General features: G+C 46.9%; 1 protein-coding gene and 1 pseudogene across 1 annotated transcript; both read right to left on the minus strand.

The window, feature by feature from the left end:
- Window positions 1-96,516: 96,516 nt before the first annotated feature.
- MGAT4A (alpha-1,3-mannosyl-glycoprotein 4-beta-N-acetylglucosaminyltransferase A) lies at window positions 96,517-203,635 on the minus strand. Its single transcript, XM_075336398.1, has 16 exons — window positions 203,415-203,635; window positions 194,755-195,085; window positions 177,511-177,678; window positions 174,036-174,176; window positions 170,869-171,002; window positions 167,313-167,359; window positions 158,486-158,599; window positions 138,708-138,783; window positions 138,418-138,532; window positions 138,146-138,276; window positions 134,258-134,365; window positions 132,180-132,373; window positions 126,395-126,473; window positions 116,843-116,909; window positions 115,803-115,915; window positions 96,517-100,954 (listed from the first exon to the last, which is right to left on the minus strand). The coding sequence occupies exons 2-16, from the start codon at window positions 194,846-194,848 to the stop codon at window positions 100,925-100,927; spliced, it is 1,611 nt and encodes a 536-aa protein (XP_075192513.1). The 5' UTR covers window positions 194,849-195,085; window positions 203,415-203,635; the 3' UTR covers window positions 96,517-100,924.
- LOC142290288 (electron transfer flavoprotein-ubiquinone oxidoreductase, mitochondrial-like) lies at window positions 140,113-141,954 on the minus strand (annotated as a pseudogene).
- Window positions 203,636-262,105: the final 58,470 nt, after the last annotated feature.

The following is a 262,105-nucleotide window of genomic DNA, read 5'->3' on the forward strand; positions in this document are numbered from 1 at the left end:
CAGTATCACAGATGAAAAGGGCTAGTACAAGACTATGGGCCTGTGAACAATAAATATAGCACATGGAATGGATGTAAGTGCAGTCCATGTGCTGTACGTGTTTAACATAGCAAATTATAGGAGAAGCTTTGTCTTTTATTGATCCATCCTTGAAAAACAGATGACACTGATGGTAAAAACGGACATAAGGACAGTACACTGATGACAAACTGATCCAAAACACGGGTGATATTGGCACCAATTTTTCCACGTATGTTTCAGTACGTGTGAATAAGGCCTTATTATTATTATTAGTCTCGTTAAAAGGTAGCTAGAATCAGAAACTGCCCTATTGCTTTAAATAAGGGGGGGTTGTATTTATTTCATTCAGTGTGTGTTTTTTTCCATATCACAATCTGTATTTAATAAATAAATATATTATACACACACACAATTTTTTTACATAATTATACTTTTTTTTTAATCCTTTTGTTTCAATTTTCACACTTGCCATAAGGATTTTTTTTTTAGAAAGCAACACATGTATACTGGAGATCAAAATTAGAGAACAAGACACAATTTCCTAAATGTTAAGGTCATTGTGTAGTCCTGTGTGATTATATCCTAACATGAGTAATCCAGCAGTATTTTAAGCTTATTTCATAAATTGAGTTTATTGTAAAGCACATAAAATGTAAATGAGATAACTGAAAAAGAACACTGGTCAAAATTATAGAACACTTTCGGATACCTGCAAGTTATTGGTGTTAATTTGGCATCTGGTGCTAATTTCCTGACAAACCCTATCTAAATGGCTGCCTAACTTTCCAGTTTGGAAAAATGGTGTGCCATTCCAAAGCGACGGACACCCTGGCAGCAGGATGTCCAGATTAAGGCGAAAGGGGTGACTCTATCAGCCATAGCAAGAGAAGTTAGTCATTCCAAGTCTGTGATTTCGAGAATAATGCATCTTTACAACATCACAAACTCTTTCAAGTCCCCCAAGGAGGCTGTTAACCCGCAAAAGACAAATGCAAGAGAGAACAGGATAATGGGGAGAATCTGCATGGGTAATCGTTTCAACACTGTAGCTGGAATTGCTTGCCAGATCAGCAGTGAACAGGGTAAGGATCTGTCGTGTCATGACGTTTAAGAGCATTTGGACTGAAAGCCCACTCTGCAGTGACCAAACCTTTCATTAGCAGAAAGAATCAAATGGCTAGACTCCTTTGGTGAGGAGCATGTTGTGTGGACAGAGGAGAAGTGGTCCACAGTTTATTTTAGTGATGAAAGCAAGTTTAATTTGTGGATCTGATAGTAATAATTATGTTCGCTAATAGTGATGGGCAAATCCCCCGATGTTCATGTTTGGGAGACTCGCCCAAACTTTTTGTAACGTTCGGGTTCTGAGATAACGCAAACTTGCGTCTGAATCCCGGACTTTACAGGATGGGGTGGGGGTGGGGGGGTCTGTAAAAATAAAGAATATAGTTAATAATAAACATTGTCATTATACTTATGTGTCGCCCTGGGCAAGCCAGGGGTCACAGGTCACAACACCACCACACCCCACATCCCAGGTAGGCACACCTAAGCTGAACCAAAAATCCTTGTTGCCTTCCTCCAGGAGTCTGATGATGCACACCAGGGGGTGGGCCAGGCGGTTGGCTCCGCCCACCAAGGAGCTCACAGCTCTGGAGGCAGGAAGTGTCAGGCAGATTAGCCCGGGGAGGGCAAGAGAAAACAATGGAGTTGAGTGAGGAGCAGATAAGAGAAGTGAAAGTGGAGGAAAGAAGAGTAGTAAAGGAGGAAAGCAAGAATTGGTGACAGAGCAGAGAGTGTGCAAAGCCTGAAGGGCCCAGCTGTGTGTAGGGCCAGAACAGCAAGGTCAGCGACGGCGGTGACTGTCCGGAGGGGGACCGTTTGGAAGTTCCTGGAAGGACCCCGTTGGCTGTGTGCCCGGTGGTCTGGAGCAGTGTTCCGAAGGACAGTCAGCACCAGGGCAGGGGCCTCTCGGACCCCGGCAAGGCTAGGAGTCGCCAAATTTGCCGAATCCGTCAGTGAAGGGGACGTAGATTCCCCCAACAACCAAGTCCCGATTGAAGGCAACAGCCCAACCCGTACAACAGAGGCACCGCCACCGCCAGGGCACCAGTCTCTGAGGGCCAGCGCCTGCGGGCAAAGTGTAGTGCTCCTCCGGCCCAGCTTGAAGCCGGGGAGCGGGTTACCGGTGGGGACCCATCGCAACCATCCATACATACAGGTGCAAGGAAGAGGGACATCACCGTCACCTACCGGGAAAGCAAAGCAGCCGTCTGTGGGACCGTCCTACCAGCCGTTGGTTTACCGTACAAACTGTGTCCGTGTCTCAGGCTGAGTGAGTACCACCGTGCCGCAAGGCACAGCGCTGCCCCCGCGTCCCTGCGCCCACCAGGCCCTGCACCTCACAAGCCATCACCAGGCCCCGGGATCACCAACCCCTACCCACGGAGGGGCAACACAACACCTGGCTGCTCCCCATCACCATCCCCGGGATCCCCGCATTAAGCAGCGGTGGTGCTACACATCACCACAACCGTGGGTGGCGTCACGGACATTATCCCAACACCCAAACAACCTCCCTTTCACTCACGGGCGAGGAGCGCCGCTCGAGGAAAACCCCCGGGATCCGGCCTACGGCTCGAGCCACCACTGAGCAGCTGGACCCGAGCAGAAGGGGTGAGCGCGGTGTGCTGACACCCTCCTCCCCGCCCGCGACAACTTGGCGTCACGAACAGGATCTTACCGCTCTGCCGTCTGGTAGAGGTGCGCCTTGTTACCGCCGGAGGTATCCGGCAGAAAAATTTCAGAAGCCGCCATCTTTGGCGCGAAAAGTTCCCGCTCGAGCGTCTTCTCGAGCAAAAGAGGCGCGAAGGCCAGAACCCTGCCCCGAGAGAGGAGGGGCCGGAAAGAGCTAAGGGGGACGGAAACAAGATGTCTGCGCCCGACGGAGCCGCTGGAGGAGCGGTGGTCGCAGCCGCAGCGGCACCCGCGGATGGGAATGGGCCTGCCCAGGTCCCGGCCGTACCGGCGGGAGGTGCCGCGGCCCCCGTGCTCGCTCAGGTCATGCCGTTTTCCTTGCCCTATGCGCCCGGAGCTGCCTGGCTACCGCAGTATGATGGGAAACCGGATGCCCTACAGGCCTTCCGGAAAAAGCTTAACCCGTTGCTAGAGCTGTACCCCCTGACTGATAAGCAACGTGCAGCGATAGTGCTAGGCCAGTTAACCGGTGCGGCAGAGCAGGAAGCGGAGACCTGGGCCGAGGGGGACCGGCTCTCTGTAGCCACCATCTTTGAGAAGCTACAGACTGCCTTTGAGACCCGGACTGAAGCCGAGCTGAGGATGCAGTTTTACCAGTGCCGGCAACGAGCTGGGGATAGCATTCGGGACTATGCTCTACGTCTGCAGACCGCCCTCCGCACGCTTAAGCGGGTGAACCCTATTAATGAGGCGGATAGCAACAAGATGTTAGTGGAGCAATTTGCGCAAGGGATGAGGTCCCCTGAGGATCGTAAACAACTCCGGCTGTGGGCCCTGGAACACCCTGATGTGGACTTTGCTGTGTTAAAGGAGCGGGCCATTAAAGCACTACAGCCTCCAGCAACCGAAGTTCTGGAACGTGGCCCGTCGAGACGGCTCCCGTTATGGCGGCCTCAGCCAAATCCACCTCTCCAACACCTGCAGCCCCGAGCAGCACAGTGGAAGAACTGGCAGCCCAGGTCCGTCGCATGGACGGAGACCTTGCCAAAATCCTGGCTGCCCTACAACCTCTGACCAGATCTCAGCCTCCAGCACAGATACAGCTTGCTGACAGTCCCGAGGACGTTCCCTGGATGCAGCGGAGAAGTGCCGACAACCCGCGGAGCAGACCCCCAATCTGCTACAAGTGCCGTAAGCCGGGTCATTACTACCGACAGTGCCCGTTAAACGAGCAACCCCTGGGGCCCCGGGCCAATCCTCAGGAGTAGAACATCGTGGCCCCCCGGACTGGCGAGACCGATATATCGGGGCCCGCCCTATCATCCCCGTGGCTGTGGACGGCATACCAGTGATGGCTCTCTTGGACACTGGATCACAGGTAACTACCATACCGTACACGTTGTACCAGCGGTACTGGGCCGTAGACGAACTGGCACCCCCAGACAATAGTATAACATTGATTGCCGCTAATGGACTCCCATTGACCCAGGTGGGGTATAAGCAAGTGGCTATGACAGTGGGGCAAGCCGAACTGCAACACCAGGGTATGATTGTGATCATGAATGAGCCCAGTGATCATAACCCGAAAATAGTGCTGGGAACTAATGTGATGGAGCACTGCATGGCGGATGTGTTAACCCTATTACAACAGCTAGCCGCCACAGCAGCAGGGAGCCGGCAGAGGGCTGTGCAGCGTGAGATCCGAGCCCTGATGTACCGCCAGCATGTAAGCTCAACCGGAGGGGAGATTGGTGGAGTAAGAGTGATGGATGTTGCTCCATTGACTGTTCCCCCTAGGAGTGAGATGATGATCTGGTGTAGGGCAGCAGTAGGGCCTCAGGGGCGTGACTACCCTGCGATGATGGAGCCCATGCCTTCTGAGCACTGGCCCACTGTGATGGCCGCCCGAGGGGTGGTGGATGTGAAGAAAGGGAGAGTGCCTGTGAGAGTGCTGAACTGTGGAGAGGAAGAAGTCAGGCTTCCCCGGTATGCCACCATTGCCAAGCTGCTTACCCTGGACCCTCACACTATCCATGAAGCCAGTCCATCCACACTTCCACCTACCACCAGCACTTCCCCACCCCTGGGAGAGACAAAGGAGTGGCATCAACAGCTACACGTAGGCACTGATGATACCCCTACACATCACAGGGCAGGGGTACACAGGGTGGTGCAGGAGTACGAACAGGTTTTCAGTAAGCACCCCCTAGACTTTGGGCAGATCAAGGGGGTCCAACACCACATTCCCACAGGTGAACATCCCCCTATCAAGGAGAGGTATAGACCTATTCCCCCTGCACATTACCAGTGTGCCAAAGATATGTTGAGGAATATGAAGGAGGCAGGGGTTATTCAGGACAGCTGTAGTCCCTGGGCCGCTCCGTTGGTACTGGTTAAGAAGAAGGATGGTACCATGCGGATGTGTGTGGACTACCGGAAGATCAACCAGATAACCCATAAGGATGCCTATCCATTACCTCGTATTGAAGAGTCTTTGGCTGCACTGAGAACTGCAAACTACTTCTCGACCCTTGACCTCACCAGCGGATACTGGCAAGTGGCCGTGGCCCCCGAGGACCGGGAGAAGACCGCCTTCACCACCCCGATGGGGCTCTGCGAATTCAATAGCATGCCGTTTGGGCTGTGCAATGCCCCCGGGACCTTTCAACGGTTGATGGAGTGCTGTCTGGGACATTTAAACTTCGAGACCGTCCTGCTGTATTTGGATGATGTGATTGTTTATTCCCAGACGTATGAAGCCCATCTGGAGCACCTGGCCGAGGTGTTCGCGTCCCTTGCCAAGTTCGGGATGAAGTTGAAGCCCTCAAAATGCCATCTGCTGAAACCCAGGGTGCAGTATCTAGGGCACGTGGTGAGTGCGGATGGTGTCGCCCCTGACCCTGAGAAGATCACTGCCATCCAGAGCTGGCCGAGACCAACTACAGTGAAGGAAGTAAGGCAGTTTCTGGGTCTGGTGGGGTACTATCGGCGCTTTATAAAGGGGTACACGAAGATGGCTGCCCCCATGCAAGATCTCCTCGTGGGACAGACCAAAGGTGGTAGACCCATTGGAGCCCCACTGTCGTGGGAGGACAAGCATGAGGAGTCCTTTTGCCAGTTGAAGGCGGCCTTGACCGGAGAAGAGGTCCTGGCGTACCCTGACTATGGGCACCCGTTCATCCTCCACACGGACGCCAGTAACGTGGGGCTAGGAGCGGTCTTATCCCAGGTCCAGGATGGAAAGGAGAAGGTGATTGCCTACGCCAGCCGAAAACTCCGGCCGACCGAAAAGAACCCTGAGAACTATAGCTCCTTCAAGCTCGAGCTATTGGCGTTGGTGTGGGCTATCACGGAGCGGTTCCGCCACTACTTGGCGGCGGCAAAATTCACCGCGTTTACGGACAACAATCCGCTGACTCACCTGAACACGGCCAAGTTGGGCGCGCTGGAGCAGCGGTGGGTAGCCCGGCTAGCCAACTATGATTTCACCATAAAGTACCGAGCCGGCCGTGTCAACATAAATGCTGATGCACTCTCCCGGATGCCCCATTTGTCAGAAGAGGGGTGCGAGGATGACGACCTCGAGGAGATCGAGTTGCCTGCGTTTCACCAGCCGCCTACTGAGAGGGTACAAGTATGTCAGCAAAGGGTGGATCTGGACCCGCGGCCCAGTCAAGAGTGGCAGGACGCCCAGGACCAAGCACCGGCTGTCCGCCTTGTCAAGACTCTGGTGGAAGAAGGTGCTATGGGAATAGACCCTGCCGCTCCAGCCGAAGCCCAACGCTTGTGGAAAGAACGGAAACGGCTTTACCTACACCAAGGGAGGCTGTACCGTGAGCTGATCAACCCGAAGACCCATGAGAAAATATGCCAGTTAATCGTTCCTCAAGCTGATGTCGCTACTGTACTGCGGGCATACCATGATGGTGCTGGCCACTTCGGGAAGCTGGAGATGAAGAAGCTGGAGATGCTGTTGAGGGAGCGGTTCTATTGGAGTGGCATGCGTGAATCGGTGGAAGCCTGGTGCCGAGAGTGCGGTCCTTGTACGCTGAGGAGAAAGGACGAGACTAGCCAGAGGGCACCGTTACATCCCATAGTCACCCATCAGCCGCTGGAGCTGGTCGCCCTAGACCATGTCAAGCTCACCCCTAGCCGAAGTGGGTACACCTACGCATTGACCATGGTAGACCACTACTCAAGATTTATGGTGGTAGTCCCCGTTAAGGACCTGACTGGTCGAACCGCTGCTCGAGCGTTCCAGGCTTATTTTTGCCGACCCCATGGGTACCCCGAGAAGGTGCTGACTGACCAAGGCCCGGTTTTCGAAGCAGAAGTGTTTCATGAATTCTGCCAGTTGTACGGCTGCAAGAAGATACGGACCACTCCATACCACGCCCAAACCAACGGCATGTGCGAGAAAATGAATCACTTGGTCCTGGGGCTCCTCAAGACGCTGCCGCTGGAAGAACGGAACATGTGGCCGGAAAAGTTGCCCGACTTGGTCGACATGTACAATAATATCCCGTCCAGCTCGACGAAGTGCACCCCAGCGTATCTGATGAGGGCTCGGCCTGGCCGCCTGCCGGTGGATCTGGAGATGGGGTTGGAGGCCCCGGAAGCGCTCCCTTCAACGGCAGAGTGGGAAAGTCGGAGGAGGGCACAGTACGGCCAATCCAGGAGTATGTGGAGAAAAACCTCAGTCGAAGTCGAGAACAGCAAGAGCACCGGTTCAATCAGAAGGCGCCCGCAGGTCCTTTCCAGCCAGGAGATGTGGTGCTGAAACGGAAGAGAAAAGCCCACAAGCTGGATGATCAGTTGGAGCAAGTCCCTTACGTCATACAACCCACAGAATGGGGAGATGGGAAGACCTACCAGATCAGTCGTGACCAAGGGGGCACCCTGGCCACAGTTTCCCGGGACCATCTAAAAAAATGCCCCCCAGCGTTGAAGGCAGAGGCTGAAGTACCGGTTCCTCCACCCGTGGAGAAGGCAGCAGAGGTAATCCACACGGTAATGGGTGACTTCCCAGCAAACTGGCCTACACAGAACGGCGCGGTGATACTTCCAGTGATACTGTTCCCACAACCCGTGGATGAAGAAGTAGTGGAAGCGGTTAACCGTGAGCCAGAACCAGTGCCAGTGCCCAGGGATGAACCTGTACCCAGCCCCCCTACGCCTCCGCCTGCTCCACACTATAGCAGGGAGGAGGAACCGATTGTTCCCTCTACCCCACTGTCTAGCAACACTGACACCGGGCCCCGAAGGTCCACCCGTTCCAACCTAGGTAGACCCCCACTTAGGTACAGGGAGACCGTTCTATGAGTAAAAGGGGTCCGCAAATGTGAAGGAGTGGTTGTTTGTTTGAAAAGTTGAAAATGATAAGTGAAAATGATTACCGAGTGTTCACCTGATTCACCGTGTGATTAGCAACCGGCTGGAGCCGGCACCGTTGTCCCCGTGGGGACCGTTTAAAAATGCATGGGAACTATCGATGGACAAGCCCGTGAACTTTGCAGGGCAACCACAAACGTTAGTGGCTTGTAAATATGTTGGGTACCGTTACCGTTTCCGCAGGCCGCCTCCGGAGAGGCAGGTTGGAGGGAGGGCCCTGAGCAGAGCAGACCAGGGCCCAGCCACCAAAGGAACCGGTGGCTACCCTCTGGAGGGAAGGACAGATCCCGCTCGGGTACCGTGTGCTGGACTGTGGGTCAAGGGGTGCTGCCTGGGTTTTAGGGGCAGCATCAGGGCCAGGTTACTTGGGTGGGAGAGAGCGGAAACCGTGACCGTATACCGTTGAAACGTTAAAAGTAAAATGTGCCTCCCGTCTTGGGAAGAATTTATTAAAAATGTTATGCATGTTGTTTAACCCTGTTATCCCCTTTTTACAGAAAAATAAAACCGGTGTAGGACGGCAGCCCGCGGACGGTCTGCGTTTTGCTAAGGGGGAATGTGTCGCCCTGGGCAAGCCAGGGGTCACAGGTCACAACACCACCACACCCCACATCCCAGGTAGGCACACCTAAGCTGAACCAAAAATCCTTGTTGCCTTCCTCCAGGAGTCTGATGATGCACACCAGGGGGTGGGCCAGGCGGTTGGCTCCGCCCACCAAGGAGCTCACAGCTCTGGAGGCAGGAAGTGTCAGGCAGATTAGCCCGGGGAGGGCAAGAGAGAACAACGGAGTTGAGTGAGGAGCAGATAAGAGAAGTGAAAGTGGAGGAAAGAAGAGTAGTAAAGGAGGAAAGCAAGAAGTGGTGACAGAGCAGAGAGTGTGCAAAGCCTGAAGGGCCCAGCTGTGTGTAGGGCCAGAACAGCAAGGTCAGCGACGGCGGTGACTGTCCGGAGGGGGACCGTTTGGAAGTTCCTGGAAGGACCCCGTTGGCTGTGTGCCCGGTGGTCTGGAGCAGTGTTCCGAAGGACAGTCAGCACCAGGGCAGGGGCCTCTCGGACCCCGGCAAGGCTAGGAGTCGCCAAATTTGCCGAATCCATCAGTGAAGGGGACGTAGATTCCCCCAACAACCAAGTCCCGATTGAAGGCAACAGCCCAACCCGTACAACAGAGGCACCGCCACCGCCAGGGCACCAGTCTCTGAGGGCCAGCGCCTGCGGGCAAAGTGTAGTGCTCCTCCGGCCCAGCTTGAAGCCGGGGAGCGGGTTACCGGTGGGGACCCATCGCAACCATCCATACATACAGGTGCAAGGAAGAGGGACATCACCGTCACCTACCGGGAAAGCAAAGCAGCCGTCTGTGGGACCGTCCTACCAGCCGTTGGTTTACCGTACAAACTGTGTCCGTGTCTCAGGCTGAGTGAGTACCACCGTGCCGCAAGGCACAGCGCTGCCCCCGCGTCCCTGCGCCCACCAGGCCCTGCACCTCACAAGCCATCACCGGGCCCCGGGATCACCAACACCTACCCACGGAGGGGCAACACAACACCTGGCTGCTCCCCATCACCATCCCCGGAATCCCCGCATTAAGGAGCGGTGGTGCTACACATCACCACAACCGTGGGTGGCGTCATGGACATTATCCCAACACCCAAACAACCCCCCTTTCACTCACGGGCGAGGAGCGCCGCTCGAGGAAAACCCCCGGGATCCGGCCTACGGCTCGAGCCACCACTGAGCAGCTGGACCTGAGCAGAAGGGGTGAGCGCGGTGTGCTGACACCCTCCTCCCCGCCCGCGACACTTACTGCTCCCGCGACGTGTCCAGCAGACCCACTGAGCCGCTGTCTCCCATCCGCTTCTGCTTCCGGGTCTGATCATTAACTTCCGGTGGTAGTCATTGCACTGCTCATCACTCTGCAGTCTTCGGCTGTGTTCGCGGTGACATCAGGATTCACCCGAGTCCAAGGCTTAGCCATTGATTAAACTTTGACTGTCACTGTCAGCCTGCTTCTTGCTCTGTATAGAAGTTTGTCTGTACAGAGTGATGAAGCAGAGCTGACATTGCTCTCCCAGTAGACTACGTCAGACAAAGGAGTCTAAATATTTTTTTTTTATTAGAAAAATGTTTTTTCTTACAAAGTGTTATGTTTTTCTTTTTTCTGTTTGCTAGAAATTCATGGTGGCCATGTCTAATTTGGCGTGACACCATGCATTTCGGGCTTAGTACCAGTTGAGAATCCAAAGCTGGTATTAACCCCTTTATTAGTGTGCCACCGCCATCAGGGCTGCTGGACGAGCCAGGTAAGGTGCCTGGAAATGGCACTAAGAAACAATGTGCCATTTCCAGTGGTGCCTGTGGGCTGCTGAGAATCCCAGCCCTCATCTGCCTGGTTTTACCTGACGGGTGATCAAAATACGGCGGGAGCCCACTTGTTTTTGTTTTAATTTTTTTTTTAAATAAATAGGAAAAAAAATAATGGTCTTCCCTGTATTTTGATTGCCAGCCAAGATAAAGCTAGGCAGATGGAGGTGACAGCCCGTAGCCGTTCGCTTTATCTGTGCTGAGAATCAAAAGTATCGCGGAGAGCTACGTTAATTTTTTTTTTAATTTATTTATTACACTACTATCTGTGTGAGGGACCTAACAGACAATCACAGACACTGTCACTTAGATTGGGCACAGCTGAGGCCGGTTAGCTGTGCCTCTGAGTGACCTTTACTGACGTCACTGCAACACTGCCATAAAGCGAGCGCTTGTTAGCAGTGAGAGCGCTGACGTCAGAGTCGGGGTTAGCTGAGGGTACAACTGACTTCACCGCTGTCAAGCGCTCACTTTCGGTAGTATTGCAGTGACGTCACAATAACATTCACACCAGACTGGTCACATGGCTATGATGTCATGTAAGGTCCTGTAACCTACAAGGTAACAAAATTCACACCAGACTTGTCACATGGCTATGACATCATGGAAGGACCTGTAGTCAGTGGAGGTTACCCGGGGGCACAGCTGATTGTGCCTGCTCATCTGTGTGAGCAGACCTGTGTTTGTCTCCTCCACAGATGTAGCAGAGCTGAAGAGATGCTCGCCTTTGGCCTACATCGGAAGGGATTTTTTTTTTTTACAGCCCCTGGAATTGAACTGTAACACAAAACTCATGTGGTGTTTTGCACAAACACCTATTTATTCAGGTCGAACCCCGAACTTTACAGTTCGCGTTCGCTCATCCCTATTCACTAACAAACTGGAGACTGAACCAAAGTGTGTTAAGAAGTCACTGAAAGGTGGTGGAGGAGGTGTCATGGTTTGGAAAATGTTTTCTGCAGCAGGAGTTGGACCTCTCTTACAGCTACATGGCAGAGTGTATGCAAATGTGTATCAGAAGCTTCTTCAATAACAACTGATTCCTTACCTGTGTTTTATCAATCAGCCAGCAATTTTCATGCAGGACAATGCCCCCTGTCACACAGCAAAACAGGTAAAGGAGTTCCCTGAAACAGAAAGAATTGCAACAATGAGATGGCCAGCCCAGAGTCCTGATCTAAACCGAATAGAAAACCTCTGGAAAATCCTTGGTGACCAAGTTTATGGCCAAGAAACCCACAAAAATCAAAGAACTGTGGAAGAGACTGGAAGAAGAGTGGACCAAAATCACACCAGAACAGTGTGAGAGACTAGTTATGTTCTGTGGCTGCAGATGTGCGGAAGACATTCAAAGCAAAGGCTTGTACACTTCCTACTGATTGGTGACTGTTGTTACCTTCAGAAAATGTACTTATCTTTCTCTGTGCTACAGTCATTCTTGTTCTCTAATTATGATCATCACGTTTTGGACAAAATAAGGTTTTATGGTGATAAACTTTGGATCTTTTGTAAAACACTTCTAATGGCATGGTGTACCCTTTACAAAAAAAAAAAAAATTCTCAAATGTTGATCAATGGGGATTACATGATTTCTGAAAAAAAGCAAGTGATCATACATTGTTCTCTAATTTTGATCTTTAGTGTACATGAAAATTCAACAGAAGACTGCCGCACCAACCTCCTCACTTTTGCAGGCATATACCACTTATACGGGATGAGGACAGGGATCCGCCACAAAACTGGTTAAGGGGTGCCCGTCTGGCACAATTTAGAGTTCATTAGTGGGGTCCATAGAAGAAAGAGGACGGCACTCACCAGGATCCAGTGAATTCTTTATTTAGAAGGGTGTAATAAAAGCGGCAGGAGTAGAGCTCTCAGCAGGCCCCTTCACGGATGACGGCCGTTTCGCGTATGAATACGCTTTTTCAGGTCCATGAGCCACAATGAACAGACTCTGACCCTATGTTTTGTATTGAAGCATCTAATGAGTAAGGATATTGTGAAAAGATAGGGAGGTGGGTCAGCTGTAACATCACCTATTGTGAGTGGTAGATCCTGTGCTATCAGATGTGGTTGGAAGTGTTATCAGTCATTGTAATGAGTGTAAAGCTGGTGTCACACATAACGACGACGACAACGACGTCGCTGCTACGTCACCATTTTCTGTGACGTTGCAGCGACGTCCCGTCGCTGTCGCTGTGTGTGACATCCAGCAACGACCTGGCCCCTGCTGTGAGCTCGCCGGTCGTTGCTGAATGTCCAGCTTCATTTTTTGGTCGTCACTCTCCCGCTGTGACACACACATCGCTGTGTGTGACAGCGAGAGAGCGACGAAATGAAGCGATCAGGAGCCGGCACTGGCAGCTGCGGTAAGCTGTAACCAGCGTAAACATCGGGTAACCAAGGGAAGACCTTTCCCTGGTTACCCGATGTTTACGCTGGTTACCAGCCTCCGCTCTTGCTGCCAGCGCCGGCTCCTGCCCTGTGACATGTGGCTGCAGTATGCATCGGGTAATTAACCCGATGCATACTGTAGCAAGGAGAGCAAGGAGCCAGCGCTAAGCAGTGCGCGCGGCTCCCTGCTCTCTGCACTGTGACATGTAGCTGCAGCACACATCGGGTTAATTAACCCGATGTGTGCTGCAGGAGAGCAAGGAGCCAGCGCTAAGCGCGGCTCCCTGCTCTCTGAACTGTGACATGTAGCTGCAGCACACATCGGGTTAATTAACCCGATGTGTGCTGCAGGAGAGCAAGGAGCCAGCGCTAAGCGCGGCTCCCTGCTCTCTGAACATGTAGCACAGCGACCTTATGATCGCTGCTTCTGCTGTGTTTGACAGCTAAGCAGCGATCATAACAGCGACTTACAAGGTCGCTGTTACGTCACCGAAAATGGTGACGTAACAGCGACGTCGTTGTCGCTGTCGTTTAGTGTGACACCAGCTTAAGAAACTGCAGTAAACTTTTCCTGAATGAGTATGAGCTTTAAAAAAAGCCCCCGTGACCAGTTAAAAAATGCAAGATTACTATTTATTTTTTCAAATATCAGTACATGTGACACAAACATTTTATATAAGCATCATTTTCTAAGGATAGCTTCACTTTACAGGGTTGGATGTTGATTTATAGCTGCCTCCAATGGGTAGCAGTAGCCAGATAGATTGTCTTCCTCTAGGAGAGCTGATTTCCAAATGGAAAGGTGCATGTGTGAAACTCTTATCTTATGAAGATGTTACAATTGGTGTTTGTGATTAATCAAACCAACTATCTTGTCATTTCGATGACGTATGAATTATGAAACTGCTAGCCTCGCTCCTGATGGCAAAATAATAGCAGGGCCAAGGGAGATGGTAGTAAGATGGACCTCTGCTCCCAAAGAGAGGCACTCTTGGCCTTTCACCTCTTGGTGAGAGTTTCTCGATCTGCTTTGTGCTTAGAAAGAGGAACTTCTAGAAGACATGAGTCTGTGGCCTTAAGTAACAACAGAAAAATTCATGACATAGTGGAAAAAAGCTAAAAAAAAAAAAAAGCCCGTGACAGTAAGTCTTGAAAAGCAGGCAAAATGTTTGAGGTGGCCAGGTTGATGAAGAAAACGGAACACTAAGAAGAGGACAAAATGAGGTATGGTTGGTGCTCTGATGCCTGAGGAAAAAATGTGGGTATTGTCATGTAGTGTCATCAGTGGAAAAGCTACATGATGGACATAAATTTTCTGACGTTTTATGTAGGATTGAGCGCAGTGTGCTGTTGGCAGTGGACCTCGTCTACCCCACATTGGCCTTGACAAATGTAGAAATTGTTTACTGGATAAAGTTTAATCAGATCACCATGGACCTTGTCTGTACTGTGGGCCTTAATTCTGAAACCAAGATTGGCTGATATCTAACATTATGTAAAGTTATAAACACCATGTAAATAAATAGTTTATGTCTTGAGGAAAGTCTAAACTAAAGGTATCGCTAGGTGTAGCTGTTAATCTACATTTAACCCCTTAAGGCCACGTCTCACTAAGCGACATCGCTAGCGGCATCACTGCTGAGTCACGGTTTTGTGACGCAACAGTGATCTTGCTAGCGATGTCGCTGTGTGTGACATCAAGCAACGACCTGGCCCCTGCTGTGAGGTCGCTGGTCGTTGCTGAATGTCCTGGACCATTTTTTGATCGTTGCTCTCCCGCCGTGAAGCACACATCGCTGTGTTTGACAGCGAGAGAGCAGCGATCTGAATGTGCAGGGAGGCGGCTTCTACAGATGCTGGTAACCAAGGTACACATCGGGTAGCCAAGCAAAGGCTTTGCTTGGTTACCCGATATTTACCTTGGTTACCAGCGTCTGCAGCCTCTAGAAGCCGTCTCCCTGCTCCCTGCACACGTAGCCAAGGTACACATCGGGTAACTATAAGCAAAGCGCTTTGCTTAGTAACCCGATGTGTACTGTGGTTACCAAGCACAGCGTCATTACACGGGTCACTGGTGGCTGATCGCTGTGGAGATCTGCCTGTTTGACAGCTACCCAGCGACGCTCCAGCGATCTCTGCCAGGTCAGATTGCTGGTGGGATTGCTGGAGCGTCGCTAATTGTGACGGTACCTTAAGTGACTGAGCCAATTTTAGCCTTAATTACCAAGCCAGACTTTGTAAATCTGACCAGTGTCACTTTGAGGTCATAACTCTCGATTGCTTCAATGCATTACAGTGATTTCGTAAAATTTTTTATTTTTTTTGTGACACATTGTATTAGAATTTCAACAAAAATTTTTAACGTCACAATTTTCAAATATTCAATTTTTATATCCTTAAACCAAATAGTCATGCTGTACAAAATAATTGATAACTAACATTTCCCATTTATCTACCTTTTGCATCTGAATCATTTTTCAAACCTCGTTTAATTTTTTTAGGAAGTTAGAAGAGTTAAACGTTTAGCCGCAATTTCTTTTCAAGAACACTACAAAATCAGTTTTTTATACACCTACTCAGATTTAAATGGCCTGTGAGTGGACTATATATTGGAAACACCCCAAAAGTGAAATTTTAAAAATCGCATCCCTCAAATACTTCAAAACTGCTGTCAGCAAAAAATTATCCCTTCAGATGCTACACAGGAATTAACTCCTTCACGACCGAGGACGTACCAGTGCAACCTTAATCATGAAGGGGTAATCACCGCCGGCTGCTGCGATGAGCCGGCAGCGATCCCTGCAAATGTCTGCTGATTTGAACAGCAGATGTGTGGCTTGCAGGTGCAGGTGGATCCACAATCCAATTAACACAATTAACTCCTTAGATTGCACTGTCAACATGTGGCACAATTTAAATAAGCAGCAGGAAAATCAACTTTCCCCGCTGCCATCGGAGGCCCCGTGGCACGATCACGGAGAGCCAACGTTTGCCATGGTAGCGATGGGTCATAGGAACAAGAATGCTCATTTCTTCTGATCACAGCTGTGCAACTCTGATCAACAAATGAATCAGCTATCAGACTGCTGATGCTTATAGTCCCCTAGGGAGACTAGTAAAGTAAAAAAAACCTAAAAGTTCAAATCACACCTCATTCGCCCATTTGAAAATTCAAGGGTTAAAAAAAATTAAAAAACACATTTTGGTATTGCTGCTTTCACAAACGCCCGATCTATCAAAATATAAAATCAATTAATCTGATTAGTAAACAGTAATGGCAAAAAAATTCCAGACGACAAAATTATGTTTTTATGGTTGTCGCACATTTTGCGCAAAATGCAATAACAGGCGATCAAAATATAGCATTTAAATATCAATTGTCCTTAATGAACACACTTCAAACACTGATCTATAACAACAATCTGGGCACTATAATGCTCAGATAAGAAGTGGAGCTGAATGCATAGTAATTCTTGAAAAGTACAAAACTTTATTACAAAATCACAAGTAAAAACAGGAAAAAAGCCCTCAAAGTGGAGCACATCATCCCCAGTTAATAACCCTCAGAGAAATATATACAAGGATACATCCACAGGTATATTTATATATAGCCACGACTGGCTGATAACAGAGACAACAGAAGTCTATTAGTCTCCTCAGGCATATATAAGCCAATTTAGAATATCAATGCTATATCAGCCAGTAAATAGCAAAATAGTTAGGTGCTACTATTCATGAAATTGTTCAAGATCATATCACCTGCCCATCAGCACCAGATAACATGTGCATTATTAAATAAGCTATAAACAGCGTGCAAATGACACACTGGTTTGCAACTGCATAAATCTACTGTGCTGATGAGGAGGCGGTGAAGAGAAAAAAACTTCACAGGGCTAATTAACATTCAGTAAGCACCCATGGTCTATCATGAAACACTGTATGGCTGATAACAGAGACAACAGAGATCTATTAAGGTACCGTCACACTAAGCAACTTACCAGCGATCCCAACAACGATAGGGATCGCTGGTAAGTTGCTAGGAGGTTGCTGGTGAGATGTCACACTGCGACGCTCCAGCGATCCCACCAGCAACCTGACCTGGCAGGGATCGCTGGAGCGTGGCTACACGAGTTGCTGGTGAGCTCACCAGTGACCAGCCCCCAGCGCCGCATGGAAGATGCTGCTCTTGGTAACTAAGGTAAATATCGGTAACCAACCTGATATTTACCTTGGTTACCACTGCACGGAGCTACACGTGCAGAGAGCAGGGAGCAGCGCGCGCTGGCTCCCTGCTCTCCTAGTTACAGCACACATCGGGTTAATTACCCGATGTATGCTGCAGCTAAATGTGCACAGAGCAGGGAGCAGCGCACACTGAGCGCTGGCTCCCTGCTCTCCTACTTACAGCACACATGGGGTTAATTACCCGATGTGTGCTGCAGCTAAATGTGCACAGAGCAGGGAGCAGCGCACACTGAGCGCTGGCTCCCTGCTCTCCTACTTACAGCACACATCAGGTTAATTAACCCGATGTGTCCTGCAGCTAGCTACATGTGCACAGAGCAGGAGCCGGCAGCACAGGCAGTGAGAGCGGGGGAGGCTGGTATCAAAGGTAAATATCGGGTAACCAAGGACAGGGCTTCTTGGTTACCCGATGTTTACATTGGTTACCAGCCTCTGCAGAAGCCGGCTCCTGCTGCCTGCACATTTAGTTGTTGTTGTCTCGCTGTCACACACAGCGATCTGTGCTTCACAGCGGGACAGCAACAACTAAAAAATGGCCCAGGACATTCAGCAACAACCAACGACCTCACAGCAGGGGCCAGGTTGTTGCTGGATGTCACACACAGCAACATCGCTAGCAACGTCACAAAAGTTGTTCGTTAGCAGCGATGTTGCTAGCGATGTTGCTTAGTGTGACGGTACCTTTAGTCTCCTCAGGCATATATAAGCCAATTTAGAATATCTCTGCTGTCTCAGCCGGCAGATGGAAAAATAGTTCGATATAAACCATTAAGTGCAACTATTCCTGAGAAGGTTCAAGATAATATCACCTGCCCCTCAGCACCAGATAATGTGTGCATAAATAAATATGCTATAAACAGCGTGCAAATGACACACTGGTTTGCAACTGCATAAATCTACCGTGCTGATGAGGCGGTGAAAAGCAAAACCTCACAGGGCTAATTAACATTCAGTAAGCACCCATGGTCTATCATGAAACACTATATGGCTGATAACAGAGACAACCGAGGTCTATTAGTCTCCTCAGGCATATATAAGCCAATTTAGAATATCTCTGCTGTCTCAGCCGGCAGATGGAAAAATAGTTCAATATAAACCATTAGGTGCAACTATTCCTGAGAAAGTTCAAGATAATATCACCTGCCCCTCAGCACCAGATAATGTGTACATTATTAAACATGCTAAAAACAGCGTGCAAATAACACACTGGTTTGCACCTGCATAAATCTACCATGCTGATGAGGAGGTGGTGAAGAGGAAAAATTCACAGGGCTAATTAACATTCAGTAAGCACCCATGGTTTATCATGAGACACTGTGAGTCATATCAGTTGTCAGCTAAAATATCACACGGGCATTCATGACAGACCACTAGAAGATGACATTGCATAAAAATACATAATACTATCCACAATCATATACCTGAAAAAGAGGGTAAACTAGGCGAGTGCTCCACCACCCCTGACGCCGTTTCGCCTCGCTTCTTCAAAAGGGGCGTGTCAGGGTGGGGAGATGTCCAGGCATTTATCTTCGTAAAGCAGCCAATGGCAGAAGCAGTCCAAACAAGCCTCCATACACGCCCCTGTCACATGATGCTGGTAATGTCAAGTAATCAAGTTCACTCTCCTGGATGCGCGCGCTGGAACACAGCGTGACACGCAATGTCCCAAATAAGGCGCATACCAGGAAGTGTGAGGAGCGGAGACTGGAGCACGCGCACTGCCGGCAACATGTAACTTAATGCCGATATGGCAAACATCGCAAGATATTTTAAATAAGGAAAAAATATTGTAAGGGAAAAATGGCAGTGTCTCTATTATAATTAGATTACAATCGATATACACAGATCATTCAACATGTACAAGCTTATATGCAGATGTCCATACTTATATTACATTGCAAACATAGTAAATATGGAGAAGAAAATATTAAATATTAAACAATACGTACTTCATGACAGAGTGCAAATCCTCATATTATCAAAAGTAATGCCTATAAATTCTGCCACTTGTATAAACAGGCAGTCGATATGAATATAAAAGACTGCACATAGTGTAGGATTATCCCCAACAGCTATATATATTAGTCACAACCAGATTGCACAATAACAATTATTATTAGAAAAGCCGCATTAGGAATACAAATTCTTCTGAAATATATGGGAGTTCATATCCGCTTCACCACATTAGATGTTTCAAATCAATTTAGGATTTGTTGCTTGCAGGCAGAAATAATTTGCCAGGAGCGTGATCTCGTATAGACGCACATTAGACTGCTTATCTAGGGCTAAAACAAAAGGAGAAGAATTCATTAAAACAAAAATTTCATGAATAGTAGCACCTAACTATTTTGCTATTTACTGGCTGATATAGCATTGATATTCTAAATTGGCTTATATATGCCTGAGGAGACTAATAGACTTCTGTTGTCTCTGTTATCAGCCAGTCGTGGCTATATATAAATATACCTGTGGATGTAACCTTGTATATATTTCTCTGAGGGTTATTAACTGGGGATGATGTGCTCCACTTTGAGGGCTTTTTTCCTGTTTTTACTTGTGATTTTGTAATAAAGTTTTGTACTTTTCAAGAATTACTATGCATTCAGCTCCACTTCTTATCTGAGCATTATAGTGCCCAGATTGTTGTTATAGATCAGTGTTTGAAGTGTGTTCATTAAGGACAATTGATATTTAAGTGTTCTGCTTTACTGTTTTAGTACAGTGTGTCCGCATCCTGAGATATATTTATCATGGATCTCAAAGCCAGAGAAACACTTTGGCTGAATAAGGCAACAAATTTATTCAAACAGGGACCCCATCTGTCGTATCTGAAAACCCGGTGGACAAGGAGCACTTGAGACAATATAGGAACCTGGTACAAAAAAAGACAAGACTATGGTGGAATAAGGCCTCTCTCACCAATTATCACTCCCAAAGAATAATACCAAGGGGGTTGAGAGTGCAGGTTTTTCCATCCTTTGAACTTAATAATGAGCTATTAACTAATAGATGGATCAAGGCTGCTGAGACTTGCTCGCTTGAGTTTATCCAGATTATTATTGAAAATAATTTAATATCATTGAATAAAATTGATGAGGATCTTGAGGCATTAATGCTTACCATCAAAAAAGATATGGCTGTGGACCAGATAAACAAATATATGGCCGATTTAGAAAAAGAAATTGATAAATGGGAGCAAGAAATAAGTCAAACCAAGTTAAAGAAGTACCAGCGAGATCTTGGTGACTACGAAAATAAAAAAAATTATAAATGGCAGCAAAAGGGCTATAACATGCCCAGATCCCGCATACAGAAAAATCAATCTGGAAATACCAATGCAGCAATGTCTGACAGCTATGCGTCATCTAGTGATATGGATGAAGGCAGCGAAATATCATTCAGGACCAGAGCTAAAAATAAAGCTGGATTCAAATATCACGACATGTTCAAACCGAGAGATGGCAGATCCCACAAGGGACAAGATCATTACAAGGTAATTAATCTGTCGGATTATAATCTAACTGATGTACAGATGGGTGTGTTAGAAAGGGGTCTCACCTTCTCTCCCTCTCAACCGATGGATAAATTTACAGCGGTGAAGGACATTCATCTATTTTCCCGTAAGTTGATTTTACGTCGTTTACATCACAAATCTAGTGGAGGTGATTTGTTCGACACTTCGGTTGAGAGGGAAGCTTTAGAGACCCTTGAATCTCTAGCAAGGGAGAGTGACACTACCCCCACAAATAAATTTCCATTGCACCTCATGCATAAATCAAAAACCTTCCCATCACTCAGTTTATGCCCAGCGGTAGATGTGTTTACCAAATTGGTTTGTGGAGATATCGAGCGGATGAGATTGGATGGTTTTGCATCAAAATCTAATCTAAGTAGAATTGAAAAGCAAGCACTCCAAGACCTCAGTCAACTAGAAAATGTGGTTTTTAAACCAGCCGATAAAGGCGGAAATCTAGTCGTCTGGCCGTCCACTTTATACGAGAAACAAGCATATAAATTATTAAACAACGGCAAGTGCTACAAGCAATTACCCGCCAACCCATCCGCTCAGTACCAAAACAAATTAGTTTCTATTTTAGAAAGGGCTTTTGAGGAAGGAATAATTCCTAAAAAATTTTTAGATCTTGTGAAAAAACTTCATCCACGTCTGCCAACTCTGTACCTGATCCCAAAGATCCATAAAGACCCCAGAGACCCCCCAGGGCGACCCATAATATCGGGTAATGGCAGTTTATGTGAACTCGTCTCCGTCACTATCGATCACTTCCTCAAATTTATCGTGGCAACATTACCATCATACATTCAAGATACAACCTCTGCTTTGCAGAGAATTAGCCACATTCAGGTTGCGGGGGAGATGATCATGGTGACGGCTGACGTAGAAGCCCTGTACACGTCAATCAAACACACTGATGGACTTCGAGCCATAAAATGGTTTTTACAGACCAGTAATATTGACGCATCCATTTCTGAACTCCTACTGATCCTTTTAGAATTTGTGTTGTACCATAATTTTTTCACATTTAACAAGAGGGTTTATTTACAGTTACAAGGCACAGCGATGGGGGCCTCATGTGCCCCCTCGTATGCAAATTTATTTTTAGGTTTCTGGGAACGCCATTTATTTTCTGGAGATATCACATCTGCAATATCTGGAGTTCAGGAATGGATGCGTTACATTGATGACATTTGGTTTCTGTGGTCTGGATCTGAGTGTGATTTAGTTGAGTTTATGAACGAGCTTAATAATAACGAATTGAATATTAAACTCACTTACAAATATGGCAGACGTCTTGAGTTTTTGGACCTCCAAATTGAAGTTTTGGATGAAGTTTTTTAAATTAATTATAATAGAGACACTGCCATTTTTCCCTTAAAATATTTTTTCCTTATTTAAAATATCTTGCGATGTTTGCCATATCGGCATTAAGTTACATGTTGCCGGCAGTGCGCGTGCGCCAGTCTCCGCTCCTCACACTTCCTGGTATGCGCCTTATTTGGGACATTGCGTGTCACGCTGTGTTCCAGCGCGCGCATCCAGGAGAGTGAACTTGATAGAGGTAGGCTGTGACTGCCCCACGCGCCGACATTACCAGCATCATGTGACAGGGGCGTGTATGGAGGCTTGTTTGGACTGCTTCTGCCATTGGCTGCTTTACGAAGATAAATGCCTGGACATCTCCCCACCCTGACACGCCCCTTTTGAAGAAGCGAGGCGAAACGGCGTCAGGGGTGGTGGAGCACTCGCCTAGTTTACCCTCTTTTTCAGGTATATGATTGTGGATAGTATTATGTATTTTTATGCAATGTCATCTTCTAGTGGTCTGTCATGAATGCCCGTGTGATATTTTAGCTGACAACTGATATGACTCACAGTGTCTCATGATAAACCATGGGTGCTTACTGAATGTTAATTAGCCCTGTGAATTTTTCCTCTTCACCACCTCCTCATCAGCACGGTAGATTTATGCAGGTGCAAACCAGTGTGTTATTTGCACGCTGTTTTTAGCATGTTTAATAATGTACACATTATCTGGTGCTGAGGGGCAGGTGATATTATCTTGAACTTTCTCAGGAATAGTTGCACCTAATGGTTTATATCGAACTATTTTTCCATCTGCCGGCTGAGACAGCAGAGATATTCTAAATTGGCTTATATATGCCTGAGGAGACTAAGGGTACCTTCACACTTAGCGATGCAGCAGCGATCCGACCAGCGATCTGACCTGGTCAGGATCGCTGCTGCATCGCTACATGGTCGCTGGTGAGCTGTCAAACAGGCAGATCTCACCAGCGACCAGTGAACAGCCCCCAGCCAGCAGCGACGTGCAAGCGACGCTGCGCTTGCACGGAGCCGCCGTCTGGAAGCTGCGGAGACTGGTAACTAAGGTAAACATCGGGTATGGTTACCCGATGTTTACATTAGTTACCAGTGTGAGCAGGGAGCAGGGAGCCGCGCACACTGAGCGCTGGCTCCTTGCTCTCCTAGCTACAGTACACATCGGGTTAATTAACCCGATGTGTAATGCAGCTACATGTGCAGAGAGCAGGGAGCCGCGCACACTGCTTAGCGCTGGCTCCTTGCTCTCCTAGCTGCTGTACACATCGTGTTAATTAACCCGATGTGTACAGCAGCTACATGTGCAGAGAGCCGGAGCCGGCAGCACAGGCAGCGTGAGAGCTGCAGAGGCTCGTAACTAAGGTAAATATCGGGTAACCACCTTGGTTACCCGATGTTTATCTTGGATACAGCTTACCTCAGCTGTCAGACGCCGGCTCCTGCTCCCTGCTCGCTTCATTTGTCGCTCTCTTGCTGTCACACACAGCGATCTGTGTGTCACAGCAGGAGAGCGGCTTTGAAGAAAACGAACCAGGGCTGTGTGTAACGAGCAGCGATCTCGCAGCAGGGGCCAGATCGCTGCTCAGTGTCACACACAGCGAGATCGCTAATGAGGTCACTGCTGCGTCACAAAAAGCGTGACTCAGCAGCGATCTCGGCAGCGAGCTCGCTGTGTGTGAAGCACCCCTAATAGACCTCGGTTGTCTCTGTTATCAGCCATATAGTGTTTCATGATAGACCATGGGTGCTTACTGAATGTTAATTAGCCCTGTGAGGTTTTGCTTTTCACCGCCTCCTCATCAGCACGGTAGATTTATGCAGTTGCAAACCAGTGTGTCATTTGCACGCTGTTTATAGCATATTTATTTATGCACACATTATCTGGTGCTGAGGGGCAGGTGATATTATCTTGAACCTTCTCAGGAATAGTTGCACTTAATGGTTTATATTGAACTATTTTTCCATCTGCTGGCTGAGACAGCAGAGATATTCTAAATTGGCTTATATATGCCCCAGGAGACTAATAGACCTCTGTTGTCTCTGTTATCAGCCATATAGTGTTTCATAATAGACCATGGGTGCTTACTGAATGTTAATTAGCTCTGTGAGGTTTTGCTTTTTCACCACCTCCTCATCAGCACAGTAGATTTATGCAGTTGCAAACTAGTGTGTTATTTGCACGCTGTTTATAGCATATTTATTTATGCACACATCATCTGGTGCTGAGGGGCAGGTGATATTATCTTGAACCTTCTCAGGAATAGTTGCACCTAATGGTTTATATGGAACTATTTTGCCATCTGCCGACTGAGACAGCAGAGATATTCTAAATTGGCTTATATATGCCTGAGGAGACTTAAGCTGGTGTCACACATAACGACGACGACAACGACGTCGCTGCTACGTCACCATTTTCTGTGACGTTGCAGCGACGTCCCGTCGCTGTGTGTGACATCCAGCAACGACCTGGCCCCTGCTGTGAGGTCGCAGGTCGTTGCTGAATGTCCAGCTTCATTTTTTGGTCGTCACTCTCCCGCTGTGACACACACATCGCTGTGTGTGACAGCGAGAGAGCGACGAAATGAAGCGATCAGGAGCCGGCACTGGCAGCTGCGGTAAGCTGTAACCAGCGTAAACATCGGGTAACCAAGGGAAGACCTTTCCCTGGTTACCCGATGTTTACGCTGGTTACCAGCCTCCGCTCTTGCTGCCAGTGCCGGCTCCTGCACTGTGACATGTGGCTGCAGTATGCATCGGGTAATTAACCCGATGTATACTGTAGCAAGGAGAGCAAGGAGCCAGCGCTAAGCAGTGCGCGCGGCTCCCTGCTCTCTGCACTGTGACATGTAGCTGCAGCACACATCGGGTTAATTAACCCGATGTGTACTGTACCTAGGAGAGCAAGGAGCCAGCGCTAAGCGCGGCTCCCTGCTCTCTGCACATGTAGCACAGCGACGTTATGATCGCTGCTTCTGCTGTGTTTGACAGCTAAGCAGCGATCATAACAGCGACTTACAAGGTCGCTGTTACGTCACCGAAAATGGTGACGTAACAGCGACGTCGTTGTCGCTGTCGCTTAGTGTGACACCAGCTTAATAGATCTCTGTTGTCTCTGTTATCAGCCATACAGTGTTTCATGATAGACCATGGGTGCTTACTGAATGTTAATTAGCCCATTGAAGTTTTTTTCTCTTCACTGCCTCCTCATCAGCACAGTAGATTTATGCAGTTGCAAACCAGTGTGTCATTTGTGCGCTGTTTATAGCTTATTTAATAATGCACATATTATCTGGTGCTGATGGGCAGGTGACATGATCTTGAACAATTTCATGAATAGTAGCACCTAACTATTTTGCTATTTACTGGCTGATATAGCATTGATATTTTAAATTGGCTTATATATGCCTGAGGAGACTAATAGACTTCTGTTGTCTCTGTTATCAGCCAGTCGTGGCTATATATAAATATACCTGTGGATGTATCCTTGTATATATTTCTCTGAGGGTTATTAACTGGGGATGATGTGCTCCACTTTGAGGGCTTTTTTCCTGTTTTTACTTGTGATTTTGTAATAAAGTTTTGTACTTTTCAAGAATTACTATGCATTCAGCTCCACTTCTTATCTGAGCATTATAGTGCCCAGATTGTTGTTATAGATCAAAATATAGCATCTGTGCAAAAATGGTACCACTAACAACGTCTGTTTGAGATGCAGAAAAAAAAAATCTGTCACTAAGCCCCATATCCTGAAAAATGAGAACACTATGGGTCGTGGAAAATGGCGCAAAACGTGCGCCACTTTTTTGGGACAATCTTCCGAATTTTTAACCCCTTAAATAAAAGTAAACCTATACATGTTTGGTATCTTCAAACTCGTACCTACCTGAGGCATCACACTGACATCAGTTTTATCATACAGTGAAACGATGAATAAAATTCCATGAAAAACCATTACGTAATCACACTTTTTTGCAATTTTTCCGCACTTGGAATTTTTTTTGACGTTTTCCAGTACACAACTTGCTAAAATTCATGGTTTCATTTAAAAGTACAGGTAGCAAAAAAACAGAAAATCGCCCAGGGGTGAAAGGGTTAATGCAAATGGAATAAAGAAAAAACGCAATTCCCTCTCTAAAATGTTGCTGTAGCCCCAATTTTTTCACTTTTACAAGGGATAGTAGGAAAAAATGGTCACATCACTTTTAGAGATGAGCAAGCCTCTAAAAGCTCGAGTTCGGTTCGTCGAACAGAGGCCGCGTTTGAGTTCGGTTCGACGAACCATTTGACAAACCTCTCGAACCCCATTGAAAACAATGGCAGGCAAACTCAATCACATAAAAACACAAAGAAAACACCTTCAAAGGTGTCCAAAAGGTGACAAACAACTCACAACACACCACAAACACATAGGAAAGTGACAAGGACATATACTCATGCGAAAACAAAACAGCTGGACGAGTTAAAAGAGGAGGAGAGACAGATATAGGCATGGCATGCCCTTCTAAAATCATGTAAAACACAGCAAGGGGACTCCAAGCAGAGTCTCCCTTTTTTCCAAAAATTGGGCCCCACAGACACCCCTTCAGTGGCATCACTTGTGCCCCAGTTGCAAACTTGACAGGTATATGAAAACGGAGACAGAAGTCTTTAAATTTGCCTAATGAACACTATGATACCCCATAATCACATAGTCACCAATCAACAGCGCTAGTGCACATAAAAAAAGTTTTTTATTTTTAATTGGTCAGACACAAAGTATAACAAGGGTATAGACAATAACAGTGTTTTAAGAGCAGGTTAAGACAGAGAGGCGATTAAATCCCCATGTGAAGCCGCATGTTGCAAAGGTACATACAATTATATAGGTGGTACACTTAATTCCCCATAGTGGTGAGCGCTGGGTCATCAAGTGAAAACATTCAGGATAGCCAGCTGACTTCCAGAAGGATAATATACAGGATCACAAAAAAAAAAAAATTGTCCATACATTTTAAGCCAGCAATTACATGTAACATCACCACAGCGCAAAAACCAGAGTGGGGCTTACCAGAGTAAGTAAGGGCACATGCGGGGACATATGGGGAGCAGTCCCAACACGTGTTTCGTGCAATTGACTTCCTCGGGGGACCCATGTGCCCTTACTTACTCTGGTAAGCCCCACTCTGGTTTTTGCGCTGTGGTGATGTTGCATGTAATTGCTGGCTTAATATGTATGGACAATTTTTTTTTTTTGTGATCCTGTATATTATCCTTCTGGAAGTCAGCTGGCTATCCTGAATGTTTTCACTTGATGACCCAGCGCTCACCACTGTGGGGAATTAAGTGTACCACCTGTATAATTGTATGTACCTTTGCAACATGCGGCTTCACATGGGGATTTAATCGCCTCTCTGTCTTAACCTGCTCTTAAAACACTGTTATTGTCTATATCCTTGTTATACTTTGTGTCTGACCAATTAAAAATAAAAAACTTTTTTTTATGTGCACTAGCGCTGTTGATTGGTGACTATGTGATTATGGGGTATCATAGTGTTCATTAGGCAAATTTAAAGACTTCTGTCTCCGTTTTCATATATATGCTTTTTGAAGTTGTTGCCTTTTATCTTTGATGAAGTCCATATATACTGCCCTATGTTTTCTAAAAACTTGACAGATAGATTTGCATCAAGCACATTCCAAAATACGCCAGCCTTTACTCTCCCCAGGATGACACAGGGGTAGTAAAGTCTTTGCGGATCCATGACATGTTCATCTTGATGAACATTTGTCTGTCCACATTGTCACTGGACAGACGCGTGCGCTTATCTGTCAACACACACCCTGCAGCACCGAAGACACGTTCCGAGACAACGCTGGCCGCGGGACATGACAAGATCTCCAAGGCATAAGTGGCGAGCTCAGGCCATTTTTCAAGATTGGAAGCCCAAAATGAGCAAGGATCCAGTTGCAAAGTCATGGCATCGATGTTCATTTGGAGATACTCCTGTATCATCCTCTCCAGCCGTTGACTATGTGTCAGACTTCTTGTCTCTTGTGGCCTTGTATTGGATGGTCTAAAAAAATCATGAAACGATTCCATAAAATTGCTGTTACCAGCACCAGATACGGTGTTGCTGTTAGGGCTAAGCCACACGGTGAGAAAAACAGTGCGAGTGGAGTGCGATAAAACATCGCATTCCACTCGGACCAATTCTAACCTGTGTGTCAGCACACGAGCGATTATTTTCTCAGCTCTAATCGGACTGAGAAAACAATCGCAGCATGCTGCGATTGTAATCCGAGACTCTTTCTCTCGCACCCATTCAAGTGAATGGGGCGAGAGAAAAATCGCACTGCACTCGCGGTACACCGGTGTACCGCTAGTGCAGTGCGAGAATGGCAATAGCCGGCTACGCAGGAGAGGGGGAGATAAATCCCTCCCTCCCCTCCTGAGTGCTGGCCCGCCCCCCGCAGCTGAGGTCTGCTCGCACGAACGGACCTCAGTTGCAAGGACACACGCATGACACTCGGCTCTGCTGTACTGCCAGCACGAGCCGAGTGTCACGCAAGTGGATCGCAGTAGTGCCCGTGTGGCCCCAGCCTTACGGTTACTGTTTGACTTAAAATTACGAGACAGTCCCATGTTTGGCAAGTTACAACTGGGAGATTCACTCCGTGTACCACTGGTGTTTGGTGGAAAAGCCGAGCTAAGATTGAGTAACAGCTTCTGCTGATACTCCTGCATATGTGCGTCCCTTTCTATGGCTTGAATTATTTCTCCAAATTTGGACTTGTACCGGGGATCTAATGGTGTGGCAACCCAGTAGTCATCATCACTTCTAATTCGGACAATCCGAGGGTCATGTTGTAGGTAGTGCAGCAAGAAAGCGCTCATGTGTCTTGCGCATCCATGCGGACCAAGTCCTCGCTGTGTTTGTGGCGGCGAGGTGCTAACCGTGCTTTCTTCCTCTGACATGTCCCCCCAACCTTGTTCAACCGAAATTTGACCAAGGTCTCCCTCATCTGCTGAGTCTTCCATGTCCATCGAGAGTTCGTCCTCCATTTCTTCCTGGGCTCCTGCACCTTTCTCAACAGTTTGGCTGCTAACATGCACCCTTGTTAATCCCACTCCCCCACCGTCCCATGCCTGCCGCCTTGGTGATGCTGAACGTCTGGACCTTGTAGATGTTGGTATCCCTTGCGCATATGAATCCTCTTGTACTTCCTCCCCTTAATCTTGTCCCACCACCTGACTCCGAATATTGTTTAGTGTGTGCTCCAGCATGTAAATGACTGGAATTGTTATGATGATAATGGCATTTTCGGTGCTAAACATATTCGTCGCCATGTCAAAACTGTGCAGAAGGGTGCATAGGTCCTTGATTTGAGACCACTCCAGCAGCGTCATCTGCCCCACCTCTGCATCTCGTTGGCCCAGGCTATACGTCATAACGTATTGCACCAGGGCTCGGCGGTGCTGCTACAGTCGCTGCAACATGTGGAGAGTCGAATTCCAGCGTGTCGGCACATCGCATTTCAGGCGATGAACCGGCAGGCCGAAAGACTTCTGGAGCGATGCAAGTCGGTTAGCTGCAGCGGTTGAACGGCGGAAGTGAGCAGAGAGTGACCGTGCCCTGTGCAGAAGCCCATCTAGGCCGGGATAGTGGGTTATAAATTGTTGGACAACAAGGTTCAACACGTGAGCCATACAAGGCACGTGTGTCACCTTGCCCCGACGAAGGGCCGCACCCAGGTTTGCAGCATTGTTGCAGACGGCCTTCCCTGGCTGCAGGTTGAGTGGAGACAACCATTTACGAAACTCGCTTGCAAGAGCTGACCACAACTCCTCAGCTGTGTGACTCTTATTTCCAAGACATTTCAAGGTAAAGACCGCCTGATGATGCTGTTGAGCTCTGCTGCCAGCATAGTAAGGAGGTGTGCGGGATTCCTTGTGCGCAGTTACAACGCGGGTGGCCTGACCAAGCAGGCTTGGGGCGGAGGTGGAGGACCCAGACGAGGTTGAGGAGGCAGAAGCAGTGGAAGAACTTCTACATACAGAAGATTGACGCACAAGTCGTGGGGATGGCAAGACTTGTTCAGCAGACCCTTCTCCATCTCTCACCGTAGTTACCCAGTGCCCAGTCAGCAACATGTAACGCGCATGTCCATGCTTACTGGTCCAAGTATCAGTGGTGAAATGCACCCTGTCACACACTGAGTTTCTCAAGGAAGCGGTGATGTTCTGTGCGACATGCTGGTGTAGCGCAGGCACCCCTTTCTTGAAGAAGTAGTGGCAACTGGGCATCTGGTACTGGGTCACTGTGACGGACATAAGGTCTCTAAAATCCTGTGTGTCCACCAGGCAGAAAGGCAGCATTTCGGTAGCCAAGAGCTTACAGAGGGTGAAAGTCAACCTCTCAGCTTTGTCATGGGTCGGAGGAAATGGCCTTTTATTGGTCCACATCTGAGGGACCGAGATCTGGCTGGTGTTTGGAGACGGTGTGGAGTAGGGTGTCCCTGGAAAACTGCAGGTCTGTGAGGAAAGTCCAGGCGGAGACATGATGTTGCCTTCATCCAAAGTTGGTGCTCTTGATGTCTGAGAGAGTTGTACACCAGCACTTGTTTCACCTTCCAAACCAACTGACGACCTGACAAGCAAACTGCCTGTTGCGGTTAAAGAGGTGGAAGGTCTGCATGGAAAAACATGTGTCACAGCTGTCCGCACAGTCATAGAGGATGAAGAGCGCGCGGATGCACTTGAAGGGGCAGACGGTGGTTGGCCCGCTCCGCTAGCCCGCATTGTATCACGGTGAGCTTCCCACTGGGACTTATGCTTGTTATTCATGTGGTGATTCATGGAAGAAGTTGTCAAACTGGTGAGGTTTTGGCCTCTACTTTTAGATTGACAACAAATCTTACAGATCACATGATTTGGGAGATCCTTTGCGATATCAAAAAAGGACCAGGCTAGGCAAGGCTTAGAGCCCATGCAACCTGCAGAGCCAGAGGATGCAGTTGTTGACGTGCTTCCAGTACTCAGACTCTGTCCAGGAAGGCACAAGGTAACTTCGTCGTCAGTCGCATCCTCCTCCACCGCCTCTGGTGACCTCGAGTGCCTGACTGTGGGTTGACAGTAAGTGGGATCTAGAACTTCATCATCAAGCGTTGTGTTTGCACTCCCCTCGCCCTCAGACCTAACCTCTTCCTGCCCTGACTGAATAGTTAAGTTGTCATCCCAATCAGGTATCTGTGTCTCATCATCATCAGTATGTTCCTCATTGTCTCCACCAACAGGTGTTACAGTTTGGGAATGAGGGTCTACATTATGCTCAGAAGCTTGGTCATCAGGGCCTGAATCTGACTCGCAAAGCTTCTGGGCATCACTGCAGACCATTTCCTGGTCTGTACTCACTGTAGCTTGGGAGCAGACCTCTGATTCCCAGGGTATAGTGTGACTGAACAGCTCTGCAGACTCAGCCATCTCTGTTACACCATACTCTGCAGGGCGGGTGGAAACTTGAGAGCTGGGAGAAAGCAAGTGCGATTGGGGTGACAACTCAGAGGACTGTGGTTTTTTGGATGTTGAAGTTGAGGTGGAGAGGCCACTTGTTGGAGCAGTTGAGATCCATTTTGGCATGTTCTTTTTTTGTGCATCATCTACCTTTGTTACAGTTGTTCGGTTCCATAAAAAAGGTAGCACATCCGATTGTCCACGGAAAGTTGTAGACATCTTACTTTTGCTGGAAGATGGCCTTTCTTCAGCAGATGTTAATTTAGCTTTCACACCTACCCCACGGACACAAACTTTTTTTCCTTTTCCAACACGCCTGTTCCCCTTTCTACCAGCATCTATCCTTTTGCCACTCATTTTGTTAGCAACAAGATTGGACACTTAAAATGTGGTAGCAAAAATGGAGAGGTGGTGTACAATTCAGAGGTGGTCTAGCTTTATTGACAGCTGAAGAACCAACACTGACTATCCCAGTCAATTTTAGTATGAAGAAAGGAAGAAATTCCAGCAACTTCAGGAGAAAGTAGAATTTTCTTAAAAAACAGTTTCTTTATTGGTAATAAAAATATTAATATTCCATCCAAGCAAGACAAAAAAAGAGAGGCAAGACAGAGGAGCTCCTCTGTCTTGCCTCTCTTTTTTTGTCTTGCTTGGATGGAATATTAATATTTTTATTACCAATAAAGAAACTGTTTTTTAAGAAAATTCTACTTTCTCCTGAAGTTGCTGGAATTTCTTCCTTTCTTCATGTGTTCCCACCCAGGTCAGGGTGTTTCCGTGCACCGGAGGTAAGATTTGGGAGTGAAGAGGGGAGAGCTGAAGTTTCTTCGTTTTTGATAAAGTCAATTTTAGTATGCCCCTAACAGTGGCAGCACAGTTTGCAGTTAGAATTGCGTAGCAAAAATGGAGAGGTGCGTACCATGCACAGGTGCTCTACTGTGATTTCCAGCAAAGGAACACTAAGGTAGTATCCCAGTCAATTTTAGTGTGCCCCTAACAGTGGCAGCACAGTTTGCAATTAGAATTGCCTATCAAAAATGGAGAGTTGTGTACCATGCACAGGTGTTGTACCGTGATTGCCAGCAAAGGAACACTAAAGTAGTATCCTAGTCAATTTTAGTATGCCCCTAAAGTGGCAGCACAGTTTGCAATTAGAATTGCGTAGCAAAAATGGACAGATGTGTACCATGCACAGGTGCTGTACCGTGATTGCCAGCAAGGGAACACTAAGGTAGTATTCCAGACACTTTTGGGATGGCAGAAAAAGTGTCAGCTCTTTGGGCAAATAAAATAGCGTGGCAAAAATGGGCAGGTGGGTATAATGCACGGGTGCTGTGGGTCAGTAGATAGGAAAGGAACACTAACTTAGTATTCCAGATACTTTTAGGATGGCACAAAAAGTGTCAGCTCTTTGGGCAAATAAATAGCGTGGCAAAAATGGGCAGGTGGGTAGAATGCAGGGGTGCTGTGGGTCAGTGGACAGCAAAGGAACACTAACTTAGTATTCCAGACACTTTTAGGATGGCACAAAAGTGTCAGCTCTTTGGGCAAATAAAATAGCGTGGCAAAAATGGGCAGGTGGGTAGAATGCAGGGGTGCTGTGGGTCAGTGGACAGCAAAGGAATACTAACTTAGTATTCCAGACACTTTTAGGATGGCACAAAGTGTCAGCTCTTTAGGCAAATAAAATAGCGTGGCAAAAATGGGCAGGTGGGTATAATGCACGGGTGCTGTGGGTCAGTGGACAGCAAAGGAACACTAACTTAGTATTCCAGACACTTTTAAGATGGCACGAAAAGTGGCAGCTCTTTGGGCAAATAAAATAGCGTGGCAAAAATGGGCAGGTGGGTAGAATGCAGGGGTGTTGTGGGTCAGTGGACAGCAAAGGAAAACTAACTTAGTATTCCAGACACTTTTAGGATGGCACAAAAGTTTCAGCTCTTTGGGCAAATAAGATAGCGTGGCAAAAATGGGCAGGTGGGTACAATGCACGGGTGCTGTAGGTAGCGGGACAGCAAAGGAAGCCTCACTTTCAATCCCTGCTAATGAAAAAATGCAGCAAGGAATTGCCTGAGCTGAGGAAGGCAGACGCTTTTATCTAAAGCCATACACAGCGTTTGCACGGACCTGCCTAGCAGCTATGGCTATGAACGCCTGTAAATGAGCCCTGAAAAGAGCTGAAATAACCAGCAGTACCTAATCCCTAAAGCGCTGTGTAGATTGCACTGTATCTCTATAGCGCACACAGCAGGAGCAGCAGCAGCAGCGTGAGTGGTGACTGTCACCCACACGCAGAAGACAGATAATGGCGGCGACGGGGAAATGGCCGGATCTTATAAGGCAAGGACATGTGACATGCACAGCCTATGACACATGCCCTTGCTTGTCTGGCAAAAATCCTCTTAGCTGTGTTTGTATCTGTGATTGGCTGACATCCCGGCCCGCCCCACTGCATGCGCGGTTAGGAAAAGAAAAAAAAAATGTCAATCGGCATTATCTCAGCACTCAGCAGCAGCACAGATCTAAACCCCGTCCCCCCCGCACACTATACGCTGAAATTTGGTAATAGCGTGATTCACAGTGACTCACACTATTACAGTGAAAATCCAGCTAGTAACTAGCTAGGCTTTTTGTTGATCGAACCGTTCTCGAACGTAACTCGAACTGTCGAGCTTTTACCAAAAAGCTCGAGTTCGAGCTCGAACACCCCCAAAATCACTCGAACATGAAATTGGCGGACCTCGAACATCGCTCATCTCTACTCACTTTATTACCACTGAGTGCGCTGATACCTCACGTGGTCAGAAACTTCTGTTTGGACAAACGACTGGACTCAAAACCGAAGGTGCACTATTTAAATTTTGGAACACAAATTTGGCTGAAATAGATTGCGCGCACCATGTTGCATTTAAAGCGCCATTAAGGTACCTAAACCGCAGGACCCCCCCAAGAAAATGATATCTTATGCCGCTAAAAATTTGTTTTACTGCACACAGATAGTGCTGGTCACTGAGTGAGTGAGGGAGCTCCAGCACACAAGCTCTGAAGCGGCACTGCTAATTAAAGATAGACCCGGTCGGAGCCTTGTAACAGCTACCTTGAATCTCCCTTTCAGCCTTCCAGGACAAGGTATGACATGGGGGAGACCCCAGAAACACAGCTCACCGGCCAAGCTTACGACCTTTCTGGGGGCAGCGCGGTCTGACCCAGCAGAGATGGCGGCGGCATCTCCCTCTCTGTCTTGTTTATCGTGCAGAGGCCCATGAACAGTCCCAGAGGTGGGGGAGGATGACCATGCCAATGTTCCCCTCACAAAGAAGGCAATGCAGAGCCTGTTGGCTTCTTTGAGGGTTTCCCTTAAGGAGGATATGCAAGCTATGGCTGTGGAATTGAATGGTGAGCTTAATGTGGTTGAGAAACGTATGGCTCATATTGAAACCAAAATGGCAAAGCTCACTAACTCGCATAATGATTTCATAGACGCTAATGACTCCATTGAAAATTAAGTTCTAAAACTTAAAAACAAAGTCTTGGATCTAGAAGATAGATTCAGGAGAAATACTGTAATATCAGGATTAGTGCGATTCCTGAAACGGTGTCAGATAATAATTTGCCTAAATTTTTCTTTAATATGTTAACTGCAGTCTTGTTAGACTTTGATTTAAAGGACTTGGTGGTGGTTAGAATCCATAGGATCCCGAAGCCCAAAGCCCTCAACCTGGATCTCCCACATGACACGATGTCCAGGATTATTTTTTTTCAGACCAAAGAAGCCATTTTGCAGGCATTAAGAAAAGGTCCAACTCTGCCAAGAGAAGGGAATTTGTCCCATATACCAAAGCCTTAAAGGGAAGGTGTCATCCAGAAAAAAAATTGAAATACCTGAAAAAATGTAAAGTATTAATGTTTTAATGTTTTGTTTAAATATTATTATTTGTTTTAAATTGAGCAAAATATAAAAAAAAAATAAAAAGTTTGATATTTTCCACTCTTAAACACTAGGGGGAGCAGCTTCTGAAATCCTACTGTATAAATAGCCTGGATTATAGCTGCAGTAAAGTGGGCAGAATCTGCTCTCCTGTGTGTGATGTCACCTCCCCCTCCCTATCTGGGTGTTTCCAATAGGATAACAGAGAATGAAATTTAGGATCACAGTGCAGAGCCATTTGGCTGGTGACCAGAAATGTCTAAAGTGTCACCAAGGACAGCTGGAGTATCACACAGGATAGGATTAGATGCACAGCTCAGCAGACAGTATCACACAGAACAGGTTTATATACACAGCTCAGAAGACAGTATCACACAGGAGAGGATTAGATACACGGCTCAACAGGCGGTATCACACAGGATAGGATTAGATACACACCTCAGCAGACAGTATCACACAGGATAGGATTAGATACATGGCTCAGCAGACAGTATCACACAGGATAGGATTAGATACACGGCTCAGCAGACAGTATCACACAGGACAGGATTAGATACACGGCTCTGCAGACAGTACTACACAGGATAGGATTAGATACACGGCTCAGCAGACAGTATCACACAGGATAGGATTAGATACACGGCTCAGCAGACAGTATCACACAGGATAGGATACGATACACAGCTCAGCAGACAGTATCACACAGGAGAGGATTAGATACCCAGCTCTGGAGACAGTATAACACACAGGAAAGGATTAGATACATAGCTGAGCAGGCAGTATCACACAGGAGAGGATTAGATACTCTGGAGACAGTATTACACACAGGATAGGATTGGATACATCTCAGCAGGCAGTATTACACAGGAGAGGATTAGATACACGGCGGGGAGCTGGGGTGTCATTGGTGACTGTAGCAGCGATGGCGAGGGAGGGGCGCCGGTAATCACACACTGCTCTGCATGCATGCCCGCAGCGGCTGTAGCAAGGAGAGTGGAAGGGGTGTCATTTGAGCATTGCAGATGGTAACAGCGGCGGTGGTGGGAAGAGGGGCGCCGGTACTCACATGCTCTGCATGCACACGCACACAAACACACACAGCTCTGCTGCATGCACGCCAGCAGCGGCGGCGGGGCTGGGTAGAGCAGGGGGAGGGGTGTAATTCGGGACGGTAACGGCAGGGGGAGGGGAGGGAAGGCGGCCCGGCGCCCCGTACTAACACATCCCGGCAGTTGACAGGGGTAAAGTGGAGCAAACAGCATGGCTGTGAGCTCCAAAAATGATGGCGCTGATCTCCTCCCTCTGCTGTGATCTGGACAGCCCAGAGGTCATGTCCAGGTCACAGCAGAGGCTTTCTGTAATGTTGCTAAATAGTGTCAGAGCCCGACTAACAGAGTCTATGCCCAGGGGGCTGCCATAAAGGAGGTGAGTAACTGTCGTTACACACAGCAAAACTAAGATGGCAGCCCCCAGTGCTTCAGTAAAATTAGAATTAAATAAAAACTAAATAAACAGTGATTTTAATTTTGTGTTAAAAATACTTGATTTCATAATCACTATTATTAATACAAAAATAAAAAACGCGACACCTTCCCTTTAAGGAAAAATGGTGTTATTTACAGATGGAGATTCCCGTTTAAGTTGACGATTCAGCGGTCTGCTTCCACCTTTGTATAAGAGAAAAACAGAAGGAAAAACGCGATCAAACTGTCCAAATATGTGCAAATAATTTTATTGGTCAAGTGAGGGGTTAAAACACCATAAAATTGCATAAATACCCGGGTACATTCAAAACCAATAATTATGCCATCATTATACAAGGTTGATGATATATAGAAATTTATCAGATGAACTAAATATATAGCACAGTCAGAATTACAATGGTACGAGTGTCAAAAACCAAAATATAATATATCAATATAATGCTATATAATTCGCCCAAAGTCTATACAGATAATAGGAGTTAAATTAAATAGACTAGGCTGTAATATAAGCTCAACAAGGCTGTTTATATAGTAGATGCGCAAATACAATGACATACATGTAAACAGGCCAAGGTATATAGTATATCAATGGAGTGCTATATAGTTCTCCTGAAGTCTACATGCAGGCAATAATGAGTTAATTAAATAGACTAAACCGTAATATCGGCACACCACACTTGATTAACGCTATAACTAATTGAGCCAGGATAAAGCTTTTTTTTACCTGATATAATGATTCTAAGATACGTGGCAGGTCAGGATGCAGCCGGGTACACAGGACGCCCTACACATGTTTCGGCACTCGCCTTCGTCCAAGGGTGGTATACAGGTGGCAAGTGTCGGTATTTCAATATGCTCGCACCAATCGGTGTGTGATGACTTAATTGACGACACATGCGTCGCCACGGTAACCCCAATCAACAACCGGCCACCGCGTCATGGTTAGGGAAGGCCGACCATATCACATGATCAGTTCCTCCCCATCCATAATGATACGGAAGCCGGAGAGCGACGGAGGAACAGTAGCGCGCATGCGTGCAAGTCACAAACACACAGATTGCAAGACGCATGGGAAGTGTGAGGATCAATCACAATATAGTGACCATAAGATACAATGCCTAATAGTTTATAATATTTTACAATACAATCTCAATGTACAGTTAGGTCCAGAAATATTTGGACAGTGACACAAGTTTTGTTATTTTAGCTGTTTACAAAAACATGTTCAGAAATACAATTATATATATAATATGGGCTGAAAGTGCACACTCCCAGCTGCAATATGAGAGTTTTCACATCCAAATCGGAGAAAGGGTTTAGGAATCATAGCTCTGTGATGCATAGCCTCCTCTTTTTCAAGGGACCAAAAGTAATTGGACAAGGGACTCTAAGGGCTGCAATTAACTCTGAAGGCGTCTCCCTCGTTAACCTGTAATCAATGAAGTAGTTAAAAGGTCTGCGGTTGATTACAGGTGTGTGGTTTTGCATTTGGAAGCTGTTGCTGTGACCAGACAACATGCGGTCTAAGGAACTCTCAATTGAGGTGAAGCAGAACATCCTAAGGCTGAAAAAAAAGAAAAAATCCATCAGAGAGATAGCAGACATGCTTGGAGTAGCAAAATCAACAGTCGGGTACATTCTGAGAAAAAAGGAATTGACTGGTGAGCTTGGGAACTCAAAAAGGCCTGGGCGTCCATGGATGACAACAGTGGTGGATGATCGCCGCATACTTTCTTTGGTGAAGAAGAACCCGTTCACAACATCAACTGAAGTCCAGAACACTCTCAGTGAAGTAGGTGTATCTGTCTCTAAGTCAACAGTAAAGAGAAGACTCCATGAAAGTAAATACAAAGGGTTCACATCTAGATGCAAACCATTCATCAATTCCAAAAATAGACAGGCCAGAGTTAAATTTGCTGAAAAACACCTCATGAAGCCAGCTCAGTTCTGGAAAAGTATTCTATGGACAGATGAGACAAAGATCAACCTGTACCAGAATGATGGGAAGAAAAAAGTTTGGACAAGAAAGGGAACGGCACATGATCCAAGGCACACCACATCCTCTGTAAAACATGGTGGAGGCAACGTGATGGCATGGGCATGCATGACTTTCAATGGCACTGGGTCACTTGTGTTTATTGATGACATAACAGCAGACAAGAGTAGCCGGATGAATTCTGAAGTGTACCGGGATATACTTTCAGCCCAGATTCAGCCAAATGCCACAAAGTTGATCGGACGGCGCTTCATAGTACAGATGGACAATGACCCCAAGCATACAGCCAAAGCTACCCAGGAGTTCATGAGTGCAAAAAAGTGGAACATTCTGCAATGGCCAAGTCAATCACCAGATCTTAACCCAATTGAGCATGCATTTCACTTGCTCAAATCCAGACTTAAGACGGAAAGACCCACAAACAAGCAAGACCTGTAGGCTGCGGCTGTAAAGGCCTGGCAAAGCATTAAGAAGGAGGAAACCCAGCGTTTGGTGATGTCCATGGGTTCCAGACTTAAGGCAGTGATTGCCTCCAAAGGATTCGCAACAAAATATTGAAAATAAAAATATTTTGTTTGGGTTTGGTTTATTTGTCCAATTACTTTTGACCTCCTAAAATGTGGAGTGTTTGTAAAGAAATGTGTACAATTCCTACAATTTCTATCAGATATTTTTGTTCAAACCTTCAAATTAAATGTTACAATCTGCACTTGAATTCTGTTGTAGAGGTTTCATTTCAAATCCAATGTGGTGGCATGCAGAGCCCAACTCGCGAAAATTGTGTCACTGTCCAAATATTTCTTGACCTAACTGTATCTCATTAGTCAATACAGCAGAGGAAGAAAATATATATAAAAAGACATAATAAATAATTATGCACATATACTGTATATAGAGAGCCTATGTACACATATAAATTAAATAATAGATTTAATACATTATAATAATAGATATCATATATTAAGAATAATTACTGTTCCCCAAACATACAATAATATATCACATATTAAGATTAACGGTATATTGATAATTTTGTCATGTTCATCCATCTCCTGGATATGATCCCGCACAGACTACACCAATCAGGTCATAATTAGATATTATGATTATATTACCATCCTAAATAATTGTGAAAATATATGGTTAACCATGCGGGTATTCCGAATTTCTCTAAAGAATATGTATTCCACCTTTGTATAGTATGTATTTCCCCAACTCAGGTGGAGAACTGACTTAGTAGCTGGAATATCTTTTCTCAACAGAACTTTAGATCTCCTCTGAAACAAAGTAAAAAGACAAAGAAAATAGATTCAGAGTCCATCTCATGATTATAGTGATAAGAGCTGGTGCTGCCCGCCTTTATTTTATTAGATTGATGTGGATAATTGGCACTCTTGGTGGTTTTGAGTACTGTCAGGTATTTGGTGCCCCACAATGCTACCACAGTGGTGGTTTTGAAACCTTTCTGTTTTTTCCTCTCTTTCTCATCTCATTTCTTTCCTAAAGGTTTGTTCTGGTCACTTAATAAATATTGCAGATAACCATTATGAGCATAAATTTGCAAAAAAATGCCATATCGGCACGATAAATTAATCGCAGCATGCTACGTTTGGTAGCGAGTAGAGTTGAGCGCGGTTCGTGGTTCGTGGTTCTCCAGTTCTAGGCTCGAGTGATTTTGGGGCATGTTCTAGATCGAACTAGAACTCGAGCTTTTTGCAAAAGCTCGATAGTTCTAGAAACGTTCGAGAACGGTTCTAGCAGCCAAAAAACAGCTAAATCCTAGCTTGGTTTCTGCTGTAATAGTGTAAGTCACTCTGTGAATCAAACTATTATCACATTTCAGTGTATAGTGTGCGTGAACAGCGCCTTCAGATCACTGCTGTTTCTATAATGGCGATCGCCATTTTTTTTTTTTTTTTTCTTGTCTTCCTTCCTTAAGCGCGCGCGTCTTGTGGGGCTGGCCAGCATGTCAGCCAATCACAGACACACACACACCTAAGTGGACTTTGAGGCAGAGAAGCAACGGCATGTGTGATAGGATCTGCATGTCACATGTCCCTGCATTATAAAACCGGACATTTTCTTCACGATCGCCATTATCTGCCTTCTGCGTCTTTGGTGTCAGACATCACTGTCGCAGTTCCGTCCTTTGTCCTATCGCCGATACAGCTGTATGCGCTGCATACACAGCGTTAGACAGCTTAGGGAGAGCACATTCTAGCAGTCCTTTTAAGGGCTCGTACCGGCAGGGTCAGAGAGCCATAGGTGACAGGTCCTGCAAACAGCAACAGCGTCTGTGTAGCCCAGGTCAGGGATTTCCTCCCTGCATTTCACCATTAGGAGGGAATAGAAAGGCAGGCTTCCATTCCTCTACCCAGAGCACCACAATCCTGCCACTGTACCCTCTTGTCCTCTGCACACTCCAACTCATTCTAAGTAAGCCATTATACTAGCAAACACTCAGTGTACCTAGTGGCATCCTATCTGTGGCTATTGGACTTTGCTATAGTCCCACTAGTGCAAAGACATTTGCAGAGCACATCTGCCTGCATTGCACACTCCACGTTTTTTAAACTAAGCAATTTTACTAGCAAACACTCAGTGTACCTAGTGGCATCCTATACGTGGCTATTGGACTTTGCTATAGTCCCACTAGTGCAAAGACATTAGCAGAGCACATCTGCCTGCATTGCACACTCCAAGTTTTTTAAACTCAGCCATTATACTAGCAAACACTCAGTGTACCTAGTGGCATCCTATACGTGGCTATTGGACTTTGCTATAGTCCCACTAGGGCCAAGACATTTGCAGAGCGCATCTGCCTGCGTTGCACACTCCAACAAATTATAACGAAGCCATTATACTAGCAAACACTCAGTGTACCTAGTGGCATCCTATACGTGGCTATTGGACTTTGCTATAGTCCCACTAGTGCCAAGACATTTGCAGCACGTCTGCCTGCGTTGCACACTCCAACGAATTATAACTAAGCCATTATACTAGCACACACTCAGTGTACCTAGTGGCATCCTATACGTGGCTATTGGACTTTGCTATAGTCCCACTAGTGCAAAGACATTAGCAGAGCACATCTGCCTGCATTGCACACTCCAAGTTTTTTAAACTCAGCCATTATACTAGCAAACACACAGTGTACCTAGTGGCATCCTATACGTGGCTATTGGACTTTGCTATAGTCCCACTAGGGCCAAGACATTTGCAGAGCGCATCTGCCTGCGTTGCACACTCCAACAAATTATAACGAAGCCATTATACTAGCAAACACTCAGTGTACCTAGTGGCATCCTATACGTGGCTATTGGACTTTGCTATAGTCCCACTAGTGCCAAGACATTTGCAGAGCGCATCTGCCTGCGTTGCACACTCCAACAAATTATAACGAAGCCATTATACTAGCAAACACTCAGTGTACCTAGTGGCATCCTATACGTGGCTATTGGACTTTGCTATAGTCCCACTAGTGCCAAGACATTTGCAGAGCGCATCTGCCTGCGTTGCACACTCCAACTCATTATAACTAAGCCATTATACTAGCAAACACTCAGTGTACCTAGTGGCATCCTATACGTGGCTATTGGACTTTGCTATAGTCCCACTAGGGCCAAGACATTTGCAGAGCGCATCTGCCTGCGTTGCACACTCCAACTAATTATAACGAAGCCATTATACTAGCAAACACTCAGTGTACCTAGTGGCATCCTATACGTGGCTATTGGACTTTGCTATAGTCCCACTAGTGCCAAGACATTTGCAGAGCGCATCTGCCTGCGTTGCACACTCCAACTAATTATAACGAAGCCATTATACTAGCACACACTCAGTGTACCTAGTGGCATCCTATACGTGGCTATTGGACTTTGCTATAGTCCCACTAGTGCCAAGACATTTGCAGAGCACATCTGCCTGCATTGCACACTCCAAGTTTTTTAAACTCAGCCATTATACTAGCAAACAGTCAGTGTACCTAGTGGCATCCTAAACGTGGCTATTGTACTTTTGTCAATTCACAGTATTGGAACGTTATTTGCAGCACGTCTGCCTGCATTGCACACTCTAACTTTTTTAAACTCAGCTATTATACTAGCAAACAGTCAGTGTACCTAGTGGCATCCTAAACGTGGCTATTGTACTTTTGTCAATTCACAGTATTGGAACGTTATTTGCAGCACGTCTGCCTGCATTGCACACTCTAACTTTTTTAAACTCAGCCATTATACTAGCAAACACTCACGTTACCTAGTGGCATCCTAAACGTGGCTATTGTACTTTTGTCAATTCACAGTATTGGAACGTTATTTGCAGCACGTCTGCCTGCATTGCACACTCTAACTTTTTTAAACTCAGCCATTATACTAGCAAACACTCACTGTACCTAGTTGTATCCTAAACGTGGCTATTGTACTTTTGTCAATTCACAGTATTGGAACGTTATTTGCAGCACGTCTGCCTGCATTGCACACTCTAACTTTTTTAAACTCAGCCATTATACTAGCAAACAGTCAGTGTACCTAGTGGCATCCTAAACGTGGCTATTGTACTTTTGTCAATTCACAGTATTGGAACGTTATTTGCAGCACGTCTGCCTGCATTGCACACTCTAACTTTTTTAAACTCAGCCATTATACTACCAAACAGTCAGTGTACCTAGTGGCATCCTATACGTGGCTATTGGACTTTGCTATAGTCCCACTAGTGCCAAGACATTTGCAGAGCGCATCTGCCTGCGTTGCACACTCCAACTAATTATAACGAAGCCATTATACTAGCAAACACTCACTGTACCTAGTTGTATCCTAAACGTGGCTATTGTACTTTTGTCAATTCACAGTATTGGAACGTTATTTGCAGCACGTCTGCCTGCATTGCACACTCTATCTTTTTTAAACTCATCCATTATACTAGCAAACACACAGTGTACCTAGTGGCATCCTATACGTGGCTATTGGACTTTGCTATAGTCCCACTAGTGCCAAGACATTTGCAGAGCGCATCTGCCTGCGTTGCACACTCCAACTAATTATAACGAAGCCATTATACTAGCACACACTCAGTGTACCTAGTGGCATCCTATACGTGGCTATTGGACTTTGCTATAGTCCCACTAGTGCAAAGACATTTGCATAGCACGTCTGCCTGCATTGCACACTACAACTTTTTTAAACTAAGCAATTTTACTAGCAAACACTCACTGTACCTAGTTGTATCCTAAACGTGGCTATTGTACTTTTGTCAATTCACACTACTGCAAATCTATGTGCAGCACCTCTGCATGACAACCTCGTGCTCTGTTTTTAATAAGCTATAATGATAGCACAAAATACTGCCATTTTGTGGCATATAAGAAATGGCTGTTGTATTCCATTAGTGCCCCACTGGTGACAAGCTATTTCTAGCACCTCTACATCACACCCTCATGCACATTTTGCTACGCTAATGTTATAGCAAACTCATGGAATTCATTGCTGCATTTCATAATTCGGAGGGATAGAAAGTCAGGCTTCCTTTAGCTTTTCCTTCTGTTCATAGACAGCATCTCCAAGACAAATTTCCCCTCCACGTCTAAGTGTGGAGAGGCAGCTAGTGCGCATGCGTGTGCCGATGTACCCCAGCTGCAGCATAATTACAGTGTTTCGCCTAGTGAGTATGCTCAGCCTGACTGTGCCATTCCTGACGCTAAGTTTTCATTTCGGGATACAGCGCATGCTCCCACACTAAGTGTGAAAAGCCTCTTTGCACAGGTGCTTGCATTCCGTGCCGGGTCTAAGTCCTGTTTTGGGCATAGACACCATGCTAAAGCTGATAGTCTTTTTTCAGAGACTGTATTTCATGCTACTGAGCATGCTCAGGCACTTCCTGCATCAGAGACTAGGTCCGGTAATGAACTCTTTGGCCCTGGCCCTGATGTGGGGGTCCCATATAGACCACAGGGCATCAGGTGTCCTCCCAAATGGCTTGCAGAGGCCCACACCTATGACTTGTCACCGCATTATTGATGCTCAGACGATGACTGGTGAGGTGTTTGGGTCATGGCAGCCATGAGGTCATCATTGAAGTTGCGTTTCCAAATAGGACGCTAGTTATGCCACTCATGACGTGTCACTCTACTTTTGTCTCCAGGAGGTGCATTGTGGTTCACCCTGGTTTGGGGCGGACCCAGGTTATAAAAGGGGCTGGAGCCAACAAGGAGGTGCGCAGTCTTCTATTATGCTCCGAAAGAGCACACCTCCATGTGTTGAACCCATTGCGGCTTTAGGCCAGAGGTAGGCAGGGATCGGGTGGTGGATGCAGGCCACCACCACAGTTGGTAACGCAGAACGGTTAAGACCAGCTCCTGTCCTAACAGTCCTGCTTGTGCAGCCCAGTGGCATTAACAGGCCTGCTGCTGCTGATGCGCCTGCTGTCCACAGGTGTGGCCCCTACGCACACGGTCAGCGTACTCAATGGCCCCTGTGTTGTTAACAGGGAGTTCCTGGGCTGGGTGGGCATGTGGACCCTGTGACGCTAACAGGGCTCACAGTCTCCAGATCCGAATGGCGTCTAACTCGGTTCAGGCTACTATTAGTTTCATAGCCACACAGCTCTGTATCCTCCACCAAACCTTCAAGTTGCCAACCTCTCCTTTTCCAACTGGGAGCACGGTGGACACTGACTGCTGATGGGGATATATACCTTTCTCTTTCTTTTCTTATTAATTTTCGTTATATAGCGGTCACAGATTATATACCACTTTATCCAAATCTGCCAGTGCCACTGTAACAGATGTTGTTTCTTCAGCAAATGTTACAGTTGCTTAACCACCAAATCCACGGACCAAAACTTTTTTCCCCTTTCCAACACACCTGTTCCCCTTTCCAACAGCATCTGTCCTTTTTCAACTCATTTTGGGATATGACCAAAAGTGCAACTGTGCAGGGACACCGTACTCAACGCCATCTCAGCACAGCAGCCATCCCTCGGTCCCTCCGATGTGGACAAGTAAAAGACCATTTCCTCCTATCCATGACAAAGCGTTGAGATTCACTCTGTGCAGCACTGGTGTTTAGTGGACAAGTAGATCTAAGATTGCGTACCACATTCTGCAGATACTCCTGTATACGTGCGTCTATTTCTATGGCAGGAATTAGTTCGCCAAATTTTGTCTTGTACCGGGGATCTAACAGTGTGGCAACCCAGTATTCAGGATTAGTTCAAATTCATACAATCCGAGGGTCATGTAGGTAGTGCAGCCAGAAGGCGCTCATGTGTCTTGTGCATCCAGGAGGACCAAGTCCTTGGTGTGTTGGTGGCAGAGAGGTGAGAATCGTGCATCCTTCCTCTGCCCTCTACCCACAACCTCGCACAACCGAAATGTGAGCAAGCTCTCACTCATCTGCTGAGTCTTCCATGCCCATCGCCAGTTCGTCCTCCATTTCTTCATGGGCTCCTGCACTTTCATCAACACTTTTTGCTGATACTATGCGCCCTTGTTAATCCCTCTCCCTCACCATGAATGCCGCATAGGTGCCGCTGACCATCTGGACCTCGTAGATCTTGTTATCCCTTCCGCATATGACTCCTCCTGTACTTCCTCCCCTTCCTCTTGTCCCAACACCTGACTCAGAATAATAATTACAGTGTGCTCCATCATGTAGATGACCAGAATTGTCACGCTGAGAATGACATTGCCAGTGCTAAACATCTTCGTCGACATTTCAAAACTGTGTAGCAGGGTGCATAGGTCCTTGATCTGACACCACTCCAGCAGCGTGATCTGCACCACCTCTGGATCAAGTTATCCCAGGCTATATGTCTTACCGTATTTTAGCAGGGCTCTGCGGTGCTGCCACACACGCTGCAACATGTGCAGATTCCAATTCCTGCGTGTCGAAACATCGCATTTACGGCGTTTAACTGCCAGACCCTAAGACTTCCAGAGTGATGAAAGTTGTTGAGCTGCTGTGTGCGCACGATGGAAGTGAGCACATAGCGAGCGTGCCCACTGCACAAGGCCATGTAGGCCGTGATGGTGTTTTAAAAATTGCTGGCGAATTCGGTTCAACACGTGAGCCCTAAAAGGCACGTGTGTCACATTGCCCTGAGGATGGCCCGCAGCCAGGTTTGCATCATTGCCGCACACGGCTGTTAAGTCACCAACGTAGTCCGCTCCGTCAATTTGTACTCCGGTTGCCAGGTGACAACGTGTTCCTTTCATGAATAGTGCTGATGATGTGAGAGTAGTCGATGCCAGCGGCGCAGGTGGACGCAGGTTATGCTCACCCACTGGGCTGCATTACCTTGACAGATGCAGAATCTCTGGCTGAATGTAGCTGGTGGGTATCTCACAGATGAAATACCATCATTCAGCTACAACCAATGGGAAGACACCACACCCTTTTTTATGCCCATCCTGTCTGCAGACCACTGCCAGACATAGCTATGAACCTCTGGTTAATTTTACCCCCAGTTCAGTTTTATGATTTTGTGTGCTTGTTACCTGACTACTTTTCCTGCTTGCTGTTTATGTACCTTGTTGGCCGATACGCATTTCAACTCTGCTTGTTTTCTGATTCTTTCCTGGCCGTCCCATTCTGTTCCTGTTCCTCAATTAATGTTTTGACCCTGCCTGACTACTATTCTCTGTAATAGCGGTGTGACTCACATTTCCCATACATTTCAAAGTAAAGCTTTGACCGCCTGATGGCATTGAGCTCTGCTGCCAGCATAGTAAGGAGGTGTGTGGTAGTCCTTGTGCGCAGTTGCAAGGAAGGGTGGCCTGACCACACAGGGTTTGCGCCAAGGTAGAGGACCCACACGAGGTTGAAGAGGCAGAAGCAGTGTATTAACTTCTACATACAGAACAAGGATTGAAACAACTCGTGGGGACGGCAAGACTTGTACAGCAGACCCTTCTCCATCTCTCACCATAGTTTGCCAGTGCCCAGTCAGTGACATGTAATGACCCTGTCTATGCTTACTGGTCCAAGTATCTGTGTTGAAATGCACCCTGTCGCACACAGATTTTCTCAAGGAAGTGGTGATGTTGTGTGCGACATGCTGGTGTAGCACGGGCATGCTTTTCTTGGAGAAGCAGTGGTGATTGGGCATGTGGTACTGGGGCACAGCGACAGACATAAGGTCTGTAAAATCCTGTGTGTCCACTACGCGTAAAGGCAGCATTTCGGTAGCCAACAGCTTACAGAGGGATAGAGTCAACCACTTAGCTTTGTCATGGGTCGCAGTAAGTGGCCTTTTATTTGACCACATCTGAGGGAAAGAGATCTGGCTGCTGTCTGTAGACGGTGTTGAGTAGGGTGTCCCTGGAAAAATGCAGGTTTGTGAGAAAAGTGCAGGCGGAGACATGATGTTGCCTTCATCTTGCCTTCAGATCTGTTCATCTTGTATCATTTTTAAAAAACACATCAAGCAAGGGTTACTCCAAGCGGAGTCTACCTTTTTTCCCAACATTGGGCACACAGACACCCCATCAGTGGCAGCACTTGTGCCCTAGTTGCAAACAGGATGTTTTGATTTGCATCAAGCACATTCCAAATCCACAAGCATTTACTCTCCCCAGGATGACACAGGGGTAGTAAATTCCTTCTGGATCCATGACTTGTTCATTTTGATGAACGTCAGTGTGTCCACATTGTCACTGGACAGACGCGTGCGCTTATCTGTCAGCACACACCCAGCAGCACTGAAGAAGACACGTTCAGAGACAACGCTGGCAGCTGCACACGACAAAATCTCCAAGGCGTAACTGGAGAGCTCTGTCAATTTTTCTAGATTTGAAGCCCAAAAGGAGCAAGGCTCCATTTGCAAAGTCATTGCATCGATGTTCATTTGGAGATACTCCTGTATCATCCTCTCCATCCGTTGACTATGTGTCAGACTTGTTGTCTCTGGTGGCCTTGCAAAGGAGGGTCTAAAAAAATTATGAAAATATTCCATAAAATTGCTGTTACCAGCACCAGATACGGTCCTACTGGTACGGGTAGACTGTTGAAGATGACGATGCCGTCCCATGTTTGTCAAGTTACAACTGGGAGAATCACTCCCTTCACCTGCACGGTTGTTTGGTGTAAAAGCCGAGCTAAGATCGAGTAACAGCTTATGCTGATACTCCAGCATACGTGCGTCCCTTTCTATGGGTGGAATTATGTCACAAAATTTGGACTTGTCCCGGGGATCTAATAGTGTGGCAAGCCAGTAGTCATCATCACTTCTAATTTTGACAATCCGAGGGTCATGTTGGAGGTAGTGCAACAAGAAGGCACTCATGTGTCTTGCGCAGCCATGCGGACCAAGTCCACGCTGTGTTTGTGGCATAGAGGTGCTAACCGTTCTTTCTTCCTCTGACATCTCCCCCCAACCTCTTTCAACTGAATTTTGACCAAGGTCTCCCTCATCCGCTGAGTCTTCCATGTCCATGGACAGTTCGTCCTCCATATCTTCATGTCCTCCTGCACCTTCCTCAACATCTCGCCTGCTACCATGCGCCCTTGTTGATCCCTGTCCCCCATGGTCCCATGCCTGCCGCGTTGGTGATGATGAACATCTGGACCTTGGTGATGTTGTTGTGTCTTGCGCATATGAATCCTCCTGTAGTTCCTCCCCTTCCTGTTGTCCCACCCCCTGACTCCGAATAGTGTTTAGCGTGTGCTCCAGCATGTAAATGACTGTAATCGTCATGCTGATAATGGCATTGTCAGCGCTAAACATATTCGTCGCCATGTCGAAACTGTGCAGAACGGTGCATAGGTCCTTGATCTGAGATCACTCCATCAGGGTGATCTGCCCCACTTCTGCATCTCGTTGGCCCAGGCTATACATCATGACGTATTGCACCAGGGCTCGCCGGTGCTGCCACAGTCGCTGTAACATGTGGAGAGTTGAATTCCAGCGTGTCGCCACATCGCATTTCAGGCGATGAACCGGCAGGCCGAAAGACTTCTGGAGCGATGCAAGTCGCTCAGCTGCGGCGGTTGAACGGCGGAAGTGAGCACTGCAGACAGTTTACGTGCCCTGGTCAGAAGGCCATCTAGGCCGGGATAGTGTGTTAAAAATTGCTGGACAACAAGGTTCAACACGTGAGCCATACAAGGCACGTGTGTCACCTTGCCCAGGCGAAGGGCCGCACCCAGGTTTGCAGCATTGTCGCACACGGCCTTACCAGGCTGCAGGTTGAGTGGAGACAACCATTTATTAAACTCGGACCGCAGAGCTGACCACAACTCCTCAGCTGTGTGACTCTTATTCCCAAGACATGTCAAGCTAAAGACCGCCTGATGCCGTTGCGCTCTGCTGCCAGCATAGTAATGAGGGGTGCGTGATTCCTTCTGCGCAGTGAGAACGCTGGTGGCCTGACCAGGCAGGCTTGGGGCGGAGGTGGAGGACCCAGATGAGGTGGAGGATGCAGAAGCAGTGGCGGAACTTGGACAGACAGAGGATTGACACACAAGTCGTGGGGACGGCAAGACTTGTGCAGCAGACCCTTCACCATCTATCAACATAGTTACCCAGTGCCCAGTCAGCGACATGTAACGTCCCTGTCCATGCTTACTGGTCCAAGTATCGGTGGTGAAATGCACCCGTTCACACACAGAGTTTCTCAAGGAAGCGGTGATGTTGTGTGCGACATGCTGGTGTAGCGCGGGCACACCTTTCTTAGAGAAGTAGTGGCGACTAGGCATCTGGTACTGGGGCACAGCGACAGACATAAGGTCTCTAAAATCCTGTGTGTCCACTAGGCGGAAAGGCAGCATTTCGGTAGCCAACAGCTTACAGAGGGATAGAGTCAACCTCTTAGCTTTGTCATGGGTCGGAGGAAGTGGCCTTTTATTTGACCACATCTGAGGGACAGAGATCTGGCTGCTGTGTGTAGACGGTGTTGAGTAGGGTGTCCCTGGAAAAATGCAGGTTTGTGAGGAAAGTGCAGGCGGAGACATGATGTTGCCTTCATCCAACGTAGGTGCTATCGATGTCTGAGAGAGCTGTACACACTCACTTGTTTCCCCTTCCAAACCAACTGACGACCTACCAAGCAAACTGCCTGTTGCGGTTACAGTGGTGGAAGTTTTGCGCGGAAAAACAGGTGTGACAGCTGTCCCCACAGTCCTAGAAGATGAAGAGCGCGCGGATGCACTGGAAGGGGCGGGCGGTGGATGGTTCGCTCCGCTAGGCCGCATTGCAGCACAGTGAGCTTCCCACCGGGACCTATGATATTTATTCATGTGACGATTCATGGAAGAAGTTGTCAAACTGCTGAGGTTTTGACCTCTACTAAGAGAATCATGACAAATTTTACATATCACATGATTTGGGCGATCTTTTTCTATGTCAAAAAAGGAACAGGCTAGGCAAGGCTTAGAGGCCATGCGACCTGTTGATGCACCCCGAATAATGCTCATAGGCAGAGTGGTGGCTGAGGATGCAGTTGTAGACGTGCTACCAGTGCTCCGACTCTGTCCAGGAAGGCGCAAGGTAATTTCGTCGTCGGTTGCATCCTCCTCCACCGCCTCTGTTGACCTCCTCGAGTGCCTGACTGGGGGTTGACAGTAGGTGGGATCTAGAACTTCATCATCAATTGTTGTGTTTGCACTCCCCTCCCCCTCAGACCGAGCCTCTTCTTGCCCTGACCGAATATTTAAGTTGTCATCCCAATCGGGTATCTGCGTCTCATCTTCATCAGTATGTTCCTCATTGCCTATAACCACAGTTGTTGGAAAGGCAGCATTTTGGTAGCCAACAGTTTGCATTTTATGAAAGTCAACCTCCAAGCCATGTCATGCCCTTCTAAAAGCATGTATAACACAGCGAGGGGACTCCAACCACAGTCTCCCTCGTTTCCACTCACTGGGCCACACACACCCCACTTGACTGGCATCGGTTGAGCTCCCTTTTGAAAAAGAAAAAGATGCTTTGCATGAAGCACTCTCAAAAATACGCGTGCCTTTCCCGTCCCCTGGCTGACCCAGGGGAAGAAAAGTCCTCTGAGAGCCATGACTTGTTCATCTTGGTTCTTTTAGAGACACAGCGAGGGGACTCCAACCACAGTCTCCCTCGTTGCCACTCACTGGGCCACACACACCCCACTTGACTGGCATCGGTTGAGCTCCCTTTTGAAAAAGAAAAAGATGCTTTGCATGAAGCACTCTCAAAAATACGCGTGCCTTTCCCGTCCCCTGGCTGACCCAGGGGAAGAAAAGTCCTCTGAGAGCCATGACTTGTTCATCTTGGTTCTTTTAGAGACACAGCGAGGGGACTCCAACCACAGTCTCCCTCGTTGCCACTCACTGGGCCACACACACCCCACTTGACTGGCATCGGTTGAGCTCCCTTTTGAAAAAGAAAAAGATGCTTTGCATGAAGCACTCTCAAAAATACGCGTGCCTTTCCCGTCCCCTGGCTGACCCAGGGGAAGAAAAGTCCTCTGAGAGCCATGACTTGTTCATCTTGGTTCTTTTAGAGACACAGCGAGGGGACTCCAACCACAGTCTCCCTCGTTTCCACTCACTGGGCCACACACACCCCACTTGACTGGCATCGGTTGAGCTCCCTTTTGAAAAAGAAAAAGATGCTTTGCATGAAGCACTCTCAAAAATACGCGTGCCTTTCCCGTCCCCTGGCTGACCCAGGGGAAGAAAAGTCCTCTGAGAGCCATGACTTGTTCATCTTGGTTCTTTTAGAGACACAGCGAGGGGACTCCAACCACAGTCTCCCTCGTTTCCACTCACTGGGCCACACACACCCCACTTGACTGGCATCGGTTGAGCTCCCTTTTGAAAAAGAAAAAGATGCTTTGCATGAAGCACTCTCAAAAATACGCGTGCCTTTCCCGTCCCCTGGCTGACCCAGGGGAAGAAAAGTCCTCTGAGAGCCATGTCCACATTGTCAGTGGACAGACACGTGTGCTTATCTGCCAGCAGACCCACAGCAGCACTGAAGACAGGTTCCGAGAGAACGCTGGCTGCAGGACACGACAAGATCCCCAAGACGTACGTGGCGAGCTCAGGCAATTTATCAACATTGGAAGCCAAGAATGAGCAGGGCTCAAGTTGCACATTAATGGAATCGATGTTTCCTTGCATATACTCATATATCTGTGTGTCCTCCTCTTTTTCCTTGTCCAGCTCTTTTGTTTTCGCATGAGTATATGTCCTTGTCACTTTCCCATGTGTTGTGAGTTGTTTGTGACCTTTTGGACACCTTTGAGGGTGTTTTCTAGGTGTTTTTCTGTGTTTGTGATTGCCTGCCATTGTTTCCTATGCAGTTCGAGTTCGGTTCGTCGAACGTTCGACGAACCGAACTCGAACGGGAGGTCCGTTCGGCGAACCAACCTCGAGCCGAACCGCGACCGGTTCGCTCATCTCTAGTAGCGAGTCTTAGCTCACATACTCCCATACAAGTCTATGGATGCGTGTGAAACACCGCACTGCACTCGCGTGTCATCCGACCACAGTGCAATGTACACAGAGACAGACCAAGGAGGAGAGGGAGAAAATGCTCCCTCTTTTCTACAGTTGTGATCCGATCGCAAGATTGGATCACAGTCGCATGACCCTCGACTGACACTCGCAGCAGAGGATCATTAGCATATCGCTTCCAATGCTCTCGCATCAAAAGCTATGCGCAAGTGGTACCGAGCCCTAATTGTGATATTATCTGTTTACAGGAGACCCATTTATTGGAGCTTGATAAAAGAATGGTAAATAGTAGATTCCCCCATATGTTTTTTGCAAACAATAAAAAAAAGAAAGCTGGGGTAGGTATTATGATTAGAAATTCACTTTTTTTCAAATTAAAATCCTTGCGCCATATACATTCAAATGAGAAGGATTTTACTTTTTCCTCCACTAGACATGGGTCTTATAGTAGATTAGATTTTTTTTTTTGTAGACAGTGTCTTGCTGCCTAGTTGTGAGGCTGCAGAATTAGGCCCAATTACATAGTCGGACCACAGCCCCACATATCTAACAATAAAGAACTCTATCTCAGCATTTTTTTTTTAATCAATTGAAATAATTTTTATTAAAGAATTTTCATACAAACAATCAATGCAAAACAAACAGTAACTTAATACAGGATAGCAATATATGTAGACATTAACGTATCAAGTGAGTAAACCATCATACCTAAGGGAAAGGGTAGGGAGAAAAGGAAGGGATGGGATGATGGAAAGAACATTTTATTGGGCAGGAGAAGAAAAGAGGGAAGGGAGTGTGAAAGGCTTTTAAACCACCTAGGTGGTGTATTAATGACTATCTTCTAAACGAGAAACAGTACAGGATGTGAATAAAGATCTTGTAGAGCATTTCATGAATAACGATAATGGTCCAGTGTCTGATGAATGTATCTGGGCTGCGCATAAAGCTTTTATTAGAGGAGTCATGATAAAAATTTCTTCATGGGGGAAAAAAGAGAGAGAAGGAAGTTTTTCATGTTGTTTCCCCAAATTAATACTTTAGAAGTGGTTAATAAACAATTCCCTTCGCCTGGGATGTCACATTCTATCATGCTTTTACAGCCCAAACTTCAGGGGCTTCTTTTGGGAGAATTGGAAAAAAATATGAGGAAGTCTAAACTAAGGTATTATGCTATGAGAGTTAGGGGTACTTTGCACACTACGATATCGCAGGTGCGATGTCGGTGGGGTCAAATCGAAAGTGACGCACATCCGGCGTCGCTGTCGATATCGTAGTGTGCAAATCCTTTTACATACGATTAACGAGCGCAAAAGCGTCGTTATTGTATGATCGGTGCAGAGTCCGACATTTCCATAATTTAGCAGCAGCGACGGTACGATGTTGTTCCTCGTTCCTGCGGCAGCACACATCGCTGTGTATGAAGCCGTAGGAGCGAGGAACATCACCTTACCTGCGTCCCGGCTGCCTTGCAGAAGAAAGGAGATGGGCAGGATGTTTACGTCCCGTTCATTTCCGCCCCTCCGCTGCTATTGGCCGCCTGCCATGTGACACCGCACAACACGCCCCCTTAGGAAGGAGGCGGTTCGCCGGCCAGAGCAACGTCGCAGGGCATGTGAGTGCATGTGAAGCTGCCATAGCGATAATGTTCGCTACGGCAGCAATCACAAGATATCGCTGCTGCGACGGGGGCGGGGACTATCGCACTCGGCATCGCAAGCATCGGCTTGCGATGTCGTAGTGTGCAAAGTACCCCTTAGGGCAGGAGCACTGTTGGAACAAGGAGTAAAAAATGTTGAAGCTAAAAATAAAATTGAAGTAATAAAAACAGGTTCTTGCAGGTTATTATGAGGGATTATATAACGTATAAGATGACCAGGCTATTGTTCATCCTTCTCGGAGGGATAGCCAGGCATTCCTGGATAAAATTAATCTTCCCCAGATATCGGAGTCACATATAGAATCTCTGCACACCCCCTTTTCTGCTGCAGAAATAAAACAAGCCATCACCTCCACTGAGAGAATTTCAGCCCATGAGACAGATGGATTTTCTAATAGTTATTATCAGCAATTCTCCCACACTTTGACTCCATATCTTTTTCGGGTCTTTAATCATTGGCAAAAGATTGAAGAGATAGCTCCCGGAAATCTGGAAGCTACCATTATAACTCTCCCCAAGCTGGGGAAATCCCCAACATCGCTGGGTAATTTCAGACCTATATCCTTATTAAATTTTTATGTCGAAATTTATACATAAATTTATATTAATTTCTGGAAGACAAGCTAAAGAGGAGGTACAAGGAGGTTAATATTATAGAGGTAATTGAAACTGGGGAAAACCCAGGGTTCTTTGGGGTAAATTTGGGTTTGCTGGACCAATTATTGTCATTATATTCCAATCCCAATCCATTGGTTTTGCCCTCAGGTTTTTAATCTCAGAAAATTTTAATTTCTAATGGAACGCATCAGGGGTGTCTACTCTCTCCAATTATTTTTGCGATGGTGATCGAGTCCCTGGCACAGTCCATTAGAGATAACCTCAGAATACACGGGGTTAAGATTGAAGGGGCAAAGCATGTTATAGTATTACACCGTGTGCAGAATTATAAGGTAAGTTGTATTTTAGAGGATTTTTTTTATTCTTGATCAACAACTATGTTCTCAATCAACCCAAAAGACTCAAAAATATCAAAGCTTAATATTTTTGAAAGTTGGAGTGGGTTTTTTTTAGATTTGGCTATCTTAGGAGGATATCTGTTTGTGCAGGTAACTATTACTGTGCAGAATTATTAGACAACTTAATAAAACCCAAATATATTCCCATCTCACTTGTTTATTTTCACCAGGTAAACCACTATAACTGCACAAAATTTAGAAATAAACATTTCTGACATACAAAAACAAAAAAACCCAAAAATTAGTGACCAATATAGCCACCTTTCTTTATGATGACAACTCAACTGCCTACCATCTGTTATGTCCTGGTGGTGGATACTCTGGGCCGTGCACCGGACTCCTCCAGTGAGGCAACCCGGAGCTAACCCCTGTACAGGGACTGTCCGATCACCCCACCAGAGGGCCTAGATGCACGGTAGCCAGAGCACTAACGGTACAGGAACAGAGTCCTTCAGGAGACTGGGATGAAGATGTCTCTGGGGCCACGGAGCTCCTGGAGGTAGTCCAGATGACGAGGCTCAGGTTCAGGTGCCGGGTAGAGACGTCAGGCGGGATCCAGGTCCAGCTGAACAAGAGGGCAGAGGTCAGCGGGTGAAGCCGAGGATTGGAGACGGGTTCAGGCTGAAGAAAATGGTGGGGTCACAGCCGACAGTCACCGAAAGACTTCCTGGGTGAACCGTGGTCAGGACTGGGTTAGAGTGGCAGGACGGGCTCTGCGAAAGACACAGGGTTAATAGGAGACAAGGCAAGAGGGGACCTGAACACCTAGCTTAGGGAAACACGTTGAACCGGCACCACCTACATGGAAGGAAGGTCCTAATGTACCCTGTACCTGAATTTGGCAATATCCTGTTTCTGGAACGCTGGCCCTTTAAGAGGAGGTCAATGACCACGCAAGCGCCCTAATGTGCATGCGCGAAGCCCGAGTGCCGGAGACCAGAGCAGGAAGCGGTGCAGAGGATGCAGGAGAGCCCGACAGTGTGTCCTGGGTCGCAAGGGAACGCCGGGAGCGGGGGACAGGAAGCATTGAGGACGCAGAAGGGGAAGAGTGAGCTGTGTGGCCGTGGGCAGGAAGACCGGGGACCGGAGCGGTGAGTGAGGGACGGCATTGGGACCCGGGGAGCGTGACACCATCCATAGATTCTGTCAGTTGATTTATCTGTTTATGATCAACATTGCGTGAAGCAGCCACCACAGCCTCCCAGACACTGTTCCGAGAGGTGTACTGTTTTCCCTCCCTGTAGATCTTATGTGACGCCCTGGACCAGCCATTGTCTATGCTGCAATCGTTAATGGGAGGGGGGGGGGGACCTAGAGTTGCTATGGCCTCTATGTTTCAGCCATATTCCTGCGGCGGTTTGGGAGTACCCAATCTCCGGCTATACCATGGATCTGCAGTCTTAAGGCCCCATCACACACAGAGATAAATCTTTGGCAGATCTGTGGTTGCAGTGAAATCATTGACATATTGTTCCATTTGTACACAGCCACAAACCTGGCACTGATTGTCCACAATTTCACTGCAACCACATATCTGCCGCAGATTTATCTCTGTGTGTGACAGGGCCTTTAGAGGCGACTCGTGAGTGGTGGATTACTGATCCGTCCCTCGGATGGTTGCAAATAGAAGCTTTTTTTTCTCCTAAAAGCTCCACTCAGACTGTGTAAGAGGAAGAACTATTGAAACCATCCCAGAGAAAATATTGTCTTCGTACTATGTCCTTGGTTATCTATTGGTGAATAGGTGGATAGATAATAATAATAATAATAATAATAGATATTATTATTGGGTCTCATCTTTGTTCATTCTCGGATTCGGTAAACAGGTTTTCCTTACGAAGTCTTGTTTTTTAAATTTTTACAAGTTAGGCATTTCTTGACTTCTTGTACTAGATCAGACCTGGGCAAGGGGCGGCCCGCGGGCCACATCCAGCCCGCCTACTCTCTGTGACCGGCCCGCCTGGCTCAGGGCGTCCTTGCTGGCCGGCCAGTGATGAGGGCAATCTGACCTGTTGTCCGGAGTTCCAGGCTCCGGGAGACCCGTGGTCAGATTGCCCTCATCACATGCTGCGTGCCGGGCAGGGAGCGATCCTGCAGCTCTGCACAGTCAGTGCAGGCAGCGGAACGCAGGAATCTCTCCTCTGTTCCCTGCCCGACACCTTTCTCTGTGACACACGCGCGCCCTGATATCGTCAGTACGACACGCGTGTGTCATTTGAAAAGTTCCCGCCTGGCAGGAGAAGAAGTTGCAGCAGCCGGGGCCCATACGGAGAGAAGCAGCGGCGGGGGCTCCTAAGAAAACAGCATCGGCGCAGCCTGGGCATGTAAAAGAGAAGCAGCTCAGCGGGGAGCTCGTACGGAGGTGCCTGAGGAGGGGACAATAAGAAGAGAGAGGTGAGTGGTTACCAGTAACCTGCGAGGACAATGGGAGGCGGGAGGTAACTGTTGACAAATATTTGGGGTGTAGTGGTGTAGTATATGGGAACGTAGTTTTACAGGTGTGGTATATGGGTGGGGGTAGTGGTGTAGTATATAGTGGTGTAGTTTTATAGGGGTGTAGTGGTGTAGCATAATACAGGTGTATATAGGGGTGTAGTATAATACAGGTGTATATAGGGGTGTAGTGGTGTAGTATAATACAGGTGTATGTAGTGGTGTAGTATAATACAGGTGTAGTATATAGGGGTGTAGTATAATATAGGTGTAGTATATAGGGGTGTAGTGGTGTAGTATAATACAGGTGTATATAGGGGTGTAGTGGTGTAGTATAATACAGGTGTAGTATATAGTAGTGTAGTATAATACAGGTGTATATAGTGATGTAGTGGTGTAGTATCATACAGGTGTAGTATATAGGGGTGTAGTGGTGTAGTATAATACAGGTGTAGTATATAGGGGTGTAGTGGTGTAGTATAATACAGGTGTAGTATATAGGAGTGTAGTATAATACAGGTGTATATAGTGATGTAATGGTGTAGTATAATACAGGTGTAGTATATAGGGAGTAGTGGTGTAGTTTATCACAGGTGTAGTATAATACAAGTGTAGTATATAGGGGTGTAGTGATGTAGGTTATCACAGTTGTAGTAAATAGTGATGTAATGGTGCAGTTTATTACAGGTGTAGTATATAGTGATGTAGTATATTACAGGTGTATATAGGGGTGTAGCGATGCAGTATATAGTGGTATAGTATATAGAGGTGTAGTTTATTACAGGTGCAGTGTATAGGGATGTATATTACAGGTGTAGTATGTGACGGGTGTAGTGATGTAGTGTATGGGGATTGTGTGTGTATGTATGTATACAGTGTGTGTATATGTATATAATATTATATACACACAGTATATATATGCGTGTTTGTATATATATTATATATATGTACATAATATATATATATATATATATATATATATATATACAGTTAGGTCCAGAAATATTTGGACAGTGACACAATTTTCGCGAGTTGGGCTCTGCATGCCACCACATTGGATTTGAAATGAAACCTCTACAACAGAATTCAAGTGCAGATTGTAACGTTTAATTTGAAGGTTTGAACAAAAATATCTGATAGAAATTGTAGGAATTGTACACATTTCTTTACAAACACTCCACATTTTAGGAGGTCAAAAGTAATTGGACAAATAAACCAAACCCAAACAAAATATTTTTATTTTCAATATTTTGTTGCGAATCCTTTGGAGGCAATCACTGCCTTAAGTCTGGAACCCATGGACATCACCAAACGCTGGGTTTCCTCCTTCTTAATGCTTTTCCAGGCCTTTACAGCCGCAGCCTTCAGGTCTTGCTTGTTTGTGGGTCTTTCCATCTTAAGTCTGGATTTGAGCAAGTGAAATGCATGCTCAATTGGGTTAAGATCTGGTGATTGACTTGGCCATTGCAGAATGTTCCACTTTTTTGCACTCCTGGGTAGCTTTGGCTGTATGCTTGGGGTCATTGTTCATCTGTACTATGAAGCGCCATCCGATCAACTTTGCGGCATTTGGCTGAATCTGGGCTGAAAGTATATCCCGGTACACTTCAGAATTCATCCGGCTACTCTTGTCTGCTGTTATGTCATCAATAAACACAAGTGACCCAGTGCCATTGAAAGCCATGCATGCCCATGCCATCACGTTGCCTCCACCATGTTTTACAGAGGATGTGGTGTGCCTTGGATCATGTGCCGTTCCCTTTCTTCTCCAAACTTTTTTCTTCCCATCATTCTGGTACAGGTTGATCTTTGTCTCATCTGTCCATAGAATACTTTTCCAGAACTGAGCTGGCTTCATGAGGTGTTTTTCAGCAAATTTAACTCTGGCCTGTCTATTTTTGGAATTGATGAATGGTTTGCATCTAGATGTGAACCCTTTGTATTTACTTTCATGGAGTCTTCTCTTTACTGTTGACTTAGAGACAGATACACCTACTTCACTGAGAGTGTTCTGGACTTCAGTTGATGTTGTGAACGGTTTCTTCTTCACCAAAGAAAGTATGCGGCGATCATCCACCACTGTTGTCATCCGTGGACGCCCAGGCCTTTTTGAGTTCCCAAGCTCACCAGTCAATTCCTTTTTTCTCAGAATGTACCCGACTGTTGATTTTGCTACTCCAAGCATGTCTGCTATCTCTCTGATGGATTTTTTCTTTTTTTTCAGCCTCAGGATGTTCTGCTTCACCTCAATTGAGAGTTCCTTAGACCGCATGTTGTCTGGTCACAGCAACAGCTTCCAAATGCAAAACCACACACCTGTAATCAACCCCAGACCTTTTAACTACTTCATTGATTACAGGTTAACGAGGGAGACGCCTTCAGAGATAATTGCAGCCCTTAGAGTCCCTTGTCCAATTACTTTTGGTCCCTTGAAAAAGAGGAGGCTATGCATTACAGGGCTATGATTCCTAAACCCTTTCTCCGATTTAGATGTGAAAACTCTCATATTGCAGCTGGGAGTGTGCACTTTCAGCCCATATTATATATATAATTGTATTTCTGAACATGCTTTTGTAAACAGCTAAAATAACAAAACTTGTGTCACTGTCCAAATATTTCTGGACCTAACTGTATATATATATATATATATATATATATATATATATATATATATATATATATAAGCTCTAGAACCGGCCCTCTAAAACCATCCCATTTTCTTATGCGGCCCCATGGGAAAATTAATTGCCCACCCCTCTACTAGATGGTATCTTGCTTTGTCTCCCTCCCCCTTGCATTCATTCCTCCGGAAGACTAATCCTAAGATTAAAGATCTTTATTTTCTCTGGAGCAAATAAAAAAAAGATGCATATGGGCTGATACCTGTGCATTGCTAGATTGGCATATATAGTACCTAATTATGCTCTGCTGGTGGAGGGGTTGTGCTGAGAGAGGTTCCCTTGGGCATATTTGGTGGTCATGCCCTAAAATAACATCTTTTTGGGACTCAGTGGCTAAGTTATTCTCCTTAACAGGGTTTCAAATAGATCTTAACCCTCGACTTGCATTACTAAATATAAGTTTGAAAATTCTGCCCCACGAGTTGATAGTGGTTGTTACTTACATTCTTACGTCTGCTAGTTACTGTATTTCTTTAAATTGGAGGTCTCAGAATGTTTCTACTGTACAAGATTTAATTATGAGAGTTAATATCCATTATCAGCGGTTTTTTGTAAAAAAATATGGGGGGGGTGCGCTGTCAGGCGCTGGCGGCCGAGATTGAGGAGTGGGGGGGGTGTCAGCCGGCGGCCGAGATTGAGGAGTGGGGAGGGGGTGCTGCCGTGCTGTCGGGCAGCCGGGAGATCCTTTGCACAGTTTACCTGTTGAGGCACTATACTCTATCATCTGATTTGTTTCTGTCTCCACGTCTGTTCGGGGTCTTTTGCGTGCCGGAGCCGCACCAACCTAGAAATAGTGTGTTATTTTATCCATCTAAAGGGGGCTTTACACGCTACGACATCGCTAATGCGAAGTCGCTGGGGTCACGGAATTTGTGACGCACATCCGGCCGCATTAGCGATGCCGTTGCGTGTGACACCTATGAGCGATTTTGCATCGTCGCAAAAACGTGCAAAATCGCTCATCGGTGACATGGGGGTCCATTCTCAAATATTGTTACTGCAGCAGTAATGAAGTTGTTCCTCGTTCCTGCGGCAGAACACATCGCTCCGTGTGACACCGCAGGAACGAGGAAGCTCTCCTTACCTGCCTCCCGGCCGCTATGCGGAAGGAAGGAGGTGGGCGGGATGTTACGTCCCGCTCATCTCCGCCCCTCTGCTTCTATTGGGCAGCAGTTCAGTGACGCAGCTGTGACGTCGCTGTGATGCTGAACGAACCGCCCCCTTAGAAAGGAGGCGGTTCGCCGGTCACAGCGACGTCGCCGGGCAGGTAAGTACGTGTGATGGGTCTGGGCGATATTGTGCGGCACGGGCAGCGATTTGCCCGTGTCGCACAACAGATGGGGGCGGGTACCCACGCTAGCGATATCGGTACCGATATCGCAGCGTGTAAAGCGGCCTTAAGACAAGTTTGATGAAACAAAACTCAATGAACCCTGCTCCCTCCATTCTCCATCACCCTGTTCCCTCCATCCTCCATCCCCCTGGTCTCTCCATCCACCATCCCCCTGCTCCTTCCATCCTCGATCCCCCTGATCTTTCCATCCTCCATCACCCTCGTCTCTTAATTCTTCATATCCCTGATTTCACTTTATCCCACTTGCATCCTTCTTCCCCCTGCACAGCCTGCCGCCCTCTGCACCCCTCTCTCACATACCCTGCACTCCTCCATCTTCTCCAGCTTCTTTCCCGCTGGGCAAAACTCCACGGCTCTCCCCACCCGAGTCACATGTACGTGACATCATCGCAGGTCCTGCAGCTCCAGTAGCTGCTCTGCTTGTGCCTCCACTCAACACATGGCTAATTTGTATAGTTTACAAATTAGTCATGTGGACAGAGCCAGAGGTGCTGGCCCTCAGTGCTCTTCAGATTTTCTGGTACACCGTACCGGCACGTACCGCCGCAAAAAAGTACTACCCATTATCAATATGAAGTGGCTCTAGCATCAGATGTAAGTAAAAGAGCAGTGATGCTTTCCCAATTGTCAGGAACAGCCGGGGGGAGTCATACCAGAATCCCACCTGCTGTTCACTGATTTGTCAAGACTACTCTCTAGCGCCCCCTTAGTGTCAGGTCAATTTCGGAACTGCCAGACAATAAGTAAATGAGGCTGCTGATAATAATGCCAAATATTGGAGGTCTCACAGCAAGGGTAAATGTGTATATAACCGATTCCTGCTAATGGAATATATATATAAATCGGTACCCTTACTGATAGCACCCCAATAATTCTATGCAAGAATAATTATCCTGCCACCACCGGACGTTTCATAGTCAGTCCGACCACCCGTTACAGATAGCATAAGGCCCTTCGGGTTTTGGTTTCATATATATATATAGAGCATGAGGAAAGAAACTATTAAATTTTATATATTTAATCCAAAATAGAAGGCAGTGTTTATAAAAATATACAAGAATCTACAAAAGGGAACAATACAAATACAATATAGACAGTGACATAAGTGTTATAGTGACATAAGTGTTATGTTTTCCTTGAATGGATTTGACCTACTTTTGTAAATTTGTAAATTGATATATTTTGTAATTTACTATATTTTGACTGTGTAAAAACTGAAGGTGCCTCTTTTTTTTTTCTTTCTTCTTTTACCTTCCTTTTTAATTATATAAGGCCATTATGTACATTGGCCTAGTATTTCTTCATTGTAAAGATGCTGTATCTGAATATTTTATTTATTTATTTTTTTTGTCTGTTGTTTTATGTACATGAAAAAAAATTTGGCCCCAAATTTGTAATTTTTACAACAGATAATAGTAGAAAACGGTCCCTATACTTTGGTACACAATTTCTCCTGAATGCGATGATACCCCATATGTGGTCAAAAACTGGTGTTTGGGCACATGGCGAGGCTCGGAATGGATAGAGCACTATTTTGATTTTTGGAGCGTAAATTTGTTTGGTGTAGATTGAGGGTTGCATTTGCAGAGCCCCTGACATGCCAAAACAGCAGAAACCTCCAACAAGTGACCCTATTTTGCAAACCCTATTTTAGACCCTTTAAGGAATTCATCTAGTGGTGTACATTTTTAACCAACAGATGATTCACAAAACTTTCTAACATTTAGACGTAAAAATAATTTGGATTTGAAGGGGGGGACATAGCTTTTTCACAGTCTTTGTTGTACTAGTACAGTGGAAACACCTATATATCCAGTGACAAATGACAGACCTGTGTGAGAGCTGGTTTTGTGCGGGATAACATTGGTAACACTTTGGGGTACAGAACATAAGTCTGGGATCACATTATTTTGTTCTACGCTGAACACTTACATCAGGTTTTCCTTGTAAATTCCCCAAAAATGTGATTAAAGGGAACCTGTCATCAGAAATCTTGCTTTAAACCTAAAAGTTTCCCCCTCTGCAGCTCCTGGGCTGCATTCTAGCAAGGTTCCTGTACTTTTTTTGGCCCCTTTTAAACCAAATTAAATACTTTATAAACTTGTACCTTTTGCTATGTAAATTTTGTAAATCATCCATGGGGGCGGGCTCTCTGCTGACCGTTGCTGTTCCTCCAGCAGATTTAAGCCGACCCCCAACGCTGAATTTCATATCTCAGGACACCGCCCATGGACGCCCGTGATCCCGCACATGTGGGGGGCGGCGTCAATGTGCCGGAGGAACAGCAACGGTCAGCAGAGAGCCCGCCCCCATGGACGATTTACAAAATTTACATAGCAAAAGGTACAAGTTTATAAAGTATTTAATTTGGTTTAAAAGGGGCCACAAAAAGTACAGGAACCTTGTTAGAATGCAGCCCAGGAGCTGCAGAGGGGGAAACTTTTAGGTTTCAAGCTAAATTTCTGATGACATGTTCCCTTTAAGATGAAACCCCCGATAGAACCACTCACCCTAAGGAAGCAGCTGGAGACACTTTGGACTCTATTTAGCCTCTGTTCTGGTGGTATCCATCTTTTTAGGCATGGACTGCTCTGTGGACATCCACACTTGTGCACTAAAAAGACGTCTAAAATGATAGGACACCTCCAAAACAGAGACCAGACAGAGTCCAAAGTGTCTCCGTCTGCCTCATTACAGTGAATGGATCTATCAGGGTTTTGTCTATATCTCGGTTTTTAGGATTTACACGCAAACCGCAATGTAAGTGCTCAGTGGAGATCACAGGATAAATGTCAGCTGAGCCTTATTCTGATTTTTGGGGGGCAGAATGATCAAATAGCAGTAACAAGAATAGTTCTTATATAATTTTTGCACGGTTTACCATACGTGTAAGTGATAAGATGACTTTATTCTTTGGGGCGATATGTTTTGAGCTTTGTAACTTTTTTAATTCTTTTGGCAAACAAAGCTGTAGTTTGGGTTTTTTGCCTGACATTTTTTTTTTATTATTTATATAATTTTGGGATGAATCCTACTAAATATTGGAGTCATAAACACATGCAATACAAAAATATAAAACACATCTCTTTATTCATATAATAAAACAATAATGTAGGTAAAAAATGACGGTCATAGGTAAAGACTCAAGAATATGGGGCACAAAGAGCCACAATGTATACAGTAGAGTGGCAACAGCTTTGAAGGGTATAAGTACAGAGTAATTAATATTACACTCATCAATGAAAGATCCAGACATGCAGTTATACATTATTATGTATGCAGTGTCAAAATGAAAGATAGATTTGGAATCAGAAATAAAAATACCAGTAAGTACAATATTAGTCGCTGGGCATGAGAACATGGATCATGTATTGTCCACAAGAAGCTTATCCATTTCTCTATGCTCTAAGTGCCTTAGTGATCGCCCGCAGTCCCAACATATGTTTTGCATGGGCTTCCTCGGGGGGCTCTAACTAGATGTATGTGAGTTGGTCTCATATGTCTCCCAGCAAGTGAGGGCAATCAAACCGCGCAAACTTGCCCTCCGTTTTTAACATTGTAATGTATAGGAGGAGCAGTTTTTATTTTTTAACATGAAAAAATCACTCATGAAAATGGTAAAAACTGGGACCCTGATGCAATTGGGATCTCAAACATTGAAGAAACTCAGACTGTTTGAGTTTGAGAAATATCCCTGACATCTTGAGATGAGTGAAGAGATTTTAGTGGAATTGAATTCTACATTCACCAAAATACGGATATTTTTGTAATTGGCTTCCACACGAATATATAGCAAAATGGCAGCCACAATAAAAGGTTAAAAAAAAAATCATTATACTCACCTCACTGCTCACATCGATGGATCCTGTGCCCCTCATCCCTACCGGTCCTTTCCGGATCTTCTGATTCCTTGCCGCCTGCAATAGAATCTTTGGCCTCTCGCACTGTGCCAGACCTCCAAGTGTCATGGCGCTCTTGAGGGTTCTGTACAGCCACACGGGAGGTCTTGGCACACATCGTGACGTCATCACACCGGTGACCTTTTGTGTGCTTGTGCAGGACCCTTGCGGCCACCATTACACCCAGAAGTCCAACATAATGTAAGAGGCCTGAAGATTCCAACATGAGGAGCAGAGGATCAGAAAAAACAGATGGGTGGAGGTGTCATAGTGTCCGGAGAGGTGAACGGAGGGAATCAAATCTCCTGTGGAAAAAAAACCAAACGGACACGCAAATTCAATTTTTCCCTGATCTGTTTATCTCTACTGACATTTAAAGGAGGCCTAAATCAGATGTGACTACTCTTACTTTTTGGGAGACACCATGATTATTGCTATTCTGGAGAACATAGCACAGATGCACATTTCCCAGACTTTTTTTTCTTTTAGATATGACCTACTCAGAGCCAAATGACTCAGATGTTTCCCAAGAGATCACAGACAACTGTCCCTGAACCAATGCCACATAGTACACACACAGTGCTGCCACTTCTGTGCTCATGAAACAGCACAAGCCAAAATAAACAGCAGTTCGTCACACAAAAATATCCATTGCATTGCAAGGTGTTTATGTCTCCTCATACTGGCATGCCAAGCTAGGCATGTCACTCTCCCCAAGAAGAAACCTTACCCCTTATATGCCGGTCTTAAGTGTCTCACATAGCCAAATCAAATCTCATTCTTTGCACTGATGAGGGTAATACTCTGAAACACAGTGTCTGTAAATTGAGATTCTGGTTTGGCTTCAAATAGTAATGGTCCCTAAAGCATTGATATTACTTTTAGGATAGGTACTTCCAATAGGTGGCACTAGTTCAAGTCCTCTTCCCCTCAAATTACATACACATATATTCATAACAATATACCAGACATCAACTTATTTTTAGTTTTGTAGCTAAATTTATAACAGATGAGAGCCAAGTCAGTCATTTGTACTTTGAGCTTGAGAAAAGAGGATGGGTCTCCAACACTTTTATCGGGTTTAGACATTTATGAAGTCGTTTTTTAGAATGTCACACAAATGATAGAAAATCAGTCCAGTAGAGAGTGGCATAAAAAGTGTAATGTTTTAAAGAGCAGTATTACATATAAAGATAGGCCAAATGTACCAATAAAGTAACACTGATAAATTTAGCGAAAATAAGAGCTAGAAGATAAGCAGACTTAAATATTTTCCCTTCTTAGTCGTGTCCAAAATAGTTGGACTTTATCATCCACAGAGGGTGAAAGGATATTCTCTTTCTGTGAAATCATCAATTTTTTTTTGCTAATGGCATTATTAACACACAAATCCATTCAATAAGAACAGAGGAGAGACTATGGACCCAATTACTTAACACTGATGTTTTGTACTCCAGTCTTAAAGGGGTTGTCCACTACTAGGACAATCCCTTCTGATTCCATGTTTCCCTCAGGTAATATAAAAAAAAAATCTATACTTTCCTCCTGTACTGGCGCCGTTCCAACAATGCCACGGCTCACATTCATAAGGATCATGTAACGTTGTGACGTCACTCGAGCCGCGCTGCCAATCACCGTTAACTTCTGTCTCCCCACCTTAGGACAAAACTAATCAACAGGAAGTGAGCACTGCGACTGCCACTCACTTCCTGTTGTTATTCGAAGGCGAACAGAGAAAAGCTGAAGCTGATTGTATGTGGGGCTCGCGTGACGTCACAACGGTCCCGGCATGGGAGGTGAGTATAGGTTTTTTATTTTACATGCGGAAAACATGGAATCAGAAGTGGTTGTCCAAGCAGGCTTGTGGGAAATAGTCATAGTAGGATTCAATCTAGTTGATTATGAGATCAGGGTTTTGAATGTCCTGAAGGACCCTTTACACACTGCAACATTGTAAACGACATCGCTGTAACGTCACCGGTGTAGTGACGCAATAGCGACCTCCCCAGCGACATTGTAGTGTGTGAAACACATCAGCGACCTGGCCCCTGCTGTGAGGTTGCTGATCACTACACATCTCTCAGGACCATTCTTTGGTCCTTTGTTTCCCGCTGTGCAGCATGATTGCTAGAAAGTCTCAGTGTGTAAAGGGGCCTTTACAGTGACTTCGTTAGTGACTTCCCTTTCAAAAAGCTGCTTTACAACGTCCCCAATGACTAGCTTGGTCGTTCTGCAGGTCCGTATCGCTGTTGCGTCGTTTTCCAGGTATGCCTGTTTGACAGCTCACCAGCGACTCACCAGAGACTTTGTAGCGATCCCGGCCAGGTTGAGATCGCTGGTGGGATCGCTAGAAAGTCTAAAGCTGGTGTCACACATAACGACAACGACGTCGCTGCAACGTCACCATATTCTGTGACGTAGCAGCGACCATAGATGATCGTTAGTAAGCTGTCAAACATGTTATAAAAAGCAGCGACGGAGCAGCGATCATAGCGACGTCGACGGTCGTTGTGTGGTTTCAGACGTAGCATAGCGTCGCTGCTGCGGTGTCAAACACAAGGATTATCAGCTTATCAGCATGGCGCAGCGGGATAGCAGCGATCAAAAAATGACCTGGAGCATTCAGGAGCGAGCAACGATTTCGCAGCAGGGGTCTGATCGTTGTTATGTGTCACACACAGCGACGTCGCTGTTGAGGTCGCTGCAACGTCACAGAATATGGTGACGTTGCAGCGACGTCTTTGTCGTTGTCGTTATGTGTGACACCAGCTTAAGTGTGTAAAGCGGCCTTAAGGGTCCGTTTACACAGACCGTCTGGCGACACTATATGACAGCATGTTTACACTGAGAGATAAGTGAAACAAAGGTTTTTAACAGATCTCTTTCATGGTTATCTTGTGGTGTAAATGCCTGTTACATTTCCTACTGGCCACACAGCAGAAGATGATTAGAGATTAGTAAGTGGGTTAGCAAACATTTACTACAATGGTGTAAGTTGACTAGGGTTAAGGTCCAGTCACACTAAACAACTTACCAGCGATCCCAACAACGATAGGGATCGCTGGTAAGTTGCTAGGAGGTTGCTGGTGAGATGTCACACTGCGACGCTCCAGCGATCCCACCAGCAACCTGACCTGGCAGGGATCGCTGGAGCGTCGCTACACGAGTTGCTGGTGAGCTCACCAGCAACCAGTGACCAGCCCCCAGCGCCGCGTGGAAGATGCTGCGCTTGGTAACTAAGGTAAATATCGGGTAACCAACCCGATATTTACCTTGGTTACCAGCGCACGCAGCTACACTTGCAGAGAGCAGGGAGCAGCGCAAACCGCTTAGCGCTGGCTCCCTGCTCTCCTAGTTACAGTACACATCGGGTTAATTACCCGATGTGTGCTGCAGCTACATGTGCACAGAGCAGGGAGCAGCGCACACCGCTTAGCGCTGGCTCCCTGCTCTCCTAGCTACAGCACACATCGGGTTAATTAACCCGATGTGTCCTGCACCTACATGTGCACAGAGCAGGAGCCGGCACTGACAGTGAGAGCGGCGGAGGCTGGTAACGAAGGTAAATATCGGGTAACCAAGGACAGGGCTTCTTGGTTACCCGATGTTTACTGTGGTTACCAGCCTCCGCAGAAGCCGGCTCCTGCTGCCTGCACATTTAGTTGTTGCTGTCTCGCTGTCACACACAGCGATCTGTGCTTCACAGCGGGACAGCAACAACCAAAAAATGGCCCAGGACATTCAGCAACAACCAACGACCTCACAGCAGGGGCCAGGTTGTTGCTGGATGTCACACACAGCGACATCACTAGCAACATCGCTGCTACGTCACAAAAGTTGTTCGTTAGCAGCGATGTTGCTAGCGATGTTGCTTAGTGTGACAGGGCCTTTAGGCCCAGTCACACTAAACAACTTACCAGGCCCAGTCACACTAAACAACTGCCAGTGCCGGCTCCCTGTTCCCTGCACTCCTAGCCACAGTACACATCGGGTTAATTACCCGATGTGTACTCTGGCTACGTGTGCAGAGAGCAGGGAGCCGGCACTGACAGCTGAGAGCGGCAGACGCTGGTAATGAAGGTAAATATCGGGTAACCAAGGTAAGGGCTTCTTGGTTACCCGATGTTTACCGTGGTTACCAGCGTCCGCAGAAGCCGGCTCCCTGCTTCCTGCACATTCAGTTGTTGCTCTCTTGCTGTCACACACAGCGATGTGTGCATCACAGCGGGACAGCAACAACTAAAAAATGGTCCAGGACATTCAGCAACAACCAGCGACCTCACAGCAGGGGCCAGGTTGTTGCTGGATGTCACACACAGCGACATCGCTAGCAACATCGCTGCTACGTCACAAAAGTCGTTCCTTAGCAGCGATGTTGCTAGCGATGTTGCTTAGTGTGACGGGGCCTTAACAGATTTGGGAACTCTTAAAGGGGGAACCTTTCAACTAGCCCATTGGGTTGCTCTTTAAAACCAAATTGAGTCAAATGAGGATGTAGTTTGATGATGTATTATCATCATGTCTTTTAATAAACAACAAGAAGTGCAATGTACCTTGCACCTTTATATCAGTGATGAGAACAGAATCTTAGTTATTCTGTGTTCACAAACGTCATTAAAATTTTTATTTATAAGTGTTTGAAAAATGTATTTCACAGACTTTGTGTGAGAATAGAGGCTCTGCAGATCTCTGTGGTCGTATGTGGCTGCAATGGTATAAAACTAGTTTAGTCTCAATCTTTTCATGACTATACGAAACAAGGATTTAATCTTTTTAATTTGGTCCAGTTTTTAATTCTCACCGAGCTTCTAACATTTCTGTGGTAGATAATCTACCTTCCCGTGAGAGATGTATGTCAGCTAGTACAGAAAATAAAGTGTATATAAGGCTATGTGCGCACTTTGTGTTGAGTTAGTTGCAGTTCTAAACGCATGCTCTGGCAGAAATTGTCTTTGTCAAATTTGGTTTTGACCACAAAAATGCTGAATATACGCTTGCGTTTTTACCGCGTTTTAGCCGCATTTTTACATGCTTTTTCATTGCTTAAAGTCAGATGCGTTTTGAATACAAATACACTACTAAATAAAGTTTAAACATTCAAACACTGAAAAAAACCGGGAAAAAATGATAAAATATCATGATTAAAATCATACTCAAAATAACTAATTGTATTTAAATTATAACTGTCTTATAATATTTATGCCTAAAATAACGTTAAATTATGGATTTTCAATAATTTAATTGTCGGACTATGTGTGTGTGTAAAGGGACATATCATGCACTTATTATAAAGTCAAAAACACATGCGTTTATTTTGTCAAAAAAGCATGTTAAACGCTGGGATTTTGATTTAGGATGCGTTGTGAAAGTTCTCACTGACTCTGTTAGCAAAACGCTGCCAAAATGGCAAAAACAATTGACATGCTGCTTCTTTAAACGCTGAGTTTTTGCCAAATTTTCTGCAACTGAAACGCTGCGTTTTTAACAGCATTGTGCGCACAATAAAGCCCTAATTTCCCATAGACTTTGCTTGAATGTCAAAACGCATGCATTTTGGCATTAAAACGCTGCAGTTCAAAACGCTGCGGAAACGCATGAAAAAATGCAAAGTACGCACATAGCCTAAAAGAGGAGTAAAATAAAGAAGTGATGTGCAGCAGATTGAGATACTTTAATATCATTCTAATTGAAATGTATTCTATAATCAGATGTAAAAGCAATTTAGTTAACATTTGTACATATTCTTGAGTCTTCCTAAACCGCAATAGTGTTAAGCAGGGTTCACATTCCAATGATCACCCATTTTAACTGATTAGGTAGAGATCCGTGTAAACACAACTTTTTTGTCCATTGTTAAATAACGGATGTCGGCCACATCCGTTTTTAATATGTAGAGTCTATAAACAACAGATTTGTTAACAGATTGCTATTTATCGTCCTTTCTGTAATGGATCCGTTAAGAAAACAATGGATCTATTACAAATGCAAGTACAACGGATGACTAAATAGCAATCCGTTTACATATTCGTTGTCCATAGACTCCCATGTTAAAAAAAGGGATTCGGCAGGAATCAGTTTTCTAACGGATCTGTTCTAACGGATGACTACAGGACATGTGAACATAAGCTTACATCGTAAATCATTTAGTCTTGCTGGGATGCCAATACTACAGAAATTGCTTGTGTGATTAGAGATGGGAGAGTAGGGGGTACTTCACACACAGCGAGATCGCTACTGAGATCGCTGCTGAGTCACGTTTTTTGTGACCTCATTAGCGATCTCGCTGTGTGTGACACTGAGCAGCGATCTGGCCCCTGCTGTGAGATCGCTGCTCGTTACACACAGCCCTGGTTCGTTTTTTTATTGTTGCTCTCCCGCTGATAAGCACACATCGCTGTGTGTGACAGCGAGAGAGCAACAATCCTGAATGTGAAGGGAGCAGGAGCCGGCGTCTGACAGCCTGCGGTAAGCTGTAGCCAAGATAAATATCGGGTAACCAAGGTGGTTACCCGATATTTACCTTCGTTACCAGCCTCCGCAGCTCTCACGCTGCCAGTGCCGGCTCCTGCTCCCTGCACACGCTAAGCTAAGCGGTGTGCACTGGTAACTAAGGTAAACATCGGGTTACCATACCCGATGTTTACCTTAGTTACCAGTGTCCGCAGCTTTCAGACGCCGGCTCCGTGCAAGCGCAGCGTCGCTTGCACGTCGCTGCTGGCTGGGGGCTGGTCACTGGTCGCTGGTGAGATCTGCCTGTTTGACAGCTCACCAGTGACCATGTAGCGGTGCAGCAGCGATCCTGACCAGGTCAGATCGCTGGTCGGATCGCTGCTGCATCGCTAAAGTGTGAAGGTACCCTAGGATTGCTGCCAGCGTGATAAGAAATGGAGACGTTTTTACTTGAAACTATTGCACAACCGTAAAATGCTGATAACAGTTTACATTAAGGGGTGATTCACACACAGCAAGATCGCTACCGAAATCGCTGCTACGGCACGGTTTTGGTGACGCAACAGTGACCTCATTAGCGATCTCGCTGTGTGTGACACTGAGCAGCGATCTGGCCCCTGCTGCGAGATCGCTGCTCGTTACACACAGCCCTGGTTCGTTTTCTTCAAAGCCGCTCTCCCGCTGTGACACACAGATCGCTGTGTGTGACAGCAAGAGAGCGACTAAATGAAGCGAGCAGGGAGCAGGAGCCGGCATCTGGCAGCTGTGGTAAGCTGTAACCAGGGTAAACATCGGGTAACCAAGGTGGTTACCCGATATTTACCTTAGTTACCAGCCTCCGCAGCTCTCACGCTGCCTGTGCTGCCGGCTCCGGCTCTCTGCACATGTAGCTGCAGTACACATTGGGATAATTAACCCGATGTGTACTGTAGCTAGGAGAGCAAGGAGCCAGCGCTAAGCAGTGTGCGCGGCTCCCTGCTCTCTGCACATGTAGCTGCAGTACACATCGGGTTAATTAACCCGATGTGTACTGTAGCTAGGAGAGCAAGGAGCCAGCGCTAAGCAGTGTGCGCGGCTCCCTGCTCTCTGCACATGTAGCTGCAGTACACATCGGGTTAATTAACCCAATGTGTACTGTAGCTAGGAGAGCAAGGAGCCAGCGCTAAGCAGTGTGCGCGGCTCCCTGCTCTCGCGGTTATGATCGCTGCTTCGGCTGCTGTGTTTGACAGCTAAGCAGCGATCATAACAGCAACTTACAAGGTCGCTGTTACGTCACAGAAAATGGTGACGTAACAGCGACCTCGTTGTCGCTGTCCCTTAGTGTGAACCAGCCCTAACTAACCGGTGACACTAAACAACCGCCTGGTAAACATTTACTGATCAGACATTCTTTAATAGTCTGTTTACACAGGTAGACTGCGGTTAACGATGTGCTATGAACTATATGTAGTAGATCGCTTAGTGTACTTAGGCTGCCTTTATTCTCAGTAGGGCGAGTCCTGTTTCCACATGAAAATGCACCGCTGAAAACGATGCAGAAAAGATCAATTCACCCAGTAAACAAACCATCATTGGCTTGTCCATTGGGTGATCAACAGCATGTTTAACCTTAAAGTCATGAGCAGGTGTGCTTAAAAAAGCTCATTCACGATAATCTTTCAGTGTAGAAGCAGCATTAGTCATTGACTAATTAAAACTTGGCTTATTGAAAGGGTTGTCCACTACTTGGACCACTCTAAGGCTCTGTGCGCACTGGGAAATGAAATTTCCTTGCGTAAATTCCGCATGCTCCCAAAGATTACCGCACCCGCGGTAAAAAACCGCGGGAAACCGCACCCGAAAACCGCATGCGGTTTGCCGCGGTTTGCTGCGGATTTACCGCGGTATTGTTCGCGGTATTGCCGCGTGCGGGTTGGGATGTGCTTTATTGCATTCAATGCAATAAAGCACATTGAAGAAAAAAAAAAATACATTTAATTCTGATAGTAGATAGACAGAAGAATAGATAGAGGGATAGATAGATAGACAGACAGATAGATAGAGGGATAGATAGAGGACAGATCGCTGCATTTCCCACGGTCGGCAGTGAGTTCACATTACCGGCCGTGGGAAATGACCGGTAATTACCTCTGCTGTCTGCTGCTTTCATTCAGCGCTGTGTCTGTGACAGTCGCGGCTGGATGGAAGCAGCGCAGGACGTCGGAGCGGTGGATTACGCCGGAGCTTTGTTTGGGGGGGGGGTTAATAAAATGGTGAACGAGGCTTGTTGGTTTTATTTAAAATAAAGGATTTTTCGGTGTCTGTGTTTTTTTCACTTTACTTACGGGTTGATCATGTCAGCTGTCACATAGACGCTGCCATGATCAAGCCTGGGGTTAATGGCGGTGGTCCCCCATCACCATTAACCCCTTGTATTACCTTGCCACCACTGCTACACGGTGGCAAGAAGAGCCGAGCACACTCCGGTAGTGCCGCATATTGCATGCGACAGTCCCGGGGCAGCTGCGGCTGATATTCTCGGCTGCCGGAGGGGGAGTGAGGCGGAGGACATTACTCCTGCCCCTCTCCCTCCCCAGACTGAGAATACCGGGCCGCCGCTGTGTGCTTACCTCGGCTGGAAGGTGAATATGCAGCGGAGCCCACGTTCTTTTTTTTCTATATTTCCGTTTTCTTTCTATGTGTGTTCTATGTGTCTGTGTCTATGTGTTCTGTGTCTGTGATGTGTGTTCTATGTCTGTGATGTGTTCTATGTCTGTGATGTGTTTGTGTTTACTCTGCACGGCTTCCTCTTCCTGTAATGACATCACTTCCCTGCAAAACCGCAGACAGGCGATGTACATTACCGGAGGTAAACCGCGAAATACCGCAGGGAATAACGCAGGAAAATGCAGTGAACCACACAGAATTTGCTGCCTGGGTTATTCCCTGCGGGATTTCATGATTAACATTGAGTCAATGGAGTGAAATCCCGCAGCGATGTGCGGAAAAGAAGTGACATGCACTTGTTTTTGCTGCGGGATTCCCGCAGCAAAACATGCAGCTGTCAAATTCCGCCCAGTGCGCACAGGATTTTTTTTCTCCATAGGATTTGCTGGTGATTCACTGCAGAGATGTTATGAACATTTTCTGCAGCGAAACATGCAGCAAATCCGCGGAAAATCCGCGGCAAAATCCGGTAAGTGCGCACATAGCCTAAAGGCCCCTTTACACACTGAGACTTTCTAGCGATCCGACCAGAGATCCCGACCTGGCAGGGATCGCTGGAAAGTCTCTGGTGAGCTGTCAAACAGGCAGACTTGGCCAACGACGCAGCAGCGATACGGACCTACAGAACGACCTCGCTGGTCGTTGGGGACGTGTCAAAGCAGCTACTTGAAAGGGAAGTCGCTAACAAAGTTGTTGTAAGGATATCAAACACAATGATGATTGCTGCGCAGCGGGAAACAATGGACCAAAAAATATTCCTGAGAGATGTGTAGCGATCAGCTTCCTCACAGCGGGGGCCAGGTCGCTGATGCGTGTCACACACTGCAATGTTGCTGGGGAGGTCGCTATTCCGTCACAAAACCGGTGATGTTACAGCGATATCGCTAGCGATGTTGCAGTGTGTAAAGGGGCCTTATCTCATTCACCATGTTTGCCCAGATTAAATTTCAAAAACACTTTCAGTGGTATGTAAAAGTTTGGGCACCCCTGGTCAAGATTACTGTTATTGTGATCAGTTAAGCAACTTGAAAAAGAAATGGTCTCTAAAAGGCATAAAGTTAAATATGACACATTTCCTTTGTATTGTAGGCAAAAAAAAATAAATCATCTTTTACATTTCAAACATTACAAAAAGGAAAATGGGCCGATGCAAAAGTTTGGACACCCTTGGATATTTGTGTGTTCAGATCACTTTGATCAAGGTTTCAGACCTTAATTAGCCTGTTAAAGTTATGACTTGCTCACTATCATCCTTAGGAAAGGCCAGATGATGCAAATTTTATAGCTTTATAAATACCCAGCCTCCTCTAACCTTGTGCCAAAAAAACAGCAGCCATGGATTCTTCTAAGCAACTGCCTAGCACTCTGAAGATTAAAATGGTGGATGCAGACAAAGCAGGTGAAGGCTATAAGAAGATAGCAAAGCGTTTTCAAGTTGCCCTTTCCTCAGTTCAAATGTAATTAAGAAATTACAGTTAACAGGAACAGTGGGGGTTAAGATAAGGTCTGGAAGACCAAGCACAATTTCGGTGAGAGCTGTTCATAGCATTACCAGAGAGGCAAATTAGAACCCAAATGTGACTGTAAAAGACCTTCAGGAAGATTTAGCAGACTCTGGAGTTGTGGTAAATTGCTACGAGACACCTGCACAAATATTACCTTCATGGAAGAGTCCTACGTCCTCTGCATACAATACAGTTTAAATATGCAAAAGAATATCTAAACAAGACTGATGTATTTTGGAAACAAGTCCTGAGGACCGATGTGGTTAAAATGGAAATCTTTGGCCACAATGATCAAAGATATGTGTGGAGAAAAAGGAACAGAATTTCAGGAAAAGAACATCTCGCCAACCATCAAGCGGGGGGCAGGGGGTGGGTCAATAATGCTTTGGGGTTGTGTTGCAGCCAATGGCAAGGAGAACATTTCATGGGTGGAGGGAAGAATGTATTCACTGAAATTTCAACAAATTCTTGATGCAAACATAACACCATCTTTAAAAAAAGCTGAAGTTGAAACGAGGATAGTAGAAATGATTAATGATCCCAAACACATGTCACAATCCACACTAGACGACCTCAAAAGCGCAAGCTGAAGGTTGTACAATGGCCCTCACAGTCCACTGATCTGAACATAATTAAAAATCTGCGGCTGGACCTCAAAAGAGCAGTGCATGCAAGATGAGCCAGGAATCTAATAGAAATGGAAGACTTTTACCAGGAACAATGGAAAATCCCTCAAACAAAAATTGAAAGACTTGGCTGGCTGCAGAAAGTGTTTACAAGCTGTGATACTTGCCAAAGTGGGTACTACCAGGCACTAACGATGCCAAACTTTTGCATTGGTCCATCCTCTTTTTTTTGTTAATTTACAAATTTGAATATATATATATATATATACCGTATTTTTCGCTTTATAAGACACACTTTTGTTTCCCCAAATTTTGGGGGGAAGTAGGGGGTGCGTCTTATAAGCCGAATATACGGGGGGGGGTATATATATGTACACTGCAGGGTCCAGGGGAGGTGGGGGCAGCAGCTCTGGAGCGCAGGGGAACGCTGCGGGCTGCAGCCTTTGATCTCCTGCACCCGCTGATATAATATGCACAGCCGCTGTCCATCTCCAATGGTGCTGAAATCGCACGCAGTGATGGGCTGGGGCAGCGGTGCATATTATATGAGCCTGTGCCCCCCTGTGATGGCACATGCCGGCCCTGTGTTAGATTTGGCCCCCAGGCTGCTGCTCATTCTAAAATAAAAAAGCTTTACTTACCCCCTGCAGCGTGTCTCCCCGTGTCCCTGCTTCCACTGTGATCAGGCAGGCAGAGATCTCAGCCTGCTGTGCCGATCACATGACCGCACTGAGAACCAGGAAGTAAGGAAGAGAAGCACGGAGGGAGACAGTTGGGAGCTCAGCGCTGGAGGAGATAAGGAAAGAGGGTTTTATTTTACTATGGGCAGCAGCCTGTGGGTGATATCTAACACAGGGGGACTTGTGCGATCTATAGGAGCCATGGGCAGCACTATGGGGGCGATATCTAACACAGGGGGACTTGTGCGATCTATAGGGGCCATGGGCAGCACTATGGGGGGCGATATCTAACACAGGGGGACTTGTGCAATCTATATAGGGGCCATGGGCAGCACCATGGGGGCGATATCTAACACAGGGGGACTTGTGCGATCTATATAGGGGCCACGGGCAGCACCATGGGGGCGGTATCTAACACAGGGGGACTTGTGCGATCTATATAGGGGCCATGGGCAGCCCTATGGGGGCGATATCTAACACAGGGGGACTTGTGCGATCTATAGGGGCCATGGGCAGCACTATGGGGGCGATTTCAAACACAGGGGGACTTGTGCAATCTATATAGGGGCCATGGGCAGCACTATGGGGGCGATATCTAACACAGGGGAACTTGTGCGATCTATATAGGGGCCATGGGCAGCACTATGGGGCGATATCTAACACAGGGGGACTTGTGCGATCTATAGGGGCCATGGGCAGCACTATGGGGGTGATATCTAACACAGGGGGACTTGTGCGATCTATAGGGGCCATGGGCAGCACTATGGGGGCGATATCTAACACAGGGGGACTTGTGCGATCTATAGGGGCCATGCTCGGCGACCATCAAACTTAACTGAACTGGAATTGTTTTGTAAACAGGAATGGTCAAATATACCTTCATCCAGGATCCAGGAACTCATTAAAAGCTACAGGAAGCGACTAGAGGCTGTTATTTTTGCAAAAGGAGGATCTACAAAATATTAATGTCACTTTTATGTTGAGGTGCCCATACTTTTGCACGGGTCAAATTTTGTTTAAATGTGGATTGCACATTTTCTGTTAGTACAATAAACCTCATTTCAATCCAGAAATATTACTCAGTCCATCAGTTATTAGATATATGAAACTGAAATAGCTGTTGCAAAAACCCAAATTGTTATAAAGAAAAAAGGTTAACATTAATAGGGGTGCCCAAACTTTTTCATATGACTGTATATATATATATATATATATATATATATATATATATATACAGTGCCTACAAGTAGTATTCAACCCCCTGCAGATTTAGCAGGTTTACACATTCGGAATTAACTTGGCATTGTGACATTTGGACTGTAGATCAGCCTGGAAGTGTGAAATGCACTGCAGCAAAAAAGAATGTTATTTCTTATTTTTATTTTTTTTTAAATTGTGAAAAGTTTATTCAGAGGGTCATTTATTATTCAACCCCTCAAACCACCAGAATTCTGTAAGGTTCCCCTAAAGTATTAAGAAGTATTTCAGGCACAAAGAACAATGAGCTTCACATGTTTGGATTAATTATCTCTTTTTCCAGCCTTTTCTGACTAATTAAGACCCTCCCCAAACTTGTGAACAGCACTCATACTTGGTCAACATGGGAAAGACAAAGGAGCATTCCAAGGCCATCAGAGACAAGATCGTGGAGGGTCACAAGGCTGGCAAGGGGTACAAAACCCTTTCCAAGGAGTTGGGCCTACCTGTCTCCACTGTTGGGAGCGTCATCCGGAAGTGGAAGGCTTATGGAACTACTGTTAGCCTTCCACGGCCTGGACAGCCTTTGAAACTTTTCACCCGTGCCGAGACCAGGCTTGTCCAAAGAGTCAAGGCTAACCCAAGGACAACAAGGAAGGAGCTCCGGGAAGATCTCATGGCAGTGGGGACATTGGTTTCAGTCAATACCATAAGTAACGTACTCCACCGCAATGGTCTCCGTTCCAGACGAGCCCGTAAGGTACCTTTACTTTCAAAGCGACATGTCAAGGCTCGTCTACAGTTTGCTCATGATCACTTGGAGGACTCTGAGACAGACTGGTTCAAGGTTCTCTGGTCTGATGAGACCAAGATCGAGATCTTTGGTGCCAACCACACACGTGACGTTTGGAGACTGGATGGCACTGCATACGACCCCAAGAATACCATCCCTACAGTCAAGCATGGTGGTGGCAGCATCATGCTGTGGGGCTGTTTCTCAGCCAAGGGGCCTGGCCATCTGGTCCGCATCCATGAGAAGATGGATAGCACGGCCTACCTCGAGATTTTGGCCAAGAACCTCCGCTCCTCCATCAAGGATCTTAAGATGGGTCGTCATTTCATCTTCCAACAAGACAACGACCCAAAGCACACAGCCAAGAAAACCAAGGCCTGGTTCAAGAGGGAAAAAATCAAGGTGTTGCAGTGGCCTAGTCAGTCTCCTGACCTTAACCCAATTGAAAACTTGTGGAAGGAGCTCAAGATTAAAGTCCACATGAGACACCCAAAGAACCTAGATAACTTGGAGAAGATCTGCATGGAGGAGTGGGCCAAGATAACTCCAGAGACCTGTGCCGGCCTGATCAGGTCTTATAAAAGACGATTATTAGCTGTAAATGCAAACAAGGGTTATTCCACAAAATATTAAACCTAGGGGTTGAATAATAATTGACCCACACTTTTATGTTGAAAATTTATTAAAATTTAACTGAGCAACATAACTTGTTGGTTTGTAAGATTTATGCATCTGTTACTAAATCCTGCTCTTGTTTGAAGTTTGCAGGCTCTAACTTATTTGCATCTTATCAAACCTGCTAAATCTGCAGGGGGTTGAATACTACTTGTAGGCACTGTATATATATATATATATATATATATATATATATATATATATATATATATATATATATATATTGTGAGGCATCAACCGGCTGCATTATAAATGGCCGGTATGTTTTGCAGAAGCGTTGGTGCTCTGCAATGTGAATATTGTCTGGGACCTGTGGTTCCACAGGATTGTATTACATGCAGAGTCATGGAAGGGTGTGTGAGGCTGATTAAACACTCCTTACCACCTGTGGGTGTGGCTCCAAGGGTTAAATCAATCCTGTGTTTCTGAACCTGGAGCAGAGTGTCTAGGGCAGTCTAGGGGAGACTGGCTCTAGACTGTCAGTCTGAGTGGAGACTGGAAGGTGAGTGCAGCCAGGCTAGGGCTGTGGCTGCAGGGCTGAACCTCTCCTGGAGGAGAGACAGATAGGGGTCTGCAGAGTGTCTCTGGGTACTGGGAATGAACCACAGCAATTGGTGTTTGCTGGCAGGAGCCAGTGTGTACAGGCGCCACACCTCCAATAGAGACTGTATTGGACTGGAAGCCCACGGTATGTGGATGTGCTATGTTTTTGCCTTAAGCCAGGAGAGGCTTTGTGTGTTACTTTGAGGTGCAGTGCCTGTTTGTTAATAAAGTGCCTGGACTATTAATGTGATAAAGTGTTCCGGTGTACCTCAATCCCGCTGCCAGACGTGTGTCCCCAATACACTCGGGGCGCAGGCTGTCACATTATGGTGGAGAATGCGGGCATACGGCCTGGTTGCTAGGGGCAACATAGCCTGGTTGCTAAGGCCAACAGCCTAGGACGTATTCCTGTGGATACAAGCGGTTTGCGGTGGATCGGCGGGTCCACGGAAATTTTGTCTGCGCACTCAAGCAGCTGGCGATGGATCGTCAGGTCTGTGGGGTTCCGTGCTGCCTCAGTGGGAGACCAGCGACCGGAGGTTCCAGGCCAGCTAGGAATTGCTGGGCCTGGCTTGGTGAGCAGTGATACACCACAGACTGGAGATCCTGGTTTTACGGGCGGTACAACCTGGAAAGGTTAGTGGTACTCTAACCCCCCCACTTAGACCACCGGGTATTACCCATTGGAGTGCCCCTCCTGTTTGGCTTCTTGTTTCAGCATGGAGGGAACTCAAATGGACGCTATGGAGGTGCTGTACCGGTTTCTTGTGAGTGGACCGCAGGAGCTAACTGTGCGCAGCGATGTGGCAGCAATGGACCAGTTGATGAACTCCCTTCTGGGGCCAGTATGGACACAGGGTGCCCAGGGAGATAACTGGGAACTGTGTGAACTGGGGTGTAAAAATACTGTAAGGGAGTCCCATAAAGGGATGGTTGCCCGAAAGGGGTGGAGTCCTATAAAGGAGTGGTTGCCCAAAAGGGGGTGGTGGCCCTTAGAGGAATAGTTGCCCACAAGGGGAAGCATTCCAAATTTGAACAGGTGGAGTATAGCAAGGGGCAATGGGGTTCGCCTTACATATGTCCTACCTGCGGTATAGGCTATCCATCTGGTATGTGGCCACAGGAGTGCTACGTGGAATTGAATGAGACAATAGTGTCTAGCCTGTTAGACCCGGGGAGCCGGTTGACCTTAGTGAGACTCATACCCAATCTTCATTTTATGGTCGGTAGGAAAATACAAGGTAGCTGTGTGCATGGGACCACTAAAGAATATCCCCTGGCCAGAGTGATAATTCAGACGGCCAAGCAACTGGAGCGCCTTGATGTGGGTGTGGTTGAGGATTTGCTCCATCCAATTATTATAGGTTGGGGCTTCAAATTATTTAGGAACGTATGGAAGACAGAGGCCGAGACCGATTGTTCAGGAATGATTCGGCGTCCGCCTAAGGAAGCCTCTCTTCCTTATGAGGTTACACAGATTCCCTGTGGTATATTGAGGGGTAATGAGGAAATGGTACCTCCTAAAAAGGACTGTCCAGAGTTAGGGGTGACTAAGGGAAATAGAGGGCCTCCCCAACTTAGTGAAGTGTCATCTCCAAAGGGAAGAGACAGTGTGGCCACTATAATTATAGTAGCTCCAGAAAAGGGGACTGACACCTGGTTAAGCAGGGACATGTTACTCCAGAACACCAGGGGGAGTGACTATGACTCCAGTAAAGACACTGACTCAAGAAAGGTGATGAACGAGTACAGTAAGGGACAGATAAGTGAGAAGGTTGAGTTCTTTGTTGAGGAAGGCTCGTTGCTAGAGTCAACTGCTAATGTAGAATCAGACAGCAGGGTCCTGCAAGAGAAAGAGGAATCTGAGCTGACACATTGTAACAACAGAAATCAGTGGGCTGAAATTGCAGAAAAGGAGCCAACCAAGGAAGTAATGGTGGTGTTCCCTATGATTTCCAAGTGTGAAACTGATGGTCTGTCGAGTGTGAGCACTATAGGATATGAAATCCTGGAAAGCACTATTGGAGATGACATCCTAGAGAGTGGTGATGGAGAGAAAAACCACAAAGATTATGATGAGCAGACTAGTGGTCCATCCCGAGCTGGAATGATGGACAGTGAAAATAGCGCCAAAGCTTTACAACAAACAGAGTACCACACTGAAGGGTGGGACATCCTGGCAGGAAAGGAAGAAAAGGCTGAAGGTGACACTGCAGAGACCCCAGAGGAAGTTGATGGTAATGCAGTGAAGACCCAAGAAACAGCTGGTGCTGAAGTGAAGCGAGCCTCTGAGGAGGTGAAGTCTGGACTAGAGGTCTCATCCAGGACTGAGAGTCTGCATGACCTGCTTAGTAAAACCAAGATGGAAGATATAAAGATTGTCTTGGGTAAGTAGATTAAGAAACCCAAAGGCTCTGAAGCTGAAGCTGGTGTGCTGGCAGGCGGTGACGTGCTGCCAGAGAAACGGACAAATCGGGACAACAGTGGTCCATGGGATGAAGCCATGGAGAAGGAGCCGGCCCCAGAGTTGAAAGCGGAATCCTCTCCCGCTTCTGAGTATGCTGATGAGCCACCTATCTGTGAGGCGTTCCACATGATGTGTGTGTTTTGTTTTTTTGTTAACAGATATACACTCTGGTAGCTTTTCACAAAGGAAAACATTCCTCGTTTTAGTCATTATAGTTATTATAATATTCACTTTAGGTTTTGCTTCCCACTTCACCGTGAGACACTGCCACATGGTCGTTAACCACTTTTCACCTATCATCTTTATTGTGCCCGATATAATTATTATAATTGCATTTGCTTATGGGTTTTTCAGATGATTATATTTATTTGCATACAAATGTGTATGTCGAATTGCACGTTTGTAATTACACCTTAATAATTCTCTTTTTAATTTTTTGTTCACACTTTGGGGTCACTATTAGAGATGAGCCCAGTGTTCGAGTTAGGTTCGGTTCGTCGAACGGTGGGTGTGTATTCGACGAACGTTCAACACCCCCCCCCTCCCCCCATTGAAAACAATGGCAGGCAAACACAAACACATACAAACACATAGAAAACACAAAAAAAAGGTTCATCTTTTCAGCGTAGAAGCCACAGGACAAATCAGGAGGTGCACAGATCGATCCAGATGAGCCAGTTCTGGTATGAAGTACGTATACACAGAGTAAACTTCCACAGTGTACAAAAGTGAAACTACTCAGAAGTCCTTATAGGGCAAGGACATGTGACATACAAAGCCAATGACACATGCCCTTGCTTGTGTGCAAAAAATGCACTTTGCTGTGTGTGTGTGTGTGATTGGCTGACAGCCTGGCCCGCCCCACTGTACATGCGGTTAGGAAAAAAAAAATATGGAGCTCGTCATTACTTCAGGAACTCCCGCCCCCCCCCCTCCCCACACACACCGGCCCCCATCATCCCCGCACACACCGGCCCTGTCATCCCCCGCACACACCCGGCCCCGTCATCCCCCGCACACACCGACCCCGTCATCCCCCACACACACCGGCCCCCATCATCCTCGCACACACACCGGCCTCCATTATCCCTGCACACACACCGCCCCCGTCATCCCCACACACACACACCGCCCCTGTCATCCCCCCCCACACACACCGCCCCTGTCATCCCCCCCACACACCGGCCTCCATCATCCCCTGCACACACCGGCACTACCTGAGTGAAGTCCGGTGACAGCGCGGCTCACTTCAGTTGCTGCGTGGAGCTGACACAGAGCGGTCGTGTTCTACGGCGCTCCCTGTCAGCTTCATTTAGCAGAGCTGAAAGCGTCATGTGGATTACTTCAGACCTGGATAGGTGTTTGGGGGTTAATAAAGTGGTAAATGAGGGTTTTTTTGTCTTTTATTCCAAATAAAGGATTTTTCGGGTGTATGTGTTTATTTACTTTCACTTACAGGTTAATCATAGAAGGTATCTCGGGGAGACGCCTGCCATGATTAACCTAGGACTTAGTGGCAGCTATAAGCTGCCATTGAACTCCTTATTACCCCGATTGCCACCGCACCAGGGCAATTCGGGATGAGCCGGGTAGAGTCCCGGGACTGTCGCATCTAATGGATGCGGCAATTCCGGGCGGCTGCTGGCTGATATTGTTAGGGTGGTGGGCTTCCCATAACGTGGCGCTCCCCATCCTGAGAATACCAGCCTTCAGCCATGTGCCTTTATCTTGGTTGGTATCAAAATTGGGGGGACCGCACGTCTTTATATTTTTTTTAATTATTTATTTATTTAATTTACTGCACGATCTAGACCCGCCCACCGGCGGCTGTGATTGGTTGCAGCTGTCACTCAGCGTAGGGGTGTGTCTGACTGCAACCAATCATGAGCGCCGGTGGGCGGGGAAAGCAGGGAATACGAGATTAATGAGCGGCAGCCATTTTCAAAAGAGGAAAAGACGTCGGAGCTTTGTGACAGCCATGCAGCTGATCGGTGAGTAGGAAAGAGAGAGGGATTGTGCTGGGGACGCAGGATGCATGCAAATATGCAACGTGCGCACATAGCCTTACTGTGAAAAGCCACACTTTTGGTGATCGAACCGTTATCGAACGTCAACTCGAACTGTCGAACGTGAAGCAAATCGTTCGAGTTTGTCGAACGACTCGAACATCGCCCAAAACAACTCGAATTTGAAAACGGTTCGCTTTGAACATCGCTCATCACTATGTCTGCAGCATGCACTTATCCTTGCACATTCTTTCTTTATTCTTGCTCTGACATCTTTCTTTTTTTAATTTATAGTCCCCACAAGATATATATATGTATGTATATTTTTCTCTACCCTGCATACATCCACTGGCCAGTGTATCCCAGCTTATTGTTACATTTTTCCCTAATAATACTAAGTTTCAATGAGCCTTCTCCAGCCATCCACTAGATAGTAGTCATCAGGAGCTATAGGCTCTTTTGGGATTCCAGCGATTTCCTGGGCAATGTGTCTGCATGATGTCATGCTGGCCTGCATCCCTCGTGACGCGTCTCAGGGTGGCGTATATGGGAGCCGCTGGACGCCGAGATTGTGATTTCTTGGGGCAGGGTCTCCTTCCCGAGCTCTCACCCAGCTTCCTTATTGTAGGGGGGAGAGGGAGGGGGTGCCAAGGCATGGCCAGCTAAGGCTTCATTCTACTTTACTAGATTGAGCTTGTGTTTGTGTTCTGCCCCAGCTGGGGGGTGCGACACTTATTTGGGTCTTCATGGGAGCGTTTGTAACCCCACAGCCAGTCACTACCGTAGACGTAGCAGGGCAACACATTACAGAGAGTTCCTTTACAAAACAACAACTGCTTTATTTGTTTCTCAATCTTCTGGACCGGCATGGCCATATATTCCTGTTCTGCTATTGCTGTTCTTTAGGTACTTTTCCTGCTTAGTCCTCACCCTAGCAGCCGAGACTAAACATCTGCTTTTCCCCATTTCTGGTTTCCACGGCTTCCCTGGTCCGCCCCACTACCTGAGCTTCTATTCTCTTGATATGTATATGGGCCTGCCGGCAATAATCTTGCCCAACACCAGACTGGTCCCTGGACTCCCCCCAAGCCCACCACGAGGTGAGCCATAGGCTTTGGACAATTGGAGGATACCTCCTGGTCTCGCGACGAACTCTAGTAGAGAGATCGTCCTTGCTTCAACAATTACTCTGCAGAATTGACCATGTTCTGGCCTGTCCCAATACCCAATCCTCTGCTCTCTGACACTCCTCCCATCTTGGCTCTAGTTCCCTCAGAAACCAGGATGTATATGTTATCTTATACATACTAAAATCCTCTCTACTAACATTCCTACTTAACATTTCATGATTAACACATAAACCACACATGACAGATACCATAAGATACACATCATGCAGTAAAGTGCAATATGCAATAAAACACCTAAAACTGCCGGTGGCTAGAGGGCGCCGACCGCTGCACTGCTCTGGTTCTGCTACATCGCCAGCCTTACTCTCCAGCAGCAGAACTTAGACATTTACTTTAATAAACATTATATATACATTGTAGGAGTGGGGTAATCTGGTCATGGACGATTGGAACACATGGTTCATAAGACCATATGAGCTTCTTCTTCCTCAGTCACAACCCCTTCTGAAGGGGAAGAACCATGCGTCAGGGGATCCCAGGGACAAGCACCACTTGGTAAATATTGTTGCCATTCCTTGCTTTGTTTTGTTGCACTGTCTTGGGAGGTTAAGGCTATGTGCACACGTGTGCGTTTTTCATGCCTTTACGCTGTGTATTGCACTGCAGCGTAAAGTCATGCATCCTGCGTCTGTGCCGCTGCCCCCACGCCAGCAGCCGGGCTGCTCGGATCCGAATCCACAGTGTGGCTCGAGGGATCCTCCGGACCCGGGGGTCGCGCGGACACTTCAAATAAAAGGGGACGTATATGTACGAGGACTCCCCTGCTCGGGAGCTCGGCTCACGCGGACAACCTCACTGCCGGCTACGACCAGCTCCATTCTCGGTTGATGGCTCTGCTCCCCTGCAGGTATATCCCGGCTGTCCCACAGCCGGGACCGGGTACAGGTCGGCAGTCTGGGTCACTGCTGCCTCTGAAGCGGCCGGGCGGGCTGCTGGGGCCGGTGTCGTCATCTTAGGCGCAGCCGGGCTCGGGGCTGGAGGGGATGTCTTCCAGGCTTTGGTCCGGCGCGGGGCTGGTAGGGTGCCGGAGCGGTGGTGTGCTCGTGGCCCGAGGTCCCCATTGCCGGGTCCTCGCAGGTAGATGCAACGGGTTCCGCTGCCGTGGCTTGGGGCAGCGGACCGATTGGGGCACTAGCTGCAGGTGCGGGCTGTGAGGGAGGCGACATGGCGGACGGGGGCAGACTGAGCTCCTCAGCTGGTTGGGCTGGTTTCGGTGAAACATAGGGGCGTGGGTTGCTTACTCGCTCCTCCGAGGCCATCTCCTCTTCGTGTGCCCGAACAGCGGCAGCCAGGTTCCCCCATCTCGGCCGTCCATCTGGCAGCAGGTAGTTGGCTTGGGCCTGGATTTTGAGGCACATCCGTACAGTCTGGGCTACCACACAGTCAGCATTCACGGGAGCAGGCTCCTTCTTGGTCGGGTTGCCGGACCGGTGAGACATCCTCTCTTGGTGGTGTCCAGGAACGGAAGATGGCAGAGTCCTGGTGTCCCTGCCTTTTATCTCCTCGGGTCACATGCCGCAGTTTCCGCCCTTCCCCCTGGTTGTTCTGGAGCAGTCTCTTAGCGCGTCTTGCTGGTTTCTTTTTTTCTCTTCTGGTTTCGGAGTCACCAGCTTCCACCTGTGTTCCTAAGGGGTGGGGCTTCCTCTTCGCGCCCTTTCTCGGGGAAGAAGACGCTGGACTGTCATTTGTCACACCCAAAAATGGCGGCCAAATGGCGGCTTTTCCAGATTTTTACAGCGGAGCATTGCTGACAGTCCAGAACAAGGCGCACTTCCACCAGGTAGGTGGATGGGTTACAATCCTGTTCGTGATGCCAGGTTTTGAGGTGTGCCGCCCCACGCCAGCAGCCGGGCTGCTCGGATCCGGATCCGCAGTGTGGCTCGAGAGATCCTCCGGACCTGGGGGTCACGCGGACACTTCAAAAAAAAGGGGACATATATATGTATGGGGATTGCCGTGAACACTTGGTGACGCCACCCACGGTGTGTGGTGAGATGTAGCACCACCGCTGCTGTTGGGGAGCACCCGGGGGCGATGGGATAGGAGCTGGATATTAACCCCTCCGTGGGTAGGGATGGATGCCCCAGTGCCCAGTGTCTCTGTGCTGAGGATGGTGGTTGCAGGGGCCGGCACGCCCGGTCAGACTGGGGGATGCTGGTGTACTCTCAGTCAAATGAATCACAGTCCAACGGTAAACCAAAGTGCCAGTGGCCGGCCGCCGTGGCCGGGTGTATTCTGGTGCCTCACTCGGGGTGATGGTCTGTGTCACTTTCCTCTGCACTATTTTTAGTTCTCTTTGGACTCCTCGGTATAGAACACGGGAGTCTGCTCCCAGAACTACGTGTGGGAGCCTTGCCCGCAGACACTGACCCGTGGGATCTAAAGGGGCCCTGGCGGATACCCTATCCCCCACGGTGGGCTGATGGTCTGCTTCTTTTGGGACTTTGGGTGGGACAGGAACTTGTTACGGGGGCTGTCAGATAATAAGGGAATGGAAGGCTATCCGACAGTCAGGGTCCACCGTGCAGAACTCTGCTGCAGAGTATGGCAGAGGATAGGGGAAACCTGTACCACCAAAGCGGTACTGACACTGTTGCGTCACAGTGTCACCAAGACCAATAGCGGCGTATACTGTTTAAGTCACAGAGACTACCTTATTAGAATAACATAGGAGTGGAAATGCAAAAGAGTGAGGAATACAACATAAAAGTGCATAGAAGTCTCAGTCTGTGAGCGTGAAAGCACCTGTCTCAGTTAACAGTCACAGAGACTAGGTGTAGTGTGTGCAATATGGCACTACCTATATCCGCTCCACTTGTGGTGCAAGGATACGGACAGCAGCAAGGTTGCTAGCTTGAAACTCCTGCCTATGACCGCTCCCCTAGTGTGCGAGGATACGGACTTCTGCAGGAGGCAGCGTAGTGGAGCGTTACCCTAGAAGGCAACGATCACCTAACCTACCTATGTCCGCTCCACTAAGGTGCGAGGACACGGACAACAGTACGGCTGAAAGGTACAGGAGCGCTACCCTAACGATAGCGCTCACCTCAGAGTAGAACCACAAGGCCCAGTCAGACCATGTGCAGCAAGCACCTGCCTATGTCCGCTCCACTCAGGTGCAAGGATACGGACCACAGCATAAGCTGCAAGGTACAAGAGCGTTACCCTACCGATAACGCTCACCTAGATAGAATAGGTGCCGCAAGGGACATGCACAGAGCGTCTACTCCTATGCAGGAACCAAGAGGACTGAGCGCCGGGCGGCGTGCGTCAGGGTCTTATATAGACTCTGTGCCTCATCCAAGATGGAGGACACCAGAGCCAATCCGCTGCCAGAATGACAGCAATGACGTCACGCTGGGCTATCACCGAGCAAAGCGCCACAAGCACATGACCTGCGACCAATCGGCATAGAAGGTGTCAGAGACATGTGACCACGTGTCACAAGCACATGACCAGCGGCCAATCAGCTTAGAAGGTGTCAGAGACATGTGACCTCGTGTCAGCGATGATGTCACCTGCACATGTGCAATGGCTCCAAGATAGGACTTAGTCTCCAGCGCTTGCACATGTGCAGTAGCAAGAAATCCGAACATAGTCTCCAGTGCCACAGCAACCGTAACAGACCTGTAATCCTGTCCTCAACTGGTGAATTAACAAAGCCGGTGGTTCCGGTCTCTGCTTCAGGGTCCAGGTACCCCCTCTGTGCACGGTTTCCGGGTCGGTTCTCCGGTGTCGGTACCAGCAGGCTCCTACCCTGTCCCGGTCCACCTCAGATCTCCGGCAGCCATCTTCCCGTCTCCTGACAGACACGGACCACCGTCTGCCACCTAGCCAGTACGCCGGGGCTCCAACCCTGACGCCTTTTCTCTCTGGCTTCCACTCCAACTTCCACTTTCTCCTCACCTCTCCTGTCTCAACTGCACTCAACTGAACTCTACTTTTCCCGCCCCGGGTTCTCTAGACCCCTAGGTGGGCGTTTTTCTTCCGCCTGGTCCCGCCCACTGGTGTGCCTTTCCTACCCTGGGGGGGGGATGACTGGGGTTTTATCAGCTTGGTGTAACTCTGTGAGGGAAGGTGTTATGTGGGGGCCTATTTTGTGTGGGACCACCTGGCGGCGCCAGATCGTCACATGTCCCCTGCACAATCTGTGCATAATCCATGCGCACAATGCTTTTTTGAACACAGAGATTTGAGTGTCAAAAATGTGACAAAATCACGGTGTTTAAAAATGCAGCATGTCACTTCTTTCATGCGCTTTGGATACTGCTCCCACTCTGTCTATGGCTGGAATCACACTTGCGAGTGTAAAATCGGACCGAGTCTCATGCTAGAAAGTAGCATGAGCTCTGTCCGAGTGTTGATCAGTGTGCAATGCAACAGCAATGCGATTCTGTGATTTTTCTCATGATTGTAGTCCATGTGCAATCCGTGTGTGATCCGTATGGGATCCGTTTTTATTCTCAGCAGCTATGTCATCTGCCATTCAGCTCTGCTACATGGCCGCTGACAGCAGACACAGCCGCGCGATCAGAATGAAGTCGGATGAACGTCACCGGACTTCATTGTCATCCCGCGGCTCTGTCTGCGTGTCGTGGCCTGATTTTTGGTCACCGGTGAAGGTCTCACCGGTGACCGCAAATCCCCTGAGTGACTTAGCGCAGATCACTTATCAGCGGTGCCGTCACTGAAGTTACCCGCGGCCACAGCAGAAGTCCTCCATCTGAGATCTGTGGCCGCGGGTAACCTGAGTGACGTCATCGCTGATAGTGCGACTCACTTCAGTTGCTGCGGGGAGCTCACAGAGAGCGGTCGTGATCTGTGGCCGCTCTCTGTCAGCTTCTGATGTAGCAGAGCTGAAAGCGTCGTGGCACCTCTGTGGATTACATCGGACCTGGAGGGGTATTTGGGGGTTTAATAAAGTGGTGAAAGAGGGTGTTTTTTTGTCATTTATTTCAAATAAAGGATTTTTTAGTGAATGTCTTTATTTTCTTTATCTTACAGGTTAATCATGGAAGGTATCTCGGGGAGACGCCTGCCATGATTAACCTAGGACTTAGTGGCAGCTATGGGCTGCTGCCAATAACTCCTTATTACCTCGTTTGCCACTGCACCAGGGCGATTCGGGATGAGCCGGGTACAGTCCCGGGACTGTCACATCTAATGGATGCGGAAATTTCGGGCGGCTGCTGGCTGATATTGTTTGGGTGGGGGGCTCCCAATAATGTGGCGCTTTCCATCCTGACAATACCAGCCTCCTGCCATATGGCTTTTCCCTGGCTGGTATGAAATTTGGGGGGAACCGCACGCCGTTTTTTTAAATTATGTATTTAATTTACTGCACGATATAGACCCGCCCACCGGCAGCTGTGATTGGTTGCAGTGAGACAGCTGTCACTCAACGTGGGGGCATGTCTGACTGCAACCAATCATAGGTGCCGTTGGGCGGGGAAAGCAGGGAATACTAGATGGAATAATAAGCGGCCGGCTTTTTCAAAAGAGGAAAAGCCACCGGAGCTTTGTGACAGCTGTGCAGCGCCGCGCTGCTGATCGGGGATTGGTGAGTATGAGAGAGGGGGGGGGGAGAGGGATAGACTGACAGAGAGAGAGACCGACAGAGAGAGAGAGACCGACTGACAGAGATAGACCGACATCAACAGACCTCACTCATTTCCAGTGTTTTCTGCAACATGCGATAAATGTATTTAGAAAAACGCATGTCACTAGGATGGTGTGTACCGTCTGTGTGACATCCGTTTTTTTTCACGCACCCATAGACTTTCATTGGAGTGACTCGCACATGAAACTCACCAAAACGGAGCATGCTGCGATTTTTTTTTTTTCTCAGTCCGTTTTGGACTGAGGAAAAAAATAGCAGATCGGCGCTGCCTCATTGATTAACATTGGTCAGAGTGAAATGCGAGATTTTCTCGCATTGCACTCGTGTGAGTTAATCGCAAGTGTGACTCCAGCCTATGGGAGAGGCAGCATCCATTAAGCAGTGTTTCTGCAGCAATTTGCAGCGCACATGTGATGCCAAATCGCTGCAGAAATTGAAGCATATACGTGCGCACATAGCCTTAGGGCGCATGCGCACGTACATGCTGATTCTTCTGCAGCGATTTGACAGCACATGTGCGTGACAAATCGCTGCAGAAAGACTGCATAATGGATGCAGTTTTTTTTTTTTTGTTAAAACAAAGCTGATTTCCTTCGCTATGGCTGCTGCCCCCACCATAGACAGACTGGGAGCTGCATCCAGAACGCAGAAATAATTGACATGCTGCTTTTATGAACACACGCATTTGGGTCAAAAGTTTAGCACCCAAATTGCTGCGTTCATAAAAGCAACGTGCGCACATCTCATGAACAATCTACATAGATTGTGCAGGGGATGCAGGACGCATGCATTTACGCAGCAGTGCAATACGCTTCGTAAATGCATGCAATTACGCAACATGCGCATGAGCCCTTACACAGCTCTCATCTGGTGCTTGCTCGGTTTGCATTTCATAGTTTCAGAGAATTAACCCTATGTGTGCAGAGCATGTTTTCTTTTGATTGCGGTTTCTCCATCCTGTGCACTTTTTATTTCCATATGAGCACAAAAGTTTGTTTCTGGTGCTTTATTTAAATATTCATCACCACTGGGTCTTTTTCGGCATTGTCTGCGCCATTTGATGCTCTGATATTGTGCACCATCTGCTTGCTCTAGTCACATTCTTTTTCATAGTGTTCATTTTTATTGTGCAGAGCGGTCATTCCCAATTTCAATACCAAGTTCTTATTTATTGTCTTGGCATATTAACGGACGCTGTATATACGCTCAGATGTATATATTAACAGCTCCTCTGTAAACGTGCACGGCTTTTTGTCCATTTCACTTTTGTACATTTCTCTTTTAAATTTTTATCATATTATCCCTTGTAGTTAAACGATTTTTTTATTCATATACATTTGTGTTTTGCTGAGTCTCTTTGCTTACATTTTCACATTTATCCTGCGTTCTCTGCTGAGCACTTATGTCAGGGTTTCTGTGTAAATCCCAATAACCGCAATTCAGAAAAAAAAACCCTGACGGAATCAATCACTATAATGAGGCAGATGGAGATATTTTTTTACTCCATGTAGCGTCTTTTCTGGTGGTGTCCCATCATTTTAGGCGCACTTTTAGTGAACAATTGTGGACGACCACAGTTCTGTGAACACCTAAAAAGATGAACACCAGAGAAACAGACACTAAAGTCCAATGTGTCTCCATCTGCTTCATAATGACTTGCTCTATTGAGGGTTTCATCTGAATCACATTTTGGTGGTATTCACAAGTAAATCCCGATGAAAGTGCTCAGTGTAGAAAAAAAAAAAAAAGAATGTGATCCCAGCCTTATACTGAAAATGCAAAAAAAAAAAATAATAAAAAATAATGTACTCAGGTGGTAGTAAAGATTGTGCTCATTGTAATCAGCATATTCACCCAGTGCACACTGTCAGGTTTGTCCGATGTTGGCGGTGAGACAAAAGTCATGTGACCGCAAGAATGAAATATACATACTCCTGGCCAGAATCTGACTAAACGTGCACAGTCTCAGGCAATACACTTTCAGAGAATACTCACAGCATGCACTGCCCTGAAATTCACACGTCTGAAGTCACAACGAGTGACTGCAGACTGTTGTGAAAAACCTGGACAATCCCTTCTAAACAAATTATATATGTGTAATATATAGAAATAAATTATTTTTATATATTACACATATAATTTATTTAGAAGGGATTGTCCAGCTTTTCACAACAGTCTGCAGTCACTCTGTGACTTCAGACGTGTGAATTTAAGGGCAGTGCATGCTGTGAGGATTCTCCGAAAGTATAATATATATCTCTTTATAGTTACATAACTATATGAAAGAAGAATTATAGTCTAGATATAGGCATGTGCACCATCACGGGTTTCTCAACGCAGTGATTCTAGAGCAATGCCCCCTGGGGAATATTCAAAACAAGGGGGGGGGCATTACTCTAGAATCACTGTGTTGAAAAACACGTGATGGTGTCTCCGCGGTGTTGGATGTTGATCTCCCTAAGGTCAACCATCCTTGCTTAGTCTTCTACTAGGAATTGCTTCCACTAGCCAGTTTCCTACTCCACACTGATGAGGGGCAAATACCCTGAAACAGCTGTCTGTGGATGGATACCATGTTGGCATAGGTGGTCTCCTTGACTAGAGACTGCCCTTCCCGTGGTTGTTCCTTCCCGGTGAAAGACCTGGCTAGTTTCCTGCCAGCGTTGAGAAACATCCTATGGACATGATAACATGCTAAGTGAGCCGACTAGTCTGGGGAACTAACGCCCTGTCGACTAGTTATGGGGGTCATTTGCATATCGTAAACGGACTTTAGAAATATTATTACTAAAGATCTATTTATGTGTGGAATGTAATAGAGGGACTGTTCGGAAGGGAATTTAGATGGGTACACACAGCAGCTGCTTGTGGTTCAGGGGCTTGACAAGTTCCCTTTAAAACCACATCCACAAATTTAACTCTTCAGGTCTTTCATATGAATTAATGCAAAGTAGAATGAAAATTTTTATTTACATTTTACCTAAAAATGTTGCTGTAGCCTCAATTTATTCACTTTTACGAAGAATTGTACAACAAAAATGGACTTCAAAAATGTATTACACAGTTTCTTCTGAGTTCGAAAAATACCCCACATGTGGTCATAAATCTCTGTTTGGACAAACAGCTGAGCTCGGAAGGAAATCAGTGGGCGGGGCTGGGCCATATTACTGACAGTCAATGAGTGCGCAGAGGCCAGTGCAGAGGCAAATTACTGACAGCCAATCAGTGGGTGGGCAGAGGGCAGGGCTGGGGCATATTACTGACAGCCAATGAGTGTGCAGAGGGTGGTGCAGGGGCAGATTACAGATAGTAAATCTTTGGGTGAGCAGAGGGTGGGGCTAAGGCAGATTACGGACAGCTAATCAGTGGGCAGGAAGAGCTGGACACTGAGTCTGCATGAAGCCAGCTCTGTCTATGAGGTTAGATAAACAAGCACACGGAGCTGTCAAGTTTGGTAGAGCCGCACGTGAACAAAGTGGGTGCAGGCAATGAAGAGAAATTCAGGAGGAACGAAACATAAAAGCAAAAAAACCCCAAAATCTTATAGGGGTGTTGCATATTACAATAAAGAACAAATTAGCTTACATTTTTTTGGGATTTAGGGGTTGGACAACCTCTTTAAATCTCAGATAATGCCTTTGACAATAGCAAACAAGAAGAAGTTACCATTTAAACATCAGCTAATACCTGTAGGCACCTTTTGAGTTTAATAACTTTACAATTGAGCAATTTTGCAAATAATACAAAACACTTTTATTGGTTCAGTTTTCTATTATGTAACACTTCATTTTAACATTTAGGATGCATGTAAAATGTATGAAAGCAATCACTGCAGATTCATCAACTTTACAGAATGTACAGTAGTTGTGTATGCCAGGTATCATCACCAACTGCGGTGGGCAACGCCAATCCTGGCAAACAGATAAACACAGGGTAATATTCCAATATTCATGCAAATGAAGGATGTTTCTTCAATTCTAGCCTACAGGACAATATTCATGGAAATTGTTCTTCTAATCTATATAGGCCGACAATTATGTGCATATTTCTTTACTGGGCTCCATTTTTAGGACAGAGTTTAAACGGTTTGCAAAGCCTTAGTTGGCGGCTTCCCTTCTATTGCTATGATGTGACAACATACTGATACTAGCTGATCACTAAGAGTCCGACAACTCCAATGATTAATAGAAAGGTCCCCATTGTTCTATAACAAGCAGCTAAATAGCAGTTCTCTGTGCAGCACCTGGATAAGACTGGCACTGCAGAAAATGCCAACGGGGAGGGGCTTGGTCTCTATTTCAGTGATTGCAGTCAGATCCCTCTGCTTAGGAAAAGAGGCTCTTGCTTTATACAGTTACCATAGTAACCAGACCACCTCGTATAACATTCATATTTCTGATGGAGAAAGTGAAGACCAAAATCTGTGGAGATACCCTTTAAATAATAAAATTCTGGTTACCTTTAGAAACCAGTAGGATGAGGGGAGTAACTTCCTGCATATGATGTATGCTTTATTATTGGCTTAGTGCTTGACGCCTAACTCTCCAGTGAAAGTGAAAATAGTGTCATGTAACTCTATATGAACTGACCTTTAACCCCTATAAACATTTATTTAAAAAAAATTAAAAACACAGACATTCCCTTCAAAGGTAATACCTATTCAATTTCAATACCAGAATGTCTGCAAACAATCACAAATGTTGAATGTTTGCATTATCCCACACATGATGATTTTATTGTAAAGTGGATGTCACCACCACAATACACTTATTATTATATAGCACATTATAACACAACAGTGCATTATTAAAGGGGTTGTTCACTACTTAGACAACCCTTTCTCATTTCCCTTGTTCACCCCTGTAAAAAAAAAAATTAAGCCTATACTCACCTCCAGTATGGCCGCGGTTCCCATGATATTTAAAGCCACGTTCCAGGGGCCCACGTGACATTGTTATGACACGTGTGACCCATGACCAAGCAGCCCTGGCTTCCTTCTCCCCGCCTTTGGACATTTGAGCAAGAAGTCAACGCAGCGCTAACATCCTGCTCAAATCTCCAAAAGTGGGAGAGACAGACACCGGACGCTAATTGGTCACAGGACTTGCATGTCATAATGTCGAGTGAGCCCCCGGAATGCAACTTTAGACATCGCTGGAACCGCGGCTGCACCGGAGGGGAGTATAGACTTCTTTATTTTTACAGAGACGAACAAGGGGACTGAGAAGGGTTTGTCAAAGTAGTGGACAACCCCATCAAATGTGTCACTTAAATGTCATGAGGCTGACATGCTTAAAAAACACGTCAAGATGGCTGTAATGGTTTAATATCTGGCAAAAAAACTTTTAGAGGGAATATACAGTTAGGCCCTGAAACAAAGTACATTATAATCTATAGATCTTGAAATAATAAGGTCCACAATTGGATGTGTTAAAGGAAATGTTCCTGTGCGGAGATAATCTTATAAATGTGTTCCTGCTATATACTGTATTATTTGCTGTCAGTTGCTTATGTCCATGGTTGGCACATACCATAGCTCCTGGCCAGGGGACTTCGTAAGTCACTTATTATAAGTTAGTATACAGATGACAAAGCAGGAGCGTATTCTATTTTCTGTGCGTATACAGTTGACACTGCAGGGGTTTATGCTGCCTACTTTGGAGGAAACACATTTCCCTGCCTATTTCCCCACAGAAGCGAGTATTACTTCCACATCTCCAGGCCTGTAAGTTATCATAAATCAAGTCAGTGACAAAAGAAGCTCCAGCGGTTGTTAAGCTCTGTGTCACTGACTTGACTTCTACTAAGCTTAAAATGCTGGAGACATAGCAGAAACACTCGCTCCTGTGATGAAACAGGCAGGAAAATGTGTTACCTCACAGAAAGAAGTGGGTGCGAGCCCCTGCTCTGTCGCCTGTATACTGTTTCTTTTCCTGGTCACGAGCTGTGGATATGCCAACTGTGAACTGAAGTAGCTCTCCATTGTTGCTCACAGCAAATATAAGATTTATAAGATTATCTCAGGACAGGAACTTTTTTTTTTTTTTTTAAACACATCCAACTGTAAACTTATTATTTCAAGATCTCTTAATTTGTACTTTGTTTATAGTACAACCCCTATAATTTAGTAATTGGAAAGTGAACCGAGCCACAATATTAGTTACATCCCATGTGTGAAGGTGGTGCCGTTTCTAAATTGGTGGGAATCTATAGAACACAGTTGGCCTGTTTGTTTTTTTGTTAGTAATCTGTCAGCAGGACTTCACCTTACCCCACACTATGTATATGCACATATAGCGCTTTCAAAGACAAGCCCTGCAATACCATTTCATGCCCAGTCCTTTCTATTGTTGAACAAAACAGTCTCTGTCACTCCAGCTCTACTCCCTGCCCAGCACCACTTCCTCTTGCTTAATTAACAGCCTCAATGCTGTGTGTCTTCAGGCAAAGAAGCTGTCAATCAAGCAGGAAGAGGTGGTACTGGATCGAGAATAGAGCTGGAGTGACTGAGGTTTCAGACCTTTAGTTTCAATTGCATATAAACTCAAATAATGATTTCTCAGTTATGGAAAGATGGACTGGCTAGGTAAGTACTGGACTTGCCTTTTAAAGAGCTACTTGCGTATATAAATAGTTTGGGGTGTAAAATCTTTCTGACAAATTTGTTTTAACGTCTTGATCCTGGCTCTGCAATCAGTACATAATCCTGCTGGCATAAGTTATGCTTCTCATGCTGGACTGGCCTGTGATTTATCTACTGCCCCTTTCACCGTACAATTGGCACTGCCTATTACAAGAATGGACAGCAGAATGTAGTTTCTTCTCCATCACATAGCGTGATTTAAGGCCCCGTTACATGCAACGATGTATCTAACGATATATATCGTCGGGGTCACGGTTTCGTGACGCACATCCGGCATCGTTAGCGACGTCGTTGCGTGTGACACCAACGAGCGACCGTTAACGATGGAAAATACTCACCAAATCGTCTATCGTTGACATGTCGTTCATTTTCAAAAAAATCGTTGATTGTTGAGGTTGCAGGTTTAGTCGTTCCCGAGGCAGCACACATCGCTATGTGTGACACCTCAGGAACGACGAACTACAGCTTACCTGCGGCCGCCGGCAATGAGGAAGAAAGGAGGTGGGCGGGATGTTACGGCCGCTCATCTCCGCCACTCCGCTTCTATTGGGCGGCCGCTTAGTGACACCGCTGTGGCGCCGCACGAACCGCCCCCTTAGAAAGGAGGCGGTTCGCCGGCCACAGCGATGCTGCTAGGCAGGTAAGTCCGTGTGATGGCTCCTGACGATATTGTGCGCCACGGGCAGTGATTTGCCCGTGACGCACAAACGACGGGGGCGGGTACGCTCGCTAGCGATATCGCTGCGTGTAAAGCCCCCTTAAGACATTTTGGTTGACTGAATTTAAATTGCTTAATAAAGAAAAAAATTAGGATGTAAAATGTGATTACTACCATTCAGAGCCAGATTGTTTCTCCCATATACGATACATGTGTATGCCATATATACAGACAAATATGACACTAAGAAATCGATCAATCACTGTACAGCACCACAAATGTGTTCTCATTAATCATAAATATATTAGCTGGTTGTGTGAATAGATTTTATATATTTGTATATTTATTTTCTTTATATAATTTATGTCCCTGATTATCTACAAAATACACATATTAGTAGAACAAAATAGATTTCTTTTAATTACATCCTCCCTCAAAATGCATTGTCTGCGATATTCTTTTATGGTATTGTTCTGTCCTGTCAGTCTTTGTATAAAAATGTACGAGGAGAACGTATATGTCACATCCTGATATTGCCCTGAACAAGCTATAGTTCAAAGCCATATAAATTAGCAAGGTTTCTAAGGGTTTTTAATGGAATAGTTATGGTTACTATGGACCCTTTGAATAATACTGTAAAATGGTTTGGAATTTTGTCAATGAGAAGGATACATACAACCTTCTATCTACAGTAGGTTATGCAGAGGTAGACTGGAAAGAAAAAAAAACATTGAACTGAAGGTGCATGCAAATGTATGTAACAGGCAGTGATGATATTCCGGTGTCTGTTCACCAATGGCAGTTCTTGAATTTGTTCCTCTAGAGAAATATTCCTATCAGTCCGTTGGTACCTTTTTTATGTGGATCTAAAAGAAAAAAACAGAAGAGACATAATAAAAAAAACTGGAAAGATGTGGAATTCTGGAAAATGATTTGACATAGGCCTGTCACAATGTAGTAGTTGTGATATGTCACAGAGCCCAATTAGAAGATAATCCGGGGCAACGGTGTAGTATCAAGAGCAACAGTTATTGGGAGAAACACTCATATTGTCTCCTAGGCAAGAAGCTGTAAAAAAACAAAATTGTAATTATCAAGAGACTGGAGGGGAATTTAAAGGGGTTGTTCGGTCAAAATCTAAAAGTCTGCAATCACTATGTGACTACAGACTTAGGAATGCTCACATCATATACACTGTGGGCTGTGAGGAGAGGCAAATAGAGTCAGGACCGGCGGTTACGTGGCTGCGACTATGCGATATTAATACTCCTAGGCCTGAATCTGACCAGAGGGGCGCAATCTCGCTTACTGCAAGTGTATTGAGCAATTCTGTACCCATCAATAAAGAGGAGAATCATCCTTTACTTTATGGGAGGTAGGTCACATGTAAGCTTTATTATTATTATTATCATCATTATTTATTCTACGATAAGCCTATGCAGTAAATTGGGTTGTTTTAAAAAGGTCTAAGAAAAGGGGATAAAAATGAAGACTAAAAGGTCCAGTCACACATAACAAGATAGTTAACGAGATCGTCACTACGTCACAGTTTCCGGATCGTTGGTGAGATCGTTGGTGAGATCGTTGGTGAGATGTCACACAGTCATTTTCCCAATGACTTTAGTAATGATGCAGCGACCTGTATAACGATCTCGTTGGTCATTGGGACCCGGTCACACAGCAGCTATGTAACGATTCCGACCATGAATAGGGGCATAGTGATTGACGCTGTAAGCCACGTAGGCGTACATATGTTTCGCCTTTTCCACACCCCTCTGGTCCGATTGGTGGCAAATACTGCGTTCTGATTAGGCGGCCGGCCTAGAACGCAACTTTGTATCGCTTCATCCTTGGTCCCTTTTTGAGCCTTGCTTTGAGGATAGAACCTGCGACTCCACCTGGATTCATTCGTACTTTGTTCCCGGTTGCTTGCTTGCTTTTCGGATCGAAGCTGCATCTGCACCCGGATTCATCCCTCCTTTGTTCCCGAGTGTTTGCTTACTGTTCTCAGCACCAACCAATTGGTGCAAAGGGGGCGCGGAAAAGTTGACGCAACTACACGCCTACATGTCACACTAAGTTCTCATCTAGGTCGTTAACAAGATAGTTGGTAGGTGTCAAAACACAGATCCATCCTGCCCAGCAGGACTCCAACGAGGAAAAAACGGCCCAGGATATTCAGCAACGGCCAACGATCTCACAGTAGGGGGCGGATCATTGGTACATGTCAAACATAAAGAGATCACTAGTGAAGTCGGTGTTTCATCACAGAAACTGACGTAGCAACGATGTCGTTATGTGTGAAGTGGCCTTTAGAATTTATACACAAAATTCAGTGTAAAACTGGATTCACAGCCATGATGTTTTAATCTCTTAGTTGCAGAATGACGGCTTTTTTTTTTTTTCTTTACAGGATGAGGTGTGGTTTTTAACAAACATTTTATAGACCACATTTTTTGGATGAGTTAAAAAAAAACCAAAACAGCAATTCTGCATTATTTAATTTATTCATTTTTTTTATACAGTGTTCACCAAGAGGCATAATTGACATTTTGACTCTATAATGTGGAATAGTACAATTATAGTTACACCTACTTGATATATTTTTCTTATTTTACCACTTTTACAATATAAAATACATTTAACAAAAAACAAAAACAGAAACAAAAAAAAAGAGAATTTTGTTTACTCACCGTAAATTCTTTTTCTTATAGTTCCGTAATGGGAGACCCAGACCATGGGTGTATAGCTTCTGCCTCCGGAGGACACACAAAGTACTACACTAAAAAGTGTAGCTCCTCCCTCCGAGCATATACACCCCCTGGATAACCAATTATAGCCAGTTTAGTGCAAAAGCTGAAGGAGGACAGCCACCCACAAGTAGAAATAGAGCAAGAACCGGAACAACCGGAGACTCTGTCTATAACAGCCGGTAAAAACACACGGAACAAGAAAACTGCCAACAGGCAACAGGGAGGGTGCTGGGTCTCCCATTACGGAACTATAAGAAAAAGAATTTACGGTAAGTAAACAAAATTCTCTTTTTCTTCATCGTTCCTTATGGGAGACCCAGACCATGGGACGTCTCAAAGCAGTCCATGGGTGGGAATAAACAGAAAACTGAGAAGTAGGCGAAACCTAACTTCACAAATGGGCGACAGCCGCCTGAAGGATGCGTCTGCCCAAGCTCGCATCTGCCGAAGCATGAGCATGCACTTGGTAGTGCTTTGAAAAGGTATGCAGACTAGTCCAAGTGGCAGCCTGACAGACCTGCTGAGCCGTAGCCTGGTGCCTGAAAGCCCAAGAGGCACCGACAGCTCTGGTCGAGTGTGCCTTGATCCCCGGCGGGGGAGGCACCTGTGTACTCTGGTAGGCATCGGAAATGGCCGACCTAATCCAACGAGCTAGGGTCGGCTTAGAAGCCGAGAGGCCCTTACGCCGACCTGAGGTCAGCACAAAAAGAGAGGTGCACCGCCTAAGAGCAGCGGTGCGAGACACATAGATCCGGAGCGCCCGCACCAGATCCAGAGTATGCAACGCTTTTTCAAAGCAATGAACAGGAGCCGGACAAAAGGAAGGCAGGGAAATATCCTGGTTAAGGTGGAAAGGAGATACCACCTTAGGAAGAAAGTCCGGAGTCGGACGGAGAACCACCTTGTCTTGATGAAAAACAAAAAAAGGTGACTCCGAAGAGAGAGCAGCCAAATCAGAGACTCTCCTGAGGGAAGTTATGGCCACTAGAAAGACCACTTTCTGTGAAAGACGGGACAAAGAAACCTCCCTAAGTGGCTCAAAAGGGGGTTTCTGCAAGGCCGTGAGGACCAGATTAAGGTCCCAGGGATCCAAAGGCCGCCGGTAAGGCGGAATGATATGAGATGCGCCCTGCATGAAGGTGCGCACCTGAGCCAGCCGGGCGATACGCCGCTGGAACAATACTGACAGAGCCGAGACCTGTCCCTTGAGGGAATTGAGGGATAGTCCTAGCTGCAGACCGGACTGTAGAAAGGACAGGAGGGTTGGCAGAGAAAAAGGCCAAGGAGCATGGCCAGAAGAGCGACACCAGGACAGGAAAATCTTCCAAGTCCTGTGATAGATTTTGGCCGAGGAAGACTTACGGGCCCGAGTCATAGTGGAAATGACTTCAGGAGGAATACCAGAAGTCGTCAAGATCCAGGACTCAAGAGCCACGCCGTCAATCTGAGAGCCGCAGAATTCTGGCGGAAAAACGGACCTTGTGAGAGAAGGTCTGGACGGTCCGGAAGATGCCACGGCACCTCTACGGACAGATGGAGCAGGTCTGGGTACCAAGCTCGCCTGGGCCAGTCTGGAGCAATGAGGATGACCCGACGGCCCTCCATTCTGATCTTGCGCAGGACTCTGGGCAAGAGAGCTAGAGGGGGAAACACAGACAGACGAAACTGGGACCAATCCTGAACCAGCGCGTCCGCTGCAATGGCCTGGGGATCGTGGGAGCGAGCCACGTAAACCGGAACCTTGTTGTTGTGCCGGGATGCCATTAGATCCACTTCCGGAGTGCCCCACTTGCGGCAGATTGTCCGAAACACTGCCGGATGCAGAGCCCACTCGCCGCTGTCCACGGTTTGGCGGCTGAGATAATCTGCCTCCCAGTTTTCCACGCCTGGGATGTGGACTGCGGATATGGAGGACTTGGAGTCCTCCGTCCACTGAAGGATGCGTTGAACCTCCAACATTGCCAGGCGGCTGCGTGTCCCGCCCTGGTGATTGATGTAGGCAACCGCAGTCGCGTTGTCTGACTGGACTCGAATGTGCTTGCCCGCCAACAGATGGTGAAAGGCTAAGAGAGCTAGAAGCACAGCTCTGATTTCCAGCACATTGATCGAGAGGGCTGATTCGGACTGAGTCCAAGTGCCCTGCGCTCTGTGGTGGAGATATACTGCTCCCCAGCCGGTTAGACTGGCGTCCGTGGTGAGGATCACCCAGGACGGGGCCAGGAAGGAGCGTCCCCGAGACAGAGAGAGGGGCCGAAGCCACCACTGAAGGGAGCCCCTTGTCTGTGGCGACAGAGCTACCAACCTGTGCAAGGAGTAAGTCCGCTTGTCCCAACAGCGGAGAATGTCCAGCTGCAGAGGACGCAGATGGAACTGGGCAAAGGGAACCGCTTCCATTGACGCCACCATCTGACCCAGCACCTGCATTAGGTGCCTGATGGAGAGACGGCGAGACCTCAGCAATGAGCGCACCGCCAGATGAAGGGACTGCTGTTTGACTAAGGGCAGCTTTACAAGTGCCGGCAAAGTCTCGAACTGCATCCCCAGGTACGTAAGACTCTGGGTCGGAGTCAGAGTGGACTTGGGTAGATTGACAAGCCACCCGAATTGGGTTAGATTGGCGAGAGTGAGCGAGACACTCCGCTGGCAGTCTGCACTGGATGAAGCCTTGACCAGAAGGTCGTCCAGGGAAGGAATCACTGCCAACCCCTGGAGGTGCAGAACCGCAACCACTGCTGCCATGACCTTGGTGAATACTCGAGGGGCCGTGGCTAACCCGAAGGGGAGAGCCACGAATTGGAAATGTTCCTCTCCGATTGCAAAACGTAGCCAACGCTGGTGTGAAACTGCAATTGGCACATGCAAATAAGCATCTCTGATGTCGATGGATGCTAGAATATCTCCTTGGGTCATTGAGGCAATGACTGATCGCAGAGACTCCATGCGAAAGTGCCGCACCTGAACATGCTTGTTGAGAAGCTTGAGATCCAGGATGGGCCGGAAGGAACCGTCCTTCTTGGGGACTAGGAAGAGATTTGAGTAGAAACCTCTGAACCGTTCCCGGGCGGGAACCGGTACAATTACTCCGTTGGCCTGCAAGGATGCCACGGCCTGAGAGAAGGCGGCGGCCTTGGAGCAGGGGGGAGTGGACAGAAAAAATCTGTTTGGCGGGCTGGAAGAGAATTCTATCCTGTAGCCGTGGGAGATGATATCCCGCACCCACTGATCGGAGACGTGTTGAAACCACACGTCGCCAAAGTGGGAGAGCCTGCCACCGACCAAGGACGTTGCTGGCGCGGCCAGATAGTCAAGAGGAGGCTGCCTTAATGGCAGTGGCTCCTGCGGCCTTCTGAGGACGCGGCCTCGTGCGCCAGCTGGGTTTTCGGTCCTTGGCTGAGTTAGTGGACGAGGCTGAGGGCTTAGAGGATGACCAGTTAGAGGAACGAAAGGAACGAAACCTCGACTGGTTCCTGCCTTGGACAGGTTTCCTGGTTTTAGTTTGTGGCAAGGAAGTACTCTTCCCGCCAGTAGCCTCCTTAATAATTTCATCCAGTTGTTCGCCGAACAGCCGGGGCCCAGCAAATGGGAGCCCAGCAAGGTACTTCTTGGAAGAAGCGTCTGCTTTCCACTCGCGAAGCAACAAGATCCTGCGGATAGCGAGGGAATTAGCCGAAGCCACCGCCGTGCGGCGAGAAGCCTCCAGAATGGCAGACATGGCATAGGATGAAAAGGCTGAAGCCTGGGAAGTTAAGGCAACCATTTCGGGCATAGAGTCCCCCTGGTGAGGGAATGCATCTCCTCCAGAGAAGCAGAGACTGCTTTAAGAGCCCACACTGCTGCAAAAGATGGGGAGAACGAGGCCCCTGCGCTTCATATACAGATTTGGCCAGAAGGTCAACCTGGCGGTCAGTGGAATCCTTAAGTGAGGTGCCATCAGCCACAGATACAACTGTCCGGGCTGAGATTCTAGACACCGGAGGGTCTACCTTTGGTGAATGAGCCCACTCCTTGACCACCTCTGGTGGAAAGGGAAAACGGTCATCAGAACTACGCTTTGGGAAGCGTTTGTCAGGACAGGCCCTGGGCTTGGTCACAGTGGCCTGAAAACTGGAGTGGTTAAAGAACACACTCCTTGCTCTCTTAGGTGAGGTAAACTGGTGTTTTTCTACCAGAGAGGGTTGTTCCTCTGATACTGGTGGATTGAGGTCCAGTACAGAATTAATGGACGCAATCAAATCACTAACATCTGCATCACCCTCGGTGAGATCAATGGGGCACATGGAGGTAGCATCCGAGCCCACAGTAGAAGCATCCTCCTCGTCCTGCGATTCAGCTCGTGAATCAGAGCCGCGGGACAAGGAAGGAGAGGAGCCCCTGCGTCTCCTTTTAGGAGGACGGGGTCTGGGACCAGATGAAGAATCCTCTGCGAGCTCTGCTGAGCGAGCCGTAGCAGCAGGGGCACCCTGTGAAGGGGGCTGACGCATGCTCAGCAGAGTCCAGGACAGCTGTCCCATGGAGTCAGCAAAGGACTGGGAGATAGACTTAGAGAAGGATTCTACCCAAGCCGGGGGTTCAGCCACCGGAGCCGGAGCAGCCGGAGGGACCACTGGGGATGAGACCTCAGGCTGAGGCACCACCATGTTAGAGCAGGCATCACAATGTGGATATGTGCTCGGTTCAGGCAGTACGAGCTTACATGCAGTGCATATAGAGTACAGCCTTGCAGCCTTGCTCCTTGTATGAGACATGCTGCTGAAGTGGGGGTTCTGAGCTAGAATGGCCCCCAGAGAGTACATAACTAGGTCCACAACCGGAGGTTGTGGCTTACCAGACCGTTTTGTGTGCCCTCCAGATCCCACAGGCTGGACCCCCAGAGAGATGCTGCAGCCAGCTCCAATCAGTGTGAGAACGCTGATAAAATGGCGCCGGAGCAAGGAGAGGGGGCGGGGCCAACTCTAAGAGCGGGAACTGGAGGGCAAAGGAGGTATACAGGGGAGGGAATCTTTCCTCAGAGAGGAGTGTCCCTTCCCTGTGCTGAACAGCCGCTGGGCGAAGCCGCACTGTCCCTCTGCATGATTGGCATGCAGGGGCAGTGAAAACGAAAGTAGGCCTCAGGCGAAGCCGGGGCCTAAATTTAACAATGCGGCCGGCTAGCAGGCACCATCGGCGCGGTTCTCCGGTGAAAACCAGAGAACCGGCCGGAAATGTCAGCATAGTTACACAGCACACTCTCCCCAACAATAAAGTACAAGGGACCCCTCAATAACCACGTCTCATATACTTAGCTTGTGAGACGCAGGGCCAGGTCCCTGAGGGATGAGTGCTCCGTCCGGCAGGATCCAAAAGGGGCTGCGGATGGAGACCGGTCTCCTGCAAGGCAGGAAGAACCGTGCTGGCTCCCACTTCAAGCCAGAGCCCTAGGGGATGGTGAAGGAGCACGGCATGAAGGGCTCCAGCCCTAAAATCAACCTTAACAACACCGCCGACACAGTGGGGTGAGAAGGGACATGCCGGGAGTCCAGGATTGGACCCGCTTTTCTTCAAACTCTTTTCCAAAAAATCAAAATCAGATGAGAATGCATGTGTGGATGTGTGCCTCCTGAACACAAAGCATTGAACTGGCTATAATTGGTTATCCAGGGGGTGTATATGCTCGGAGGGAGGAGCTACACTTTTTAGTGTAGTACTTTGTGTGTCCTCTGGAGGCAGAAGCTATACACCCATGGTCTGGGTCTCCCATAAGGAACGATGAAGAAAGAAAAACTTTTTAAAGCCATAGGGATTCTTTTTTTGTGGGACAAGACATTTTTCATTATAACCATTTTGGGTAACACAACTTTTATCACTTTGCATTCTCTATTTTTTAGGCAGATTACACAAAAACTGTATTGGTTTTCATTTGTTTGTTTGTGCCTTTCACAAAATTGTGATCCATTTATATTTTTTGATTACTAAAGATGTGGCAATACCAATTATGTATGACTGAAGTAAACAAAGAAGGGAATTTTGTTTACTTACCGTAAATTCCTTTTCTTCTAGCTCCTATTGGGAGACCCAGACAATTGGGTGTATAGCTTCTGCCTCCGGAGGCCACACAAAGTATTACACTTTAAAAAGTGTAACCCCTCCCCTCTGCCTATACACCCTCCCGTGGCTCACGGGCTCCTCAGTTTTGGTGCAAAAGCAGGAAGGAGGAAACTTATAAATGGTCTAAGGTAAATTCAATCCGAAGGATGTTCGGAGAACTGAAACCATGAACCAAAGGAACGAATCAACATGAACAACATGTGTACACAAAAGAACAAACAGCCCGAAGGGAACAGGGGCGGGTGCTGGGTCTCCCAATAGGAGCTAGAAGAAAAGGAATTTACGGTAAGTAAACAAAATTCCCTTCTTCTTTGTCGCTCCATTGGGAGACCCAGACAATTGGGACGTCCAAAAGCAGTCCCTGGGTGGGTAAAGAATACCCCGATAAAAAGAGCCGAAAACGGCCCCCTCTTACAGGTGGGCAACCGCCGCCTGAAGGACTCGCCTACCTAGACTGGCATCTGCCGAAGCATAGGTATGCACCTGATAGTGTTTTGTGAAAGTGTGCAGACTAGACCAGGTAGCCGCCTGACACACCTGTTGAGCCGTAGCCCGGTGCCGCAATGCCCAGGACGCACCCACGGCTCTGGTAGAATGGGCTTTCAGCCCTGAAGGAATCGGAAGCCCCGAAGAACGGTAGGCTTCAAAAATCGGTTCCTTGATCCACCGAGCCAAGGTTGACCTGGAAGCCTGCGACCCCTTACGCTGGCCAGCGACAAGGACAAAGAGCGCATCAGAACGGCGCAGTGGCGCCGTGCGAGACACGTAGAGCCGGAGTGCTCTCACCAGATCTAACAAGTGCAAATCCTTTTCACATTGGTGAACTGGATGAGGGCAAAATGAAGGCAAGGAGATATCCTGATTGAGATGAAAAGGGGATACCACCTTAGGGAGGAATTCCGGGACCGGACGCAGAACCACCTTATCCTGGTGAAAAACCAGGAAGGGGGCTTTGCATGACAGCGCTGCAAGCTCCGACACTCTACGGAGCGATGTAACTGCCACTAGAAAAGCCACCTTCTGCGAAAGACGTGATAGACATCCCGCAGCGGCTCGAAAGGTGGTTTCTGAAGAGCCCTTAGAACCCTGTTAAGATCCCAGGGTTCCAGCGGCCGCTGGTAAAGTGGGACTATGTGGCAAACTCCCTGCAGGAACGTGCGAACCTGCGGAAGCCTGGCTAGACGTTTTTGAAAAAAACACGGAAAGCGCCGATACTTGTCCCTTGAGAGAGCCGAGAGACAAACCCTTGTCCATTCCAGATTGAAGGAAGGAAAGAAAAGTGGGTAAGGCAAACGGCCAGGGGGTAAAACCCTTATCAGAGCACCAGGATAAGAAGATCCTCCAAGCCCTGTGATAGATCTTGGTGGACGTTGGTTTCCTGGCCTGTCTCATAGTGGCAATGACATCTTGAGATAACCCTGAGGACGCTAGGAGCCAGGACTCAATGGCCACACAGTCAGGTTGAGGGCCGCAGAATTCAGATGGAAAAATGGCCCTTGAGACAGCAAGTCTGGTCGGTCTGGGAGTGCCCACGGTTGACCCACCGTGAGGTGCCACAGATCCGGGTACCACGACCTCCTCGGCCAGTCTGGAGCGACGAGGATGGCGCGGCGGCAGTCGGACCTGATCTTGCGTAACACTCTGGGCAGCAGTGCCAGAGGAGGAAATACATAAGGCAGTCGAAACTGCGACCAATCCTGAACTAATGCGTCCGCCGCCAGAGCTCTGTGATCCTGAGACCGTGCCATGAATGCCGGGACTTTGTTGTTGTGCCGAGACGCCATGAGATCGACGTCCGGCGTTCCCCAGCGGCAACAGATCTCTTGAAACACGTCCGGGTGAAGAGACCATTCCCCTGCGTCCATGCCCTGGCGACTGAGAAAGTCTGCTTCCCAGTTTTCTACGCCCGGGATGTGAACTGCGGAGATGGTGGAGGCTGTGGTCTCCGCCCACAGCAGAATCCGCCGAACTTCTTGGAAGGCTTGACGGCTGCGCGTGCCGCCCTGGTGGTTGATGTACGCGACCGCCGTGGCGTTGTCCGACTGTATGCGGATCTGCCTGCTCTCCAGCCACCGATGGAACGCCTTTAGGGCTAGATACACTGCCCTTATCTCCAGAACATTGATCTGAAGGGAGGACTCTGTCGGAGTCCAGGTTCCCTGAGCCCTGTGGTGGAGAAAAACCGCTCCCCACCCTGACAGACTCGCGTCCGTCGTGACCACAGCCCAGGATGGGGGCAGGAAGGATTTTCCCTTCGACAGAGAAGTGGGAAGAAGCCACCACTGAAGAGAGGTTTTGGCTGCCAGAGAAAGAGAGACGTTCCTGTCTAGGGACGTCGACCTCCTGTCCCATTTGCGGAGAATGTCCCATTGGAGTGGACGCAGATGAAACTGCGCAAAGGGGACTGCCTCCATTGCTGCCACCATCTTCCCCAGGAAGTGCATAAGGCGTCTCAAAGGGTGTGACTGGGCCCGAAGAAGAGAGTGCACCCGTGTCTGCAGTGAACGCTGTTTGTCCAGCGGTAGCTTGACTATCGCTGAGAGAGTATGAAACTCCATCCCGAGGTAAGTCATTGATTGGGTCGGAGTCAATTTTGACTTTGGGAAATTGATGATCCACCCGAACCTCTGGAGAGTCTCCAGAGCAACGGACAGGCTGTGTTGACATGTCACCCGGGAGGGTGCCTTGACTAGGAGATCGTCTAAGTAAGGGATCACCGAGTGGCCCTGAGAGTGTAGGACTGCCACAACGGATACCATGACCTTGGTGAAGACCCGTGGGGCTGTCGCCAGGCCGAAAGACAGTGCCACAAACTGAAGGTGTTCGTCCCCGATGGCGAAACGCAGGAAGCGTTGATGCTCTGGTGCGATCGGCACATGGAGATAAGCATCCCTGATGTCGATTGATGCTAGGAAGTCTCCTTGGGACATCGAAGCGATGACAGAGCGGAGAGATTCCATGCGAAACCGTCTGGTTCTCACATGTCTGTTGAGTAGTTTGAGGTCCAAAACGGGACGGAATGATCCGTCCTTTTTTGGCACCACGAACAAGTTGGAGTAAAAACCGCGACCACGTTCCTGAAGGGGAACGGGGATCACTACTCCTTCTGTCTTCAGAGTGTTCACCGCCTGAAAAAGTGCATCGGTTCGCTCGGGGGGCGGAGATGTTCTGAAGAAACGAGTCGGAGGACGAGAGCTGAACTCTATCCTGTAACCGTGAGACAGAATGTCTCTCACCCATCGGTCTTGGACATGTGGCCACCAGGCGTCGCCAAAGCGGGAGAGCCTGCCACCGACCGAGGATGCGGTTTGTGGGGGCCGAAAGTCATGAGGAGGCCGCCTTGGAGACGGTGCCTCCGGCGGTCTTTGGAGGACGTGACTTAGACCGCCATGCAGAAGAGTTCCTCTGGCTCTTCTGTGGCCTGTTGGACGAGGAGGATTGGGATCTGGCTGAGGGCCGAAAGGACCGAAACCTCGCTTGAATTTTCCGTTGCTGAGGTCTGTTTGGTTTGGACGGAGGTAAGGACGAGTCCTTTCCCTTGGATTGCTTAATAATTTCATCCAATCGCTCGCCAAACAATCGGTCGCCAGAAAATGGCAAACCGGTTAAGAACTTCTTGGAAGCAGAGTCTGCCTTCCATTCGCGTAGCCACATGGCCCTGCGGACTGCCACCGAATTGGCGGATGCTACCGCTGTACGGCTAGCAGAGTCCAGGACGGCATTCATGGCGTAGGATGAAAATACCGACGCCTGAGAAGTCAAAGACGCTACTTGCGGAGCAGAGGTACGTGTGACCGCATTAATCTCAGACAGACAAGCTGAGATAGCTTGGAGTGCCCACACGGCTGCAAAGGCCGGAGCAAAAGACGCGCCTGTGGCTTCATAGATGGATTTCATTAGGAGCTCTATCTGCCTGTCAGTGGCATCCTTGAGCGATGAACCGTCAGCCACTGATACTACGGATCTAGCCGCCAGTCTAGAGATTGGAGGATCCACCTTGGGACATTGAGCCCAACCCTTAACTACGTCAGAGGGGAAGGGGTAACGTGTGTCATTAAGGCGCTTAGTAAAGCGCTTGTCCGGAAAAGCTCTGTGCTTCTGGACAGCATCTCTGAAGTTAGAGTGATCGAAAAAAGCACTCCGTGTACGTTTGGGAAACCTAAACTGGTGTTTCTCCTGCTGTGAAGCCGACTCCTCTACAGGTGGAGTTGGGGGAGAAAGATCTAGCACCTGGTTGATGGACGCTATAAGGTCGTTTACTATGGCGTCCCCTTCAGGTGTATCAAGATTGAGAGCAACGTCAGGGTCAGAGCCCTGGGCTGCGACCTCCGCTTCATCCTCCAGAGAGTCCTCAAGCTGAGACCCCGAACAGCGGATGAAGTCGGGGAAGATTCCCAGCGAGCCCGCTTAGCCGGTCTGGGACTGCGGTCCGTGCCGGAGTCCTCCACGTGATACCTAGGGGCCACCCCGGGAGCACGCTGCGGCGCAGACCGAGAGGGGCCTGGGGGCGATGATCCCGCAGTGCCCGGGCCTGTGTAAGGGCCGGTCTGGACTGCAAAGCTTCTAGTATCTTATCAGACCATTTGTCCATAGACTGAGCCATGGATTGTGAAAGTGACTCAGAGTTTCTCAGCTAAAACTGCAAACTCTGTCCCTGCCACCTGGACAGGGGAAGCCGGCGGTTCCACCTGAGCCGAGGGTCCCACCAGTGCCCGAGGCTCCGGCTGAGCCAGTGCCACAGGGCCCGAGCATTGCTCACAGTGAGGGTAGGTGGAACCTGCAGGTAGCATAGCCGCACAAGAGGTACAGGTTGCAAAATAACCCTGTGTCTTGGCACCCTTGCTCCTTGTGAACGACATGCTGTTGTCTCCTAGGAGAGTGATCACTGAGGGTATATAGCCAAAAGCAAAACAATGCGGCCGAACAGAGAAAATGTATACAAATATATATATATATACACTTCGGCACCCTAGGGGGACCAGCACCGGGTGACCGGTGTGGCTTACCGACCGCCCAAAGCGGTGTGTGTCCACCAGATTCCCTGCCTTGGGTCTCCCAGGGCTGCAGCCAGAAGTCCTACACCGGCAGAATGTGTTTAAAACATGGCTGCCGGCGTTCTCAGGGGAGGAGGGAGCCGTGGGCGGCGACTAATAAAGTGCGGGAATCTGGTGCCCCACAGTGATTAGTGAGGGGGGAGGAGGACACCTAAAGTGTGCTCCAGCCCTCACTGTCGACGTCAGGTCGACCGTCCCGCCCTTACCCCTGACTGGCAGGCCCGGGAGTTAAGGCACTAGGCCGCATGAAGCCGGGGACTAAATTTAATACCGCGGCCGGCAAACAGGCGCGGTCGGCGCGGTAGTCCCGGTCGTCATAAAAATACAGCAGCCGCTGCAGCGTCTGAGACCAAAGCGCTCCATGCACCGTCCCCAAGGGGACACAGAGTACCTTTAGATGCAGGGCCCTGTCCCTGATGATACCAAGTCTCCTGTCCGTCAGATTCCCACAGGGGCTGCGGAGGGAGCCCGGTCCCAGTGAATGGATGACCGGTTAGGATCCCACTTCTCCCAGAGCCTCTAAGGGATGGGGAAGGAAAACGGCATGTGGCTCCAGCCTTTGTACCCGCAATGGGTACCTCAACCTTAACAGCACCGCCGACTCAGTGGGGGTGAGAAGGGAGCATGCCGGGAGCCCTGTGGGGGCCCTCTTTTCTTCCAACCGATAAAATCAGCAGCTGCTGCTGACTAAAATGTGGAGCTTGAGTGAATGTGTGCCTCCTTCAACACAAAGCATAAAAACTGAGGAGCCCGTGAGCAACGGGAGGGTGTATAGGCAGAGAGGAGGGGTTACACTTTTTAAAGTGTAATACTTTGTGTGGCCTCCGGAGGCAGAAGCTATACACCCAATTGTCTGGGTCTCCCAATGGAGCGACAAAGAAAGTGATTTTTTATTTTGGGTCTTATATTATTTCTTGCTCCGAAAAATGGGCTAGAGCTTATTATCAGGGGATGTTTTATTTTTTTCCCCCAAGAACAACAATCCACATTTACTCTTGAACAAAAAATAAATCAATCAACATTTATTCAAATATTATCATGTAATCACATTCTGGAACATCAACATGCTGTATCTTTAGAAGACGCACTTTTCCTGCCAAAAATTTGGAAGGAAATTGAGGGGTGCGTCTTATCTGAATGTTGCTTACCCGGGATGGTGGAGAGGGGGGGGAGGGGTGTCGCAGGAGCAATGCTGCGGGCGCTGTGGTGAAGCTGCACTGTGCTGGGGCTGCTGGCCAAGGGCATTTTGCTGTGCCAGGGCTGCGAGCCCTGAGCCGGAGCGGGGCTGCGGTCCCTGTGCCGGAGCTGCGGCTGTGTGTGCCATTCTGAAAGTGACAGCAGTGCAGACTTCAAAATAATGGCGCTCGGAGTCGGCGCGTGAACAGATGGAGCTCTTGGCTCAAGATCTCATCTGTGCACGCACAACCTCCGGCTGCCACTTTCTTTAAGTCCGCTGCTGGGAGATCAAAGAGCCGGAAGCAGCAGATGAGATCTTGAGCCAAGAGCACAGCACAGAGCAGCTCCAACAAAGCGCCCGCAGCATCACCCTATTCTACCACCGCCCCGGTCTTCTGTGACCCCCCGCTGCACCACCACTTTCACCCACTCCTGGTAAGACACCACCGGATGGTAAGACTGACCCCCTTTCTTTTCCTCTACATTTGGGATGCATGTTATAAACCGAAAAAATACAGTAACTCTCCAAACCCTGTAACACATGTGTGTATATCTATCTATCAATTTATTATTTATCCATCAAGCTGGAGATCTCATTGTATGAGGAGTTTTGTCCCACCCCAAATATAACTAGCGCTGGTATTTACCTCATTAAGGATGATCCACACTGCGGAGTTCTGTAAAACTGAAAGTCTGAATGCTGCAATAGGATTTAGTCCAGGATCTACAGGTCCTTCTGCAACTCCATCTTCAAATTTCCCTTGGAAAACATTACAGAAACATTGTCTAAAATATTTTCATTAAACGGGGTTCTAGAACTTTGGATCTTGACAACCTATTCTAAGAAAAGGTCAACAATATCAATTGGAGGCGAGTCAGAGGTATACACAGTATTTCTGGCAACCGTAGGACCCTGTAACAATTTAGTGTTGGCGGTGCCAGGTATCAGGCCCCTACTGATTTGATATTAATGACCTATACTAATTATAGGTCATCCATATTATAGATCTAAACAACCCCCTTTAAAGTACAATTTGCTTATATCCATCCATAATGCTCAATACAATTTCCCTCCTAATATACAAATTTAAAACTGGACTCATTTTTTTGAAACCTGTTTTTTTGTTCTGAATTGATATTTTTAATTTATTTTAGCATGATAAAAGGTGGCTAATATTTGTTGTGATTTATTAAATAATAGTTGCACAAAGGGTTACCAGAGATGTGCAGACAGATGGCAGTTTATTCAAAATCTTAAAAATGAGTTTAACCTTAAAGACTACTCTTTCTATTCCATTTATTTTTATATGACCTCAAGCATTTTCCATGGAGTTTTCACAATATCCTTCTTATGCTGGAGAAGCATGAACAATATCGACCTGTATTTCCATAGTTCCAAGATCAATACTAGATCTGGGAAACTTTAACATTGCCATTAACTGTCCTATCAGCAGTGGACAAGGATAGGGGGCTACATTCGTACTTTCAGTGGTCACTATAAATGGCTTCAATAAAAAAAAAAAAAAAAAAAAAGATATCTGGTAGCCACTTATTTCTAGCCTTCCATAGAAGCACAAAGACATATCAGGCAAGTAAGGAGGGTGTCAATGACGATTTCTAGAATACTTTCAATGTAAACTGATAAGAATACAATATAAAAGCAAAGATTTTTTTACCAAAATCTTACCTATTCTGAAAAACGCATCTGAAAGGCGCTTGTCTTTGGTTTCTTTGCCTAAATCCCAAATGTCTTTCTAAAAAGAAGAATCACCCTTTTAATATTATCAGGATTAAAAGCAGCTTTCTCATGAGAGATATTTTAAAAAACAATGGCAGTGATAATATGTCCATACAGCGTTAAAAGGGATTGCCCATCCATGGACATTTCCTTTTGAATGTCTCCAGTGTGCTTAATAAAAAAAAAAAGAAAAACAAACAAACATACATCTTTTCCGGACCGATGCTACTGGAGGCATTCAAAAGGCTTGTCTACTTGTGGTCAACCCCTTCAAACTAGCAGGAGAATAATACCTATTACTGTACAGTCATCAGAGCTAGATATCAAGTGGTTTCATACTCTGCTTGGCAAAAAATGAAAAATGGGAGGAGAAATACTTACACTGTGTTCCAAATTATTATGCAAAAAGAGTTTAGGAGTGATAAGGTTAGACATTTTTTGTTTGTCATGTAAACTCATTGCTGGTGATGTGCGTCATGGCTCTTTGTATCTCTGAAAGCAATTGCAGATACATGTGCAAATTAGTTTGGCAGGCGTGTCCAAATAAAGGCAAGACTACTTGAGAAGTCTGTTCCACATTATTAAGCGGCCTACATTTTTTGTCAAAATGGGAAAGAAAAAGAATGTGTCGGCTGCTGAGAAGCAACAAATTGTGGAGTATTTAGGTCAAGGCATGACTACAATCAACATTGCCAAGACACTTCATCGTGATCATCAATCAAGAAGTATGTAGCTGATTCACAGCACACACGTGTGCGTGCTAAGGAGAAATTGAGGACTCTTTCCAACAGGCAATTGTGTCAGGTTAAAAGAGCAGATGCTAAAATGCCTTGTCATAGCAGCAGACAAGTTTTTGAAGCTGCTGGTGCCTCCAACGTCCCACGAACAACAAGATGCAGGGTCCTTCAGAGGTTTGCAGCTGTGTGTAAGCCATCCTGTCGACCACCTCTATCCACTGCACACAAGCAGAAACGGCTCCAGTGGGCCAAACGATACATGAAGACTGACTTCCAAACTGTTTTGTTCACCGATGAGTGCCGTGCAATGCTCGATGGTCCAGATGGATGGAGTGGAGGATGGCTGGTTGATGGACAACCCATGAAAACACGGCTAAGGTGCCAACAAGGAGGAGGTGGAGTAATGTTTTGGGCTGGAATCATGGGGAGAGAGATTGTCAGCCCCTTTAGGATCCCTGAAGAGGTAGATATGAATTCCATAATCTACGTGGAGTTTCTAAAACAGCACTTCCTTCCATGGTTCAGGAGGAAGAACCGTGCATTCCGCAGCAAGATCATTTTCATGAATGATAATGCACTATCTCATGCTGCAAATAACACATCTGCATCTCTGGCTGCTATGGGCATAAAAGGGGACAAACTTATGGTGTGGCCACCATCTTTCCCTGACCTCAACCCCATTGAGAACCTCTGGAGCATCATCAAAAGGAGTGTCTATGATGGCAGGAGGCAGGTCACATCTAAGCAACAGCTCTGGGAGGGTATTCTGTCCACATGCAAAACAATTGAAGCACAAACCATCCAAAAAACTGACAAATTCAATGGATGAGAGAGTTCAGAAGCTTCTTTCAAACAAGGGGTCCTATGTGTAAATGTAGCATCACCTAGAATTAAGTTTTGACTTGAAAACTGTTTGATTTCATTTTGTGATAAGCTGATAATGCTTATAATTTCATAATTGACCATTTTGTTTTTCAAAATAAAAAAGGTTAAACTCTGCTGTGCATAATAATTTGGAACATGCATTTTGAGTGTTTATTATTTTGAAAATATACTTTTTTCATAGGCAGTTTGATCAAAAACATTTCAATTATACTCGAATAGATGACTGGAAAGAAGGGAATTTTGTTACTTACCGTAAATTCCTTTTCTTCTAGCTCCTATTGGGAGACCCAGACGATTGGGTGTATAGCACTGCCTCCGGAGGCCACACAAAGCAATTACACTAAAAAGTGTAAGGCCCCTCCCCTTCTGGCTATACACCCCCAGTGGGATCACTGGCTCACCAGTTTTAGTGCAAAAGCAAGAAGGAGGAAAGCCAATAACTGGTTTAAACAAATTCACTCCGAAGTAACGTCGGAGAACTGAAAACCATTCAACATGAACAACATGTGTACCCGAAAAACAACCAAAAATCCCGAAGGACAACAGGGCGGGTGCTGGGTCTCCCAATAGGAGCTAGAAGAAAAGGAATTTACGGTAAGTAACAAAATTCCCTTCTTCTTCGGCGCTCCATTGGGAGACCCAGACGATTGGGACATCCAAAAGCTGTCCCTGGGTGGGTAAAGAAATACCTCATGTTAGAGCTGCAAAGACAGCCCTCCCCTACGGGGAGGCAACTGCCGCCTGCAGGACTCTTCTACCTAGGCTGGCGTCCGCCGAAGCATAGGTATGCACCTGATAATGTTTGGTGAAAGTGTGCAGACTCGACCAGGTAGCTGCCTGGCACACCTGTTGAGCCGTAGCCTGGTGTCGTAATGCCCAGGACGCACCCACGGCTCTGGTAGAATGGGCCTTCAGCCCTGATGGAACCGGAAGCCCAGCAGAACGGTAGGCTTCAAGAATTGGTTCTTTGATCCATCGAGCCAGGGTGGCTTTGGAAGCCTGCGACCCTTTGCGCTTACCAGCGACAAGGACAAAGAGTGCATCCGAGCGGCGCAGGGGCGCCGTGCGGGAAATGTAGATTCTGAGTGCTCTCACCAGATCCAACAAATGTAAATCCTTTTCATACCGATGAACTGCATGCGGATAAAAGGAAGGCAAGGAGATATCCTGATTAAGATGAAAAGAGGATACCACCTTAGGGAGAAACTCCTGAATGGGGCGCAGCACTACCTTGTCCTGGTGGAACACCAGGAAAGGAGCCTTGGATGACAGCGCTGCTAGTTCGGACACTCTCCGAAGAGACGTGACCGCTACCAGAAAGGCCACTTTCTGTGAGAGTCGAGAAAGTGACACATCCCTCAGAGGCTCGAAGGGCGGCTTCTGGAGAGCAACAAGGACCTTGTTTAGATCCCACGGATCTAACGGCCGCCTGTACGGAGGTACGATATGACAAACCCCCTGCAGGAACGTGCGCACCTGAGAAAGTCGTGCTAGACGCTTCTGAAAAAACACGGATAGTGCCGAGACTTGCCCTTTAAGGGAGCCGAGCGACAAGCCCTTTTCCAACCCAGATTGCAGGAAGGAAAGAAAGACAGGTAACGCGAATGGCCAGGGAGATACTCCTTGTGCAGAGCACCAGGATAAGAAAATCTTCCACGTTCTGTGGTAGATCTTAGCAGAAGTGGACTTCCTAGCCTGTCTCATGGTGGCCACGACCCCTTGGGATAATCCTGAAGACGCTAGGATCCAGGACTCAATGGCCACACAGTCAGGTTCAGGGCCGCAGAATTCCGATGGAAAAACGGCCCTTGGGACAGTAAGTCTGGACGGTCTGGTAGTGCCCACGGTTGGCCGACCGTGAGATGCCACAGATCCGGGTACCACGACCTCCTCGGCCAGTCTGGGGCGACGAGTATGACGCGGCCGCAATCGGATCTGATCTTGCGTAACACTCTGGGCAAGAGTGCCAGAGGTGGGAACACATAAGGGAGCCGGAACTGCGACCAATCTTGCACTAAGGCGTCCGCCGCCAGAGCTCTTTGATCGCGAGACCGCGCTATGAAGGTCGGGACCTTGTTGTTGTGCCGAGATGCCATTAGGTCGACGTCCGGCACCCCCCAGCGGCGGCAGATTTCCTGAAACACGTCCGGATGAAGGGACCATTCCCCTGCGTCCATGCCCTGGCGACTGAGGAAGTCTGCTTCCCAGTTTTCTACGCCCGGGATGTGAACTGCTGATATGGTGGATGCTCTTTCCTCTACCCACATCAGAATCCGCCTGACTTCCTGGAAGGCTTGCCGACTGCGTGTCCCTCCTTGGTGGTTGATGTATGCCACCGCTGTGGAGTTGTCCGACTGAATTCGGATCTGTTTTCCTTCCAGCCACTGCTTGAAGGCTAATAGGGCAAGATACACTGCCCTGATCTCCAGAACATTGATCTGAAGGGTGGATTCCTGCTGAGTCCACGTCCCTTGAGCCCTGTGGTGGAGAAAAACTGCTCCCCACCCTGACAGACTCGCGTCTGTCGTGACCACTGCCCAGGATGGGGGCAGGAATGATCTTCCCTGCGATAATGAGGTGGGAAGAAGCCACCATAGCAGAGAATCCTTGGCCGTCTGAGAAAGGGAGACTTTCCTGTCTAGGGAAGTTGTCTTCCCGTCCCATTGGCGGAGAATGTCCCATTGAAGTGGACGCAGATGAAACTGCGCGAACGGGACTGCCTCCATTGCTGCCACCATCTTCCCTAGGAAGTGCATGAGGCGCCTTAAGGGGTGCGACTGACCCTGAAGGAGAGACTGCACCCCTGTCTGTAGAGACCGCTGCTTGTCCAGCGGAAGCTTCACTATCGCTGAGAGAGTATGAAACTCCATGCCAAGATACGTTAGTGATTGAGTCGGTGCCAGGTTTGACTTTGAAAAGTTGATGATCCACCCGAAAGTCTGGAGAGTCTCCAGCGCAACATTCAGGCTGTGTTGGCATGCCTCTTGAGAGGGTGCTTTGACAAGTAGATCGTCCAAGTAAGGGATCACCGAGTGTCCCTGAGAATGCAAGACTGCTACCACTGCCGCCATGACCTTGGTGAAAACCCGTGGGGCTGTCGCCAGACCAAATGGCAGAGCTACGAACTGGAGATGGTCGTCTCCTATCACGAAACGTAGAAAACGTTGGTGCTCTGTAGCAATCGGCACGTGGAGATAAGCATCTTTGATGTCTATTGATGCAAGGAAATCTCCTTGAGACATTGAGGCAATGACCGAGCGGAGGGATTCCATCCGGAACCGCCTGGCGTTCACATGCTTGTTGAGCAGCTTTAGGTCCAGAACAGGACGGAACGAGCCGTCCTTTTTTGGAACCACGAAGAGATTGGAGTAAAAACCTTGCCCTTGTTCCTGCAGAGGAACAGGGATCACCACTCCTTCTGCTCTTAGTGAGCACACCGCCTGCAGAAGGGCATTTGCTCGGTCGGGATGTGGGGAGGTTCTGAAGAACCGAGGCGGAGGATGAGAACTGAATTCTATCCTGTACCCGTGAGACAAAATGTCTGCTACCCACCGGTCTTTGACCTGTGGCAGCCAAATGTCGCAAAAGCGGGAGAGCCTGCCACCGACCGAGGATGCGGAGGGATGAGGCCGAAAGTCATGAGGCAGCCGCCTTGGAAGCGGTTCCTCCGGTTGTTTTCTTGGGGCGTGAGTGAGCCCGCCAGGAATCTGAGCTCCTTTGCTCCTTCTGAGTCCCTTTGGACGAGGAGAATTGAGTCTTGCTGGAGCCTCGAAAGGACCGAAACCTCGACTGCCACTTCCTCTGTTGAGGTTTGCTCGATCTGGGCTGGGGTAAGGAGGAGTCCTTACCCTTGGACTGTTTAATGATCTCAGCCAATTGCTCACCAACCAGTCTGTCTCCAGATAGTGGCAAGCTGGTTAAACATTTCTTGGAAGCAGAATCTGCTTTCCATTCCTTTAACCACAAGGCTCTGCGCAAAACCACAGAGTTGGCAGACGCCATTGAAGTACGGCTCGTAGAGTCCAGGACAGCGTTGATAGCGTAAGTCGCAAACGCAGACATTTGCGAGGTTAGGGACGCTACTCGCGGCACTGCTGGACGTATGATAGAGTCCACTTGTGCCAGGCCAGCTGAAATAGCTTGGAGTGCCCACACGGCCGCGAATGCTGGAGCAAACGACGCGCCGATAGCTTCATAGACAGACTTTAACCAAAGGTCCATCTGTCTGTCATTGGCATCTTTAAGTGAAGCCCCATCTTCCACTGCAACTATGGATCTAGCCGCAAGCCTGGAGATTGGGGGGTCCACCTTTGGACACTGGGTCCAGCGTTTGACCACGTCAGGGGGAAAGGGATAACGTGTATCCTTAAGACGTTTGGAGAAACGCTTATCTGGATAAGCATGATGTTTCTGGACTGATTCTCTGAAGTCAGAGTGGTCCAGAAAAGTACTCAATTTACGCTTAGGATACCGGAACTGGAACTTCTCCTGCTGTGCAGCTGCCTCCTCTGCTGAAGGGGCTGGGGGGAGAAATATCCAACAGTCTATTGATGGCCGCTATAAGGTCATTTACCATAGCGTCACCATCAGGGGTATCTAGATTGAGAGCGGTGTCAGGAGTAGATTCCTGATCACCCACCTCTGTCTCCTCATACAGAGCCTCGTCTCGCTGAGACCCTGACCAGTGTGATGACGGCGAGGGTCTTTCCCAGCGAGCCCGCTTAGGCTGCCTGGGACTGTCATCCGAGTCAGAGTCTTCAGCCTGTGATGCCTGGGACCCCCTTGAAGTACGGATTAGTTCCAACTGAGGGGGACCGGGGAGCATAGACACAGCAGTGTCCATGGTCTGAGAAACTGGCCTGGACTGCAAGGTTTCCAGGATTTTTGTCATAGTCACAGACATCTTATCAGCAAAAACTGCAAATTCTGTCCCCGTCACCGGGGCAGGGTTCACAGGCGTCTCTGCCTGGGCCACTACTACCATAGACTCTGGCTGACGAAGTGGCACAGGGATGGAACATTGCACACAATGGGGGTCATTGGAACCTGCCGGTAGATTAGCCCCACATGCGGCACAAGCAGTGCATACCGCCTGTGCCTTGGCACCCTTGCGTTTTGCGGATGACATGTTGTTGTCTCCTCAGAGCAATGAGGGTATAAGCCAAGAAGCGACTGTACAGTGCAATATAAATATATATGGTACAGGGAAAAAATGCACCAAATAACACTGTGGCACTAGTGGGGCCAGCACTTATGTGCAGCTTACCGCCCGCATAAACGCGGGTGTGTGGTCGCCAGAGTCCCTTGTCTGAGTCCCCCAGAGCCTGTGTCCGTTCTCCAGCCAGACTGCATGCAGGAATGGCTGCCGGCGTCCTGTGGAGAGGGGCGGGCCCTGGGCGTGTTGAGACCAAGAGCGGGAAACTTGCGTCCCCACTGTGCCCAGTGAGAGGGCTGGAGCATGTAAATAAGGCTCCAGCCCTCGGCGCTGCCTATTGCACAGCGTCTCTCCCTTTCCCTGAGTGACAGGGTGGGGGCGGGAACGAACCGTAACTAGGCCGCAAAAAGCCGGGGACTAGATTTATGAGCGATGCCGCCGTAAAAGCGCGGGCAGCGCGAGTCCCCGGCGCACTACAAGTCCCAGCGGCGCCGCCGCTCCCGGAGCGGCCGGCGCGGTAGTTCCCAAGACATAAAATCACTCAGCTAAGCTGCAGTGACTCTAACCCGAGCGCGCAGCGCTAGTGCCCCCGGCGCACTAGCACACCCAGCAAGCCTGGAGTGTGCGTGGCCTGTCTGTGCGGGGACACAGAGTACCTGAACGTTGCAGGGCCTTGTCCCTGACTGTACTCAGCTCCTCCAGCAGGGTCTCTGGGTCTGTGGATGGAGCTCGGCCTCAGGGTTTGGGGGCCGGTAAGATCCCACTTCCACAGAGCCCCTCAGGGGGATGGGGAAGGAAAGCAGCATGTGGGCTCCAGCCTCCGTACCCGCAATGGGTACCTCAACCTTACAAACCGCAAGTGGGGTGAGAAGGGAGCATGCTGGGGGCCCTATATGGGCCCTCTTTTCTTCCATCCGATAGAGTCAGCAGCTACTGCTGACTAAACAGTGGAGCTATGCGTGGATGTCTGACCTCCTTCGCACAAAGCAGAAAACTGGTGAGCCAATGATCCCACTGGGGGTGTATAGCCAGAAGGGGAGGGGCCTTACACTTTTTAGTGTAATTGCTTTGTGTGGCCTCCGGAGGCAGTGCTATACACCCAATCGTCTGGGTCTCCCAATGGAGCGCCGAAGAAATAACAATGACTGCAATTCATAAAGTTAATTTAGGAAAATATGAAAAAATATTTTCTGCATAATAATTTGGAACACAGTGTATGTTACCTTCTCTCAGCCAAACCTAATTGCTGATAATAAGTTTGGGGATCTTTTAAGAACCTGTAAGTAAAGCCCCCAATAATATATATTGAAGTGTTCGGCCAACACTCCAATGTGTATGGGGGACAACAGATTACGGATAAGCCAATTGTGAATGTACGATTTCTGACTTGACAATCACTTTTCATAAGCCATCATGTCTAGTAGAGATTCTCTCAGAGAAAAAGAAGCACTCAGCCGAACGAGTGGGCCTGGGTAGCAGAGGGTCGGACGGGCTTGGGTAGGAGAGGGTCGGGGGGGGGGGGGGGGGGCGGGCCTGGGTAAGAAAGGCCAACACAGAAACAAGAGACCAGTTCAGCTCACCATAATAGATAGGATCTCTCAGAATGTGCGGTGCACAGAAAAATATCAGGCCGGTTCGTGAGCAGAAGCAATCCAGATTAGAAAGAGACCAGCATCCACAGATCGTATATTAAAACCTTTGCTTTATTCTTCCATAAATTAAAGCATAGACAACGTTCGGTCTACATTTTTCGTGACCAATCGTGTCATGATTATGAATGGTTTTTTTTGTTCGAAAAGCGGAGCCTGGACAGTGTCCAGGTTTTAACTTATTATTGATGTGGTCTATTTTATGGTCCTGAGGAAGGGGACAGCGCTCCTGAAACGCGTAGACCTATGATATAATAAAGCCTCATTAATCTGACATCCTGACTTGTGATCCTTGGCGCGGTATAGAAACCCTCTTCTATCAAACTCTCTGTTATCAGGTTTTAACTTATGGAAGAGTAAAGCAAAGATTTTAATATAGTATCTGCGGATGCTAGTCTCCTTCTAATCTGAATTGCTCTGTAGGAAAGGGTCAAGTGGGCCTGCGTAGGAAAGGGTCGGGTGGGCCTGCGTAGGAAAGGGTCGGGTGGGCCTGCGTAGGAAAGGGTCGGGTGGGCCTGCGTAGGAAAGGGTCGGGTGGGCCTGCGTAGGAAAGGGTCGGGTGGGCCTGCGTAGGAAAGGGTCGGGTGGGCCTGCGTAGGAAAGGGTCGGGTGGGCCTGCGTAGGAAAGGGTCCGGTGGGATTGCTATTGCACTAACGATCAGCTGAACCAATGTTTAAACAGACAGCCATCTACTTTGCGTCCTTAACATATTTCCTCCAAATGTTCCTTCCAGATGTTCATCTCAGTTGGATAACAAGCATATCTAGTAATAATGTTCACTCACACTGGGAGAAGTTGTCAGTCTTGTCTACACATAAAAGCTCAGCTATATTTTTATAATGCAGTAGCACTGTCCGTATTTCTTAGAACAGAGTACGTACAGACTACACTTCTTAGGATGCAGTTGATCAAGAATGGAAATCAAGGAAATTTCAGCTCTGAAGCATGCAGAATTGTAATTGCCCTTTTCGACATTATGAGAAGCTTCAAAGTATTTACTAAAGTTATCAATGATTTATGCATAATAACTACAAAAAACTGTGTGAAATGTCCAACAAAGTGGAATTATTATACCTGGTAAGGTAAAACGTCCACTGTTGTGTTTGTTAACAAGTCTCCAGGATGTTCAGTGTTTCCACTGCGGAACAGATACCTAGAAATGAAAGCAGAAACTTAGCTAATTGTAGACCATTTACCAAGCAAACCGTGAACTGACTGGAAGCTGTAGAGCACACTTGTAAAGTCAACAAAACTGCGTCTCATATATATCTTGGGCTGTACAAATGGTAAAAGGACACTTCAACCAGAATATATTATCGCCTATCAAGTGGTAGGTTGTCTCAGCGACTCCTTGCAGGACAAGACTGTGCATGCAGGACTTTGATACCCTGCATCCATGAGTAACATACATCGCCACCACTACCCGTAGGAATCTCCAGTGGTCAGCTCTCTGCTGTAATTGTTGTATGACCAATGCCATCCATGGGTCAGAAAACATTGTAATTGACAACATCTTTAAAATTACGGTAAATTAAACTGCATTTCAAAAAGGTTTGTCAATGGAAGAAAAAGAAAAAGGTGACATCTTGCAACCCTGAGACATACATTTTGTAAAATAGAAAAACTGAAGATCAGAACACTTCCATTAAGGCAAAGGCCCCAAGGACTAATGGCTAATGGCCCTTTCCAATAAGTAAACATTTCAAGCATTGTAAATAAAAGGAAATGGATATTTAACCCCTTAAGGACGAAGCCAGTTTTGTACTTAATGCCCAGGCCATTTTTTGCAATTTTGACCAGTGTCACTTTATAAGGTTATAACTCTGGAACGCTTCAATGGATCCCGGTGATTCTGAGATTGTTTTTTCGTGACATATTGTGCTTCATGTTAGAGGTAAATTTAGGATGATATTTTTTTATTTTATTTGTGAAAAAATCTGAAATTTGACAAAAAAATTAAAAATCTTGCAATTTTCAAACTTTTAATTTTTATGCCCATAAACCGGAGAGTTATGTCACACAAAATAGTTAATAAATAACATTTCCCACTTGTCTACTTTAGATCAGTGCAATTTTTGAAACAACATTTTTTGGGGTTAGGAAGTTAGAAGGGTTCAAAGTTCATCAGCAATTTCCCATTTTTTCAACAAAATTTACAAAACCATTCTTTTAGGGACCACATCCCATTTGATGTGACTTTGAGAGGCCTGGGTGACAGAAAATACCCAAAAGTGACACCATTCTAAAACCTGCACCCCTCAAGGTACTCAAAACCAGATTCAAGAAGTTTATTAACCCTTCAGGTGCTTCACAGGAACTAAAGTAATGTGGAATGAAAAAAAATTAAAATTAACATTTTACCTAAAAATGTTACTTTAGCACTAATTTTCTTACTTTTTCTTACTTTTTCAAGAGGTAACACCAAAAATTGGACCTCACACTTTGTTACCCACTTTCTTATGAGCGCGCCAATACCCCACATGTGGTCAGAAACCTTTGTTTGGGTAAATGGGAGAGCTCGGAATGAAAGGAGCAATATTTGAATTTTGGAAAGCAAAGTTGGCTGAAACAGATTGCGGGCACCATGTTGCTTTTACAGATCCCCTAAGGTACCTAAACAGCAGGAACCCCCCTCAAGTGACCCCATTTTGGAAACTAGACCCCTTAAGGCTTCTATCGAGGGGTATACTGAGCATTTTGGACCCACAGGTACTTCACAGATTTTGATAACGTTACTTTGTCATATTGAAAATTGTAATTTTTTTCTCAAAAATGTTGCTTTAGCATCAATTCTCTCACTTTTTCAAGAGGTAATTCCAAAAATTTGACCCAAATGTTTGTTACCCACTTTTTTATGAGCACGGTGATACCTCACATGTGGTCTGAAACCTTTGTATGGACAAATGGGAGGGCTTGGAACGAAAGGAGCAATATTTGAATTTTGGAAAGGAAATTTGGCTGAAAGCTTGCGGGCACCATGTTGCATTTGGAGGACCCCTAAGGTACGTAAACAGCAAAAAAACCACCACAAGTGACCCCATATTGGAAACTAGGCCTCTCAAGGAATTTATCTAGATGTTTGGTGAGTACCCTGAACCCCCAGGTGCTTCACAGACGTTTATAACGTTGAGCCATGAAAATAAAAAAATAAAATTTTACCACAAAATTGTTACTTCAACCAGGTAGCTTTTTTTATCACAAGGGTAACAGGAAAAAAATCACCATGAAATTTATTGTGCAATTTCTCCTGAGTTTGGTGATATCTTATATGTGGTGGAAATCAACTGTTTGGGCACACGGCAGGTCTTGGAAGGGAAGGAGTGCAATTTGACTGAACATTTGGCTGGAATAATTAGTGGACGCTATGTCGCATTTGGAAAGCCCCTAAAGTGCCTAAACAGTGGAGGCCCCCCACAAGTGACCCCATTCTGGAATCAAGACACCTCAAGGCTTTTATCTAGGTGTATATTGAGCATTTTGAATCCACAAATTCTTCACAGAATTTGATAAGCTTAGGTTGCCATATTGAAAATTTTCATTTTTTTCACAAAAATGTTTCTTTAGCATCACATTTCTCACTTTTTCAAGAAGCAACAACAAAACGTGGACCACACAGGTTGTTATCCAGTTTCTTGTGAGCGCAGGGATACCCCATATGTGGCCAAAAACCTCTGTTTGGATATATGGGAGGGCTTGGAATGGAAGGAGCACCATTTGAATTTTGGAAAAGTTGAAATAAATTGCGCGCACCATGTCACATTAGCAGGGCCTCTTGGGTACCTATACATTAGAAACCCCCCACAAGTGACTCCATTTTGGAAACTGGACCCCTCAAGGATTTTATTCAGGAGTATAGTAAGCATTTTGAATCCACAGGTACTTCACAAAAATGTTGCTATAGCAACAAATTTCTCACTTTTAGGCTATGTGGCCATGATCCAGCGACACGGCGTCCAGTACACAGTGTCAGCCTTCCTGCAGAGATGTGAGTGTTGTCCACGGGAGAACGCAGCTGCCCATGCCCATGATTTGGGTTCAGGCTGCTGTGGACTTTAGTTCTATTCTACCTGCAGAGAACACTCATCTCCGCAGCATAAATTGACATGCTGAGGCTCGGGAAGCTGCGCCACAGGTCAGTTTATGCTGCGGAGAAAAGAAGCACAGTGGGCATGGGATTTCTAAAAATCCTTCCACTGTGCTTCTACTGCACAACGCAGCGTTATGGACGCAGGGAAAACACTCTGCGCCCAAAACGCTGCAAACCCTGATTGTGGGCACATAGCCTAAAATGCTACAATGGATGAATGGATAGATGTCAAACATATATAACGTCCCACCCCCCTGCATATTCTAAGCTGGCGCCCTTTAGTGCCTTTCATGTGGCACTAAAGGGTGCCTAGCCTTGTATTTAGCCCAAAAAGAAAAAAAAATAATTAAAATAAATGACGTGGGGTCCCCCCTATTTTTGATAGCCAGCTAGGGTAAAGCAGACAGCTGTAGCCTGCAAACCACAGCTGACAGCTTCACCTTGGCTGGTGATCAATTTGGAGGGCTCCCCAAGCTGTTTTTTTTTTTTAATTATTTATAAATAAATAATTAAAAAAAAAAACCAAACAAAACATAGGGTTCCCCCAAATTAGATCACCAGCCAAGGTGAAGCTGACAGCTGGGGTCTGGTATTCTCAGGGTGGGAAGAGCCATGGTTATTGGACTCTTCCCAGCCTAAAAATAGCAGGCCGCAGCCGCCCCAGAAGTGGCGCATCCATTAGATGCACCAATCCTGGCGCTTCGCCCCAACTCATCCCACGCCCTGGTGCGTTGGCAAACGGGGTAATAAATGGGGTTGATACCAGATGTGTAATGTCACCTGGCATCAAGCCCAGCAATTAGTTATGTCACGGCGTCTATTTGATACCAGACATAACTAATTGACAGTAATAATAAAAAAAAAATTGACAAAAAAAAATTTGAAAAAACACTCCCCAAAAACATTCCCTCTTTGGCCAATTTATTAAAAAGAAAAAAAAAAAAAAAAATCGTGTCCCTGCTGTAATCCATTGTGAAAGTCCCGCGGCGATTCTGGACCTTCTAGAATATGGGGGGCACGTTCAGGGAACGTATCCCCCATTTTCTAGGAGTGCAGACCATCCATTTGAGGAGAGTGGGTGCAAAGAATTTGCACCCACCCTCCCCGGGTCACAGCTGCAGACTCTGTGCAGCAGCAGCAGCCAGCGTCTGAGTCAGACACAGGAAGCTGTCAACCGCGCTCTGCACGCGTGACCGGCGTGCACTGTGAAGGAGGAGGGGGCCACGGGGGATCAGAGCTGACAGGTACGGGGGACACCGGGGAACACCGGGGTGGGAATAGGGGGTGACCTGCCAGGGCCTGGGGAGCAGGTTTCTGTCGTATGTGTCATAGCACATGCGACAGAAACCATAGGAAAGGGGGAAATGCGGCCGGCGCGCTGCTGTGCGCGCCGGTATGTGCAGCGCCATGTTAGATTTTCGGGAGGGAGGGGGGGTGGGGGGACACTTTGGCGACACCGGGGGACCCGAAAGGACCGGGGGAGGAGATTTATCTCCCATCTGACATGTTTGTTTATGCCAGATGGGAGATAAATGATTTTTTACCGGCGCGGTCATTTACTGTAACCTGATCATCGGTATACGGTGTATACCGGTCATCAGGTGAGCGGGGACCGGAAAAACCGGCCAGAATCATGATCTCCAGGGTCTCAGCTACCCCCGGCAGCTGAGACCACGGAAATTTTCTGACTCTGGGGGGCACTAGACCCTTTTTTCCGACCGCCGTTAAAAAGCGGCGGATCGGAAGAAGTACCCTAATTTGTCGCCGTTAAAAGGCGTATCGGCGGTCGTTAAGGGGTTAATCACCAGCAGGAACTTTAATCCAGATGTAAATTTACAATGGTGCACAGGACCAAGCTGTAATTCACGGCACTAGGTCATTATCAGGTTAAATCACCACTCCAGCATTTTGTTTTTAATCAATGGAGTGGTGCTTTTAATCTAAGGTCCCTGCCCCATGTCTTATACTCACCTCTGTCCATTTCACCCTTTTTTTGGGTTCCAGTCCAGTACTGCGGGACCATCTTGTGACCGGAACGTCTGGTTGGCTGGAAGTCAGATCTTATGTCGCAAGCTATCAATATAAGTCTATGAGAGCAAGAACATGGCTCTCATAGACTTGCACTGAGTTGTGACCTCTGGTTAGCTCCATGAAACACTGGAGTAACCGGTAGTTTACTAAGTGCCTGAGACCAAAAGGAGCAGTGGTGATAAAAGCTGAAAATGCCAGAGGGCGAGTATTAGATTAGGGTCCTGGACCTTTGATTAAAAGCACCACTCCAGCGGTGAAATAGAAACAAAACGCTGGGGTGTGGCTTTAAAAGACAAAATTCTGCCTGCAGCTACCACTAGGGAAGCTAATTAGCGTACTGTGGACTGTCAATATGATAAACAACTATTATCTCTGGAAAAAGCAAAATTCCTTGGCGCACATCTGTTTCAAAGTCTTTTTGCAGATTAAGTCCATTCGCATCAATTTTTTAAAAATACACAAGGGACATAAATTCTAGCAGAAATCTATGCCAGCCTGTTGACTTGATCTACGGCGCACACGAATAAACTACACAAGTGATTTCTTTTCATATCTTGCTCATCATTTGCTTTAATGGCAAAATATTCTTTGTCTGCCGATTCCACATTGAGGTAACGCTCAATTAAATAATATACAGACTCAGGGTCTCATTTCACCAGTGTCTGAATACTCTAGGGCGTTCCCAAGTGGAACACTACATGACTAGACGCCAAGAAGCAGAGTTCATCAACAGCTACTAACCTTTCTACATACACCGGCTTATCAAACTTGAACAGCACGTAGTCTCCAGCCACAGGAGTGATAGCCCAGAAGAAGTCCTCCCCCAGATAAGTCTTTTCAAGGGTGTGTCCTTGATATACTTTTAAGGATGTTGAAACTTCAGCTGGAGGATTGACGTGAATTTTATGCAACAATGGTTTTAAGAAATCTTTATCCTAAAAGGAAAAGCAGAAGCAGATATCTAGTGAAACACGGAAAGAGAAACATACCGGGCCTGATTCATCATTGGAATTTTTTTTTTTAAAGTTCCTTTTCTACATTGACTTGTAGTTTTTGCTCAGCTATGATTAAGTAATAGAATTTCCTAAACACATCAAATGTCCATGTAGTATTGCTTTCATGCTTCTATCAAATAAGCACACGTTTTGGCTAAAGTAATTCAACTATTTAAACTTGCATACATGAAAAAAATATTTTGGGTGTGGGGAATTAAGTAGAGTTGCACCAAATATTGTGATTTTTTTTTTTAAATGTAATGTTGCATTTTATGAATTTGTGGATCTTTAGAACAACTACAGTGATTAAAAAAAAACAAAAAAAAAAAATCAGAAATCTGACTATGCAACAAAAGACAAATTCGAAAAGGTACAAGTCATTAAAATAATTTGTCACAAATCACATTAATTGAGAAATATTCAAGCCAAAAAGTGTCAGAAAAGCAATGATGAATTCCCTCCTTAGTGTTTATATTAATGACTGATAGGAATCTCCAGATTGGCGTGAAAGGCGGTGGAGAGGAGGTGAGCAATACTCTAAAAAACTGTAGTGAAGTCCTTCGGGAGACGGACCTATGGTAACAGTGCCTGTTCTCTTCTCACTAAACAGGGAGATCTTGACAATTATCACAGGATCTCTCTGACTAATGAGGAAAGAATAGGAAGTGTCACCATAGGAGAGCCTTCCAGGAACATCGCTCCAGTTTATTAAAAACTCACTCACCACTAGTGACTAGCAAGCACTACCATGCTTGGTACGAGCAGTTGGATGCTCAGTGGGCTCGACTTGTGTACAGAGTATAATGGATATCAATGGGGAACTCAAACATTTTTCTGGATGATCTTCTGGAAAAATGCTTGCGTTCCCCCTTCACTTCCATTATACTCAGTAAATAATTTGAGCCTGTCCAACTGCTCTTCACAAGTACTGAACACCCGAGCATGGTAGTGCTCACTCATCACTACTCATTACAAATACAGAGCACCAGAGCATGGTAGTGCTCACTCATCACTAGTCATTACGAGTACCAAGCACCTGAGCATGGCAGTGCTCACTCATCACTACTTACCACCACTCTGCCAGTGGTAAGTATTACAGTTTTTTTTTCTGCCGCTCTCCAGCTTACCTGTCTATCATTATCACACTGGTCTTTGCTGTGATAGGAGTGGTTTCACTCTGAACACAGCACGAACATGTGTGACAATAATAGAAAGTGAAGCTAAAGAGTGGCAAATAAAATCTTACAATAAAGCTGGAAAATGGCAAGGAAACATTTTACAATAAATAAAGTAGCAGCATGTCCCCGGTAGCAGAGCCCACGTTCAATACACAACACTGAACATGAACAAACAGGGTGAATGAAAGCTTGACACGCCCAATGGAAAAGGTCCCCACACATCCAGGGAGTGCAACGATATGAAGTCCGCCAGGTGGACTATATCTTGAGAATAGAAGGAAAGACCCTAGGGTCTTCTAATATGGATGGACTTTTTTAATACTAGGTGAAAATAAAGACAGAAATTATTTAACGCTGGATGTGCCGATATTTTTTCCTTCTATTCAACACTGAACATGGTATCTGCTTGGAGCAGCGAGACCACATTCCTCAGTGCAGAAGCGTCTCTTCTGTGCTGTACAGTGACGTAGCGCTACTAGTTATGATGGAAAATGGCAGCGACTTTTACTGATCGTTGTATTAGTATATATCATTTGCAAAAAATATCCATGTGACTATTGTCACTTGCCAACAGCGTAATTGCACTGCTGGGTAATTTTAGCACATTAAAGGTCAGTATTATGCTCAAAACTAAGCTTATACTTACTGTGAGTTTTTGTATTTTCCCTGCTAATGACGAGTGCAGACCGACATGCTGAAAAAGCGAAGGTCTAAACCGGATTCGAAGATTGGATTTTTGCCTGTCACAATGTTTCTTAAAAATGAAATTAAAAAGGGAAATCAAATTATTAATAACAATTATAAACACATAAGAAGTTGTATCTTACCCCTTTACGTCAGTTTCCCCAAAACAAAAAAACATAAGACCAGGGTGCTCAACTAAAATAAGAACTTTCCCAATAATTACTACCAATCAACAATAGCCATAGTCAAGATACATTAATATGGCCTGAATGGTGGCATGATAGGACTGTCAACCAGTAAACTTTTACTGCTCAGTGGTTGTTTGCACAGGCAGACCAAAGCAAACGATGCACAGAGAGCTCTATTCTAGATCGCTCAGTGCAGGTAGGCTGCTATAGTTCTCAGCAGGATTATTTTGCATTGTAAATACCTCAATGACTAGAGATGGCATGAATGTTGCAAAGTGATTAAAGGCCCAGTCACAATAAGCAACTTACCAGCGATCCCAACAACGATAGGGATCGCTGGTAAGTTGCTAGGAGGTTGCTGGTGAGATGTCACACTGCGACGCTCCAGCGATCCCACCAGCAACCTGACCTGGCAGGGATCGCTGGAGCGTGGCTACACGAGTTGCTGGTGAGCTCACCAGCAACCAGTGACCAGCCCCCAGCCAGCAGCGCCGCGTGGAAGATGCTGCGCTTGGTAACTAAGGTAAATATCGGGTAACCAACCCGATATTTACCTTGGTTACCAGTGCACGCAGCTACACGTGCAGAGAGCAGGGAGCAGCGCACACCGCTTAGCGCTGGCTCCCTGCTCTCCTAGTTACAGCACACATCGGGTTAATTACCCGATGTGTGCTGCAGCTACATGTGCACAGAGCAGGGAGCAGCGCACAATGCTTAGCGCTGGCTCCCTGCTCTCCTAGTTACAGAACACATCGGGTTAATTACCCGATGTGTGCTGTAGCTACATGTGCACAGAGCAGGGAGCAGCGCACACCGCTTAGCGCTGGCTCCCTGCTCTTCTAGTTACAGCACACATCGGGTTAATTAACCCGATGTGTCCTGCAGCTACATGTGCACAGAGCAGGAGCCGGCACTGACAGTGAGAGCTGCGGAGGCTGGTAACGAAGGTAAATATCGGGTAACCAAGGACAGGGCTTCTTGGTTACCCGATGTTTACATTGGTTACCAGCCTCCGCAGAAGCCGGCTCCTGCTGCCTGCACATTTAGTTGTTGCTGTCTCGCTGTCACACACAGTGATCTGTGCTTCACAGCGGGACAGCAACAACTAAAAAATGGCCCAGGACATTCAGCAACTACCAACGACCTCACAGCAGGGGCCAGGTTGTTGATGGATGTCACACTAAGAAACATCACTAGCAACATCGCTGTTACGTCACAAAAGTTGTTCGTTAGCAGCGATGTTGCTAGCGATGTTGCTTAGTGTGACGGGGCCTTAACATTAAACACCTTAAGATAGCAATTGTCCAGGATCACAAACAAACTATTAATTGATTTGCTTATAGCCCCACTGTAATACCCTTCTAAGCCCCTCATACTCTTTAGTATGGCCAATCGTTTGGCTGGCAGCGGTCTTTCCCGCTTCTCCCATACATATGAGAGCTTCCTTATGCCAAACGCACCTGTGTTCCCTATGGGAAAGTCGCTCTCAGACATCTTTGGCAGTGGCTTACTTCTAGAGAATAAAAAGATCAGCAGTCTTAAAATTGGACTTGCCAGATCCTTCTATCCTTTCATATGATCTTTTGGGGGACAGTTGAGAGGACCTCGTATAAATCAGACAACTCATCAATATCAGCCTATGTCAGTCTATATCGAAAAGGGGCGGTATGTGACCAGGCCTGAATTGGCCTTAACAGTCAGCATATTTTGTTTTTGCCTCTCCTCTTTTCAGCAGCAATAATGTTATTTTTTCAATGACATATCTGCATGAAGATTCATTTTATGTGGAACAAATTCTATTACTTATAATGCTGTTTTGGGCTACATATAAATTACAGCATAATTTATATAATTTTTTTATTGTGACGCAAACGTAGAAGAAAGCAGTTTTTCATAGCTTTAAGTTTGAAAGAAGACACAAGACCATCAAGTTCGGCCTATGGCTTAAAATGTTGATCCAAAAGAAGGCAAAAGTCCCCATGAGGCACATTGCATCTTATGTGATGTGCCACTACTGGGGCGGTTGCGGGCTGGTATTTTTAGGCGAGGAAAAGCCAAATAACTATGGATCTTCCCAGCCTGAGAGTACGAGCCCGCAGCTGTCTGCTTTACCTTTGCTGGTTATCAAAAATAAGAGGGACCCTATGTTGTTTTCTTAAATTATTTATTAGGTTAAACAAACAAAAAGTTGTAGAATAAACTCAACATGAAAGGCACTACAGGGGAAAACTTCTTATATGTAGAGGAGTTCGGAAATGATATATCTGCAGGAGAACTAAAAAATTGGACGACATATGGATGGTGCCTGTGCCGTCCGGTTTTTTTTCTTGCACGCAATGACGAATATCAGCCGTTTTACACGACTATACGCAGCATGCTGCTATTTTTTTTTTCTTCAGCCAGATTACAGCTGAGGCAAAACTTGCAGATGAACACTGCCTCACTGAACAACACATTGCACACAGCGGAGTTATACGCAAATGTGATTGAATTCTTAACCCCTTTACGACTTTTGACTTACCCAGTATGTTATGGTCAAATAGGAATCCCTGACCCATGACTTACTGGGTACATAATGGCAATTGTGGAGGCACAGGAGTTGTGCTCATGCGATCGTCACTGAGGACTCTGCTTTCCCGACAGCCGAACCTCGGCTGTAACTGCCAGTTGTCCCTGACTATTTAGCCTCCTAAATGCTGGGATCGATTGCGGCATTTAGGGGTCTGGGAGAGGGATCACACTCCCTCTCCGCACCGATTGGTTCGCCTTTGATGTGATCGCAAAGGCCTTATCATTTCCATGGTGACCAGAGGTAAGCCTCTGGAATCATGCCAGAAGCATGGTCCCAGATGCTTCTGTCAGTGCTGTACTGACAGCTGTAGTGTATTGCAATACATTATATGAGCGATCAGAACAACAAAAACTAAATGTCCCATATAAGGACGAAGTAAAAAAAAAAAAAAAATAAAAAAGTACACATTATTTGGTATCACCACATCCATAACAATCTATAAAACTATCACACAAGTTAACCCCGTCAGTGAACATCGTAAAAAAAAAAAAAAAAAAGTTGAAAAAAAACCCCAAAAACTGTCTTTTCATCATACAACTGACAAAAAAGTGAAATAAAAAGTGATCAAAAAGTCATATGTAAACAAAAATGGTATTGCTGAAAAGGTCACCATGTCCCAACAAGCCGGCATATAGCTCCATCAGTGAAAAAATAAAAAAGCTATAGCTCTCAGAATACAGCAATGCAAGAAAAAAAAAAAGTTTTCTATAAACGCTTTTATGATGTAAAAATGGCAAAACATATATATGGTATTGCTGTAATTGTATTGAGACAAAGGATAAAGCTGTCTTATCACTTTTATGACACTGTAAATGGCGTAAACAAAAAAAAAAAAAAATACAATTCCTGAATTTCTGTTTCTTCTTGATTCTGACTCACATAAAGTGGAATAGAAAATCGATCAAAACATTATGTGGCCCAAAATGGTAACGATAAAAACTCCAACTCATCATGATTTATGTAAACAGCTATCACCTCCAGCGGTACTTCAGCTATGACCTCATGTGAACTCTAGGAGCTCAAAATGACTGCAGATGTGTCATTTTAGACAAGGCAACCACTTTAAATAAAACAATTTAATACAACTTACTGCATCTTTTTCAGGGTTACAGACTTTTACCCATAATATATGGTCCAGAAGCCAGTCAATGGGCTTCTCTTTGTAGAACATAAAGATGAACTCGACAATAAGTGTGATATCGGGAGCCTGAAACATTTTCCCTGCAACGATAAATCAGATTATATTATGTTACAATATATACCTATAAGGAGATATACAACTTATTAATTGTTTAGAACAGCATTTCTTTTTTTTAGCTAAAAATAAAATACTTTAGAAACGTAAAATACTCCCAAAATTACCAATGAATCCCAACTGGGAGAACTCAAGGATCATCCATTCTTCATTAGATAGTTGAAGTGCAAAGTTCTTTATTGTACTGAAGTAATTTTGCTTGGCAACAATATCATCTTCAAGCTGTAAAGATACAGAAAATGATCCCCTCAATTAATTCAGTAACATCAAATGATAATTCAGTATTGATATGTGAAAGACAACACGACTGCCATATGAAATCATGTGCCAAGTCAACGGTATAACACGCTTGAACTATATATCTGACTACAAAAGAATCAAGACAAAATATATTCACCTGGATGTAATAAATACCCTTCCTCTGTGCATACATCATTAGGAAACAATAGTCTAAATTTTGTTTGGTTCGCCATCTGTAACGGAAGGGTAAATAGTTAGATCACACGCTGTAAGCATTTCAAGATGGAACAACTATTTCAAGCTTAACTAGTATACAGTCATGAGAAAAACGTAAGTACACCCGCTATGAACTCTATTGTTTTACATATCAGGAAACTGGGGGAAAAAAAAAAAAAAAAAAAAAAAAAAAAGAAACAAATCCACTCCTCGGAAGATACAACCATGACAAATTACACAGTCATTGTTTAATGTCGCGGGCTTACATCTTTCCATGATGGTTAAATTATTCTGCCATCATCTGCCTCTTAAAGTTAGCATCTTAAATGCCTATCAATCTGATATGCCGGCAGGAATAAAAAACGCCCACGTATTTGGTATCACTGCGCTTGTAAAAGTCGGATCTATAAAATCTTATATATAAATATATATCTATCTATAAAATAAAATTAATCCGATCAGTAAATGGCATTGCGAGAAAAAAATTGAAGCACCAGAATTCCGTTTTTTGGGCCGCCACAACATTGCAATAAGAGGTGATAAAAACATCTTATCTGCCCCCAATTGGTGTCAGTCATAACATCAGCTCAGGGTGCAAAAAATCGGGGGTGACCTGGGGAGGACTTTTCTCTCTCATCCGACATGTCAAATGAGAGAGAAATCAGAGGAGGATGATTGCAGTGGGAGCACAACTCATGTGCCCGCCATTTTAGGAGATCAGGAAGAGAAGAGAGTCCGGGGGGGGGGGTACTTTGGCCACACCGGGGGAGGACATTTCTCTCCCATCTGACATGTTTGATTATGCCAGGTGGGAGACAAATCATTGGTTACTGGCACTGCCATTTACTGTAACACAATCTCAGTTATTCGGTGTATAATGGCGATCACGTGACTGGAATAAAACGGCCGCATCATGATCTCCAGGAAATCTACCACAGGAAGCCCATACCCCAGAGATTTTCCGACACTGGGGGCCACTATTCACTTTTATTCAAAAATGTCTGTTTAAGCATCAAAATAAGGAACATCGGAAACTTTTCTTTAAACATTCTGTGTATAAGCAAGGCATTGTCCATAGCTGGTGTTAAGCATGCCTCATAGTAGTCTTCAATCCCACCAATACAATAAGGCAATATACTGGGACAATTAAACACCTTCCAAAGCAGAAACCAGACACCTGTTCTACATTAGTGTTGGTGTCATTCCACAAGCAATGGTGGAAATTCACAGTCTTTGACTCGCCTTTGATTAAAAGCCCGAAATTAAATTTTCTAGAACCACTTTGGTGTCAGCAATGTACCAGTCAGTTACTGGATAAAGAAATACTGCTCTCCAGGGTGGGTCGCTCACATTCCATTGTAGGCTGGTCCACCGCCACCTTCGGGCACAACCCAGTTGATATTCTGACTTGGATTTTTAATATCACAGGTCTTACAGTGCACACAATTCCGAGAATGGATTTGTAATCCTGACCCATCTCCGGATTCCAGAGGAACATATTCATAGACACCTGCTGGGCAGAATCTCTGCTCTGGCCCATAGTATACAGCCAGGTTCTTTTGACTGGTATACTGTCATCTCGTAATGTTAGACGTGCAGGCTGGTCATGTTCATGGTTACTACTGCTACCGCTCAGAGCCACAGATGAAAGAAGATCAAAACTAATCAGGTTTAAGGTACTCAATGGGTATGTAATCCTTGGCAGGTTTCAGCTGGCTACTATCAAGTCCTTTATGCTTTAATGCCCAAGGCTCCATTCCACTTAGTCTCCAGAAGAAAATCCCAGCAAATATCATGCCGCCGTACAATCCCAGAAATCCATGGCAGGAACATCTAAGGTTCCTCACACTATAAAGCTCTTTCCATACCCAGGATTTTTTTACATTTTCTTCATAATCTGTGAACTGAAGCCCTTGGGTACTTGACTGAATGTTTTCATCAGTTTGTGGTTTAAAGATGGAGTCTGCTGCTATCATAGCACGTTTCATTTCGGTGTGAGTCCCTTTACTCTTTGGTACATTCAAGAAGCCAGGGCTGCACCCAACCAAAACACCCCAAGGGAATGTGAGCTTTGGCAAGAACTGGAACCCACCTTCATTCAGAGCACGTGCTTCATAAGCAATTTGTTCTCCACCTTCCAGAGTCAGGGACACAGTAAAGTAGAGTGATGTTTCCACCTCTGAAATGCTCTGAATGGGTTTATGTTTGGATTCTGCTAATCTAAACCATCCACAAAACCAAGAGCCACAAGTGGTTCTCCCTCATTGAGGTGATAAAGGAATGATCCACCATAAGTGTGTCTTTCCAATGGCCAGCCGATAGTGTGTTCTACAACACCTGGATGCCATTTTTTCTCATCAATAAGCCATAGCTCCTTTAGTCCTATTGCATAGGTTTGTGGTTCGCAGTTCTAAGAAGAAACGTTTTGTACAACTGTTTGGCAAGGTGTCCATGGCAGCCCTCACCAAAGATGGTCACCTTGGCATGCAGTTCCAGCCCGCATTCAAATGTAGCCTTTGGAGAGCCATCTCTGTGAATGCAAACATAATTTGTTGCTATTCCTTTAACACTGCCATCTTCATGGAAAAGCACCTCTGCTGCAGTATATCCAGGGTAGATTTCAACCCCAAGAGTCTCTGCCTGCTCCCCAAGCCAGCTGACCAGATGTCCAAGCCGTACAATATAGTTGCCATGATTATTCATTGGAAGTCCAGGAAGTATAGGGAGTTGTATTCTGTGTTTTTCGGTCAGGACTCCAAACTTATTGCCAATCACCTTTTGTGTGCAGCGATGCCCTTCGCTCCTTCCAGTCTGGAAACCCTTCCTCCAGGGCTCTTGGCTCTAGACAGTCACCTGACAGGGTGTGAGCCCCAATTTGTGCTGCCTTCTCCACTAAGCAAACAAGCAGCTCCTTACCACTCTCAGCCGTGAGATGTTTTAATTGTATGGCTGCAGAGAGACCAGCCGGGCCACCTCCAACTACCACCACGTCAGCCTCCTCTGCAAAACGCGCCATACCAACACCTTCCCATCTGTTGTCCTTGTCGTGGGGGTGGATGTTATAGTGGGTGGTGATTCGGGGCAGAGCAGGTGAAGACCATTTCTTGATGCAGGACGCTGGCACACGTCTGTGGTTTCAGTTAACATAAGCAGTGATGTGCTCACATTGTGCACCTGCAAACAGACATCCTGGTGACGGTGGAGCATGAGATCACTGTTCTTGGACAGCGGCTGCTGGATACTAGCCGACCTGAAGTGCGTACTGCACCTCTGCTCTACACACCAAGTCCTGCGCCTGTGCGAAGTCACGAAGTCTGGGGATGTTGGGGAAATGTAGTGCAGGCTGCCAGGAACTGTAGAGTGTATAGTGATGAATGGGGATAGCTCAGCTGTATGTGGCCAAACTATTCACCACCAAAGTAATGAAAATGCCTTGGACAAAAATGATGGAACCCTAAACTTAATATTTTCTTTTTTAACCTTTTAAGGCAATTTAATGCAAACAAACGATTTCTGTAACTCTCAATGAGACTTCTCCACCAGCCCACAGGTATTTTGGGAAACTCATTGGGAGCAAGCTGCTCCAGCTGTCTTATGTATGAGGGGTGCCTTCTCCAGACTGTTTCAGCTCCTTCCACAGATATTCACTAGGATTTAGATCAGGTCTCATAGCAGGCCACTTCAGAATATTCTAATGTTTTGCTCAAAGACATTCTTTTATGCTTTTAGGTTTTGGGTCATTATCCTTTTGGAGGACCTGTGACTCAGACCAAGCTTTCTGACACCAGGCAGCACATTTTTCTCCAGAATGCATTGATAGTCCTGAGATTTCATTCTACCCTGCACATATTGTAGAGCAGAGGTCCCCAACTCCAGTCCTCAAGGCCCACCAACAGTGCAGGTTTTTGGGATTTCCTTAGTATTGCACAGGTGTTAATGTAATTACTTGCCCAGGTGCTGGTTCCAACAGCAGTGCAATGCTAAGGAAATCCTGAAAACATGCACTGTTGGTGGGCCTTGAGGACTGGAGTTGGGGAACCCTGTTGTAGAGAACCTGCACCAGATGCAGCAAAGCAGTCCCAAAATATAACAGAGCCTCTTCCATGTTACACAGTAGATATAATGTTCTTTTTTTGTGTCGATAAACAAAGAGCTGATGAGATTTGCCTAAAAGCTCCAGTTTTATCTCAACTGTGCAAAGGACAGTCTCCTAGAAGCTTTGTGGATTGTCAATATGCCTTTTGGCAAAGTTCAGTCTCGTTTTTTTAAGATTTTCTTTCAACGATGGTTTCCTCTTTTCGGTAGTCTTCCATGAAGTCCACTTTGACCAAAACAGCAATGGATGGCGAGATCTCACACTGAACTATCTTGACATTGTTCACCTATAATCTCGTATGGGCTCGGTTACCTTTTGGCTCTTCAATTTTCCTTTTGTGGCCACGCTCAAGGAGGTTGGCTACAGTCCCAAAAACTTTAAACTTCTGAATAATATGTGCAACGGGATCAGAAACATTAAGCTGTTTGGAGATGGTCTTGTAACTTTTACCTTCAACATGTTTGTCTAAATTTTTCTCTTTCTAATTTCCTAAGACAACTCTCTCCTTAGCTTTCTTTGGGCCATGTTCAGTGTGGTGAACACATGACATAAAACAGCAAAGTTTCATCAATAAATGGGCAAAGTGACTTGTACGTTTTTAGACACCTGTGATGGCAAGTACAGGACCCACCTTAGGTTAACATGTCACTATGGTCAAATTATTTTCCATGTTTTCTAGAAGTACCATTATTTGTGTCCAGGCCATTTTCATTAGTTTATTTTAATAGCAATGTCTGATTTTCAATTGTTGATATTTCAGTAAATTTAAATTTGAAGTCACATGAAAATGACAAAAAGTAATTTCGGAGACCAGTGTCATTTTTCTCTTACTTTAAACAGAAGAATACCAACAATTTTGCCCATGCAATTTAATGATGCACCTACATTTTTAAGTCAGTGCAAAGAATATAACATTTTAATATCTTAATGGTAAAATGTAACAAATATTGTGCACTGATCTTAAAACATATAAGAAGGGAATTTTGTTACTTACCGTAAATTCCTTTTCTTCTAGCTCCAATTGGGAGACCCAGACGATTGGGTGTATAGCTACTGCCTCCGGAGGCCACACAAAGCACTACACTTAAAAGTGTAAGGCCCCTCCCCTTCTGCCTATACACCCCCCGTGGGATCACGGGCTCCTCAGTTTTAGTGCAAAAGCAAGAAGGAGGAAAGCCAATAACTGGTTTAAAAACAAATTCAATCCGAAGAAACATCGGAGAACTGAACCATTTAACATGAACAACATGTGTACCCGAAAAAACAAAAATCCCTAAGAAAACAGGGCGGGTGCTGGGTCTCCCAATTGGAGCTAGAAGAAAAGGAATTTACGGTAAGTAACAAAATTCCCTTCTTCTTTATCGCTCCTAATTGGGAGACCCAGACGATTGGGACGTCCAAAAGCAGTCCCTGGGTGGGTAAAATAACACCTCGTGACAGGACCGTAAAACAGTCCTTTCCTACAGGTGGGCAACCGCCGCCTGAAGGACTTGTCTACCTAGGCTGGTGTCCGCCGAAGCGTAGGTATGCACCTGATAATGCTTGGTGAAAGTGTGCAGACTCGACCAGGTAGCCGCCTGGCACACCTGCTGAGCCGTAGCCTGGTGCCGTAATGCCCAGGACGCACCCACGGCTCTGGTAGAATGGGCCTTCAGCCCTGAGGGAACCGGAAGCCCAGCAGAACGGTAGGCTTCAAGAATTGGTTCCTTGATCCACCGAGCCAAGGTGGATTTGGAAGCTTGCAACCCTTTACGCTGACCAGCGACAAGGACAAAAAGTGCATCCGAGCGGCGCAGGGGCGCCGTGCGGGAAATGTAGATTCTGAGTGCTCTCACCAGATCCAACAAATGCAAATCCTTCTCACATTGATGAACTGGATGAGGACACAAAGAAGGTAAGGAGATATCCTGATTGAGATGAAAGGGGGATACCACCTTAGGGAGAAACTCCGGAATCGGGCGCAGAACCACCTTGTCCTGGTGAATCACCAGGAAGGGAGATTTGCATGACAGCGCTGCTAGCTCGGACACTCTCCGAAGAGAGGTGACCGCTACTAGAAAAGTCACTTTCTGTGAAAGTCGAGAAAGGGAAACATCCCTCATAGGCTCGAAAGGCGGCTTCTGGAGAGCAACTAGAACCCTGTTCAGATCCCAGGGCTCTAACGGCCGCTTGTAAGGAGGGACGATATGACAAACCCCTTGCAGGAACGTGCGTACCTGAGGAAGCCGTGCTAGTCGCTTCTGAAAAAATACAGATAGCGCTGAGACTTGTCCTTTAAGGGAGCTGAGCGACAAACCTTTTTCCAAACCGGATTGTAGAAAGGAAAGAAAAGTAGGCAATGCAAATGGCCAGGGAGAAACTCCCTGAGCAGAACACCAAGATAAGAATATCTTCCACGTCCTGTGGTAGATCTTGGCGGAGGTTGGTTTTCTAGCTTGTCTCATGGTGGCAATGACGTCTTGAGATAATCCTGAATACGCTAGGATCCAGGACTCAATGGCCACACAGTCAGGTTCAGGGCAGCAGAATTCCGATGGAAAAACGGCCCTTGAGACAGCAAGTCTGGTCGGTCTGGTAGCGCCCATGGTTGGCCTACCGTGAGATGCCACAGATCCGGGTACCACGACCTCCTCGGCCAGTCTGGAGCGACGAGGATGGCGCGGCGGCAGTCGGACCTGATCTTGCGCAGCACTCTGGGCAACAGTGCCAGAGGTGGGAACACATAAGGTAGCCGGAACTGCGACCAATTTTGAACTAAGGCGTCTGCCGCCAGAGCTCGGTGATCGTGAGACCGCGCCATGAAAACTGGGACCTTGTTGTTGTGTCGGGACGCCATTAGGTCGACGTCCGGCATCCCCCAGCGGCGACAGATCTCTTGAAACACGTCCGGGTGAAGAGACCATTCCCCTGCGTCCATGCCCTGGCGACTGAGAAAATCTGCTTCCCAGTTGTCCACGCCTGGGATGTGAACTGCTGATATGGTGGATGCCGTGTCTTCCACCCACGTCAGAATCCGCCGGACTTCCTGGAAGGCTTGCCGACTGCGTGTTCCTCCTTGGTGGTTGATGTATGCCACCTCTGTGGAGTTGTCCGACTGAATTCGGATCTGCTTCCCTTCCAGCCACTGCTGGAAGGCTTGTAGGGCAAGATACACTGCTCTGATTTCCAGAACATTGATCTGAAGGGTGGACTCTTGCTGAGTCCACGTACCCTGAGCCCTGTGGTGGAGAAAAACCGCTCCCCACCCTGACAGACTCGCGTCCGTCGTGACCACCGCCCAGGATGGGGGTAGGAAGGACTTTCCCTTTGACAATGAGGTGGGAAGAAGCCACCACTGAAGAGATTCCTTTGCCGCCTGAGAAAGGGAGACGTTCCTGTCGAGGGACGTCGACTTCCCGTCCCATTGGCGTAGAATGTCCCACTGTAGTGGACGCAGATGAAACTGCGCGAAAGGGACTGCCTCCATTGCTGCTACCATCTTCCCTAGGAAGTGCATGAGGCGTCTCAAGGGGTGTGACTGGTCTTGAAGGAGGGATCGCACCCCTGTCTGTAGTGAACGCTGTTTGTCCAGCGGAAGCTTCACTATCGCTGAGAGAGTATGAAACTCCATGCCAAGATATGTTAGCGATTGGGTCGGGGTCAGATTTGACTTGGAAAAGTTGATGACCCACCCGAAACTCTGGAGAGTCTCCAGTGCAACGTTCAGGCTGTGTTGGCATGCCTCTTGAGAGGGAGCCTTGACAAGCAGATCGTCTAAGTAAGGGATCACAGAGTGTCCCTGAGAGTGCAGGACTGCTACTACTGCTGCCATGACCTTGGTGAAGGCCCGTGGGGCTGTCGCCAGACCGAAAGGCAGAGCTACGAACTGAAGGTGTTCGTCTCCTATAACGAACCGTAGAAAACGCTGATGCTCTGGAGCAATCGGCACGTGGAGATAAGCATCCTTGATGTCTATTGATGCTAGGAAATCTCCTTGAGACATTGAGGCGATGACGGAGCGGAGGGATTCCATCCGGAACCGTCTGGTTTTTACGTACTTGTTGAGAAGTTTTAGGTCCAGAACGGGACGGAAGGATCCGTCCTTTTTTGGCACCACAAACAAATTGGAGTAAAAACCGTGACCTTGCTCCTGAAGAGGAACAGGGATCACCACACCTTCTGCCTTTAGAGTGCACACCGCCTGCAGAAGAGCATCGGCTCGGTCGGGAGGCGGAGACGTTCTGAAGAATCGAGTTGGAGGACGAGAACTGAACTCTATCCTGTACCCGTGGGACAGAATGTCTCTCACCCAACGGTCTTGGACCTGTGGCAGCCAAATGTCGCCAAAGCGGGAGAGCCTGCCACCGACCGAGGATGCGGAGAGAGGAGGCCGAAAGTCATGAGGAAGCCGCCTTGGTAGCGGGTCTTCCGGCTGTCTTTTTTGGGCGTGACTGAGCCCGCCAAGAATCTGAGTTCCTCTGATCCTTTTGAGTCCTTTTGGACGAGGAGAATTGGGACCTGCCGGAGCCTCGAAAGGACCGAAACCCCGACTGTCCCCTCCTCTGCTGGGGTTTGGTTTGTCTGGGCTGAGGTAAGGATGAATCCTTACCCTTGGACTGTTTAATGATCTCATCCAACCGCTCACCAAACAGTCGGTCACCAGAGAATGGCAAACTGGTTAAGCACTTTTTGGAAGCAGAATCTGCCTTCCATTCCCTTAACCACAAGGCTCTGCGTAAAACCACGGAGTTGGCGGACGCCACTGCCGTACGGCTCGTAGAGTCCAGAACAGCATTAATCGCGTAAGACGCAAATGCAGACATTTGAGAGGTTAAGGATGCCACCTGCGGCACAGATGTACGTGTGACAGTGTCAACCTGTGTAAGACCAGCTGAAATAGCTTGGAGTGCCCATACGGCAGCGAATGCTGGAGCAAACGACGCGCCGATAGCTTCATAGATGGATTTCAACCAGAGCTCCATCTGTCTGTCAGTGGCATCTTTAAGTGCAGCCCCATCCTCCACTGCAACTATGGATCTAGCCGCAAGCCTGGAGATTGGGGGATCCACCTTGGGACACTGGGTCCAGCCTTTGACCACGTCAGGAGGAAAGGGATAACGTGTGTCCTTAAGCCGTTTGAGAAACGTTTATCTGGATAAGCGTGGTGTTTCTGGACTGCCTCTCTAAAGTCAGAGTGGTCCAGAAAAGAACTCAATTTACGCTTGGGATATCTGAAATGGAATTTCTCCTGCTGTGAAGCGGATTCCTCCACCGGAGGAGCTGGGGGAGAAATATCCAGCATTCTATTGATGGACGCTATCAGATCATTCATTTTGGCGTCCCCTTCAGGTGTATCCAAGTTGAGAGCGGTCTCACGATCAGAATCCTGATCAGCTACCTCCGCCTCATCACACAGAGAGCCTTCCTGCTGGGACCCTGACCAGTGTGATGAAATCGAGGGCCGCTCATAGCGAGCTCGCTTAGGCTGTCTGGGACTGTCGTCCGTGTCCGAGCCGTCACACTGGGATGCATGGGACACCCCCGGAGCCCGGGGCTGTTCCAACAGAGGGGGACCAGGGAGCAATGATTGAACAGTGCCCATGGTCTGAGTTACTGGTCTAGACTGCAACGTTTCTAGAATTCTAGTCATAGTCACAGACAATCTATCAGCGAAAACTGCAAACTCTGTCCCCGTCACCTGGACAGTATTCACAGGTGGTTCTCCCTGGGTCACCTCTAGCAGAGGCCCCGGCCGAGCAGTTGCCACAGGGGCCAAGCACTGCACACAGTGGGGGTCAGTGGAACCTGCCGGTAAAGAAGCCTCACATGCGGTACAAGCAGCATAGAAAGCCTGTGCCTTGGCACCCTTGCTTTTTGCGGATGACATGCTGTTGTCTCCTCTGAGCAATCTAGGAGGGTATATAGCCAGGAAGCACCAGCGACCGTACAGTGCAATGTATAGCGTACAAGCATAAAAATACAAATGTACACTTCGGCACTAGTGGGTTCAGCACCAGAGGCGCCGATAACCGCCCGCTCAAACGCGGGTGTGTGGTCGCCAGAATCCCGTGACTGGGTCTCCCAAAACTTGTCTCCCCTCTCCAGCTCAGACTGCACACAGGAATGGCTGCCGGCGTTCTGTGAAGAGGGGCGGACCGTGGGCGTGCCTCAGACAAAGTGCGGGAAACTGGTGTCCCACTGTGCCCAGTGTGAGGGCTGGAGTATGTAAAGTAGACTCCAGCCCTCTGCGCTGACATTCTGCACAGCGTCCCGCCCTTCCCCTGACTGGCAGGCCTGGGGGCGGGAACGAAACGAAACTAGGCCGCAAAAGCCGGGGACTCGAGTAATAAGCGCAGCCGTCATACATGCACGGCCAGCGCGGAAGTCCCCGGCGCACCACAAGTCCCAGCCGCGCCGCAGCAAACTGACAGCAGCGGCCGGCGCGGCAGTTCCGAATACATATACTCCCTCAGCAGAGCTGTAGTGAGCAGTGGCACAAGCGTGCGCGCTGTTGTCCCCGGCGCACTAACACACCCAGCAATGCTGCAGTGTGTCTGCGTCTGTGTGGGGACACAGAGTACCTTGATGAAGCAGGGTCCTGTCCCTGACGATACTCAGCTCCATATGCAGCAGTTCCTTTCAGGGGCTGTGGATGGAGCACGGTCTCAGTGCCTGGAGACCGGTAAAATCCCACTTCACCCAGAGCCCTAAGGGGGATGGGGAAGGATGCAGCATGTGGGCTCCAGCCTCCGTACCCGCAATGGGTACCTCAACCTTAACAAACACCGCCGACAAAAGTGGGGTGAGAAGGGAGCATGCTGGGGGCCCTATATGGGCCCTCTTTTCTTCCATCCGACATAGTCAGCAGCTGCTGCTGACTAAACAGTGGAGCTATGCGTGGATGTCTGACCTCCTTCGCACAAAGCATGAAAAACTGAGGAGCCCGTGATCCCACGGGGGGTGTATAGGCAGAAGGGGAGGGGCCTTACACTTTTAAGTGTAGTGCTTTGTGTGGCCTCCGGAGGCAGTAGCTATACACCCAATCGTCTGGGTCTCCCAATTAGGAGCGATAAAGAAAGAACACATTTACACAGAGCTATTCATTTCACCCTTCTGGTGTTAGGAAATCCTTAGTAAAAATCCAATATGCATCCCTTTGGAGTAAACGAGAGTTAATCTCCTCTTAATTGCAGCATGCTACTTCATCTGATACTTGTAGGTTCAGCATAAGGGCATCGATTCCCTCTATGAACATTGAAGAATGATGGACACCTAGATGTCCTGGAATTATGAGCACTGCGATTATGTTTAAAGGGATATTCCCATCTCCAAGATCCTATCCCCAACATGTAGTAGGTTGTAGCAATAATAATAATAATAATAATAATAATAATAATAATAAAAATTAATATTAGCTAATACCTCTAATTAGAAATGTAGTATAGTTCTCCTGATTAGGTGTGTCACTTACCACATGTGCAGGGTATTGCAGCTTAGGTATCCATGGTTATGACCACTAGCCACTAACTAACTGTGACTATATGGGTGGCCGTAACAATGGATACTTAAGGTCCTGCAATGCCCTGAACATCAGGTAAGGGACAGCGAATCAGAAGAACTATACTACATTTCTAATTGGAAGTATGTACTAATATTATTATACTGTACCTATTACATATTAAAATATGATCTTGGAGATGGGAATACTCCTTTAAAACCGCAGATAATATACCTCCTTGTCTGTAATACCGGAACACACATGCCAGATATCTTGTTTATTCATTTATTCATTTTAGCCACACTGATAACGTTTTATTGTAAGGCTTTTTCCTGCCCACCATTCCAAACAATCCATACTTTTTCAATCCACTTCAAATTGTATGAACGTGAACATTTAACATGCTAACGGATGTATTTATGGTCCAAGCTGTATATAGTTTTTTCTTTAATGCAATATCTGCAGGCACTGGAAAGCTTGACCTTGGGGTAAATTGCTGGGATTTCAAGTTCAAGGATTATTGTGAACTGTTTTCCACTTGTGAATAATCATTCTCACTATAGAATGACTGACTCCAATTTGCTTAGAAATGGCCTTTTAACACTTTCAGATGGATGGGCAGCAACCACGGTTTCTCCAAGATCTTCGGCTATGTTTTTCTTCTTTTTGGCTCACCTGATCTCTTAAGGCCAGCAAACTGCCAAAACGTCTGCTTTTATAGAGGTGGTCACACTTGCTGATTAACAATCAAGGTGCATTTGATTAGCAATCCCTGACTGCTTACTTTCCTATTGACGCTGTAGAGGTGTACAACTACTTCATCTTACTTAGCCTAAAGGCCCCGTCACACTAAGCAACATCGCTAGCAACATCGCTGGTAACGAACAACTTTTGTGACGTTGCTAGCGATGTTGCTGTGTGTGACATCCAGCAACAACCTGGCCCCTGCTGTGAGGTCGTTGGTTGTTGCTGAATGTCCTGGGCCATTTTTTAGTTGTTGCTGTCCTGCTGTGAAGCACAGATCGCTGTGTGTGACAGCGAGACAGCAACAACTAATGTGCAGTGAGCAGGGAGCCAGCTTCTGCTGAGGCTGGTAACTAATGTAAACATCGGGTAACCAAGAAGCCCTGTCCTTGGTTACCCGATATTTACCTTTGATACCAGCCTCCTCCGCTCTCACTGCCTGTGCTGCCGGCTCCTGCTCTGTGCACATGTAGCTGCAGCACACATCAGGTAATTAACCCGATGTGTGCTGTAACTAGGAGAGCAAGGAGCCAGCACTAAGCAGTGTGCGCTGCTCCCTGCTCTGTGCACATTTAGCTGCAGCACACATCAGGCAATTAACCCGATGTGTGCTGTAACTAGGAGAGCAAGGAGCCAGCGCTCAGTGTGCGCTGCTCCCTGCTCTGTGCACATTTAGCTGCAGCACACATCGGGTTAATTAACCTGATGTGTGCTGTAACTAGGAGACTGGGGGCTGGTCACTGGTTGCTGGTGAGCTCACCAGCAACTCGTGTAGCCACGCTCCAGCGATCCCTGCCAGGTCAGGTTGCTGGTGGGATCGCTGGAGCGTCGCAGTGTGACAGCTCACCAGCAACCTCCTAGCAACTTACCAGCGATCCCTATCGTTGTTGGGATCGCTGGTAAGTTGCTTAGTGTGACTGGACCTTAAAGGTCCAGTCACACTAAGCAACTTACCAGCGATCCAAACAACGATAGGGATCGCTGGTAAGTTGCTAGGAGGTTGCTGGTGAGATGTCACACTGCGACGCTCCAGCGATCCCACCAGCAACCTGACCTGGCAGGGATCGCTGGAGCGTCGCTACACGAGTTGCTGGTGAGCTCACCAGCAACCAGTGACCAGCCTCCAGCGCCGCGTGGAAGATGCTGCGCTTGGTAACTAAGGTAAATATCGGGTAACCAACCCGATATTTACCTTGGTTACCAGTGCACGGAGCTACACGTGCAGAGAACAGGGAGCAGCGCACACTGAGCGCTGGCTCCCTGCTCTCCTAGTTACAGCACACATCGGGTTAATTACCCGATGTGTGCAGCAGCTACATGTGCACAGAGCAGGGAGCAGCGCACACTGCTTAGTGCTGGCTCCTTGCTCTCCTAGTTACAGCACACATGGGGTTAATTAACCCGATGTGTCCTGCAGCTAAATGTGCACAGAGCAGGGAGCAGCGCACACTGCTTAGTGCTGGCTCCTTGCTCTCCTAGCTACAGCACACATCGGGTTAATTAACCCGATGTGTGCTGCAGCTACATGTGCACAGAGCAGGAGCCGGCACTGACAGTGAGAGCGGCGGAGGCTGGTAACAAAGGTAAATATCGGGTAACCAAGGACAGGGCTTCTTGGTTACCCGATGTTTACATTGGTTACCAGCCTCCGCAGAAGCCGGCTCCTGCTGCCTGCACATTTATTTGTTGCTGTCGCTGTCACACACAGCGATCTGTGCTTCACAGCGGGACAGCAACAACTAAAAAATGGCCCAGGACATTCAGCAACAACCAACGACCTCACAGCAGGGGCCAGGTTGTTGCTGGATGTCACACACAGCAACATCGCTAGCAACGTCACAAAAGTTGTTCGTTAGCAGCGATGTTGCTAGTGATGTTGCTTAGTGTGACGGGGCCTTAATTTTTGTAAAATAAACAAAGACACAATGTAATCTGTCACGTGATGATGTTCATCCGAGGTTGTATTTACCTAATTTTAAAGCCTTTTAAAGCACCAGATTTAAAAAAAAAAAAATAAAATAAAATAAAACATACAATTCAAGTAGACTGTACTTCGTTTTTCTCATGATTGTAGCTATAAAGACACTTAAAAAGGGAACCTGTCACCACTTTTTTGGCCTATAAGCTGCGGCCATCACCACCGGACTCTTATATAGAGCATTCTAACATGCTGTATATAAGAGCCCAGGCCGCTGTGTAGAACATAAAAAACACTTTATAATACTCACCTAACGGTCGCTCTGCAGTGGATCTGGCTCAGATGGGCGTCTCCGTTCTTCAGTGGCGGCGCCTCATCTTTCGGCCATCTTCGTCCTCTTTCTGAAGCCTGTGTGCATGATGCGTCTACGTCATACACACTCGCCGGTCCCACGCAAGCGCACTACAATACTTTTATCTGCCCCGCTCAGGACCTGAATGCCGGTGAGTGTGAATGACGGACGCGTCATGCACCATGGCTTTAGAAGGACGACAGAGGCGGCGACAAAGATGTCCGAAAGAGGCGGCGTCGGCAACGGAGGACAAAGGCGCCCATCTGAGCTAAATTCATCGCAGCAACCGATTTAGGTATTATAAACTTTTTTTTAATGTTCTACAAAGCGGCCTGGGCTCTTATATACAGCATGTTAGAATGCTGTATATAAGAGCCCACTGGTGCTTGCCGCAGCTTATACGGCAAAAAAGTGGTGACAAGTTCCCTTTAAGTTTTTTTCAGAATTTCGGCAGGTCACAACAAATTTAGCTTATATTATGATTTATGATTTAGATATTCAAAATTTTTATGCAACTGCCACTCTAGGTAAAATATATTGATGTGTCTAAATCGACACAATTTCTATTATAATGTGAAATTAAAGAAAAAAAAAATATATATATAAAATTTGTTATTTTAAATCAATAGTTACAATGGTGTTTAGGACACATCCTAGCCAGATGGTCTCCGGCCACCCACTGAACTCTGAATCAATGGAAGCCTGTATACAATAAATAGAGCCAAGAGTAAAGTCCCATTGAAGTGGCCACTTTGTACATCAGTTTATTTAACCAGGACTTTTCTTATCAGTCGTCATTTGTGGACTTCACCTTAAAGCTGCTTTTACACACTGAGACTTTCTAGCGATCCAACCTGCGAACTCAACCTAGCCGGGATCGCTACAAACTACAAAGTCTCTGGTGAGCTGTCAAACAGGCAGACCTGGCCAACGACCTAACAGCGATCCGGACCTGCAGAGCGACTAGCTGGTCGTTGGGGACGTGTCAAAAAAGCAGGTAAACTTCACCCGACTTCATTTAATGCCGCGTGGCTCTGTGTGCCGTGTAAATAAATAAATAATTAAAAATTACGGCGTGCGGTCCCCCCCTATTTTAATACCAGCCAGATAAAGCCATACGGCTGCAGGCTGGTATTCTCAGGATGGGGAGCCCCACGTTATGGGGAGCCCCCCAGCCTAACAATATCAGCCAGCAGACGCCCAGAATTGCCGCATACATTAGATGCGACAGATCTGGGACTGTACCCGGCTCTTCCCGATTTGCCCTGGTGCGTTGGCAAATCGGGGTAATAAGGAGTTATTGGCAGCCCATAGCTGCCAATAAGTCCAAGATTAATCATGTCAGGCGTCACCCCGAGATACCTTCCATGATTAATCTGTAAATTACAGTTAAAAAACACACACCCGAAAAATCCTTTATTAGAAATAAAAAACACTAACAAATTCCCTCATTACCAATTTATTACCCACAACAAAGCCCTCCTTGTCCGGCGTAATCCACGGTCCTCCAGTGTCGCATCCAGCTCTGCTGCATGCAGGTGACAGGAGCAGCAGAAGACACAGCCGCTCCTGTCACCTCCACACAGCTAATGAAGAGAGCCGTGTGATCGGCTGAGCTGTCACTGAGGTTACCTGGATCCAGCGGTGGATGCAGCGGTGGCCGCGGGTAACCTCAGTGACAGTTCAGCTGATCGCGTTACTCACCTCATTTGCTGGTGATTTCCCCCCCTCTCTCATACTCACCGATCCCCGGCGCTGCACGGCATTCACACTGCTCCGGCGGCTTTTCCTTTTTTGAACAAGCCGGCCGCTCATTAAACAATCTCGTATTCCCTGCTTTCCCCGCCCACCGACAAATGTGATTGGTTGCAGTGAGACACGCCCACACGCTGAGTGACAGCTGTGTCACTGCACCCAATCACAGCAGCCGGTGGGCGTGTCTATACTGTGCAGTAAAATAAATAAATAAATAAATAATTAAAAAATCCGGCGTGCGGTTCCCCCTATTTTAATACCAGCCAGATAAAGCCATACGGCTGCAGGCTGGTATTCTCAGGATGGGGAGCCCCACGTTATGGGGAGCCCCCCAGCCTAACAATATCAGTCAGCAGCCGCCCAGAATTGCCGCATACATTAGATGCGACAGTTCTGGGACTGTACCCGGCTCTTCCCGATTTGCCCTGGTGCGTTGGCAAATCGGGGTAATAAGGAGTTATTGGCAGCACATAGCTGCCAATAAGTCCTAGATTAATCATGTCAGGCGTCTCCCCGAGATTCCTTCCATGATTAATCTGTAAGTGACAGTAAATAAACACACACACACACACCCGAAAAAATCCTTTATTAGAAATAAAAAACACAAACACATTCCCTCATTACCAATTTATTACCCACAACAAAGCCCTCCTTGTCCGGCGTAATCCACGGTCCTCCAGCGTCGCATCCAGCTCTGCTGCATGCAGGTGACAGGAGCAGCAGAAGACACAGCCGCTCCTGTCACCTGCACGCAGCTAATGAAGAGAGCCGTGTGATCGGCTGAGCTGTCACTGAGGTTACCTGGATCCAGCGGTGGCCGCGGGTAACCTCAGTGACAGCTCAGCTGATCGCGCTACTCACATCATTTGCTGCGTGTACCTGACCGGAGCGGCGGTGAGTAGCGCGATCAGCTGAGCGGCGGTGAGTAGCGCGATCAGCTGAGCTGTCACTGAGGTTACCCGCGGCCACCGCTGCATCCACCGCTGGCTCCAGGTAACCTCAGTGACAGCTCAGCCGATCACACGGCTCTCTTCATTAGCTGCGTGCAGGTGACAGGAGCGGCTGTGTCTTCTGCTGCTCCTGTCACCTGCATGCAGCAGAGCTGGATGCGACGCTGGAGGACCGTGGAATACGCCGGACAAGGAGGGCTTTGTTGTGGGTAATAAATTGGTAATGAGGGAATTTGTTAGTGTTTTTTATTTCTAATAAAGGATTTTTCGGGTGTGTGTTTTTTAACTGTAACTTACAGATTAATGATGGAAGGAATCTCGGGGAGACGCCTGACATGATTAATCTAGGACTTATTGGCAGCTATGGGCTGCCAATAACTCCTTATTACCCTGATTTGCCAACGCACCAGGGCAAATCGGGAAGAGCCGGGTACAGTCCCTGAACTGTCGCATCTAATGTATGCGGCAATTCTGGGCGGCTGCTGGCTGATATTGTTAGGCTGGGGGGCTCCCCATAACGTGGGGCTCCCCATCCTGAGAATACCAGCCTTTAGCCGTATGGCTTTATCTGGCTGGTATTAAAATTGGGGGGGGGACCTCACGCCGGATTTTTTAATTATTTATTTATTTATTTTACTGCACAGTATAGACACGCCCACCGGCTGCTGTGATTGGGTGCAGTGACACAGCTGTCACTCAGCGTGTGGGCGTGTCTCACTGCAACCAATCATATTTGCCGGTGGGCGGGGAAAGCAGGGAATAGGAGATTGTTTAATGAGCGGCCGGCTTTTTCAAAACAGTAAAAGCCGCTGGAGCAGAGGGAACGCCGTGCAGCGCCGGTGATCGGGGATCGGTGAGTATGAGAGAGGGGGGGGGGGGACACTTCAGTCACTCGGGGGATTAGCGGTCAACGCTGAATCCTTCACCCGTGACCGCTAATCAGGACGCTACACAGACAGAGCCGCGGAGTCGCTGTAAAGTCCCCTTTACACACTGAAACTTGCTAGCGATGCATGCTGCACAGCGGGAAACAAAGGACCTAGGAATGGTCCTGAACGATTTGTAGCGATCACAACTTCACAGCAGGGGCCAGGTCGCTGATAGGTTTCACACACTGCAATGTCGCTGGGGAGGTCGCTGTAACGTCACAAAACCGGTGACGTTACAGCGATGTCGTTTGCGATGTTGCAGTGTGTAAACCCAGCTTAAGGCCCCGTCACACTAAGCAACATCGCTAGCAACATCGCTGCTAACGAACAACTTTTGTGACGTAGCAGCGATGTTCCTAGTGATGTCGCTGTGTGTGACATCCAGCAACAACCTGGCCCCTGCTGTGAGGTCGTTGGTTGTTGCTGAATGTCCTGGGCCATTTTTTAGTTGTTGCTGTCCCGCTGTGAAGCACAGATCGGTGTGTGACAGCAACAACTAAATGTGCAGGCAGCAGGAGCCGGCTTCTGCGGAGGCTGGTAACCACAGTAAACATTGGGTAACCAAGAAGCCCTGTCCTTGGTTACCCGATATTTACCTTTGTTACCAGCCTCCGCCGCTCTCACTGTCAGTGCCGGCTCCTGCTCTGTGCACATGTAGCTGCAGGACACATCGGGTTAATTAACCCGATGTGTGCTGTAGCTAGGAGAGCAAGGAGCCAGCGCTAAGCGGTGTGCGCTGCTCCCTGCTCTGTGCAGCTGCACCCTGTACTCTATACCCTATATATGTACCCTGTGCAGCTGCACCCGGTGTGCGCTGCTCCCTGCTCTGTGCACATTTAGCTCCACCACACATCGGGTAATTAACCCGATGTGTGCTGTAACTAGGAGAGCAGGGAGCCAGCGCTAAGCGGTGTGCGCTGCTCCCTGCTCTGTGCAGCTGCACCCTGTACTCTATACCCTATATATGTACCCTGTGCAGCTGCACCCGGTGTGCGCTGCTCCCTGCTCTGTGCACATTTAGCTCCACCACACATCGGGTAATTAACCCGATGTGTGCTGTAACTAGGAGAGCAGGGAGCCAGCGCTCAGTGTGCGCTGCTCCCTGCTCTCTGCACGTGTAGCTGCGTGCGCTGGTAACCAAGATAAATATCGGGTTGGTTACCCGATATTTACCTTAGTTACCAAGCGCAGCATCTTCCACGCGGCGCTGGGGGCTGGTCACTGGTGAGCTCACCAGCAACTCGTGTAGCGACGCTCCAGCGATCCCTGCCAGGTCAGGTTGCTGGTGGGATCGCTGGAGCGTCGCAGTGTGACATCTCACCAGCAACCTCCTAGCAACTTACCAGCGATCCCTATCGTTGTTGGGATCGCTGGTAAGTTGTTTAGTGTGACTGGACCTTTAGTGTACAGAGTAAAGAATCATTGACATGCTGGCAAAGCACACAATTAGTAAATATCTATTTAACTAGAATTGCAGCATTTACTTTTCATCACTTACCTAACCCTTTCCTTCGAGTCTCCAAACGTCTCTTTTAAATTTGTTAAGTCTGGATAATAAGTAGCAGGTGGAGAAATCACTTCCACTAAACCATCGTTGATTTCTGTGGAGAATCTAATAAAAAATGCAAATATTTAGGATATTGACTGTAATGTGCACACTGAATTATTTTAAGGCATTCAAAACCAATGAGTTTTCCAAGGTGAAGTGGCTTTAGGAAACGTTCCTTTTTGAGGGAGTTTTTGAAGGAGTTTCTTTTCTTTAAGACTGGGTTCCCAAGATCAGGATTAAGTAGCGTGAAGGACGCAGTGTATTTCCGCTGAATCCAAAATGCTGCATTTTACAGTACAAGTACAGTGGATTGGATTTATAGAAATCCCATGCCCACAGTGCTTTTTTTTCGATGCAGCATAAGCTGACTTGCGGTGCGGCTTCCTCAACCTCAGCAGGTCAATTTATGTTGTGGAGACGCAAGTGTTCTCTAGAGGGAGAATAGAGCTAACGTCTGCAGCGCCCCAAACCCTGATCGTGGGAACAGGCAGCTGCGGTCCCCTGCAGAGAACACTAGTGATTCCGCAGGAGGGATGACACTGCGTCTACAACACAGTATCCTCTAGATCAGAGGTTTCCATCAGGATCCTCTTCACAAGTATCCCATAAAAAAAGAGAATTTTGTTTACTTACCGTAAATTCTTTTTCTTATAGTTCCGACATGGGAGACCCAAACCATGGGTGTATAGCTACTGCCTCCGGAGGACACACAAAGTACTACACTCAAACGTGTAGCTCCTCCCTCCGGCTATATACACCCCCTGGATGACAATCTACCCAGTTCAGTGCAAAAGCTGAAGGAGGACATCCACCCATAAGTAGAGAAAGAGTAAAACTCGGAAAGACCAGAACTCTGTCTACTAACAACAGCCGGTGAAACACACGGAACAAAAAACTGCCAACAGGCAACAGGGAGGGTGCTGGGTCTCCCATGTCGGAACTATAAGAAAAAGAATTTACGGTAAGTAAACAAAATTCTCTTTTTCTTTATCGTTCCTTATGGGAGACCCAAACCATGGGACGTTCCAAAGCAGTCCATGGGCGGGAAATAAACCAACTGAGAAGTAGGCAAAACCTAACTTCACAAATGGGCGACAGCCGCCTGAAGAATGCATCTGCCCAAGCTCGCATCTGCCGAAGCATGAGCATGCACCTGGTAGTGCTTCGAAAAAGTGTGCAGACTGGACCATGTGGCAGCCTGACAAACCTGCTGAGCCGTAGCCTGGTGCCTGAAAGCCCAGGAGGCACCGACAGCTCTGGTCGAGTGCGCCTTAATCCCCGGCGGGGGAGGCACCTGAGAACACTGGTAGGCATCGGAGATAGCCGACCTGATCCAACGAGCTAGAGTCGGTTTAGAAGCAGCGAGACCCTTGCGCTGACCAGTGGTTAGCACAAAAAGAGATGTGCACCGCCTAAAAACAGCGGTGCGTGACACATAGATTCGGAGCGCCCGCACCAAATCTAAGGAGTGCAACGCCTTCTCAAAACGATGCACCGGGGCCGGACAAAGAGAAGGCAATGAAATGTCCTGGTTAAGGTGGAAAGGAGACACCACCTTAGGGAGAAAGTCCGGAGTCGGACGAAGAACCACCTTGTCTTGGTGAAACACCAAAAAGGGGGATTCTGAAGAGAGCGCAGCCAAATCCGAAACTCTCCTGAGAGAAGTTATGGCTACTAGAAAAACAACTTTCTGTGAAAGTCTAGACAAGGGAACTTCCCTGAGAGGCTCAAAGGGGGGTTTCTGTAAGGCCGTGAGGACCAGATTAAGGTCCCAGGGATCCAAGGGCCGCCGGTAAGGAGGAATGATGTGAGATGCGCCCTGCATGAAGGTGCGCACCTGAGCCAGTCGGGCGATACGCCGCTGGAACAATACCGACAGAGCAGACACCTGTCCCTTAAGGGAATTGAGGGACAGTCCTAGCTGTAGACCGGACTGTAGAAAAGACAGGATGGTCGGCAAGGAGAATGGCCAAGGGGCATGGCCGGACGAACGACACCAGGACAGGAAAATTTTCCAAGTCCTGTGGTAAATCTTGGCCGAGGAAGACTTCCGAGCCTGAGTCATGGTGGAGATGACCTCAGAGGGAATGCCTGAAGCCGTCAGGATCCAGGACTCAAGAGCCACGCCGTCAATCTGAGAGCCGCAGAATTCTGGCGGAAGAACGGACCTTGAGAGAGAAGGTCTGGGCGGTCCGGGAGACGCCACGGCACCTCTACGGACAGACGGAGCAGGTCTGGGTACCACGCTCGCCTGGGCCAGTCCGGAGCAATGAGCATGACTCGACGGCCCTCCATTCTGATCTTGCGCAGAACCCTGGGCAAGAGCGCTAGAGGGGGAAACACATAGGCCAGACGGAACTGAGACCAATCTTGAACCAGTGCGTCTGCTGCGAAGGCTTGAGGATCGTGGGAGCGAGCCACGTAAACCGGAACCTTGTTGTTGTGCCGGGATGCCATTAGATCTACCTCTGGAGTGCCCCACTTGCGGCAGAGTGATTTGAACACTGACGGATGCAGGGCCCACTCGCCGCAGTCTACGGTTTGACGGCTGAGATATTCGGCCTCCCAGTTTTCTACGCCTGGGATGTGGACTGCAGATATGGTGGACTTCGAGTCCTCCGTCCACTGGAGGATTCGTTGAACCTCCAGCATCGCCAGACGGCTGTGAGTCCCGCCCTGGTGATTGATGTAGGCAACCGCTGTCGCGTTGTCTGACTGGACTCGGATGTGCTTGCCCACCAACAGGTGGTGAAAGGCTAGGAGAGCTAGAAACACAGCTCTGATCTCCAGCACATTGATTGAGAGGGCTGATTCGGACGAAGTCCAAGTGCCCTGTGCTCGGTGATGGAGAAATACTGCTCCCCAACCGGAGAGACTGGCATCCGTGGTGAGGATTACCCAGGACGGAGTCAGGAAGGAGCGTCCCTGTGACAGAGAGAGGGGCCGAAGCCACCACTGAAGAGAGCTCCTGGTTTGTGGCGACAGAGCCACCAGCCTGTGCAAGGAAGAGATCCGCTTGTCCCAACAGCGGAGGATGTCCAGCTGCAGGGGACGCAGATGGAACTGGGCAAAGGGAACCGCTTCCATTGACGCCACCATCTGACCCAGCACCCGCATGAGGTGTCTGATGGAATGACGGCGGTGCCTCAGCAGAGAGCGTACCGCCAGACGAAGAGACTGCTGTTTGACTAAGGGCAGCTTCACAAGTGCCGGCAGAGTCTCGAATTGCATCCCTAGGTACTCGAGTTTCTGGGTTGGAATCAGAGTGGACTTGGGCAAATTGACAAGCCACCCGAACTGGACTAGAATGGCGAGAGTGAGCGAGACACTCCGCTGGCAGTCTGCACTGGATGAGGCCTTGACTAGAAGGTCGTCCAGGTAAGGAATCACTGCCAACCCCTGGAGGTGCAGGACCGCAACCACTGCTGCCATGACCTTGGTGAATACTCGAGGGGCCGTGGCTAGGCCGAAGGGGAGAGCCACGAATTGGAAATGTTCCTCTCCGATTGCAAAGCGTAGCCAACGCTGGTGCGAAACCGCAATAGGAACATGCAGATAGGCATCTCTGATGTCGATGGATGCCAGAAAATCTCCTTGGGTCATTGAGGCAATGACCGATCTCAGAGATTCCATGCGAAAGTGCCGCACCTGAACGTGCTTGTTGAGAAGCTTGAGATCCAGGATGGGCCGGAAGGAACCGTCCTTTTTGGGGACTAGAAAGAGGTTTGAGTAGAAACCGCTGAACCGTTCCCGGGCGGGAACCGGAACAATTACACCGTTGGCCTGCAGGGATGCCACGGCCTGAGAGAAGGCAGCGGCTTTGGAGCAGGGGGGGGTGGACAGAAAAAATCTGTTTGGCGGGCTGGAAGAAAATTCTATCCTGTAGCCGTGGGAGATGATATCCCGCACCCACTGATCGGAGACGTGTTGAAACCACACGTCGCCAAAGTGGGAGAGCCTGCCACCGACCAAGGACGTTGCTGGCGTAGCCAGATAGTCAAGAGGAGGCTGCCTTAGTGGCAGCGGCTCCTCCGGCCTTTTGAGGACGCGGCTTTGCGCGCCAGTTGGGTTTACGATCCTTGGCTGCGGTAGTGGACGAGGTCGAGGGCTTAGAGGCTGACCAGTTAGAGGAACGAAAGGAACGAAAATTCGATTGGTTCCTGCTCTGGACCGGTTTCCTGGCCTTAGCTTGCGGCAAGGAAGTACTCTTTCCGCCAGTAGCTTCCTTAATTATGTCATCCAGCTGTTCTCCAAACAGCCGGGACCCAGCAAAAGGGAGACTCGCAAGGTACTTCTTAGAAGAAGCGTCTGCTTTCCACTCTCGAAGCCACAAGATCCTGCGGATCGCGAGGGAGTTAGCGGAGGCCACCGCCGTGCGGTGAGAAGCCTCCAGGATGGCAGACATGGCGTAGGATGCAAAAGCCGAAGCTTGAGAAGTTAAGGCATCCATCTCAGGAATAGAGTCCCTGGTGAGGGAATGCATCTCCGCCAGAGAGGCAGAGACTGCCTTAAGAGCCCATACTGCCGCAAAAGACGGGGAGAACGAGGCTCCTGCCGCCTCATATACAGACTTGGCCAGAAGGTCAACCTGGCGGTCAGTGGGATTTTTAAGAGAAGTGCCATCAGCCACAGCTACGACTGTGCGGGCTGAGATTCTGGACACCGGAGGGTCTACCTTTGGGGACTGGGCCCATTCCTTAACCACCTCTGGTGGAAAAGGAAAACGGTCATCTGAACTACGCTTCAGAAAGCGTTTGTCAGGACAGGCCCTGGGCTTGTTAACAGTGGTCTGAAAGCTGGAGTGGTTAAAAAACATACTTTTAGCTTTCTTAGGTGAGGTAAACTGGTGAATCTCTACCAGAGAGGTTTGTTCCTCTGACTCTGGTGGGTTGAGGTTCAGAACGGAGTTAATGGACGCAATCAAGTCACTAACATCCGCATCACCCTCAGACAAATCAATGGGGTACATAGAAGTAGCGTCTGAGCCCACAGTAAACGAATCCCCCTCGCCCTGCACGTCGGCACGTGAATCAGAGCCGTGGGACGAGGGAGGAGAAGGGTCCCTATGTCTCCGTTTAGGGGGACTGGGACCTAGAACATGCTCTGAGGGCTCCGCAGAGCTCTGAGCAGCAGAGACACTCTGAGGGGGGGGCTGATGCACAGACAGCAGTGTCCGGGACAGCTGCCCCATGGAGTCGGCAAAAGACTGGGAAATAGCTTGTGAAAAAGAGGCTACCCAAGCCGGGGGTTCAGCTACCAGGGCCGGAGCAGCCGAGGGGACCCCTGAGGAGGCTCCAGGCTGAGACACAACCATATTAGCACAGGCATCACAATGTGGGAATGTGCTCGGCTCTGGCAGAATGCGCTTACATGCAGTGCAAAAAGCATACATGTTTGCAGCCATGCTCCGGGTGACAGACATGCTGCTGATGGGGGGGCTCTGCAGCAATAAAAACACTCCTGTAGAATGCCTGAAAGTGTATATAAAAAGCCCACAACCAGAGGTTGTGGCTTACCACACCACTCTCTGTGTGCCCTCCGGATTCCACCGCTCCAAGTCCCAGTGAAGCGACAGCTTTCCCAAAACAGCAACAGCTGCAGCTCCCAGCGCCGTCCAGTGTAAGAACGCTGAGAAAATGGCGCTGGGAGGAGGAGGGGGGGGCGTGTATAAGCCCAGGAGCGGAAAAAACGGAGGGCAGAGAGATACAGGACGAGGTACAGGGGAGGGCACATCTCTCCAGAGAGGAGAGTCCTCCCCTCTGCTGGCCGGGCGGTGGGCGGCGCCGTATGCAAAACATGCAGGGAGCCGAAAACGAAACTAGGCCCAAACTGAAGCCGGGGCCTAGATTTCAAAACGCGGCCGAGCAGCAGGCACCTTCGGCGCGGTTCTCAGAGGAAACTCCCAGAACCGGCCGAAATTTACAGTAAAGTTACAACACATACTGTCCCCCAAATAAAAGTACCCGGGACCCCTGAAAAACGTCTCAATACTTAGCTCTTGAGACGCAGGGAGATGTCCCTGGAGAGGGGGGTAAACGCTCCTTCCAGCAGGGACCAGACAGGGCTGCGGATGGAGCCGGCCTCCTGCAAGCAGAGAGGACCGTGATGGCTCCCACTTCAAACAGAGCCTCGACAGAGGATGCGAAGGAGCTCGGCATGTGAAGGCTTCAGCCTTATTAAAGTCAACCTTAACAGCACCCCGCAGAGTGGGGCGTGAAGGGACATGCCGGGAGTCCAGACTGGACCCGCTTTTCTTCCAAATCTTTAAAAATAAAAATGAAAAATATCAGAGAATACAAGTGTGTGTGACCTCCTGAAACACAAAGCAATGAACTGGGTAGATTGTCATCCAGGGGGTGTATATAGCCGGAGGGAGGAGCTACACGTTTGAGTGTAGTACTTTGTGTGTCCTCCGGAGGCAGTAGCTATACACCCATGGTTTGGGTCTCCCATAAGGAACGATAAAGAAATAACATTTTTCAATGCAATTTTAGGTGTTCGTTTCAGAGAGGTTTTTACGGTTACTCTACAGCGTACATCAGGAACTCAATCAACAGCAAATATCTCAGCTCTAGAGAATATATTGTATCTGCCTACCAAAAATACTCGCTGCTATTCAGCTCCCTGCATCCCTCTCCACACAGGTTTTGGGAACTGCAGGGGACACATTTGTGTGGTGGGAGATGCAATGAGACACATTATGTGTGTGGAGGGAGATGTAGGGGGCACATTATACTGTATGTGTGGAGGGAGATGCAGGGAGCACGTTATACTGTGTTTGGAGGGAGATGCAGGGGGCACGCTATACTGTATGTGTGGAGGGAGATGCAGGGGGCACATTATACTGTATGTGTGGAGGGAGATGCAGGGGGCACATTGTGTGTGTGGAGAGAAATGCAAGGAATACATTATGTGTGGAAAGAACGATGCAGGGGGCACATTACGTGTGTGGAGGGAGACGCAGGGGGCACATATGCATGGAGGGAGATGCAGGAGACATGCATGGAGGGAGATGCAGGAGACACATGCGCGTGGAGGGAGATGCAGGGGGCACATTTTATGCGTGGAGAGAGATGCAGGGGACACATATGCATGGAGGGAGATGCAGGGACACATTTTGTGTGTGGAGGGAGATGCAGGGGGCACATTAAGATTAAACATTTATACTGCAGTTGATTTCTGTGTCAATATGAAATATTTCACTTTAAATACGCAAAAAAAAAACAACAAAAAAACAAGTGTTAAATGTAGATGCCACTTACGTATCAGTAAGAACGTCAATAGTACTTTATCTGCCTACCAAAAGACTCACAGCTAATGAGCTCGCTGCATCTCTCTCTGCACAGGTTTTGGGATATGCAGGGGATACATTATGTGCGTGGAGGGAGATGCAGGGGACACATTATGTGTGTGGAAGGAAATGCAGGGGACACATTATGTGTGCGTGGAGGGATATGCAGGGGATACATTATGTGCGTGGAGGGAGATGCAGGGGACACATTATGTGCGTGGAGGGAGATGCAGGGGACACATTATGTACGTGGAAGGAAATGCAGGGGACACATTATGTGTGCGTGGAGGGAGATGCAGGGGACACATTATGTGTGCGTGGAGGGAGATGCAGGGGACACATTATGTGCGTGGAAGGAAATGCAGGGGACACATTATGTGTGCGTGGAGGGAGATGCAGGGGACACAGGTTTACAGTTTACGATGAGTCCACAGACACGATTAGAGCACATTCACCACCCTAGCCCCCCCTAAAGTACCTTTCCTGCACTTCCCTTTCCCTTCCCCCCCCCCCCCCCCCTTCCTTCTCTCTATATTTTCTTCCCCGATCTCCCTCCTTTCTTTTCCTCTATGTAAAGAATTTATAAAAACTACACAGGATACTTGTTTTTAGTTTTCTCTTTCTACCTTTCAGTTGTTTGATATTTGTGATTGAAACTGTTCTTAACATGTACTGGTCTTTTAGTTGGAATCAGTGTTATTCTCCCTGTCTTATTAAAATAAAGAATTTATAAAAAAAAAGGAAAAAAAAAAGTACAAAAAAACCAAGTCCTTATACAGCTATACTGACAAAAAAAAAAAAAAGTTAGGCTCTTGGAAAAAGGGAGAAAAAAAAAAAAAAAAAAAAAAAGTAAAAGTAAAACAGAAAAATCGCCCAGGGGTCAAGGGTGTTAAACAGGTAATTAAATGTTTTACCTAACAGAAAGCATCAACTATGATCACATACTATAATGTCTGTATACTTTATGTTCTCCCCTGCCCAGGAGATGTGGTATAATCAGAACATGTTCCTGTACGGTCAGAATCAGCCATTACACAGTATATAGCAGGGACAAGTGTATAAGATTATCACAGCATAAGAAAAGTTGTTTGTTTGTTTTATTTTTGAACACATCCAAGAGTGGAACTTATTTTGATTCTAAGATCTAGTAATTAAAATGTATTTTGATAGTAGGAAAACCCCTTTAAGCATTAATAATAAGCCATCCATATCATGGCTGTGCATGGTACAGGAAATAAAGAAAAAAAACAAAAAAAAATTAAACCCCCCATGCAAGTATGGGAAAAATTGACAGACCATCTGCCAACACAAACTATAATAAATTAATAATCAGTTTTCAAAAAGCATTGGGAGAAATGTTAGAAGCTTGTACTAAACACTCATGAATAAGTAACAAGTGCAAATTCTCATCAATGTCCTGGCTGATAATGAACTGTGGAGAGTGCATGCTATTTATGAAGATGCATTTATTAAGTATGAACTTACTCTTTCTCCAAGCTGCCGACCACACTATGTACATACTCAAGGTCTGTCTAGAGAAATAAAAAAACATGTCAAAATCAACAGCATGTTTATCTTTGTGTCGCAGAATACAGTTTGTGCTTTGCAAGCAATGGCAAAAATTAAGACACTACTGCAAAGAAAACAAGTTCATAATCATTTAGAAACAACAATCTCCAGACCTGAACCACATTGAAAACCTCTGGAATGTAATCAAGAGGAAGATGGATTGTCACAAGCAAATCAAACAAGGAAGAACTGCTTACATTTTTGCATCAGGAGTGGCATAAGGTCACCCGATAGCAGTGTGAAAGACTGGTGGAAAGCATGCAGAGACACATGAAAGCTGTGATTAAAAATCATGGTTATTCCACAAAATATTGTTTTCTGATCTCTTCCTGAGTTAAAAAACATTAGTATTGTTGTTTCTAAATGATTATGAACTTGTTTTCTTTGCATTATTTGAGGTCTGAAAGCAATGCATTTTTTTGTTATTTTTTTTTTTTTTAAACTGTTTATTTATTGACCAGAATTTTCATTAAGACATCAGAAACAGAAAATTGCATAGATATACAATACTGACTCGGGGAAGACACAGGGAAAGAAGGGAACAGAAAGAGCAGGGAAGGACAATTAGCATATGAACCATATGCTACAGTATCCTGTAGCGATACGCGAGGGGTCACCACCCCACCCCCTTTTCTGCATTTTCCTCGCCTCCAGCCCTCATTCTTACTGACGTGCGCCTTTGCATCTTTCTGGTTCTACACACTTTCTTGGGACAGGTGATTGTTGTGTTTCAGCCCATGTGTGTTATTTACTGCAATGCATTGCTAGTTAGTTACCTACTCTATTTATGTCTGGGCATTTTTTGGTGTGGCATTTTAATCACCTGCCTTATTGTATTATAATTGTCTGAACCTTTATGCTGGGCTATGTCCTTTTCATTGGGTTGTTTGGCTTGTTGAGGGTGTGGGGTGCTTTTGGTGCCATATACCATTGACACCAAATACATGTATTCATATAAGCTTGTGCTTTTTTAATTGTTTTTAATGTATGTCCATGTTTGTTTTTTTGTGTCTAATAAATGATATTATTTGTTATATTGGTGATCCCACTTTTTGCACATTTTCTCTCCTTTTTTATTGTTCTAGTCTTTTCTAAAATGTGCTAGTGGTTTTTTATGATCCCTCTTTGATTTCTATATGCTATTTGTATCTAGTGCCCTCCCACTCTTGTGTATCCATAGGGGGCCACGGGCAGCACACGGGAAAGTGTGCCATCCATAGGGGGCCACGGGCAGCACACGGGAAAGTGTGCCATCCATAGGGGGCCACGGGCAGCACACGGGAACATGTGCCATCCATAGGGCGCCACGGGCAGCACAGGGGGACGTGTGCCAGCAACAGGGGACGTGTGCCAGCACCAGGGGACGTGTGCCAGCAACAGGGGACGTGTGCCAGCAACAGGGGACGTGTGCCAGCAACAGGGGACGTGTGCCATCACTGGGGGACATATTCAATATAAGGGGGCCATATCCAGATTAAGGGGGCTAATTTTAGGATGGGGGCTACGAGGGACATATACCCTATATGATTTGTTAGACGGACACTGGTATTATAAGACGGACCCCATTTAACCCCTTCAGCCCCGGGGCACTTTCCGTTTTGGCGTTTTTGTTTTTTGCTCCCCTTCTTCCGAGAGCCGTAACTTTTTTATTTTTCCGTCAATCTTGCCATATGAGGGCTTGTTTTTTGCGGGACAAGTTGTACTTTTAAATGAAACCATAAGTTTTACCATATGGTGTACTGGAAAGCAGAAAAAAAATTTCAAGTGTGGAAAAATTGCAAAAAAAGTGTGATGGCACAATAGTTTTTGGGATGTTTTATTCACGGTGTTCACTATATGGTAAAACTGATGTGTGGGTATGATACCTGAGGTCGGTGCGAATTTGTAGACACCAAACATGTATAGGTTTACTTGTATCTAAGGGGTTAAAAAAAATTCACAAGTTTGTCCAATAAAAGTGGCGCACGTTTTGCGCCATTTTCCGAAACACGTAGCGTTCTTATTTTTTGGGATCTATGGCTCAGTGACGGCTTATTTTTTGCGTCTCGAGCTGATGTTTCTCATGGTAGCATTTTTGCGCAGATGCTACGTTTTGATCGCCTGTTATTGCATTTTGCGTAAAACTTGCGGCGACCAAAAAACGTAATTTTGGCGTTTGGAATTTTTTTGCCACTACGCCGTTTACCAATCAGATTAATTGATTTTATATTTTGATAGATCGGGCATTTCTGAACGCGGCGATACCAAATATGTGTATATTTATTTATTTTTTTAACCCTTTAATTTTCAATGGGGGGAAAGGGGGGTGATTTGAACTTTTAGGTTTTTTGTTTTTTTTTAAATTTTTTAAAACTTTTTTTTACTTTTTTTATTTTATTTTACTAGTCCCCCTAGGGGGCTATAGCGATCAGCAATCCGATTGCTGATCGCTATCTGCTGATCACAGCTATACCGCTGTAAACAGCAGAAATAGTCACTTACTTTCTTCCTCTGCTCTGTGCCGAGGAAGAATGAAAGTGAAACTTCGTAGCACCAGGCGTCATCACATGACCCTGTGCTACGATGGCAACCACCGAACGTCATGTGATCACTCACGTGACGTCCGGAGGGGGCGGCGGTAAGTAAAAAAGATGGCCGCGCGCATATAGATCTCGCTGCCAGACTTTGGCAGCGAGATCTAAGGGGTTAATGTTCCGGGTGGAATGTGATTCCACTCGGAACATGTAGGCACACATATCAGCTGTTGAAAACAGCTGATATGTGTGCCGATCCACGCCGCCTGCCCGCGGCAGGGGGCGGGGCTTACCGGGACACGATCCATGACGGAAAGATCCATCCATGGTCGTGAAGGGGTTAACATTAAAAAAAAAAAAATCTCTTTTCCTTCACCAAATTTGGGGTGCGTCGTATAAATCAGATGCGTCTTATAAAGCGAAAAATACGGTAAATTTGACCATTTCTCATTTTCAGAAAATAAATACAACATTTTTTGCTTGGAAATTCGGAGACGTTGTTAGTAGTTTATAGAATAAAAGAACAATTTACATTTTACTCAAAAATATACCTATAAAGAGAAAAATCAGAAAAACTGACAATTTTGCAATGGTCTCTTAATTTTTGCCAGAGCTGTGTATGGTAGGAATATATCATACCTCCACTACAATAGCAGTGTGAGCAGATTCTTAGAATACAGTTGGAATATTTTTCAATACTCTAAGAAAAGGCTATATAGCAAAAAAAAAAAAAAAAAAAATAAAATAATGCACTTTTGGTCATACTGCCTATAAATTATAATTTATGCAGATAATTTACAGACTTCATGCAAACGTTGCCACCGGTTGAACCACAGAGCTGCAAGGCAAGAGTGGTAATAACTGCGGTGCATGGGCACTGCTGGGTCCTTCTTTTCTCCATTATCAACCAACGGAAACTATACAAAAGATTGTATATTATATATTTAGGATGTACTTACTTCTCCAATGAAGACTATTATAACACAGTCAAGCTTTTCTTCTGGAGACAATTTATCAATTAGTGAATGCAGAGTCTCGCTCAAGTAAGACTTAACTTTCCTTTTTACAGTTGGGATGCCCATTACAATTGACACTAGGAAGAACGAAAACATAAGTACACAATCAAACCAAAGAATGCTTACATTCACAAACAATTCAGAATCACAGTATTTTTTTTACTTGAAAGATAACCTACAAGGTACAAGATGACGTGTCAGCTCCTTGTAACAAAGTGTATTTGCATTACTAAGAAGATTTCACAGACTGGAATCTGGCAGCAAACAGCTAACTCGAAAACATCGGAACGAGGCAATATTTAGAAAAACAGGACTGTAAAGCCTGCTTTACACCATACGATCCAGCATACGATATTGTATGCGATCGTACCCGCCCCCATCGTATGTGTGGCACGTTTAATTTGTTGAACGTGTCGCACAAACGAATAACCCCCCGTCACACGTACTTACCCGTCCATACGACCTCGATGTGGGCGGCGAACATCCACTTCCTGGATTGGGAGGGACGTACGGCGTTACAGCGACGTCACGCAGCAGCCGGCCAATAGAAGCGGAGGGGCGGAGATGAGCAGAACGTAAACATCCCGCCCACCTCCTTCCTTCCGCATTGCCGGCGGGAGCCGCAGGACGCAGGTAAGCTGCTGTTCATCGTTCCCGGGGTGTCACACACTGTGATGTGTGCTACCCCGGGTACGATGAACAACCTGACGTTCAATTTTTAGGAATTGAACGACGTGCATGCGATGAACGTTTTACCGTTCAATCGCAATCGCACGTAGCTGTTACATGCTACAATGTAACTTACTATGCCGGATGTGCGTCACTTACGACGTGACCCCGCCGACACATCGTAAGATATATTGTAGCGTTTAAAGCGCCCTTAAAGCTCATTGTCCCTTCCACTTTTAGACATACATAACATCAATTTCCCCTTCTTTTTCCTACATACCTACACAAATTTGAGACTAATATGACCTCAGAGCTAAAATGTCGAAGGAGTGATAAGTTTAAAAATAGGAATTTTGTTGAGATAAATTAAAGATAGCTGCCTGTGAAGTAAATGGCGTCACGTCCCTCCACCCTGACTTGCGTTTCGCCCTGCTTCTTCAGGGGTGGACATGTCAAACGTCCCCCAATGAAGCAGGGTAAAACGCAAGTCGGGGGTGGAGGGACGTGACACCATTTACTTCACAGGAAGCTGTCTTTATACTTCCAGGTCATATTGTTTACATCATTATTATCTTGAGCACTATAGCTAGCACTTTATATCTATGCCTATTAGATCGGTACAATATATGTGGCTATTCAGACAATCTACATACTGCAGCCATACGGATTGTATATTTACCGGAATATATTTGCTGGTATAATCTCACATCCCCAATCTTGTAGGCACTTTGCTAATATTTTATACTTATTTTTTGTATATAAATGTATCTTAATAAAATTCCTATTTTTAAAGTTATCACTTCTTGGATTTCTTAACTCTGAGGTCATATTAGTCTCAGATTTGTATAGGGATTTACTCACTGAAGTGTTTCTGTTATGGAGGATTTCACCTATCTGTATTGAGCTTATTTGATATTATTTTTCCTACATACGGTATAGGTTTAATGAAAAATCTTACTACATAGTATCACAAATCTGTTGGACTTTCATTTTGATCACACTCACAACCGCAAAGGGGAGCATGTTCAATTAATCTGTATAATCCTTGTAAAATTATCCTGGGATTATATGCAAAACATCATTATCATCATTCTTTATCTTGCTAAAAAAAAAAAAACAACAAAAAACCACTTTGGTAGCAATGGAATCTGTGTGTCAGGATGTGACTGCAACTGTCGTGCCAGGTCCCAGAATACACCCGGTGAGCAACAGAGGGAACACCAGGAAAACAAACAACAGCGGGCCCTGGTTCTAGGAAGAGGGGAACTGGGTCCTAAACTGACCTGAGACTTATCACTGCATTTCCTAACATCCCTAGACTGGGCACCCCCCCGTAAGCCAATCATGAGCTTAAACCCTTGCTGGCCCTGAACTCCCCCAGATTAGTAAAGGCCAGGGAGACCAGTCTCACCATTGCAATAAAACATGGAGGTGGGTAAGATAAACAGGTGGGGGAAGACAACAAATAACCCTCCAGCAGGAACTTCTCAGCTGCAACTGAAGTGACACCTCAGCTTTCTCCAGAGACTGGCTCCTTCCAAGTGGACAGCATAGGTATAAGCATAGGGTGGAGTGAGGAGCGGATATTTATAGCAGGAGGGAGTGGCCACAGCTGAGGTTACAACTACCTGTTAGATCACCGTAGAAAATAAATTAACCTTAATACTATCTGGTACTGAAGGGGTTAAGTACACTCCAAGTCAGGGTGGTAAACGACGAGCGGGCAGTAAAGCGGATCTGCGATAAACAATATGCTGTGACATTCTGATCCCAGATCTCCCCCGAGGTCACATCAGGCAATGACACACTTATGACACTATAATCCTGAACCCTGCAAATACCATCACTGTCATTCCAAAAGATTGGACCAAACTATGTAGAAGCAATATGCATGCTACCATCTCAGTCCACGCAGGACAGATTTGTCTGATGTGGATTTCCCCACAAGACATGCCGATTTTCTGGAAAATTCACAGCAGATTTTGCCCCTTTTACAGGAAAAACAGTGTTCAAAATATGAGGCAAATCCCCAGCAAATGAACAAGCTGCATTTTTAAAACTCTGCAGCATGTTAATATTTCCACGCAGCATGAGAATGAAACTCGTAAAATGTTTTCAACTGCACAAATCCACAGCAATTCTTTCCCATGAAGATTTATCATGAGTGGACAGATCCAGGTAATTTTGATGGATCTGCACAGATGCTTATGTTTCACATTACAAAACCAAAGTAAAGAGAAGATCTGGATTAGCCAACAAGTATTTATGCCCACTTTACGTAAAAAAGCATAATCCTGCTAAAGAAAAGACAGAAGTGAAAGGGATAAACAAGAAATGAAATATGAAAAAAAAGCATTCTAAAAGAAGGAAAAATGAGAAAAAAACACGGTATTGATGGTTTTGGCAGATACGAGTTCTGCATTTATCTTGGAAGTTCGTACCTCCTGTTCTTCCAAGACCAACCTGCACAGCAGGCTGGAGGCTTCCTTCATGGTTTAATAAATGAGGCATATGGTAGTAAATATTTGGCACTTGAAGAGATTTTCTGTAATTTAAATCCTTTAACAATTTCTGAGCTTCATCTAAAAAAACAAAAAGAGAAAACATTGAAGTTTAGAATCATGTGATACACTCAATAATTGTGAACCATTGCTGACAAAGCAATGCATTCCCTAGCACAATCAGATTGTTCATATAGGCCAAGACTTCCCGACAGCTGGTAGCTTCAATGCTTACTGTGATATAGTGCCTCCAGGCATGAATATCCCAAAGTTATGTTCATGATTCTGTGCTTTCATTACATATATTTATATGGAGCTCAGTTTGTATGGAGCTCAGATCTCCAGTTTATAATTACATAAGAATTACAGTGCCTACAAGTAGTATTCAACCCCCTGCAGATTTAGCAGGTTTACACATTCGGAATTAACTTTGCATTGTGACATTTGGACTGTAGATCAGCCTGGAAGTGTGAAATGCACTGCAGCAAAAAAGAATGTTATTTCTTATTTTTATTTTTTTTTTTTAAATTGTGAAAAGTTTATTCAGAGGGTCATTTATTATTCAACCCCTCAAACCACAAGAATTCTGTTTGGTTCCCCTAAAGTATTAAGAAGTATTTCAGGCACAAAGAACAGTGAGCTTCACATGTTTGGATTAATTATCTCTTTTTCCAGCCTTTTCTGACTAATTAAGACCCTCGCCAAACTTGTGAACAGCATTCATACTTGGTCAACATGGGAAAGACAAAAGGAGCATTCCAAGGCCATCAGAGACAAGATCGTGGAGGGTCACAAGGCTGGCAAGGGGTACAAAACCCTTTCCAAGGAGTTGGGCCTACCTGTCTCCACTGTTGGGAGCATCATCCGGAAGTGGAAGGCTTATGGAACTACTGTTAGCCTTCCACGGCCTGGACAGCCTTTGAAAGTTTTCACCTGTGCCGAGGCCAGGCTTGTCCGAAGAGTCAAGGCTAACCCATGAACAACAAGGAAGGAGCTCCGGGAAGATCTCATGGCAGTGGGGACGTTGGTTTCAGTCAATACCATAAGTAACGTACTCCACCGCAATGGTCTCCGTTCCAGACGAGCCCGTAAGGTACCTTTACTTTCAAAGCGTCATGTCAAGGCTCGTCTACAGTTTGCTCATGATCATTTGGAGGACTCTGAGACAGACTGGTTCAAGGTTCTCTGGTCTGATGAGACCAAGATCGAGATCTTTGGTGCCAACCACACACGTGACGTTTGAAGACTGGATGGCACTGCATACGACCCCAAGAATACCATCCCTACAGTCAAGCATGGTGGTGGAAGCATCATGCTGTGGGGCAGTTTCTCAGCCAAGGGGCCTGGCCATCTGGTCCGCATCCATGGGAAGATGGATAGCATGGCCTACCTGGAGATTTTGGCCAAGAACCTCCGCTCCTCCATCAAGGATCTTAAGATGAGTCGTCATTTCATCTTCCAATAAGACAACGACCCAAAGCACACAGCCAAGAAAACCAAGGCCTGGTTCAAGAGGGAAAAAATCAAGGTGTTGCAGTGGCCTAGTCAGTCTCCTGACCTTAACCCAATTGAAAACTTGTGGAAGGAGCTCAAGATTAAAGTCCACATGAGACACCCAAAGAACCTAGATAACTTGGAGAAGATCTGCATGGAGGAGTAGGCCAAGATAACTCCAGAGACCTGTGCCGGCCTGATCAGGTCTTATAAAAGACGATTATTAGCTGTAATTGCAAATAAGGGTTATTCCACAAAATATTAAACCTAAGGGTTGAATAATAATTGACCCACACTTTTATGTTGAAAATTTATTAAAATTTAACTGAGCAACATAACTTGTTGGTTTGTAAGATTTATGCATCTGTTAATAAATCCTGCTCTTGTTTGAAGTTTGCAGGCTCTAACTTATTTGCATCTTATCAAACCTGCTAAATCTGCAGGGGGTTGAATACTACTTGTAGGCACTGTATAAATCACTTTTCTCCATGTATCAGTCCTTAAAGGGAGCATTGTGTGTATTATGGTATTAATTTTGGTCTCATCTGACAGGCATTTTCTCCTAGTATATCACAGGCTTGTGTAAATGTTGTTGCATTACTCATGGCTACTGTACTTGCTGATTCCATGTCTTTCTGTAACGCTCTCTTTTCACTCCTCTGGTTGAAATATTGCAGGAGGCACCTGGTCGTGGCCAGTTCATGATGGAATGATGTTTTTCCACTTCCAGATTTTGGCCCCAACAATTCTCACTGGAAGCTTCAGTAGTATAGAAAACCTTCTATTACCAATACCATTAATATGTTTTGCAACAATAAGGTTGTGAAAGTCTTGAGACAGCTCACTGGTTTTACACATAAGAGGTTTCTTGTGTGGCATCTTGCTAATGAGACACCTTTTTATATCCATCAGTTGAACCAGTTAATATTTTACACTAAGTGGCAGGATTGGTTCTAATTAATGATAGATTTCAACTGGTGTTATGACTTTCCATGGTTTTTTTGCACCTCTCTCTCTTCACGTGCTCAAGACTTTTTTTCCTGTGTCATTTCTCATTATTACACATAACCTAAATGTATTAGTGTCTATGGTTTGATTTCTTTGCCTGTTTGGATTGGATTTTTTGTTACAGTCACCTGATGAGAAATTAATGTCAACAGCTCCATCAGATATATATTTACTTATAACATTGGTGACATGTTCAATAATTATTTCACCTGCTGTTTGTGTAATATATATGCATTTTAAGTGTGAATGTTACATTTCATTTCGACATTGTACTATGCCTAATGTAGTTATGCACCCAAGTAATGATCTCATCATTTCATTCTGCACAGTCAGCAGACCTATCCCATTAGATAAATCCTGGAACACAAAGTGATTTTTAAATAATGCCCTACAGGGGATTCCTACTGTATGTCATCTCAAATCACTGGCCTGTATTTAATGTGACATCTGTAGATATGTATAAGCTCCAGTCAGTATACGCTGCTGAGACTGCAGGCAATCAGTAGCCGGCTTGTTGGCATTTCTAAAGAAAAGAAACCTCTTAATGGAATCCATTCTCTCACAAATCCATGCACAAACACAAATGCATTAAACAGACATGCATTACATAGAGGCATGTATATCACAAAATAACATCTGGATTCTGTAACCTGCCAAAAACAATGGCGCAGCGGAAATGCTGGACTTGTGATTATATTTATTTATAGAAACTTTTTGCAATTGAAAAAGAATACGACAGAACGGAAAGCATTGAAAAAGCACAAGGAATAGAGATGTAGGGCTCTAAAATTGGGTTTTGGGGTCATATTTTAATAATCTTAACTGTCAGGTATTTTCACTGGATAACTGTCCATAATGGAAATTGAAAATCCCATCAATAAAAGGAACATAACAGCAAAACAGCCCAGTTTACCTGAAAAATGACTTAAAGCATCTCTGCTCCCGTTTGCCTCCGCCACTGCCCGACGGAACTCATCGAGGATAGCATGGAGCTCAGACGAGCGCTGGAGAGTTCGGTGTTCAGCAATTCGTAGGCGTTCCTTCAGAGCATGGAATTCCCGCTGATAAGCAATCAACTTCTCTGCAGAAAAAGGCATGCCAATAGGTCTCAATTAATTACATTTTAGACAGAAATGAATATTAGTTTTCCTCCTTCACTATCACAAGAGAGAATAATCCCTACCAACAGGTGTCTCTACAAAAAACAAAATGTGTGCGGATATAGGAACGCTACGCTAAAGATTAGACTTATTTCATCACCCAATGGGATGCGGTATGCTATATATTCTTTAGTTATGTTAGTATAAGTACTGAAACTATTTACTTGAAATGTGCTTTATTACTTAGAATGTACACAGTATAATATATTAAAATCCAGTAAGGGGAATCAGTCACCAGCCTCATCTAATAGCTGTCCTCTCTATGAGCCATGCAAGGTATGTTACTATGGACGTGCCACGTATGGTAGGATATCTATACCATGTGCAGCTGAGAGAAAGTTCATATACAGATTGTCTTAATTATTGCATTTTTTGACACAATTTTCCAGAAAAAAAAAAAAACCATGGTGTCAACCTAAGCATATTCTAAGGGATTGTTTGGCAGAAGTTCGGTGATGATGCCTTGTGGGCACATAAGCTGTTAAGTGCCAAAAGGGTGCAGAAAACTAGACGAAAGGTGGCTTTACACGCTACGAGATCGCTAAAGCGTTCTCGTTGGGGGTCACGGAATTTGTGACGCACATCCGACCTCGTTAGCGATTTCTTTGCGTGTGACACCTATGAGCGATTTTGAATCGTCGCAAAAACATTCAAAATCGCTCATCGGTGACATGCCCCCCTACCCTCAATTATCGTTGCTGCTGCAGTAGCGATGCCGTTTGTCGTTCCTGCGGCAGCACACATTGCTATGTGCGACGCCGCTGGAACGACAAACATCTCCTTACCTGCGTCCACCGGAAAAGGAGGAAGGCAGGAGGTGGGCGGCATGTTCCGGCCGCTCATCTCCGCCCCTCCTTTTCTATTGGGCGGCGGTTCAGTGACGCTGCTGTGACGCTGAACGAACCGCCCCCTTAGAAAGGAGGCGGTTCGCCGGTCACAGCGACGTTGCAGAGCAGGTATGTGCGTGTGACGCTGCCATAGCGATAATGTTCGCTACGGCAGCGATCACCACATATCGGCCGAGCGATGGGGGCGGGTGCAATTGCTAGCGATGTCGTAGCGTGTAAAGCGGCCCTAATACCCTTTAGGCTAGACAATCCCACAAAATAGTAGAAACCACTTGGCACAATCTCTGCTTCCTTATTCATGGTTTCAGAAACCATGAATAAGGCATAACTGAAAAGCGTGGTTTTTAGTCTGTGGTTTTCACTACTGATTGATTGCATGGACAGATCATTCTTTTAATATGGAAAAATAAATGTGACGTTTCATTATACAAGCGTTTCACCGTGGATTGGTTTCTCACTATCACTGGAGGTTCTCACTTTTTTGGTAAAGACATATACCCCACTAAGATCTCTTCCGTGCGAAGTGAGGAGTACCAAGACATACGAGGTACACATGGTGAGCTGATACAAAAATTCTTTCTTCTCTTGAATCTTTACTTCCGGGTCATAATATCATGAAAAGGTAATGATACAGAACTGAAGCGGCACTCGTCATCCAAACTGATTAGCTTATCCAGCATCCATTAAAATTTAAACAGGCAGCATGGGAGTTTGTGGGATGCGTGCAGTCGACAGCTGTTTGCATGTCAATACGCTTCTACACATCCGTATAGAGTGTCATTTCCTTTCTATATCCTTACCTCCCCCATGGGTTAGGGCAACACCTCTCCATACAGAAAAAAAATAAATAAAAAATTGTCCACAGGAAGGCATAGAGTAGTCTACAATTCACTACAGGATGTTTTCATTTTCAGAGTCACTACATGGTTAACCGAACGTCCCGTGTGAAATTCCCGTTATTTGCCAGCGTTTCTCTTTTTGTCTTTGAGGTTTATAAATATACGCTGTAAGCAGAATCAGAACAAAGTGGACAATTTTAGTGCAGAATTCTGTGATCAGCGACTTTACAGCGTACTGAATAAAGCTGCCTGCAGACCCATAATAATTAGAATTTCAGCACAACGATCCAGTGGGAATAGTGTGTTGCCTGTATGCATCAAACAAGTGTATATGGAATAATGGGTATAAAAAAAAAAAAAAAAAAAAAAAAAATTGTAAAAAATAAACTAATGTAGGAGGTGGGCAAATCACCATATTGGTACATCGTAAAATATTTGTGTATTTTTATTAATTTTTAATGTGCAACGTATAAGTCACATGAAGTCTTCCAGAAATCACAAAAATGTAAAAACTTTAAACACACTTAAGCTGAATGTAACACTTTCTAAGGCTGCTTTCACACTACGTTTTTTTAACATACGTCCTGAACGTTTTTTTAATGCAAAGTTGGATCCAGTGCAAATGCGTTTTCATTTCAATGCATTTGCAATGGACTCGCGTCAACATGCGTTTGCGTGCGTTATAGTAAGGATCCAGCGACTTGCAGTTTTTTAACATTTTTCAAAAACGCTACTTGTAGCGTTTTTGAGCTGCGTCCAAATACTGCAAATTGCTGGATCCTGACTATACTGCACACAAACGCATGTGAACGCTGGCATGCTGATAGACAGGATTCTGCTTGCTCTACTGAGCATGCCCAGAAACCAGCCTCCGTGATCAGTCTCTCTCTCCCCCTCCCTCCCTGTGTCTCTCCCCCTCCCTCCCTGTCTCTCCTCTCTCTCTCTCCCCCCCCCCCCCCCCCCCGCCTCGGCAGCTGTCAGAAGCCGGCTCCCAGTCTATCACGTTCAGTTCCACTGACTCCCGATCAAATGACTCCAATGCCCGCCCATAAACTTTAAGTGACAGGATCCTACAAAATAACATGCGTTTGCATGCGGTTTTTTTGCTGTAAAAGCAGGATCCGCTTTTTCAACAAAAAAAACGTTTATGACGCATGTTAAAAAAACGTAGTGTGAAAGCAGCCTAAGCCTTTATGTAAAGGAACGGCTAATACTCACATATACACTGTGTGCAGAATCATTAGGCAAGTTGTATTTTAGAGGATTTTTTTTTTTATTATTGATCAACAACTATGTTCTCAATCAACCCAAAAGACTCAAATATCAAAGCTTAATATTTTTAGAAGTTGGAGTGGTTGTTTTTTTTAGATTTGGCTATCTTAAGAGGATATCTGTTTGTGCAGGTAACTATTACTGTGCAGAATTATTAAGCAACTTAAAAACCAAATATATTCCCATCTCACTTGTTTATTTTCACCAGGTAAACCAATATAACTGCACAAAATTTAGAAAACAAAATTCTGACATGTAAAAAAACCCCCAAAAAATTAGTGACTGATATAGCCACCTTTCTTTATGATGACACAGATTAGAGCTTCTCAAACGTTAAAGCGGGAATCTCACCGTTTGTTATAGGCAGTTTTGGATTGTCTTCTCTTCTACTGTATCATGAGATGCTCGCTATCAGTTGGCATCTTGCTACTAGGACAACTACAACATGCGGTTCTGGCAATGCTGCATCAGCCCCCCCCAACCCCCCTCCCACTACACCAGGCTGTCCTGGCAATACCACATCAGCCCCCCCACTGCTACAACATGCTGTTTTGGCCGAGCTGCATCAGCCCCCCACCACACCACGCCGTTTCGGCCATGCCGCATCATTTCCCCTACCACCACACCACACTGTTCCAGCAGCGCCGCGTCAACCTTCCCACACCACATTGTTCCAGTCATGCCATATCAGCTCCCCCACCACTTTGATCCAGCCATGCCACATGAGCCTACCCATGCTGTTCCAGCTCTGATGCTTTAGCTATTGAACCCCAGTTTGGCTACATTAGCAATCAAATACCGGTTCAGCATTTCCTCTGCAGTCTGTTAAATTTTCAAAACCACTACACCCCGAGCAGCTATCCAGCTGCAGCAGCGCAGAAAATCCGCGTTGCTCAAGATCTACTGATTTGGACCAGTGTCTTTGAGGATGCACCTCCCCAGGTGAAACATACAATTATATTAACCTGCTTCACATTAGGAGAGAATATGTTGGTTGTTTTGCATTGTACACCAGCTCTATATTATAATCCAGGACATGTATTAAAAACACGTCTGCTACCAATAACAACATATTCGAAAAATATTGGTAACATATTTTAGCTCCTTTCACTTAGTATTGGTTCTGTATGGTGGCCAACGTGGCTGTAGTGCTGTGTCTGTGGAATCATGGGGGCTAAGCCTTGCAGAAATGGCACTGTGGAGTACCAGGTTGCTCCACACGAGGTTGCGCTATCGCTGTAGTGGTGGTCGGCGGATGGAACCGCACCTTGAAGGTCAAGGACCCACCGAGAGGTTCACTGTGACGTGGTACTGGTCTTTATACAGTCTGATCAGACTTAACCTAAAGGACATTGTGTTTAGTTTTGTAAACTTTTGCTTAGTCGCAACAGATTAATGTAGACGTTTTGGATGTGCGGCTTACTGTGTGTCTTAACTACAGCTATGAAAAACAATGAATACTTTATGTATAGCAGACAAAGTGAAGACCTTGCCTGTAAAAATGGATTGCCTCCATTTTAAGATCCTGAAAAATGAAAGCCGATTGGTTGGTAATGAAAATTGCGACAGCTCTGCCTTTGCTAATATTATAGAGACGTTACTGGTGTACATGTACATAATACCATTTGGAAGTGGAGGTGTAAAAACTATATTCTTTAATACCAAGGAATATATCAATTTCTAACCCAACATACACGTTCATTAGTAAAGCAAACAGGCTGTTGTGTAATCAGGATTGGGCAATATATATTTCCAATTCCGACATTATGGAATTTCTGTTGACGTCAATAGATATGTTATATACTTTAAGCCCAGGCCTGTCTTATAATAAAACAGGATTTATATTTATTTCATGAAATCCCAAATCCTCTAAAGCCAAAGTGGGTATCTGGCATGCCATCCTGGCAGATAGTGTGCCCACCAGGGTTGCTCAGGCTTTAGCTTATGCCACATCATATTAATAAAGTCACAACATTATTTTTCCAGGAAATAAGCATGTGATGTTTGCTTTTCTGCCATTTCACAAGCCCAAGCAGAAAGCTTCCAGAAATGAAGACTTTACCTTTGGAACATATCATTTTTGTTAAGTACTCCAGTTTTTCTATAAAAACAGAGAGCTGAAAGGAGGCCTTTATTCAGTGCGCGTCAATAGATTGATTCATTTCACATTCTGCAATGTTTGCATTTCCACTGTGAAAATGTGCACTCTTAGAAAGAAACTTATTTAGAGTGGGACGCTGTACGCTTACCCGAGCCGCGCCACACAGTATCACACACATCTCACAGCTGGACGTGGTACCCACCGACCAAGAATAAAGAAGAGCTTTCTACTCCCCTCCCACACAGGCAACAGAGAAAAAGATGTGACAAAATAACCGAAAATATCAGTAAAACCCCCCCCCCCCCCTTCACAAATGATCATTGAAACCTATAGATATAGTCATGAAAAGAAATTTACACAGAGTACAAAGCTGTAAGGCATAAGAAAACTAATGGTATTAAATGCCGGTCTACTAAACATTGAGACTACTATTTAAGAAAATAAATACATATACACATACATTATATATATATATATATATATATATATATATATATATATATATATATTATATATTATATATATATTATATATATATATATATATATATATATATATATATATATATATATATATATATATATATATATATATATATATATATATATATATATATATATATATATATATATATACTAGAAGGTGGCCCGATTCTACGCATCGGGTATTCTAGAATTTACGTATTGTGTAGTTCATGTATGATTTTTGTATATATATATATATTTTATATATATATATATATATATATATATATATAATGTTGTTGTGTGTACTTACCAAGTGTTTATGTAGGGCGCTGTACATGTTCTGGGTGTGGCGGGGGGTGAGAGCGGTGTTGTATGTGTGTTGCGTGTGTTGCATTGTTTGTGGAGCGCTGTGTGTCTGTAGCGGTGTGTGTGTTGCGCGGTTTGTGTGGGTGTGGTGTGTTTTGGGGGGGAGGTATGTTTTGTGCAATGTGTGTTGTGCGGTATGTGCGTATATTTATGTATGCCGCGGTGTTTGTGTGTTGGGTGTTGTGTGTGTGCGGCGTTGTCTGTGTGTGTGGGTGTCTGTGTAGGGCGGTGTTTGCGGTTCCCAGTGTGTGTGTGTGTGGTGTGTTGTGTGTGTGTGTGTGTTGGGGGGAGGTGTGCACCTCCCATCGTGCTCCATCCCCCATGCTGCGCACCCCCCATCGTGCTCCATCCCCCATGCTGCGCACCCCCCATCGTGCTCCATCCCCCATGCTGCGCACCCCCCATCGTGCTCCATCCCCCATGCTGCGCACCCCCCATCGTGCTCCATCCCCCATGCTGCGCACTCCCCATCGTGCTCCATCCCCCATGCTGCGCACTCCCCATCGTGCTGCATCCCCCATGCTGCGCACTCCCCATCGTGCTGCATCCCCCATGCTGCGCACTCCCCATCGTGCTGCATCCCCCATGCTGCGCACTCCCCATCGTGCTGCATCCCCCATGCTGCGCACTCCCCATCGTGCTGCATCCCCCATGCTGCGCACTCCCCATCGTGCTGCATCCCCCATGCTGCGCACTCCCCATCGTGCTCCATCCCCCATGCTGCGCATTCCCCATCGTGCTCCATCCCCCATGCTATAATAGTTCTACTATTATACTCAGAGAGGAGTATAATAGGAGGACTATAAAATAGGAGGAGTAGTCCTGGGGGGAGAGGAGTATAATGCCGGCTCCCTGCACATGTGTACCGGGAGCCGGTGTACGCTGGTAACTATGATACACATTGGGTAACTAAGGGACCTTAGTTACCCGATGTGTATAATGGTTACCAGCGTTCACCGGCTCCATCACGATCCCAGCATCGCAAGGTTATGTCTGGCGCTGCTGGGATCGTGACGGAGCCGGTGTACACTGGTAACTATGATACACATCGGGTAACCAAGGGACCTTAGTTACCCGATGTGTATAATGGTTACCAGCGTTCACCGGCTCCGTCACGATCCCAGCAGCACAAGGTTATGTCTGGCGATGCGTGCGGAGGGCCGGGGCGAGCGGCCAATCCATGCGGAGGGCGGGGCCAGGCCGAGGCGAGCGACCAATCCGTGGGGGGGCGGAGCCTAGGCGAGCGGCCAATCCGTACGGGGGGGGCAGGGCTATGGCGAGCCCAGCGGCCAATCAGCTTTGTCTCACCGTAAGGACACAATTTTGGAGCAAGACAGACAGAGACAGACAGACAGAATAAGGCAAATATAATATATATATATATATATATATATATATATATATATATATATATATATATATATATATATATATATATATATATATATATATACACACACACACACACATACACAGCCACAAAATTTTGCACACACACTTCTGGACACCGAGAGCGTCATAGGCTATGTTTCAAGGGCAAATTTTAACCCCGCCCTTTACAGTTATTCGCCAAAAAACCTGCCTCCATTAAAGCGAATGGAGCTGGGAGCCATAGTGCAGCCAGAACTTCAGAAGAATGCGCAGCCACGCAATTATATGGAATGTTGGCATGTCACAATGCAGCCAGGGAAAGAGACAGACACAGACACAAAGAGACAGACACAAAGAGACAGACACAAAGCGACAGACACAAAGAGACAGACACAGACACAAAGAGACAGACACAGAAAGTGACAGAGAGAGAGAGAGAGAGACAGAGATATATACAGAGGGGGAGACAGACAGAGAATGGGAGAGAAACAGAGAGACAGTTACTATCCCGGGCAGCGCCGGGTGCTATGTTGTGAGTCGAAATTTTAACCCCGTGCGTTCCAATTTACCAATCAATTTTGCCCATCTACATAATGGGGAAAAAGTGAAACGAAAAGTATTGGGGGCAAATTGACAGCTGCCAGATGTGAACAAGGGGGACTCAAAGAATGAGAGCGATGGCGCCAAAGAGTATATACCGTACAGTTGCTAAGGTGGAGCCCCGACATGGGATACTCACCACATTCGAGGATATGAACACACACACAAAATGTGCCACACACTACCACGTGCTTGAACACATATACCACCCTAAGCACACATCTCACCACACATACACCAACCTCACCACATAATCGCCCTAAACACACACAAGTCTGGTATTATCCTTCAAAAATAAAAATCTGATTAATAAGCAGCCAATCTACAAGAACAACAAATGTACCACATAGGAAATACGGCAGCTGTCAGTCACATGACCTGTCTATATGTGTATATGTGAGCTAATATATACTGTCAGGAGGAGGGCTTTCTGTTACCTGGAGATTTATCAGGCTGCCAATAGCAACCAATCACAGCTTAGCTTCTATTTTGCTACAGTTAATTAATCTGAGCTCTGATTGGCTAATATAGGCAACAAAGGACATTCTCAGTATGTGTGAGGTCATAGGATGTTAAATCTGTGTGGAATATCTGTGGTGCTGAAATATATGTTGTGAAATGCTTCTATTAGCTTAGTTTTTGCCTTTTAATAATTACATTTCTATTTGTTTTGTGGTTTTTGTGTGCAGAATACATTTTTGGTAATACATTCTATTTTGTTAACAGCAGTAGTACAGCATATCTATCTATCTATCTATCTATATATATATATCTATATATACACATATATACACACACACACACACATATATATATATATACATATATATACATACATATATACATACATACATACATACATACATACATACATACATATATATATATTGTGAGGTAGCAGCGTTGTTTGGGCAAAAACGTGAGGCAGTGAGGCAGCAGCGTGTTCACACCAACAGTCTATTTATTGTTGCAGCATAAATAGATCCAATTTCCCACAGTCAAAGTCTCTTCCGGATCACAGCCGGTGCATATAGACAAATTCTTTGCATCAAAAAGTCTTGTTACCTTAGGACCCCGATAACCGCAGGGATCTGTATAAGGTTCTCCTAGGCTCACACTCTTGGCCTGTGTTCACTCCACACAGAGCCAGCCCAGCTCACACGGCATGTGTTAGCTTCACCAAGCCTGGCTCTCAACTGAGACACACCCTGCTGTGCTAGGCATGATTTAAACGAAAATGCTGGACATGAGGATTGCTACAAAACCTGGACTGGGAGGAGGGATCTGTCTCCCTGTTACCCTTTGTGCTATACTCCCAGTAATAGCTATAGCAAACTCAGAGGGTTTCCAGACACATTCTGAGGGACACATAGCGGTCTTCAAATATTACCCCTGTCAATGCCTCACAATATATATACACACACACACACACACACACATACATACATATTATGGGATCAGAGCAGTCTAGGACTGCACCTGCCGGCAATTCTGCTGCTTCCCGTCATCAGAGGAGCTGTTCGTCTTCCAGGCTGCTCTGTCAATGTGGGATGACTGCCTACATCATGGTGATGGGTCCCGCTCCTCCCTATCAGAATGACATTGGAAATCATGTTCCTCCAACAGAGCAGAGCGGAAGAGAATAAGTTGCTTTTCCGATGTAAGGTCAGCAGAAGACGGTAAATCAGCAGTAGGAGTGGTCCTTCACCGCTCTAGTCTGGTGACAGGTAGAAAAAGGCAGAAAGGCGGGTAGTTAGCAACTACCTGCCTGTTTTTTTCTTCGGCCCATAGAAGAAAAAAAAAAAAAAAAGAAGAAAAAAAAAAGGTCCTGGACAACCCCTTTAAGCAAAACTTTACAGAATCAAAACCTGGCCAAATCAAGATTGACAAAATGCACACTGCCATCCTTGTCAAGAAGCACACAAAAGATCCTGTCTTTTTCAGGGTTAAAAGGGCGTAATCATAAAATGACCTGTAGTTTAATATACATTGTGTAACATGTATGTTTTTTTTAAAAAAATTTCAATTTTTCATATAATGTTCTTTACTTAAAAAAAAAAACAAAAACAAAAAAACAACAAACAACTTAGTGATCCTCCAATGTTCCTAATGGTTATGAGGGTTATGAGACGCTTTTTTTACACTTATACTTCCCGTCCTGTCATGAAGATTTTTCAGCAGGCTCCTTATCATCAGAGGTAGTTTTACAATGATAGGCAACACTTATTTACACATCACAAATGATCCACTAATCACAATAGTGATGGTATAACTTCCCCTTCCTTCCCAATGACCCCACATGCTCTATAGACAATTCAACATAAGGCCCCTTTCACACGTCAGTGATTCTGGTACGTTTGTGCTTTTTTTTAAACGTACCAGAATCACTGACATACGCAGACCCATTATAATGAATGGATCTGCTCACACGTCAGTGATTTTTCACTGCACGTGTCTCCGTGCAGCGTACCCGCGTGTGCGTGATTGCTGCACGGAGACATGTCCATTTTTTTCTAGCATCATTGATGTCCCACGGACCACGCAGTGGTGTGGTCCGTGAAACACATGCCATAAAAAAACGTGCTTTTAAAATAAAAATCATTTTTACTCACCCGGCTCCAGCGATGTCCTCTGCAGCCCGTGCAGCCTGCTGCTACTGAGCCGGCTCATTACTGTCGCGCATATTCATGATGCACGACACAGCCGACCCGGAAGCAGCTGCTGTGGGGGTCAGCGCCGGCCGGATGCTGCACCGCGGGAGCGATCAGCACCATGGAGAGCGGGAGCGCGCACAGGTGAGTTAATCTCTAAGTTCAATCACGGGCCACGGAGAACGGAGCCCGGATTGCACTTAGACAACCCACGTGTGCCGTGATTCACAGCACACGGAGGGACATGTGCGTGTTTTACACGCCAGTGAAAAACGTCAGTGTTTTTCACTGACGTGTGAAACGGGCCTAAGAGTGTTGCAATGGTCAGACTCAGACCCTATGTACAGGTGTTGTTTCCTGAAACAACAACGTTAAATTCTTGGGGACGAGAACAAAAAAAAAAAATACAAAAAAAAAACAAAACAACAGTGGCCAGTGTAAAGATAAAAATATATAATTAAAAATATTGCAATACACAAATTGTGATATATGGAAAAAATATTGCCCAAACAAACCTTAACAACAAGAACCTGATTTAAACAATGCATTTTATCTAATTACTTACTTTCAAAAAGGTCAATTACACAGATACTGCTATAAAATAACCTAACAACAGTATACAGAAGCTGGGGAATACTGACAATTGATTTTATTATGGGTGTGAACATTTATTAGTTATGGGAAGCGGGGTTGCATTGCACGTCATACAGGTGGACAGCATGTGAGAAGGCGGCCATCACTTGGGAGTACAGTAAAGCCGTCCACCTGAAGTCAGACATGTTGGATGAGACTGACCCCCGGTTTGTACATTGGAGCCACGGTAAAGACATGTGGTTTCCCTAATCACAAAAGGGCCAAAACAGATAGAAGCAAGAGGATAAAATACACTTATTACTATTGAGGACTACTATACTCTACAATACTACAATAATACTTCATGCTACACCGTATAAAAGCATAAATACTTAGGTTAAGTGCCATTTACCATGTTATCGTATGATCCTCATGTGAAACTTGTTTTGTTGATGACTCCCACAGACTTTAGCTGTTATTACATGTGTCCGTGACATGAAGGACAGTCCACTATTTTGATAGCCAAGGTAATGGCCAACTGATTTCAACAGTCTACCCTCACGCTAGATAGTAATAAAAGGTATTCTCTACAGTGTGAAGACCCCACTAAACATCTCAACGTGATGGATCCCTCTAGAACAGGAGGAGTGTGATGTTGGAGTCACATCAGTCATACCTGAATCTTCAGTTTTTTGAGGAATTAGGTTTTAATATTATCGTAGTAGCAGGACAGCAGCGATTAGAGACATAATCCATCTTCCAGAGCGCGCACAGCGCTGCAAGAAAGTCTTTATCATTTGTCTAATGTTACATTTTGATTCCAGATCAAACTATTCACTGTAACGTACAGTTAAACCTCGTTGCAACAACTGTATAATAAAGTAGACACTTCTACAGGGTGGTCCTCTCAAAATGATCAGTCACCAGAAATCTGGCCTGAAAATGGAGGTGGTCTTCTTGAGGTTTAGCTGTGCGTGCAATGACCAGAAGCACCTGGAAAAGTCAAAGGATTTTCTTCGGCTCCAGAGATTTCATCGTGCATTATAAAGCATGAAAGTTCTGAGCTTCTCACCCCAATCACGTCTTATCACGCCTGCGCGACACTCAGAATTAGGACAGTAAATTATATAAGGAAAGAGGATATTTGTGGCTTCTTAAAAAGAAAACTATGCATTAAGATTACCATGGACGTACTTATCCAACAGAAGCAGTAAGGACGTGCCAAGGAAAATCTTCCATGCCTGCCAACGCTGCTGTCAAGCTAAATATCATCTTCTCAATATCTGTTTGTATATATTATGTGATCATTCTTAATCTGTAATAAATTTAAAGGGAACCAGGATTTTTAACGTGTTAACCAAAAAAGCAGCAAAATCTCCAGGATCCAGCAGCAATGCTGAGTAAAACAAAAAATACTGACTATGCCACTTAACAATATTGGGCATTTCAGAGCGAGATCTTTGTACTAGCCCGATGCTCTGGCTAATAGAGGGCCATCTAAAGAAGCCGCTGCCCCCCTTACCTATTACTTCTATACTTACAACAGACATATTGAATCCAGTTGTCTGAACAAACCCTTTGGGAATTTAGGCCACAACATTGATAATGTGGCCAAAGATTGCGCTATGCCGCGGTTTCATCACAGCCTAACTCAGATGAATGGAGTCGCACTGCAACCTACAAGGTACTGTGACATCCAAGTAGAAACAAGTTGGATTTTTGTGACTTGCTGGATCGTAGCAAATTGTGAGTCGCAATGTGATCTCATTACCTAGCATTACACAGTGATGTTGCAGAGGCAAGAATCGCCATTGTAGGACTAGCCTAAAAGGATGTCTCATAGGTAAAAGCTTAGCACCCACCAATCTTCATTAATTGTTTCTGCTAATTTCAGAAAAATGGCGCTCACATTACAGTGACCTGGAGCAGGCTCACTTTCCAAAATTAGAACAAAGGCAGTTTCGGCCTTTGATGCTTCATCAGGTGCACGCTCCAAACCAGCATAACATAACTGTCGTGTTTGGACAATTCCTGAAGATTGAATAAAACTTGACTCTTGCCAATCTGTGAGGAATTATTAGATAATGGACCTTTGCAACTTGCCTCAGACCTGTAATTTTGCTGTAAAACAAAACAAAACAAAAAAAAACAAACACACACACAATAAAGTCTATGCCAAATATGTTGCAAGTGTCCAGCAACAGAAAACCGAAACACATTAGGAAACATTTACGACAATGTCATTGTAGGTTACAAAGCGATGCGATAGAACATAAATAGATGCAATGACATGTGACACTGTGTAGCCATAGCCTTATGTGTGATGTTGCAATGCAACACTGATCTTAATGTCTCCATGTTAGCCTAGCAGTAATGCTATGTTCACATCTGTCTTTCGCAGACTCCTGAGGACCATTATGGGGTTTTTACTGTTAAAGGGGTTGTCTGATCTCAATCCACAAGTCTGCAGTCAATCTATGTGTCACTCTGTCACTCTGTAACGCACTGTGCTCTGAGGATTTGCTGGTGTCAGGGCTGGAAACAGTGGTCATAGGTATGTGATATACAAATTCCCAGCCAGAATCTGACTAGATGGGGCGACCTTGCTTAATATAATTGTATTATGCTAGGTCGCGCCCCTCTAGTCGGATTCTGGCCAGGAGCATACATATTGCATACTCTTGGCCACATGACCGCCGTTCCCGGCTAGAACATCGGTGAGTCCTCACAGCGCATAGTGTGCACAATGTGAGGATTCACTAGTCGGCAGTAGCATAGAGTGACAAATAGAGTGACTTCAGAGTTATGGATTTAGACAGGACAATCCCTGTAATAAATGAATAAAAATAAATAAATACAATTGTAACATCAGTTTTGTAATTGAAAAAAATACAATTAAAAAAAAAAAAAACAAAACTAAACTAAAAAAAACACATTAAAAAACTTCTCTCACCACAGACATTTATGGCTAGAATTACAGGACTAAATTTGTTGAAGGATCCCGGTCAAAATTTTGGTAGGGACCAACAGACCACTTCTGTGTTCTGGACCCCCTATTGACTCACCTTAGCAACATATAGAAAAGGTGGCTGGCATGTTTATGCGGTCTATGGAAGCTATGGAGAAAGCCAAACCAAAGATTCCCTTAGACTGTAGATTAAATAAGTGTATGCGTGATCATCTCCAAACCTCATGAACATACGAGAGGGAAGGTGGTGGAGGCTCCAGAGCACATGCCCTGACTGCCAAATACATAGGTTACACACCCAGACAGGAATGTCAGGCAGGTGTGGGAGTATCGGTAGTACTGATACGGTGTTTGTCTGCCTGCTAAGAGACCGTGTCCTAGTTGGAAGTGGGACAATTAGGTCAAAAAACAAGCAAGCCCTAAATAAAGCTTTCTTTGGACTAGAATTACCGGTAATCGAAGTATGGATGATTACTTAACACTGCAGAAGCCTCTCTCATGCTAATGACCCCTAAATAAGATGCAGAGGATGGGAACTGAAAGTTTCCAAGTCAGGAGACATGGTGTCAAAATGTTCAAGAATATACAGTGTTGTGAAACACTATGGGCCGGATTCACTACTCCATTTTTTTTTCAAGTTTTAGTGTTTTGGCTTTTTTTTTTTTTTGCTTGCACCATATTCATCTATTTTTTTTTACTAGTTCACCACTGTGTCTCAAATTTACTAAAAATTTCACTGCGCACAAAATTCATGAAACGCGTGAGCTATTTTCAAAGAGTTGGTTTAAAAACGATAACGAATCCTAGAAGACAAAAAAAAAAAACAAACAATTCACATGAAGAATCTGGGCCTAGACGTTTTCATTCATTGCTCTATAACCTTGGGATAAACATCTGCCTATGGCAGGAGGGGCAGCTTAGGTGTGATTAATAACACACCACACAATAACCTAGATTTCAGGATACAGCCTGGTAGGTCAGATGGAGATTTTACACATCATGTGAAATATAACGCACTGTGATTACTATTTTATTGCATTTATACTGCAGACTACAATGCATGTGAAGCTGCTTCATACTGCAGTCATCCTATTGTAGTGAATGGGACAATATTGCCCTTTCCTCAAGCAAGAAATTATCTATTTGAATACAGTGACTCCATTACGAAGACCTGCAACAAGGTGGAAACGTCGGTCCCTTTCTTCTGTCGCTTTTTCATTTTCTATTGCATTATTTTTGGTGTGTGTTCACAAAAAAAAATAAAAATCAAATCTTGAGAGAGTGGCGGATTTATTCTCAGTGACAATACAAAGAGCAGAAGAGTCCGCTACCCTTCCTGAGCAACAAGACCCCTCTTCAAGCATTGGGAGTGTGACGAATCAGACCACTATCGTTTAGATACTGAAGGTCCATGCTAAAGATAGGCCAGCCATATTCTGAAAAGCTCCTTAAGGCCAGCCATATTCTGAAAAGCTCCTTAAGGCCAGCCATATTCTGAAAAGCTCCTTAAGGCCAGCCATATTCTGAAAAGCTCCTTAAGGCCAGCCATATTCTGAAAAGCTCCTTAAGGCCAGCCATATTCTGAAAAGCTCCTTAAGGCCAGCCATATTCTGAAAAGCTCCTTAAGGCCAGCCATATTCTGAAAAGCTCCTTAAGGCCAGCCATATTCTGAAAAGCTCCTTAAGGCCAGCCATATTCTGAAAAGCTCCTTAAGGCCAGCCATATTCTGAAAAGCTCCTTAAGGCCAGCCATATTCTGAAAAGCTCCTTAAGGCCAGTCATATTCTGAAAAGCTCCTTAAGGCCAGCCATATTCTGAAAAGCTCCTTAAGGCCAGCCATATTCTGAAAAGCTCCTTAAGGCCAGCCATTTTCTGAAAAGCTCCTTAAGGCCAGCCATATTCTGAAAAGCTCCTTAAGGCCAGCCATATTCTGAAAAGCTCCTTAAGGCCAGCCATATTCTGAAAAGCTCCTTAAGGCCAGCCATATTCTGAAAAGCTCCTTAAGGCCAGCCATATTCTGAAAAGCTCCTTAAGGCCAGCCATTTTCTGAAAAGCTCCTTAAGGCCAGCCATATTCTGAAAAGCTCCTTAAAGTTATGATAGCCCAAATACCAATTGGTGTATTCAATAGTCATTCAATTTCTAGGAGCACAGCAAAAATTACTAAAATTTAACCTTTAATAAATATACATTAAAAAGGTAGAAAAACCTCCACATAATCAACAAACGCCCCTTAAAACCTATTTTTACATGTCAGTATTTATATAAAACAACAATCATGTACAGAAAACAACATTTTAAAAAGTCTACCATTAGAGCACAGGAGGAAAAAAATCAGTTTGTACAAAACAATATACTGTATGTGAAACATTTTCTTGAAACATGTCAATTTTATTATGTTTTGTTCAGAAAACAAAATGAAAAAGTATAAAAAAAACCAAAGATTTTTACCAATATTTGGCTTCAATTAATAAAAAAAAAAATACTATGAGAGACCTTCCCTTTAAAAGTATATTTTACTTTTTGTAACATTTCTTAATCTTACTTTAAAAGTTAAATAAAATAATAATAAAAATAATGTGATCTTTTTGTTATGTTTTATTTATACATCCAATTAAAATGTAATTACTTAGCCACTTATTTTTTACAATGCTCTGAAATATGTGTATATGGAAGAACATTAGTCTGTATAGAAATATGTTAGAGATTGGATATAGTATGGTTGCGATACTTATCAGACAGCCCTGGGATGCCGGATTAGGTCGTGGACGGTCTGCTATGGGCTACCGTTTCACGCCCATGTACATACCGAAGAACTAGGCTTACAGCGCAGATCAATCATAGTACATCGCTGGGAGCAGTTCAATGATACGATAGGAGACTACATGGTATAACTATACATTCTTGTATGGTAGAAAATTAGAACTGTAACCGACAACCTACCTTTCCCATTTTGCCAGGCAGTGTACCAGGACAGGCTAAGGAAGGAAGTGATGAACACTAACGCGGTGGCCACAGTTCCATTTCGGAGCCTCATTTCATTGCACCATCACAGTGGTTCAGGAATGTCTTTTCTAGGTATCAACGATGAAAAAGTGAAAAAGGTACAACTTGTATTTACACAGCGCTGGGAATGCATCAATGGCACCGCCTCATCTGGCAGGACAGGGAACGCTCAGCTCTTCCATTTACACACAACATAATGACGTTCTTTCACTTCTCAGATTCAACGCCTGGCAACTTCACCTTGAGATCTGTTTTATTGTTTCTTTTACTTAAAGACAAGAGAAAAATGTATTTTCAGTGAAGGAAAGTCTGAAGCTGTGGCTGAGAGCAAAAAGATTCAGGTCACAAAGAATCACACAGTATAATGTCTAACAAGATTATCAGTCACAGTCATATCAATGCTCTACAGGGGGATTCAACCGAAGGCTGATCAGCCAGGACATTAATAGGCCACTAACAGCATAGCATTTCTTATAAGACCCGTTATTGTACCTATATCACTAGTCATTTTAATATTATAAGCTATTATTCATAAATTACCAGTTATTTCATTATGAAAAGTTATTACGTCTATACTACTAGTAATGGTGAGTGAGCACTACAATGTTCAGCACAAGTAGTGATGAGAGAGCACTACCATTATTAGGTGCTGGTAGTCGTAACGAGTAGTGATGAGTTAACACTGCGATGCTCAGGTGCTCAGTACTAGTAACGAGCAGTTGGATGCTCTGACGGGCTCGACTTGAGAATCTATGTATAATGGAAGTCAATGGTGAACACTAGCATTTTTTGGAGAAATTTGGAAAAATGCACGAGTTCCCTTAGACTACCATTATATTCGGTACACAAGTATAATAGGATACCGTCAACTGCTCGTTACGAGTACTGAGCACCAGAGCATGGTAGTGCTCACTCATCACTAGTTATGAGTACTGAGCACCAGATCATGGTAGTGCTCACTCATCACTAGTTATGAGTACTGAGCACCAGAGCACGGTAGTGCTCACTCATCATTAGTTATGAGTACTGAGCACCAGATCATGGTACTGCTCACTCATCACTACTCGTTACGAATACTGAGCATGATAGTGCTCACTCATCACTACTCGTTACGAATACTGAGCATGATAGAGCTCGCTTATCACTACTAGTTACAAGTACAGAGCACCTGAGCATGGTAGTGCTCGCTCATCACTAATTATTGTTCCTATATCAATAGCTATTTCTCTGTTAGCAGTTATTCACGCATTACCAGTTATTGTTCCTACATCAATAGTTATTTTTTTCATCAATAAAAAAACACTATGATCATTTGCAATAAGGTACATTAATGCCAGAGACAAAACACTATTTCCATACACCCTCAAAAATTAGAATAATTAAGAGATACAAACACCTCTAAAATTTCTAGAGCCATAATAGACTCTGAATGAAGCTGAATTGCACCGGCCTGTCAAAGACAGCAGAAGCCTGCACTACATATCAACCTTTACAGTAATCTTGTGGAGAACATTGTCAGAATTATGTGACACACAGTTAGGGCTAGGAGACATCACTATCCGCAAATACTTCAATTTCTGCAATATTTGCAGGTGAGTGTTCCCCAGACAGCAGCCAAGGGGAGTAGAGTACAGAGGAATGAGAATGGATTGAGCCTAATTAATAAGTAACCCAGGCGTATTTACCCAAAGCAGTAATTATTATTATTTCTACATCACTAGTGTTTGTTTCTAGATCACTATTCGAAATTAAAGGGGTTGTGGACTTTTATATTGATGACCTATCTTTAGGATAGATCATCAATATCCTAATTGGTGGGTGTGTGACACCCGGCCCCCGGCCAGAAGTGCTCATTTTCGGCGCTGCATGCACAGCTTTGGTGAGGGTACAGTGGCTGCAACTGTGAGAATATAATATATTTTTCTATATACTTTTTACTGTGAGAAAACAATACATTATATATTCTTTTATATGCTTTTCTATAACCATGCTTTCTTTTGTATATGAGTAACAAGATGGAGCCTGCAGCTGATATCAAATATAAGGGAACAGAAATGAAGAAATTGATAATGATGATGACTGTCTACAAAGTTCGAATCCATGACTGTGAGATAAGTGACAAGGACCCTGCGAGTTATGGTGGGTCTGAAAACAGGAAGGGCTGGAGAGGAAATTCTAAATATGGACAAATATTACATGCTTTCTGTATATGCTTTTAATATAACCAATGGCATACTTAGGAATTTTGCTAAAAGATTAACCCATTACTGTTCTATAAAAAAAGCTTGTAATAATAAAGCATGTCACATGTGCACCTGCTTTTCACTGAGAAAGGAATTTATACCAGCAGCATTTGTATGGTCTGAATTTCTCTGCCAGCGCTCAGTGACCTTCAATTTGATATTACAGCAGACATTCACTGGAAGAAGGAGATTTCTTTCCCAAAACTGTGGAATTTCTCCTTAACACAACCAGGTACTATACATCTGCCCCCCATTTCAGGCAAGAGGGCAGATGTGTAGTACCCAGCCGCGGCCACTATACAGTTGATGGAACTGTGAGGGCAGCTCCGCAACTGAGTGCTTCCGGCCTTCGGTGCTGTGAACAACTGAGCGGCAGTGATGAAGGATGTCACACCTACACGCATCAGATTTTGATGATCCATCCTAAGGATAGGCCACCGATGTAAAGGTCTTGAACCACACCTTTAAATCTGTGAACAACTGATATCAGCTGTATTGTAGCCTATCGACCATGACTCATTGAAGGTCAAAATATACATAAATAATGTAAAAATAAAATGACCAGGCTAAAGCTACGCTCACACGAGTGTATAAATCAGATGAGTGCAATGCGAGGAAATCTCATTGAATGTTGGTCAACCAGATTCTGGATGAGAGAAAAGTCACAGCATGCTGTAATTGTCTGCGAGAGCAGAGTCACTTGCACCCATACAAGTCTATGAGTGCGAGAGAAACATCGCACTGCACACGTATGACATGTAAGTGCAGTGTGATAATCACATCAGCTGACAATGAAAGAAGGGGGGATTAGTCCCTCCCTCTCCTCCGCAGCTGTGATCCAATCACAGTTACATGACACTCGGCTCATGCTGGCAGCAGACCCCGAGCTGAGGATCATTAGCATATCGCATTTGATGCCATACCATCATGTGAATCCAGCCTCAAAGAGGCAGTCTTGTATATCTTTAAAAGGAGGAAGCCCCCACTGGACTGGAAGCAATGACAATCCAACCACCAGTCACCTGGTGCCAGGGACATTCAGTGTTTTCAGCGGTTCAGTCCTTGGTGGTCATGGCATCATGTTTTCCAGTCCGGCATAGACTGTCAGAGTGAATCCATTTTTTGGGGGGCGGGGGGTTTCCCCTTTCTTTATCCAGGCTGGATTCCTTGTCAAGTTTACAGAGTTTGTCTTAATAGCTCTGCCGTGCAGCACAGAATGGAAAAAAAAACAACAAAAAAACAACTTTGTCTTACATCTTGTAACTAGGAATCAGGGGAAGGGCAGCTGGTCCAGGAGGTATTGTGTTCTGCACACCAGTGCTGTCCACTGGGGGATAACCTCATTAAAAATAGACAGAGGGTGTCCACTAATCAGTGTCTGTATCAGGGCATAGTGACAGGACTTGACTTCATCACGTAGCTCCTTCACTATCCGTGCGAATACGGCCACCTTACCCGCAATGAATACCTATGTAATCAAATACTTGAAAATAAGCCATATAGTTAATGGATAGAAAACTGCTGTCATATAGTACATCATACTCTATAAATAGAAGAATGGAATCAAGTCACGTACAAACACCCCTAAAAGCCATAGAGCATCATCAGAAGTCTGACTGCTGTAACCAGATAGACAAGTGACATCGCTGCGATCAGGATCTCTGTCCCTACATCATGCTGCTGTCCTCAGATAACATAACAAAAACCTGCTGCAAGATTCCCTTTAAAAGTGCTTCTGCCTAATCCGATTTTGATTTCAGGTATAATTGCTGTGAGGGAAGGCACCCCGGATGGCTAGCACGGGGTAGCATTCCCCTATAAAGGTCAAAGACTTCCTAGACAACGTTTCCCTGCTTGTACCTCAGAACCAAGATGTAGCAGAGCCAGCAATGTTACTGCAGACCTGTAGGCAGAGTCATACAGACATGAACCTGACAAGTTATCATGATGATCTAAAAAGTGAGCGGCCGAGAGAACAGACTGGTGAAGCGATTCAGCTAGAGGGGAAGAAATCACAAATACCAGCTTTTAGAGGCCCATGTTGTGGAAGCCACAGCAAAAGAAACAATGTCTAGAATTGATCAAGAGTGCTAAGAGCACACCGAACCCCCCCCCCCATGACTAAGAGCACACCGTAACCACCTCCATGGCTAAGAGCACACCGTAACCCCACCATGGCTAAGAGCACACCGAACCCCCCCCCCCATGACTAAGAGCACACCGTAACCACCTCCATGGCTAAGAGCACACCGTAACCCCACCATGGCTAAGAGCACACCGTAACCCCACCATGACTAAGAGCACACCGTAACCCCACCATGACTAAGAGCACACCGTAACCACCTCCATGGCTAAGAGCACACCGTAACCCCACCATGACTAAGAGCACACCGTAACCCCACCATGACTAAGAGCACACCGTAACCACCTCCATGGCTAAGAGCACACCGTAACCCCACCATGACTAAGAGCACACCGTAACCCCACCATGACTAAGAGCACACCGTAACCACCTCCATGGCTAAGAGCACACCGTAACCACCTCCATGGCTAAGAGCACACCGTAACCACCTCCATGGCTAAGAGCACACCGTAACCACCTCCATGGCTAAGAGCACACCGAACCCCCCCATGGCTAAGAGCACACCGTAACCACCTCCATGGCTAAGAGCACACCGAACCCCCCCATGGCTAAGAGCACACCGAACCCCCCCATGGCTAAGAGCACACCGAACCCCCCCCCATGACTAAGAGCACACCGAACCCCCCCATGACTAAGAGCACACCGAACCCCCCCCCATGACTAAGAGCACACCGAACCCCCCCCATGACTAAGAGCACACCGAACCCCCCCCATGACTAAGAGCACACCGAACCCCCCGCCCATGACTAAGAGCACACCGAACCCCCCGCCCATGACTAAGAGCACACCGAACCCCCCGCCCATGACTAAGAGCACACCGAACCCTCCCCCCCATGACTAAGAGCACACCGAACCCCCCCCGATGGCTAAGAGCACACCGTAACCCCCCCCCCCCCCATGGCTAAGAGCACACCGTAACCCCCCCCCGTGGCTAAGGGCACACCGTAACCCCCCTCCAAGGCTAAGAGCACACCGTAACCACCTCCATGGCTAAGAGCACACCGTAACCCCCCCATGGCTAAGGGCACACCGTAACCCCCCCCCCATGGCTAAGAGCACACCGTAACCCCTCCATGGCTAAGGGCACACCGTAACCCCCCCCGTGGCTAAGGGCACACCGTAACCCCCCCCGTGGCTAAGGGCACACCGTAACCCCCCCCAGTGGCTAAGGGCACACCGTAACCCCCCCGTGGCTAAGGGCACACCGTAACACCCCCCCCATGGCTAAGAGCACACCGTAACCCCCCCATGGCTAAGGGCACACCGTAAACCCACCATGGCTAAGGGCACACCGTAACCCCCCCATGGCTAAGAGCACGACAACTCCCTGGCTAAGAGCACTACATAACCCCCTGCCTAAACCTACACAAGTATCAAAGTACTGCTGGAACACATGAATTATTAACTCCTGAAATCTAATGTCATTACTGTGCTAAAGCCAAGTGGCTGCAAATAAAAGCGTTTAAAAGCCTGACTGCAGTGCCCATCACCGAGAATATCACACTTCCAGGAAAGTGACACCATCTCCTCATGGTAGGAAATGGCAAGCTCTGACAACAGTGACAGTAATCCAGCCCTGACACTGGCCATACACACACACAGGGGGGGCTGACGTGTCCTCAGGGTGGTCCGACGTGTCCTCAGGGTGGTCCGACGTGTCCTCAGGGTGGTCCGACGTGTCCTCAGGGTGGTCCGACGTGTCCTCAGGGTGGTCCGACGTGTCCTCAGGGTGGTCCGACGTGTCCTCAGGGTGGTCTGACTGGTGGTTAATCCTCAGGTGGGGGTTCGCTTTCCAACAACTGCACTGTACCACACTATTAAAAGGCTGCTACCCCCGGGGGGTAAGGGGCCACTACAACTTCCAAAGTAGGTGGGATTGTGCATTATGATGAGCTTCAGGACTAAAGGGCCCATATTCCTCCTACACAGGGGCCTCTTCATCTCTGTCTGCCCCTGATCATGCCAACAGGCCCGCATGGCTCAGAACTACAAAGTGGATTGTCTTAAGTATGCCGGACTGCGGTGGTGAAATAAACCCCATATAGAAACGTATTTATAGGGCAAACAACCCAAGGCCCATCTGTATCCTGCACAATAGGCTCCATAAAGGAAACCTAACTGTTGTTGATTCCCCGCTGTGATGTTATCTCAGGCCCGCGTTGGGTAAGAACACTGAGCCATAAAACATAATCAAATATGTGCTATAAGGCTGTGTTCACACTGCGTCTTTTCACTCAAAAAAGGCCATTTTTCAAAGATAACACACTTAAGGAAACTCCCCTCACTGAGTTCTGTACCTGAAGACTCTTTTTACTGTTTCTGAGCATTTTTTCTTTCTTCATATGCTCTTTTCTGAATTGGCCATGGAAGACAGCTGAAAAAGATGCAATGTGAACATACCCAAATATGTGTGTATAACCCACCTAAACCGACGTAGATCGGGGGCAAAGTCTCCTAAGAAAAGGGGGAGGGGCACGTCTGCTCGGACATATGGAGGGGGGCCACTTCTCTACGGACATATGGAGGGGGCCATGAAGTACCAGAACTTGCTAATAGGGTGAAGTCACCCTCTGGTAACGAGCCCTAGATGAAAGCCTCACTAGGAGTCATCATTGTGACGTGTAAGAGACCGAAAAGCAATTCCCAACAATATCCCCATCACAAGCGTTACAGGGAAGTCGCTGACAATAAAGCGCAGCTGACTCCATCTGGATTTTAGATATTGTATTAAACACATCAGGTACCAAAACGTCTCCCAGGAAGAGTGCCCTTGATCTCCATAGCAACCAGTCACAAACCACTGTTTCTGCAGTGCAATTGAGAAACTGCCATGGTTGCCAAGGAGGACTGGCACTGTTCATGGTCAGAGCTATGAATGGGGACTGGAATTAGACAAACCTCACAAAGTGGCTGAGGACTACAAGACAACGCAGTGAAAGCAGTGCAGACAGTGCCAGTGCTGCCTGAAATAATGCTCCCCACAGGAGCGGTGATGCCTACAGAGAAAGTGCTCCCCACAGTGCCAGTGCTGCCTGACCCAGTGCTACCCACAGTACCAGTGCTGCCCTCAGTGCCAGCGCTCCCCACAGTGCCAGCGCTGCCTGACCCAGTGCTACCCACAGTACCAGTGCTGCCTGACCCAGTGCTACCCACAGTACCAGTGCTGCCTGACCCAGTGCTGCCCACAGTGCCAGTGCTGCCTGACCCAGTGCTGCCCACAGTGCCAGTGCTGCCCTCAGTGCCAGTGCTACCCACAGTGCCAGCGCTGCCCACAGTGACAGCGCTGCCCACAGTGACAGCGCTGCCCACAGTGACAGCGCTGCCCACAGTGACAGCGCTGCCCACAGTGACAGCGCTGCCCACAGTGACAGTGCTGCCTGACCCAATGCTCCCCACAGGAACGGTGATGCCTACAGAGAAAGTGCTCCCCACAGTGCCAGTGCTGCCTGACCCAGTGCTGCCCACAGTACCAGTGCTGCCCTCAGTGCCAGTGCTACCCACAGTGCCAGCGCTACCCACAGTGACAGCGCTGCCCACAGTGACAGCGCTGCCCACAGTGACAGCGCTGCCCACAGTGACAGCGCTGCCCACAGTGACAGCGCTGCCCACAGTGACAGCGCTGCCTGACCCAATGCTCCCCACAGGAACGGTGATGCCTACAGAGAAAGTGCTCCCCACAGTGCCAGTGCTGCCTGACCCAGTGCTGCCCACAGTGACAGCGCTCCCCACAGTACCAGTGCTGCCTGACCCAATGCTCCCCACAGTACCAGTGCTGCCTGACCCAATGCTCCCCACAGTGCCAGTGCTGCCTGACCCAATGCTCCCCACAGTGCCAGTGCTCCCCACAGTGCCAGTGCTCCCCACAGAGCCAGTGCTGCCTGACCCAATGCTCCCCACAGTGCCAGTGCTCCCCACAGTGCCAGTGCTGCCTGACCCAATGCTTCCCACAGTACCAGTGCTGCCTGACCCAATGCTTCCCACAGTGCCAGTGCTCCCAGTATGACCCCCTGATGGGTCACCCACTCTGCGCAGTAGAGCCAGATCCGCCCTCTAGGACCACGGGAGGACAAGCAGCGAGCCCGGATATTAACCCTTTGGGCATGCCCTGCTGCAGGTCTGCCACACGACGTGAGGAGCGCGGGCCCCATACACCTAGCGCACACATGCCCCCTGCCCCGACACACACCGTGCCGCGCACTCCGGCCACTCACTTCGTCTCTCCGCACCCCGGTCTCCATGCTGTGTCCGGCCGCAGCGGGATCTCCCCGCATCCTGTCAGCCTCTCCACCGCCTCCGCTTACACCTACACCGACAGCGGCCGGACTCCGGAGCTCCGCCTACTACCGAGAAGAGTCCAATCCCGAGCAGTCAGGGGCGGAAACCAATTGTCATCAGTGGAGCCGACCCGAAGGTGTCAGTGAGGCCACGCCTCTGGACCATCCGGAGCTCTGTCACTGAGGCCACGCCCTCACCCGAAGGTCGGTTAGAGGCCACGCCCCATCCAACAGAGTTCTGACAGTGAGGCCACGCCCCCGAACCACCCGAAGGTCTACTGGAGAGGCCACGCCCCCGGCCGGTGCGGCAGCCGGCAGCTCGTGATAGCAGAGGCCGCTGGGTGGGAGGAGGTCTGTAGACGGGAGGACAGGCCGGAGCCGGGCAGGTGGGAGGGAGTGCTGCTGGCGGCCTCCTCTGCATATACAGTGCTCTCCATCTGTGGGGACCAGATCAGCGACGTATACAGTGAGGAGGGCGCTGCTGACCACACGGAACGTCATACATACTTTATAGCACAGAACACGGAAGGGTTAATCTTTACAAATCGTGTATAAAGCATGCTACTTATATAATAGAGAGCAATAAGGCAGACTGATGAGTGAGAGGAGGGCATAGCCTCAGGGAGAGGGCAGGATGGGAGGATAGAGGAGAGGATGGGAGGATAGAGGAGAGGATGGGAGGATAGAGCAGAGGATGGGAGGATAGAGGAGAGGATGGGAGGATAGAGGAGAGGATGGGAGGATAGAGGAGAGGATGGGAGGATAGAGGAGAGGATGGGAGGATAGAGCAGAGGATGGGAGGATAGAGCAGAGGATGGGAGGATAGAGGAGAGGATGGAAGGATAGAGGAGAGGATGGGAGGATAGAGGAGAGGATGGGAGGATAGAGGAGAGGATGGGAGAATAGAGGAAAGGATGGAAGGATAGAGGAGAGGATGGAAGGATAGAGGAGAGGATGGGAGGATAGAGGAGAGGATGGGAGGATAGAGGGGACGATGGGGGGATAGAGGAGAGGATGGGAGGGTAGAGGAGAGGATGGGAGGGTAGAGGAGAGGATGGGAGGATAGAGAAGAGGATGGGAGGATAGAGGAGAATATGGGAGGATAGAGAAGAGGATGGGGGGATAGATGAGAGGATGGGGGGATAGAGGAGAGGATGGGAGGATAGAGGAGAGGATGGGAGGATAGAGGAGAGGATGGAAGGATAGAGGAGAGGATGGGGGATAGAGGAGAGGATGGGAGGATAGAGGAGAGGATGGAAGCATAGAGGAGAGGATGGGAGGATAGAGGAGAGGATGGGGGATAGAGGAGAGGATGGGAGGATAGAGGAGAGGATGGAAGGATAGAGGAGAGGATGGGGGATAGAGGAGAGGATGGGAGGATAGAGGAGAGGGTGGGAGGATAGAGGAGAGGATGGGAGGATAGAGGAGAGGATGGGAGGATAGAGCAGAGGATGGGAGGATAGAGCAGAGGATGGGAGGATAGAGGAGAGGATGGGAGGATAGAGCAGAGGATGGGAGGATAGAGGAGAGGATGGGAGGATAGAGGAGAGGATGGAAGGATAGAGGAGAGGATGGGAGGATAGAGGCGAGGATGGGGGATAGAGGAGAGGATGGGAGGATAGAGGAGAGGATATTCTTTAACTTTTTTAGCTGCATGGACACTTTATTATTTAACCGTTACTAGGGTTTATTTTCAGGGTAGGGCTTATATTTAAGCCTTGCTCCAAAAAGCCTGAAAATTCCTGCTAGGGCTTATTGGGGAGAGGAGGGCTTATTATTGGAAAAACGCTATGTTGTTAAATATCTTAAATATTCTCGAAGCAGAGTTTCAGCTGAGTGTCATTAGCATATAGCATCTGCTGCTCTACGCTAGTGTGACCCCAGTCTAAGGCCCCTTTCACACGTCAGTGATTCTGGGACGTTTGTGCTTTTTTTTAAACGTACCAGAATCACTGACATACGCAGACCTATTATAATGAATGGGTCTGCTCACACGTCAGTGATTTTTCACTGCACGTGTCTCCGTGCGGCGTACCCGCGTGTGCGTGATTGCTGCACGGAGACATGTCAATTTTTTTCTGGCATCACTGATGTCCCACGGACCACGCAGTGGTGTGGTCCGTGAAACACGTGCCAGAAAAAAACGTGCTTTTAAAATAAAAAACATTTTAACTCACCCGGCTCCAGCGAAGTCCTCTGCAGCCCGTTCTGCCGGCTGCTTCTGAGCCGGCTGATTACTGTCGCGCATATTCATTATGCGCGACAGAGCCGACCCAAAGCAGCTGCTGCGGGGGTCAGCGCCGGCCGGATGCTGCACCGCGGGAGTGATCAGCACCATGGACAGCGGGAGCGCGCACAGGTGAGTTGTTTTCTAAGTGCAATCACGGGCCACGGAGAACGGAGCCCGGATTGCACTTAGACAACCCACGTGTGCCGTGAATCACGGCACACGCAGGGACATGTGCGTGTTTTACACGCCAGTGAAAAACGTCAGTGTTTTTCACTGACGTGTGAAACGGGCCTAAGGTTGAGTTTCCAAGCATAAATTTTGGTTTCCGATAGACATACCATTGACTGTTTATTGGCACATCAGTCTGAGTTAGCCGTTTTCACACAGGAATATAGACATATTTCTAAATCCCATTAAAATCATTGTAGCAAAATCAGACCCTGAGATTCCTCTTCTTGCTGTTTCCTTATAATACAGTTAGGTCCAGAAATATTTGGACAGTGACACAATTTTCGCGAGTTGGGCTCTGCATGCCACCACATTGGATTTGAAATGAAACCTCTAAAACAGAATTCAAGTGCAGATTGTAACGTTTAATTTGAAGGTTTGAACAAAAATATCTGATAGAAATTGTAGGAATTGTACACATTTCTTTACAAACACTCCACATTTTAGGAGGTCAAAAGTAATTGGACAAATAAACCAAACCCAAACAAAATATTTTTATTTTCAATATTTTGTTGCGAATCCTTTGGAGGCAATCACTGCCTTAAGTCTGGAACCCATGGACATCACCAAACGCTGGGTTTCCTCCTTCTTAATGCTTTGCCAGGCCTTTACAGCCGCAGCCTTCAGGTCTTGCTTGTTTGTGGGTCTTTCCGTCTTAAGTCTGGATTTGAGCAAGTGAAATGCATGCTCAATTGGGTTAAGATCTGGTGATTGACTTGGCCATTGCAGAATGTTCCACTTTTTTGCACTCATGAACTCCTGGGTAGCTTTGGCAGTATGCTTGGGGTCATTGTCCATCTGTACTATGAAGCCCCATCCGATCAACTTTGCGGCATTTGGCTGAATCTGGGCTGAAAGTATATCCCGGTACACTTCAGAATTCATCCGGCTACTCTTGTCTGCTGTTATGTCATCAATAAACACAAGTGACCCAGTGTCATTGAAAGCCATGCATGCCCATGCCATCACGTTGCCTCCACCATGTTTTACAGAGGATGTGGTGTGCCTTGGATCATGTGCCGTTCCCTTTCTTCTCCAAACTTTTTTCTTCCCATCATTCTGGTACAGGTTGATCTTTGTCTCATCTGTCCATAGAATACTTTTCCAGAACTGAGCTGGCTTCATGAGGTGTTTTTCAGCAAATTTAACTCTGGCCTGTCTATTTTTGGAATTGATGAATGGTTTGCATCTAGATGTGAACCCTTTGTATTTACTTTCATGGAGTCTTCTCTTTACTGTTGACTTAGAGACAGATACACCTACTTCACTGAGAGTGTTCTGGACTTCAGTTGATGTTGTGAACGGGTTCTTCTTCACCAAAGAAAGTATGCGGCGATCATCCACCACTGTTGTCATCCGTGGACGCCCAGGCCTTTTTGAGTTCCCAAGCTCACCAGTCAATTCCTTTTTTCTCAGAATGTACCCGACTGTTGATTTTGCTACTCCAAGCATGTCTGCTATCTCTCTGATGGATTTTTTCTTTTTTTTCAGCCTCAGGATATTCTGCTTCACCTCAATTGAGAGTTCCTTAGACCGCATGTTGTCTGGTCACAGCAACAGCTTCCAAATGCAAAACCACACACCTGTAATCAACCCCAGACCTTTTAACTACTTCATTGATTACAGGTTAACGAGGGAGACGCCTTCAGAGTTAATTGCAGCCCTTAGAGTCCCTTGTCCAATTACTTTTGGTCCCTTGAAAAAGAGGAGGCTATGCATTACAGAGCTATGATTCCTAAACCCTTTCTCCGATTTGGATGTGAAAACTCTCATATTGCAGCTGGGAGTGTGCACTTTCAGCCCATATTATATATATAATTGTATTTCTGAACATGTTTTTGTAAACAGCTAAAATAACAAAACTTGTGTCACTGTCCAAATATTTCTGGACCTAACTGTATATACAAGACCATAGTAATAAAAGTGTTGGAAGAAGAGAAACTTTAACCCACTCACGCCTGTTAACTAGTAAAATCCCGTTGTCAAACTCTGACAGCAGAATCTAACACGTGCCATCGAGTAGCGCGTCATTTCCCACTCCCATCAGAGGCCCCATGACATGATCGTGGGGCGCCGATGGGTAGACATGACAGTCAGGCATCAGCTGATGACCCCTGTCATGGTCATGATATAGTTCCTGTGAATGCCGGCTGAGCGCCAGCATTCACAGGGGATCAGCATTTGTGCTGTACAGAGCAGTGCTGATGCACTACTCTGCATAGCGCAAGCGATCGGAAGATCACAGCTTCAAGTCTCCTAAGGAAACTAGTGAAAAAGAAGTGGAAAAAATATATATTAAAAAATGAAAAAAACACAATTTAAATCGCCCCCTTTTGCCCCTTTCTGCAATGGCCATTTTAGATGCAGCAGTACCAAGGTGGAGCATCATATTGATTCAATTTTGCAGTAAAAATCAGCAATTGTGATATTTTTCCAGATAGTAATTTTATCATTAGTTAAATTCAGCCTCTATAGTAAGTTCTCGGAATATTATACCACCATGTATAGAAAACATTGCTGTGTGACAGGATAGAGGACAGAGAGCGGCCGCACCCTAATTAGTCAGTGAGCCTGCGACGGTTGGGTTTCTCCTAGTAGCAAATAACGCCATCTGTGTGCGGGCGCACAAGGAGATGTGTGTCCCATGAGTATACTGTGTATTGATCTATGTATAAACTGTCTGCATACAACCTACTATCAGACCTGGAAAAACAGCTCTGAACATTGTATACGTTGTCCATACTAGTATACATTATTAAAGATGTTACTTGTATACAGTATATAGAATTTCTTTGTTAATTAAATCAATTTAAGAAGAAGTTCTCTGCTGTCTTCTTAGAAAGATGGTTTACCTAGCAGACTTTTCATCTTTTTAGCCCACCACACTTTCACACATCCATGTTTCATGGTTCAAATACAGACCATGATGTGTGGACTGGCCATGGGCCTCCTGACCGAACTGGCCAGCTTTATACGTTCTGATCGGAGGTCCAAGGCCTGTCTATACATAGCGGTCCATACTCAGAAGCACAGATATGAGATTCATGCCTTAGGGGTACTCCTCACATAACGAGATTGCTAGTGACATCGCTGCTGAGTCACAGGTTTTGTGACGTACCAGTGACCTCATTAGCGATCTCGCTGTGTGTGACACTAATCAGCAGCTTGGCCCCTGTTGTGAAATCATTGATCGTTACACACTGTTCTGGTTCATTTTTTGCTCGTTGGTCTCCCGCAGGGCAGCACACATCAGCTTGTTTGACAGCGGGAGACCAACGAGCACCGACTCTGCGTAAGCAGCGTACGCTGGTAACGAGGGTGAATATCGGGTAACTAAGCAAAGCGCTTTGCTTGGTTACCTGATACTCTGGTTACCAGCGTACGCTGCTTACAGGTTGCCAGCGCTAGCTCCCTGCACATGTAGCCAGGGTGAATATCGGTTAACTATGCAAAGCGCTTTGCTTGGTTACCCGATATTTACCCTGGTTACCAGCTTACAGCGCTTACAGGCTGCCAGCGCTGGCTCCCTGTATACATAGCTAGGGTACACATCGGGTTACTAAGCAAAGTGCTTTGCTTAGTTACCCAATATTTACCCTGGCTACGTGTGCAGTGAGCCAGCGCTGGCAGCCTGTAAGCGGCGTACGCTGGTAACCAGAGTAAATATCAGTTAACCAAGCAAAGCGCTTTGATTAGTTACCCGATATTTACCCTGGTTACCAGCATACGCTGCTTACACAGAGTCGGTGCTTGTTGGTCTCCCGCAGTCAAACATGCCGATGCGTGCTGCACAGCGGGAGACCAACGAGGAAAAAAGGTCCTGATCATTTTGTAACAATCAGCGACCTCACAGCAGGGGCCCGCTACGTGTCACACACAGCGACTTCGCTGGCAAGGTCACTGATTTGTCACAAAACATGTGGCGTTTCAGCTATCTCGCTAGCGAAATCGCTATGGGTTACGGGCGCTTTACTTGCATTTGGCACGTCATTAAAATGACCTTTGCACCATAATGTAATGTTAACAATGCTGTTAAGTAGAAGATGTCACCTTGTGACAATATCATCAAGGTTGATCTGACATCACCATATAGACCCTAGGGATCAGATGCTGAACAAAAAGCAGAAGTCTACGAATTAGAGGAAGGAGAAAAAAAACATTTCCATTCCTTGTGACTCATTTTATTCTGAGTTAGATGTGTCACCCACCCGAGAGGGACCCCTTTCATAGTGGGGAAGGCAGGAAATGAGCTGGGAAAGTCTGTTCGTTCCTCCTGTACAATTATAATAAAAATTATTGCATATTCTGTATTGTCTTTCTATATGGCTCCCTAGGGAGAGTGCCATGAAATGAATGTTTCATCGGTTTTCGAACACTGTGTTGCTTCATCATTATTCAGACTGGATGTTCTAAAACTCCCTTGTGTGCACAACTAATTAATGAAAATGATGAGGACAAGACAGCTGGGTTCAGGGCTAGGCAGAAAAAATAAAGCCCTGTTCACATCATGCTTTTGCCCAGCATTTAGTACGTACATCAGGATAACTCTGAATATAATGCTTTATTTCCAGATGGAGACCAGTGAGTGTCCTAGACTGTGCTTTTCCATTTTGCAGATTAGGACTAAATAAAATCAAATTAAATCATATTAAATAAATAAATATATATATATATATATATATATATATATATATATATATATATATATACACTACAGTGCAAAAGTTTGTGGTTGCCCAGACAATTTTGTCTTTTCCCATGAAAAATCATCCTTTCATTTATCAAATGAGTTGCATAATGAATAGAAAATATAGTCCAGACATTGACCAGGTTAGAAATAATGATTTTTACTTGAAATAATAATTTTGTCCTTCAAACTTTGCTTTCGTCACAGAATTCTCTTTTGCAGCAATTCTAGCTTTGCAGATATTTGGCATTCTAGTTGTTAATTTGCGGAGGTAATCTGGAGATATTTCCCCCCTTGCTTCCAGAAGCCCCTCCCACAAGTTGGATTGGCTTGATGGGCACTTTTTGCGTACCATACGGTCAAGCTTCTCCCACAACAGCTCAATAGGGTTGAGATCTGGTGACTGGGCTGGCCACTCCATTACAGATAGAATACCAGCTGCCTGCTTCTTCCCTAAATAGTTCATGCATAATTTGGAGGTGTGGTTTGGGTCATTGTCCTGTTGTAGGATGAAATTAGCGCCAATCAAGCACTGTCCACAGGGTATGGCATGGCGTTGCAAAATGGAATGATAGCCTTCCTTATTCAAAATCCCTTTTACCTTGTACAAATCTCCCACTATACCAGCACCAAAGCAACCCCAGACCATCACAGTACCTCCACCATGCTTGACAGATGGCGTCAAGAACTCTTCCAGCATCTTTTCAGTTTTTCTGCATCTCACAAATGTTCTTCTGTGAGATCCAAACACCTCAAACTTCGATTCATCTGTCCATAACACTTTTTTCCAATCTTCTTCTGTCCAATGTCTGTGTTCTTTTGCCCATATTAATTTTTTCCGTTTATTAGCCAGTCTCAGATATGGCTTTTTTTTTGCCACTCTGCCCTGAAGGCCAGCATCCCGGAGTCGCCTCTTCACTGTAGACTTTGACACTGGCGTTTTACGGGTACTATTTAATGAAGCTGCCAGTTGAGCACCTGTGAGGCATCGATTTCTCAAACTAGAGACTCTAATGTACTTGTCTTGTTGCTCAGTTGTGCAGTGAGGCCTTCCACTTCTCTTTCTACTCTGGTTAGAGCCTGTTTGTGCGCTCCTCTGAAGGGAATAGTACACACTGTTGTAGGAAATCTTCAGTTTCTTGGCACTTTCTCGCATGGAATATCCTTCATTTCTAAGAACAAGAATAGACTGTAGAGTTTCACATGAAACTCACTTTTTCTGGCCATTTTGAGAGTTTAATGGAACCAACAAATTTAATGCTTCAGATTCTCAACTAGTTCAAAGGAAGGTCAGTTTTATAGCTTCTCTAATAAGCAAAACTGTTTTCAGCTGTGCTAACATATTTGCACAAGGGTTTTCAAGGGATTTTTAAACATCCATTAGCCTTCTAACACAGCAAACACAATGTACCATTAGGCTATGTGCGCACTTTGCGTTGTAGTGCCTGCAGTTTATTCTGCGCGTTTTTAAGCCCTTGGTTTTTGACAAAATGGCTTTTGACCATTTTTTAGCGCTAAAAACGCATGCGTATTTACCGCGTTTTAGATGCGTTTTTAGCGCTTTTTCCATGCATTTCCACATGTGTTTTCACAGATGCGTTTTGAACATCAAGACACTGCTAAATAAAGATTAAATAGTCAAACAATGAAAAAAGAGAAAAAAAGCAAAATATAGATAATTTTAGAATTATTATAGAAAATAGTTATATTTCTTGAAAATATAGCGGTTTTATCATATTAATTCCAAAAATAGCAAGAAAATCATTATTTTCTTTAATTTATTTGTCTGATTATGTGTGTGTATAAAGGGACATATTATTCCATTAATTTAATGTTAGAAAAGCATGCGTTTTGTTTGTCAAAAACGCATGTTTTCTGCACCTAAAAAGCAGGTAAAACGCAGGAAATTTGTAGTTTCTTGTTTTTTGCCATTTCTCATTGACTGCAATGTTAGCAAAACGCTGCAGAAATGGCAAAAACAATTGGCATGCTGCTTCTTTTTCTGCATGGTTTTTGACCAAAAATATGCAAATTAAACGCTGCAGAAAAAAAAGCAAAGTGCGGACAGAATTTCATCTTTTCCCATAGACTTTGCTGGAAAACAAAAACGCATGCGTTTTGGCACAAAAACGCAGCCTCAAAAAACGCAGCGGAAACGCGGGTAAAAACGCAACGTGCGCACATAGCCTTAGAACACTGGAGTGGTGGTTCTTGGAAATGGGCCTCTATAACCTATGTAGAAACCAGACATTTTAAGCTAGAATAGTCATTTACCACATTAACAATGTATAGTGTGTATTTCTGTTTAATTTAATGTTAGCTTCATTGAAAAAAATGTGCTTTTCTTTCAAAAATAAGGAAATATCTAAGTGACCCCAAATTTTTGAACTGTAGTGTATATATAATTAAATATATATATTTAATGTTGCTGTATTGATAATGGGTTCAACTGTATAGGACCTGTCTGTAGCCTCTGTTAGATATATAGAATTCTCTAATAATGTAATTGCCCATAAATAGACTAAGACATACAGTTAGGTCCATATATATTTTGACACTGACACGGATTTTGTTTTGTTTTTTACCTGTTTACTGAATCATAATCAAGTTATAGTTATGTAATGGATCCACATTAAATTTTGATGAAGTGTTTAGTAGTTTCAGCTCCAGTCCATGTGCCACGTTAGTTTTAAAGGGCCCAAAAGTAATTGGACAGTTGACTCTCAGGCTGTTTCATGGGCCGGGCAATAAGTTTGTTATTTCATTCTTAACGCACATAAAAGGCCTTCGGTTGATCTGAGGTGTGGTGCTTGCATTTTGAAGTTGTTGCTGAGAAGTAAACGTGGTCAAAGGAGCTCTCCATGCAGGTGAAACAAGCCATCCTTCATCTGCGAAAACAGAATAAAACCCATCCAAGAAATTGCTACAATATTAGGACTGGCTAAATCTACAGTTTGGTACATCCTGAGAAAGAAAGAAAGCACTGGTGACCTTAACAATACATAAAGACCTGGACACCCACAGAAGACAACAGTGGAGGATGATCGCGGAATAATTACCACTGTGAAGAGAAACCATTCACAACATCCAACCACATGAACAACACTCTCCAGGATGTAGGCATATCAATATCCAAATCTACCATAAAGACAAGACTGCATGAAAAAAAATACAGTGTTCACTGCATGGTGCAGGTCACTCATAAGCCTCAAGAATAAGAAGGTTAGATTGGACTTTGCTAAAAAAAAAAATCTAAAAAAACAGCACAGTTCTGGAAGAACATTCTTTGGGCAGATGAAACGAACATCAACCTCTACCAGAATGATGGAAAGAAATAAGTATGGGAAAGGCATGGTACAGCTCATGATCCAAAGCATACCACATCATCTGTAAAACACAGCGGAGGCAGTGGGATGGCCGAGCATGCATGGCTGCCCGTGACACTGGGTCCCTAGTGTTTATTGATGATATGACAAAGAACAGAAGCAGCTGGATGAATTCTGGGGTTTTCAGAGACAAACTGTGTGCTCAAATCCAGCCAAATGCATCAAACTGATTGGTCGGCATTTCATAATACAGATGGACAATGACCCAAAAAAGGTTTGAGGGCATTTTAGGATCATCCTCAAATTTCACCCAAAAGCCAAATATCTAACTTTTTGTGAGTAGTGTATGGGCACATGTTCTGCTGGCCATTTTCTACTTAGGGCACATGGCTGTGTTGTTAGGATTGGCAGTAGAAGGAAGAAGGGGACTGATTCCAATTTATGTCATTACAGTGAGATACATAATAAGATTCCATTAGATGTATACATTTACCTTCTTCATAAGCTATTACAGTAGGGTATAATTGGGGATGGAGCATTGGCAGGAAAAAAAATTATTTGAATAAAAACTCCCCCACATGCCCTCGTTCACCAATTTATTAAAAGAATCTTCAAAGTTCTGACGTCAACCAATTGGGGAATAAATGCTCCCCCACACTCCCTCATTCATCAATTTATTAAAATAAATATTGGAAGTTCCGACGTAATCCAATGGTGTAATGTCCCACGACGTCCATTGAGTTCTATGGAGGTACGTTTTCAGAACATTCTCAGAATGCAGATTCATAGGTCACTGTCAGTTAGTGGCAGCCCAGAATTTGTCACGCTCGTGACAAATTCCTTACCTACCGCTGACCGGCAGTAACTCCTATGCATCCTCGTTCTAAGACCATTTTTTTTTACTCTTTATTGTTCACAGCAATGGACAGGCAACTTTTGCATGCAATAAAGCTTGTTGATTGGCTGCGCTGCAGCCTTTCAGCAAACTTAATTATACAAAAAGTACTCGAACGTTGAACTCAGACTTTGCTTAAGGCCTGAAACACACATCCGTGAAACACGTGCGTGTTTGGTCCGTTTCCGTGTATACTGGAGACACGGCCAAATGTGCACCAATGTTATTGTATGATAAAAGCTCCACGTGCGTTTTTGATGCATGTCCGTTTGTCCGTGTACGTGATCCGTACCTGTGTGCGTTTTGCACGGAAGCATGTCCGTTTTCTGCACGCAACATGCAGCACGGACCCAATGAAAGTCAATGGGTCTGTGCGCACGTCCGAGTGACACGGACGCATCTCTGTTTGCTCCCTGTACGTTTTGTACTTTTTTCATGTGATGTCGGTCTTTTTTCTTTTTCTGTTTCGTTCTCTCCCTCAGTCCGTTGGTCGGTCTCTATGTCTGTCGGTCGGTCTCTCTGTCTTATCTGTCCCTCTAGCTGTCTGTCGGTCAGTTCCCCCCCTCTCTCATACTTACCGTTCCCCGATCTCCGGCGCGGCGCTGCACTGCTGTTATAAAAACTCCGGCGGCTTTTACTATTTTGAAAAGGCTGGCCGCCCATTAATCAATCTCGTATTCCCTGCTTTACCCGCCCACCGGCGCCTGTGATTGGTTGCAGTCACACACGCCCACCACGCTGAGTGACAGCTGTGTCACTGCACCCAATCACAGCAGCAGATGATTAATCTAGGACTTATTGGCAGCTATGGGCTGCCAATAACTCCTTATTACCCCGATTTGCCAACGCACCAGGGCAAATCGGGAAGAGCCGGGTACAGTCCCAGAACTGTCGCATATAATGTATGCGGCAATTCTGGGCGGCTGCTGACTGATATTGTTAGGCTGGGGGGCTCCCCATAACGTGGAGCTCCCCATCCTGAGAATACCAGCCTTCAGCCGTATGGCTTTATCTGGCTGGTATTAAAATGGGGGGGACCGCACGCCGTTTTTTTTAATTATTTATTTATTTATTTTACTGCACAGTATAGACACGCCCACCGGCTGCTGTGATTGGGTGCAGTGACACAGCTGTCACTCAGCGTGGTGGGCGTGTGTGACTGCAACCAATCATAGGCACCGGTGGGAGGAGAAAGCAGTGAATACGAGATTGTTTAATGAGCAGCCGGCTTTTTCAAATTAGAAAAAGCCGCCGGAGCAGTGTGAACGCCGTGCAGCGCCGGGGATCGGTGAGTATGAGAGAGGGGGGGACAATTCAGTCACTCGGGGATTAGCGGTCACCGGTGAATCCTTCACAGGTGACCGCTAATCAGTACACGGCACACAGACAGAGCCGCGGCATGACAATGAAGTCGGGTGAAGTTCACCCGAGTTCATTCTCATCCCGCTACTCTGTCTTCCGACATGACATCACACAAGTACATTTCACACGGACAACACACACACATGTCAGTTATTTCACTCACGCGCACACGGACATTCCACACGCACATACGGCTAACATACGGGATACACACGCAGGCCACACATACCATAAAAACGGACCTAAAAAACGGAAAACGAACCCGAAAAACGGGCCGTTTTACACGGACGTGGTTTTCACGGATGTGTGTTTTAGGCCTAAAAGTTCATGTTCGGGTCCGATCCCTGGACACCTGGTGTCCGCTATGAACCCCACACTTTTTTCCGTTTGGGTTCGCTCATCCCCAATGTTGTCACTACACATTTTTGAAGGGAAGTGTGATTTGTACACTTCGCACATTGACTTTATATAATACTTTGGAGCTATTTCCTATCATCCTATGACATATAACAAGAGACTCTAAGGAACTCAATGAAATAGGAGGTATTGTTAGGACCAGGTGGACGGGTAGGCCCAGGAGGTGGATCCACTGGGCTGAACACCTCACCGAGGGCAAGGTGCCCGGTAGCCTGAGCACTACGGGTAGCAGGACAGTCCGTTCAGAGGAGTGGAGTGAAGACGTCCCTGGGACCACGGAGTCTCTGAAGGTAGTCCGGGTGACGGAGCTCAGGTTCGGAGGCCGAGATGATGTTAGGCAGAGTCCAGAACCAGCGGAGCGAGGAGGTGGGTCACCACACGGATCCGGGGATCGGAGATGGTAGGGACTGACGGGATGGCGGACAGTCACCGTTCGGGGTTCGGGAATCGTCAGGACCGGTTGGCATGACAGGAGCGACTCTACAAGAGAGATAGGTAAGTATGGCACAAGACACAGGGAGACCTGACTCCTAGCTTAGCAAACACGAAGAACAGGCCCCGCCCACTTGGAAAGGATCCCCCTATATACCCTGTACCTGATTCTTCAATATCCTGTTGGAGGACACTGGCCCTTTAAGAGAGGGTCAATGACCGCGCGCGCGCCCTAATGTGCATGTGCGAGGCCCGGGTGCCAGAAGCCAGAGCAGGGAGCGGTGCACAGGAGGCAGGAGTGCCGGGCTGGCTCAGCGTTGCCGATGGGTGCCGGGAGCGGGGACCGGGCTGCCTGGGGACCGCAGGTGATGGGGCATGCAGGCTGTGGAGCGGGGGACCGGGAAGCCTGGCACGGGAGCGGCGGAGCATGTCCTGAGAGTGGGGAAGCATGGCAGGGGAGCCGGTGAGCAAGGCAGGGGAGCCGGGGAGCATGGCAGGGGAGCCGGGGAGCATGGCAGGAGAGCCGGGGAGCGTGACAGTACCCCCTCCCCCACGCCCCCCTCCCCGCAATCGGGACAGGAAGGCACGTATCAGAGGAATACCCACATTCTCCCGGGGTTCCCAGGACCTATCCTCAGGACCATACCCTGCCCAGTCCACCAGGAAGAACTGTCGGCCCCGTACGGTCTTCATGGCCACGATATCCCTTACCGCATAGATGTCATCATCAGCAATAGGAGGAGGAGCATAACTGGCAGCAGCGGAAAAGGGACCAAGGACAACCGGCTTGAGCAGGGAGACGTGGAAGGAGTTGGGTATTCTCATCGTGGCTGGGAGCTGCAGCTTGTAGGAGACCTCATTTATTTTGCTGATGACTTTAAACGGCCCGATGTAGCGAGGACCCAGCTTGTATGATGGCAGCTTCATTTCGGACGTACTTGGAAGCAAGCCAGACCAGGTCTCCAGGAGAGAAACACGGAGGATCCAGATGCCTCTTGTCTGCGTGTCTCTTCATCCGCAGGGAAGCACGTTCAAGGGACGTCTTGACAGAGTCCCAAATTGTAGTAAAGTCACGGGCTACAGCATCAGCAGCAGGGACATCCGAGGAAGAAGGTACAGGTAATGGAACGGAAGGCTGAAGTCCGTAAACGACATGGAAGGGAGAGCTGGAGGAGGACTCACTGACGTGGTGGTTATGGGAGAATTCAGCCCAAGGAAGAAGCGTGGACCAGTCGTCGTGATGGGTATTAACGTAGTGACGCAAGAAGGAGGTCAGGATCTGATTGACTCGTTCCACTTGGCCATTCGACTGAGGATGGTAGGCTGAAGAAAAGTCCAGAGCCACTCCCAGATGTTTGCAGAGGGCCCTCCAGAAGCGGGAGGTAAACTGAGTTCCTCTGTCGGACACAATGTGTGATGGAAAGCCATGCAACCGGAAGATGTGCTGTATGTAGGCGTCAGCGAGTTCCTGGGCAGAGGGCAGTCCAGCCATAGGGACAAAATGAGCCATTTTGGAGAACCGATCCACCACAACCCATATGACTATGTGTCCGGCGGACAAGGGCAAGTCTGTAATAAAGTCCATCGCAATGTGTTGCCACGGAACGGACGGGATTGGCAGTGGCAGAAGGCGACCATATGGCAGGTGTTTGGGCGTCTTGTTCCGGGCACAAGAGGAGCAGGCTGAGACAAAAGACGCGACGTCCGTGCGAAGGGATGGCCACCAGTAGTGACGTACTATTGTACTCCATGTTCTCTTCTGACCAGCATGGCCGGCTATTTTCGAGGCATGGCCCCAATGCAACACTTTTTGTCTGTCAGTCTCAGAGACATAGGTCTTCCCGGGCGGTATCTGGGCCAGAGTGACATGGGCCACCGGAATGATTTTACTTGGGCAGATGATGAGCTGGGCTGTCTCCTCCTCCTGTTCCATGGGTACGAATGACCTGGACAAGGCATCTGCTCGCACATTTTTATCCGCGGGCCGAAAATGGAGCTGAAAATCGAACCTGGCAAAGAACAAGGACCACCTGGCTTGTCGTGGGTTCAGTCGCTGAGCAGACCGCAGGTATTCCAGGTTCTTGTGGTCCGTGTAAATGATCACGGGGTACACTGCTCCCTCCAGAAGGTAGCGCCATTCCTCCAGAGCCAGTTTGACTGCTAATAGCTCTCGGTCACCGATGGTATAGTTGCGTTCAGGCGCGGAGAAGCTCTTGGAGTAGAAACCGCAAGTAACCATCTTCCCGGAGGAGGACTTCTGCATGAGCACTGCTCCGGCTCCCGAGGAGGAGGCATCCACCTCCAAGGTGAACTGTCGGTTTAACTCAGGACGGTGGAGCACAGGAGAGGAAGCAAAGGCCTGTTTCAGGGAGCCAAACGCGGCGTCAGCCGCAGGTGACCAGTCCTTTGGATTAGCCCCCTTCTTGGTCAAGGTGGAGAGAGGCGCAGTCAGGGCAGAGAAGTGACGTATGAACTGGCGGTAATAGTTCGCAAATCCAAGAAACCGTTGGATTGCCTTCAGTCCGGAAGGAGGGGGCCAGTTGAGAATGGAAGAGACCTACTCTGGGTCCATCTGCAGACCGGTATTGGAGATCACGTAACCCAGGAAGGGAAGAGAAGACTGTTCGAAGACACACTTCTCGTACTTGGCGTACAGACGATTCTCTCTCAGCTTTTGTAGTACCAGCTGCACGTTCTCTCTGTGGGTCTGGAGGTCCGGAGAGAAGACCAGGATGTCTTCCAGATATACCACCACACAGACGTAGAGAAGGTCCCGAAACACGTCGTTCACCAATTCTTGAAAGACTGCTGGTGCGTTACACAGGCCGAAGGGCATCACACAATACTCATAGTGCCCATCGCGAGTATTGAATGCGGTCTTCCATTCGTCCCCAGAGCGGATGCGGACCAGGTTGTAGGCACCCCGAAGATCCAACTTGGTAAACACACGAGCTCCTCTAAGCCGATCAAACAATTCGGGGATGAGCGGCAGGGGGTATTTATTTTTTACGGTGATTTGGTTCAATCCCCGGTAGTCAATGCATGGGTGCAGGTCGCCCTCTTTCTTCTTAACGAAGAAGAAGCCTGCTCCAGCAGGAGAGGAGGATCTCCGGATGAATCCCCTTGCCAGGTTCTCAGTGATGTAGGCAGACATGGCCCTTGTTTCAGCAGGGGACAACGGATATATCCGTCCTCGAGGTGGTGTAGTTCCCGGGAGTAGGTCGATGGCACAGTCGTAAGGACGATGTGGCGGCAGTACCTCTGACTCCTTCTTATCAAAGACGTCCGCGAAGGACCAATAGGCCGAAGGCAGTCCTGGTAGGGACTCCGGAACCGGAGGTCGTCGGATGGGCTGTATAGACGTCAGGCAGTTCTCGTGGCAAGAGGAGCCCCATCGGGTAATTTCACCAGTACGCCAGCTGATCGACGGTTCGTGTGTCCGTAACCAGGGGAGTCCCAGCAGGATTTGATGAGACATGTGTGGAGGACGTAGAGAGTGATGTTCTCGGTGTGCAGGGCACCGATACGTAGTTCTACTGGCTTGGTGATCCACGAGATGGTGTCAGAGAGGGGTCTCCCATCTACAGAGGCAATCACAAGGGGTTTGTCGAGTGGAGTAACCGGCACCTGGTACTTGTCCACCGTGGCCTGCTGGATGAAATTGCCTGCTGCCCCAGAATCAAGGTACGCCTCAGCCGTGAACCGCGTCTCTCCCGTTGTCACTTGAACAGTCCACGTAACCGGGTCTGAGAGAGTCCCAGCACCTAGGGTGGCCTCTCCTACCAACCCTAGGCTTGGGAGTTTCCCGGCCTCTCTGGACAGGAACGTAGCAGGTGTGTGCCCTCTCCGCAGTAGAAGCAGAGACCCTTAGCGAGCCGTTCTGCTCGGCGTTGTTTGGACTGCCTCAGACGGTCAATCTGCATGGGTTCGTGGACAGAGACGCCAGACGATGCCGACTGAGGTACGACGGGCTTCTGCGGAGGCGAGGAATGCCGTATCGGACGTCTCTCGCAGGACACCTCTTTGGATCGTTCCTGGAATCTAAGGTCCACGCGGGTGGCTAGTGCAATTAGGGCATCCAGAGTGGAAGGAACATCGCGGCCTGCCAGCTCGTCCTTAATACGACTGGAGAGTCCTTCCCAGAAGGAGGCGGTGAGGGCTTCATTGTTCCACCCCAATTCTGAGGCCAAGGTGCGAAAGCGGATGGCATATTGCCCCACCGTCATGGTCCCCTGACGTAGCCTGAGGAGTGATGAGGCGGACGCGGCGGCACGTCCAGGTTCGTAAAAGGTGGTTCTAAACGCCTGCAGGAAGTCCTGGATGTCAGCAGTTACAGGGTCCTCCCTCTCCCACAAGGGGTTCATCCAGGCCAATGCCTCACCCTCCAGATGGGACATCACAAACGCCACCTTGGCTTGGTCGGAGGCAAACAGGTGCGGAAGCAGCTTAAAGTGGAGGGAGCACTGATTCAAGAATCCTCTGCAGGTCTTAGGATCATCGGCATAGCAGGGTGGAGAGGCCAGGCGGAGTTTAGAAGCTTCCGAGGTAGCCGCCACGGGAACTGTGGCTGTAGGCCGTGTTGTAGAAGCCTGAGATGTCAGGGACGTGGCGGTTGCTTGCAGCGTGTTCAGGCGGGTATCCACCGAGGACATGAAGGCCAGCATGCGGGACTGGGTCTCGCGCTGTCGTCCGAGTTCCTGCTGCAAGTTCCCCAGCTGGGCCGCTAGTGCTTCGGCGGGATCCATGGCCTGTTCTTACTGTTAGGACCAGGTGGACGGGTAGGCCCAGGAGGTGGATCCACTGGGCTGAACACCTCACCAAGGGCAAGGTGCCCGGTAGCCGGAGCACTACGGGTAGCAGGACAGTCCGTTCAGAGGAGTGGAGTGAAGAAGTCCCTGGGACCACGGAGTCTCTGAAGGTAGTCCGGGTGACGGAGCTCAGGTTCGGAGGCCGAGATGATGTTAGGCAGAGTCCAGAACCAGCGGAGCGAGGAGGTGGGTCACCACACGGATCCGGGGATCGGAGATGGTAGGGACTGACGGGATGGTGGACAGTCACCGTTCGGGGTTCGGGAATCGTCAGGACCGGTTGGCGTGACAGGAGCGACTCTACAAGAGAGATAGGTAAGTATGGCACAAGACACAGGGAGACCTGACTCCTAGCTTAGCAAACACGAAGAACAGGCCCCGCCCACTTGGAAAGGATCCCCCTATATACCCTGTACCTGATTCTTCAATATCCTGTTGGAGGACACTGGCCCTTTAAGAGAGGGTCAATGACCGCGCGCGCGCCCTAATGCGCATGCGCGAGGCCCGGGTGCCAGAAGCCAGAGCAGGGAGCGGTGCACAGGAGGCAGGAGTGCCGGGCTGGCTCAGCGTTGCCGATGGGCGCCGGGAGCGGGGACCGGGCTGCCTGGGGACCGCAGGTGATGGGGCATGCAGGCTGTGGAGCGGGGGACCGGGAAGCCTGGCACGGGAGCGGCGGAGCATGTCCTGAGAGCGGGGAAGCGTGGCAGGGGAGCCGGTGAGCAAGGCAGGGGAGCCGGGGAGCATGGCAGGGGAGCCGGGGAGCATGGCAGGGGAGCCGGGGAGCGTGACAGGTATGTCACCTAATAAGCTTGACCCAAGAAATGTCACACTATACTGTACTTGATTTGTTAGTGTAAAGAATGCAACAATATTAATCTCCCTAATGGATAGACCAATATTGTTTTGTGTTTTTAGAAAACATTTTTTAGGAATCATACAATCAAAAGAAAAACTAAGTATTGTTTTATGTATCAGAAAAAAAACAACAACATTTTTCCTCAAAAAGCGTTGACTGGGTAAATAAAACTCAAGATGAACAGCATGACAAATAAAACTGTTATTATTTATTCACCAAACACTAGCCTAAAACACAGAAGTATCGTGAAAAACTAAGTTCCCCCCATGAACTACATTTAGCAGCAATAACTTGATGTAATAGTTTGACTTTATCAGTTTCTTACATTCTTCTGGAGGAATTTTGGCCTATTCTTCTTTATAATGCTTCTTCAATTCACTAAGGTTATGGCCATTTGTTTACACATAGCTCTCTTATGTCCCACCACATCATTTGAATTGGGTTGAGATCTGGACTTTTTACTTGGCCATTACACACCTTGATTCTTTCTGTTTTCAGCCATTCTTATACAGTTTTGTTGGTTGCTTTAGGTCGTTTTGTTGTATGACCCTGTTTCGGATAAGCTTTAGCTTTTGGATGGATGGCCTCATATTTAACTATAGAATACTTCGATATACAGAGGAGTTCATGGTTGATTCAGTTACTGCAAGGTGCCTAAGTCCTATGGCTCTGTGGCTCTAAAACCAGCCTATATCATCACCCCTCCATCACTGTGCTTGATAGTTGGTATGAGGTGCTTGTGTTGCTATGCACTATTTGGCTTTCTCTAAATAGTGCATATAAGTGCAATGCCTAATGGCCAAACATATCCACTTAGGTGTCGTCTGTCCAATTGGCATACAGTAACTGTGAAAAGTTTGGACACACCTGGTCCATGAAATGATTTTCCTTGTTCTTATTGGAAAGTGCACTTTGTATATGCAGACTGACAGCTGGAAATCATCAATGGAACACATATGGAAACAAGAAGTAAAGAATATGTGTTAAACTTTAGATTTCTGAAAGTGCCCCCCTTGGACAAACGATTCATAGCCTAGGCCTTCACAATGGTAACGATGTTTACTTCCTCTGGTGTGCCAGCAGATGATGCTTCTTATGGTGACTTCTAGTTTTTATACGTACCACTTTCACTGACATACGCAGACCTATTAAAATCAATGGGTCTGCGCACACATCAGTGATTTTTCACTGACCGTGTCTCTGTACCGCCCCGCACTCGGCTACAGCCGAGCGGCTCGGATCCGGGCTCGTTGATGGGTGGCTCGAGCGCCTCCGGACCCGGGGTCACTTCGCTCTGAAAGAGTTGCTGGCGCGTTTGGATGGGGGTAGGTAGGTGCACGGCCGGAGACGTGTTTGAGTTCATGACGCCACCTACGGGTTGTGGTGAAGTTGGACACCACCGCTGCGATTACTGGGCACCCGGGGGAGATGGTAGTGCAGCAAGATGTTAACCCCTCCGTGGGTAGGGATGATGGCTCCGGGACCCGTTGGGGATATCTGGGCGGTGCAGGGCGGTGCGCGGCCAGATGGCACTGTTGTACTCACAGTTATTGACACACACAAGTCTCTGGTAAACCAAGTTGATGGTGTTCGGTGCCCGCAGCCGGCTGCGTCTGGTTCCCCACCCGGTTCGGTGGTCTTGGCCTTTCTCCTGCACCGTGTTGTGTACTTGGGCTGCCTGCGCTTGCAGTGTCAGGAGTCCGCTCCCCGGCTTGGTAGATGTCGGGAGAGCCCTTTGCCCGCAGATTCTGGCCCGTGGGATCTCTCTGCCTGTGCGGTGGCTTTCTATCCCCCTCGGTGGGCTGTTGTCTTCAGTCGGGACTTGGGTGGGAAAGGACCTATAGTCCAGACCGCAATCGGTTATTTAACTCAGTCCAGTGGATTCTGGACCTCGTTTCAGGGTCTGAGTACTCCCCTTTGTGCTCCGGTTTCTGAGTCGGTTCCCCGGGTCGGTACCGGCGGGCCACTACCCTGTCCTGGTCCTCCACCGAGCCGTCTTCCCGCCTCCTGCAGGCTAAGGCCACCGTTTGCCTCCTAGCCAAGGTACCAGGGCTTCGACCCCGGCACCTGTCAGACTGTCACAGGCCTGTCCTACAGCCTTGACCTCCTCCACTCCTCAACACGAAAACTCATCTTGTGTTTCCTGCCTCAGGCCCTCTGAACTCCTCGGTGGGCGTGGTAAACCGCCTGACTCCGCCCCCTGGTGTGTCCATCAAGCACTGAGAGAGGTGACTAAGTTTTAATGGTTGGCTGAAGACACCTTATTGGGGGACAGGTGTAGTGCGGGGGTCTATCTGTGACTACCTGGCTAGTCCAGGGCGTCACATCTCCATGTGGCATACACGCATGTCCGTGATTGCTGCATGGAGACATGTCCGTTTTTTTCTGGCATCACTGATGTCCCACGGACCACACTATGGTGTGATTCGTGAAACACGTACCAGAAAAACACGGACATTGAAAATAACAAACTTTTTATAATCACCTTCTCCAGCGACGCTCTGTTCTGCCTCTGCTCTCTGCTTCTTCCTGGCCGGCTCATTACTGGCATGCATGTTCAGTTATGCAGCCACAGCCAACCTGGAAGTAGTTGCAGAGGTGAGAGACACAGCGGCCGTATGCAGCAGAGCTGGAGAGTTCAGCACCACAGACAGCAGGAACGGGACAAGTGAGTTTATCTCCATGTGCAATCATGGACCACGGAGCACGGATAGCACATGAATCACGGCAAATGGAGTGACATATGCGTTTTTAACACGTCAGTGAAAAATGTCTGTGTTTTTCACTGACGTGTGAAACAGGGCTAAGGCCGTGTCTTGGATAAAGATTCATGTGGATAAGAAGAGAGATTCGCTGCCCCAGTTTCATCCTTGAGATAAGGTCTGGTTGTCCTCCATAAACATTCACCTCCATGAAGGAGCCTTCGTACAAGTTTGCCCTTTGGTACCTTGGACCATTCAAGCAGATCATTCAGGTGACCTATAAGCTTCAGCTGCCACCCAATCTTCAGATCTTAATTCTTTTCACGTCTCGCTCCGAAAGCCAGTACTGATTTATAAAAAATGCCTTCAGTCAAAAATTATATAAAACATATCTTAATAGCAAGCTCAACATACACCCCATTAAAATCCAGGGCCATCTTGACAGGCACTTTAATAGTACATGAAATGTAGCATATACCACAATTGTCAAAAGTGTAATAGGGAGTAGATATAATTGCAAATAAGAAAATAAAAGAGAATTTGGGCTTAATTCAGACAGCCATGATGTTTTATGCATGCAAAATAACGGTCTAACCGTCAGTGTATTTCATCAGTGTTTGGTCAGTGTTAGTTTTTTCCATCAGTGATTTTCACATATGGATAAATAAATAAATAAATGACAAAGCTTCTCCTAGTCATTACAATGTTAATCATGGACAGCAGAGAGTGCACACAGATGCCATCCATCTACCATCTGTGATCTTCACAGACCCATAGACTTGTATGGGTGATTTTTATTCATGATGCTGTTAAGAAAAAAAATCACAAAATTCTTAATAGCGCCATATACTATGATCGTTACATGAAAAACGGTTTGAATAAGGCCTAAGGATTAGAGTTGAGCGGATCGGCTATAATCCGGGTCCGACGGATCCGGATCGGGTTGACGTCGAAGTCCGGATCCGATCCGGAATCCGCGGCTATGAGAGAGAGAGAGAAAGAAAGAAAAAAACGGATCCGGATCGTGCACCCCGAATACTGGTCGGACTCGGATCGGAACCTCGAACCGTGCGGATCCGGATTTTTCAGATCCGGGTCCGCTCAACACTAAGGATGCAAAACAATGTATCATCATATATGAGTACACAGCCCAATAGAAATAGTGCATCTCATGTTATGATCTAGTAACTCCAAAGACATACAGATGGGGAATTTAAGGACAATGATGATGTCTGTAAAGCGCTCAGGAATATGGTGGCGCAATATAACTAAATACAGTTCTGTAAATAACCATGTATGTCTATTAAAACTCCCCCCAAACGCCATGTTTGCCCATGCTGCCATACTATCCAATATACCAGCACGCATTTTCGTGTTGCTTGACTAACGTACATCAATATTGAGGAAATTAAACAACGTGATTTGTAGGATTTATAAATCTGCCTCTTGTCATTGGATGAAAAAAATGATTTCTAAAAATATACATGTCCAATCCACAGCAGAGATCCTTTAACGCTTCCTTTGTTGGTCCATTAACAAAGAATAGACTGATACCAAAATTCATTATTTTGGCACCAGTCACAAACCTATCAAATTGGATGCGTTTCATCAGTATTCCTGTTTCTTTGCTTTTTTGTGATTTAATGCATACAACTGAAGGGTTAAGTATTGAAAGGCTAGTGTGAATGGGGTACAAAGATAAGACCTGGGATCGATCAGCTGCCTGTAACACTACCTGATGATTAGTCATGGCTGTCTGACTCCCTTCAAAATGGCATTAAAACTTAATTATAAGGTCATAAATAGAACTGCTGTCTGCTGCATTAATAGCCTTCAGGCTGAGCCTTTATACAATGAATTTTACCATTGTTTAGAAAATTTATCTCATAGCAATAGAAATCTGTATATAAAATCACTGTATTAAAACGCTTATATTTGTGGATAAACTCAAATTCAGGGTCAGGCTGTCCAAGTGATGAGCGTCACCACTAAATTCCACTTATGGACAAGAGTGGTCCTGTTTCTAGAAAAAAAACATTTTCTAAAATTTTACTACCCCTTTAGTACAGTTCTTTCCCTGCTTTGAGCCAATTTTAATGAAATTGCAGTGTACCCCTAAATTGCTTCAGTTTCATGTAGGGGCAATTTTCTTAGTTTTATTTTTTATTTTCTCTTATTCAGTATAAGGCCTCATTCAGATGTCAGTGGATTTCGGTCAGATCTCTGACCACAATGCATAGACTGGCTGCTGGTTTTCAGACCTGAGCATTACAGCCTTATAGAAATGTATGGAGTTGTCACGCTCGGGTCTATAGAGCCGTGGCCAGTCTGTGCTTTAACACTAGAACTACTGAGGTAGTCATTTTGACTACTTTGCACCATGTATTTCTATATAGGTGTCACGAGTCCAGTAGTTCTAGTGTTAATGGTCCAAGCTCAGACCTATTGGCACGGACATCTGAATGAGCCCTTAATTCGAAAATAAAAAGTTTTTTTTCTCTATGACCGTATAATTTCTCTGGGGTTTTGTTACTGTGTTTCCGACCTCCCCTGAGTGGTGGACAGGGTGGTAAGATCAGGGCTCGGACAGTAGTTATGGTCATGACACGCCCACGGGGTCTGTGGGTTACCCGTCACCGGGTTGCGGTGCTTCTCCTGGGTCGCCACGGTGGCCTTGCCCAGTCCCGTCACCTGTGTTGTGCGGCTATAATGGGAGCTGCCACTGTGGAGGGTCTCTCTCTTCTGGGGCGGATGGTAATGCAGCTTGGGTATTGCAGCTCTCCACAGATAGAGCTTGGTCCCAGGAAGGATGATAGCAATTGTAGTCGCCTATGGCGTAGGGCGCGAAGTTGTCTGTGGATGGATACCATATTTTGGTATAGATGGTTTCCTTGACTGGAGACTGCCTTTCCCGTGGTTGTTCCTTCCCGGTGAAAGACCTGGCTAGTTTCCTGCCAGCGTTGAGAAACATGTTATGGTTTCTCCATGGCATTCTTGTTTTACATATTTTCCCAGGGGGCCTTGTTCTAGTGTCACTGCGTTGAGAAACACGTGATGGTTTCTCCGCGATGTTGGATGTTGATCTCCCCGAGATCAACCATCCTTACCTATGTAGTCTTCTACTAGGCATTGCTCCCACTAGCCAGTTTCCTACTCCACACTGATGAGGGGCAAATACCCCGAAACAGCTGTCTGTGGATGGATACCATGTTTTGGTATAAGTGGTTTCCTTGACTGGAGACTGCCCTTCCCGTGGTTGTTCCTTCCCAGTGAAAGACCTGGCTAGTTTCCTGCCAGTGTTAAGAAACATGTGATGGTGTCTCCGCGGCATTCTTGTTTTGCATATTTTCCCAGGAGGCCTTGTTCTAGTGTCACTGCGGTGAGAAACACGTGATGGTGTCTCCACGGTGTTATATGTTGATCTCCCCGAGATCAACCATCCTTACCTATGAAATTGAGAGCGCCGGCAGTAATGGTAAGACACAGAGGGTGCAGTTCAAGTTCTTTACTCACTGGAAGCACACCACTGTTGGAGTACCAGGCTGCGCTGTGATGAGCTTCAGCCGATCCCAGATACTTTGGAGGTCGAGGCCGGTGTTTCCTTTTGTGCGTCACCTTTCGTCGGTTTCCATCCACCCCAGCTCCTGGGCCGTGGAATGGGTCACGGGTGCCTTCTGCACTCCCCGCGAACCCTGGGATCCCCCTTCTTTCCTAAGAACCCGGGTCGAGCTTCCAGCTCCAGACCATGGGCCTCTGACTATCCGTGTCCGTGCTTGCTTATCTCTTCCTGAGTGCGACCTGGTGCTTGCTGCGCCCAGAGTTAACTGATACTGTGTGAGATGGCTCCTAACTCCCCTGTTGGTGCCCCGCCTCCCGGGGTCCTGAACTAGTGGGAAAGAGGTCCCATACCTTGTGATGGCCACCCCAGCCCAGTCCAAGTGGAAGAGTTCCCGTGTTATGTGTTGGTTGAGTGTGTTGTTGGTTGTTTGCCGGTGACGACCTCCTCCGTATCTGAGATGAATGCTGCACCTCGTGTGAGGTGCAATACCCTTTGGTGCCTTAAGCTGCAGGGATGCCACAAACACGCTGGTAGTTTAGACCTGGCGCCACATACCCCCACCGCGAATCACAGCACATCTGTGGGCTGTAACACAAGGCATTACAATGGCAACTGCAAAATTTGTATAAGCAAAAGAATAATAACATTTCTTCCCTTTAACCCCTTCACCCCCGGCCACTAAAACACCCTAATGACCGGGCCATTTTTTGCAATTCTGACCAGTGTCACTTTGACAGGTTATAACTCTGGAACGCTTCAACGGATCCTGGCGATTCTGAGATTGTTTTTTCGTGACATATTGTACTTCATGTCAGTGGTAAATTTAAACCGATAATTTTTGCGTTTATTTGTGAAAATTTAGGAAATTTTGCAAAAATTTTGAAAATTTCGCAATTTTCAAACTTTGAAAATTTATGCCCATAAATCTGAGAGATATCTCACACAAAATAGTTACTAAATAAACTTTCCCACATGTCTACTTTACATCAGCGCAATTTTCGAAACAAAATTTTTTTTCGTTAGGAAGTTAGAAGGGGTCAAAGGTCATCAGCGATTTCTCATTTTTCCAACAAAATTTAGAAAATAATTTTTTTTAGGGACCACATCACATTTGAAGTGACTTTGAGAGGCCGAGGTGACAGAAAATACCCAAAAATGACCCCATTCTAAAAACTGCACCCCTCACTCTGCTCAAAACCACATCCATAAAGTTTATTAACCCTTTAGGTGCTTCACAGGAACCAAAGCAATGTGGAAGGAAAAAATGAAAATTTTACTTTTTAACACAAAAATGTTACTTTAGCCATAAAATTTTCATAAGGAAGAAAAGAGAAAGTGCACCATACAATTTATTGTGCATTTTCTCCTGAGTACGCTGATACCCCATATGTGGTAAAAATCAATTGTTTGGACGCACAGTGGAGCTCGGAAGGGAAGGCGCGCCATTTGAATTTTTGAACGCAAAATTAGCTGACTCATTAGCGGACGCCATGTCGGGTTTGAAGACCCCCTGAGGTGCTTAAACAATGGAGCTCCCCCACAAGTGACCCCATTTTGGAAACTAGAGCCCTCAAATATTTTTTCTAGATGTTTGGTGAGCACTTTGAACACCTGGGGGCTTCACAGAAGTTTAAAACGTTGAGCTGTGAAAAGAAAAAAATTTTTTTTTACCACAAAACTGTTGCTTCAACTAGGTAGCTTTTTTTTCCACAAGGGTATCAGGAAAAAATGCACCATAAAACGTATTGTGCAATTTCTCCTGAGTACGCAGATACCTCATATGTGGTGGAAAGTAATTGTTTGGGCGCATGGTGGGGCTCAGAAGAGAAGGAGCGCCATTTGACAGCAAAATTGGTTGGAATCATTAGCGGACGCCATGTCACGTTTTGGAGACCCCCTATGGTGCCTAAACAGTGGAGCTCCCCCACAAGTGACCCCATTTTGGAAACTAGACCCCTCAAGGAGTTTATCTAGATGTTTAGCGAGCCCCAAGGGGCTCCACAGAAGTTGATAATGTTGAGCCATGAATACTATTTTTTTTTTCACCACAAAACTGTCACTTGAACCAGGTAGCTTTTTTTTCCACAAGGGTATCAGGAAAAAATGCACCATAAAACGTATTGTGCAATTTCTCCTGAGTACGCAGATACCTCATATGTGGTGGAAAGTAATTGTTTGGGCGCATGGCGGGGCTCAGAAGAGAAGGAGCGCCATTTGACAGCAAAATTGGTTGGAATCATTAGCGGACGCCATGTCACGTTTGGAGACCCCCTATGGTGCCTAAACAGTGGAGCTTCCCCACAAATTACCCCATTTCGGAACTAGACCCCTCAAGGAATTTATCTAGATGTTTGGTGAGCCCCTTGTACCCTCAGGGGCTCCACAGAAGTTGATAACGTTGAACCGTGAAAATTATTTTTTTTTTTTTAACCACAAAATTTTTGTATCAACCAGGTAGCTTTTTTTTTTTTTACAACAGTATCAGAAAAAAATGCACCATAAAACATATTGTGCAATTTTTCCTGAGTACGCAGATACCTCATATGTGGTGGAAAGTAATTGTTTGGGCACATGGTGGGGCTCAGAAGAGAAGGAACGCCATTTAACTTTTCAAACGCACAGACGCGGTGCACTGATCGGCCGCTGCAGGACGCACGGTCGGATGAGATACAAAAAGCGTTGAGGATACGGAAAAAAAAAAAGTCACGCCAAAAATTGAGCAGGGATGCAGATCCGTTATCTGCATCCCTGATCAGCGCTCAGCGGGACGCACAGACGGATGCCATACAAAAAGCGTCGCAAATACGGAAAAAAGTCACGCCAAAAATTGAGCAGGGATGCCGATCCGTTATCTGCATCCCTGATCAGCGCTCGGCGGGACGCACGGACGGACGCATTACAAAAAGCGTCGCGAATACGGAAAAAAGTCACGCCAAAAATTGAGCAGGGATGCCGATCCGTTATCTGCATCCCTGATCAGCGCTCAGCGGGACGCACGGACGGACGCGATACAAAAAGCGTCGCGAATACGGAAAAAAGTCACGCCAAAAACTGACCACGGATGCAGATCCGTTATCTGCATCCCTGATCAGCGCTTGGCGGGACGCACGGACGGATGAAGTGTAAAAATGGACAGGATACAAGAAAAAAAAAAAAAGTTATACTCACAGTACCAAGAGGATCAAGAAGGCAGTGAGATAGACAGCTTTACACCAGCAGCAGGCAGGACGTTGGACAGATCAGCAGAAGGACCCAGCAATGGAGGCAGATGTGATCGGGCCAGTGAAGACCTCGGACGACCCGTGAAGGCAGGTAAGAGGACATCGGGGGGGGGCAGGGGGGGATGGGGAGAGGATGGGGAGAGGGGGGGCAGATGGGGGGGTTAGAGGGAGAGCAGAGGGGGCGGAGAAGCAAAGGCAGAAGGAAGGAACCTTGGAAGCAGAATAGAGATGACAGAGGAGGCAGGCAGATCACGTGGGGAGCAGATCGGGATGCCGGGGGGCAGATCGGGGCGTAGGGGGGCAGATCGGGGGGGGCACGGGCAGGGGCCTTCACGGGAGCGCACAGGGGCCATCGCCGGAGCGCAATACTTACCATTGGAGCAGGCGCGGTGACAGCAGAGGCGGCGTCTGCGGCGGCAGCAGCGGTGGCGTGGTACCAAAAGTACCAGCCACTCCACGCTGTAGACATGTTGGGGGAGGGTCCCTAGACCAGGACAGGCCTGGGGAGGGCGGCCACCCGCAGATCAGACCGCCCCACTGCACACTGATTGGAGCGATTGCGCGTCATAGCACTATCGCTCCAATCAGTGCTGCAGGGGCTGGGGGCGACATGTTTGAGATCCACCTATGATCTGCTGTAGCTGCTACGGCATCTCATAGCTGGATCTCACAGTCTCACACTAATTCGGGCATTATTTTTGCCGAAATTAGTGCGAACAATGTGGTTGGCGGTTCAGATTTGAACAGCCAATCACATCGATCGCCTATGGTGGGTGGCGATGCCACCCCCCTGCAGTCAAGCAAAGGTCCCCTGCTGTAAGAAACAGCAGGGGACATCATTTGAAAGCCGTTGCTATGGCTACGGCAACCAAATGAAGTTTAGGCAGTAAAATTACGTCCCTGGTCGTTGTCACGTTAAAATAGGACGTAATTTTACTGCCCGCGGTCGTGAAGGGGTTAAGGGAGGCATGGTTTCGTGAACGTTACAACTTTCCATACATTTCACATTTGTCACATAAAACCTTTTGACACTGTAAATGCAATCAACATTAGTTCTAAATATAAAACGTTCACTTTGGGGCAATAGACATTCCTCCCCTTACAAAACTTTCACTTGAGCAATAAACTTTTCACTTAGCATAACATTTTCTACTAAAACTTTTTCCAATATGCACAAACCTTTTCCACTTTGTACTTAAGTGCAACAGATTAGCAGCAACAAAATTATGGGGGTCCTGCCCTGAACCCCCAACGTAGGCTCTGGGTGTGCTCAGAGCGTTCCAGACCCTGCTTCTCCTCTTCAACACACCGACAGGTTTTTGGATCCTGTTAATTCTGGTAGGGTGCACAACAGGTGCAAATTATTTACAAGGAAAGTCCTGGCCATACCAAGTCCAATGGCCCAGCTGTCCATTTCAACACTTATCAAATAATTTCAGAACTATTATACAGGGCCCAGGTGGTCCCATGTCTCTAGTGTCTCAGCAGCTTACCGGGGTCATAGATAAGCCATGAACACCATGATCTGGGTCTCCTGATTGCAATGTACCCTGGCATCATGATCCAAGTATATGTCGCTATCGGAGTCCTTGTCCACATGCAACCGGTCTACCCACACATCCAGGGCGTACCATCCCCTCTCACCTCTTTGACGCGTGTAGGTGACGTGATCGCCTGGGGACAGGTCAATCTGGGTGTCCTCTGCTGAGGTAGGATTCCCCATCCCTCCGGGAAACAAACACGTCCTTTGTCATCCTGGATTTGCCAATGAATCCTCACCCCTGCTCCAAGTCAAAACGGACCGCCATGCCGTGCGTCAGCAGCCCCCGGCATGAGGATCGCTCAGTGCAGCACCGCTGTTTGGCAGCCAGGGTCCAGGCTTCCAGAGCTTCGTGCCTTGCTGGCATTCCTCCTGTTCTGCGAGCAGCTCCAGGCCTTTTTCTTTATCGACCATCACGTACCAGGCCACGCCTTGTCTTCTGCGGCCAGGTGCAACAGCCGGAGGCTCTGCCAGTGATCGTACGAGGTCACTGTTGTTGGCTTCTAGGATTACAGGTGCTGCCATTCCACGCACCTCCTCAGTGCCAGGTTCCTTCGCCGCCGGGATCAGCGTCGCCGCTGTTCCCATTAGGGTCTCCTGCGACCTCCGAATCGTTCCCTCCTGCAGCTCCAGCAAATGAGCCCGCAACCGCCTAACTTCTTCCTCCAGTAGCTCAGGGGTAATCACGGCTCGTGTCACCGGTACTTCCTCGAGAGGAAGTAGCTGTCTGCTTCCACCCCGCCCTCCTGTGTGCTGGTTGCTCTCTGCCATCTTGCATCCGGTTCCTGTCTGCGCAGTCAGCCCATTCTTATGCACTCTCCAGGGGGGCGGGACAGTTTTTCCCACTAAGTTTCGTTTCTCCTTTCTGGCCTTGGTGGGTGGGCACAGTATTTCGCGTCATTCTGTCACCCAGCCCACGAAGGACGGACACACCCAGACGGGGTGATTACACATGGCGCCTGTCATTTTCAATGGCCACCAGTGTAAGTCTCTTAACATACAGTCTGTAGGCGCACAGTACCCGCATTTCCAGGCACAAATCCGGTTCGTGACGCCAAGTTGATGCGCCCACGGGGTCTGTGGGTTACCTGTCACCGGGCCGCGGTGCTTCTCCTGGGTCGCTGCAGTGGCCTTGCCCAGTTCCGTGACCCTGACGGTGTCAATAAAGCTGGGGATTGGGACGATGGGAGTAGTTGTTTGTGACGCCACCTGTGGTGTGCGGCTATAATGGGAGCCGCCGCTTTGGAGGGTCTCTCTCTTCTAGGGCGGATGGTAACGCAGCTCGGGTGTTGCAGCTCTCCACAGGTAGAGCTTGTCCCCAGGAAGGATGATAGGAGTTGTAGTCGCCTATGGCGCAGGGGCACGAGGTTGAGAGCACCGGCAGTAACGGGACACAGAGGGTGCAGTTCAAGTTCTTTACTCACTGTAAGTTTAGCGCCCCTGAAGCCATCAGGGAGCTACAAGGTTCTGCATCCTCACAAGGATGCAGGGCCTACCCCCTAGGGCCCTGAAACCCCAGTGCCGGTCACACACAAACACTCCAGGTAATCACAGTTTACCCCAAAAATCCCCCATACAATGGTGCAAAGTTAGGGTCGGACCAATGGATGGCCGCCTAGAGGTGGAGCCAGTCCAGTCCACTAGTTGACCAGGTGGGAGGAGCAGACTGTGGACAGTGAGTCAGAGGAGTCGGAGAGTGAAGGTGGACATGAGGAGACGCACTGACAAGGAGTTGACAGTAACCTGGTGCCCAGGAGGGTAGTTGCTGGTGGAGTACGGTGAAGTACTCCCGGAACTATGCACTGACGGGGTACAGGACCCTAGATCAGGCATAAACCTCCAGGCAGGCCTGATAACACCTACACAGTGAGGGGACTATCAAGGACTACGCTGACCCTAAAAATCCGAGACTCAGTAGCAAAGAGAGAGCCGGGGACAAGACCAGAGACTCCAACCCCACAGGGTTCACGCTATCATCATACGAACAGCAGTGGAAAACCACCGGACGGGGACCCCCAGTTGCTCTACGCCATGGGGACCCACCAACCAGAGACAGGTGCAGGGGAAGAAGATACCAGATTACTACACTGGCACTGGGACAAAGAGGACATGAAGGGGAAACCAGCAAGCCTCGGGTGACCAGTTACCAGCAGAAAGTAAGTAAAGAACCAGTTGCACTGAACCCCTTGTGTGGACTACCTTCTTCCGACACACGTCACTACACCTATCCTCTGGGGTCTGGCCCTATTTTCGAATGGTCTAACATCTAGGCTGCCATTAACACCAGCCCCAGTAGACATTGTGCAGCGCTGGCTCCATCTACATAGCCGCAACACCGCAAGTGGCGTCACGTGTGAACACTATTCTAATCCCCTGTAAATATATCCCCTTTACAAAAAGGGCCCAGAGCACGGAATCGGGCAACGACCACCAAAGAGATATTCCCCAGATATTCACTGCCCAGGACCGAGTACCCCATATCCCTGGGCGTCACAGAAACACACCGCCATTGGAGTACCAGGCTGCACTGTGATGGGCTTAAGCCGATCCCGGATCCTGCGAAGGTCGAGGCCGGTGTTTCCTTCTGTGCGTCACCTTTCGTTGGTTTCCCTCCACCCCAGCTCCTGCGCCCGGAGCTAACTGATACTGTGTGAGATGGCTCCTAACTCCCTTGTTGGTGCCCCCTCTACCAGTTTCCTGAACTAATGGGCAAGAGGTCCCATACCTCGTGATGGCCACCCCAGCTCCTACCCTAGCCCAGTCCCAGTGGAAGAGCTTCCATGTTATGTTGGTTGAGTGTGTTGTTGGTTGTTTACCGGTGTCAACCTCCTCTGTATCCGAGATTAATACTGCACCTCGGGTGAGGTGCAGTACCCTGTGGCGCCTGAAGCCGCAGGAGCGCCACAGTCACACTGGGAGTTCACATCTGGCTACCATCAAGCCTACCTCTGAGATAAGGGACAGCGCAGGGTCTATAGTCTGAGGGCCAGCCTAAGAGCCCCTGTTCTGTCATTTCATACCCCATGACAAATACCAGGAGGTATCAAAAACATAGCAGCTTTATTTATAACATGACATAACAAAAATTGCAAAATCATTAATGTGATAAAAACAAATGTAAAATATGCACTTAATAAACGCAGTAAAGAAAATCTCAAGTATCTTAAGTACTTGCAGAAATGCTGCAGAAAATTCAAACATCAAAAACTCACCAAATACTCATGGTGGGAACGCAGCCTAAAGGGTACTTTGCACGCTGCAACATCGCTAGGCGATGATAGCGATGCCGAGCGCGATAGCACCCGCCCCCGTCACACAAGCGATATCTTGTGATAGCTGCCCTAGCGACCAGGCGGCCAATAGAAGCAGAGGGGCGGAAATGAGCGGGATGTAAACATCCCGCCCACCTCCTTCCTTCCACATAGCTGGTGGAGGCAGGTAAGGAGATGTTCCTCGCTCCTGCGGCTTCACACACAGCGATGTGTGCTGCCGCAGTAACGAGGAACAACATCGTATCTCCTATTGGTGCGACATTATGGAAATGTCCGACACTACACAGATCACCGATTTACGACGCTTTTGCGATCGTTTATCGGTGCATCTAGGCTTTACACGTTGCGACGTCGTTACTGGCGCGGGATGTGCGTCACTTTCGATTTGACCCCGACGATATCGCAGTAGCGATGTCGCAACGTGCAAAGTACCCCTAAAGCCGGCTTTACATACTACAATATATCTTAGGGAAAAGAGGAACGGCAAGCTTTTAAAGTGCAAAAATGTGACAGGTTTTTATTATGACAGGTGACAATTCATTACAAGGTTAAAAACACTTTAAGAACAAAGACCATAATTAGAAGTGACACAATGTCCTATTTCCCCCCATATCCCAACACACATGTATATATCTGTAAACATAGACATGGAAAGTATGGTGGCTATATAGGGGCACAAGAACCAAATTAACACATGTACAGTTCAGTGTTAAAGCCAAAATACGCTGGTAGATATTGCAAAAATGCCCAGATAAATTGTTAGGGGAATCATCCCACTGGATGAGGAGGGGGACATGGAGCCAAAGGTGACCGACTCTAGATGGTAACCAATATGGTGTCAAAGCAACCCTCAGACCAGCCCAACGTACGTTTCAATGACGATTTTCTTATCTTCTTCAGGGAAAAAGGTGCTGTAATGCATGCCCACCAAATGCCGGTTTATAAATGCGCGCCGCTGTACACAGGAAATCCCCGGAAGTGACGTATCGGCGCATGCGCAGACCGCCGCAGCCGAGCCCAAGCATCATTACGCCGTCACGCCAATTGGCGCATGCGCGGGAGCGGGGACGCGTCACCATGGCTCCTGCGCATGCGCGTGGCATATAGACAGCAGCGCTGACACAGGGCAAGGCAGGACGGACCCCGCACGCACGCAGAAACAGCCGGGGATAGATGTACCATATTACTGCAAGAGCAGCAAAAGAGTCAATACAGGAAAGAACTGTGTATCCAAAAGGGGAGCAGAAGTAGGAGGCTTCCGTGTATATATAGGAATATCTTTCTCGTCCTTCCCTCCTACACCGCTGCATAAATTGTGGAGAAAGGTCACTGTTTATCCTGAAAACAAAAACAGGCAATATTATTGATGGGCTAATGGAGACGTAAAAAAGGGGGAGGATATATACATATAGATAAAAACAAGAAATGAAAGGAAAGGAGACATAGAATCAGCACAGAGGAGCAAAAAGTTGCCAATATTAACTATTTACATGTACTTTATTATTCATTAAGGAGTAATCCAAAAAAAAAACAAAGGCGCTATAGCATTCCAATCTAAAGGAAGGATGAATAACTAATTGACTCATTTAGTCCTTTTGGGACCAATGTGTCCAGAACTGAGATCCATTTCGCCTCACATTGTGCCAGGCGTTTTTTAAGGTCACCACCCCTGATACCCCCATCTATGGCATCAATGCCCCTCACTTTTAACTGAGAGGGGTCGCAGGAGTGGTGTGACCTGAAATGTGTCGGCGGGGTCACGTCGTAAGTGACACACATCCGGCATCGTAAGGTACATTGTAGTGTGTGACAGATACGTGCGATTGCGATTGAACGAAAATCCGTTCATCGCATACACGTCGTTCATTCCTCATGAATTGAACGTGAGGTTGTGCAATGTTCCCGAGGCAGCACACATCGCAGTGTGTGACACCCCGGGAACATTGAACAGATCTTACCTGCGTTCCACGGCTCCAGCCGCCAATGCGGAAGGAAGGAGGTGGGTGGGATGTTTACGTCCCGCTCATCTCCGCCCCTCCGCTTCTATTGGCCGGCTGCCACATGACGTCGATGTGACGCCGAACGTCCCTCCCACTGCAGCAAGTGGACGTTCGCCGCCCACATCGAGGTCGCATGGACGCGTAAGTACGTGTGACGGGGGTTAATCGTTTGTGCGGCACGTTCAACAAATTGAACGTGCCACACATACGATGGGGGTGTTGCAAATCGCATACAATATCGTATGTGAAATTGCAACGTGTAAAGCAGGCTTAAGATTAGTACAAGGGGAGCAGATTTTTGCAGAATGAGAATGTACTAGTGAATAAAAAAGAGTACCAGATAACCACAAAAAGGATGTTAGTCAGTCTAATGAGCTTTTCAAAGGGGAATAATGAAGATTTGCTTAAATTATTCACAGCATTTCTTTTTCTCTAGGTGATAACAATAAATAACATATAAGTAAAGAATAACTTTAGCTCCGAGACTTGATCCTACCATCCTTTACCTTAGTGACCCATATATCATTTATCAAAAATAATTTCTGATCCTCACGCTAGGTTCCACTTGTCATTTCCCACCCCCAAAATTCAGGCACTCAACAAAGATCACTATATGTCACATCCAGTGATGTAACTAGAGTTTAAAGGGCCCAGGTGCAAAATTTTGACCTGGGCCTCCCCCTCCCCCCCGGCTCCTCTCAACCCCCCCCCCAGCTCGGAGTACAGGATAATTATGCTGACACTCGGATCTTTCCCTCAGCACCTTGCCTTCCCATGGTCTTCTATACATATTTTCCTCAGCACCCAGTTTTCCCATGCTCTGATATCCCTCTTTCCTTTAGCACCCAGCTTTCCCATGTTTTGCTATACATCTTTCCCTCAACACCCAGCTTTCTGATGTTCTGCTATGCATCTTTACCTCAGTATCCAGCTTTCTGATTCTCTGCTGTACATCTTTACCTCAGCACCCAACTTGCCCTTGATATCAGAGCATGGGAAAGCTGGGTACTGAAGGAAAGATGTATAGCAGAGCATGGGACAGCTGCATGCTGAGGGAAAGATGTGTTATAGAACATGGGAAAGCTGGGTGTTATGGGAAAGATGTTTAGTAGAGCATGGGAAGATGGGGTTCAGGCACAAATGTATAGCAAAGCAAGCAGAAGCTGGGTCCCGAGGGAAAGAGCCTTAATCCCTCAGCATCCAGTTTTCCCATCCCATGCTTGTATCTTTGTCCCCCATCCTTGTATATGTTTCTGTTCTTGTATATTGCCCCATTCACCTTTTTTTCTTTACATATTTGTGCTAAAAATAATTTTATAGATTTATTCATTTTGCATATAAAAATGGTAGGTTGTTTGTTTTTTTTCTTTTAATGGTACACGAGTTTTACCATTTTTTAGAGGTTTTTTTGGTGCTTTTAGGCTGCTTTCACACATCCGGCTTTTGCTGAGCGGCACAATACGGCACTTTGCAGAAAAAACGCAAGTGTTTTTCTTTGCCGCCGGTTGCATTTTTTCCCGCATAGACTTGCATTAGCGCCGTATTGTGCCGCATGGCCTTGCGTTGCGTTCGGTTTTTGCCGGATGCGGCATATTTAGCCTATGCGGCGGCCGGATGGAACGCTGCCTGGCACGTTTTATTGTGCGGCGAAAAAACGCATCGCGGTGCGATTTACAATGCAACCCTATGGACGCCGGATGCGCCGTTCTGCGGCAAAAAACGCATCCGGCGGCCGGATGCGTTTTTTTGCACTGCGCGTGCTCAGTATCAAGCCGCATCCGTCAAAAAACGGACGGGCCTCATGGAAAAACTTATGCAACGGATCCGTTTTTTTCGCCGCATCCGTTGCATAGGTTTTTGAGCCGGATTAAGCCGCACTGCTAAAACCGGATGTGTGAAAGCAGCCTTAATATTGTTTATGCTTTTTAATGTCTGAATTTTATGACTAAAATGTCGCATGTACACAGTCACTTATTCACACAAATGCAGACATGCACACTATATGTTATATACTGTATATGTCTGCATTTCTAAACACACTGTATACACAAAGAAATAAGAAAGTTGGATGTCAGGCAGCAAACCATGAAGATGAGGAGGCTGGGCCACCATTACAGGACAGTGGTGAGGCATCATCAGCTATAGGGCAGTGGGGGAGGGGGCAGGAGCGTGCAGCTGTGGGGACAAATAGGAGGATAGGTGAAGGAGAAAAGAAGGGAGTGGGGAGGGGGCAAGAGAGTGTATCTGGGATTGGCAAATAGGAGGATAGGTGAAGGAGAGAAGAGGGGAGTGGGGGAGGGGCAGGAGAGTGCATCTGTGAGGGGCAAATAGGATAGGTGAAGGAGAGAAGAGAGGAGTGGGGAGGGGACAAGAAAGTGCATCTGTGAGGGCAAATAGGAGGATAGGTGAAGGAGAGAAGAGAGGAGTGGGGAGGGGGCAAGAGAGTGCATCTGTGAGGGGCAAATAGGAGGATAGGTGAAGGAGAGAAGAGTGGAGTGGGGAGGGGGCAAAAGAGTGTATCTGTGAGGGGCAAATAAGAGGATAGGTGAAGGAGAGAAGGGAGGAGTGGGGATTGGAGCAAGAGAGTGCATCTGTGAGGGGCAAATAGGAGGATAGAAGAGGGCAGTGAGGCTAGAGAAATCATTCAGGGAACTCCAGTACTCACTTCAGGTCACATTGTGTCCTCTGGAGCCTCAGCTCCTGCTAGTGCCGACTACAGAGCGATGACATGCAGGAGGCAGGGATACAATCTACTCAGAAGTCTCTCATATTTCTGCAGCACAGACGATGCAGGCTTCCACAGGAGGTCCGTGCCGGTGGGCGGGGCTTACTGCTGTGGCAGGGTCTGACTGTGCTAAGGAGGAGGCAATGATCAGCTTTGTCGCCTCTTCTGATGGACGGGAGGGGCGGAACTTACATGGAACATACAGTGTCTGTGCTGTATACTGGAGGAGAGACTGTCAGAGTCAGAGCACCGGGGGATAAACTGACTTCCAGGTGGGCAGGAGAGCAGTGACATCTTTCTCTTTAATAGCAGCAGACAATCGCCCAGCAGATACACAAAGCCGGGGGCCGGGTGATCACTGTGCTGCTATTTCTTCTCTCCCCGCCCATAATCCCGCCCACCTCTCAGCATCGGCTTCAGTGGAAAGAGGTGGGCGGGATTATGGGCGGAGAGAGAAGTGAATATGCATTTTTTTAATGTATTTTTTAAGTAGCTGGGAAATGTGTTACCCCAGAGTTCGCCACAGTGACCATGTTCCGCAGTTTGCAGCACAGGGTCCAGACTGGGCTCAGTTCTGCAATACATTTCAGCTGGATGTGGTACTTGGGTTCACATCCAGCTGAACCAAGAGCTGAGATCCAGGACGGGCCCTTTGAAGCCCTGGGCCCGGTCGCAGTGGCGATCCCTGCAACTGCGATCGTTACGTCCCTGGTCACATCTAATTAGAATAATCCTCATAAAAGTGATTTGCAGATTGCCTATTTAGCAAAATATCTATGAAACAAAATCAATATGTCAGAAAAGTAAAGTAAGGATTTAGGAGTAAAATATACTGTCTGTTCAGAGTATTCTTTCCATAGACAGAGAGCGTACAACTTGCTGTAAAGTTCTTGTATCAAGAGCTGGTACCTTTAGAGGTATTTTCCTAATCTGTCAGATAACATAATGCATTGGTTGCAAACACAGTAACGGTTGATAAAATTCCTCTAGTATGTATTTGGCAGAGGATGCAACTGAGGAATGTGCCTTCCAGAATTTTCCTTCATGCATGTTTAGAAATGAAACATCTATATGTATCCACATGCTATACTTAGACTAAAAATTAACTACTTGTCAGTCTGATAACCTGCTCAAAACACTTGTTAGTATTTATTTAGGTTACTAAAAGGCCCAGCTTACTTTCTAATGAGTGGGTAAGTAATAACTTGGCTATTCCGGAATATCCCTTCAATATATAATTATATGTAAAATAACTTAAGGGTGCTTTACACGCTGCAACATTGCTAAAGATTTATCGTCTGGGTCACGGTGTTTGTGACACACATCCGGCGTCGTTAGCGACATCGCAGCATGTGACACGTACAAGCGACCTTCAACGATCGCAAAAGTGGTACAAATCTTTGCTTTTGGAGAGGTCGTTCAAACTCCAAATATCGTTGTCTGGTGAATAGCGATGTTGCTTGTCATTCCTGCGGCAGCACACATCGCTGTGTGTGACACCGCAGGAACGAGGAACATCTCCTTACCTGCGTCCCGCCGGCAATGAAGAAGGTGGGCGGGATGTTATGTCCCGCTCATCTCCGCCCCTCCTCTGCTATTGGGCGGCCGTTTAGTGACGTCGCTATGACGCCGAACAAACCGCCCCCTTAGAAAGGAGGCGGCTCGCCGGTCACAGCGACCTCGCTAGGCAGGTAAGTATGTGTGACGGGTGTTAGCGATGTTGAGCGCCACGGGCAGCAATTTGCCCGTGACGCACAACCGAAAGGGGCGGGTACGCTCGCTACCGATATCGATACCGATATCGCAGCATGTAAAGTATCCTTTACACATTAGTTCTCTGTCCATGTTGTCTATTGTGATTTGCAAGGAAATATTGTTTAGAGTACATTCCCTTAAGTTTCTTAAGTTTCATAGTTTATTAGTTCCGAGACTACCATTGTAAATTGATACTATTATAACTTTAGATTAGAGACTATAATTCATTCTTAAGCCCCAAAAATGTCAGCCCAAAAATATTACAAAATAAAGATCAACAAACATTAAGCAGATAACTTATACAAATCAAGCAAGTCTATAACGATTAGAGAGAGGTGGGAGTAGTTGTAAATTGTCATGGAAGTGGGTGTGGACCAAATGCGCCACAGACCGGGCTTACCTTGGGGGGGGGGGGGGCAGACTAAGTACCTAATGTACACCAGATCTTCTCATTGTGAATTTGAACTTGTCTGCTTGTAGACACCAGGTACCACTCCAGAGCAGTCCTCGCCCTGCAGCAGCTGACCCTAGGGTTCAGGGACCCTGCTATAGCGCTTACGGTAAAAGGCAGGACTGGATCAAGATCACAAGCAGGGTAGATACAGGTTCATACTGGATGGCTGATTCAGACAGGACAGGTAATTCAGACAGGACTAGAACGGTATACAGGCTGACAGCATGGACACAGATTCAGGTAGACTGGACAGGTGTGAGTACAGGCTGGCTGGATGTAATCGGGTATGGGCAGACTGAACAAGTGTTTGTTCAGGCACAAGGACACAGGGGACTCGACAACTAACTAGCAGGTTAGAGATCTCATAATACAAAAGTTGTTCAGTCACGTCCCAAAAGGGAAAAGTGCCTTAAATACCTAGTGCCCTCCAACCAATAGCTGGAAACTCTTCAAGATTGTGGGGAGTGCAGGTGCTCACGCACTTAGCATGCTCCCAGGATACCTGTGCCATGTTACAATACCCCCTCCTTATGCCTCCTGCTTTTCAGACTTGAAAGGAATCCCTCCACTTGGCTTTCTTCATGGTCAAGATGTTCTTAACTTCAAAGACATCCTCTGATCTGACAAGCAAAGGCGTGACACAAGGATCCTTCAAGAAGTCACTCAGAACTACTGGCTTGAGGAGGGAAATGTTGAAGCAGTTAGGCACACAAAGCGAGGCAGGAATCTTCAGCTTATAGGACACAGCATTGATTGGCTTGATGACTTCAAAGGGACCAATAAGGCTATGTGCACACGCTGCGTTTTTTTGACGCTGCGTTTTTGTGCGTTTTTGGCCGCTAAAAATGCACAAAAACGCACCCGTGACAAAAAAAACGGCAAAAAACGCATGCGTTTTTTCCGCAATTTGGTGCGTTTTTGGCTGCGTTTTGCAGCGTTTTTGATCTCTGCGTTTTTCTGCGTTTTTCCAATGCATTGCATGGGGGGAAAACGCAGAAAAACGCAGGAAAGAATTGACATGTCCATTTTTTTAAGCTCAAAAACGCAGCTTAAAAAAAAGTTGTTTGCGAGCAGCAAAAATGAAAACTCATAGACTTTGCTGGGGAAGCAAAGTCATGCAGTTTTGAGGCCAAAAACGCACCTGAAAAACGCGCAAAAACGCACTGTGTGCACATAGCCTAAAGCAAGGAAACAGCTTGTAAGAAGGCACCTTGAGAGAATCTACCTCAAGGAGTGCTACATCTTATCTCCTGGATGATAACATGGTGGTTCCAAGCGTCTCTTGTCTGTATTTATCTTCATCCATTTGGACGACTCTTTAAGTGTGGCTTTGGTGGCCTCCCAGATCTTGGAAAAGTCTTTAGCAAAACTATCGGCTACAGGGATGCCTGAGCCGGAAGAGAGTGCCTCATAAAATTAGAGACGATCTGGTTGATCCACTCCACCTGGCCATTGGACTGAGGATGGTAAGCAGACAAGAAGTCCATGGAAACATTCATTCATGTTATTGGATGCCTCCTGAAATGGAGAACAAAGTCAAAGCGGGCAAAAAACAGGGACCATCTAGCATGGCAGGGATTCAGCCTTTGTGCTGACTGCAGATAGGCCAAATTTTTATGGTCAGTGTAGATGATGACTGGATGGACAGCACCCTCAAGTTGGTAACGCCACTCCAACTACTTCAATTTTATAGCCAACTCAAAGTCATCAATCAAATAATTCTGCTCGGGAGTAGAAAAGGCCTTGGAGAAGAAATCGCATGTTACCATTTGCCCAGAGAAAGACTTCTGAGTGAGCACTGCACCAGCCCCAGAGGATGAAGCATCTACTTCCAGATTGAATTGCTTATCAACCTCAGGTCTATGAAGCACAGGAGCAGAAGAGAAGGACGGTTTCAGGGAGAGAAAAGCGTCTTCTGTCTCTGGAGTCCAGATCTTTGGATTAACACCCTTACGGATCATCGCAGTCTGCAACGAGAAATGAGAGTTAAACTGCTGGTAATAGTTGACTAATCTTAAGAACCATTGGATTGCCTTAATACCAGGAGAACGAGGCCATTTGGGAATTAAAGATCCCTTTTCTGGATCTATCCTCAGTCTCCTGACAGAGATAATATAACCTAAAGGGGAAGAGAGGTCTATTCTACGATGCACTCCTCAAACTTGGCATAAAAGCAATTCTCCCTGGGTCTCTGCAAGACCTGGCAAACATTTCTCATATGGGTAGACAAATCTGGGGATAAGACCAGGATATCATCCAGATAAACCACCACGATATTGTAAAAGAGATCTCAGAAGATGTCGTCCTTGAACTCCTGGAAGACAGCTGGGTCTTTACTGAGCCCAAATGGCATGATATGGCTCTCATAGTGGTCGACCCAGGTGTTAAAAAGGGTCTTCCATTCATCTCCCTGGTGTATGCAGATTAAGTTGTACACTCCTTGCTGAGCAAGCTTGGTGAAATTCCTGGCACCTCTAAGGCAATCAAATAACTCCAGAATTAGAAACAGCAGGTATTTGTTTTCAATTGTGATCCGGTTGAGGCCTCTGCAGTCTATACAGGGCCAGAGAGTTCCTAGTACTGCCCGTATCTTGTGTTCTGTGTAGGTGTTTGCTGTATCATCTCTCAAGTCTTTGACCTGGCTTGTTCCCTCTTTTTCATCTAACTTCTCTGCTCCTGACCTCAGCTCTGTATTCTGACCCTTTGCTGTCTGCCTTGACAATAGACTTTTTGACTAATGGGGGTGTGGTAAACACGTTCAATCTGACCATTATGCAGGCGTCACGCGGTACGATCTATCGTGTGATCGCACAAGCGATCGCCCCCTGGCCCCGTCGGTTGTGCGTCACGGGCAAATTGCTGCCTGTGTCGCACAAAGTCGTTAAACCGCCGTCACATGTACTTACCTGCTGAGCGACCTCACTGTGGGCGGCGAAGATCCTCTTCCTGAAGGTGGAGGGACGTTCGGCGTCACAGCGATGTCACACAGCCGCCGGCCAATAGAAGCAGAGATGAGCGGGATGTAAACATCCCGACCACCTCCTTCCTTCCACATAGCCGGCGGGTGCCGCAGGACGCAGGTAAGCTATGTTCATCGTTCCCGGGGTGTCACACGGAGCGATGTGTGCTGCCCCGAATATGATGAACAACCGGCGCCATGAAAAATAAGCAATTTTTTAAAAATAAGCGACGTGTACACAACTCACGATTTGTGACCGATTCAGCGTCGCTCGGAGGTGTTACATGAAACGACGTCGCAAACGATGCCGGATGTACATCACGAAAACCGTGACCCCGACGATGCATCGCACGATAGCTCGTCTCTTGTGACGCCCACATTAGGCTTTGCCTGTTCCCTCTGTACCTCATACTCCTGTCTTACCTGTTGTGAGGTAGCGTCGTCGGCTGCGCTGCAGAAGACACGGGATCCAGGCACCAAGGTTCACAGCACACGGTTTATTCCAAAGAAAAAGTCCACAATAGTACATATGTGCCTTTCCGGCAGAGAACTCAGGGAGATGTGATCACTCCCTCACACCCGGCACACCTGCCCTTGTTCCTGAATCTATTTAACCCTCCCTTCAGCCTGTAGGGAAACAGCATTAACCCTATAGTGGATTATCATGGAGTGCGCACAACCGGGGCGAGACATACCGGCCGTCATAGATAACCCCGGTCACAGTCTCACACACCCCCCCCCTCAGTTCAAGCGTGCGGGGTTGAACTCCTGCCATCAAACACGGGCCGCGGGACAAGGCATCGGCGTTGCCCTGCAACCTACCGGCCCGGTGTTCAACCGTAAACCGGAAGTTCTGCAGAGAAAGGAACCACCGGGTAACCCGGGCATTCCGTTCCTTGGCGGACCTCATCCAGACCAGTGGAGAGTGATCCGTCACCAAGCGAAACTGACGTCCCAGCAGGTAATAGCGTAGGGACTCCAAGGCCCACTTGATCGCCAGGCACTCCTTCTCCACTACGCTATAATTCCGCTCGGGAGGGGTGAGCTTCCTGCTTAAGAAGGTGACGGGGTGTTCCACCCCCTGAACCACCTGAGACAGCACTGCCCCCAGGCCGACCTCCGAGGCGTCAGTCTGTACTATGAACTCTTTCCGGAAATCAGGGTTTACAAGAACGGGCTGTCCGCACAGGACCCCCTTCAGGGCCCGGAAGGAGTCCTCGGCCTGCGGAGTCCAGCGCACCATGACGGACTTCTTGCCCTTGAGAAGGTCCGTCAAGGGGGCTGATAGTCCCGCAAAATCTTTTACAAACCTCCTGTAGTACCCCACGATACCCAGGAAGGCCCTAACCTGCTTCGTGGTCAGGGGTCTAGGCCACTTCTGGATCGCCTCAACTTTGTTAATTTGGGGCTTAATCACTCCTTGGCCTATTACGTAGCCCAAGTAGCGGGCTTCTGTGAGTCCCAACGCACATTTCTTGGGATTGGCTGTCAATCCGGCTGTTCGAAGCGCGTCTACCACCGCTTGTACCTGTTCCAAGTGGGTCTGCCAATCGGAGCTGTAAATAATGATGTCATCAAGGTACGCTGATGCATACGCCTGGTGCGGTTCCAGCACTAAGTCCATCAACCTCTGGAACGTGGCCGGAGCGCCATGTAACCCAAAAGGCAAGACAACATAGTGGAAGAGACCCTCCGGCGTAACAAAAGCGGTTTTCTCCTTGGCGGACTCCGTTAGTGGCACCTGCCAGTACCCCTTGGTCAGGTCGAGCGTGGTAAAATATCGCGCCTGTCCCAGCCTATCAATCAGCTCATCCACCCGGGGCATGGGGTAGAGATCAAACTTGGATATTTCGTTCAATCTCCTAAAGTCATTGCAGAACCTTAAGGAGCCATCGGGTTTTGGTATTAGGACAATCGGACTAGCCCATTCACTCCGGGATTTTTCGATGACCCCCAGGCGTAACATTGTCTTTACTTCCTCCGATATGGCTTGTCGTCGAGCCTCCGGTACTCGGTATGACTTCAGGCGTACCTTCAGGTGGGGCTCGGTGACAATATCATGTCGTATCAGACTGGTCCTACCGGGCAGCTCGGAGAAGACATCGGGGTTCTGCTGAACCAACCGTCTGGCCTCTCGTCTCTGTGTCTTGGTGAGGGCTTATCCAATCCTTACTTCCGGTTCGTCCTCTCCAGAGGTCGCTGGAGCCGGATGTGAACGACCCGAAGAGGAGGGAGGTGGGGAAAAAACAGCCATCAGGCTTTCCCGTTCCTGCCACGGTTTTAATAGGTTGACATGGTATATTTGTTCAGGTTTCCGCCTACCGGGCTGCAATACTTTATAGTTAACCACCCCGACTCTTTCCTTTATCTCGTAGGGGCCTTGCCACTGAGCCAGGAATTTACTCTCCGCCGTGGGAATCAATACCAACACCCGATCCCCGGGATTAAAGGTCCGCACGGTGGCTTGTCTATTGTAGCGGCCGCTTTGCGCGGCCTGAGCCTCCTGTAAATGCTCCTTCACAATTGGCATGACCGCGCTTATGCGGTTCTGCATACCCAAAATGTGTTCAATCACACTTTTATGGGGGGTGGGCTCCTGCTCCCAGGTTTCTTTTGCCAGGTCCAACAATCCCCGGGGATGTCGCCCGTATAACAATTCAAAAGGCGAAAACCCCGTGGATGCCTGTGGCACCTCTCGTATGGCAAACATCAAATAGGGAAGCATCATATCCCAGTCTTTCCCGTCTTTGGAAATGACCCTTTTGAGCATGGTTTTCAGGGTTTTATTGAATCGTTCCACTAAACCATCCGTCTGAGGATGATACACGGACGTACGCAACTGCTTGATCTGGAGTAGCCGGCATAGCTCTTTGGTCACTTTAGACATGAATGGGGTCCCCTGATCCGTAAGGATCTCCTTGGGCAACCCCACCCGGCAGAACACAGCAAACAACTCCCGAGCTATAAGCTTGGCTGCAGTATGTCTGAGAGGTATCGCCTCTGGATACCGGGTGGCATAGTCAACGATCACTAGGATATGCTGGTGCCCTCGAGCAGACTTTACGAGGGGCCCCACCAGATCCATCCCTATCCGTTCAAAAGGGACTTCTATAATAGGTAACGGTACCAACGGACTGCGAAAGTGGGTCAGGGGTGCGGTAAGCTGACACTCCGGGCAGGTTTCGCAGAACCGTTTTACCTCCCCAAAGACCCCGGGCCAATAGAACCTTTGCAATATTCGCTCCTGCGTTTTCTTGACCCCTAGGTGACCACTCATCAGGTGTTTATGAGCCAAGTCGAGGACCCGCCGGCGATTCGGCTGGGGCACCACCAACTGCTCTACCCCTACGCCCCGTATTTCATCTACCCGGTAGAGTAAATCCAGCTTAAGAGCGAAATGGGGGTATCTTACCTGGGCACCAGGCAGCTGTGCCACCCCGTCAACTACTGTCACCCGACTCCGGGCATGTATTAATGTAGGGTCCTGGAGTTGGGCTGTCCCAAACGTATCCGGGGACGCCTCCAACTCCGGGATGGGCTCGACCGTCTCAGCCTCTCCTGCCAATACCTCTAGGGGCGACCTATCAGGTTCACATCCTGTCCCTATCATGGGGACCCCTACGGCAGGCGTCCCGTATTCAGGATTGTAGGGCTCAGGTCCCGGACTGACCAATATCTGAGGGGACTTAGGAGGTCCCTTCCATAAAGTCCAAAAATAGGGCAGATCCCTTCCTAGGATCACATCATAGGGAAGAGTATTAATAAGTCCCACCTCATGTTGCACCTGACCGCAAGGTGCTGTGATGGTGACTATCCCCGTGGGATAGTCTCGGCGGTCCCCATGTATGCAAACCACCCCCACGGTACGTCCTGTGGCCTTTACTTTAGCCCTTAGGGTTGATCGCACAAGGGTCACTAAGCTTCCGGAATCCAACAAGCCTGTAACCGGACATCCATTCACCTGAATTTGGCACAAGTGGGGCTCAGTCTCTGGGTAGACCAGGTCAGCGGTACACACCACCTGAGCGTACATTGAACCCCGCCGGGTAACCCCACAATCCATGGGCTCCGTGGTGAGTGGACACTGGGCTTCCATATGTCCCACCCGCTGGCACCGCCAACATCTAATAGGGAAGGACACCCCCTTGACGATTTGTCGTTTAGGGTACATAGTTTTCCGGACCTCAGGGACGGAGGGTGCGGCTTCAGACGGGACGGTAGCGGACTCCCGCACCGGTGTCAGCGGTGGGTCCTTGGCCCTAGGCTTGGAGGGGCCGGACCGACGGGCGGTACGCAAAGTCTCAGTGTCCCGTATCAAGTCCTGCGTAGCCACATGCCGCTCTACCAGGGACACTAATTGGTCCAGGGTACTCGGGTCACCCTGTCCGACCCACCGTTGAACGGTGACGGGTAAAGTGCGCACAAAACGATCCACTACTACCCTTTCCACCATTTGCGCCGGGCTCAGAGTGTCAGGCTGCAACCACTTTTTTACAAGATGTAACAAGTCATAGGCCTGGGAGCGTACGGGTTTGGCTTCCTCAAAGAACCACTGATTTACCCGCTGAGCCCGTACATAGGTATTCACCCCCAACCGAGCCAGTATTTCGGCTTTCAGGGTCACATAGTCAATGGCGTCCTCGGTACAGAGGTCCAGGTATGCTTTTTGGGGTTCCCCCGTCAGATAGGGTGACAATACCTCAGCCCACTGCGGGGTCGGCAGCTTTTCCCGCTCGGCCACCCGTTCAAACACCGCCAGGAACGCTTCCACATCATCACCCGGGGTCATCTTTTGCAACGCTTGTCTCACCGCTTTCCGGACGCTGCCGTCGTCACCCGGTCCCTGGGTTGTTGCTGCCGGTCCGGCACGGATCGACTTGGCCAGGAGAACCATCTGTTCTTGGTGCCTTTTTTCCTGCAATTGCAAGGCTTGCTGCTGACGTGCATTGGCCTGATCCATCTGTTCTTGGAATTTTTTTTCCTGCACTTGCAAGGATTGGAGCAGGTGTGCATTGGTCTGTTGCTGCTGTGCATTAGCCTGTTGCTGCTGTGCATTAGCCTGAGCCAAATGCTTTATTATGTCCTCCATGGCGTCGCCGGGTTTGGGCTGTAGTATAGCCGCTCGAATCCAGGACATGCGCAGCTGGGTCACCAGGGATGGATGCTACAGCTCACCGGCTGTCATGCCCGCCGATTCTCCACCATATGTGAGGTAGCGTCGTCGGCTGCGCTGCAGAAGACACGGGATCCAGGCACCAAGGTTCACAGCACACGGTTTATTCCAAAGAAAAAGTCCACAATAGTACATATGTGCCTTTCCGGCAGAGAACTCAGGGAGATGTGATCACTCCCTCACACCCGGCACACCTGCCCTTGTTCCTGAATCTATTTAACCCTCCCTTCAGCCTGTAGGGAAACAGCATTAACCCTATAGTGGATTATCATGGAGTGAGCACAACCGGGGCGAGACATACCGGCCGTCATAGATAACCCCGGTCACAGTCTCACACTGTCTTAACCCATCAGTCAGCTGCTACAGGACCGGGGACTGCCTTGTGAGTGGTACCTGGCAACTAACTGCAGCCTAGCCTATCCTCACCATCTGATTCTCTAGTGAATACCAGGTAGTCGCTTTGTCACGTCCCTCCAGAGTTAGACTGGCCAGCAGTGTAGTGGCAGCACACCCACCAACCGTCAGAGTGCACACATTGGGCCATTGGGCAGATTTATTTATTCTTTGTAGCATATATAGAGTGTAAATGTACGGTTCATTTACACCTAAAGGCCCCTTTACACACTCAGACTTTCTAGAGATCCCACCAGCGATCCCAATCTGGCCGGGATCGCTACAAAGTTTCTGGTGAGTCGCTGGTGAGCTGTCAAACAGGCATACCTGGCCAACGACGCAGCAGCGTTTAGAGATTTTCTAGCGATCCTGGACCTGCAGAACAACCTAGCTAGTCATTGGGGATGTGTCAAAGCAGCTATTTGAAAGGGAAGTCGCTAAAGAAGTCGTTGTAACGGTCTCAAACACACCGATGCATGCTGCACAGCGGGAAAAAAAGGACCAAAAAATGGTCCTGAAAGATTTGTAGCGATCAGCGACCTCACAGTGGGGGCCAGATCGCTGATGCGTTTCACACACTGCAATGTCGCTGGGGAGGTCGCTATTACGTCACAAAACCGGTGACGTTACAGCAATGTCGTTAGCGATGTTGCAGTGTGTAAAGGGGCCTTAACAACTGGTGGCACACTAAACAACTGCTGATCTGCAACTTATTTGCTTATCAGCGGTCATTTAATTGTCTGTGTACACAGACCCACCACAATTCAGATAGGCACTGATTATTTGTAATAGATCAAAAGGTGCACATAGGGCTACCTCTGTTCTCATCAGCATGAGTACTGTTTACTCAAGAAGATCCGCTGCCAAGAACAATGATCTTTTTTGTGCACAAAGATCATTTCACCCAATGAAGGAGCATTTTGCTTGTTCATTGGGTGAGCCATACACTATTTACACTGTAAAATCAGAGCATTCCTATGAATGCTTGCTCATAATCTTTCAGTGTAAATACACGTTTAGGATAGACAATCTTTAAATGCTCCACATTTATCACAGTGGCTCATGGTTTAATGATAAATCCAGTGCATATTTTCAACTTTTTAGAATTAAAGTAGTACACATCATCTATTAAATGGACTTTTGATCCCTTTTAACATAAAAAATTAGCTTTAATAACTTGACTATTTTACCATCACCGTTAGTCCCACTTCAATTTGTAGACATGTTCCAAAATTATCTAGTAAGATGCAAAAATTGTCTAAATTTCTTAGGCTGCATTTTCACAAACATAGATGTCTGACCTGCCCACAGGACTCCTGACGTGAACTCAAAAGCTTCAAATATTTGGTATGTTATTTTGTTATTTGTTATGCACGTAGTACCGCACACGTGGAAAATATAAAAGATAGTCTAACTCAATACTACTACACCTGACCCGTCCCGGTTCTTGGTAGACTAAAGGACCCAGCTGTGCAGTTCCTAAAGGCCCTACATAGACTAAAGCAACCCTAACTGGAAGACTAAGGTGACCACTTGGGCCTTTGCTTCCTAAGTGTATCTCGTACCTCCTTAAGAATATGGGGGAGGGTACAGAGTGAAAAATAAGGAAAACCAAAAGTAACAATCTGCCAGAAAAAAACACTTGGCAGAAAGGATTTAATTGCAAACAGGGTCCACTTCAGAAATATCCCCAGTGGGAAATGGAAGCCCGGGGAAGCTTTAAACAGTTACATCTGCCGAGTGACGCAATGAACACAAATAAAAGGTTCAGAACCAGGACAGGGACCAAACCTGACTTTGGCTCAATGGAAATAGAGAGGGAAACAGACCACATCACAGAGGACTGCTGGATCAAATCCAAGGCATGACAAAATGCCTGTGATTATGTTGGGTTCACGTATTGAAATCAGTGGCTGTTCCAGACACAGTAGTCTGTATTCAAACAGTAAAACATAGACACGTGAAACTGGAATTAAACTTTATTCACATATCAGTGATTGTCAGAGATTTCCATATTACTTGTTAAGCACCTGTTCTGGAACCAAGCTTTGCTTTCCTCACCCCAGTCTGCTGAACTCTCTTGGGCTTTGCAGATAGCCTTTCATGAACTCCTTTTGTTCATCGGCCTGGGCCCATATAAGGTTCAACAAGAAAAACATCTGTGTTGGTATTCAGGCTAGTGTTCCTGAGTCATGTCTTTTTTGCGGCTATTAGGACCTCTGCTACTTGTCTGTTGTCTCCAGGATGTCTCCGGTCTGCCTGAGGTTTTCAGTACCTCTGCTACCTATCTGCGGTCTCCAGGATCTCTGCAACCTGTCTGCGATCTCCAGGACATCTCCTGTATGCTGCAGCTTCCAGTACCTCAGCTACCTGTTTCTAGTGTTCTGTCTGCCTGCAGTCTACATTACCTCTGCTACTTATCTCCAGCGTGCCTCATCTGCTTGCTACAGCGACACCTGTTACCCCTTGGGCTTGGAGGATTCACCTCCCCAGGTGAGCCTAACATTAGTTTTTTGGGTGACTTATGATCCACACGAAATAAAATGGTGACATATCCTACCTTTCTCCCATTCAATTTTGTCCCTTAAAAAACTCAAACATCATACGTATGCCATCCTTGTAGCATTAATCCCTTCAACACCAATGACGTACTAGTACGTCATTGGTCATGTCCCTGCAGTTACTGCAGGCTCCGGCGGTGAGCTCGCAGTAATCCCGACATGTCTGCTGATCTGATCAGCAGACATGAGCAGCCAACAGGCGCGGGTGGATCTCTCATCCACCCGCGCCTGTTAACTACTTAGATCGCACTGTCAAACTTTGACAGCACAATTTAAAACGCCACAGCGAGGATTGTACTGTACCCCGCCACCATTTGCGGTCCCGTGATGCAATCATAGTGCGCCGATGTTTTACCATTACAGCGTGGGGTGAGATGATGACCTCTGATGCTGTCATCAGTCACTTCTGAGGAACATAGCATTTGTCCGGATCAGAACGACGCTGCAGCATCCCTCTGATCAGGAGAAGTGATTGCAGTGTACAGTCATAAATTCCCTAGGGGTACTAGTGAAATCAATAAAAAATATTAAAATAAAAGTTTTAAAAAATCGGAAAAAATAAAAAAAACTAAAAGTTCAAATCACCCCATTTAGCCCATGGAAAATAAAACAATAAAAAAATACACATATTTGGTATCGCCGCATTCAGAAATGCCAAATCTATCAAAATATAAAATAAATTAATCTGATCTGTACATGGTGTAGTGCAGGGGTGGGGAACCTCCGGCCCATGGGCCATATGCGGCCTGCAATGAAGTTTTCTGCTGCCCCTGGGTAGATTCCTGGGGCCGCAGTGCTCGGGCCGGTGTTATGATCCGATGTTCAATGACTACCATGAACACAATTCACCAGAGTCGTAGGTAATAAAGTACCGACCGCAAGCCCTGAACTTAACACCACACTAGAAGTAGCTGGGCAGCATGCCTACCCACCTAGAAGCCTCAAACCCAGCCGGAGGACTACATAACCTACAAGGCAGAAAGTGAAAAGAAACTATCTTGCCCCAGAGCAGATTTCCCCAAAGAAAATAGGCAGCCACCCACATGTACAGACTGTGAGCAAAGATGAAAAACACATACACAGTAAATGCAAGATGGAGCAAAGAGAGGCCACACTATACTAAATACGAAAGAGAGGATAGGGAACTCTTGTGGTCGGCATGAAAAACCCTATCAAAACTTCCTACACGGAATGTGCAAAAAGGAAGAGTAATCTAATATTCGCACGTTCACAATCCGTACAAGACTCTTGTGAAACTGTAGGAAAAAAACTAGCAATTACCCTGCCGACTAACCCTTGCTAAGATAAATAGCATAGACTGACTAGGAAGATAAATCGTCCTTATCTGAAGGCACAAACAAAACAGGATACAATACAAAAAACCTTCAGAGATAATTCATACAAGCCAAAAGCAAATAACACACAAAAATATGAAGCAAAACCAAGAACTTAGCTTAGCTTGAAAGCAGGGAAGCCAGGAGGACAAGAGACAGATTCCTATTATCTCAGGAATTTCAGACAACTGGCAAAGACAAACAGCCAGCACACGCATATATCCAAAATCAAGGTTTCAGTTGCCAACTAGGTGTGCAGAACTGAGGAACAGAATCCAACCCACTAACATCAACGACGACAGGAGGGAGTCCAAGAGCGGAGCTCCACCAGACAGCATTCACAACAGGCCGGCTACCGTGTCATGCCGGCGGCTGGCGCTTTAAATCCCCGTCCTATGCGTATTCTGGAGTCACACTTGTGAGTGACTCGCATCGCATCACCTGGCACGGCCGCACACTCCCCTGACAGGGGCGGGTCAGCTGCATGTATTTCTACGCAGCTGAGACACTCCTGTCCGGAGAGCAGCAGGCCATTTCGGGGATGCAATATGTGAGGCTTGCGTGAGTCACTCGCAAGTGTGACTCCAACCTAGCGTTCATTATTAAACGCTGTATGAACGTACCAGAACCAGTGTGCTCAGGACTTACTTTGTGGGTGAGGTTAGCGCTCTGCGCTCCCGTCCCCCAGAACACGAAAGACGAGCAGCAGCAGCAGCTTCACGGCTTCTAACGCTGTGTGTCTTTCCTCCGGTGCTGTGTGCCCCCCTGTGCTGTGTGCCACCCACAGTTGTTGTGAATGTCAGTCATGCTTTTGCTGCTGTGAGGCTTCCTCTTGTGGCCTGGAATAGTTTGGACAGAGACCAGGTGTGCTGGAGCAATGGGCGTTTCCATTGCTAACTCTCTGCTTATTTAAGCTTTTGCTTCATTCCTGTCTGGGCCGGTTATCATTTTTTCTGTAGTTCACCAGTCTTTTCATCTTGCTCCAGACCACATCTACCCCAGATAAGTGCTTGGTTCTTTCTTAAGTTATTTTGTTCTTATCTGGGTTGTCAATTATTGTGGTTATTGTAAGTTTATTTGCATGCAGGGATCTTCCCTTTCTGTTGCTTAGCTGGGAAGCTCCCTGCAGCTATGTTTGGAGTTTTTGCTCCTATAAGTCCATGTGTTTGTTGCCTCTTGAATTTGTAATTGTTCCTGTTTTCTGTTCATTGGTTTGCCAAGAGCCCCTGATATAGGACGGAGTGCAGATCGTGCGATCTGAGGACCTTTTTGTATTATCAGGTATTTGGGTTTTTGTAGGGTTTTTCTCTGGCCACCATCAGCCTCTTTTCTATCCTTTCCTATTTAGTTAATGGGGCCTCACCTTTGCTAATCCTATCATCCATCTGTGTATTGTATTTTCCTATATCACCGTAGTCTTTGAATGTGGGGGGCTTGCTATACCTTTTGTGGTCTATTTCTGAGGCAGAGAGTTATTCATCCTTCCTTCCTTTAGGATAGCTAGTTCTCCAGCTGGGTTCGTGGTGCATAGGATGTTAGTTCACCCCTCAGCTACTTCTAGTGTTGATGGTACTGGGATTTCCTTGGTTGCAGACCCATAATCCAGTCCTTGACTGGAGTGGAGATCCTTGTCGGTAGCTAGTTGGGGTTGTCAAGGTGTGCATCAGGACCTTTCTGTGTCGTCCACGTCTGGTCAGACAGTTGATGTTACGGCTTTCTTGTCTGATTTCCGTGATGTATTTTTAATGACCAGGAATCTGATTCTCTGCCCCCACACCGGGACTATGACAGTTCCATTGAGTTGGTGCCCGGTTGTAAATTTCTCAAGGGGTGGATTCAGTGGTAAACAGAATGCAGCAGATTTGGGGCAGGTAGTGGATAAATTGTTTCAATCCCAAGAAACTGACCAAAAGTTTGCCAATCGGCGTCGAACAGTTGGTGCCCGGTTTAAAGTGGGGGACATGGTGTGGTTGTCCTCTAGAAATATTCCTATGAGAGTTCCGTCTCCTAAATTTAAACCCAGATTTATTGAGCCTTATAAGATTTCGGAGACTGTCAACCCTGTATTGTTCCGTTTGGCTCTGCCTGCGTCATTTAAGATTCACACTGTCTTCCATAAGTCCTTGTTGAAGAGACATGTGGAGCCAACAGTTCCTGCAGCAGCGCCTCCTGACCCTGTTTGGTACAAGGGGATCTGGAGTATGAGGTTGAAAAAATTCTGGATTCCCGTCGCTGTAGACGGAAGCTTCAGTACCTTGTCAAATGGAAGGATTATGGGCAGGAAGATAACTCTTGGGTTGTGGCTTCTGGCATTCATGCGGACAGGTTGGTTCGCGCCTTCCATCATGCTCATCCTGAGCGACCCCGTGGCATTGGTGAGGGTTCGGTGACCCCTCCTCAAGGGGGGGGTACTGTTGTGAATGTCAGTTATGTTTTTGCTGCTGTGTGGCCAGGAATGGTTTGGACAGAGACCAGGTGTGCTGGAGCAATAGGCGTTTCCATTGCTAACTCTCTGCCTATTTAAGCTTTTGCTTCATGGGTGTCTGGGCCGGTTATCATTTGTTCTGTAGTTCACCAGCCTTTTCATCTTGCTCCAGACCACATCAACCCCAGATAAGTGCTTGGTTCTTTCTTAAGTTGTTTTGTTCTTTTGTTCTTATCTGGGTTGTCAATTATTGTGGTTATTGTCAGTTTGTTTACATGCAGGAATCTTCCCTGTTTGTTGCTTAGCTGGGAAGCTCCCTGCAGCTATGTTTGGAGTTTTTGCTCCTATAAGTCCATGTGTTTGTTGCCTCTTGAATTTGTAATTGTTCCTGTTTTCTGTTCATTGGTTTGACAAGAGCGCCTGATATAGGACGGAGTGCAGATCGTGCGATTTGAGGACCTTTTTGTACTATCAGGTATTTGGGTTTTTGTAGGGTTTTTCTCTGGCCACCATCAGCCTTTTTCCTATCCTTTCCTATTTAGTTAATGGGGCCTCACCTTTGCTAATCCTATCATCCATCTGTGTATTGTATTTTCCTATATCACCGTAGTCTTTGAATGTGGGGGGCTTGCTATACCTTTTGCGGTCTATTTCTGAGGCAGAGAGTTATTCATCCTTCCTTCCTTTAAATGGAAGGCTGTTGAAAAGAAAGCGCAATAGGGTCTTACCCTTATAGGCACAGGGCAAGGGAATGGGGAGCAATAATACTCACCAACTGTAGTTGTGCAAGCCACAACTACTATATTTGCACGTAGAACTGGATCAAGGCAGCGGCAACCCAAAGGCTGATAACAGAGAGAATTGTAGAAACGGGTATCGGCACCGCGCCAAAGATCACAAATCAGGATATCAGATTAATGTAGCTTTATTGCATCATAGGTCTACGCGTTTCAGGAGCTCTGCCCCCTTCCTCAGGACCATAGAAAAGACAACATCAAATCTCATTTGTGATTTGTGATCTTTGGCGCGGTGCAGATACCCGTTTCTACAATTCTCTCTGTTATCCTTCCTTCCTTTAGGATAGCTAGTTCTCCGGCTGGGTTCGTTGTGCATAGGATGTTAGTTCACCCCTCAGCTACTTCTAGTGTTGATGGTTAGTAAGGGGATGGCGGCCAGATTAGTTGCCAATGCTCTTGTCACCTTTTTGCCAATGATCTATTGTGATATTCCATGGTTCCGGATCATAACACACAGTACGATGTGCGCCCTTCCTCAGTGCTGTGTGTGTGCCACCCATGGTGTTGTGTGCCCCCTCACTCAGTGCAGTGTGTGTGCCCCCCTGTTCTGTGTGCCACCCATAGTGTTGTGTGCCCCCTCCCCCAGTGCTGTTTGTGTGCCCCCATGTGCTGTGTGCCACCCATAGTGCTGTGTGCCCTCTCCAGTGCTGTGTGCTACCTTCCAGTGCTGTGAGCTACCCCCAGTCCTGTGCCTCCCAGTGATGTCCATGTTCCCCTGTGCTTTTTGTGCCCTCCTAGTGATGTCTGTGCTTCGGAAGTGCTGTCCGTGCCCTCCAGTTCAACCCCTAGAGATGTCTGTGCTCCCCTAGTGATGTGTGTGCTCCTCAAGTGTTATCCGTTTTCCCCAGTGCCCCCCCAGTGCTGTCCATGCCCCCAATGCTGTCCGTGCTCCCATCGTAATATCCGTTCCACCCTCATGATGTCCGTGCGCCCCAGTACTGTCCGTGCCCCAAGTGATGTTTGTACCCCTCTAATGATGTCTGTGCTCCTCCAGTGCTGTCCGTGCCCCCAGTGATGTCTGTGCTCCCCCAGTGCTGTCTGTGCCCCCCAGTGATGTCTGCACCACCCAGTGATGCCTGCTCCCCAGTGATATTTGTGCCCCAACAGTACTGTCTGTGCCCCCCAAGTGCTGTCTGTGCCCCTCAGTCATAAATATGCCTCCCAATGATGCCTGTGCACCAGCGTCTCTTGTGATGTATATGCTCCAGCCCCTCCTGTGATGTGTATGCCCTCAGCCCCTCCAGTGATGTATATGGCCCAGCCCCTCCTGTAATGTGTATGCCCCCATCGTCTCCTTTGATGGGTATGCTCCCAGCGTCTCCTGTGATGTGTATGCCCTCAGTGTCTCCTGTGATGTGTATGCCCTCAGCATCTGCTGTGATGTGTATGCCCCATCCCCTCCTGTGACATTTAATCACATGAGGGGCTGGGGTATATACATCACTGGAGGGGCTGGGGGCATATACATCACTTTGGAGATGCTGGGGCCATATATATCACAAGAGTGTCTGGGGGCATATATATCACAGGAGGGGCTGGGGGCATATATACCAGAGGAGGGGTTGGGGCATATACATCACAGGAGGGGCTGGGGTATAAACATCACAGGAGGGGCTGGATCATTTACACCACAGAAGGGGCTGGGTCATATACATTTCCTGAGCCCCTCGTGTGATGCATGTTCCCCTGATGTCTCCTGTGATATGTATACAGCAGTCCCAATGTCTCCAGCTGTTATTGTGTCCCCCGGTGTCCCCTTTGTTTGTTGTGTTTTGCTAAGTGTCACATTCACGTATGTCTGAATGCTCCCGCCATGCTTGTCTTACCTGGCAAGTGTGACACTATGAGTATCTTGTGATGCATTTAGGGTAAGTAATATCCTGGCTGTTTCTTTTTTTTTTTTAATTAATTACATATTTAGAGGTATGTGGTCAATAAGTGATTATTTATTTAAATTAAATCTTAGTTTATTCAACTGATTATGAGTGACACATCTGACATGTATGAATTGTATTACAAAGACTTAGGGACAATTTTGCTGTTTGTTTCGCTAATTATTATCACAAATTTATTAGAAGCTTTTCTAAGCCAAACTATTAACTGATTCACCAGAGGCAACCAATGCCTTCTCTGAGTTAAAACATTTTTCATCTGACCCTGGATTGGTGTAGCCTGACCTAAAATGTTCTTTTGTATTGGAAGTAGATGACTCAGATTAGAGTTGGAGCGATGTTATTACAAGGTACATAGTCTTTCACTCAGTGCATGTGACTTATGATATCGGTAATAGTGAATTGTTGGCAATGATATGAGCCTTCAAGAAACTGTGCCTTGATGGTGTCAAACATAAAATAACTGTTATCAGGGAAACTGAGATTTCCGATCTTGTTACCATTATAGCGTAGGTTATTGTCATGCCTTCTGTGTCCCTAGACCTTATTGAGGAGCTCTATAGATCCAAGATTTAGCCCCTGGCAGTACTCAAACCATAAAATTGTTTCCCCCCAGTTTCATCTG

Source organism: Anomaloglossus baeobatrachus, chromosome 2 (genome assembly GCF_048569485.1).
Source record: "Anomaloglossus baeobatrachus isolate aAnoBae1 chromosome 2, aAnoBae1.hap1, whole genome shotgun sequence".
NCBI classification, from domain to species: Eukaryota; Metazoa; Chordata; class Amphibia; order Anura; family Aromobatidae; genus Anomaloglossus; species Anomaloglossus baeobatrachus.

Excerpts from the sequence above, each read along its gene's own strand:
- MGAT4A (XM_075336398.1), bottom strand. The coding sequence starts at position 194,848 with ATGAGGCTCCGAAATGGAACTGTGGCCACCGCGTTAGTGTTCATCACT. Across the intron at positions 158,600-167,312 it reads GTCGGCAGCTTGGAGAAAGA|ATTCTCCACAGAAATCAACG; the intron begins GTAAGTTCATAC and ends ATTTTTTATTAG. Across the intron at positions 132,374-134,257 it reads GGAAAATACAAAAACTCACA|GATAAAGATTTCTTAAAACC; the intron begins GTAAGTATAAGC and ends TTTTCCTTTTAG.